The sequence below is a fragment of the Harmonia axyridis genome, chromosome X, assembly GCF_914767665.1.
Source record: "Harmonia axyridis chromosome X, icHarAxyr1.1, whole genome shotgun sequence".
NCBI lineage: Eukaryota > Metazoa > Arthropoda > Insecta > Coleoptera > Coccinellidae > Harmonia > Harmonia axyridis.
In genome coordinates this window covers 8,429,962-8,665,562 of record NC_059508.1, presented here as the reverse complement: position 1 = coordinate 8,665,562, position 235,601 = coordinate 8,429,962, and the positions used below count along the sequence as shown (strand labels likewise).

At 33.8% G+C, this 235,601-nt stretch overlaps 11 protein-coding genes and 2 non-coding genes across 25 annotated transcripts; 8 read left to right on the top strand and 5 right to left on the bottom strand.

Annotated features, from left to right (window-relative positions):
- Positions 1–12,464: 12,464 nt before the first annotated feature.
- LOC123686418 (DE-cadherin) lies at positions 12,465–41,426 on the bottom strand. The gene is made up of 13 exons (XM_045626529.1): positions 40,900–41,426; positions 22,297–22,406; positions 20,112–20,387; positions 19,666–20,054; positions 19,269–19,578; positions 18,245–18,997; positions 18,031–18,180; positions 17,612–17,950; positions 17,011–17,535; positions 16,485–16,923; positions 16,209–16,351; positions 15,662–16,016; positions 12,465–14,938 (listed from the first exon to the last, which is right to left on the bottom strand). The coding sequence occupies exons 1-13, from the start codon at positions 40,964–40,966 to the stop codon at positions 14,460–14,462; spliced, it is 4,335 nt and encodes a 1,444-aa protein (XP_045482485.1). The 5' UTR covers positions 40,967–41,426; the 3' UTR covers positions 12,465–14,459.
- A 1,608-nt stretch (positions 41,427–43,034) lies between these two features.
- LOC123686416 (uncharacterized threonine-rich GPI-anchored glycoprotein PJ4664.02-like) lies at positions 43,035–48,996 on the bottom strand. Of its 2 annotated transcripts, none has more exons than XM_045626525.1 (6): positions 48,820–48,996; positions 46,735–46,807; positions 44,737–46,256; positions 44,138–44,571; positions 43,776–43,925; positions 43,035–43,721 (listed from the first exon to the last, which is right to left on the bottom strand). In XM_045626525.1, the coding sequence occupies exons 1-6, from the start codon at positions 48,859–48,861 to the stop codon at positions 43,541–43,543; spliced, it is 2,400 nt and encodes a 799-aa protein (XP_045482481.1). In that variant the 5' UTR covers positions 48,862–48,996; the 3' UTR covers positions 43,035–43,540. The 2 variants fall into 2 exon arrangements, with proteins under 2 accessions (XP_045482481.1, XP_045482479.1); XM_045626523.1 differs by lacking the exon at positions 48,820–48,996 and adding an exon at positions 47,559–47,687.
- Positions 48,997–49,564: 568 nt separating this feature from the next.
- On the top strand, positions 49,565–68,812 carry LOC123686417. Of its 3 annotated transcripts, none has more exons than XM_045626528.1 (6): positions 49,565–49,745; positions 64,100–64,373; positions 66,314–66,514; positions 68,007–68,099; positions 68,155–68,453; positions 68,594–68,812. In XM_045626528.1, the coding sequence occupies exons 2-6, from the start codon at positions 64,101–64,103 to the stop codon at positions 68,751–68,753; spliced, it is 1,026 nt and encodes a 341-aa protein (XP_045482484.1). In that variant the 5' UTR covers positions 49,565–49,745; position 64,100; the 3' UTR covers positions 68,754–68,812. The 3 variants fall into 3 exon arrangements, with proteins under 3 accessions (XP_045482484.1, XP_045482483.1, XP_045482482.1); XM_045626527.1 differs by lacking the exon at positions 49,565–49,745 and adding an exon at positions 57,082–57,262; XM_045626526.1 differs by lacking the exon at positions 49,565–49,745 and adding an exon at positions 57,084–57,283.
- A 3,662-nt stretch (positions 68,813–72,474) lies between these two features.
- On the bottom strand, positions 72,475–79,860 carry LOC123686415 (tyrosine-protein phosphatase 69D). The gene is made up of 11 exons (XM_045626522.1): positions 79,573–79,860; positions 79,313–79,478; positions 78,054–79,224; positions 77,429–77,904; positions 77,060–77,319; positions 76,769–77,006; positions 75,296–76,154; positions 74,735–74,884; positions 74,200–74,679; positions 73,893–74,126; positions 72,475–73,828 (listed from the first exon to the last, which is right to left on the bottom strand). The coding sequence occupies exons 1-11, from the start codon at positions 79,664–79,666 to the stop codon at positions 73,760–73,762; spliced, it is 4,197 nt and encodes a 1,398-aa protein (XP_045482478.1). The 5' UTR covers positions 79,667–79,860; the 3' UTR covers positions 72,475–73,759.
- A 12,799-nt stretch (positions 79,861–92,659) lies between these two features.
- Positions 92,660–92,732, top strand: Trnan-auu. The gene has a single exon. It is a non-coding gene; the product is annotated as a tRNA-Asn (tRNA).
- Positions 92,733–94,738: 2,006 nt separating this feature from the next.
- Trnan-auu lies at positions 94,739–94,811 on the top strand. The gene has a single exon. It is a non-coding gene; the product is annotated as a tRNA-Asn (tRNA).
- Positions 94,812–96,457: 1,646 nt separating this feature from the next.
- On the top strand, positions 96,458–130,086 carry LOC123686414 (bone morphogenetic protein 4-like). The gene is made up of 3 exons (XM_045626521.1): positions 96,458–96,787; positions 104,297–104,402; positions 127,736–130,086. The coding sequence occupies exons 1-3, from the start codon at positions 96,659–96,661 to the stop codon at positions 128,524–128,526; spliced, it is 1,026 nt and encodes a 341-aa protein (XP_045482477.1). The 5' UTR covers positions 96,458–96,658; the 3' UTR covers positions 128,527–130,086.
- A 6,274-nt stretch (positions 130,087–136,360) lies between these two features.
- LOC123686413 (ceramide kinase) lies at positions 136,361–147,895 on the top strand. Its single transcript, XM_045626520.1, has 6 exons — positions 136,361–136,928; positions 139,535–139,756; positions 145,829–146,167; positions 146,255–146,485; positions 146,584–147,040; positions 147,157–147,895. The coding sequence occupies exons 1-6, from the start codon at positions 136,820–136,822 to the stop codon at positions 147,236–147,238; spliced, it is 1,440 nt and encodes a 479-aa protein (XP_045482476.1). The 5' UTR covers positions 136,361–136,819; the 3' UTR covers positions 147,239–147,895.
- Positions 147,896–153,552: 5,657 nt separating this feature from the next.
- LOC123686410 (zinc finger protein 423 homolog) lies at positions 153,553–199,126 on the top strand. Of its 5 annotated transcripts, none has more exons than XM_045626513.1 (9): positions 153,553–153,933; positions 159,315–159,512; positions 178,579–178,664; positions 181,700–181,842; positions 185,270–185,480; positions 191,426–191,831; positions 191,961–192,172; positions 192,226–192,378; positions 195,111–196,947. In XM_045626513.1, exons 1-9 carry the CDS (start codon positions 153,894–153,896, stop codon positions 196,479–196,481), a joined length of 2,820 nt encoding a protein of 939 aa, XP_045482469.1. In that variant the 5' UTR covers positions 153,553–153,893; the 3' UTR covers positions 196,482–196,947. The 5 variants fall into 5 exon arrangements, with proteins under 5 accessions (XP_045482469.1, XP_045482468.1, XP_045482473.1 ...); XM_045626514.1 differs by adding an exon at positions 197,037–199,126 and having other exon boundaries at positions 153,555–153,933; positions 191,426–192,172; positions 195,111–195,943; XM_045626512.1 differs by having other exon boundaries at positions 191,426–192,172.
- Positions 198,928–200,880, top strand: LOC123686411 (dolichyl-diphosphooligosaccharide--protein glycosyltransferase subunit 1). Its single transcript, XM_045626518.1, has one exon. The coding sequence runs from the start codon at positions 198,928–198,930 to the stop codon at positions 200,362–200,364; it is 1,437 nt and encodes a 478-aa protein (XP_045482474.1). The 3' UTR covers positions 200,365–200,880.
- On the bottom strand, positions 200,639–203,095 carry LOC123686412 (tubulin beta chain-like). Its single transcript, XM_045626519.1, has 3 exons — positions 202,663–203,095; positions 201,170–202,390; positions 200,639–200,915 (listed from the first exon to the last, which is right to left on the bottom strand). Exons 1-3 carry the CDS (start codon positions 202,717–202,719, stop codon positions 200,868–200,870), a joined length of 1,326 nt encoding a protein of 441 aa, XP_045482475.1. The 5' UTR covers positions 202,720–203,095; the 3' UTR covers positions 200,639–200,867.
- Positions 203,096–206,472: 3,377 nt separating this feature from the next.
- Positions 206,473–213,578, top strand: LOC123686409 (very long-chain-fatty-acid--CoA ligase bubblegum). 6 transcript variants are annotated; one of them, XM_045626511.1, is made up of 9 exons: positions 206,473–206,765; positions 210,030–210,082; positions 210,961–211,171; positions 211,285–211,419; positions 211,473–211,668; positions 211,726–211,827; positions 211,935–212,329; positions 212,386–213,224; positions 213,455–213,578. In XM_045626511.1, the coding sequence occupies exons 2-9, from the start codon at positions 210,058–210,060 to the stop codon at positions 213,526–213,528; spliced, it is 1,977 nt and encodes a 658-aa protein (XP_045482467.1). In that variant the 5' UTR covers positions 206,473–206,765; positions 210,030–210,057; the 3' UTR covers positions 213,529–213,578. The 6 variants fall into 6 exon arrangements, with proteins under 6 accessions (XP_045482467.1, XP_045482461.1, XP_045482465.1 ...); XM_045626505.1 differs by lacking the exon at positions 206,473–206,765 and adding an exon at positions 207,991–208,095; XM_045626509.1 differs by lacking the exon at positions 206,473–206,765 and adding an exon at positions 208,467–208,564.
- Positions 213,573–231,284, bottom strand: LOC123686408 (protein patched). The gene is made up of 5 exons (XM_045626503.1): positions 230,837–231,284; positions 220,600–221,111; positions 216,324–216,804; positions 215,646–216,263; positions 213,573–215,524 (listed from the first exon to the last, which is right to left on the bottom strand). Exons 1-5 carry the CDS (start codon positions 230,957–230,959, stop codon positions 213,719–213,721), a joined length of 3,540 nt encoding a protein of 1,179 aa, XP_045482459.1. The 5' UTR covers positions 230,960–231,284; the 3' UTR covers positions 213,573–213,718.
- Between the last annotated feature and the right edge of the window lie 4,317 nt (positions 231,285–235,601).

Genomic DNA, 235,601 nt, shown 5'->3' with positions numbered 1-235,601 from the left:
TTGATAATCAGGAAGATCGAAAAGGACGTTGGGAATTTTTTTTAGCTTTTCCAGGAAGTTTTAAAAGCTTTTGGCGTAACATTTGGTTTTTATAACATCTAATTTGAAGAACACGTTTGTTGACTTTTGCAAAAAGTAATCTGAACATTTCTGATGGGGTTGATATTTTTTTCCTAGAACGATTTCCATGGTTTATTGATGGAAATGGAATGGCACACAGACTTACAGACATACAACCCTGTATGATTAGAGACATATTTTATTACACGGGATAATGGTAATCCATATCCGAAATTTCAGCTTTCTAGGATTTGAAGTAAGGGCGTAGAAATAGGGGGGTACTGGGGGTAATCACCCCTAAGATTTCCAAAATATAAAATTGCAGAATTCTCGCAAACACGAAGAATTTTTCTTCGAAATCCACAAGGCAGTAAAAAATCGGTCGCTTTTACGGTTTATGAGTTTATTATCGCTCTCAAGATGAGTATTTTCATTGCACTACGAGTACGTCTATGTCCGATGTTTATTATTTTTCCTTTATCTATCCGCTTTGTCGGCTTTCATTTGCCATTTGTGACTTTTGCATTACTTACCCGTTGTTTTCGTTTTTTTGTATCATTCTCGTCACAAAATTTCAATACAATTGTGTTTCATTCAAATTGCAATTTATTTTTGAAGACATGAAAATGACAGATTTCTCGGATCCTTTCAAGAAAGAATTAATCCCCAAACACTTTGTTTTTGGGATAAAGGTGTTAGAGTTTAAGTTTTTTTTTCATAGAACCTTCAAGTCAAAAGATATTTCATTTGAATTGTCCCTAGATATTCCAATATGAAGTTTTCAACATGTAATATGCTAATTTTGAATGCAAATCCACAGAGTGATATTTTTTCTGGAAGGGTGCCTGATTCTTTCCTTCAGAACTATTTTTTGGTGAACCGCTGGTAGTTTAGAAAAATGTAAAAAGAAACTCTGGTCCAACACTACACTTTATGGTTTGTTATAGTTTGATCGTATCTGCTATTGATTTCGAGAAAAAAAATTTCAAACAGCTCTCTTGTAATCCTCAGGAAAATCCAAATTATTATAAGTAAGCTGTAATGAATGAATTAGTTATAAGTTTTGGTACTTATTTACCCACTTTGTAGCGAAGATTAATGAAGATTTGATAAACTGTGAGTTTATAGGCATTGCCTAAACTTTAATCTATGTTTAATAATAATAAAAAAAAAACTGATATAGGCATCACTAATAAGTACGACACACTAGGAACACCCTGTATTTCGAAAACAAAGGGTTTGCGGGCTCATATTCACTCTTGAAATTATCCAAGGAATCTCTCATTTTCCTCCGTAACTCTAATTTAGGAACATTCAGTATACGGTAAGAACAACCGAATTGGTAATAATAAAAATTATTTGGAATAATTTGGTTCAAACTTCGTTCTCAAACTTCTTTTTCTCACATTACAAATATGAGTAAACGTTGTCGTCAACATTTTTTTTTCGATTACCCCCACAAGAAAAAAAGATCTACGCCCTTGATTTGAAGTAAATGATGAACGTTCAGTTGATGCTATGTTTCGGACAAAAAATTGAGTATATCATAAATCCATAACTAAATTTACATTTGAAGAATTGTATCTAATGAATTATTCGTAAGTAATTGAAAATTGTATTGGTTTATGGATATCTCAACAATCCTAACAAAAAATTTATTATAATTTTAATGTAAGATTTAGTTATCCAAACATCGATTTTAGTTTCTTTTTGTGTTTTCCGGAAGTCACAGACTACTCCACACAGTGAGAAATTGCGGTTTTTCCTCATTTAAGGTTCTTCATCGATAACTCTTAAAGTATTCATTTTAGGTAAAGGGTTTGCTTAAGGAAACCCCCGTTATTTTTGTACGTAGAATCGACTGAAAGATTAAAAAATATAGGTTCTAAATTGAAAATCTTGATTTTTGATGAATTTGAGTTGTCCAAGTTCATGATCTCCTTATGAACACCCTGTACATTTTTGGTCCAAACCGCAAACACTCTTATAATATTACGTATTTGCAGTATCGAAAAGGAAAAAAATTCAAGCTTTTTCTTCTGAAAAATTCAAAAAAATACGATTCAACGTGAACCGTTGAGTTCTTTACTCAAGGTATGGCATATTGCTGAAATTGTCGTCAAAAAAGTTATCTAATGATGCAATAATATACTTGGTGTGCCATTTCAAATGAGGAAGTAGTAGTCTGCTTCCGGTACAACCGGACTTGTAGAGATCTGAAAATATTTCAGGGAGAAAGATCATTTGTCTCAAAAAATTTCAGCTCAAAATTATGATTAGTTTTCCATGAACGTCTAATAGGCCATCCCAGTGAATGATCCTGTATATTCAAAAAATATTCCACCATGTTTAAAACATCTTTCTCATACGCTTAAGATATTAATGTTTCTAAATCAATTACAATAAGTAGTTTGCGCCCTCCACAAAATTACAAATGGCAATAAAGCAAAAGATGAGATAAAAGTCGTGTTTGGTGATAATAAAATTGAACCATCCCTTCTCTGATTATCAGTTAATATTCCCCGGTTGCTTCAAAGCGTCACGCTGAGATGGCTGAGAAAAGCCAGACCTCTATAATCAACTGAGTACCCTACACCTATCTCAGCTTCCGTACTTTAAAAGTCCATAACTTCTCCTAATGATGAACACTTTGCCACAGAAAATTGAGATTAACTAGCTATTTATAGATATTACGTAAATCGAAACTAAAAAAGTAAATGTATGTGAGAGAGGTTCGGTGAATAAAACAATACAGGGTGAGTCTAAGTGTGCAAATGAGAAATATCACGTTAGTAAGTTACAAATTACCCAAATGTTACCATTTATGCATACATCCACTTTTTTTTTCATACGTGGAATTGAATGAAATAATAAAAATTATTGGTTCTAATTTTAAAATCTTTTAATGAATATGCGTTATCCAAGTTCATAAAAAATATAGGTTCTAATTCGAAAATCTTGAATTTTGATGAATTCGAGTTGTCCAACTTCATGATCTTCTGATGAACACCTTGTACATTTTTGGGACAAACTGCAAACAGTATCATAGTAACGGGTGTTTTTTTTCGAGGTATATAACTTTAAGTTGGCATTACTGTTCAAGATGGCGACCGATTTAACAGCTGTCAAGTGATTTATTCTCAGTTTGGTCTGGCAATTCATTATGAATAGACTCACGCCTGAACAACGCTTACAAATAGTGCAATTTCATTTCGAAAATAATGGTTCTGTGCGGAATACGTATCGCGCACTACGTCCATTTCTTTTTGTTTAGCGATGAAGCGCACTTCTGGTTGAATGGCTACGTCAACAAACAAAACTGCCGCATTTGGAGTGAAGCTAATCCTCAAGCGTATGTCGAAACACCGTTACATCCAGAAAAACTGACTGTTTGGTGCGCTTTATGGGCTGGTGGAATCATTGGTCCGTACTTCTTCAAAAACGATGATGGCCAGAACGTTACAGTCAATGGTGATCGGTATAGAGCCATGATTACTAACTTTTTTATTCCTGAATTGAACAACCATGATGTCCAGGAGCTGTGGTTCCAACAAGACGGCGCAACATGTCACACAGCTCGTGCCACAATCGATTTATTGAAAGACACGTTTGGTGACCGCCTAATTTCACGTTTTGGACCAATTGGCCTCCAAGATCTTGTGATTTAACACCGCTATACTATTTTCTGTGGGGCTATGTAAAGTCATTGGTCCATGCGGATAAGCCACAAACCCTTGATCATTTGGAAGACAACATTCGCCGTGTTATAGCCGATATACGGAAAAAGTCATATGCCAGAAATCATATTCAAAATGTCATGCCACAAGATTATCTTGCAGATAAATAAAATTCATGTCAATCGCATAATCCATCGTTGTTTTATTGCAATTTAAAGTTCTATAGCTCTAAAAAAAACACCTCTTAGTACTACGTATTTGCAGAATCGAAAATGAAAAAAGATTTTCGAAAATCTTTCTGTGCAGAAATATCCAAAAGAATGTTGGTCATGTTTTTCAAAAGAATCTCATTAACTCATGAACCGTTGAGTTTATACCCAAGTTATGGCTGAAATTTCATCAAATAAGCTATCTAATGATGCAATTATATACCTACTGGGTGTAACATTTGAAATGAGAAAGTAGTAGTCTGTTTCCGGTATATCCGGAAGTTGTAGAGATCTGAAAATATTTTAGGGAGGGGGATCATTGTCTCAAACTTTCCTCACATGATTTGAAACGAGTTGAATATGATTATCTGTGATCTGAACTTTATCATGAATGGCTGTGTTATAATAAACTGGGTATTAATATGGATAAAACAGTATAGGTATAAGTTGTTTAGTCAAAAAAACAAACCAACCTGTGATAAAGATGTTGTTATGAATAACGTCAAAATTCGGTAGTTACATACATCTTGACGAAAGGATTTGTTTGAATCACCCTGTATATACAGCAATGAAAGTATGATATGAAATAATGTACAATGATGCTTCATTTCACAAGCAATATAAAAATATCCGGTCGGAAATTCTGAAAAAATGATCGTCTAAACCACCCAGACTGTAGAATAAAATGTCTATTTCCTATTAAACTTAATTCGAACATAGATAGGTAAACAGCAATATCTGCAAAATATTTGCTGTAAAATTGACAATGAAAGGAAGTTAGAATGTTGTCGAAAGCCCTAAAATCCAGGAGGGTTTAACAAGGAAAAAGTTTGTAAACAAGCAGAGATAAAACATAAGCACAGTTGTACCTACATGATGTGTTAACAGATTTATTGAATCTGTTTAAAGTAGGCGATTGCGGTGATTTGATAATTATGTCAAGTGAAATATTATTCAGTTAATAAGTTGACAATATAAACAACACAAATTCGGCGAAGAATGACAAAGCCCTGATTATATTCCAAATGAATTGAACACTTATTTGATTAGATATTAATTGCTAGTTAATTAATGATAATGATTTTTTTCAATTTTATTCGATTTCAATGAAACAGGGTTTAAATATTGTTCCAAACTGAACTGTACCAATATATGAAATGTGTGAGAAAATTAGCATCTAGGTAGGTACATGTACAGGGTGTTTCACCGGGATGGCCTATTGGACGTTTATGGAAAACTAATCATAATTTTGAGCTGAAAATTTGTATATTGGGGTTTGAGACGATGATGTTTCTTCCTGAAATATTTTCAGATCTCTACAACTTCCGGTTATACCGGAAACAGACTACTACTTCCTTATTTCAAATGGCACACTCAGTATATTATTGAATCATTTGTTAGCTTTTTTTACGACAATTTCTGCAATATGCCATACCTTGGGTAAAAACTTAACGGTTCATGAGTTACAGATTGGTGAACATAAAAAAAAAATTCATTGTTTTCATATCTATTTTCGATTAATTTGAATGACACACGGTTCCTAGATTTTAATATTTCAAGAGTTATTCTTGCATTAAATTTTTTTAGTTTTCTTTCCATAGCACCATCCCTTCACAAGATATTTAACTTTAATTTGGCACAGTCATTCCAATTTTCCAAGTTTTCATCATGTGATATACTAATGTTGAATGCTACTGGTATTTTAGAAAAATGTAAAGAGAAACTTTGGCTCGGTACTACAAAAAACTTTCAACCAATTCTCTACTTAATCCCCAGGAAAATCCTAACTATTATAAAGGAGCCAGTCAGTAAGCTGTGATGAATAAATTAATTATAAGTTTTACTTGTACCTGTATCTTCAAAACAAAGAGTTCACAGGCCCATGTTCAAAAGGACTTCTTTTCCAAAAAAAAAATTTCAAGGAATTTGTCATTTTCCTTTGTACATACCTCTAATTTAGGAATACCCTGTACCTATATTGATTTTAAATTGTGATCATATTGTAGCTTTGCTCTGGAAAACATTCAGAGATAGGAGCATGCAAGGGCGTAGATCTTTTTTTTCTTGGGGGGTATTCGAAAAAAAGTTTTTTGATGACATTGTTTAATCATATCTATAATGTGACAAAAAGAAGTTTGTTAACGAAGTTTGAACCAAATTACTCGAAAAAATTTTTTTTTATTACCAATTCGATTGTTCTCATCTGATACTGGTGTTCCTGAATTGGAGTTACGGAGGAAAATGAGAGATTTCTTGGATAATTTCAAAAATGTTTGTTTTCGAGATACAGGGTGTTTCTTGTAGTCTTACTTTTTTGTGATGCTTCACCACTTTATTGAATCTTTATTAATCTTCGCTACAGAGTTGGTAAATAAGTATCAAAACTTGTAATCAATTTATTTATCACAGCTATCTAACTAGATCGTATAATAATTTGGATTTTCCTGAGAATTATAGAGAGCTTCAACGAACCAAAACGTGTAGTACCGAACCAGAGTTTCTTTTTTTCTACCAGTGGTTCACAAAAACATAATTCTGGAGGAAAGAAGCGGGCACCCTTTCATAAAAATTCATCCAGTAGATAACCATTCCAAATTAGGATAGCACATTATTAAAACTTTGAATTGGAATATCTATGCCAATTCAAGTTGAATATCTTGTTAAGGGAAGGTGCTATGAGAGAAGAACTTGAACTTTAACCCCTGTGCCCTGTATCTCAGAAACAAAGCCTTCGCGGACTCATGTTATAGGACTTTTTTTTAGAAATAAACCGAGACTTCTGTCATTTTTAGTTGTACCTCCAAATTATGAACACACTGTAGATATAGTCAATTCAAAACTGATGTCTTAGCAAATAAATTGCAATTTGAATGAAACACAATAAATTGTCCAACACAGCTCAGACAATTTTTCATGCAAATTACTCAGTTCGGTTCTTTGAACATATTGAAATTTTGTAACGTTAATGATAGAAAAAACCGAAAACATCGGGCAAGAGTAAACCGATGACGAATGCAAAAATGAGGGCGATGCCGAGAAAGCGGATAGATAAAGGAAAATAATAAACCTCGGACAAAGACGAGCTCGTAGTGCAATAAAAGTACTCATCTTGAAAGCGATAATAAACTCATGAACCGTAAAGGGGTTCGATTTTTGAATGACGTGTCGATTTCAAAGGAAAGTAAAATGATTATTATTGGTTTATTTTATGGGGAAATTTTCGTTCTTCGTCTTTGCGAGATTCCTGAAATTTTATATTTTGAAATTCTTGGTGGGGGGGTGTAATTACTCCCAGTATTCCTCCCATATTTCCACGCCTTTGGGTTGTTATGCTGACAAAGAAAAAAAAATGAGAAATTTCGAAGTTACTGAATTTTGAATAGTCATGTGTTTTGTGAAATGGAAAATGTTACTAAGAAAGCAATCCCAGTTCTTTTTGAAAAATTCCTTCTTGATGGTCTAGACTTCGCCGTTATAATTCTCCCAAAAACATCTTGAGTAAACAAATCGCCCTAAAAAAAATCGTAGTCGACCCACTTACGAGGGTGCAAAATGCAGACAATACTAAACAATTGGAGAGTCGTAAATTTCACAGGGACAAGGGTTGTAAAACATATTCCTTGTACCCAATGACCTGTCTGGCGCCAGGTCACATGTGTAAATGTACTCTCTCATAGCTGTAGTGCCACTTGAAAAATTAGATAACGTGCTGGAATTCCACATGTTGCATTATATTTCAAGGAGATACGCAGTTATGGCTGTGATAAAATTGAATGGTCAAATTATGAATTGATAACACTGATTTGAAGGCGCTCAGTGCTCATAAAATCCCACGATTCAAACCATATCACGTCATCGAAGTAACGAATGTATTTCGTAGGTTTTAACATTTTCAATTTTCGAAATACAAATGTAATAGGGTAAATGCACTGGTTCTCGGCCAGTTAACAGAAACATCGATTTCGAGCACGACTTTTTCATACATAAACTTATCAAATTTTAATGGTGTTGGTGTTCATCGATTCTTTGGCGAGTTTTAAATGATTTGTCATATAATTTTAAGCGTTCTTTCCGCATTTAACCTTTGAAATGTGAAAAGATATAGAAATTCTCAATAACCTTCGGTTCTCGACCACGCCGCAGAGTTCTCGACCATTTTTGTGTTAGTTTTCGACCACTAATAATAGTGGCCGCTCCACTTGAAAATTTTATGAAAAACTTTAGAGTGAGATGAGTGATTAGTACTTACTTTCGTACCGTACAATCGACATCACTACCTATCACTCAGAGGGGTTTCAGATGAGGTAATCAAGTAAGAAATACTCGGAACATAAAAAAAATTATTTTGCAAGTTTGCACTTTCTATAAATATTTCAAAATAGCAACTCATACAACATTATTTGGTTATTTTGCTCTTAATATCTATTTAGAAACTAATGAGTGAATAAAATATAAAACATCGACCGTACCAGTGATCGAGAATTAAGTATATACAAATTGGTTCTCGACCGCGAATAAATAAAGGGTGGAAATAAGTGTTTCAACGTTAATTCGGTGGTCGCAAACTAATATTCAGAAAGTAGATATATAAATGAATCAGGGTATCGAAAAAAAAACGAAAATGATCCAACAGAAATATATCGGTTGAAATAAACAATTATTGAAGTAACATATTGGTTCTCGACCACTTTGGTCGAGAAATAGAAAATAAAAATTTCCAATACCAGTTCGCGACCGCCGAATATTGAACAAAAAATATACATATATTTGCTTCTTGATTAAAATACACTCAAAAATATATCTTATAGTTGATATGGAACAAAATATACAAACATAATTCATTTAAAATAAGAAATAATTACTATTTTCTGGTCATATATCACAAAGTACTTTTCTAAGAGAGGACGAGAAAGAACCCTTTTCTATGATAGACGATTATAGACTAATTTTTAGCGCGAAAACTTTGACCTATACCACTACTATGCAAACTATCTTGATATATTTTTATTATTATTTTATCTCAAATCACGGAATGGTCGAGAACCAGTGCCGGTCCGCTAACCAGTGCATTTACCCTACGTTGTACTGAAAGGCAAAAATCAAATATTCTGAAATCGATCAAAACTCTCAAATCTAAACTAATGGAAAAAATTAAAGGATCAAAACAAGATTTTTAGCGGTTTTTAAAACGGCTGTATTTTCGATAAAAATTGTCCAATCCGAATTTTAAAAAAAGCCTTTCGAAGCTTGAAGTTTATAGTTCAGAGATCTCCTGATCAAAAACTTGTTTGAGAAAGTGTAATAAATTCAGTAAGAAAAATTTCTGCGAAATTTGTTCAGTTTTATTTTCGGTTTGCAGAATTGGAAACTTTTCTTTTCAACTCAACAACTATATGGATGGGATAACTTATTCACTCAGCGTCAATTTCCTTCTTTCAAAACTTCGATACGAGCACTTCTCAACTTTGAATTCTTACTGAATTCATTAGCATTGAGTGGTACACTTTGCTCAAACAATTTTTTGATCAGGAGATCTCTGAACTATAAACTTCAAGCTTCAAAAGTTTTCCAAATTTGGACTGGAATAATTTTATCGAAAATACAGCCAGTTGCAAAACCGCTAAAAATTTCGAATTTTATTTTGATCCTTCAATTTATTCCCCTAGTGTAAATATCAAGAATGCCTCTATACACAAAATTGGAGTGAAATCTGATGGACAGACTTTGAGATACCAAAATTTTAAACAATACCTTTATACAGCCTGCCTAAAAAGTAACGTAACTCGTCAATATTTCTTGTACGAAGAATTATTAAGGAAAATTCTCGCACCCGTCGATTTTTAATTTCAAACGCAATTTATCGTATGCTTTTTTGAATTTGATATTTGTCAACCTTTACGCCTCGCACCCCTCTTCTTAATTTTTTCAAAAAGGAATATATGGATTGTGATACATCAAATTGAAGGTAATTTGGTAACCTACTCAATAGTGCGCATGAAAGGAAAATTGGTTGGGCCGTTTTTTTTTTTATTAAAACATTTGAAAATAACCAATTGGGTATGTTTACTCACCTTTGAAATGGATGAGTTTCCTATTCAAGGATGGAAAATTATTTTAATGTGATAAATGTTCTAATTGAGCACCGTTGACTGCTTGACAATGTGCAAGCCGTTCTTCGAAACTCCTCAACGTAGTAACAGGTATTCTTCTGACTACTCTCTGAATTTTAAGCCGCAGCTCTTCCAAAATATCTGACTAATTTTGGTAAACAGTACTCTTCAAATGGCCCCAAATCTGAAGATCGGGGAAGCCCTTCAACTGATCCTCTTCTACCAATCTATTTCTCAGGAAATGTGCCATCTAGATATCTACCTCTAGATAGAAGGAAAAGTCGAGGGTCGACGATCAAGAGGTAGATCTCCTTCACGGTGGTCTGATCAAATGAAAACTTTTACAGGACTTTCCCTTCCGGAGGCTTCTCACAGAGCTCGGAATAAAGACGAATGGTCGATCACAGTCGAACAAACGTCTTGACGTCAACATTTCCTTACGTAAAAGAAAGGACTGAGGAGGAGATACACGGGCGTAGCCAGGGGGGGAGTTTTGGGGGTTCAAACCCCCCCCCGAAATGTTAAAGATGTCAAAAAAACTTATTTTTTTTTCAAAATCTCGAAAATATTTTTTAATGGAATTTGTAAAAAGTGAATGAAATTATCACTCTCAGTTCAATTAATTTGTAATGTGAAATTTGAATTAAATTACCTCTACGTAATCCAGTCAACTTGTGCTCACATGTGCCCCTCAAAGGAAAGTTATGGGTTAGTTTGATTGTTTCGATCGTATGTAACGGGTGTTTTTTTTCGAGGTATATAACTTTAAGTTGGCATTACTGTTCAAGATGGCGACCGATTTAACAGCTGTCAAGTGATTTATTCTCAGTTCGGTTTGGCAATTCATCATGAATAGACTCACGCCTGACCAACGCTTGAAAATAGTGCAATTTCATTTCGAAAATAATGGTTCTGTGCGGAATACGTATCGCGCACTACGTCCATTAGCGATGAAGCGCACTTCTGGTTGAATGGCTACGTCAACAAACAAAACTGCCGCATTTGGAGTGAAGCTTATCCTCAAGTGTATGTCGAAACACCGTTACATCCAGAAAAACTGACTGTTTGGTGTGCTTTATGGGCTGGTGGAATCATTGGTCCGTACTTCTTCAAAAACGATGATGGCCAGAACGTTACAGTCAATGGTGATCGGTATAGAGCCATGATTACTAACTTTTTCATTTCTAAATTGAAAAACCATGATGTCCAGGAGCTGTGGTTCCAACAAGACGGCGCAACATGTCACACAGCTCGTGCCACAATCGATTTTTTGGAAGTTCACGTTTTGGACCAATTGGCCTCCAAGATCTTGTGATTTGACACCGCTAGACTACTTTCTGTGGGGCTATGTAAAGTCATTGGTCTATGCGGATAAGCCACAAACCCTTGACCATTTGGAAGACAACATTCGCCGTGTTATTGCCGATATACGGCCACAAATGTTGGAAAAGTCATCGAAAATTGGACGTCCAGCTACTGCATTGCAAGGATAGTTTTTTTAGTTGAATTCCAGAATTTCAGCTAATTATGTCCAGCGGGAAAATTAATTATAAAAATGTTGGGTAATCTCATAGACGTATCAAATAAGGATAGGATAATAAGTCTATGGGTAATCTACATGCAGTCGCCACCTAGTTGTAGTTCATCGTAGTAAAAATATTAATGGAGGGACTCATGTTTTAAATCATTCAAATTCCAACAGATGGCTTTTTTCTAATGATATACAAGGATGTGGTCGATCCAACAACAGCTCTTTCGCTGAAAATGACTTTTTTCATTTTATTCGACCAGATTTATCGTCAAAATGTCAATGATACATAAGATAAAATAAGCTGAACCGTTAAATTTCCTATAAACCTACTTAGTGAAGAATTTTTGAATCGATTCAACAAAAAAAAACAATAACCTTCTACATTGAAATTGTATAAAATTCAAAGTTTTCGCGAAGACGAATTTTGGTCTAAAAACTTCAACATGTTAAGGTGAGACAGATATAATTAACAATATAAAAAAGGTGCAGATAGTACATGAAGCTGATCACTAATTCTCCATTGTTCTATTGATTAAAAAATATTTATTCATATTCAACATTCATTCACTTGTTTTTGTATTCCATACGAACATATTCAAAAATACAACAAATTGTTTTCTTAATTTTGCTCCACCCGCACACATGTGTGACACCGCGATAATAAAATCTCACAAGAGTTGAATGTAGAACCGGAAAAGGCTCTCGCTCATGAGCGAGAGTCGTACGACTCACCGTGTGAAAGGAGCCTTATAGTATTCACATATTTTTTTAAGATCATGAAAATTTTCCCGTTTCTTATATTTTTCTTCTGCATCATTTCGTTCCTTACTTGTTTGGAATCTGAATATTTATTGGGAAACAGATTAATAAAAATGAATTTGTGGAAATCATTTATTTCGCTTAAGTTTGTGGTATAAATATATACAGTAATTCTTCAGAATATAATTAACAACTATATAACATAGAAAATAGCAATATACAAAATTATCATATAAAAATAAGCATTAGAGCAATGCTCTTTTCGAATTTACTTACTCAAACTCGTATTACAACTGCAAGAATATGAATGAAAAAACTTGTTTCTGATGGCAGTGACATAATAGACAAGTATCCAGTACTTTTCTTTAATAAAGTATTAAAAAAACTTATGTGCCACTTCATTTAGAATAAAATTAAGGTTTTGGAAATTTGAACATAGTTATGGCACTACAGTATTCAACTAATTAGCGTTGGAATGTAAGATTTTAGCTGATTCAAATATTTAATACTGATAATGAATTATCTTATAATCTACCTTGAATAAATCAGTTCGAAACTAATGAAGAAAACGTGGATAAAACAAATATCTGAAAATTGGACTGGAATCACCATTCCTCAAATAGCCACCAGACAAAGGAAAAATACAATGTTTTATTTACAATTTACGAAATCGAGGATCCAAATATTTATTGTCTTTGCAAATCTTGCTTTCAGAAACTGAAGCTGCAGAAAATGCTTCTCCAAAAATTAGCACCAGTTTCTACATAGACAAATACATTGAAAAATTCAGGAGATAAAATGTTTTCACGAAAAAAATCAAATGAGAATGCTCAATATATGCTACCATACGTATTCAACACCGGAAGCTTATCAAAAAATATAGAATTATAATAAATACAAGATACTATGCTACAATTAAGTGTTAATATAGGAATTTCCAAAACATTTGGGAATGTTGGATTTTAAAGGCACCAACATTTCAATCGATTTCACCTTGCTCAATATTGAAAAAAAAAAACAATACGATATATTGACAAAACTTTAATAAAATTCCATTCACTACAACATAATATAAAAATAATTCATACAAATGATCTAGCAAGTTTGTTGAATGGCTGGAATTTCATTAAAGGTTTTAATAATGTGGAATAATTTATACAAACAAAATCAGGTTGTTTTGAGGTCAGGTCATATCAACTAATAAAATAAAGGAATGATCTTCTAAGCTACCAGCTCATTTTCGAAATGTTTCGAATAAGAAACTGATTGGAATGAATAAAAAGTCCCAACTTGTTTCATCAAACAAAATAAATATATAAAAAAGAAGCCCATTACATACTAAGGCAAAAATAGCTTTATTCTAGCGATATATTCAAAAGCGGATGTATTGCAAGGTGAAGGCACTTTTATTTTGATTTTGTTGCACTGCTGGTCTAATTGCAATTTTCTAACTTAGAAAATAAGTTTTTATATCAATGAAAATAAAATTTTGGTACTTATACTGGAGAATATTCGTCGTTTGTAAAATTAGTGAGAAATTGGTGTTTCTCAAGTTGATCTACCCTTAATAACAAAATCAATCATCTCAACATAGATCACATACACTCAAACTAATAAATAAATTTAAAAAAAAATTCAGTTATGGCTGCCTCAATAATCACATCGATATAAGGAATGTTTCATTTTCAGGACTCTATAGAAAACAAAAAAACCTGAAAATACTGATCCAATTCTAACACGAACTGAAAAAAAAAACATGTCCCACTTCATGTCAATTGCACATCTATCTTTTGAAGACAGTAGTGTTTTCTATAGAGTTCTTTGTATATTGAATTTTCAAAGTTATATTACAAATGACAATGAATCAACTTGTCTGACATTGTACCGAAGTCAGCACAAATCGAGTTATTACTTCATAGTTCATTCAATGTTGTAAACCCGGGAATAGTTCAAGGATTTTTCAAATCGAAACAACAAAAAAAAAAAAAAAACAATCCGACTCTATAAAAATATTAATAAATTAATTCGAGCTCAGTGCTTCCAAAAATTGTTTTTAATCTTTGGTCAAAAACTAACGAATAGTAAGTACTAGCTTTGAAAATCGGGCAAAGTTCTAACACCAAGATTCCTCTCCACCATCTTGGCTGTCATCATCACTATTGTCATTACCGTACATATCTGCCAATTTGCGGAATCGTGGTCCGAAATTTGACAAATAATTGAACTTCAAATCCCCGTCGTCTGTACAAGAGGCCAACGACGATAGCGAACGAGTACTGTTACCATCACCTTCATATGCATAGTGACGAACGTCATCGTATGGTAAGTTGTTAGGGTCTTTATCACAATTATCTTTTTTATTGTCCAAAAATGCTGGTAAAGCTGCCAAAACTTCCTGACTTTGGAAATTCTCCTTAATTGGTTGCTTTTCGTACAAATTCGTAGGCCTAAGAACCGATAAATCGAAACTGGCATCACTTTCACCGCCACCTTCGTCTTCATAGTTGATGATTGTGGCTCTTGTGTCATCTATATCCTTCTCATTGCAGTTGTCCTGTTTCCTTCTATAGACAACGACCGCCAATAGAAGGACTGGAAAAAAAATTGCAATCAATAATCAGGGAAAAGATCCAGAAGTTTGGTTACTGCAATTTTATGTGTTGGATGGATCTTAAACTTACATCTGATTTAAATAAGATTCTCTTGATATCTATATTCACCAACTCTAATGTTACGTGTCAGAGTAACTTCTCATTTATTAATCTGTGAAGCTGAATTTTAAAATAACACTACCCCCCTCATGATGACAGAAAATTTCATCGAAATATTTCAAATAATTATTCAACGAATGAAATTAATTTCACGACATTCAGACAATTTTTCAATCAATTCCGAATAACTAGTTAGATGCTCAAACCACTAAGCCACCGAGGAAGCTACAGATTCTCCTTCCTTTCTCTTATTCAACTTCAATCTAGCAAAAGTAAAAGAAGCATAGTGACCACTTTTGCAATGAAAAAACCTTTGGTCGCTGATTTCAAAATTTCCGATCGCAAAATGGGTTTCAGATCATTTGAGGCAACGTTGTTTTCGTGTCTGTCTGTGTGTATAAACCTTTTTAACAGCCTCAACTTCTATAACTGTTTTTAATGAATTTTGGTGGGAGTATCTTGTTTAGGCTGTAGATGGTCCTAAATTAATATCACCTTTTCCAGATTAGTTAGGTTATGTTAGTATCGAAAATATAGGCGCAAAAAGAGAACACTCACTGACAAAATGGAAATATATCCATATAGAAATATAAACGGGACTCACCAATGAATAATGCCACACAAACTAGAACTGCAACTAGGAAATTAGAATCGATACCAAAAACGACAGCCTCGGCAAAACTATAATTGCAATTGATATGAATAGCAGATCCATGATCAGCTGGTTCACCCAAATTGTACAAGAAGCCGTTGTAAGTGAAGTCTCTGATGCAACCCATGAATCCTCTACTTGTCGGTGCTGCTTGATCCGAAATTATCCTAAATTCTTCGTCATTGTAATATCTTTTCATACCGCCTATCTGAAGTGGGCCGTTAACGTTCAACAGTCCCTGTTGGAGTGGCAAACTCTGCCATTTGAGGCAGTTACTGCCACATTTGTCCACCATTAATTGTACCTCCTGGAATTAAAGAGTTATACAAGCGTTCTTATAAAAAAAGTAACGGGAATTGATCATTTGAAAGGTTCATTGGAATACGTTTATTATTTTGGAAAGGGTTTAAATCGAAAGCAATAGGAGTATAAATTTGGATAAAAACGCATAGTCATTGATCAATTCCCCATACTGTTTTGTGGATTGACTGCTACTTACTTTTTTATCATACGTAATTTCGATGTAATGGGAAGCACCATCATTGAGGTCTTTATCACCTTTAGCCACAATTTCCAGAGGACCATGGCCAAAATCGAGCTTCAAAACCACCGAACCATCACGCAATTCAAGAGATAAGAAATCTAAAAATAAAAAATATAAAATAGAATCAGTACAGGCTGAAGGATTCAATCAGTATAAAGACAATGTGAGAGCTAATTTTTAATTAGTTTTTTTGTTTTCTATCCTAAAATATTGCAAAAATGTTTCCCTCACCTTTGGAAGCTTCTGCTTGTGACAAAGTTGAAGGCCCTGTGTAGAAAATCAAACCGTTCGGAGTCTGAGGAAAAATAGTCAACGAGATGATGGTCTGGGTTGAACATGCCTCAAATGTAGGATACATTGCCCAACTGTCTCCACTGAATCCGATGGCAGAAATTTCACAGTTACGTCCATCACTTCCGACTGGACAATCGCAAAGGCCACTGTCAAGAATGGTTCCGTTGTAGCAGCTATTAGGTATAGGGGTTCTGCATTCACAAATCTTCTCCACTACTGCTTTAACACCGACAAATGAGGTCTTGTTGGTAAAGACTACAGCTGGTTCAGATTTGATCTTAAGATCATTCGAACAAGAGAGTCCATCGCAAGCAGCTTCGGACAAGCATTCGCTTATGCCAATCATATGCATATGAATGCCCAATTCCTTTTCCAACTGTAAAAAAATTCAAAAAATTAATTAAAAAATACTCCAAAGATGTTATTAATGAGTAACACACATGAGATGAATGGAGTAAGTTACCTTTTCTTGATTATCCGATATTTTGTTATTCAAATAATCCGGTACCAAGTAAGGTGAACCATGAGCAGAAAATCTTATGTCGATGTACGGGCCAGATTGCAAAACCGTGAATACATCGACATTCTCCAAAGTTTTATTCACAAAAGAAGAAACTTCTTTCCTAAGAATATCCAACTTGCTGAGATTCTGTTCATTTCTTTCGATCAATTTATCCATAGTCGTTCCGTTAAGCCTGATAGAACCTGATTTTATGACAGCTTCTTTTGGAATCACTTTCACCAGAACATCAACTTTAGCTTCCACCCTGTTATTCATAATGTTTGGAGGATGATGTTCAGTAACGTAAAACTCCAAAGTATAAAATCCACCTTCTGTATAGCTATGCATGACAATCATTCCCCTCTCGTCTGATTTTAAATAGAAATTTGGATTTTCTATTTTGAATTGGAACACTTTGTCTAGAAGATCCCAGTCATCTGGATCCTCGACATATACCCTTCCAATCGTTATATCTTCAGACAATTCCTTAAAAAAAAAAAATTATTAAATTGATCTTTCGAAGCGTTCCTAATAGAAAGTTTTTTTTTATATGATTACTTACTGCATATTTGTAAACTGTAATGAAACTTGAACCAGACTGTGCTATATTGTCATTTTCGTCACCAATTATTACTTTGAGATAGCTAACCCCAGTTTGTGGATTTGATCCGTGATCAGTTATAGCAATTGGCAGATTGTAATATTTTCTCTCTTCTCTGTCAAATATACTATTGGCATAAAGAGCCCCATTTTCTATATAGAACCTATCTTTTATGATTTGTTCTGCAGAATCATCTAATAAAAAGGTAAATGGGGGACCATTTATCTCACTGTCATAATCATCTGCAGAAAGCATCGTCACTAAGGCAGGAGATTTATTTTCATAATAAACCACTTCAGTCTGAAAGTTAAGATTTATTTAAAGTTGAACGATTTCATAGATGGTGAAATATAATATGTATTTTGTGACTAAATACTCACCACATTAAGGAAAGGAGCATTGTCGTTAATGTCTCTTAAATAAAAATTGACTTCAGCAAAAGACTTCAGTGGTGTGGGTCCAAAACTATCATAAGCAATGACGTAAGCTTGCACTTGTGGAGTACCATTAGGTAAGTCTCTATCTAAAGGCTAAAATAAAAATAAATTTTTCACATAACATACCAACCAAATATAATAAATAAATTCGTTTTACCTTGATTATAGTCAAGCATCCATCAGAGTCAATTTTAAGAAAGTCCTGTTGGACTTCATAACTTATTCGTTGATTTTCTGATCTATTTTTGATATCTGGATCATACGCCGTTAAATTTAATACACAATTGGGGTAAATCCTCTCTTCATCAATATAAATTTTAGAGTCGTACTTCTCGAATTTGGGAGGTTCATCATTTTCATTTAAAATATTAATGAGAACCTTAGTTGTGTCGTTGTAAATGCCATCATGAGCCATCACAGTCAAATTGTAACTTTCTACCTTTTCAAAATCCAACTTTTTATTGACTTTTATTCTACCAGTAGTATTTTCAATGACAAATGCATCTCCAACATTACCGTCAACAATTTTGTACGTAATAAGAGAAGCAGTATCTTTATCCACAGCTTGAACCTCCACTACGATACTACCACAATCAGAGCTTTCAGATATGTTATGAACGAAATATGGAGATTGCTGAAAAACTGGAGCATTATCATTCTTGTCCTCAATGCTAATCTGGAAGGTTTGAACAGCCGAATTGGGTTCAGTAGAATTTTTTTTCAAGGCACTGGGAGCACCATCATATGCCCTGACTTGGACGTGGTAAACACTTTCAAATTCTCTATCGAATTTCGTTCTTGCCCTTATGTGACCTGTCTCTTCGTCAATTTCGAAAAAATCTGTGTAGGTTAGGAGCTCGTATTTTACCAGATTATTAGGAGAAGTGCCATCTTTGTCATCAGCCTTAACCTAAAACAAACATTTGTCTCAATATGTGTGTCCTTTATTTCAATTGGAACAAAAAATTTCACTTATAATTATCGAATTCTTTTGGATAATTCATTATATCATGTAACCCAAAAAGTTTGTGAGGTTTTTCTTATGGAGAGCTCTTGAAAAAGGTTAAAAAGAGCTATGTTCAGGTTTATTGAAATCAGCATCGACTATTCAGAAACAACCTTTGAATTTTTGAGTTACCGGATACATAAACAGTTCAAAATTCTCTTAAATTCCACTATACCTGCATAGCCACTGCACCTTCAATGTCATTTTCGACTACACTGCCTTTCAACAAATCAATAAATGTGGGCATTTCATCATTAACATCTTTTATGATAACCTTCAAAGTTGTAGAAGTACTGAGACCTTCTTTATTTCTGACAATTACAGTTAAACTATAATCAGGTACTGTTTCGTAATCCAAAGGTCTACCGAGCGTTATCTCAGCTTTTGTATCGTGTTGGGTCAGAACAAATGTAGAATCCATGTTGGTCTGTCTCGTTTTTCCTTTCATTAATTCGAATACCACACTTTTGTCTTTAATATTCGAGCTGAAATTAAAAGAATTGGTTGAAAAATTAGTACCCATAAAGTCGGACAAAGTTCAGTACATATTCTTCAATGTTCACTTCACTTACTCGGCTTCCAAGGTGATCAGAGTGGTCTCATAGGAATTGAAGTCTTCATTCAGGGTGATGGATGGTTTATCAGCGTTGATTTTCGGCGACTGCTTGTCAGAACCGACAACAACAATAGATAAATCGGCATAGTTGTTCTTGGGCTCAGCACCATTATCGCTGACAGCAATGGTCTCGTCAAACTTCAACCCCTGGTTAGATTTGAGCGATTGCTTCAAATAAATGACACCAGTGTTGCTATCTATGCGGAAATACTCGGCAAATCTAGGATTATTCTTGGCAAAGCTGTAGGTCAGTCTTGAATTTTCTCCATCGTCAGAATCGAAGGCGAACACTCTTACAACTTCACTGTTGGGTTTGAGATCTTCAGATACTTGGGTACGGTAGCTCTATAAAAATAAGACATTTGGTCATTCATGTTGGTTTTGCAGTTGAAGGAAACATACCGCTTGGTCGAAGCTTGGAGCGTTGTCGTTGATATCACTTATTGTCACTTTGAAGGTACATATGTCAGCAAGTGGTGGCCTGCCATTATCGGTGGCTTGTATACTCAAGTACACCTCTTTCTGTCGATAAGGTTCATCTCGATCAAAAGCGTTAACGTTCCTGATCTCTCCAGTTACGTTATCGATGGTGAAGTATACACGTTCTCCCTCTTTCTGCATAATTTTGTATGTGACTGTGCCCCCATTTTCTGGTGGATCGCTGTCTGTTGCGTTAACCTGAAGTTCAAACAGAAAATAAGATAACCGAAACACTGTGAAGTTTATTGAAAGGTCAATTTCTTTCTTTCTTTTTCACTTAATTACAAATAACTTTTCGACAACTTTAAAACCACCAGGGCGTTTCTCTGGTTGATTTATTGATTATCCAGAAAATAAACAGTATCCAACTAGAATAATTTATTTGTATTTGAACAGACTGAAAAATTAAAGCTTTCAGGAAAATAATACCTTACCAAATACCAAGGAGAGTAGTAATTTAAAAAATTTCAAGGATAATATTAGAAAGTATGTGATATTGAAAGTCTGAGTCTATGTTATTCTTTATGTTTATATTTAGTTGCTGTCAATATGTTATTTATTATATCATAAATTAGAATAATCATTATTATATGATAAATTTTTTTATTTTTCAGTTGCTATTCGAAGGTAGGTTGGAAGATTGTTCCATTATAATTTTAGTAATTACATTTATTTTCAATCAGGTTTGAATTGTTTGATTCTATCAAATAAGAAGATTCGAAACATGTATGTTCTTGTAACAATTCACTGGCTTTGCTACTTAAAAGTTCTAGTCATAAACTTTTGAAATAATTCCTTCCACAGTTCGACGTATCGATTGTTATTGTTTCTTACTGAAAAATATTTTCTCTTCAGTTATAACTATCACAAAAATTGAAATTCTACATTGTGGCATCAAACTACTTATGAATATAAAATTTTTCAATAGTTCATCTGGAAGAATACCTCTCTTGAGATGGTTTATCAAGTAAGAACAACAAGTGATGAATATGCTATATATAGGACAAAGAGCTATAGAAGAGCTGCAGAAAATTCGCTGATTAGTTGGAAAGCGATTAATGAAGATATGAATATTATCAAAAGCTTAATCATACTCCAGATCCAGCCATATGAATTCTGTCTATTGCAACAAAACTTCAGTAGCCCATAAAAGATAAAAATGTAATTAATGAAAAAAAACTTCCATTTATAATTAACGAGTTTTAGTGAAACATTTATTTCATAACGCTTTCATCTTATTGTTAACAAAATATAACTTTGTTGGAAATTGAGGAGTCAATCCAATTATTTTTATTGGGGAAAAAAATGAAAAGCCTATTTTATGAGTGACTAAAAGTTATCTTCTATCGGGTTTTCCAATAAGAGTATTTTTTTATCATCAACAGAATGGTTATCTTATCAGAAAAATACACATGGATTATTTTTATTCCTGTTGTGTCACCCCGATATCTCGGTATATATTCATTCATGAGAAAAAATTATTCAATTCATCCAGAATGGAATTCTGAAGCAAGCACGTCATATCCACCTTTTCAGTATTCACATTCAAATCCCCCTTCTTATTATGAAGATGATTGCTATTATATATGAATATATCTACTCATTATGGATCATAATTAATCAATTAATTATAAATCTTCAACGAGTTCCGTTCATTCGCGAGTTATTTATAGAATTATTAATTGTGTACGTTTATTCAGACATCTCCTAATTTAACTAATTTCACTTTCGAGGTCATTTTTCACTAGACACATTAATTTTTAACAAGTTATTAACGCCAGTACCATTTTGCATGATTAGGAGAACACAACCTAGCAAGAATTTAATGGAATTTGGCTATTTTTGATGCATTCATGAAGGTTTATTGAAATCAAGAAAATTTGGCATTACTGTATACACAAACCAAAGATGACTGCTATCTAAGAATCAATAATATTAAATCCAATGATGATATTACAAAGTTTCAATTGACCTGATTATATAACTCAAAATTGGGGCATTATACTCGAAAATGACAGGGTCTATTTATAGAATTATTAATATTCAATCAGACTGAATGATACCACAACAATAACAATGGTGCAATCTTCAATAAGATAATGGGTACCTGTAATACAAAAGCATCCTTCTCTTCTTCTTGCACTGAGGGCTTATATTCTGCACACTTTGTGAAATTAGGTTTGTGGTTGTCATAGCTTCTGAAGGTAGTAAGTTTATCTGAAAACAAAACCTCAAATAAATAATAATAATCACATAAAATATTTAAATTTTAGAATATTGAATGGGATAGAATGAGCACAAACTACGCAAAAAAAATTGACATTAACCAGCAATCTCATATTGTAATCATTGAAAATCATTCCGTGACTTCTTCGGAAAATAATGTCCTAATTTTTCAAGTACTACAATTTCTAAGAGTATAATAACAAAGTGATAATTCTCAAACTTGTGAAGTTTCCTGATAAAGATAGGTTTTCTTAATTTTAGTCACAATTGATTATAGATGTACGAGACATTCTGATACATCTTTTAACATGACGCTACGTCGATGAAGAAAAAATCTGATAGGATGAAATGTAATATAGTCACGTATTCACATCGATACACAAAGAAAAATTGATCCCATTTTGCCATATTATTTGTTGTTGTTGATTGAACTGTATTCCAAAGACTTGAGATTCTATTATACAGGGAGATTCATCGTGATGGCCTAGTAGGCGTTTATGGAATAATTATAATTTTGTTCTGAAAATTTGCATAATGGGGTTTAAGACAATGATCTTTCTGTCTAGAATACCAACCATTTTTTTTTCATAAGAATCTCATTAACTCATGAACCGTTGAGTTTATACCCAAGTTATGCTCAGTATATTATTGCTAAAAATGCAATAGTATACTGAGTGTCATTTGAAATGAGAAAGTAGTAGTCTGTTTCCGGTAAAACCGGAAGTTTTAGAGGTCTCAAAATATTTTCGGGAGAAAGATCATTGTCCCAAGCCACAATATGCCAATTTTCAACATGAAATTATGATTAGTTTTCCATAAATGTTTAATAGGTCATTGCGGTGAATCACCCTATAAAGGAGTGACAGAAAATTATTTTTATTTCTCAGAATATTTAACGGAATAGATCAAGAGGCAAGTGCACACGATTCTCCATTTCAAGTGATTCGATATCTGTATCATGTTTACTTTTTTAATTCACCTTGAAACGAGGTGCGATAGTTGTGGCAAAATTAGAGTACTGGAGTAGATAATGTTTGAGAAAATCGAGACTAAAGGTAGAACTTTCTCTGTGTGAAACTTAAAAGCATTGTTGACTCAAGAAACTGTTGTGACTTTGACGGGACAAGAGGAAATGACCTCACTTTGAATGGTCCACATATTTTACTATTGTTGGCAACAAATGAGTAAGAGAAATTGGAAGTTAATTCGACAGCGTATATCGGAATGAAAAGAAATGCTGGTGTCCCAACAACAAATTCTACGAATAACGCTGAAAATTTCGCATTCTGAGAAAACGAATTGAGATTCCGGAAACGATGAGTCATCCATTCATTCAGTTTGGAACATTGCGAGAATTGTGAAAGAGATGACTAAATTATTTCGTTAATGAATTGATGAAATTGACCTTGAATTACCACTGAAAGGTATTAATAGACATGAAAATCACCAACTAGGGTAGTTGGTATGTTGACCACGTAATCATTGCCCATTTTTATCGATGTCAAATGATTTCATGTCCCTGAGTTTTCAATATCTGTCAATTTTTTTTTCAGTTTGTATTGTTGATTTTATTCTTTCAGAATTAATAGATTTTGTTCTTGAGGCAGTAAGACAAATGCAGTAAGTATAGCAATCGGTATTTGAACAAAATTTCATTCGAATTGCTCCAATAAAAAAGCTCTGTAAGCGTACGGCGAACGAAAAGATTTTTTTATTCGATATTTCAAAAATAAGAAGGTGAAAAAATCAGGGGTTATAATATTATTATTGGAAAATGCGAAACCAGAACAGTCATTGTTTATTGAAAGTTTTTAATTTCAAGTGTGTATGATTTAATTTTTCGAATTTCGAACCAAATTAAAACTCTCGTATTTTTCAAATCCAATTTATAACATCTGGATATATTTGAGTACTGATAAATTAGTTTTTCGGCATATCGAATGATCAGCAATATGTTATAGAAAAGTTGATAAAAATGAGAACGATGTAACGACTGGACAAATATGCGGTGTCTCTCAAACAATTATCACCAATTACAATAAGATAAGATCAATATGTAATGTTCCTATTATTATTTGTCAAATTCAAAGTGAATATTTTCCTATGCTGCCTAACAACAAGTTGAATTTGTCAATTAACAACTTAAACAAGGCGATGGTCTAATTGGCTACAAAATGATCTTTGATTTTGACGAGATGATTATCTAAGAACCAACAGATATTATTCAAATATAACTGCAAATTTATATGTCAAATCATAATATCATAATCAGGCTACAGGGTGTTGAATCTGTCGATTTTAGTTAATTTTTCATATAATTCATATTGTATTTAATAACAACGTAACAAAAGGTATATGGTTTTTTTTTTATTCTATGATATTTTCATTTGTTTCCTTGATATCTCAAAGGTTTATTCTTTAATTTTATCGAAAATTGATGGATACGAAACAGTTCATTATTTCCTCTCTTATTCACAAAATAACTTGACACGTGAAAAATATACAAGGTGAGCCTAGAGTAACGGGCCAAACTCCAGGAGCGTATTGTACACGTGAAAATAATTTTAAAAAACTCAGATGTTCTTATACGATTCTCATTTGTTTTCGAGATACAGTATATTAAAGTTAAAATTTTTTTAAAGGTTTTTCTCTTATGGTATCTACACTTCACAAGATATTCAACTGAAATTCGGCATAAATATTATCATTGATAGTTCACACCATGTGACATGCATATTTCGATAGCAAATTCACAGGGTGATATTTTCTCTGGAACAATGTCCACTGTTTTCCTCCAGTACTTTTTTTTGTGAACCACTGTTAATTTGTAAAAGGAATATTTGTTGATATTATAAACTTTATTGTCTCTTGTAGTTTTGCCGTATCTGCTACCAATTTCGAGAAAAAAATTTTGAATGATTCTCTCGAAATCCTCAGAAAAATCCCAATTTATTATGGAAATCCAGTTAGTAAGCTGTGGTGAATAAATTCATTATTAGTTTTTATGGTTATTTTCCCGATCTTTATCAATAATCATTCATAAATATTCGATAAACTCGTATAATCATTACAAAAAATGTATTCAAACTTCAACAACCCTGTATCTTGAAGACAAATGAGAATCGATAAGAACATATGGGTTTTTTTTTAATTATCTTCACGTGTACCTACAATAAGCTCCTGGAATTTGGCCTGTCCTCCCGACTCACCCTGTATATCTTATAGAATAATTATTAATGTAAGAGATCTAATGTATTGACCTTAAACTTCCACGAAAAGATATAAAGAGAAATAAAAATCATAAACTAGGGTGGTCAATATGTTGTTCACGTGTCCGTCACCCATAATTTATAGTGTATACTGATAATCTGTCCCAAGTTACCGATATATAATTTTTTGAGTTTGAATCCCTGATTCTTTCCTGTCAGAATGAATGGGTCTCGTTCTAAAATCAAGAGAGTCAACAAGTTATAACAACTATCAATTTTTATAGAAAAATCCTATGTATAATATATTTCTTATAGTTCCCGAGAAAAGGTCTGAAATAGTCAGAAGAACATTTTTTTTACATTTTACGTTTTGGAAGGTGTAGAGTCCAAAAATCGAATGAATTCAATATAATGATCGTAATTTCAGTTTTACCTAGGATTAATTATGTTTGAGTGGCAGCAATAGGAAGTTTGACGCTCTTTTCAATGTTTTTTATTCGTTTTGAGACATTACGAAAGTAATAAACAATGTAGAATGTGCAAATATCGCTATCAAGCTTAGATTGTTGAAAAAGTAATTACTCGAAACGATTCCATTCAGAATAAACTCCGAAAAACTTTATTTTCAAACAGATTCTCAAATTCAAATGTACATTATCGAACAAAATAGCAAGCGCAATAGTGGAATGCTATTCCAAAATTAGCATAAATCCCAATTCGTCTTGAAATGAAAAGTAAGCGACCTCTGAACAGTCTGCACATTACCGACAGTCTCCAGTTCCAAGTATGCGTGGTCAGACTGCTTAAAAAGAATCTTGAAGAGGAAATATTCGAGCGAATAAAAGAATAACAGCCTCGCAAGAATGCCTTCACAACGGAGATTAAAAATTCCAGCGATCTGAGTCATGCGAAAGGACGTACAAGATTTCTACAGTCAGTTTTCGATTCTTGATTTATTTCCTAGTGTCATTATCGATGGCAGTTTCAAAAGTGCGTGTGTGTATAGTTGGGCTGAACCAGTGTTTTCCTAGATCTTTGTTATCTAGCATAATGGCCTCTCTTATCATGTGTAACTTTTAAAAATGACGAACAAGTGGATAAAGTCGGAGACTTGGGTGTCCCATTCTATCTGTGATGACAAGAAAGATGCAGATTCAACACTGACTCTAGTTGTGACATCCTCTTCAACTTTCACAGAGCTGAAATTACTCTTTGAAATAAACTTATTAATCGAATGAAAATGATCTTCACAAATGCTGTTATGTATGACTTGATTGTTTATACTTCCAAGTGACATCACTGAAGCGAAATAGCTACAATAATTTTAAAGAAATACCTCTTCTTTCTATATGCTGAATAAACATCACAGAATAATTTTAGGGGATCTGTTATTTTCATATCAGATCCGAGTGATTACTGGCACGAATTAAAAAGTTCAATGGTGTCAAATCGCACAAACTTGCTGGCCAATTCCTGCTGAATAGTAGCATCATCATCAATAGAGAATATAAAAATGAGATTCCTTGGTTAATTTTAAGAAAAAAAAGTAGTATAAACATGAGCATGCAAACGCCTTGTTTTCGAGATACACCTTGTACACCTACTTTTCTTGTGGTAATTACACCAGTCATTGCAACAATTCAGGAGAATAAGCCTTAAAACTAATAATTAATTCATTACCAATAGCTTACTGACTGGATTTTCATGATAGTTTGGATTTTCCAAAGGATTTCGAGAGAATTGTTTAAACTTTTTTATCGAAATTGGTAGCAGCTATAACAAAACTACAAGAAACCGAAAAGTTTAGTATTAGATCGAAGTTTCTTTTTACATTTTTTCAAACAACTAGAGATCCACAAAAAAAAAGTTCTGAAGGAAAACAGCGGGCACTGTTCCAGAAAAAATATGACCCTGTAGATTTGCAATCAAAATTGACACAATACGTGTCGTAACCTTCAGATTGGAATATATATTACAAGTACGTTGAATATCTTGTGAGCTGCAGATGCTATGAGAAAAAAATCAAACACCCTGTATCTCGAAAACAAAGCGTTTGCAGATCCATGTTCTCAAAAGAATATATAAATTGCTTAATCTCATCTTTTCGTTTGTACCACCAATTCAGGAACATCCTGTATATATTCTTTTGAGAAAGAGCAATACAAAAAATTGTTGACTTCAATTTATAAAGCATGTGTAGATAAATCCCAGTATTAGTAGAGAGAATGTGAACGAGGCATCATACATACATCTCACCGTATGAATCTAAAGAATATTGAATAGTTGCTAAAAAACTAAGAACAGGCATTCAAAATCAGAAAAAAATGATCACTTTTCTCCTGCCAACAAAAATGCCGCAGAAATGGTAGATAAATCAGGAATTCCGGGTGGTTTCATCACCTTTTCAAATTAATCTACTCACTCTATTCGCAAGAAACACCTCAATTCGCTGGCAATTTATTTTCTTTTCTTGAACATTTCCAAAGGTTTCCTATTGGAAATGATAAACCAAAATCTAACGGATGCCAGAGCGTGATTCATTTTTTTTATGGACTGGAGATTAAACAGATTTATTGGACAACCCTGATAGGATTCTAACAAGCTAACCAAATTTACGAGTGTTTTTATCGAAGGAACTTTGAATATCTCGATTTTAAATGGAAAGGAAAAAAATCATAAATAATTATAGAAGCAAAGGTCCCAAAGCGAGTCGAGCACTTGTCGAAACAAACAATAATTATTATCGTTAATGTTCCATAAAAAATTATTTAACATTCGAATCAATGGATTTGGTATTTGGCATTGCAATGTATCCATTATAACCATTAAAACTGTTCATACCTACTAGATGAATTGAAAAGCACTGCAATATTACACAATAGTTTATTATTTCTTTATCATTCAATAAAAAAGCATTCATCCCCATGGGATTTGAACCTGTGAATAGCTGAGTTAAGGCCTTTTTTGGATTCTACACATGTCAAGACATGAACTTAGAATATTTCAGAGGAAATTAAACTTCTTTCCTAGAATGATTTCTAATGTTATTACTACGAGGCCAAGATCTCTTCAACTCCTATATTTTACAGCCTCCCAATGATTTCTGTTAGGAAACAAATACCGGTAGCTCTCGAAGTAGGTAGATAGCAAATTACATTGGTATTAAAACAAAGCAAGACTAGCTCCACCTCAATATCACATAGTAGCATGCCGAGTTGATATAAACCGTTCTAAATAACCAGTTCTCGAGCCCTAAAAGAAGCAATAGTAATAATTAATATCGATCAATTAGTTTAAAGGCTTAACACTGCAGCCATGCAGCTTGACTTCAATCCAAAGGTCTTCACAACGTTAACCCGATAAAAAAAATTCAATTACTTCGATGAATTAAATGAGGATTTGTAGTTGTCCTCTTTTTTCACCGTAAAGGATTATCGGCTATTTGATAGTGTAGAAAATATTGTCTTATTCATTGACATCCTCATAGATTCAAGTTTTTAGCACGATATACATACAAAATTTGAATAGTTCATAAATACAGCGTGATTCACCTGGCTGGCCTATTAGACGTTTAGGGAAATCTAATCATAATTTGGAGCTGAAAATTTGCATATTGGGGTTTGAGACAATGATCTTTCTCCTCAGTATATTTCCAGATCTCTACAACTTCCGGTTATACAAGAAACAGACCTACTTCCTTATGTCAAACGGCACACCCTGTATATTATTGCATCATTAGATAGCTTTTTTGACAAAAATTTCGGCAATATGCCATATATTGGGTGAAAACTCAACGGTTCATGGGTTAATGTGATATTTTGCCTAAGTGATCTCCACTATTTTTGTACGTTGAATCGACTTAAATAATAAAAAATATGTGTTCTAATTTGAAAATCTTAAGTTGTCCAAGTCCATGATCTTCTTATAAACAACTTGTACTTTTTTTATCCAAACTGGAAACAGATTTATAAAAAAAAATTTTCTTCGAAAAAACCTTTTTCTGCCGAAAAATTTAAAAAAATGTGATCCCCATTTTTTTCATAAGAATCCCATTAACTCATGAATTGATGAGTTACACCCAAGGTATGGCATATTGGAATTTTCGTCAAAAATGCTATCTAATGATGCAATAATATACAGGGCGTGCCATTTGAAATAAGGAAGTAGTAGTCTGTTCCCTGTTTCTATTTTAGGAAGAAAGATCATTGTATAGCTATAAATTATGATAAGTTTTCCATAAACGTCTAATAGGCCATCCCGGTGAATTACCCTGTATATATTATCACGTGTAGAGAAACAAACTGGTATGACTTAAATTTGAAGCATACAAGTGTTTTATTTGCATAAATGTTTCTCTGCCATTATATTAGTTTCTGCTGTGAATTTCGACATTTTCTACAATAACATATAATAGCAAGGGAATCAGAATAGATTTATTTTCTCATCATAATATTCACAATAAAATAATATTGATAAATAATAAGTTACATGAATAAGACCTGAAAAACGTGGTTGAAATAATTATAAAAAGCAAAGTTTCAACATGCGACACTTCCTTTTCATTTTGTTGACCTCTTCAGATTATACTTTTTTGATTACTATTTGGACAAAAAAAAACACATATATTCGTAAAATAAATTACAACGAATAGTTTCAGACGATTTAAAAAATCTGCAAAATAGTCTAATGAGCATAATTTTGTATTTTACAGGCACGAATGAAAAAAAATACAACGGTGTCGAATCGCACGAACTTGATGGCAATTCTTGCTCAATGAAGTGATTGTGCAACGATCAATATTACTGGAACTACGTCCGATAAGGGGAACTTTTCCCTCTCAATTACACTCATGTTGAAAGGTTTGAATGAAATGAGTCAATTTTTTTTCTGGAATAATCAACGATATCCACAACCGGTATACCTATGCGGTTTCTTCAAGATTCATACGAAAGGTATGTTGAAAACGGATACGACAGGTCAAAAGATCCTATTTTTTACATGACTAAGAATAGGAAAGCCTCGCTCCCCTGGTTTTAAGTTTTAAGGCTTCGGACTTTTTGTCTGGTACCGATTCAAGACAAGTCGGCGATCTAATTGAGATTCGATGAATGAATGTTTGTAATTTAACCCTCCCCAATGTCTTTGTCAGAAAAGTATTTAATACCATCCGTATGGTATTCAATCACTTCAACTCGCTTGAATAATTAAAATAAATAGAAGTGTAGAAAGAAATCCAAGCATTCTTCACAGAATTTCAAAACTCAATAATTTGTTGAACCCCACTAGTGTTGTTCAATGAGTTTTGCCTGATTTTTTTTGTGTTGTATGTGAAGTTTTTTTTTAATCTGCCAATTCATTCTTTGTTTACAAGCCATAACGTATCGACGTATCACAGTATGTTGTACAATGAAAAAAATAAAGTATAGTGCAGTGATTGCATTTTTATTTTTGGAAGGTTTGAGCAAAGGAAATTTATAAACGAATGTTGAAAGTGTATAAGGACTCTTCGCCTTCAACAATGGAACAAATACTCATTTGTATGCGACATTCTCAGCAACATTTAGAGCGTTTTCAAAAGGATGAAGAAGATTAAACAGGCCAATTGAAAAGTCCCGGTCTATCATAGTAAAACACATTTTTTTTGCAAAATTCTGTTTTATTATACAACATAGTTGCCTTCGAGGACGATACAGCGATTATAGCGGTCTTCCAACTTTTCGATACCTTTTTTGTAGTACGATTTGTCTTTCGCTTCTAAATAGACCTCAGTTTCGGCGATTACTTCTTCATTGATGCTAAATTCCTTTCAAGCGAGCATTCTTTTGAGGTCTGAGAACAGGAAAAAGTCGCTGGTGGCCAGATCTGGCAAATATGGTGGATGCAGAAGCAATTCGAAGCCCAATTCATGCAATTTCGCCATTGTTTTCATTGATTTTTCTTCAAATGGGGGCGTCCTTTAACGATTTCATCCTTTAAACGATCCAATAACGCTTTATAAAAATCGCTGTTGATGGTTCTAATTGTTAGAGCATCCACCGTATTCACCAGATTTGGCCCCTAGCGACTTCCATCTGTTTCCAAATCTAACAAATCAAGCGTGGAAAGCGTTTTTCATCAAACGATGAGGTCATAACAGCTGTAGAAGCGTATTTTGCAACCCTTTCAGATTCTCACTTCATGGATCGAATTCATAAATTGGAATCTCGTTGAAACAAGTCTAGTGAAGTTCAAGGAGTGTATACTGAATAAAAAGAGCATTTCAAATCATAAAATTGTGTTTACTTATAGAACCGTAAAACTTATTGAGCAACCTAGTATATCACTCAATATATTCATCATGTTACTTCATGAAATGTTTTTTTGGCACAGATTTTCAAATTGAGAATTCATGATTCAGAAACACAATGGTAGTAATTATTCTGAAAGAATGTACGTTGATTTTCCAATTAATATTCACAACAAGCATCTTGTTGATAAATACGTGAAAAAATGTTGGCATATTAAAAGACGTAACTAGTTGTATCTTCGTAGCAAGCTTAAACATTCAAGAAATGTTCGATTACTCAACAATTGTCACTTTAATAGGCTATTTGACAAAATTCTCAAATCCTCAATTCAATCAAAACATTTGATTTGATAGAGTTTCATAGTGAAATAGTGTTGACATTTTTTCGATAGCAATCTGTTTGAGGTAAGAATTCAATGGTGATTAAAATTTTCAATGACCTTTAATATAGAGAAAAGGAATATTTTGAAAATTTCAAAATGAATAATAATAATAATAAATGCAAATTACTGACGTTTCACTGCAAAAAAATGCAAGTCCGTCCATACCAGTTCCTTTCAGGTCATAATAGGTTTGAGTTATAAGATATTTTAGAGCTTTTTTGGCACATTTCATAGTATGTAAGGAAATAGGCATGAAAAAATCATTGGAAACATTGAACTAAAACTTTTCCGTCGAAGACAATCAAGTAACGTTAGGAATAGGTGTTTTTTCAACGGAATTACTTTTATGTCAATCGAAACATTTCGTGTCGAGATACAGTTAAAAACGTTTTTTTCCTGAGAAGACATTCGATTTAATTGAAACCATGTAATAGCTGTTATTATATACTTGGCATGATATAACGCTTTGTGATTTTCACAACTCAGTAACGTCAACTCTTAAATAATGAATTAATTGAATCAAAGCAAATTTTAAACATTATGAAATATAAGATCTTGTGTCTTTGAAAATACATTCGCCTCTCAAACTCAAACTAAACAAACATGACGGACACTTTGAAACGAATATCGTTGTTAGAGTGTTGAGATTTTGGACTGATTTAATTTGTAAACAATTTCTTCATTCACGTCCTTCAAGACTCTGGTGTTGATAAGTTGAATTTGAAGCTGGTAAGACGCCGAATGAATCAATCTTTTGAGTATTAACGCCTTTTATCTTGCAGTAATAGATACTTTGTGAAACTTTCGCTTTTGGTATATAATTTCCGAATATTAAACTTAAGAATCGATTTCAATAACAGGCCAATTGAAAAGCCCCCGCTCCAGAGTAAAACACATTTTTTTTTGGCAAAATTCCATATCATTTTTGTAGTACGATTGTCTTTCACTTCAAAATAGGCCTCAGTTTCGGCGATTACTTCTTCATTGGCGCTAAATTTCTTTCCAGCGAGCATCCTGTCTGAGAACAGGAAAAAGTCGCTGGGGGCCAGATCTGGCGAATACGGTGGATGCAGAAGTAATTCGAAGACCAATTCAAACAATTTTGCCATTGTTTTCATTGATTTGTGACACGGCGCATTTTCTTGATGAAACAGCACCTTTTTTTCTTTAAATGGGGCCGTTTTTTTACGATTTCATCCTTTAAACGATCCAATTACGCTGTATAATAATCGGTGTTGATGGTCTGGCCCTTTTCGAGTTTATCAATGAATATCATACCTTGCGCATCCCAGAATACTGATGCCATAATCTTGCCAGCTGACTGTTGTGTTTTTCCTCGCTTTGGATTCGGTTCATCGTGTGCAATCCACTCAGCTGACTGTCGATTGGACTCCGGAGTAAAATGATGGAGCCATGTTCCATCTATTGTCACATACCTTCGCAAAAATTCAGGTTTATTGCACTCAAACAGCTTCAGAATCATTAACACGTTGTTGTTTTTGATCGGTTTTGAGCTCGCGCGGCACCCATTTTACACACAGTTTTCTCATGTACAAATATTCGTGAATGATATGATGTACACGTTCAGATGATATCTTCATAATGTCTGTAATCTCGATCAACTCCACTTAACGGCCATTCAAAATTATTTTGAGAACTTTTTTGATTTTTTTGTCGGTGAGAGCCTCTTTTGAGCGTCCACTGCGTTCGCCGTCTTCGGTGCTCATTTCACCACGTTTAAACTTGGTTTTTTCTGTTCAAAAAGCAATATTTCATCAGCACACGAAATTATTGTTTTTCCATCTTCAAATAACAAAAGTAGCTACACTCGCAACGCAATATCTCACAAACAAATGGTCTGACTGCTGTCAAATTTTGTCACGTATCAGAAAGGGGACTTCTCAATTAGCCTAATAACTATATACTAACCACTACTAACCGACAACATTGTTGTCGAAAGGGCGTTAAACAGGAATTGAGTGAAGAGTGTTGTTACTTCTCTATCTTGAGTGCAATAATATGCATTGGAAACATTTCATATTAGATCAAGTGCCTCTTCCAATAATTTTATATTTGATAGCTTTCGTGGAATTTTTCTTTCTTCGATTCAAGACTTTCCAAATTTCAAAGGGGTGTTTTCAGAAATTATTATTCAAATTAATCGACGAGTCAAGTGAAAACCTCTTTCTAGATGCAAATCAAGCGAAAAAATCATTTTTCAATTATTATTCAAAACGGTTGGAAAATTCTCCAGACTTTCAGGCAACTTAAACATGATCTGAATGATGCATTACCGGCTCTGGTTGTAGATTGTAAATCACTTCTGGGAAACAATAAAAACAGCAATTTATCCTGTAAAACTTCGGGTGCATTGGTCTCTACTGAACGCAATATCCGTGCATGCAGAGTGAAGTTGCAATAATTCATTGTTGCCACTATAAATTATCGCCTAAATTTGTATAGGAATGCATCTCTCGATTCTACCTTTCACAATCCCAATTTTTGTGTGAAAATCAGTTGCTATCCGGTATTGATCCAACGAAAAATATAACCGTGACATCTTAAAGGCTCGATATCATGAGAACTTGGTTCTTCTTACGGTTATTGATGAAAATTCCAATATTTCAGTAACAACATCAATTTTGCGTGTATTAGACCAATTGAAAAGTTCTCGGTCTGATGCACAGATGGTGTGCTAGTATTAAATCCATATGATTTTTAAATAGTACCAACCTTCAAACGATACGTGTCAAAATTTGACAGCAGTCCGACCATTAGTTTGTAAGATATTTCGTTGTGAGTGTAGCTACCTTAGTTATTCGAAAAAAGAATTTCGTGTGCTGATAAAATATTGCTTTTTGAAGGGAAAAAATACATTTGAAGCGAAATCTTGGCTTGATGACAAATTTCCGGGGTCTGCACCAGGAAAATCAACCGTCATTGATTGGTATGCTAAGTTTAAACGTGGTGAAATGAGCACCAAAGACGGCGAACGCAGTGGTCGCCCAGAAGAGGCTGTCACCAACGAAAAAATAAAAAAAGTTCACAAAATAATTTTGAATGACCGTAAAGTGAAGTTGATCGAGATAGCATACATTGTGAAGGTATCATCTGAACGTGTACATCATATGATTCACGAATATTTGAACATGTGAAAGCTGTGTGCAAAATGGGTGCCGCGCGAGCTCACAATCGATCAAAAGCAACAACGTGCTAATGATTCTGAGCAGTGTTTGATGCTGTTTAAGTGCAATTAAACTGAATTTTTGCGTCGATATGTCACAATGGATGAAACATGGCTCCATCATTTCACTCCGGAGTCCAATCGTCAGTCAGCTGAGTGGACTGCACACGATGAACCGAATCCAAAGCGAGGAAAAACAACAGTCAGCTGACAAGATTATGGCATCATTATTCTGGGATGCGCAAGATATAATATTCATTGATAACCTCCAAAAGGGCTAGACCATCATCAGCGCTTATTATATAGCGTTATTAGATCGTTTAAAGGATGAAATCTTTAAAAAGCGGCCCCATTTGAAGAAAAAAAGGTGCTGTTTCATCAAGACAAAGCGCCGCATCACAAATCAATGAAAACAATGACAAAATTGCATGAATTGGACTTCGAATTGCTTCTGCATCCACCGTATTCGCCAGATTTGGCCCCCAGCAATTTTTTCCTAATCTCAAACCTCAAAAGAATGCTCGCTGGAAAGAAAAATGGTATCTAAAAGTTGAAGATCTCTGTATCGCCCTCGAAGGCAGCTATGATGAATAATAAAATCGAATTCTGTCAAAAAAAATGCGTCTCACTGTGGTAGACCGGGGACTTTTCAATTGGCCTGTTATTTGCCAGATACGACACCGGCAGACTTTTTCTCTTTTGGGAATATCAAAAAGAATTCATGCAAGTTATGTATTGTCTGCATATTCTTTGCTTGAAACGAGGAAATAATAAACCATAGTGCGAAATTTGCAGTGTTCCTGAGATAATAGTACATTGAAACACAAGTATTACTATATGCTTCAATTTGTCCAGAGTGTGAGAAGTTGACAAAGAAGTAGTTTCTACTTCTCTTTAAAGTAAATATGTTAATTTAAAGTGAACAAAGAAACATCTCATGTTAGTAATATCCAGATCATTCGCAGAAAGTGTTTACACCCATGAAACGGTGTTTTCACTTTCATAACTGTGTAAGTTACACAAAAATGAAGGTGATTTCCGAACAATGTCGCTCTGTCTCAACGGAGATTAAATCCAGTTTGTAGACTCGTAATAACATTATCGTTTGACCTATTCCTTAACTCAAAAGCCCAACTCAAACAGACACATCTCGGGTATGTAACGAAATCCAGAATGACGCGCTCTGATCGATTGAATCACAAGGTAAAGATCGACCAGAAAATTCAATATTTGTATCGAGATAATTTCACATCAACCTCCGCCTGAATGAATAACCACTGCTTACCGACCGCCATGGACTATTTCCAGGTAACTGTACACGCATTTGAGTCATCCAAGGAGTCACGAAATGAGTAATCACCGAAATGCGCAAGTTTTTACACTCCGGTTTTCACCTTTTCCAGTCTCAAACACAAAACAATCAAACAAACTTTTAGATAAACTATTCAGTCAATTTTATTGAGCACATAATAAGGGGTTATTTACAATTAGCAGAAATACTCAAGAAAAAATCGAAGAGGCCACGCAGTTGTTGCACAACATGTCAGTGACTTCACTTGAAAATATAAGCAATCAATCAAATCAAAAAAAGTTACTCTAAATTAGGCAATCCTGTCAAAATTAAAATTCAATATGGCGGCGGTTGGCATAAAAGAACATAGTCGTATTATTGTTTTTAACACAATTTCTTCTGCATATTTCGATTGTATTTTCAACTGTAGACATTATTTTGAACTTGAACTAAACAAAATTCGATATTACTTGCATTGTAGTTAACTGTGGATATCCTCATTGCAGATACCGGGTGTCCCAAGTTATCGTATACAGGCAATATCTAGCTTATTTGACAAGATAATAAAAAAATTGCTTTAAATAACATCAAAGTACCTTTCCAATGATGTATAAAAAAGGTTCGTATATTTGACAGCTCTGTGGTAGCTACCCCTCACTATTTATTCTCAATTGGCACCCCCTGTATATTGTCAGTGAAAATTGCGTGTCATTCTATTTGGAATACAACGATAGCACATACTTGGTATTTTTTCAGTAATAACAACAAAAACATTATTATCTTGTGATTCCTCCAACGTTATTTAATTATCCTTATAAAAATGAAATTACTCCACCTATTTTTGTACAAATTTCACATATGAGAGAGTAGATGAGACCGATGTTTTTTATAACAAAAACTTGCTATTTCTTCGTTTCTTGAATTGCATAGTAGGTATTTTGGTTCTAATTCATACTTCACAAAATGTTAATGTTTTTGTTGTTATTGATAAAAAAAATACCAAGTATGTGCTATCGTTGTATTCAAAATGGAATTTCCACTGACAATATAGAGGGGGTGCCATTTGAAAATGAAAAGTAAGGGGTAGCTACACAGGGCTGTCAAATGTACGAACCTTTTTTATGAATCATTGGGAAGGTACTTCGATATTATACAAAGCAATTTTTCTATAATCTTGTCAAATAAGCTAGATATTGCTTGGATACGATAACTTGGGACACGCGGTATAGTGTCAGGTTTACCATGTTATCTCTCCATTTTTTTGAAAATCATACTGCACAAAACCAACAGAAACTATTCAAAATACAGCTGTTTACCTGCAAACTGTTCTTATGGCTGTAACAATTTGTTATGCCAACAGACTCCATTTAAAAGACACGTTGTCTAGACTGCCTTATAGAGGGCGGTTTTTTAAAAATTATTAGTATTTCGAGCTTCATGCAAAATTTCATGTTGTTATAGAACTATCAACCATAGAAAGTTCAAGAAAATGCACACGTTTTGACATAAAATTGAATTCGTCGATGCAGGGTGTTTCTCATCACATTTGCTTACAGAGCTTTCTTTCGTATTTGATCAAATTAATATATATCGTTTTGGAAGACTAATCTACAAGGACTTTTATAAATGGGAAAATATTTTTTACACTAACTACCCTATTTATGAACCAACTTTCAAGCGAAAATTTATGGTCTCTCCTTCCGCCTAAGGGATGTCGAATTTTTTCACCCTAGAGCAGTTAAGTTTATTACAACCGTAAGTCCCTATTACACGCCTAATCACATAACACCTATTCATTTAACACTTGTCGCATTTCGTTGGAATGGAACAATAAAAGTAACCCCTATAAACTGGTCTCGTTTGTCATGCACTGATTTGCATAGAACAGGATTCAGTACTCCAGGTATAAATGCCAAAGCTTGCAAAAAAAAGAACGAACGTGGCGAAATCTCGATATCCAAGAAACCGAGCCTAATGAAACAAAGCAACCTCGAGAAAAATATTCAAAATCCTATCATTTTTACCGCTATCCAAAACAGGCACGTATTTTCGAAATTTCTACGACGTGTCAACCTTGCTAGAGCAGACAGATTCTCGGAAACTTTGTTGTTTTGAATTGTTAAATAGAAGAGCACTAATTGTTATGAATAACGTTGTCTAGTTTCAGTTAGAATTCGTAATACATATAGAAAAGATTAGTATATTTTATTTGGGACAATGAATAAATACAGGAAGGAACGGGAAAAAATCAACATCTTCAATAATGCTTTACGGAACCCTCGAAAGTTTTAGCCCCTTTTCTCCAGTTTTTATAGCATCATAAAACTCCTTCCATAAAAACTAAAATTTCCCTCAAAACCAATTGCAACTGGTCACATCTGTAATTTTTTTTTTCTCAAATATCACGTACAGTTTTTGTATTGATGTATTTATATTCAAGGAGCAGTCAGTTTTTACCTGAAGGTACAGGCCCATTCACTATTGTTACTTTCATCGGTGCTATGCTTGGAATAAATGCAATAGTGAAAGATATGTGAGAGATGTATGTACCTAATTGAAGATTATACTTTGGAAGACTATTCGTATCTTGAATGATATTTGATGGTTTTTAATGAATTTGCAGAAACATTCTAACTATAGGCTTCGAAATACACAAAGTAACAATAATGTAATAAAAAATACTTTCATATATTAAAAAAAATTACGAATCCGTTGATAATGTTTTAATGCATATAGGTACCTACATATAATCAAATATCCAATGAAGACGCGTTTCTAAACCAATCCATCGACTAATAGTATAAAAAGTCCAAATGTTTCGAGCAATATTGTAACCCCACCCTTTTATGAAATAACTAAAAAAAACATTTAATACTTAAATGCAGTCTACGGAATTGATCACTTCTCTACTTTGAAAGAAACGAGAGGACTTTTATATTGCCTTCATATAGGTTTAATACAATTTTTTAGGCCCCCTTAGTCTCAATCCTAAATATTCTAAAAATAACTGATAGGTACCTATAGATTAGAATCGAATAAAGAATCGGAACCTATGAATAACAAATTTTTACAAAATAACAGAATGGAAGTCCACAATAAAACCTCACCCTCATCAAGAATATCACAATTTTAATATTCTATTGAAGAAATCTTTTTCTATCAAGACTCGAGTTCATCCCTGATAAAAACCACACAATGGTGCTTGTTCACATAACAACAATCATGGGAAAATACATCAGCTCAATGAGATTCCTACCAAGCAATCGTTTGAATTGTCGATTGAAAGCATAATTTTATAGAGAAAAATGTTTTCTCATGCTATTGTTAACTGTCGTTAAGAAGTAATAGCTTTCTAACCGATATGACAGGGGATGTGTGAAAAAGGAAAGATTAAAACTATTTACAAAACAAATCTGAAATATTTTGACACATCATTAGGATAATGATATTTCAAAAATATACTTAATACTTGTATGCCCTATCACTTGGTGTTAATTAATATGTATTTTATACAAATATTACGTTAAGCAACATTCAAAATATCAACAAAAAATTCAAACAATATAATATTTGATAAAATTTTCTCGGGAGCATTGAAATTTTAAATACCACTCTTTCTAGTCATAATAAAAACAAGAATTTTCAATAGAAGATCAAAAAATTAAGTCCCTTTCCAATGGACATCAAGAGTACCAAGAAAATAAATTTACTCTCACGATGAATAAGAAATTAGTGGTAAACCTCGTAAAATAAAGGAAATTTACACCTAACATAAAAACAATTAATTGTTGATATTTAACTCTTATAAGCTTCAAATATATTTTACATTCAAATGTGAAAAAAATTACTTTATAATCATCTTTACGCCTTTAATGATGTTAATAATCATAAATTAGTTACAAGTTTATTAAAAGCATTAAGGAACGCCCAAACAAATTTATCATCGTTAATAATTCATAACTGAGATTTGGTTAATGTCATGAGGGCTAGATTCAACAAGTGCTTTAATAGGATTTTTGACATTCTTCACAACTACCTGAGGAAGCGTTGACCAGGTTGACCTAGCTTAAAATACAGTGCAGAAAGTTTTTGCCTCCAATTTAAAAAACAATACTATATTAATATACTAACCTGAAGTCAATTGTGCTCTAACAAAATAGAGAAATATACAAAGGCACGCTATTCTCAAAATTTCCATATTTTATCACTTTTTTGTCAGCTTAGCTCGTCTAATACACATCACAGATCTTATACGGTTTCAAGGTGGTTAAAATTGTTAGAAAAACTATTTCACTCTCATTTTGGGTTTATCACAGTATTTTTTCGTAGAAATAAGGCACTATAAAATACACTTAAATTAATACACAAAGAAATTTAACATTACAGCTACTCGGGACCCGCTGCTATTCACTCGGCACAGTGATGCCAACTCGTAAGAATTAAATAACCTTTCGACGTGAACTACGAAAGTAACCGAACAGTTCGCGACCTACCAATGGAGTTAATTTGAAATTTTGTACAGCTGCCGGCATTAATTTTGTACCGATCTAGGTATCTTTGCCAATCAAATTCGAAATACACTGAAATTTAAGAGATCATCCAAGAAAAACGTAGACAAACTGATAAGTTCTTTGAAAAAACGTTCGCCAGATTGGGAGTGGAGTAGCGGGACGCCTGCGCTCCTACGAGATGAGCTACATCAAATGAGTCATTCATCGTGTATTTTCATATTATTTTTTCTGGGAAATCACTGGAATCATAACTCAATGATGACTAAAAGGAACTGTTCTGGAATATTGAATATTCTATTATGAAATCGAAAATTCGCATTCTGATGAGGAAGGGATTTGCATAATAAATTTTTTCTCGCAAACTTTCCTACTAGAGAATGCACTCAATGCATTATCGAATAACAGTGGCGTCGCTACAGATAATTAATTTATAATAACTATAGTCCGTAAAGTTATAAAAGACAAAACAGGGTAGAAACTTTATAGTGGAGACAATGAATGAAATTGATTCATAATATCATAATCGATCGGTGTGAAGATATTCCTACCCTTGAAAGAATTTTTTAATTTCAATAGAATTTTTGAAAACTGAAGAACCAAACTGTCAATCTATGAAAATGTCCCTGTTCTCGAACGAAACATGAAATTTTATTATTGAAAAAATTAAGGAACCGAAAATATAATTTTCCATTGAACCCCTTATAAGTATTATTTGGTGTATGCGCGTATTAATGCGCATCCACCAAAAAATATGTTGAATATTTTTCTATTTCAAGAGATATGTATTATTTAAATCAATACTAAATTAGCTTGTCAGTGTATTAATGTTTATCAAGTTTGAAAATTAAAAAGATATTTCAGCCTCTTTGATTACTTTTTTTTTTCCAAAAAATATTTTAATCACTGAAAATTCAATTGTTTTTATGAGGAATTATATGCTGTATGGTATATAACACTTTCAGATTTCAGTCTTTGGTGAATTAAGACTTAATTATAAAATAAATCACTACAGGAATTATTCATATTTTAATGACTGAATTTATTAAGTCATACTGTAAATAAATGAAATGTGCAATTCCACATCAGTGAAGTACTAAGAATTTGAGGCAATCAACAAATATAAATAAAAGCAACAAGGAAATGGCTTTTTCCTTATATCTCAATTAAGATAATTATCCTGTATTAGGAAATGGTTATGCAATGATTGCAATTTCAGCTTAATCTTTTTTTATATGTATCTTTCATTCAATATGTTGGTATATTTGGATATAAGTGCGTTTTTTCAGATTAGGAGAACGCTGTAAGTTTGTATCTCCTAAATTTAAAAACTGAATATATCAGTACTAAATTATTGTCAAAGATTATACTTGAGAAGAGAGAACTTGTAGATTCTCCACCACAATAAAGAATTTCTGATCAACAAATTTCATTGAACAACCAACATATTCCCCAAAACTTGATTTACTTAGTAGAAGCCACTGTTTTTAGTCAATAGCAATTATAATGTGTTTAAAAATGTAAGTTATATCATGGTATAGCATTCATACACTGTGAGTAATGAACAATTGTGAAATTGCCTACTCTGCAGGCTACACATTTGATGAAAAATATTGTGTATAATTTGCTGTACCTAAAAAACTTTTTGAATGATGGTGATTTCAGATATATCTTTTCAGTTAATGCGAGATATTCTTATCCCAAAGATCAAATAGAAGGTATTCTTCAGAAAAACCCTGAATGTAATAAGAAAAACACTAGCGCTTATTTTTCTTTATTAATGCAATAACAAAATGTTTATATCTTTCAATTAGTCCTCAAATGAAAGGATCATACATATGACTCTGCTTATTGATGATCTAACTAACAAAAACAATTCTTCAAAGTGTCGAACACCTGGACACAAAGTTTATAAAAATTCAATCTTTCGGTATAATAAGACCTTTAAAGAATTGAAGAAAGATCGTCAATTGGCAGAGTCTCCAATTATATACCTATCAATTCAACCAATACAAAAATTATAATTTTAGTGAAAATATGTACAAGAAAAAAGCATTTCATCAATAAGTAATCTACACATGAGAAATATTCACCTATTGAATGATATAAAGAATTGAAACATCCTAAAGGAACAAATAAAATTTTATGTCTTATATGACAAAATAAAACAATTTAAAAAGATACACAATACATAGGTACAAGATAAATACACTGGACGTCATATCTGGTTAATAATAGCGGATAACATGTATAAAAATTCAAAATTAAAACTTTTTACCAGTAACTTCATCACACAGTGCTGCTAAATCTATGCATTCCTTTGTTTTTTGCTCTAATGAAGTTTCTAAACCTGCAATTTTGATTTCTAATCTTTTGACAATGGCTTTCAGTTTAGATATTTCACAATCAGATTTTTCTTTTTGTTGCGAGATCTCTATGTTACACCTAAAATAAAAAAAGTTAAAAAATGAATTAAAAAAAAAAAACCAAAAAACTTACTTGTCAATCTGTGTTTGGGCATGAGCTTTCAATGATTCATATCGTGCTTCTTGTTTACTAAACGTTTCTTCATACACTGAGAAAGCGTTCCTCAACTGCTCTTCATTTTTTTTGTAGCTGAATATTGCAGACTTGGCCTTCTCATATTTCCTATTGATAAAATTAATGTTGTCAATAACATATTAATTTGATGGTGGAAAATTGTCATGATTATAAGTTCAGTCCAATAATTACTCTGAGTCTAACCACTATTACATTGCAGAAGAAAAACAGATATGGAAAATTCAGATGATGAATTAAATTGAACAAGTATTCTATATTTCGTTATTCTTATATCTACAAGATACTTTGCTTGAACTTACTGATGTAAATCTGAAAACGATAACTCCAAATTAGAAAGATGCCTATTCACAGTTGCACTTTCTTCCTTCAACTTTTTGTAATCTGAAAATCGTGTAGCTATCGTTGTCTCATATTCCGCTAGAACCTTCAAGTAATCTTCTTCTTTGGCTTTAGCTTCCTTCAATGCCTCTTCTAAATCTTTCAGTGAATCTTTGGAATCTTTCAAATCCTTTTCATTGATGGTGTTTGCTTTTTCTTTCAATTGTTCCTTCAATACTTTTATTTCTTGCATATATTGCTTCTCTTTTTTCATTGCTTCCGCCTGAGTCTTCAATATTATTTCATCTTTTTTACTCATTTCAAGCACTAGAGCAGCTTTGGCCTGTTGTACAGCATTCAATTCTAATTTTGTATCGGAAAACTCCTGTTGCAATTTTTCATTGATCTCCTCCATCTGAAAAAAAAAAAATTATTTCAGCATTCACAGCTCAGAAAAGCACATAATTAAGTAACATAACTAATTGGTGATGAAACTAAAATTAATAACTCTAAATAATAAAAAAGTACTTGATAGATATGAAATAAGTTTTTTGATAGTATGTTTTTTCTTCAAACTCACCTTTGTCTTTGGAATGTTTGAAGTTACTTCAATATTCTCAACTTCTGGCTTATCTACTTTTTCTATAGCTAATGTAGTTGAAACATTTTTTTCTTCAGAACAACTATGTTTAATATCTTCACTAACAGTACTAGAGGTATTGACTTCTACTTCAGCAACCTTATTGATGAAAGAGTTGGATAATTGAGTTGTAGCACTAGTTGCTTCATAAGGTTGTTCTGGTATGTTTGGCAAAGATTCTTTTGAGGAAGCCTCTGGAAATGTTCTATTAAGATCAGATTTTGAAGTAGTTATTTCAATAAAAGCAGAAGAAGACGTATTCACTACTTCAGTAATACAGTCTGAATTACTTTGATTAATTAATAAGGGATTAGCTTCATTAGTGTCAGTATTGTTTTTCAAACTTTGACCATCCACACAACAATCATTTGTTATGGATTCAGATAAATGGGTAGAATTGAAAGATGCACTCAAAGATCCATTAGAACTATCAGATACTAATTTTGCAGTACTTTTTTCTAGATTTTCTACTGAACGATTAATTTGGGTGATATTCAAAAGGGACTCATCTAACTCTGATGAATTTCTTGAAACGTTCTCTATACTTTTAGTACAAGAAACATCCCTTTCTTCACAATGTGGGGGTTCACCCTGTGTTTTTTCTATACTAACTACAGGTAACTGAGAATCTTCTGTTGGCTCAGCTGGAAGTACATGAGAATCACTTAATAATATTTCATTTCTATTTTCTACTGACAACACTGCATCAGGAGGACTTTCAATTAAAGTATAATCAAATCTTTCACTTTGTTCTGAAACAACATCAGAATTTTCATGAGTGCTTTCACTATTCAACAATTCCCCACAATTCGATGTTTCTGATGAATCTACAAAAGTTCTTTCATGTTTTATAATCGTTAAATCATTGTCTTCTATAACCTCAGTATTATTCAATATAGTAGTTGTGTCAAGAGTATTTGAAACAATTTGAGTGCAATTTTGTGATATTTCTTCTGAAGGACTCTTCTTTATTTCTTGAAGGGATTCTTCAACAGCATAAGTAGAATTTAAATCTCCACTTACTTGTTCCACAGGGTTTGGATCATTATTAATTTCTTCAGTTTTCACAATTATATCAACACAGTCATCATATAAACTTTGTGTGGAGGCTTTCTGTTCGCAATTTGATAGGGTAAAATCTTGTTCAGGTCCATCCAATTCGAAATTATTCACTTCACTGGTCACAGTTGTATTTAATGCATTATTTTCATTCACTAAACATTCACTGTTATGATTCACAGAATTCAAATTCTCTTCAGATGTTGAATTTAAAACTGTATCAGATGAAACTGGCGATGTGATCAAGGGTGTTGCAGGCGAAGACCCTTCCGATATTCCGTTGCAGTTGACGTCAATGCCGTTAATTTCTTGACAGTGCGATTGGTTTGGTGTATTTTCCTCCGGCTCTGCGATCAGTGGAACATCGGGACTTTTGTCATCAGTTTTGGTTTTTTGAACATCTAGAAAATAACATAACCTTATTACACAATACGATGCAGACGTTTCAAGAAACGTCAAGGAAATGCCATATGGTCAGCAATACAGCATTTTGGGGATAAAGGTCACGTCATTTCACAAACACCTACATGACTAAGTTCATTTACCAATTAGCTCTTGCTATTTTCCACTTATTTTTCTTCGCGTAAACGTACTCAATTCTTATCGAAATCGATCTTTCTGCACGTACTAACTGACCGGCTACAATAAAACAGAAAGAAAGCTTTCAAGTGACTCATTCTTATCTAGGCGAAAACACAAGAATCTTAATTTGGAATTTGTGACACTCGTTTAAATTCCTTTTGTGAAATGACTAGACTAATATCGGAATAATTACTTCGGGTTATGAAACCCAAAACACGAAGCTTTAAGGTCCATTTTCGAATGATGACATTGAAACCACCCTAATGAGGGTTAGAGAGTGAATATAACGATTATTACCTTGACCTGCAAGTATGTTTTCCTTGTTGTCGTCTTTGCTTTGATCAGTACGCAGCGGAGATGACAGTTTCAGCTGAAATTAAAGAAATCCATATTCAAAACGTTGTTATTGATCAAATTTCAATTCATAGTGAGTGTTGCAGACAATGCCGCTGGCGCTATCTTGAACTTTCCAGAATAGGTATCCTATCAAACCGGCATTTATCTTGGAAACAGGCAGTATGATTTGTCTTTTGCTTGCTACATGTTTTTTTTTAATTTTTGTGTTACTGTGTGTATACTGTACATAATATAAATATTGTATTTCAATTGCTTTACGTGAAAACAAGCAGTATTTTTGTCTAAATGCAGTTTCGACCCCAAAACAATAGGGGAAATTTTGTTTATAGAGAAAAATCAAATCGAGGGTATAAAGAAAGGTTTGTTTATTTATGAGGTAGGAAACAACACTTTTCATGATAAAGAAGGTGTTTTCAAAATAGCTTCTGTGGAGAAAATAAATTATTCGAAAACCGATCAGACAGAATACTCATATAAAAAAAATCTGGAAGTGGAAGTTAATGAAATATGTTTTCGGTATTACCCTAACGGAAGAAGGAAAACAATGAAGATTTGAAGCAGTTATTAATCTTGGAAAGATATCCTTGTTGTCACAACATTCGGAAAGGAGATGATCCAACAATTTCGTGTTTTCTACGCATTTAAAAATATAAAAGCAAAATGGACGTTATCCAAAATTCAAGTATATCTCGTAATTAGTAATGTCACTGTTTTTACGCAGGTTTTTATAGTTTTTGTTTCCGCTATATACTTTGTGAACTCACCATCGTCTTCTTCAAATAATGCAATAGATATTTATCAGACCACATTTATTTATCGTTATTACGAATTCGAAAACACAAAAGGTTGGCCACAAGTTTGAAAGGAGACTGTCTGTACCCTTGAGATTGGGCACCAAAACGATAATACAGTAAAAATTCGTGAGCTATTTATAAATTCATATAGAGGACGTACACCCTCTAACAAAATTTATATTTAAATTCGGTTCGATTGTTGTGTTTGCTTAGAATCGAACTGAACTGATTGTTTAGCTTCGCTAAATTGGGAAAATTTACGATCGACAAGTTCCAATTACAAAATTTTACAAAATGTCTCAGTAGTAGCTTTCTTATGTTTCATATTTTTTTGTAGTGATACGAAAGTACGTCAAAGTAAATCAAAAGTTGAAAAACATTTCTAAACAATATTTTCAGTTGGAAGAGATATAATTTTACTGTTACTATATTGCGAAAATTTCGGTTTTTTTTTTACTTAGAAAATTTACATAAATTGATTTTCATAAATGGATAGACTGGCATTCAAATAAAGTTCTGAGACATGGATATAAAACATCAAATCAACTGAACATTCTTTGATAAGACTGAAAACAAGCTAATTTTTCCAAAACACCACCCTATTCTGTAAGATAGGAAAAATTTAATTTCTTTGTTACACTCTATCAATAATTTAACTAAGTTATCCCAGAACATATACCTATTGGTGAGTCAATTCTGTTGAATTGAACTATAAGTATAACTTCGTTGTGTCACATAGGTACTTAGCTGCTTGTAGAAAAGCTAGTAGCTATTCTTTATCTGAAGTTAGAATAACTTTAGTCTAGTAAGTTCCACATGATTAGAACAACAGTTTCATATCTGTTGAGAATTAGCAGAAGGGAACATGATTGTTTATGTACTCGATGAAATAAATTTCAAGAATCAACATGGTGCTGTTCGATGACTTATATCAGAGGAAGTTTCAAAACTCTGAATATGTCTAATTGCAGGGAAATATGATTAATTTTCATGCACAAACACTGTAGGTAGCCTTACCAAGGATTTCATTTGAAATACATAACTGACAGGTTATTGAATGCAACAGGTACCATCAGAAGAATTTCTTATGAGAAGGAATGATACACAGTTCTGTTATATTATCATTTGAACAGTTACAACTCTGTTGTACTTTAGGAATATCCTTTCAATTTCTACTTTGTTTCCTAGACACTCTGGAAATTAGTTCTTTCTGTAATTTGTTCCTACTTACATTTTGCATTTGCAGAAGAACCTCTTTAAGAACATTTGCCATGGTACACCTTCACAACACACTTATTGTAAAAGTAAGGGATGTTGTTATTGAAAACAATTGATCTTTTTTACATCCGACAAAAATATAGGAGTACTATGATTTTGATAGTGTGTACCACATGAATTGACGGTTACATATGGTTACATACAACAGAAAAAGTTAACCAATTAGATTCGACCGTTTATATCATGTGATATACAGTTGAATTTGAACTGGTAGAGAGTTGCCATCTAGTGAACATTTCTTTAAATGAGAACTTCCGTTACGTTGTGTTTTTTGGGTTGCCTGATATAAATTGATTTTGAAATAATTTATTCTTTGGGATGTAGGTGGAATATTTTTTATTTTTTGTTTTTGAAATCATTAATTCTTTCAGATAAAGGTGGAATACTTATCATTGCATTTTTATGAAAATTTCAGTGATTTTGCTGGGGATATATAATGCATATAACTCCAAGTAGAAATTGTACCTACATCAAACTTGTTGATGGTTGGAAATTTGGGAAAATGTTGAATGTAAGAAGTTACGAAAAAATGTTGAGAATGGATAATTTGCAAGTAAAACATTGAATCCTGAAAAGTGTTTACGCTATGCATTTGTAATGAATCATTCTGTAGTTTTTTTTTGACCAGGTGTGTAATTTTCAGAGGAAAATAAAAAAAACCCGAGTGGTTAGATGTATATATGTTTCAGAAAAGTTGGTCGATACATAACTAGAGGCTATGGATAAGTAAGTTGAGGACAGTTACTTCTCTTGTAACATCTTGGCCAGTTCTTCAGTTTGTCTCCCATTTTGGTTAAACACAATCCACAATAATATACAAGTTGTCACTCAAACTATGTTAGTTGTTTTAGAGAAGAATGAATGAGCGGCTTTTTCAATGTGAGTATTATTTTCTATAACATAATGTTTTATTTTTCTTCAATGTGATAGTGATAAAAATTCTTATAACCATTAGCTACGATAACGCGATGTGGTCCTGATACCATTAATTTTATAGCACCTTCAATATTACCATGTAGTTATTCTATACAAAGTATAATGGGATTGAATAGAATTCGATTCATTCTGATCGAATAGAATTTTTATTTCTCTGTAGGTATTACATAACAAGTTGATAATACATGGAAAATGTAATAAAAAACGCTTTCAGGATTATTCAAAATTATGAACTTTTCTTCAGTGTGTATCTGTGAGTCATTATATTTTTTTTACGAATTTAATGCTTCAATCTGAAGTATATCGAGTTGTTATAATTTTGTGAATACGATTGATAAGTTCAGGAAAGGATACTAATTTTTTCTGGTAAATACGATATCTCTTCAAGTGATTGTATTTTTTTGGACCCTCCTAGAAAAAAAAGCATTCTGATGACGGATATTTCATATTTTTTTTACCCCAAAGAGTGCAGTAAATTGAGATAATTTAGTTTTGTTGCATTGCATTCTTCGGATTTCAATTTTGGCCTGTATGTATCGACTTCTTGAAATCGGGACACATGGTTTTATAAACAACACCAAATCCAATAAAAACAACAAGATCAGGACTGGATCCTGCTTTACGTCCTACATTCTCATGGCAAAAGACATTAAGGCTGAACGGCCAGCCATTTACACATCATATATGAGGAGAGAAATTGCTCACGAAAAAAAAACTCTTAATTCTATGATAAAGAAAATGAAATTATTCAACAGTTAAAAGCACTCAACGTAAAGTGGGAGAATTTTTTCTTCTTGGCTATAAAGTCACAATTTGTGAATATACGAGGGGCAGTGAGAAATGATACGAAGATGATTGGTTTTTTCGTCATAATATGTACGAATAATAGTCGTCATCAAGTTCATCAGTTACATTCTATTTTATTGGTATAAGAATTAAGGTCATTAATATATTACTTCGGGCAATGTGGAAGAAGTCATTACAGTTGTTATATGATCTTATGGATATTTCTTATTCGATTACAAAGAAAATTAGGGTAAGTAATCGAGAATACATTATTCTAGATATTGTGATAATAGAAAACTCTCAAATCTGCAATGAGGAAGAATATTTTTTTACTCAGTCACCAAACCAAGCTTCTTCTGTAATTTTATTCTGATACTCATCTTGTATACTTAGTCATTATCCAAGGAATATCATTACATATTACTTCAGAATCTGATGTTCGTAGAATATGACTGTTCCTTTCATTTTAAGGGCCAAATTGGGAACAAATTTTATACTTACACTCTGTATAGTCGGTCAACGGTTCAACATGCCTAAGGCTGACTTTGATAGTTATTCCGAATATTGGACCCGTCAAAATGAATAACTCCTTTGAAAGGAGATCTCTATGAGGAATATTTGAAAAAGGCATAGGTACGATGGTGTTCAATCGATCGAGATTTACGGTTACTATACAGGGTTTATTGGAAAATTCACGGAACATTTATTTATGTAATCTGCCTGCTAATAGGATTTTTTTCAATTGTCCTTAAATCTGTTCAATTGTTTATGACAGGTAATATTCAATGAAAATAATTTCTCAACTTCTTAAATTTTGGCCGGTTTTTATGGAATTTGGAATGGATATCCTCAATCCTGTTTGTCTGTAGATGGTCTGATGCGAATTTCAGTTTTTCCAGATACAGGGTACGCGTTGAGTAGACGCAAACAAGCTATTACCAAGACCTAAATATTTTGCGTTTTACTAATTGGATTTTGATGAAATTTGGTATAGGTATTTGGGTTAAGGAAAGGACAAGATAATAACATTTCGAACGTTAATAGTGAAACAAATACGGAAATAACTCAATTTTTCAGGAAGACAAAGGGGGAAACATAATGTCACACTCATTAACAGAGTGTTTTTATATTCGGTCAGTGAAATCAGGGTAGACCAATAAATTAAAAACAAATGATTGCTTAAAAAACCAATATATAAATGCAAGAGTGGATAAGATACAAGCTTGCGCCTGAAGCAAATCATATTTCGGCGCCCCTGCTCAAAAAGGATAAAAAATCTGAACTTCCTCATAATCACCCTTCAAAAAAAGAAAAATAGCATTTGCCATGATGATAATAGGTAAAAAACTTTCTTCTTCCAATGAAAAATATTGCAATCGTGCGTACAAACACTTTAATACTAATGAATGAAGAATATTGAAATGTTTTGATGTATAAATATGACACCAAATGTTTTCAAGGGTTTTGAATGAAACGAAAATAAATACATATACATAAGTCAAAAATATAGAAATACACATAGTGTTAACATAAAAAATCCAACTTCTGTATAATATCTTAAATTTAATAAAACAATAACAGCCAAACGAAGGGCGGTCGGCCATGCAAAGTTTCAGTATTGTTTCTAAAACTAATTGGGATTACAAACATGTGTTCCGCTGAAAACATTTGGCATTTAACATTAACTAGTTTCGAATGCAAAATCATAGGAATTTTCCATATGTTGAATGTGTATACATCGACTTGGTTGGGGTGTTATTTATTATACAGGCTGCTTAGTAAAGGCGGTTTGGAGATTTTCATTGCAACAAATGTTGACAAACGCAGCGCAGCGGAACAACCTCATGTTTCTTCAATAATCAAGGATGAAATATGAAAATACGGCCCAAACCAATACCTCCTAGACTACAAGGCCTGGGTGCTCTCTTGTGACGTAAGCATACTCAGGGCATAGTCGACTGAACTGTGAGCGTTCGGCTTGTGACTCGTTTCACAATTATATGAATAATATTTGAAAGGCTTTTTGTTTAAAGAGGATGCCAGTCGTCAACTGAGCCTTTCATCGCATCCCATTCGTTTTTATTATGGAAAAAACCAAGTTTCAAAGAAAAAACCAATTTATTATCAATAAAACTGGATAATCAATATGATACCTATGTATATGTATATGTATGAAAACATTGAAATATCTCGAAAGTGGAATTCGAAAGTATTGAAATAACGAAAATTCGATAATATTGATATCTTCCATAAGGGATAATAATGATATAATTGGGAAACAAATGATTCATTTGAATTATATTCAAATGATGAACTTAGATGAAAATGACACTATCCACAAAAATGATTCGAAAAGTCCTTGCCAGTAGGAGTAATCACTAGATAAGCTGAAATTCTAAGCATTATATCAAGATTATATCTACAAAATCACGTACTGAATTTTCTTGGAGAAAAATTCTTTGTGAATGTTCACTGGGAGAACTATTATCACAAGTGATTATTGAGTATCAAATGTCTTCGCTTTTCTTTTATTGAATGTTTTAACTACACGATCATTAGTTTTTCCGCAGTAGTTCTTCAAAAGAGTATTTGTAGTGCATGTTATCACTATATTAGCTATCAATTCACCGGAATGAATTTCGCAATGAATTTCTGGCAACATTTCATTCTGAATAATATATTTCGAAATAAATTGAATGAGACATGTTCGCTTATTATGAATACTAAGGAATGTCTCTTCGAATTCTTGAATTATTTTATTGAAAATTAAATATGAATATAAAACTATTTGTATAACAGAATCTTGAGGATAAAGCAATCGTCCTCGACTTAGATTAGTAATGAGACAGTAATTATCTTCAACAATAAGTTCATCATCTAAAATCAATATTCGCTTACATCTTTCACACTGAATTTTCCTCAGAACAATATAACAACAATAACCTGCTAAATAAGTAATCACAGGCATGTCTTCCTTAATATTATCTATGTCGCTCTCTTCTACAATGAGATTCGGATTGAATGTATTATATTCTTGTTTCTGGTCGGTGAAATCAATATTTTCATAACACTTTTTGATATCAATATTACCGAATGTTCGTGATTTTAACGTGAGAAGTGACTGAACTCTTAGCCTTTTTTCGGATTCATACAATAAATTGTCGTATTGAAATGTGGTACTGTCCACCGGCGAGTTGACGATATTTACCGAATCTGCTTTCCAATTCGTCAGTCTGAAATTTTCGTCAACAATTTTGTTCCACAGCTTAGGCAGCTTAAAATTATTTAAAACATTCAGAAAAGTTTCAAAATCTACATATGAATTCAACTTTCGATAATTTTCAAATTCTACTCTACTTTCCGCTATAGCCTTTTCCAAATACTTTAGTTCGGTTCTTTCTAATTTTTCATCACGAGTTTTTCTAAACTTGATATTTTTCGATAGATATTTAGGACAATTAGGAAACAAAGTTGGAACAGCATCTGGTTTGAGTCTAGGGATTTTCAGAGTTACCGTTATTGTATGACCGCTTCTTGAATCCGTCGCTGAAGTGGATTTAATTAAATTCTCCTCTGCGAAATGCTTCTCACATACTTTGGTATGTATAGTGGGTTTTAAATTTTGCCTAGGAATGGCCGCTAACCACTTTTCAAGCAAGTATGTATCCGTAGGGAACTTAAAAGCGTGCACTTTCGGTCCATTTTTGTAATTTCCCCTGCACCCAGGAACACAACACATATAAGGCATTTTCTCAACACAGGTAGTACTTAAAAGTACTGTCCAATATCACTGAACACTAATTATTCACACAAATTTCACAACAGGTTGAATAACCTTGCTAACAAGTGTTGAAAAACTAACAAAACAAGTGAATATCACGGTTCAGTTGTGTCGACTGGGATATAAGAAGCGTCCCTAAACCCGAGCCCAAATATTAAAATGACCTGGGATGGTTGACGTCACAAGATTTTCGGGTCGAGTACCGTGGCCTTGTTTTCTAGGAGGTATTGCCCAAACTGAGCCGAATTGCCGCCCCTGAAACGGTCACTGTTTCACCCCTAACGCCAGCACTGCAAGCTTATTAAAATATAAAGCAATAAAAATTGTCTTATCGTGATGAAATTCCACAAATTTCTGAAAAAACAGTGAACAAATGAGGAAAGATGTTTCCTAAAATTGCTACCCACTTGTTTTGACCATATTTCGATGGTTTCTATTCTATTGAACTTGGAGAAGTTGGAGAATATAATCTATAAATCAAAATCTGACTCAGTTGAAGAGATAGACATAAACAATATTTGAGTAGGGTTAACAGCGCCTGATTACAATCAATAGATCGCACTAAACTAAAACTAAACCAGACAGAAGGGAAGAGGATGAATCATATAGCTTCGCCAAATCCGGTGCATCCAGACAAAATCAATATTCAGTTTGGAGTTTTCCAGCGTCGAGCTACAAAATATGATATACATAGTCCTCTGAAGATGCGCAGTAAGCGAAACATCGAATGGACCACGGCTAAAAAGCCAAAATGTTTCCACTCCCTATTTAGTGTTTAGATTGTATTATTTTTGAGTAGAAAACTCACTGAAAACACCTTGTACATCGATTATATGGGTTAAGTGAGTTCGATTCCACTCATAAACAGCATATGAATTTACAGCCAGATTCTTGCAATCGTGGAAAACTGGTTTGTTCCTTGTACCAACCCAAAGACTCATGAATAAAACAAACAGTTCTATAAGCAAAAAGTTAAATGATTTGCTATCTCGAAACATCATGACGTCAGTGAATACCTCGATCTGTTTAGAGGAATTCCAAAGTGCAGTTCCAATCTGGATTCAATAGATATACTTGATAGAAAATGATTATGGAAGCTCAGAAAAAATTTTTTTTTTGTGCTGATACTGGTGATTTTTTGTCTACAGAAAAGAATCGACCTAACTTCAAAATTTAAATCGAAATGATGAAGATTTTCATTTTGAATGAACTAGGTATTCAGGTTACTGTACGTGAAATCATCCAATTTTTAATGAGTATTTGCTGCTGTGATTTGGTTCATTTTTTCGTCTCAATGTCTGTACTGGTATTATTCGAATTTAAAATAATAATTCAGTGTTTTTATGACATGAGAAAGCTGTGTGCAAAATGGGTGCCGCACGAGCTCACAATCAATCAAAAGCAACAGCATGTAAATGATTCTGAGCAGTGTTTGAATCTGTTTAAATGCAATAAACCTGCATTTTTGCGTCGATATGTGACAATGGATGAAACATGGCTCCATAATTTCACTCTGGAGTCCAATCGACAGTCAGCTGAGTGGACTGCACACGATGAACCGAATCCAAAGCGAGGAAAAACACAACAGTCAGCTGACAAGGTTATGGCATCAGTATTCTGGGATGCGCAAGGTATAATATTCATTGATTACCTCCAAAGGGGCCAGACCATCAACAGCGATTATGATATAGCATCGTTGTTTCGTTTGAAGGATGGAATCGTTAAAAACGGCCTCATTTGAAGAAAAAAGGTACTGTTTCATCAAGACAATGCGCCGTGTCATAAATCAATGAAAATAATGGCAAAATTTTATGAATTGGACTTAGAATAGCTTCTGCATCCACCATATTTGCCAGATATGGCCACCAGCGACTTTTTCCAGTTCTCAGACCTGAAAAGAATGCTCGCTGGAAAGAAATTTAGCGCCAATCGACGAAACTGAAGACTGTTTTGAAGCGAAAGACAAATCGTTCTACAAAAATGGTATCGAAAAGTTGGAAGATGTGTTTTACTATGGTAGACCGGGGACTTTTCAATTGGATTTTAATTACATCAATCGGCTGTTTGTTTTACGTACCAATGATATTTTTTTCAAAATTGATTGTGATATATCGTTTGAAAGATCTTTCGATGACAAGTTATGTCAGCTATTTGGTCGAAAATAAGATTGGTAGGGCTAGGAAGTTAGGGGCGTAAACCCCCAACTTCAAGAATGCATGGATTTGCTTAATTTTGAAGAGAGAAATCGATGAGTGGGAGGATTTTTCTCAAAAATTATTTGTAGGAGAATTAAGGCCTGTGGTCTTCTGGGCGCGGTTGGCCTATGAATGAACGAGCTCTGAAGCTCCTGACTTCTCTTCAGCCCTATAATATTCGTTTTTTAATAGTGCAGCTACTATTGGAGTTATTGGTACTTGAAGACCATAACAAAACTCTTTGTGTGTAAAACCATCAATTAACCTGATGGTACACTTATATAAAATACAATATTTGCATACAGTAACGTATCATTTTTCAATTTGTCAACAAGACAAACATATTCATTAGATCTTGTTGATCGATATGTACTTATTTCGAGACTCCTCTCCACGTTAAAAATCCAATTGTGCCACATACAAAATGAACATTCACGCTTTAATAATCCCACAAATGTGTATGATTTGCTTAAATGTAACGGTAGGAGTTTAAAGACGGTTGGAGCGAAAAAGAAGTCGAACCAGAGAGTTTTAGTTTGTTTTTGCGAGCTTGCTGTGAACGTTGTATGCTCATGTGCGGTGGTTCTTCTGACTTATTTTACGATCTGCTCGATACTTATATCCGCAAGTGCAATATTTATTTTCTGCATGCATCTTGATATTTGGCGACGTATTCCAGAAAGTGTCAACTTTTCAATGTATGGATATTTTTTCGACAGGTGAATGCTTAGGATTATAAATATATTTCGTTTTTTATAAGGATTAAGCATTTTTGATATTTTGTAGGTTCGATATTTTTAATTCAGACGAATACTTGGGTGTCAGTTCGAATGCTTTAATTCGGTATTCTAAAAAAACTTTGAGTTTTAGTTTTTTGGTTTTGAAATTTGTGATGTGTTTTCCAAATATTTTTTTGAGTATTCTTCAATTCAGGTTTTCTGCTGTACGATGTTGTTATTTCATGTATTGTCATTTCAGTATATTGAAAATTTTATCGAATGCTATCCTACCATTTGGTGAGCTTTTTGAGCAAAATTTCGTTTTTTATTTATTCATTTAAATTATACTTAGGTATACACTCTTTCCGGTTAATATATATACAGGGTAATTCACCGGGATGGCCTATTCGGCGTTTATGGAAAACTAATCATAATTTTGAGCTGAAAAGTCGCATATTGGGGTTTGAGACAATGATCTTTCCCCTTAAAATATTTTCAGATCTCTACAACTTCTGATTATACCGGAAACAGACTACTACTTCCTTATTTCAAATGACACATCCAGTATATTACTGCATCATTAAATAGCTTTTTTGACGACAATTTTGGCAATATGCCATACCTTTGGTGAAAACTCAACGGTTCATGAGTTATTGGGATTGTTATAAAAAAAATGGTGTTTATTGGGACTCGCATTTTAAATTGTCCAAGTGCATGACCTTCTGATAAAACACCCTGTACATTTTTGGTCCAAACCGCGTACAGTCTTATAATACTACGTATTTGCAGAATCAAAAATGATGAAGGTTTTCTCGAAAAAAAAATTTTCTGCCTAAATATTAAAAAAAATGTGAGTTCCCAATATTTCTTTCATAAAACTCATGAACCGTTGAGGTGAATTGCTGAAGTTTTCGTCAAAAAAGCTATCTAATTATGCAATGATATACTGAGTGTGCCATTTGTAATAAGGAAGAAGAAGTCTGTTTTCGGTATAACCAGAAGTTGTAGAGATCTGAAAATATTTTAGGGAAAAAGATCTTTGTCTCAAACCCCAACATGCCAATTTTCAACAAAAAAGTTATGATAAGTTTTCCATAAATGTCTAATAGGCCATCGCAGTTAATCACCCTGTATAAAATCAACCACAACAAGTTTTCAATTCACTCATTATTTGTTGTGATGCGAAGACAAACAAAATCTATCCAGTCATAATTGAACCAGAAGAACTGTCTTAAAATGAAACGATAAGGGTGTTTTCACCTGCATAACATTTCTTGATTATAAAATATTACACTATTATTACAATACATATTACAAATATTTTGAATAATGAAATTCGGTTTCTGTTAGGGATAAGTCATTATCAAGCAATTGTTGACATTGACTTGGTTAAACTTTTCTTTTAACTTTCCAATTAGTAGAGTATGTTATTCAGTATCTAGTCTGAATAGTCTTGCTAAGTTATTTGTCCAACTGCAAAGCACAAAAAACCTCTTCAAGTATTGCGATAAATGAGAGATATCTTAACCAACATGAAGAACTCGTTAATTTAGTTGATATCCAATGAATTGAATTTAATGAAATTAATATGAACAAGTTTGTTGAATCGTTCTTCAATGAGTACTATATGAAAAAAGATTTTGTAGATCTAAATTTTTGATGTTTTCATGCAGGTTAATGAATGAAATTAACTGGATCATCCATTCTTGTTTTTATTCATCAGTTGACGATAACAATAACTTATTTGGAAAATGCAATTTCTAAAGTAATAACGTTAATGAATGAAATTGAGGAAATTCAGAATGAAGGTCATCCAAAAAATATGTCAGATCATACAAATTATCGTATTATCGTCAGACCAGAATAAAATATCGGACATATTCACCTATAGGTGAGAGATTTCATTTAATTCGTGTGTAATTATAAAATAAACAAAACTTGAGCGTATGCGTGTCTAATTAATTAAAAACGCTCCGTTTCCATTATAATTATTTAGATTACTATTCATTTTGATGGAAAATTGTATCAACTAAAAATGATCAAACAATTTCGTGGAAGTTCAACAATAAATTCTGAGATCTTTCAATAAATTTGACGCATTTTTCAGAATTACATCATAACAATAACGATAGGAGTAGATTTGTTTTATATGTGAAGACCAATTCTGGATAATAACAGATTTTTGTTTGAAAACTTTGTATAATATTCTGTGAATGATAGCAGTTTGATTTTGAATAATCATTGTGGATTTTGTACTTGAATATGCTTTGGTGTATTTTTCTCAATAATAACAGATTTTTGGAATCCTTCGAGTGAAAAATTTAACTGATATTTTCTGTAGGTAATTATGACACTGAACACTATACAGGGTGTTCCTAATAAATTGGAGGTACAAACGAAAATGAGAGATTCCCCGGATAATTTTAAGTAACGCTTATAGTTTTGAAGTAACAGGTTGCTAAATTTTTTTTCAAGTTATTTCTATTAGCTTCTGCACTTTAAATAATTTAATTAAAATTTGAAATTTGGCATAGATATTCCAATTTGAAGTTTAAATCACGTGATGTGCGAATTTCGATTTAAAATCAGCAGGGTGATATTTTTTTATGGGGCAGTGCTCGCTTTTTTCCTCTAAAACTTTTTGGTGGACCACTGCTATTTGAAAAGATTGGAAAGATTCTTTGATCTAGTACTTGTCGTATCTGCTACCGATTTCGATAAAAATTTCAAACAATCCTCTCGAGATCCTGAGGAAAATTCAAATTATTCTCAAAATCCAGTGAGTAAGGTGTGATGAATAAATTAATTATTAGTTTTGGTTTGGTGCTATTTTTCCCGATCTGTAACAATGATTCATAATGATTCGATGAAGTCGTATAATCATCACAAAATAGTAGAACTACTATGAACACCTGTATCTCGAAAACAAAGCTTTTGCGAGATGTTTATACGATTTTTTTCTGCAAAATTATCCAAGGAATCTCTCATGTTTGTTTGTACCTCCAATTAAGGAACATCCTGTATAAAAAAAAAATAACATTTCAATAAAAAAGTGTAAATCTTTATTATTATATTATTTCCTACGTTACTCTGAACTGTACATGTACAAGCACTTTAACTACTTGATGCTACTGCTGACTTCCAATCAAATAACCTCTTTTCATTTGATTTACATACTAATATAGGCAATATTTTATGTGAGGACCTTCTGTTTCAGGTATTTCGATACCTTTCTGAACTCATTTTTCTATCTCTTAATTAACCAAACTCAGTGTTTGGAAATTCAGAAATTTTATCAGGAATGAACAAGTTCTATATGTGTAAATATATGTTGCTATTTATATTCTTCAATTTTTACCAACATTTTTATCTTCATTTAACAGTTGAAAAAGAATAACTAGATACTTAACATTATTTCTTCTGCGCATTCAGAATCTACATTCTTTTCTGTTCATCATCATCATTCATGTCTGCATATGAAGAATATTGCCAAAAGTAATCCTTGAAGATTTCTGCTATGTCATCACTAACAGTATCAACATTATCGAAGAATCAGTTGAAGATAGATCATTATTACATCAACGTTTATGTCTACTCACTTCTACCAGAATATATATTTATGTATTCTGTTATATTTTCTTTGAATGGTTTGAGACCTTGAATACTGCAAACAATAGACAAAGGTTTATTATTTCCAATACCGAAAATCCAATCACAAAAAGGCAACATGAATAGGGTGGTTGTCTGTAATGAAGACCAATGCTGAATAGTCACAGAAATCCACGCAGAAAAAGATTCAATTTCAAGTTTTGAATTCATTTTCGAATTTTTTCTTCGTTATTTATACTTAAATACTCTTTAAAAAATGTAGATACGTTTGAGAGGAATGTTCGGTTTTTTCTTGAAATAGTCGGTATAACCTTTGATTTTCTTCAATTATTGTAAGATTTAATAGATCGATGTATAGGGGTGAAATGTTGTGTTTTTGAAGGGTTAAAATACAAATTTCAAGTGAATTGATATAATAGAAAACGAAAGGAAAACATAAGATGATGAAAAGTCAGTTAGGTTATATTGGGTAGTGCATTTACCTTAAATGGCCTACTCATATCATCATAAATAATTGATTATTCACATTTCAGCCATATGCACATATTCACATACCTGTCTTCTCATCTTCATTGCAAATTGAAAAAAAACCAGGAATCATTTTTTACAGATTTTTTGACAGCTTCTAAACTGTTTTGAGAATTTTTGAGACGCTACCACTTTGGTGAATAGGCAATTTAATTCATTTGAATTGAATAGGCATGCAGTAAGAAAATTAAAAATGATCATATCCTTGAAATGCAAAGAAAATATGTTCAATAAAGGTACAATAATAAATTTTTGACCAAGCCTACGTAATTATCAAAAAAAAAAAAGTTAGTTACCCGTACAAAATTAGATCAGGCTACTACAAACAAAGGCGCTTCTGATTATTTGGTTCCCAGAGAACAGACGTGCACCGATTGTTGCGTGCAAATGAATAAGATCACTCAAAAAAAAAAAAAAAAAATTGTGAACGTAGTGCAAACACCATCAGGGGAATCCATCACGTACATATTGAGATCAAGTGTTTAGGCAATATTGAGGTCTAGGCCATATTGGGTACAGGTGCATTACAAACTGCTTGATAACACTACTGACTGAATATTTACTATCATTCTCTCTAATTAAAAGTAGAGAATTTAATTCTTAAATTTAATTATTTTCAATTAATTGTAATTTCAAATTTGAGTATGAACTTCACTATTGAAACAGTAATTTGAAAGTTAGTTCAAGCAAAAATATACCACAAGTGTGTCAATCGAATTCAAAATATATATTCAAATCGATTGTATAGCATTAAAAAATTCTCCGAAATAAACGAAGAAAATTCAAGGAGAATATCGAAAAAAAACTATAATTACTTAATGACAATAGATTCAGTTCAGGTTATGCGAATGAATGAAAAATACACACTTATTCAAAATTTCGTGTTGATTGCATTAACAGAATCATAGAAAATTCAAGCAGAATATCGAAAAAAGTGATTTGAAGTCAAAAGCTTTTGAGCACTCATCCGTTCATGCGTCAATTGCACCCTTGGAGATTGTACCTATGTATTTTTTATTAATTTTTTGTGCATTCCGAAAATGCAGACTTTTTGAATTTAATTTTTTCTTCAAGAAAAAAAAAATTGAAACGAGAACGTCGAATGCGATCTACTTCTCCCCTAATTCGCTCTTTTTCGGCTTGAAAAATTCATAAATCTGGTCGTAATTGCAAACGATTCCATTGTTGAAAACAGTCTGATTCTCTTAATTGCAAATTGTGCAGAGTCAAACACTTGAACGATTTAACATCATTATATGTCTGAGCGTAATTAGAATGGATGATACCATAATATGGCAATCCTCTTTTACTCGTCTCGTACACACCATTTCTTCCACAATTGATATCATGACTCTAGAAGAACTTTCTTCATGCTGTAACAACTGGCACACAATATTTGTGACGTTTATCTCCCATTGACTCTGATCTATGTGAATGACCGAGTTAGATACATATTTATAAGTCGAAAAACATGAACCGGATTCACCAAATAAGTACTAGAAGAAGAGAAATTACATCATTTGGTTTTTGTGGAAAAAAACCGGAAATGTAATTCTCCACTTTGATGTGGAACTAGAACAATACAGTGGGTGGATATGGGTAAAAATAATGTATATTTATATTTTCATTAGGTACCTACTTTGAATTTTTACTCACACAATGGTACCAAAATTCATGAACTAATTCAGAAACACTAATCAACAAACATATGCCAAAATTATGTTCGGTAAAAAACGTTGAACATTTTTAGACGCTCGTTCCTCGTAAACATAGTAACTTTTGAATGGAGAACCTAGAAACAGAAATTTCAGGCTAGATCACCAGAACCAGAGAAAATTGTAGAAGATTATTGGAAAAAATACTGACTATTTCAGTGACAACACATTCGATCTCGACTTGAGATTTTGTGATCATACAGGGTGATTCATTAAGAATGTCCAATCTTGATTAATCTGCCTAATATACCTTCTTTAAATATTGCGTGTATCCGAGATACTGGGTGTTTAAAGTTTAAATATGCGGGTTCTGATTCTTGCGATAATTTTTCATGTTTTTACAATTTATATTTGAAAATTGACAATTTAAGGTATACACTTTTTAGGATGAGGATTGCCATTTGGTTGTGTTAAGTAATTTGAAGCAACATTTTTCGGCTGAACTTGAGTAAAATAATAAAAAAAGGGTTTAATTCTATTGAAAAATTTACTCTTGTTTGATTCATGTAACTCATTGGTTACCGAAGAATTGGTAGCATATTAGCAAATACTTATTAGCATTATTAACAATTTGCATCCTCAAAAATGTAGTATTGCCAATTTTCAATTAGGAATTGAAAAATTTTTGCAAAAATCAAAATCTATATATGAAACCCAGTATCTCGCAGACTAGTAATCACTAGAATCATATAGAATTCTGGAAGAATCTTGAAAAAATACCTAATATTTTCGAAACAAAACATTCGTCTAGGTTTAAATTTAGTTTGTTAATAATCACTCGAATGTTAATACCGAATATCAGAAACTTTCATTTAGATATACTAAACGGCAAAAATAACCTGGTTCTTCATTGGTTCTATAGTCCCTAAGGGAGCAAGAGACGCATGAGCTCCTGACGCTCTTGATTTTTTTTTTTGTGAATACATTGGATGAATGATGGTCTAATTGATTTCATTCTTTGCAGAATGCCATATTTCGTTATTTTCCTATTGTTCCTGACTAGTGTAAAAATAACAACAACTCAAGAAAGTGCCCAATACCTACGTAATGTAATAAGAGACTTGAAAGCGTTGAAAGACAGATCAACAGCAAGAAGAATAGTGAACATAGACAGAACTCAAGATGATGTTTTTTCAACAATTGCCCCAGAGCAATATATTAACCGAAGAGCACAGAAAGGCGATGTTCCTGAGCTGTCTTTGACCAAGGGGGAATTGGCATCTTTGTACCAAGAAGCGGTCAGTATATAACAATCAAACAGAGTGTTATCAGATTAATAAAAATAACCAGTTCAAACTGGAATGGAAAACATCATCAACCAGTCGCACTAGTTTTTCTTTCAATTTAGACCAGTACGAAAAAAAAAATTGAACGGAAAACAACTGTTAGACCTTAATCGGATAGATCTAAATATGCCTAATTTCAGATCGTGCTAGTTGCATTTGTTTAATAGAGAGTATGTGATTGATTGATTCAGGTTTTTCATGTCTGACAGCAAGTGAATTGACTGGTAATTTACTTGTCCAAAACAGAAGTGATCAATCTTTTTAATCGCATTAGACGTATATATTCTCTAATAATCAATGTTTCGTTATTAAGAATCAAAGTCATTTCAGAAAAATCATCCATCTTTTCTTTTTGTAAATTTTATTTGGCATATCCGTCAGCAACATTTACTCAAGTATTATTTGAATTAGCTTTTCTTGGTACTTATATTTCTCTTATATAGCTCTGGATATTAGGCCAATTGAAAAGTCCCCGGTCTGATGCACAGATGGCGATACTATTATATGATTTTTAGTTAGTACCAACTTTCAAATGATACGAGTCAAAATTTCACAGCAGTCCGACCATTAGTTTGCGAGATATTGCGTTGTGAGTGTAGCTACTTTTATTATTCGAAAAAATATGAAGAAAATGCGTTTCGTGTGCTGATAAAATATTGCTTTTTGAAGGGAAAAATACAGCTGAAGCAAAATCTTGGCTTATTGATGAAGAGTTTCCGATGTCTGCACCAGAAGTATCAACCATCATTGATTAGTATGCTAAGTTTAAACGTGGTGAAATGTGCACCGAAGACGGCGAACGCAGTGGACGCTCAAAAGAGGCTGTCAACGACGAAAAAAAATTAAAAAAGTTCACAAAATAATTTTGAATGACCGTAAAGTGAAGTTGATCGAGATAGCAGACATTGTGAGGATATCATCTGAACGTGTACAACATATCATTCACGAATATTTGTACATGAGAAAGCTGTGTGGAAAATGGGTGCCGCGCGAGCTCACAATCGATCAGTTGCAACAACGGGTTAATCATTCTGAGCAGTGTTTGAAGCTGTTAAGTGCAATAAACCTGAATTTTTGCGTCGATATGTGACAATGGATGTAACATGGCTCCATCATTTCACTTCGGAGTCGAATCGACAGTCAGCTGAGTGGACTGCACACGATGAACCGAATCCAAAGCTAGGAAAAACACAACAGTCAGCTGGCAAGGTTATGGCATCAGTACTCTGGAATGAGCAGGGTAAAATATTCATTGATTACCTCCGAAAGGGTCAGACCATCAACAGCGACCATTATATAGCGTTATTGGATCGTTTAAAGGATGAAATCATTAAAAAAAGGCCCCATTTGAAGAAAAAAAGTGCTGTTTCAACAAGGCAATGCGCCGTGTCACAAATCGATAAAAACAGTGGCAAAATTTCATGAATTAGTCTTCGAATTGCTACTGCATCCACCGTATTCGCCAGATCTGCCCCCAGCGACTTTTTCCTGTTCTCAGACTCCAAAAGAAAGCTCTTTGGAAAGAAATTTAGCGCCAATGAAGAAGTAATCGCCGAAACTGAGGCCTATTTTGAAGCGAAAGACAAATCGTACTACGAAAATTGTATCGAAAAGATCGCTATAATCGCTGTATCGCCCTCGAAGTCAACAATGTTGAATAATAAAATCGAATTTCGCCAAAAAAAATGTGTTTCACTCTGGTAGACCGCGGAATTTTCAATTGGCCTGTTAGATCTCAATGTAGAACTGTAGAAGGGATATTTTTCATTGAAAATGTTGAAATTTAGAGTCAAACAAATAGCAACACTCTAAAATGTACTTTTTTGGAATTTTGGTGACAAACAGTTTATTTTTATGCTTAGTTCAACCAATTTAGGGCTCTTCATTTATAGGTATCTAAAGGCCATACTGTTCAACTTGAAACTGGAGAGGACACTTACGTAAATGCTGCCATACATGAAGTAGAGGATTCAGAACAAAACAGACATCCATCTGGTGATGTTGAAGATTCACATGCAGACGAGACTGGCTATTATTATTATTATTATCCCATTAAGAGTTTTTTGGACGAAATTACTTCACAGCCTTCCGAAGTAAGTAGGTAAAACCATTTGTGGATCACCGTTCTTTTGGATATAATGACTCGTTCAATTACTTCATTAGGAGATGGTATGCCGTTTTTAAATCATTTTTGTGTTCACATTTTGCATAGCTCTTGCTGATCGCACAATAATTACGCGAATGACCTTGATATATTCGATTTTCTTAGTGTCTAAAATATCTAATGAAAATAATCTCACACGATTTGCAGCCTCAAAATAGGTGTATGATTAATATCTATATGTTGACCCCAGGCCTGTAGACTGAATCAATTAGCAAATCTAAATAACTCTAAAGTCAACCTGAATTTGAATGAAATCGGGTTAATATTTATCTTAATTTATTATTATCTTTATTATCGACTTGAATAAAAAAATCGTTGTGCATCGTATGATATTTAGATATCCTCTAGTTCGAAATTCTGAAAGAACCAACTAACGGACCCAGTGGGGTGTTTCAGATTTTGTTTATAACGATATTAAAACAGAACTTACTTGAGCTATCAAAAAAGACGAAACTGGGTTTACCTCATATATTGCATATGCATATTATTCTTAATTAATTTATGCATATGTATCGTCACAGTTGATGATTACAATGAAAATAAATATATTCGAAGCTTCGACTATGTAGCACTGGCGTTTTTGGTTTTCTCTTATCATAGATCAGATTTCAGACAAGAATTTTTTTTCTGACCTATTTTTGATCGACATAGAACGATAATTGCTCTACATTTAAGATGTTACTCTAAGTAGGACATATCTGCAGATCTTTTCGGTTTTTTTATGAAGCTGTTACTAAAAGCACCAAATTAAACTGAAAAATTAGCTAAAAAGGATCCTATACTGGCAGCTGAATATAACTACATACATACTTAATTTAATGATCGTCTGCTTTCATAATTCAATAATTGCTTGAGTTCTAACATTTGGAACTTCTTTCAATGAATTGGTATGCATCCACAAATAAATTCCCGTTATGAGAATATGTTCCACATCTCGTACATTTGTTGGTGCAGTTTCATTTGGTGATCAATTGGTATTTATTGTATGAGTCTATTGTTTGATGGAAATATCCTTTTTTGTTACTAAGACGAGTAGGTTACTGGAATAGTTCAATTGCCTGCGTCCCGAAATGACATCCTTGTTCAATAGATTAGGTTTAGCCATAAATTACTTCTTAGTTTTTGTTTCATGGGTGAAATTTATTTCTTCAAAAGCATTTAAAATACGTACGGTGCAGTACAATGGGAATAGAAAACAGTGTATTTACTGGCAATATATGTATTATTTTTAGCATTGCTATATCGGTGGATTCAATTTTCCTGTTCAGCCAGAAATCTGCATTTCATGGTCTGGCAGAACAGGATATAGGTTTCATTGAACATATTCCACATTAAAAAATTAAAATATTTCAACCCAGATATATGTGATCATTGTTTTTTCTTGAACCATACAATGAAAAATCTCAATAATTTTTTTTCAGAAGGATCACCATTACAGTCATAGCCATAAGCCACATTATGATATAAAGCCAAAACAGAAACCAAACTACAACTATCATACACATACGCATCAGGTAAATCTCGTCTTAACAAAAAAGTTTCCGACTGAACTTCTGCAACTTTTCACAGCATAATGTTAAAATATCCACGACCAAAGCTGCGGATGGTGATAAAAAAAATAATAAGCTCGAACCATTGTTTATGGCGATATCAGGTTTCATAGGTATGGCAGTGATGTTTGTATTGTCAGTTTTGATATTTCCAAAGTTTGGCATCAAACCACATAAAACTAAAGCAAAACAAGATTTGGGAGATATTGCCAGAATAGCTTTACAAGCAATCGAGGGACAGGACTGTAGGGAGAGATTCGCTTGTGAATTGAGCAAAACTGCAAGGTCCCTTAATTTGCAAGAAAACAGATTTGTTAAGTGAGTTACAAAAATTTTTTTAACGAATTTTCAATTTTTCAAGCTGAATCAACTACATTTTAATATCCATTACATTTTCTGAATACAGTCTTGCAGTTAGAAATATATTAATTAAATTATAAATTGTAATATTGTTTTAGATTCATTTGGAGGATAACACCAAGTTCTTTGAGTAAGCAATTCGCTAGAGTAAACAAATATACAAAGGAACTGAAATGTACAGCAATTCCTTGTAAGAAAAAGCAGCCTGTAGCCAAAACGAATCCAAAAAACGTAAAGAAGAAACCGAAAAAGACTTAATTGCCAATGTAGATATTTAAGGTATATTATTTAAGGAAAAAATAAAGAAATACATTGTATTTTCTAGAGATTCAACACCATTACCAATCACTTTAACGAATCAAAGACTTTAAAATTGTCCTGAAGCGAGTATGCTTTTTTGGCGGTCTTGTTTTAGGTAACTTCTGCCAAAATGTCTATAATTTTCGGAATTTGAGCCGAAAGGTGTCCATGAAGAATTTGAGGTCAAAGTCAATTATGTCCGTCCATTAGTTTGCCGTGTACACGATAATGGCGACATAAGTATAAAGGCACGGAAAATACTAGCATACATTTATTATTTTTATTTGCTTTTTCGTTTTCTATGAAACGATTATTTTATTTATTTATTATTTATTTCAAAAAAATAACATTGTTTTGAAAGTATCCGTTTCATTCTTATGTTTTCATGGTTATAACTATAACACAGGTTAGAAAGTTTTGACTTCAGATTCGTTCTAAGAATTCAAAACCTACCAATAATGAAGCGGAAAATCAAATGATTAGGAATTCGAACAAGCGTAGAAAAGATTTTGACTACACGCCAGTGTTTTTTCATTTTCAGAATATTGTTTGGAAATTCAGTGTATGTATTCATAATTTTAATATTAATCTATCGATAATCGAAGTATAAATTTAGAAAATTTTTTAATCTGTTCGAACTGATAAAAACAGAACAAACTAATGGAATATTAAAAGAAAAAATTCATTGTATATAGACGGGTAAATAAGTTTTTGGGGTTTTATTGATTTTATTTGGTTCCCACTGCTGACAACCACCACACACCAAAATCGCATTTGGCAACAGAAATATGTATTAGGAGCATATGATGACCGAGAGGTATGCATTTTAACTTTTAGCAGTTCTCTTCATAGTTTGGACACCTGTGCAGGCCTTGGAGTCTCTGTGGCCTAATCACAAACAAATGATGTCGTTGGAATATAATCCTGATTTCGAATTATTCAAAAAAGAAAATAAAAGGTATCATTTTATCCGTTTTCATGCTTAAAATTCTGCTAGCGCCATAGATACTCGAGATTCATAGGACTAACACTACATTGATGAAAAACTGGAAATACTAAATAGCTTAACTAGAGGGAAATCTGAGATCAACAAAGTATGTCTCCAGAATAACTTCTAGGTTTTGAATATATGAAAGGCAATAATCGAGCTACATTTTGACTTGACTTAACGATTAATTAACATTATATGCCATTTATACAGGATCTTCCTGAAATTTGAATTTCAAACGAAAATGACAGATTCCTCGGATCATTTGAAGAAAAACTAAGTCCTTTAAACATGAGTCCCCAAACGCTTTGTATTTTGTGGTCCTACTCTATTTTTTTTTCAAGTTTTTTTCTACTAGCACTTTCCCACAAGATATTTAACTCAAATTTGACATAGAGATTCTAATACAAGACTTTCATCATGCTAATTTTGAATGCAAATCTACATGGTGATTTTTTTTCTAGAACAGTGCCCGCTTAATTATTTTCTCCAGGTTTTTTGTTTTATGGTGGTCGGTGGACTACTTGTTTAGAAAAAAGTAGAAAGTATTTTTGGTCCAGTACACTTTTTGGTTTCTTGTAGTTTTATTGTTTCTGCTATTGATTTGGAGAAAAAAATTTCAAACAATCTATCTATATCCTAAGGTATAATGCCTAAGAAGGTATAATAATAGAGACGTAGGAAATTTTCTCTGCAGGCAACTTATCATACATATACATATTTTCTGTGTTATATGTCTATTAATTTTCTCTGCACCATTTACCTTCTCGATTACCCTATGTTCCTGATATTGAATTCGAATTTTGAACCTCAAAATGTGCTTAGTGCACTTTGCGAACACTGGAAAAGAGATGTTTGTATCAGGAACACATGATACCTAAAGAGGTATCATTTAGTAGAAATCTACTTTTTTTGATAGATCGCATTTCCATGAATTTTTAGTAGGAAGAAATCAGTAGTAGATTTTAGAAATCTAACCCAGACGGTTAGATTTCTAAAATCAGAAGAAAGTACAGGAAGAAATCAGTCGGTAGATTTTAGGAATCTAACCGTCTCGGTTAGATTTCTATAATCAGAAAGTACAGGAAGAAATCAGTCGGTAGATTTTAGGAATCTAGCCGTCTCGGTTAGATTTCTAAAATCAGAAAGTACAGGAAGAAATCAGTTGGTAGATTTTAGGAATCTAACCGGGACGGTTAGATTTCTAAAATCAGAAAGTACAGGAAGAAATCAGTCGGTAGATTTTAGGAATCTAACCGTCTCGGTTAGATTTCTTAAATTTACTACTGATTTCTTCCTACTAAAATTCATGGAAATGCGATCTATCAAAAAAAGTAGATTTCTACTAAATGATACCTCCTCAGGTATCATGTGTTCCTGTTCTCTTTTCATGTTTTCGCAAAGTGCATTTTGAGGTTCAAAATTTTGGGGTACCCCCAGTACCCTCCCATTTCTACGGCCTTGTGGCTGATTATTTCAGATTTATAGATATTGATAATCTTGAATCGAATTGATTAATTCTAATTCTGAAAGTTACTACTGAAATGAAATATAATTATTATTGATAGATTCCCTACAATTATAATAATTTTTGTTGCTCGAAATCGTACTTATAAACTTGAACCATTATATATCATGTGTATATCATTAAATAAAAGGTTTTTTGAATAATTTCCGCAAAACGCATTTTTTTATTAATCTTTCAGATTCAATTTCGAAACGTATCTAGTAACTCGAACACTGATGTTCAAAAAATTTTGTATTCGGTTATTTTTTATTGGGTATTTTGTACATAATTTCCAGCGATTGCATCATTTTGGCAATACTTAAAGTTATTTGGGAAAAAAACTTTTATGAAAATGAGTATAATTTCTGAAAAAGAAACACAAATCGGTAAAATCTTTTCTGATCGGACAAAAAAAAAATCTTATGTATCCACTTGTGATCGTTAGTTCTTCGTTTTATACTATAGTCGAATATTATGAAGTACTTTTTAAATAAAATATGTACATACGGAAACAGGTATAAAAGGTAGTGAAGAATAAAATCTCAAAATTTGATTAGTTGAGTATCGCGTTGGCCAATAGTCGATTAAACAATACTATTATTTACAGAGTTAGAAATGAAAATTGAAATAATACAGAACTTTTTTTTGGTGAACCACTGGTATTTTAGAAAAATGTGAAGAGAAACATTGGTTCTGAACTACACTATTTGGTTTCTTGTAGTTTTGTCGTATTTGCTACCGATTTAGAGAAAATAAATGTCAAACAATTCCCTAGTAATCTTAAGGAAAATCCAAATTATCATGAGGATCTAGTTAGTTAGCTGCGAGGAATAAATTAATTAAGTTCTGGTACTCATTTACCAATCTGTAGCGAAAATTTAAAAAGGATTCGATGAACTGTGTAATCATAACAAAAAAATCACCCTGTATCTCGAAAACAAAGCATTTGTTTGTAGGACTTTTTTCTTAAAATCATCCAAGGAATCTCTCATTTTTCTTTTTTTGGAACACTGTATAATTAAATTTCCGCTTTCAGAATATTAATTGAACGATAGAAATTTTTTTTCAGAAATGAGCAATTATACAAATAGAATAAACACATTGGTTTCAAGTGATAACATTGAAACATCAATCAAATATATTTTCAACTTGGAATACTTTTTTGGAAATAATGACGACATATATTGGTTTGTTGATATTTGTTTTATTATGCATCGTTTCAGTATTAAAAAATTAAAAAACAAACATAGTATATAATATACATAAATAAATAAATTTTTCATCGAATGCATTTACAGTCTTAATTTTGTATTCTAAATATAAGAAATCTTATATTAATTATATACAACACAGATGACATGCCAGGAGTTACATATACTAAGATATAAATAAAATTTTTACACAAAACATTTAGCGAGTTTGGAAATTACATTTATAACTAGCATTACACATTTACATCTATGAAATTAAACAGAAAGTACTTCCATTGTGCTCAAAGCTTACAACTAAAATAAAAAATATAAAAATACATCAAATAGCCATTTATTTGTGATGATTGTGTAGCTACTTTCTTTGAAGTACGATTATATTCCTTCACAATTTGGTAACTTGAATGATCAACAAATCTCGATAAGCAGCAAGACTTAGTTGCACTAAAAGTATTGGGCGCAGAAATGCTCAGCTACACTTTGAATAACTTCAATCAAAAAAGGAACTATTGACCTTATTTGGAATTGTTACACATTCAAATAAAACTAATGGAATTAATTCGATACACATACAATATTCGATATGTAGTTTTGAGTTTTAGCATGAGTGTATATAAGAATATATATATACACAAGAATTATTAATCCAAGACAATAATATTAATATGAGCAATGCTTTTTACATGTGAAAAGCAATCAAAGCACTTTATGCAGTTGTTTCAATGTAAAAAATAAATGACTATTGAGAGGAATGTCTTCAGAAGTTATATAGGATTCAATATGTAATTATCTTCAAGTAAATTCCCAGCAGTATCTTTATCTTCGTTTATTTCCTCTTTTCAAATAAAGCCTTTTCACGAGATTACTTGGAAAAGTTCAATCTGAAATTGAGTGGCTACCGCTGGTTTTTCACAAAATCAAGACAAAATTTCGAAGACAACACATATAAAATGATCACCAATACAAATAACTTTGTACCTAATCTAAAAATTATTACAAAATGTATAGAATAAGTGAGTCCTTTGGCATTACAAAAAAGTTTGGCTTTAGAAAATAAATTAATAGACAAAAAAATTTCAATCTCATTTCCCTATTGCTAGTAATTGTCCTATGATTATTTGTATATATTATATATAAAATAATATACAAGTGAATATATAAAATTGTGACATAGAAAATATGGCGAATAACTTTTGAATCTTAGTTTCTTTGACCTGTGTGGTCTTTATGGAATGAAATTTCACATTGGATTTTTTACATCTCATGTTTTGCACAGACCATGGAGCTCGGCATAGTTGACAATGGCGCGATGTAAAAATTCATATTGAGCCTGAAAAAAGAAACAAAAACATCATTAGAAATGGACAAACTAACTTGACCATTTTAATACGTACATAAGTGTTGAGAAGATCTAGCCGTTGCGAACGTAATTTTCGGGTTAAGGTGAATATGTCCACTCTTCTTTCTGTACGTAATTGTTCAACTAAAATACACAGTCCCACAAACATTGAACTTCTTATTGTTCCCAAATTACAATGGACTACCATAGACGGAGAACATCCACTTGGGATGAGTGACGATTGCGAGTGATCCACCAATTCAATGAGCCCCCTAGTTACCTCAGGAACCTACAGGAATGACATTGAAACATAGAAACAAGTCGACTGAAATTTTACAAAATGTTAGAAAAATTTCACTTACTTCTCCGTCAACAGTGGGCCAGCCATGGTATTGGAGATGTGTCACCTTTGTTTCTTCTCCATCTCTACTTTTTACGTACATTTCCCTTCTGGTATAGTAAGGACAACTTTCGGCTTGAACGTACCTCACCATAATATGATCGTAACAACTTTCATCTTCCGGCCAGTATCTTGGGCATTTGCCTTCGCCCAATTCTGAGAGCATTACAATAACACTAATTCCTTGCTCAGACACCATTCGCCAAAAATCGTTGACTGTATTCTCCATTGGATCTTGGGTTATAATGAATGATTCATTATTGTCATAGCCTTCTATAAAAGTAGCGTTGATGTATGTTGAATGTTCCCTGCCAGGCAAAGGTGTAAGTATTACTCTGTTCCTGTCATATGGCACCACCAAATCGGATCTATTCTTCTCCCTATTTTCTTCAGCAAGAGCTACAGAAGTTGATTTTCTATCCTCAAAAGCATTTATAATTTTCTAAAAATGAAAAAAATTGTATTTACAATAGTAATTCACTACAGTCAACTTTTACCTCAAATTGTTCTTCTAATTTACATTTAGATTCGTTCATATCACATTTCTTCGCTTTTTCAATAGTGGTTTTCAGATCATCTGCATTTATTTCTTGATCTCCATGTTGAGCAACTTCCATCAAAGCACGATATATGAATATATATTGTTTCTAGAAAAGAGCAAATAAGATTTTTCTCACCAAGATATCACAAACTTCAAACTAAGGTGTATCATTTTCTCTAGAACTATTGGTCTGTGATTTTGAGATATTTCATTATTGCAAATTTTTAAATTTTCTTAAATTCAATATCTCTCAAAATAAACATTCGGAAATTTTCACATTTTACAAACTGAGTGTACAATAAAAAAAATTCAGTTCTTGGAAAAATTACTCTATAGTTCCCTTAGTTTCCAAAAAAAGAATATATGTATAGGCTGTTTCTATTGGAATTTCAGATTAAAAATGTAAGATGAATATTTGCGAAGAATATTCCTCGATTTTCACCAAAGATCATCATTAGAAACAATAAACCAAACTTTTTGCCTAGAAACATTAACTACATGATAAGAGATCACTTACCAATGATTGTACCAAAAAGTTCCTCTGGTGTCTCAGATCACATATTGTATTGAATATAGAAACTTGTCCTTCCTCTTTGAGCTGTTGTAGAAGACAATCCAAAGCAACTAGAGTACCCGTTCTTCCAACTCCCGCACTACAATGAACCAAAATGCATCCCTTCTCAATAGAATAGATCTCGTTCATTCTTTTAATAAATTTGATGATTCCATTAGGATGTTCGGGGGCCATGAAATCTTTCCAAACCAAGTAATGGTATTGAGTTATTTTTCGTTCTTCTTCTTTCATGCCGTTCTTTCGACATATCTTGAGATTTCTAACTAAATAATCAGAGAACCTAATCTCATCTAAATGAGTAACGCTAATATCTCCGAAAATTTTTTCTCCATCAACTTTGTCAGGCCAATATTTGGCACATTTTGTTTTGCTATATTCCTCCAAATTGGTCAACATGAGGATAAGTTCCAGATGTTGTTCCCATATCATTCTCCAAAAATCGTTGACTGTGGTGTCCATGGGACCTTGAGCGCAAATAAACTTTTTCCTTTCCCTATAACTCAATACGTAGTTGGCGTTTATGTAGTCTGAACCAGCAATACTGTCCACTTGGGAAAGTTTCACTCTTGTTTGATCGTAAGATTTGATATCGGGATATCGATTTTTGTAAACATTATCTCTTGAATCAGATGCTCTGGTAGTTCTATCACTGAATCTGTCTGGTAACAGTTCAAATTCCTGTTGAAAACCGTAATCGGAATCTCTATGTCTTTCAATGTAGGCTGATAGAAGGTCTCTTTTAAGGATTGGACACATATCAGGCGGATTTAAAGATACCAAGCGTTGTCTCCCTCGTAAACTCCTACAAAAATACATAGGTTAAGATTTCACTTATGAGGAACAAAATGCAAAAAGTTCCAATTAATTTCCTACTTGTCTTTTGTACTTTCAAAGCAGCAATATTCATCATCACTCTTACCGAGTCAAGAAACACAGTGTAACTGTTTTCTCTATAAAAAAAGGAACCATTGTTTGTTATCAGCATATTTCATTCATCACCATGAATCAACTTCTCTCAGTGACTCATTAATAGCTATTAGTTATTCATTGAGATGATATGAAATGTACCAAAGTAATAGGAAAAAACATTGTAATCATATTGAAGAATTTGTGGTCCATGCATACTTGTCTAGTTGTTTTTGTTCTGAAATGTTCTCATGTATATTTAATCAAATTGAAAGTGTCAGCATAACACCATCATAAGGATATTTTTCAGATGCAGCAATAATAGAAGTTAATATCAGATCCGTTCTTTGACTGAACGATTTGATCTTCAATAAAAAAAACATACCAATTGAATAATAATTAATTGATTTTAATTAGTTATTTGTCTTTTAGTGGAGATCTATGAAAAATTGTTAAAGACCAACAAAAATCAAGAATACACCTACAAAGAATAATGATAAATCAAATTACCTTAGTGAAGTACGGAAAGTGATCATCTCTACAGCCTGTGCATGAGCTTGTTTTGTATAGCGGTGCAAAACAATCAAGGCGAATAGTAGCAAAAATATAACCAGTAATAACCCACAAAGAGTTTTCACAACCAACGAAAAAGAATTGGCCACTGGAGCTTCAACAACTTCAGGTCCAGGGTTCATCATCACAAAATAGCTGCTATAAGCTGCTAAAGTACTATAGCCAGGACCTCGCACTGAAATATATTGAAATGATTTCTTGACTAATGAGCTATAATTGATACTTTACCTAAAATTTCTACAAATCCAGTGTAATTACTATTTATATCCAAACTGCCATCATAAGGGGGTAAGGGATCTACTAAATCAGTTCTCCTCACCCTTTCAACTGTTTCATTGGAAGTGGTGTTTGAGGTAACATTAGAAGCTGTTGTAGCAATTTGGCGAGGTGCGGAATAAGGCCTCAAGCCTATACATTTCTCACATTCACTTCCAGAAAAATTATAAACTTGATCATCACCAAGAAAAACTTCAGGATGAAACACACTACTAAAATAATAATTCTGTTAAATTTGAAAACTTTAGATTTTTTTTTTAAATTAGATTTGAAGCATTGGGACGCATTCATATCATATCAAAAATATCCCTTCCAACTTACTTGTCAAACATTTCGGCAACATAAGCTCCCCCTTTATGTGTACGATGGGCTTCTCCATAAGAAACGATGAGCAAATCTTCAGGTTCAGGCATGTCTCCTAATTTCTGCTGAGATTCCATTCTTACTAAATAGATTCTATAGCAACAAATAGGTCCGTTACGTTCAGAAATACGTGGTATGTTCAATTTAAAAATATATTTTCCTAGCTGCTCCTCAATTTTTCTCCATGTCAGACGAGAGAGCTTTTGTTTATCAGGCAGTGTAGGTGGCATACTGCACTTCAATTCAACATCTTGGCCATTTCGTTTTGTGCGTGTTACAGCAGATATCCTTACAGTATAATTCGTGTTTGCAGAAACATTATAAAATCGCGTATTTATCGTGTTCTCATTGACACTGGTTATCTTAGGTCCCCAAGTTATATGTTCCATATTTCCTTGTTCGTTGTAAAATATGGCACTCCCATCAACATTCACCTATTACAGGGAACAATTATTCATCATAAAATTGATTTCGATGAGAACCAAAAATCAATCAACATGCACGCTTGTTCATACTAATATTTTTCTTTTGTAAAAGCTACATAACTGAAAAGAACTTGAAATCTACAATAATAAATACTCACATTATATGACATGATAGTGCCATGAGGATCAATAGGGGGCTTCCAAGAAACAGAAACAAATCCTGTTTGACTGATATTATCAAATCTACATTCGATGAAGGCATCTGATGGAGGACCGGATATTCCATCCATTGTTGTACCGTTTACAATATCAGAAGAAGGGCCACAAGTATTTGTATAATCACTACAAGCAGCCACTTGAAAAACATATGATGTGGCAGGATTCAAATCAGAAAACATATATAAATTATCCCTAGATGCTGGTTGGATTGTCTCTTTAGTAGAAGAATTGGTACTTTTCGATATAAGCTGGTAATAGTGAATAAGATCATCAAATTTCTTTGGCGGATCACTCCATTTGATTGTAATTGAACTGACGGTTACTCCTGTTACTTTAACATCAGGGATAAATATAGGTTCTTCCGATAGTATTGCAACTGGTTTACTAACTGAATATTGACTGTCTCCTTCTTGATTCGATGCCATAATACGCACTGTATATTCCGTGTCATTTTTGAAATTTGATTTCAGGATATAGGATCTATTGCTTCCTTCAACTTTATCAGGATAATAGAACCAAGTTGAATCTTCGCCAAATTTGTATTGGATTCTATAAGTTAGATGTTTAGGGTCATTACCATCATTTACTGTCCAGTTCAAGTAAATTTTGCCAATTCCAATGGATTTTATAAAATCTATATTGATTTGAGGTTTATCCAGAACTAAGATCATGGTTGTTTTGTTTACCGATTCTATATTAGTACTGGCAAAACACATATAAGTTCCATTGTCATTTTTATTGACACTATCTATTTCAAAAGTAGTATTTTTCAATGTTTCATTAATACTTTCCACTTTCCAAGAGTCCTTTTCCAACATTTGTCCATTTTTAAACCATGCAATTTCATCAATAGGATATCCTTGTATAGTACAGAATAATTTAACCTTCTTGGTCATTTTAGTATGAATTGCTGGTGATATAGCAATTACATTTGGAGTCATGGTTACATTCAAGATTTGTCTGGCAATATCAAGCTTTTGATCTTTTGTGAAGGAAAGACAAGTATATTCACCAATATGATGTAAATCAATATTAAAAATGTGTAAGATGGAAACCTCATATTTCTTTCCTGTTTCTTCAATATTTTCACCTTCCTTTTCCAGTGAAAATCTGCAATGTATCAGAAAATTAATGATATTAGTTTAGTTTTGTGATAGAGTGGTGATATCTTGACTTCAACTAACAGTTGTATACTTACCCTTCTTGTTCAGTTATGTTTTTAGATCCAAATATCCATTCTATTTTACTTGCAGTCATAGTAGTTCTACACATAATTGTTACGTTAGATCCAATTGGAATTTCTGTCGGCTTATACACCAAAACATTAATAAACACAGAGATTTCTTTCTCCTCATCTAAAGGATCTAAAAGGTAAGAATATCCAGTTAAACAACTCCAAATTGAACATTGGCCGATATGTTCAAATTAGAAATCATAACAAATTGCAGATCCACTCACCAATTGTATGACAATCAACAAAGAGGAATTTCATTAAAATCGAAACGAAAATAAAAATTGTATAATGGGTTGGGCACCCAACACTAGACATCATTGTGAGAAATCGGAAGTAATTCAGCGACTTTTAATACACCTACTTATTTCATACTTATTTGCCATATGAAGAACAATTTGTGTAAACCATTTTTAGTGTACTATCACAAATTCACACAATATACGTAAATTGCCGACATCCGACATTATGTTGTTGTTGTAGGATCCATCTTGAAGGCCTGTCAGGGTAATTGGCGTATGCGCAAAGAAAAATGCACAAAATTCAAACAATTTGAGATTGAAACAATTTTTTTTTGTATTCAATAGATGTGGGAATCCTAAAGATGTTTATATACTCAAGTGAAGAAGGTGCTAAAGAAGAACACTTTTCATCTCGTGAATGTATAGTAGTAGTATAGTTCCTCGATTTGAAAATTCGGAAAAACTACTTCGACTCACTTTTTTACGTCTAGAAACCATAAAAATTGGAAATTTGCCTCGAAATTTAAGGTATAGCAGTTATTGAGCTGAATGCGAATCCAAAATAATTGTTTCGTGAAGAATCCCGAATGCAATATTCAAATATTGTATTGATTATTGAAATATTTGAACTACTATTTAGAGATTCAGTTTTTTCATGATCATTAATAGAAATGATTGATAGGAAATATCAATAATTAAAGCCTATATGTAATTCATACTCTATAAACTCGAAAATTCCTAAAAATATGCTAGATCCGAATACCTAGTTCATTTTACGCCAAAAATCAAAGAATTTTGAGGAAAAATAATTCATGTTCCCTATGAGACCTTCAAATGTGAGTGGAAAAATCACGTCAAATAAGAGTCTGCAAAAAATGTTTGAGTGAAATATTTAAATTTTGGGATTAATTAAACACGACATAAAACATCATTCAAGAATTTGATGTTGCGCGATCTGCATATGTTTGATTGAACTTGAGTTCTGCGAAGAAGATAGAAAACTATAGTCCCATATGAGTTGAAAGACGAATTCATTTTCAGTTCATATATATTTCTTTAGATGTCACTACTTATATATAATTTTAAGTAGATTGGAAATGGGTTTTGGTGTGTTTATAGGCATTATTCCGAAAAACATAGTCCAGTTATGTGGAGTATTATCATTTCCTCTCGATGTAACATGTATTTTTCTTGGAATGTCATCGAATTCTTTAGATTTTCTTGTCGTTCATTTTCCTTCAGTTTTTTCCAGAAAAATCTTTTATATTGTTATAATTTTTTCTTAATCTTATCAAAGTTTAAGGTGAAATTAGAAGATCCAGTGTAAGATATATGTATAAAAACACTGCATTTTATATAGGTACTAGGGTCCATTATTATGTCTCATTGTCTCATCTTAAAGAATATCCTGAATCATTGGAAAAAAGGCTTATATGTACCTACAATAAAGAAATAGGATAGATATATCAAGAGAAAAATTCTTTATATACCTATCTGATTTAATTAATGTTCGACCACAGGCTTGTATGAAATTTGGTAACGCACGATTATTACATGTCAGTGGCGGATCCAGGATTTATTTCAGGAGGGGTGTGTCGCAGAGTACTTACTGAATTCACATATAAGTTATACAGAAGGAATTGTACAGAATATTGAAAAATCTTTTGTCCATTTTTCTTTCAATTGATTGGTATGTTAAGTTCATACATGGTGAGATGAGCATCGAAGAGAGCGAACGCAGTGGACGCCCAAAAGAGGCTGTCACCGACGAAAATCAAAATAGTTCACAAAATAATTTTGAATGACCGTAAACGTGTTAATTATTCTGAGTAGTGTTTGAAGCTGCTTAAGTGCAATATTTTTGCGTCGATATGTAACAATGGATGAAACATGGCTCCATCATTTCACTCCGGAGTCCAATCGACAGTCAGAGTGGACTGCACGCGATGAACTGAATCTGAAGCGAGGAAAAGCACAACAGTCAGCTGGCAAGGTTATGGCATCAGTATTCTGGGATGCGCAAGGTATAATATTCATTGATTACCTCCAAAAGGGCCAGACCATCAACAGCGATTATTGTATAGCGTTATTGGAACATTTAAAGGATGAAATCTTTAAAAAAACGGCCCCATTTGAAGAAAAAAATGGTGCTATTTCATCAAGACAATGCGCCGTTTCACAAATCAATGGAAACAATGGCAAAATTGCATGAATTGGGCTTCGAATTGCTTCTGCATCCACCGTATTCGCCAGATCTGCTCCCTAGCGACTTTTTCCTGTTCTCAGACCTCAAAGGAATGCTCGCTGGAAAGAAATTTAGCGTCAATGAAGAAGTAATCGCCGAAACTGAGGCCTATTTTGAAGCGAAAGACAAATCTTACTGCAAAAATGGTATAGAAAATTTGGAAGATCGCTATAATCGCTCTCGAAGGCAAGTATGTTGAATAATAAAATCGAATTTTCCAAAAAAATGTGTTTTCTTAGACCGGGGACGTTTCAATTGGCCTGTTACTTACATATGAAAACACGATTGAAGCAATTATTATTCATGGTTTTGTAGTTATGAAATTTAATTATTTGATGAATTGTAGGTACTGCCCAAATTTTTTAATAAAATTTTTGCGCAAAATTTGCCTTGCTTTCAAAAACGGAATTATATCGACTTTTTGAGTCGCCCAATACGCCTAAGCATCCCACGAATCAAGTCATTAAGGAAATTTTCAGGCATATCGTTCCATTCTTTCTGAAGGGCTAAACTCAATTCCTGAAAAGTTGAAGGTGGGTTTTGGCGATTGGATATTGCTCTCCCTAAGTAATCCCATACGTGCTCAATTGGATTCATGTCTGGTGAGTTTGCTGGCTTGTTCATTCTCTGGATATTGTTCTCTTGAAGAATGTTTTGAACCCTTTTGACGATGTGTGTATTTCAGGAAGCTTTTCAAAATTGCTTAAATTAAATGGAAAGTGAGAAAAACTCAATTAACTCATTTTCTCGCACCTGGATGGAACCTCTTTGGAATCTCTTGCCCCGTCCTACAATACAGGTAGAAAATGAAATTCATTTGACACATTTCATTGATTAAGAGTAGCCTTATTGTCTAACGGAATTATATCGACTTTTTGAGTATACCTTGCTTGTACCAGTGACCTGTTTCGAAAAAGTAAATGAATTTGAATTCAACTCGAATTTCCTCGAATTTTTCCAGTGAATTATGTTTACATACCAGAGCAGTGAGTGGTCAGTAGAAACTATATTTAGATACAAACAGAATGAATGAACATTTATATACCTATATACGACTGGTTGGGTTCCGCTTATTTTTCCTGTATAAAATAAATGAATATTATACCTCAATAATCTGAATATTTACATCGCTATTTTCACCATGGTTTGAAATTGATCCAAATTTTTCAAATATCTTTACTATGACGAACTGATCCTTTCTGAGAACATCGAATTGTGAATGACATTCGTTGTGACCTTTCTTAATAAACTATTCTGGAATTTCCAAATCATCACAAAACATTTAGGAGTTCATCACTCCCGTTTCAAAATAAATACGATTCTCAAAACTTAATAGTTCTGTCAGTAAAGAGGTCGTGTGCCAAACATTCCTAGTGGAACACCTCCTATTGGATTGATTTTTATGGGCATTTCATATTGAAGTCCAGAATACTTATCCCCTAATTCTGTATCTATATTTCCCTCGATATTTTCAGAACGTGGTTTAACAGGCCAATTGAAAAGTCTATCATAGTCTACTATAGTAAAACACATTTTTTTGGCAAAATTCGATTTTATTACATGGTTACCATTGAGGGCGATACAGCGATTATAGCGATCTTCTAACTCTTCGATATAATTTTGTAGTACGATTTGTCCTTCGCTACAAAATAGGGGTCAGTTTCAGCCATTACTTCTTCATTGGCGCTAAATTTCTTTCCAGCGAGCATTCCTTTGAGGTCTGAGAACAGGAAAAAGTCGCTAGGGGACAGATCTGGCGAATACGGTGGATGCAGAAGCAATTCGAAGCCCAATTCATGCAATTTTGCCATTGTTTTCGTTAATTTGTGACACGGCGCATTGTCTTGATGAAACAACACCTTTTTTTCTTAAAATGGGACTGTTGTTTAACGATTGCATCCTTTGAACGATCCAATAACGCTATATAATAATCGCTGTTGATGCGAATCCCAGAATACTGATGCCATAACCTTGCCAGCTGACTCTTTCGTTTTTCCTCGCTTTGGATTCGGTTCATCGTGTGGAGTCTACTCAGCTGACTGTCGATTGGACTCTGGAGTGAAATTATGGAGCCTTGTTTCATCCATTGTCACATATCGACGCAAAAATTCAGGTTTATTGCACTTAAACGGCTTCAAACACTGTTCAGAATCATTAACACGTTGCTGCTTTTGATCGATTATGAGCTCGCGCGGCACCCATTTTGCAAACAGCTTTCTCATGTACAAATATTCGTGAATGATATGATGTACACGTTCAGATGATATCTTCACAATGTCTGCTTTCTCGAACAAATTCACTTTACTGTCATTCAAAATTATTTTGTGAACTTTTTTGATTTTTTCGTCGGTGACAGCCTCTTTTGGGTGTTCACTGCGTTCGCCGTCTTCGGTGCTCATTTCACCACGTTTAAACTTAGCATACCAATCAATAATAGTTGATTTTCCTAGTGCAGACCCCGGAAACTCTTCATCAAGCCAAGATTTTGCTTCAACTCTATTTTTTCCCTTCAAAAATAAATATTCTATCAGCACACGAAATTCTTTTTTTTTCATCTTTCTTCGAATAACAAAAGTAGCAACACTCACAAACTAATGGTCGGACTGCTGTCGTATCGTTTGAAGGTTGGTACTAACTAAAAATCATATGGATTGGCCAACTTTTCAGTTGGCCTAATAAGTTACATTAATCAAATATGATTTTAAAATTGACATTATATTATACCTTAAGTCTCTGCAATGAATTAATGTACACTGTTTTTAAAGAAATATCAAATATATCGAACCCATTCGAATTCTCGGTGAAATCTTGAGCGACTAGAAATAATAATTATATGAATCTGTAGATAACGATTACTGAAATACAGTTTATCAATAAATTACTTTAGTACGGAATTCATTACAATTTGTGACCAAGCTATAATAAGGTGGGTGGGACTTAAGGTTCCACTTAAGATATTTGGCCTTCTCCTGGCCTCCCAGTACTTCGTAGAAAGGTGGAAACTGACTTGCATCATGGATTTATAACTTTTCTAGCATCAGTAGAAAGGAATAAGATTTCATACAACCTCTTCGGAACCTCTTGACTCGCAGGGCAAGAGCTTCTATTGGTAATTTTTGCCTCACCATTCCTTTCATAATGCATACATTATAATTATTCACGAAAAAAAAACGTATTTATCTCCATGAATGAATATCAATATAATGCCAGACTTGTCAGTTGCACAATAAGTTTTGTAAAAAAAATTGTTATCGATCAGTTTCCTCTTGTAAACTCTAAAATTTTTTTTTCAAAACTAACATTTTTAGCGTAAGTAAAAGTGCAGTTAACAATCCTGAATATGACAAATATGAAATAAAAGTGTGTATGGGGCAAAAATTTCAACTTTTGGAAAAAGTTTTCAGATGTCTTGAGTGGAATCTTATACCCCAAATGAGAATTTTTTTGATATCACATATCTTCAATTGTTATTATTGAAATATTATTAAAATAATGAATATTCTGATGAGAGGATTCAAGAGATGTATTGCCACACAATAACGTAAAATTGTTTTGAGAAAATTTCAACATTCTTTATACACATATCGTCTAAAGTATGGCCCCCCTAAGTTTCTCAAGAAATAAACAATATATGTTCTGGAAATGAGATGAATATTTCACTTTTTTCCAACTGCAATATATTTGATATGAAATCTTTGTTTGTTATTATTTGCTTAATGAAGGATGAGACAAAATAGAAAAAAACTAAATTTATCGATTATTTATTTTTGATTGATTATAGTTATTGCACAACTGAATCCAAATTCAATAGTCCCTATTACAACCTCTTCTTTCAATCAACTGCCCAATACGCCTAGGCATCCCACGAATCAAGTCATCAAGGAAATTTTCAGGCATATCGTTCCATTCTTTCTGAAGGGCTAAACTCAATTCCTGAAAAGTTGAAGGTGGGTTTTGGCGATTGGATATTGCTCTCCCTAAGTAATCCCATACGTGCTCAATTGGATTCATGCCTGGTGAGTTTGCTGGCCTGTTCATTCTCTGGATATTGTTCTCTTGGAGAATGTTTTGAACCCTTCGTATGCGCTGTGGTGGGGCGTTATCATCCTGATAAATGAAATTATCCCCAAATTTGTTGCGCTGAGGAACAATGATTCCTTCAATGATGTTTTCTGCGTAGATGGCATCATTGACTCTTGACTTTTGACGATGTAATTCTGCGACTATAGTGCGAAGAAATGTCTACAATATTCGAGGTTTTCGTCACTTAAATGTTGCGCCAAGGATTCCACTGTGTCTCTGCCACGAGTTCTAGAAAATTTTCCAGGAAAATCAATTCCCAGGAGAGGTGACATTCATTGGCCTCCTCGCAATCCTGATTTGACGCCTATGAACTTTTACCTGTGGGGTTTCCTTAAATCTAAAGTTTACGTTAGTAAACCAACTTTCCTGACCCAAGTTAAAACAAAATATTCTCCATCAAATGGAATAATCCATCATTGAGTGTACCTACTTGCTAAGCCGTCATCAGCAATTTTAGCGAGGGTATATATTTGGTCAAGATTTTCAAGGAATAAATTCCCAAGTAGTGTATTTTCATAATTAATAAAACATTTTTCGACAAACAGGTAAACTTTTTTGTGAGATACCTTGTATTTCAATGAATAATTAATTGTATGAAGGAAGGAATAAAATGAATAATGTGTAATTTTAACTGTCTAAACGTTCTTCTGCACGGGATGTCAATAAACCCCAGAAAACTTTCGATAATAAAATAAAAAAAAGAAAGTCCTGTTATCATCTCTGTAGATCAAAACCTAACGAGCTTATCGGATGATTGCATTCAGCAAGTCATCCAAAAGAAATTACATGTTGCCTGATAATACATACATCTTGTTGAATGTCATTTCTGTCACTTAGTGTTGAACCGTAGGAATTCAAAATACTGTATCCTTGTAACGATTCATTCATGCCAAATGAAATGTTATTTGCGATATATCGTTCTTGCGCTCGACAGTATGGTACTGCCTACAAGATGCAACGAAGTTTCAGTTGTCATTTTCTCGATGCAATGATTTATCAAGGTGAAATCATTGAGACCGCAACAAGTAAGAACGAATAATTAGAAGATAAAAGGAATTTCCATGAGATACGTGAGTGTATTATAACAATCAATCAGGAATTCAGGAATATTACGGAAATATACCTTCCTATATCTACCTACCTATTAATCCTGAATTTCTGTTTACCCAACTGAATTATTAGATTTTCTATATTATGAGTTAGTTCATGCTAGATTGTTTCATATTTAGTCTTTGAAGCCTTTAAACTTTTGAAATTTTGTTTAACAAAGACGCAGTAGGCAGCATAAACTTCGAATTTCAGTGCCATAGCAAGTCCATTTTGATATTATTCATGGAATAAAACATGGAAATCATCGAAGGCAGCTAAATAGAGAGTAATTCGAAGATAGTTAGAAAGAACATCGGAAGTGAACATCAATTGAAAAAAAAAACTGAGAAATGAGAAGGAGATTATAAGTAGGCTATAGAAAATTCACATTCAGAAGAACAAACGATCCAGAGCAGATATTTTGAACTGAACAGTAATAGTGCCAAGAAAAATGATAACAGAACAATTAACCTTATATTAAAAAAAGATAGAAGGACAAAAAGGAATAATTAATATTAGTATTTTTTGTAGAGTTGAACATTGCTATTTAAAATTAAATACAAGGGTATAGGTTAGGTGGGCTAGGTTAGAGAATTGAATTGTAATAAAAAAATATAATTCTACATAGGCGTACAACTTTGCTTCCGCCGTTTTTTCCGAAATTCAAGGCTTTATTGTGAAAAACTGGTTATACATTTATGATTCGAAGTATTGTCCATAGCTGGCCACTACTTTCTCCTATCTTTTGAGCAGCGTCCGAATCCCGAGTCGAAAAAACAGGTCATCTTTTGAAGGGAATCACGAATCGATCCAATTTTTTCCTTCTTCATAAGAACGGAAGAGCTGGTCAGCCAGGCCGTGTGCCATTGATCGAAACAAGTGATAGTCCGAGGCAGCAATGTCTAGAGATGGTGGATGGGGTAGGACTTACCATTTCAACGTTCCCAAGTATGTCTTGATCACTTTCGTAACATGAGGTCGAGCATTGTCATATTGTAAAATAATTTTATCATGACTCTCCTTGAATTGCGGTCGTTTGACTTTCAATGCTCGGCTCAAACGCATTAATTGCGTTCGATAGCCATAGCTTGTGATTGTTACAGTCGGTTTTAACAACTCATAATACACTTCGCCGAGCTGGTCCCACCAAATAATGAGCATGACCTTGGAACCGTGAATATTCGGTTTGGCCGTCAACGTGGAAGCATAGCCGGGATATCCTCATGATTTTCTGCGCTTGGGATTATCGGAATGAACCCATTTTTCGTCTACAGTAACAATGCGATTCAGAAATCCCTTCCGTCTTTGCCTTGCAAGCAGCTGTTCACGAGTGAACAAACGGCATTCAACATCTCTCGGCACCCAATTTCCTTGTTTTGAAATCATTTCCATGACTTTCAGGCGTTTTGAAATGGCTTGTTGCGTCACTTCCAATGATCATGCAAATTCTTTTTGAGTTTGACACGAGTCTTGATCAAGTAATGCTTCCAAATCTGCATCTTCGAAAACCTTTTCTCTTCCACCGCCACGCTGGTTTTCGAAGTTAAAATCACTGTTCTTGAGGCGTTGAAAGTACTATCGGCACATTCTTTCACTAATAGCGACCTCATCATAGGTATTTGAGAGCATTCGATGAGCCTCAGTCGATTATAACTTCAAGATGCAGGCACAAATCGACTAATATTTCGATGGCGGTTTACAAATGAGCTTATTGTATCACATCTACGATCTATTTAATTCGACTACCACTTACTGCTGCAGCCATCTACTGCAAAATGGCGGAAGAAAAGTTGTAACCTAATTTATATAGGAAATATATTAACAAAAAAATATACAACTTTCGATTTGAACCAAATTAAAATCCAAAATTAATTATTTAGAATTCATCCTGAGTAAAAACTAAAATTTATTTGGAAATAAAACATTAATTCATACCATATTTTGATTTCAAACTACGTAGAATCATATCATTATCTATAAAAAAGACTCTTTCTTAGCGCACACATTGAATTACTCAATTGAAAATTATGAACGATAGCTATTTTCCATGTTGACTCTATTATAAGAGAAAATGAAATGAAAAACAAATCGTTTTTCATAGTTGATTCGCTCTTGGTACACAAAATGAATTGGCGAGGGAACTAGTTAACCTGATTATCCAATAAATTCTTGTTCTTCCTAGAACAATTATGAACGGAAAAACGGTCTAAAAGAAGAAAAAAACATCGAATCGTTAGTGGGAAAGGAAATTTATAGGTTTTTCACAGAAAACATTACGCGAAAAGCTAGACTATCACCTCTATACGCTAGGGTATATAATACATAGGCTCTTTCCAAGAATTGAGGCAACTTACGATATTGATTTGAGGTAAACTGAACACTAACTCTCCTAGCTAAGGTCAGCAATGCTAAAAAAGTCGTATTTTCAGCACATCAAGGTGTCTACATGGTTTTTAGCGAATTGATGACTTAGTTTTTCAGCCATAAAAATTTGTGTATAGCTACTATAGTTTGTGTGTCCAACGCCTAAATAATTAACTATAATTTCAAATTGTAAATAGAATTTTCTTTTTTCCGATACCTGATGAGAATTAAAAAAAATCAGTCATCTAATATAAAAAACTGGTTATACATTTATGATTCAAAGTATTGTCCATCGCTAACCACTACTTTCTCTCATCTTTCGGGCAGCGTACGAATCCCGCGTTGAAAAGACTGGTCATCTTTTGAAGCGATCCACGAATCGATCCAATTTTTCACTTCTTCATGGGACCGGAAGTGCTGGTCAACCAGACCATGTGCCATTGATCGAAACAAGTGATAGTTCGAGGGAGTAACGTCTGAAGAATACAGCGGCTGGGTAGTACTTCCCATTTCAACGTTTCCAAGTATGTCTTGACCACTTTCGCAACATGAGGTCGAGAATTGTCATGCTGTAAAATCACTTTATCATGTCTCTCATTGCATTGCGGTGGTTTGTCTTTCAATGCTCGGCTCAAACGCATCAATTGCTTTCTATAAGGGTCGCCTGTGATTGCTTCACTCGGTTTTCACAACTCATTATACACTAAGCCGAGCTAGTCGTGGTCCCATCAAATACTGAGCATGACCTTGGAATCGTGAATATTCGGTTTAGCCGTCGACGTGGAAGCATTGCCGGGATATCCTCATGATTTTCTGCGCTTGGGATTATTGTAATGAACCCATTTTTCGTCTCCAGCCACAATGCGATTCAGAAATTGAAATGGCTTGTTTCGTCATTTCTAATGATCCTGCCAATTCTTGTTGCGTTTGACACGAGTCTTGATCCAGTATAATGCCTCCAATTCTGCATCTTCGAAAACCTTCCCTCTTCCACGCCATGCTGGTCTTCGAAGTCAAAATCACCGTTCTTAAATTGTTGAAACCACTATCGGCACGTTCTTTCACAGATTGCGCCTTCACAATAGGTTTTTGAGAGCATTCAATGAGACTCAGTAGCAGATTTCTTCATATTAAAGCGGAAAATTGAAACCTCCCGCAAATGACGAGAATTTGGTTCGTAAGCTGACATGTTTAATCGAGAATAACTTTATGATGCAGACACATTTTCCAAAACCTGATGAGAATTAAAAAAAACCAGCCATCTAATATGATTAGAGATTAAATTGACATTAATTATAATTCCTTCATTATTTCTGCATTAGAAAAATCACAATTTCAAAATTTGTCATGAAGTTTTTGGAGTGAATTAATTGATACATTGATATTCGGATTTTCCACATTTGATGCAGAGTCATGAATTAAATGACATAATGCCTCTTGATTTCGATCATTTATATATAATGAGAATGCTAAGAAGAACTCTTATATCCTGTTATACATTTCAACGAGTTTTTAAATATCTTATGGAAATTTCATGTATTGAACAAAAAATTCTCATCTTTACAGTATTAATGCATGATAGCATATGATTTTGGCCAAAGATTATTGGCTTCAATTTAAATAACGCAGTTAGAGAAGAGCAGAATTCCTAAAAAATTGTGTTATTTTTTGGTTAAGGATATTTTCGTAATAACTGGATAGAAAATTTAGTGTATAAATTATTTATATTGATACTTCATATCCGGAAGTTTGACTATTTGATGAGACCAATTTGTGAAAATTTGAACCTCTCAAAGCTATTTCTAATAAAACAGCTGTGCTAAACAGGTGGAAGCGTAATTTTTAAGATCCTATTCAGTTCGAGGTTGGAAGAAACATGCTCAATTAACATTTCAGGAACGAATTACATGTACCTTCTTCTATCAGGAGATTATGATAATCGACATAGTGAACTAGAATTTTTCATACTGGTAACAAGTGTATATTGATAAATGTGAATCTTCTCTGAAGACTAAATTTTTTTAAGTTTCTTCTTGATTTCACTCAGTTAATCATATATTATACATAAATATATGTAATATAATTTATTTGGCGGATGCGCATTTAATTTAAATAATCATCATTTATATACTATGATGAAATTTATGAATAAATTGGATACTACACAATTAGTGTATTAAGTACTACTAGCATATAGGAGAATATTTATTCTCAAAATAGGGCCAAATTCATGGAAATAATTTTATTTTTTTTTATAAAATACAAGAAAACCTCTATTACTGAAGTTCGAAGAGATTATAGAGTACAAGTATGGAATATACTGAAATTAAAGATACTAAACAAAAAATATAATATGAGAATACATACAGAAACATAGAGTTCATACTTTTTTGCTTTGTAAAATCTTGCGATATACTTTAAAAAGACAATTTAATAATTAAAACAAGAATTACTGTAACAAGTGGTTAATATCTCATAATTGTGGTTTCATGAGTACAATATAAACAAATTTTGCGTCGCACATTTTCCACGGAATCTCTATAATTCAATTTTCTACTAGTTCAGAGGAATATTTCCACGGTCCTTAAGGAACACTTGTATGAATCATCCAATGTTTTGAAATGGTAATTGGCTAATGCCACATCATTATAATGAGGAGCGTTTTCGTAGTACCTATTGATTGTGCCGGGAGATAATAATTCAATTTTATGTCGTGCATTATAGCTAGAATGCTATTTGATGACATTAATTAAATAGTGGAAAATTAATCATGATTCAGGATTTTCACTATCTCAAAAGTTTAGTCTTCCTTTTATATGAAAAAAAAATGGCAAATATGTGAAGTTTATTTCAGTCTCAAAAGAAATGTTTTTGGAGAGGATAACCGACAAATTGTAAAAAAATCTATATCAAATGTCAATAACAATTTACTAGATATGAATATTTAAAATGCTATACAAGAAAACAAAACAATTGAAAAAAATATCTGAGAATAATTAAACCAATGCACCTATTCATTTCAGAAAAACAGTGGAAATGTAGTTTTACTAAAGACATTTTCTTCATTTTTCCACAGGGTTTCATTCACTCCATTCATGTACCCTGTAGTCATAATAAAATTTAATATCACTAATATTGTTTCTAATTAGAAAATTATGGATATTAGCGTCTGTGTATTGATTCAAGGTAAATAGTTTATCGGCGTGCAGACAAAATTTCAATTCTGGATAAGAATCTCCTCGAGCGGGACTCGAACCGAATCACTAGTCCAGCGCTCTTACCACTAACACTTCCTCGGTGGCTTAGTGGTTAGAGCGCTGGATTATTGATTCGGAGGTTGCGGGTTCGAGTCCTGCTCGAGGAGGTACTTTTTCCAGAATTGAACCTTTGTCTGCACGACCATAAACTATTTCCATTGTTTCTAATAGTGTTCATCAGTTCTCTCAAGAAACTGCCAGCAATTGAACATTTGAAAAGCCCATATGTTAGCACAACTACTCTTCATTCTCACGCGGAGCTCAATGTTGTTATTAAATATCCAATGTGATTTAGTATTATCACAATTGTTAAAATTATAGAATGAAAAATTTTTCATTTCTTGTGGCGCTTGTTGAAAGTTTGGAGCATAACAAGAAAATAGAAAAGGTCTTAAATTTTCCTAGTGAGGATCTGATTTACTCGATTTCAGAAATATTGAAGGAAGGCGATAGTAAAGGGAGACAAAACTTCAAAAATTGAAATTATTCGGTGGATTTCTTGAAGAGTTCTAGAACTAAAAAAATTTCACTCATAAGGGAATGTTTATTGATCACCCTGTATGACCGTGCCAAGCCGAGATTTAGAATTTTCATAATGAATTGATTCTTTGTGGTTCCGCAAACGTAAAAAAATCATAATGTTCACGTACAGGGTGATCCAATATTCACGAAAATAGGAAAAGTCTGAAATTTTCCTTGTCCGGATCTGATTTACTCGAATTCAGGAAAATTGCAGAAAGGCGATAGTAAAGGGCGACTTAATTCCAAAATTTGAAATTATTCGGTCGATTAGTTAAAGAGTTATTCAACAGTGAAATTTCACTCATAAGATGAACATCACCCTGTATATCCCAAACGAAGGCACTCAGGCGATTGAAACCTCTTGATACGGGTCCTCCTTGATGACTTTAAGTCATGGTATTCGTTTGTCGCATTCTTCCCGGGACACCCTGTATACTATGATGAGATTTATGAATAAATTGGATACTACACAATTAGTGTATTAAGTACAACTAGCATATAGGAGAATATTTATTCTCAAAATAGGGCCAAATTTATAGAAATAATTTTATTTTTTTTGTATAAAACACAAGAAAACTTCTATTACTGGAGTTCAAAGAGATTATAGAGTACAAGTATGGAATATACTTAAATTAAAGATACTAAACAAAAAATATAATATGAGAATACATACAGAGCTCAAAGTTCAAACTTTTTTGCTTTGTAAAATCTTGCGATATACTTTAAAAAGACCATTTAATAATTAAAACAAGAATGACTGTAACAATTGGTTAATATCTCATAATTGTGGTTTCATGAGTACAATATAAACAAATTTTTGCGTCGCACATTTTCCACGGAATCTCTATAATTCAATTTTCTACTAGTTCAGAGGAATATTTCCACGGTCCTTAAGGAACACTTGTATGAATCATCCAATGTTTTGAAATGGTAATTGGCTAATGCCACATCATTATAATGAGGAGCGTTTTCGTAGTACCTATTGATTGTGCCGGGAGATAATAATTCAATTTTATGTCGTGCATTATAGCTAGAATGCGATTTGATGACATTAATTATATCGTGGAAAATTAATCATGATTCAGGATTTTCACTATCTCAAAAGTTTAGTCTTCCTTTTATATGAAAAAAAATGGCAAATATGTGAAGTTTAATTTAGTCTTAGAAAGAAATGTTTTTGGAGAGGATAACCGACAAATTGTAAAAAAATCTATATCAATTGTCAATGACAATTTACTAGATATGAATATTTGAAATGCTATACAAGAAAACAAAACAATTTCAGCGGATAATTGAAGAAAATTAAACCCATGCACCTATTCATTTCAGAAAAACAGTGGAAATGTAGTTTTACTAAAGACATTTTCTTCATTTTTTCACAGGCTTTCATTCACTCCATTCATGTACCCTGTAGTTATAATAAAATTTAATATCACTAATATTGTTTCTAATTAGAAAATGATGGATATTAGCGTTTGTGTATTGATTCAAGGTAAATAGTTTATCGGCGTGCAGACAAAATTTCAATTCTGGATCTCCTCGAGCGGGACTCGAACCGAATCACTAGTCCAGCGCTCTTACCAGTAACACTTCCTCGGTGGCTTAGTGGTTAGAGCGCTGGATTATTGATTCGGAGGTTGCGGGTTCGAGTCCTGCTCGAGGAGGTACTTTTTCCAGAATTAAAACTTTGTCTGCACGACCATAAACTATTTCCATTGTTTCAAATAGTGTTCATCGGTTCTCTCAAGAAAGTGCCAGCAATTGAACATTTGAAAAGCCCCCATACGTTGGAACAACTTCTCTTTATTCTCACGCGGAGCTCAATGTTGTTATTGAATATCCAAAGTGATTTAGTATTATCACAATTGATAAAATTATAGAATGACGAAATGTTGAAAGTTTGGAGCATAACAAGAAAATAGAAAAGGTCTTAAATTTTCCTAGTGAGGATCTGATTTACTCGATTTCAGAAATATTGAAGGAAGGCGATAGTAAAGGGAGACAAAACTTCAAAAATTGAAATTATTCGGTGGATTTCTTGAAGAGTTCTAGAACTAAAAAAATTTCACTCATAAGGGAATGTTTATTGATCACCCTGTATGACCGTGCCAAGCCGAGATTTAGAATTTTTATAATGAATTGATTCTTTGTGGTTCCGAAAACGGAAAAAATCATAATGTTCACGTACAGGGTGATCCAATATTCACGAAAATAGGAAAAGTCTGAAATTTTCCTAGTCCGGATCTGATTTACTCGAATTCAGAAATATTGAAGGAAGGCGATAGTAAAGGGTGACAAAACTTCAAAATTTGAAATTATTCGGTCGATTAGTTAAAGAGTTATTCAACAGTGAAATTTCACTCATAAGATGAACATCACCCTGTATATCCCAAACGAAAGCACTCAGGCGATTGAAACCTCTTGATACGGGTCCTCCTTGATGACTTTAATTCATGGTATTCGTTTGTCGCATTCTTCCCGGGACACCCTGTAAAATATTTTTACCGCAAAGCCCTAACGCTTTTAGTTTCGGAGTTATAAATTTTCGAAAGGTTCAATCGTATTTCGGCACGAAAGATTTCATGCTCGAGTTCGAATCCCGCCAATAAATATTTTTTATATCGATTTTTATATGTTGGGTGGCTGTAGTATAAAATTATCAGTTGAAAAAAATCTTAATGTAATGTGCGTTATTATATGACATAATAAACCTATTGGAAGTCCAGCCATCTTCCTAGGTTGAGATTACAATCCTTGAATTTTAACGGCAAAAAAAAAGAAAAAAATCAAAGTTTAAAAAAAAATCATTGTTGAAAAACTCGGCAATTTCGAAATCGAGGAAATGTAATGCTACAATGATGCTGTAAATAATATGTTTACCCCAAAGTCCTAGCTTTTAGTTCCGGAGTTATACATTCTCGAAAGTTTTAATCGTTTTTCGTCCTGAAAGATCCCGGGTTCGAATCCAGGCGATAAAACATTTTTTATATGTTGGGTGGCCGTAATGTAAAATTATCAGTTATCCCAACGTAATATGCGTGATTATATGGCGTTATTGGAAGTCCGTCACCTAACACTATTTCCTCTAAATCTCCTGGCGGTGGCATACATGGAATTAATCTCTTATCCTAATCAACATTAGGGTTAACGATGAAAAGTTTGAAGAAATTATCGATTACAATTGGGATTCGTCATTCCGCCTACGTGGTTGAACCTAACGGACGGGCTCCAAGAATTTTCCCACCCCACAAATTGCAGCAAAGGGTTCCGAGTTGTGGATTCCTAAAAGTGAGTCTCCTCTAGGTCGGTATAAAAGTGTTGTACGAGGACTGTGCGGTGAGTTGAAATGTTGAAATCGAGCAGGCCACGTCCGAGAGATAGTGGAGCCGCGAACGCGCCGTGTTCGCCTACTAGATCTGTGAGTGCACAAGACCACGTTTTCGTTCTGTTTTGTTACATACCTGGACACCGTTGTGCATCCGTACACTGATGCCCGCTGCATCTCCTGGCTATGGGCTATCAGTTTTTTCTTGAGACGGCCGCTTGGACTTTTTTTCTGTTCTTACTCCAGACCTTCTCCTTAGGGGCAGGCAACTTTTTCCAGGATCTAGGCTTGGGGGCCCTTCCCGACATTGCTAAGGTAGCCACCCTTAATTTCACTTCCATTTAGATTACAGCAAGCCTATTAACGACCCTTGGGGAACACCCCAATCCAAATGAATTTACTTCCAAACTACGAAAACATTCTGAAAATTTCATCAAGCTAAAACTTTAGTTGTAGAAACATCAAATATCAACTTCAAATTCAATATTTTAAAATCCAACGATTTTCCACCCTCAAAATTTCAAGTTCAAACCATCAAACAAAGTTTCGGAAATATAAATCTTATAGCTATTTTCATTCAATTTTCAGATTATTTACCTTTACCTTTAAGAAGAAAAAAGGTCCTTCTTTTCCCAACTACAAAACTTTATTTTCAAAATTGAAAGTCACATTTCCATAAAAAAAATCCTTTGATGTAGTCACTTGAAGTCCAAAGGATGAGAATACCACTGAGGGAATCCGGAAATGTCGTTTAATCACGTTGAATGTTGTTTACAAACTCTGCTGATGTAACTATCATCAAACTTATCAAATATGTTGCGGTTTACGATGCGATTTTTTCTATTCTCTAACTTGTCGAAGTTGGGATTTTCCCTTTTGAGAGGTGAGTACGTAATTTCATCTTGACGAGCAAGTGTTCGATATATTTTAACTTTCGAATCACCGGTTGAACTGTGTAGATCAATCATTTTTAGTTCTGCTTTCTCATGATTGATGTTATTTGATCTGAATGAATATTTTGGGTTTTATTCTTGAAACTTCATGTTGTAGATGAAATCCTCCTTTGTCATTAGGAGATTTTTTTATATCTTATTAGTTTTAACCCAAATTATATAGAGAATTGTTCTGGGTATCGAAGAAATCTTTATTTATTGATCAAAGCATATTCAATTATGTCTGAATTATTTATTGCTCGATTATCCGATGAATTATTTGAAAAGTTGAAAATGTCAACCACATACGCGTCGAACTTTATTGAAGTTTCTTTTTTCTTTCGCAGATTGTAAAAAACTTCCCTTTTGGTCGGAACTACTTTAGAATGACGTACATTTATTTTGTAATCTGCACGTAAACTCTTCTGTAAAGGATATCAGTGATACCTACCTAATAGCTGAGTCATTATCGTTAATTTCTTATCTATGTTGGGCAATAGTTCAGCTCTACTTTTTAAAGGCTTCAAATCATAATAATATATAATACATATTACCCACAGTAAAATTTAGTATTTACGTAACTAATTCACTTGAAAATGACTTGATTTCATTAATGGATTTTTAATTAACGAGCCAAATGAAGAATCATGTTTATACCTAATTGTGAATGGAAAAATGTCTCTCGATGTCTTTCAATACCATTGATACAAAAATGAGAATTTGTGTGCAGATATTATGTAGTTTTAATTTTTTTTTCGATGAAATTTTCATGAAACAAAAAAACCGCTCCATGGATTGAATTTAAATTCTCTGGGACTTTTATGGTGATATTGAACTGTAAAATGCATACTCAACATTGATGGTTTTTTCGATATTTTCGATTCAGGGCTTGATTATCCAAAAAGCCTCCAAAAGCCCTTTTTCATCAACTTTTCAAATTAATGTAGAGAACGAAAAACATTTTTTTCCGAAAATACCATAGCTACTTCTTGTAGAGAATTTATTCAAGATTTCAAAACATCCTCCAAATTTTCTGGGCAATCATTGATTGGTGAGATATTGATGGTTAAAGACAAAAAGGTCCTTTTCAATTCAAAGTTCGATATTTCAGCGAGAAGTGCTCGTATCGAAATTATGAAAAAAGGATATTGAATCTGAATAAACAATCATCCATATGAGGGTTAAGTTGAAAAAAAAGTCTGTAGGCCAAAAATAAAAACTGAAAAAATTTCGCAGAAATTTTAGATACTGTATTCAATTGGATTGAGCGGTACAGGTTGCTTAGAAAATTTTTTCATCATGAGATCTCTAAACAATAAACTTCAAGCTTCAAAAATTTTTGTTTCAAATTGAGATACGACCATTGTTATCGAAAATACAGCCATTTCAAAAACCGCTAAAAATTTCATATTTTATTTTGATCCTTTAATTTATTCCACTAGTATAGAATTGAATTCTGCTTTTTGAACTATCTATAGTTTAGTACTTAAGACGCGTTGAAGATAATTATCAAAGACGATAAATAGAAAAATTGATTTTTCACTCAACTTAGGCGTTCGATTGATGACAAATTGCTATTATCTTTCGCCTAAGATTGCGATCAATGTAAATGTTAGAAGTACGAATACGGATGCGTGTGATTAATAAAAAATAATTGCGGTAAAAATTTAGAACAGCATTCACGCTTACCTGGAAATGATTAATGGTTGTCTCAAGATTATTTTGGTCGATTCGAATCTATATCCGTGCAAGAGAGAGACAGCCACACAATGATTGTAGTTAAATGTCTGGAGAGAGTAACCGTCATTGAACCTTTTACTTTAATTAAGTTATAAAAACTACCATATCAAGTCTAAATTTTAATATCAGTTCCGGTTTATGATGGGAATTCCCTCTCAAATAGAAAAACCCAACTTCAGCTGAGCGGAACGCAGAAATTCCAATAGTATGGTTGGTTCCGGGCCAGAATTTTTTCTTAAACAATCAATGATTCATTTTAGAAGGACACAATATGATTTAAATGATGTAATTCTAACGGATCTTCGGTTATATTACATTTATGTCAGGTTCGAGATATTATCTCATAAGTTATTTCACAATGCGATACAGCTCTTGTGAAATTTCTAGGACTCTTCCCATTCTCGAACGTCTTGAATTTTATACTCTTAGTGCCAGATGAAAACACAAAATTTTCGAATTGATTCATTACTTCCTCCTACCACAAAAAATCTCTAACCCACATAAAAAGCAATTCTCGAATTATATATTCAAAACTATTAGAAGAACTTTGTGACTCACTACTGGATATTTTATTCAACATTTTATTACACATTATTTAAATTTCAAAATTTTATAAAGTATATACTTCCGAGAAAATAATAAGTTCTTATTTGATACTTTTATTTTAAGTATCTAACTATCTATAGCTACGATTTCTTAAAGTTCTGGATTACAGATAAAAGGATTTCATATCCATTTTTGGATGGAATTAAAAACATTCGATGAAAATAATAATCCAACAAGCACAATAAAATAATATTCAAATAGTTTTCATTTTTGTGAAGTACTCAATTTTTTTCGAGGATTTCTCTTTTCTCCCAAATTTTCACTTTTATTAAAATTCATTTGCTGAAAACTCGAAACGGAAACTCACTACATATTGAAATTTTTTGCGTTGAATTTTTTATCGAGATCACAAGAGATTAGCCCATAGTTATGCAAGTATTCCGTTCCACTATAATTTTTTCAATAATCGTGTTTCCTCCAAATTGTTAATCTGCTCATAAGTCTTCTTTTTTAGTTTCCTTGGAACTACGAAAGCGTGTGTTTCAAGTTACGCATTTAATATATTTAATTGTTTCCTCATGAATATTGATGCAAGAATATCAGATGTTATTACAATGTCTTCTGGTGCTAACAATATTCAATTTGTTTTGTTCATGTTTGGAAACTTGAAAATGGACCATAATGATTTCACCCATGGATGGAATTGTCTTCACAACAGGTATCTAAGTATCCAACTGTTTTGGAACTTTTGGAAGAAGATATTGCTTTAAATATGTCAACCATAAATCCCGATATTATGCTTCACGTCCGAAATAAAGAAAGAAAAAATTGGTTTCCTCCAGTCCAGGAGGGTGTATTTATTTTTTGGGATGCAATAAAAGATCCGAACATATGAGATTTTGACATATGGTCTATAAAATATGTTTTAACCATTCCTGTGTTTTATAGAATTGACTTATTTGACAGCATGTTTTAGCTCAGTTTACTAGCTGCAAAAGATTTTTTTTACTTATGAAATCAAAAGATGATCTTATTAATGAATGAAATGGATGCAAATTTCGACAACTAAAAATATTTCTCAACATATTTTAATGCATCAATATACAACATCGTAAACGCAGGAGAAATTTTGTTTGAATATTTCAAGGACTTTTGAATTTTATTTCTTGACCAAAGGTTTATTATTTAGAATAATAAAATTTTCCTTATTGGAAATAATAAACTTATAACATAATGGAACTAAAAAGTTTTTTTTTACCAAGAAAACTGTAAAATTGGAGAAGCTAAAAATACCTTTAGATATTTCGGAATTTTGGAATGGATGCATTTCACATATTAAATTAATACAAAATAACCTTGCGAGTTATACATGATTAGTCATATTTAAAGTATTATTCTCAATTCACTTGAAAGCTCAAAAACTAATCGATGTTAACACGATAAATCTTTAAATTTTATGGCTATTACTTTTCTTCCGTATTTCTGATGTGGTTTTATTTTTGGATACAATATTCCAAAATTAGCAGGTTCGGTGGGTATAATAAAATCACTTCCACATATATTTATGGATTGGAACACAGTGAGCGTTTATAGTAAATTGGTGTTTGCAATGAATTGATAATAATCTTCGGATATCATTAAAGGGGAGGAGTTACAAGGGAAACAATCTGAAAAAATTATAATACACATTATCGGATATAGTAGATTGACGCTTATAATTTTATACAACAGAGAAATATCAACACGTTATTTTCAAGGTGTTGACTGCCATTTGGGAATGTTATGTTTCAAGAAGTTTCCCACATCCTACAAAATTCTGTTTAAGTAGGTAATTTCCTTCGAGTCCAAAGGAGGTCTTTATAAAACGTATTGCTTAAGTGAATGTTAGCTTCTTCGCTCTTGAAATTGAGTGTGCACTTAGGCAGCATCAAATAACAATTATCGAATAATAATAAACAAGTATAAGTTGCAAGAATTTATTCAGCCAAATAACAAATATACAGGCGGGCCTACTTTCAACTTGAACAAGATTTTCTCGTATGCTGTGAACAACTTCTTTTTTGCAATGAGGTATTATCAGTATTTTAAAATGAAACTTGTTGATGGTATCCTTGTGGATCTTATTCGTCAATTACTTATTATTTTCAATGAAATATGAGGTTACTTTCATTTACAGTGGCGGCACTAGGTGTCAGCGATATTGGGACGCGCAAAAAAGTTGGAAACAGTTATTTTCTTATAAATGAGTTGAGAGGTCTGGCAATATTATGGAAATATGCAATACCGCAAGCGGGAATCAAGGAATCCCCGAGTAGTTGATTCTCACCGCGTCCGAGAATCGTAGAGCTCTTTAGGTATCATTCATGGTTCACAAAATTCACACATTCCTTTATGATTCACAATTATTTGAAATATATTTCAAAAGAGGACCTACCCAAGCTTTTTAATGATTAACATACATCCTTATGAACTTTAAGATGAAATCTAGCTTTTAACATCAAATTCACTAAACTTTGCCAACGATTCAAAACGACTTATCCAGTACATGTTAGAAAATAATTTGGAAAAAGTACATAAATTGTATGAATGTTCACACATGTGACACATAGCAATCAGAATAATGCTCACAATTCTAGCCCGATTGAGATATAATTGAGAAGCTCCAGCACGATGAGCTAAGAGAGTCAATTTGCGTCATCAATTCTTACAGTTGAACCGGAAAGGGTGGCTAATGAAAACAAAACAGAAAAATTGTTTTTCTATATATGATTTTTGATGCAATTTTAATTGAAATACTCAGACATCTATCTTGAATATAATAGTGGCTTTTGCAAATATGATGTCTGTATTTGATCTAGCGCCTCATCTGTTCATTAAAATGACAATAAACCGAAAAATGCGCATGATATACTCGCTGGTACTACTTGATATTTGTTACTTATCAATTGTTGGTTCAATTTGCTACGTGCTTTTTGTTATTTGGTGCTGCATAAAATCTCTCTAACTGTACATATATTATTTTCTTCTTCAAATGAGCTTCAGGAATTACAAATGGAGTTGGAGCTTCTCTCCTCAAAATTTAATAAAGGAGGTTATGTTTCAGTTTCACTGTGATCTTATGGTCTATTGTGCCCCCATCAGAGCTATTCTCTCCATAGCGTGATTAACAGCTAGCCTTCCAGTTCCAGAGTTTTAATGAACTCCACTATCTGGGATGGCTTCAAGAAGTCTAATTCCTCACTTCTATAAGTTTCGTGTCCAAAGCAGGTTTTGCGTAGGTTAGTGATGGCGAGGCATTTTGTCACCAGGTGATCCGGAGTTTCTTCCTCCTCCCCAAGAATCTGCACTCGTCATTGTCTGTTAGACCCATTCTCATGAGGTGTTTCCTAAGGCGACAATGCCCTGTGAGGAATCCCTTGAAGAGGTGTAGCATATTTTTACTAAAATCCAGATACGTCTTGATTCTGGTAGAGTCAAAGTTTCGAATAAACTTTTTGGAGTGATCCAAACCAGCAAGATTCTGCCAGAGTATTTCTCTTGAAGTTTATTCCTTCTCCTGAAACTCTTTCTTGTAGGTACATTCGTCTACGCCATAGGAAGGTTTTGGGCCGATGAGAGGAGTTTGTGCTCCTTTTCTGGCGAGTATGTTGGCTTCTTCATTGCCTCTAATTCCCGAATGGCCGGGAACCTAGAACTTGTTTTTCTATCCTATTTCTCTGAGTTTTCTCCGGCACTCCAATACCATCTTAGAATCGATGATATGTGAGCTCAGGTGCTTTGATTGCAGCCTGACTATCAGAATGTATCGCTATATCACATTACGGATAGTTTCTTGCTAGGTTAATTTCTGAAGATCTTTCTATTCCAAGTATCTCTGCCTGAAAGACACTTAGACAGCAGCCTTGCAATATTGAGCATTTGGTACTAGTCCCGAATACTCCAGAACCATCTGTGTACCATTTGATGGTATTATTTTTAAGAACTGGGATTGTGGACACCTTTTACCCAATCTTTTTTTCTACTCAGTATCGTAATGAAGGCTTTTTAGATGCTAATTTTCTTTGTCATCCTGTCACTGGGAAGGTTCACTGATGGTATGTAATTAGTCAAGGAGGACCAGGCTCTCTTATTCCTAATTCACACGGATAGTCTTGGAATGGCTTCATTGGCCACTCTCTCTAGCACTAAATGAAGAGGTGTGAGATCTGTAATGATCTCCAATGCCCTTGTTGGGCAGGTTCTCATAGATCCAATGATACAAACACATGCTTACTTTTGTATTGTATCAAGGGCTTTCCTCGTGCTGTTCTGGCTTTCTTAAGCATGCCAAACTATTGCCCCATAGGTTATTATTGGCCTCACAATTGTGAACTTCTCTCTTTACAAACAATTTGAAAGAAATTCTGCAGACAGTCATGAGGTATCACTCTGTAGACATTTGACGTCCGTTGCCAGTGGTAATCTTAAAATAAAACAAGTGTATAGCTCAATTGCTGAGCAAGATTCGACTACATCATATTGGCGGGACTCGACACGTTATACCGACTGAATCTGAATATCCCCGTATGTTTACAACACCTGTTGATTCATTGTTTTATTTTCGTAGATCAACGTGAGCCAAGATGAGTATTCGCAGATGATGGAAGTTTACCTATCAGCTCGACGTTCATCACCAACTAACCATGTCCCGCACCTTGTAACATTTGATGTAGGTATGTAAATCTCTTCACAACTATTTAATGTCTCATTTAAACGTGCGTACTGCTATAAAATTCTACATAACAACTTTTTGGATATCTGAGATCAGTTCCCAATTTCCATGTAGGATGTCGACAGCTCGACATCCTCATTCTTATACAGATTTGCTTTATTACAGACGATTATTACACGAAGGGAATTTTTCAACTTCAAAACCACAAACATCCAATTGAGTACAAAATAAACAATAATAACGGAGAGAGGCCGTAGACAAATGAGAATATCTGATTTTCTAGATATAGCGATATAAGATGTGCGTTAAGCATGGTTTGTTTCCACATCTCACGATCCTACAACCAGTTCGATTTTGAAAATATTAGATGGGGATATTCGGGCCACTTCAATACCTCCTAGACAAGAGAATGAAATTTTTAGTCGAGTTAAAAGATAGCAGAATATTTTGGATTGTATACTATGAAAAGTGTACTGTGTGAAATTTTGAGTTATTAAAATTTCATATGTTTGAATAAGACACTTTGTTTCTGGTAGTCTATCGGGATTCATGAAGCCAAGTAGCTTGACATTTTAACCAACTACTTGACTTGAAAATCAAGCTCGTGAAAAATTACATACTTGAGCTTGGCTTGACTTGATTTCAGATATTTATTGCTTGACTTGATATCAAGCCACTTGATAATACTTGAGCTTGATTTGCACCTGTCGTACGGCATATATTTCTGCAATCTCTTTAGCGCTTAGACTAAATAAGGGGATTCCTCGAGCGCCGAGAGAATGAAGCATTCGCCAATGTGAATTTATTGGTAGTTTTCTCACATTCCTATGAAATCTATTGGTAGATTTTGGTAGTTTCAGAAATATCTTTCCAAGTTTGGCCAAAAAGGCCGAGGATTTTTTATCAACGCCAGCATCTTCAGCTCCTGTTGGAAGACAGCTGGTCTTACAGTTTCAAAAACCCGCAATATGTTAGGTGACAAATCTATAAAATCTATAAAATGCCTTATGTGTCTTAGATCCTAGATGGAAAATTATGAAATCGAACAAAGCCTAGAGGTTTCCCAATATTAAGAAACTTTATATTTTTCATTATATTATGATTTATTTCATGTTTCTATTTCGAAAAAGTTGATATTTTCGATTCTTGTATACAATTAGTATAATAAATAAAAGTGTTTTTCTTAAGGTTCCTTCTCATTTTTTCATTGATGTGACACTACACAATAAAAATGCTAACCATCAAGTAGCTTGTTATGATTCAAGTACTTGATAAATAAAAACTTGACTTGAGATTGAAATCAAGTCAAGCTTAAGCCAAGTAGCTTGAAAATCAAGCCAAGTCGTGAGTCCCTAGTAGTCAGAGAACCAACTCATTTGAAAAACATCGTGTTGAAGGAGCAAGATATGTTCAAGATTTATTTATAAGGCAACCCTACAATTCATTCATAAGGAGAAAATGATTGTGTTAATTTTTATCGTTTTTTCCGTGTTTTAGTCACGACATAAGTAGGCTTACAATCGATTTTCTAATGAGTGAAGAATTCTGAAACACATTTTTCTTTCTTTTTATATGGAACAAATATCGATTGTCAAACGGTCATTACCCCCAGAAATAATTATAGAAAATCTTGAGGTAACTTGTTTCATCTGAGATAGATTCAGTGAAATACGAGGTGAAATATTCTGGAATTATGGGTCGAAAGCTATGATTACTTTCTACACAACCTACATTACATAACACATATAACCCCTGATTAGTGATTTTCTCTAATTATTAACATAAGATTATTTTTTATTTGTAATTGATCAGGAAAAACTTGAAGATACGAAATTAACTGTTTGGTTGAGAAAAATTTTTTGATAATAAAGTTAACCTGGTACCAACCAATCAGCATATCTCATAGCAGGGTCCAACAGACTGGAAAATTGCGAAATCTGATTCTGAAAACAATTCGAAAGCATATATCCAGGACCGGCTCGAGGTTATATTTCCTTTCTTGCATTGCCTCATTTAAGAATACTGTTTTTGAAATAACTTTGTGTTTCACAAATTAAATACTGTCGAACTCACCTGTACCTACTACTAGTTTGAGTTAAGCAAATAAAGACATTACGGTGATTGAAGAGCTTAGTTGAAATGGAATCTTTATTGTTGGCACTTTTATCAAAAAATATTTGAAAAATTTATAATGTTTCTAGGTCTCCGCAGTTTTCAAAACTCTCTTTCTTCTATATGAAGCATCCAGAAGGTGTTTTGAGCATTTGTTCACCAAGAAAACGTTTAGGTTCTACTCTTTTATAACGAATTCGTGGTCAAATTTAATTATGATCATCCGTCCGTAAACATGATATCAAAGGAAAGAGTTCAAATTTCTCCTGTAGATATAAAATAACAATTTCGAACTTCATACAAAATTCCGTTTTTGTCCAATACTTATTGTTATATTTGTATTTTATGTTTTGTCACTAGTTCAGCACCCTGTGGATAGTTCGCAAAACCCTTGTGCCGGCCCTGCTTATCCATAATAACATATCAAACAGAAACCTTGTCAGTTTGGTTAGTTGTTCTGTTCGTACCAATGGTGCAAATAATTTTCCGTCTTTCTTCTTCATAAGAACAATTACCGGTTATACGATAATACGATATTGTGCTATTATACTCACCATGAGCGTACTCATTAGGAAACTCACTGTCGTGCTCAGTTTTGAATTCCATTTTTTCATTTGTGGATATATCGATCGTAAAGATGTATAGAATAAACTTCGTGTGACTGTAGCTTGTTTGTTTAGATTTCAATAAAAGTCTTGTCTTATGAGGATTGAGGTTTAAAGAGCGAACACAACTTAATGCTAATTAAGTTTTCATCTCATGGACTGAGATGTTGTAAATGCCAACATAAATTCACAAGCGAAATTTGAAACCGTCAATGATTTATATGATTATCACTAATTGGATTATGAATTCTTTTTTGGTTTATTATTTTAAATGGTGAACCTTTGGAATCGTTCGACGAAAAAAATGTTGAACCCCTCCTGAAATTTTTACAGTTTACATTTTGGAATGTGTGGAATTCAAAAATGAGATGAACAAATCCATTCGTCTGCCGTCCAGAGGTTTTCTCGAAAATTGAAGTAGCTTTTTGCATGATATTATGAATGAAAGCAATTGCTATACCGCATTGATCCTCTTTACATACAATCCATGAATTTTTCAAGCAAAAAATTAAGGAAACAAAATTAATAAATTCCAATAATTAGAAATGTTAACAGGACACATAAACATAAAATGGAAATTATGTATTGTTACCATGATATTAAATACAATTTTTTTCATCACTTATACAATGTGTCCGTAATGTATGGAACAAATTCATTCTTAGCTAAACAGACCATTTTGAGGAATAATCCTGAAACACGTCGATTTTTATTTTAATTTACCCTATTTTGAAATAATAATCTAATATACAGGGTGAATTACTTTCGAGTAATGATGTCACCGTCATTTTTTTTAAATGGAACACCTCCATTTTGTCTCAATTTTCCGATTACTCTAGCTGAGCTGATTCCAAAAATGTATCACATGTTGATTCCAATTGGTACAGGGTGGACAAAAATACAATAGTTTTGTGTGTGCTCATAAAGTAACACGTAACATTCTTTATCCGTTAAATTAACAATATTATCAAAAATACTTATTGTCTAACGGCAATTGGTTTGAATGTAACACCCTGTAGTTTGTTACAGTTTTAGATTAATAAAAAACATGTTTGGTACTTGTGGTCTAGCAGATAGAATATGAAAGAAATTATTTCTTATCAATTTAAAAAAACATGGTCGTCTAGTTTGTTGTGAGATGTCATTATTTATTTAGTAATTCATTGGTGTTCAATGACAGTTTAGTACTACAATATTTTTGGTATTCGTGAATGTTTTAATTATTGCTTAGATTAAATTTATTATTTTTGTCCACACTGTACCAATTGGAATCAACATGTGATACATTTTTGGAATCAGCTTAGCTACAGTAATCTGAAAATTGAGACAAAATGGGGGTGTTCAATTTGAAAAAATGACGGTGACGTCATTACTCGAAAGTAATTCACCCTGTATATTAGATTATTATTTTAAAATACGGTAAATTAAAATAAAAAATCGACGTGTTTCAGGATTATTTCTTAAAAAAGTCTGTTTAGCTTAAAATGAATTTGTTCCATAGTTTCCGAGTTATAATTTTTGAAAATATTATTTTCTTATATGCGATTGACTAATATTGGACATGGTTTCATATTCATTGTGAAATTATCTTTCAGTTAATTTTATTCACCGTTCTTTTCAATGATTTGGGATATTTTGATAGGAAATGATATGGCAAAGTGTAAAATTTCTTTGAGAAAAAATATTTCAAACATAATATGAGAAATCGATATTTTTCCATATTTGTTCGTGAACTTTTTGAACATTTTCAATGATCACATAAAGTTAACCTTATACATCATTCAAAAAAACAATTCTAATTTAAAGTAACGCGCAAAGTTAGTGTCTTAAATTTTCAGAGGATATTGAAATTTGTCTTCTTTTCTTAATTTAAACAATCGAACAAATCCATTAGCCTTATACGACAGTTACACACTCACCATAATTATTATTTATTTCCCTTTTAAAATCGACCTTTCAGTGCGGTTTTCAACACCAAAGAACACCCACGATGTGTCAAGCCATCCAGTAGTGCAACATTATTTGAAAACACTCGAGAGGTTTCCAAGAATCTCAAGAAGAATAGAAGAAACAAACAAATAAGATTGAGATCTTTTGTCATCGATGATTATGCGTATATACCAGACGACACGTTTTACTAGGCTGAATGTTTTTCATATGCAGAATAGGCATATATCCCACGAACACCTTAAGGTGGAAAAAAAATCGATAAATTTTACACTATGATGTATTATTTCCTCTTTTATCTTTGAATAATAATGATATATTTTATTGTCTATTATCATCTCATAGATATGGGAAGAATAGTATAACAAAAATTCATTAAAACATGTGTTTTTTAAAAATTCGATTCCTTCATATTTTGCCAATGAATGTTTGTATCAAATGTCATGCTAATAACATTTTTGAGTTTTTTTTTTGGTGTTTGGATTATACTAATACCATATCGAATGAAAGCCTTCCATTAAAATTATTCGATTCCAGTTTCACAAATTATAAAATTCCTTGTTGGAATTGATAGCAGATGAATACCTGAAATATCTAACAGGCATTTTGTTCGTTTAGTACTTATAATAATCGTTCCTCGCAATGAATATTCAATACACAAATAAGTAGGTACCTATAATGTCGAGAGAGAATGAACGAGGTCAGCATCAAATGGTGTGAAGCGGTCCATACTTTATTATCTCATTAACTCATGTCAGTTATTTTTTAGGTCTTGCCGAGTTATTATCATTTTAAATTTCCATTTTCCTCATTGCATAACCGCAGCGCGCAAATTGTAACACAAGGAAAGTATGCATATTGTTCACGTCGACATTTAGTGTGTTCCTAGGATTGATTCTTTGTTTCTTTGCTCACAACAATAGGTACTGGATGGAAGAAATCTGAAAAATTGTTATGAATATTTTTGAGAAGCATTTGAGATATGGTTCTTTCTGTTTCTCCATTCATGTACATTTAATTCCATTTAGGTCATAGTTAATTTGAACACTGGTTCATTCACGTTAATTATAGGTTCTCAATGAACAAAAAACAAACACACATACACAGGGCCTCTGCCAGACATTTTGATTCTAGGCAAAATAAAATTTTGCCGTCCTGTTTTGCCTCAACTATCTGAATTTTCTTTGAAGGAGACTCTGTTATTCCTCTAAGGCATCTTTTCAATTTCTTATGAAATCGTTTTCTTCAACTTAAAATCACCTTATCGAATTTAACAAAATACTTTTTGTCGATTTTATCAAAACATGTTCTGAATTGTTTAACAGTACGACCCTCTATAAGTCTGTAGAAAAAACAAAAAGAAACGTAATTCTTAAGTACCTGTTTATATTTCCTTAACTAAAACAGGCATATTGAAAAGTCCCCGGTCTATCATAGTAAAACACATTTTTTTTTTGGCAAAATTCGTTTTTATTATTCGACATAGTTGCCTTCGCGGACGATACAGCGATTATAGCGATCTTCCAACTTTTCGATACCATTTTTATAGTACGATTTGTTTTTCGCTTCAAAATAGGCTTCAGTTTTGGCGATGACTTCTTCATTGGCGCTAAAATTCTTTCCAGTGAGCATTCTTTTGAGCTCTCAGAACAGGAAAAAGTCGCTGGAGGCCAGATCTGGTGGATACGGTGAATGCAGAAATAATTCGAAGCAATTTCATGCAATTTTGCCATTGTTTTCATTGATTTGTGGCACGGCGCCGTTTTTTCAACGATTTCATCCATCAAACGATCCAATAACGTTATATGATAATCGCTGTTGATCTTCTGGACCTTTTGGAGGTAATCAATGAATATTATAACTTACACATCCCAGAATACTAATGCCATAACCTTGCCGGCTGACTATTGTGTATTTCCTCGCTTTGGATTCGGTTCATCGTGTGTAGTCCACTAAGCTGACTGTCGATTGGACTCAGGAGTAAAATGATGGAGCCATGTTTCATCCATTGTCACATATCGATACAAAAATTCAAGTTTATTGCACTTGAACAGCTTCAAACACTGTTCAGAATCATTAACACGTTGTTGCTTTTGATCGATTGTGAGCTTGCGCGGCACCCATTTAGCACACAGATTTCTTATGTACAAATAATATTCGTGAATTATATGATTTACACTTTCAGATGCTATCTTCACAATGTCTGCTATCTCGATCAATTTCACTTTACGGTCATTCAAAATTATTTGTGAACTTTTTTAATTTTTTCGTCGGTGACAGCCTCTTTTGGGCGTCCACTGCGTTCGCCGTCTTCGGTGCTCATTTCACCATGTTTAAACTTAGCATACCAACCAATGATGGTTGACTTTCCTGGTGCAGACCCCGGAAACTCTTCATCAAGCCAAGATGCTTCAAATGTATTACCTTCAAAAAGCAATATTTTATCAGCCCACGAAATTCTTTTTTTTTTTTCATCTTTTTTCAATTGGCCTAATAGTTGAGAGCGCCTATTTGATTTAAAAAAAAATTGACCCTTAGAAATTTGATTATTCAACTACATACTTTTTTGTGTCAAAAAGAATATCCTTGTTTTATTAACTGACTTTGCGCCCCCAAGTTTGTCACAAATGCACGGTTTGCCTGTCCTGCAGATTCACACTTTTATTATTACAGAAATGTTTTATTTTGTTTTCTATTCCGACTCTCCTAGCCCTCTGTGAGACCTATCAGAGGCTTGTACAAATTAGAAGAACCGGGTGTGTACCTTGTAGGCCTTGTTACTGTGTCTTGACGCCACTTTAGGCAAAGTATTGTTAATTTTTAATTTTTTGGATGTTCTGTTTATTTTCTTTTGATTAATAAATTTTAATTCTTGAATTATAATGATACATCAACACCATTCCTGTCTCAAAATATGAAAATAACGCACATTGTGACGATCACTCAAAAAGACACAGTCCCGTTTAAAACGGGACGTCTGAAAGCAGTATATTATGTATGAAAATGTTCATTATGTTCTTCCTATGGTGTTCTACTGACCTCTGGTTGAAGGAACAGAAACTGCTGTTCCAGTTTGTTTCAGCAGCAGAAGGAAACTCCGACTAAAAGCTGATAATTGTACCGAGAATTCGGCATATTCTTCATGTCTGATATTGATTAGATCAGCCTGGTTTTCTGGGTTTATTATGTTCCATTAGTTTCATTGGGGATAAATTCTAGGAATTTCTTGCGTAACCTTTTGAATCATTATTTCCCCAAAACGTTACGTTCTTCCTGGAACTCCCGTTCGTTTCGAATGAAATATTTTTTTCGTGGAAAACTAATCACCTTAATCATTTCATAATCTAGTTTCTGACTATGGGAAAGGGCTTGTCCGGAATTTTCACACTTGTTTGAACGCAAAGAGATAAATGTCCCCCAAACAGCCTCGATTATAAAGTGCTTTTTCAATTGAATGAATTGGATTCAGACTGAAGTGAATAAAAGGAAGAGTGTTTTTAATTTGTAAACAAACTTATAAAATGGTGTAGTAGATTTTACGAGAAAAGTTGGGAAAGGCAAAGCAATTGACCAATTGAATTTTGGTTTTTGTAAGTATGTAAGTGATTCATGCACGATAAAATTGAAAAAATTTTATAAATTTATTGATTTAAATCTAATCGGGGGAAAGGCAATAGTATAAGTTTGAAATAAAAAAATGATAATAATGTCTTTATCGTCTTCGTATGATAAAAATACATATTCCAAAAAAAAAAATAGCAAAGATAGAGTTCAGGAATCAATAGCATACAATTTTTTGAATGGTAAATAAAATGTCAAAATAGCTATTTATATTCGTTGAGATGCACAAAATTTTGACTGCAATTGGAATCAAATACTTCAGGATTCTAGCAAGAGATATTCTTTCTTCTGGCCTCTTCATTTTTTTTAATCTTTTCAATTTAGAAGAAAATCTTGAAGTAGGTCAATATTTTTTATTAGTTTCTTCACTTTTAGGAAAATCTCACAGTTATTTCCTCAATGATGTAGGAGTGATACATTCATTTGTCATATAATATCTCATTCAAAAAAACTTTCATTATACTAATATTTAGGATCTGTTTTCTACAGGTAAGCCAGAAATGTTTTGTCAGAATTCATTGATGTCTTCTTAAATTGACATTGAAAGAAATACTGTTATTTAATTAGAAGAAAATTTGTTCAAAACGCTCACCACTAAGCATATAAGGCTTTGATCAAGGTTTTTTTAAGTAACTGAAATAAAAAGCTTGGACACGTTGATTTTTTTTTTGGGTTTACCTATGACTCAAAAAATATTTTATCAATAATCAAGACATCATATTATCAAAAGATGAGCATTAAAAATATTGATCTGTTTCGGGTCTTTACCCGAAATTCAGAGAATTCAAATAGCACAATTATGTTCTAAACTTAGCGTACTCACTGTCGAATAGTGGCAGATGTTACTGATGTAGTATATTTTTTAATACACTGATTGTATGCACATCTCCATATGGTACATGAACGTTTTCAAACCTACTTCAGTTTTTATTGTTGAAGTAGTTATTGATCCCTTCCATATGACAACCCTCTTTCGATATTGAAAACCATACTGCAAAACAATTATAAACTTCTGTCCTTCTAGTGGTTCTATAACTACATATAAAAGAAACAACAGATCCTTGCAGGAGTTGAATGGTTTCAATGAAAGCTATGCTGTAGATTTAAGATATGGTATAGAATATGCTATAGACAGATCATGTAGAATTATTTTGAATTCGTCAGTACCATATTGGAATGTAAATTTATGTATTTCGCGATATAATTATATACAATCTTCGAGAAGCTGTCATGTATTATATTCTTTAATAGCACATTACAGTGTACTGAATTACCGCAGTGGAATGTTGGGGTTATAAAAAAAATTCAATTTAATTTAGACGACAAGATGAATTACAGTATTTGGAGATTATGGTCAGAAGGAGAAAATCTTCGATTATAAAAATTTCCGCATATCAGCAAGGTATAATTACAGAATTCCATTGATATAACCTCCTTCGTGAATTTTGAGAATGAAATTCGAAGATTTTCGAAATACATATTAGAAAAATTGAAAAGTCCCTGGTCTGATGCAAAGATGACGGTGCTAGTATTTATGATTTTTAGTTAGTACCAACCTTCAAACGATACGTGTCAAAATTTGACAGCAGTCCTACCATTAGTTTGTAAGATATTGCGTTGTGAGTGTAGCTACTTTAGTTATTTGATAAAATATGGAAAAAAAAATTCGTGTGCTGATAAAATATTGCTTTTTGAAGGGAAAAAATACAGTTGAGCAAAATCTTGGCTTGATGAAGAGTTTCCGGGGTCTGCATCAGGAAAATCAACCATCATTGATTGGTGAAATGAGCACCGAAGCCGGCGAACGCAGTGGACGCCCAAAAGAGGCTGTCACCGACAAAAAATCGAAAAATTTCACAAAGTGAAGTTGATCGAGATAGCAGACATTGTGAAGATATCATCTGAACGTGTACTTCATATCATCAACGAATATTTGTACATGAGATAGCTGTGTGCAAAATGGGTGCTGCGCGAGCTCACAATGGATCAAAAGCAACAACGTGTTAATGATTCTGAGTAGTGTTTGAAGCTGTTTAAGTGCAATAAACCTGAATTTTTGCGTCGATATGTGATATGGATGAAACATGGCTCCATTATTTCATTCCGGAGTCCAATCGACAGTCAGCTGAGTGGACTGCACACGATGAACCGAATCCAAAGCAATGAAAAACACAACAGTCAGCTGGCAAGGTTATGGCATCAGTTTCTGGGATGCGCAAGGTATAATAGTCATTGATTATCTCAAGGGCCAGACCATCAACGGCGATTATTATATAGCGTTACTGGATCGTTTAAAGAATGAAACCGTTTAAAAACGGCCCCATTTGAAGGAAAAAAAAGTGCTGTTTCATCAAGACAATGCGCCGTGTCAAATAACAATGAAAACAATGTCAAAATTGTATGAATTGGACTTCCAATTGCTTCTCTAGATGAAGAAGTAATCGCCGCAACTGAGGCCTATTTTGAAGCGAAAACAAATCGTACTACAAAAATGGTATCGTAAAGTTGGAAGATCGCTATAATAGCTGTATCGCCCTCGAAGGCAACTATGTTGAATAATAAAATCGATTTTACCAAAAAAATGTGTGTTACTATAGTAGACCGGGAACTTTTCAATTAGCCAATGATTCGTTCCATTCATTTAGAGATCGTATTATATCAATATGGGAAGGTGTTGTTATTGTTTACCACTCCATACTCAGTTGAAATTATTAATTCACCAATGACCTATAGACTTAGCCTGAAGACTCAGCTAATGATTTCCAGAATTCTTTCATTAGTATACTGTTTTAGATAGCGAGCTTTGTATGTATGAGACGCGAATTAATGTTCATAATTCAACTTCACATCTGTAAATTCTTGTTTTCCATACACGGTTATCTTGATTGTAGGAGTATTTATATCTAGCATTAAAGCATGATGATAAAATATCATTTGGTTTACACTGTTAGGTGAATCGAGGTACCTATTAATGTTCAACAGTAAATAATGAAATGGCACTGTTGAATAACCATTTGATGAGTATGAAATATTTCTTTCTAAGTTCAGATAACTACTCGGAGTCTCTACTTGTATAAAAAGCCGTTTCGACAACGATTTTGTCTTAATCAAAATCTGTATACAGGGTGTCTGGTGAGGAATGGGACAACGTTTAGGTGGTGATGAGGGATGTCTCAAGGAGTGAGAAAATGCCATTTGAAATCATCTGAGGTATATGGTTCCTGATATACAGGGGATTTTAGAAAAAATGAGGAAATTTCAAATGACCATAATTTAGGAAATATGAGAGCTAATCCGATGATTTTTCGTATGAACAATGATAGAGTGAGTACGAATATGTTTGAATGAAAAATTCGAAATAAAATCAGATCCGGACTCAGAAATTTTAGTTTTTCTGAAATTAGGTAAAAACAACACCCTGTATGCGGTTTTCAATTTTTTTTGACTTCAGATTCTGAGAGAGCAGGAAAAATACTTTCGAACTCAACTGTCATCCCGAATGGCACAAATTTTTCCTCCTTTCTATGACCCTTCGAATGTCAATCTTCCGATTTTCGCTCCTTACATATTATTTTCTCGACATTTCAGAAACATGAGATCTTAGATAGTTACTCATAAGTAAAAAAAAAAGATCATAAACGAATCAAAACTTTCATAAAAACTATCAAAAATGCGAAAAACAGTTAACATTTGGAAAATTAATGACTAATTCTTCAAATATTGTTCGAAATGAAAACCGCCAACTTCTACACATTTATCTGCTCTTTTCATTAAGTTCAAAACTGCTTTCTTTATCACATTCGGGTTGTTTCGTATCTCGTCACATGCGTCTATTATTCGCTGAATTAATTGTTCCCTTGTATTCATTTCTCGCCCGTACACCATAGTTTTAAGGTGTCCCCAAAGGAAATAATATAATGGTGTCATGTCGGGGTACCGAGGTGGCCATGCTCTTGGACCACCACGACCTATCCATCTATTTGGATATACCTCGTTCAAATGATTTCTCACTAAAATTGAGAAATGGGTGCTCCATCATGCTGGAAGATAAGTCCTCTCTGATTAATATTCCCTAATAAATTAGGAAGAACATTCATGAGGAAATCTCTATAAATTTCTCCGGTGAGTCTTTCTTCGAAAAAATGAGGACCTATGAAATTATTATCATAAACTGCGCACCACACATTAACACTGAAACGTCTCTGTGATTGTCTTTGTACGACAGCGAAAGGATTCTGTTGATGCCAAAGATGATTATTTCGAGCATTGTTTATTCCATCGCGAGTAAATTGAGCTTCATCTGTGAATAATATTCTTTGGACATTTCTTCTACGACTTCTTATCCACCTGGAAAATTGAAGCCGTGCGATCTCATCGCCAGGTTCCAACTGCTGGACAACTTGAGGGTGATATGGGTGATATTTTTCACTCTTCAGAGTATTCCAAACGTACCATTTCGATACTTCATGAATTGAAGCCAATCGTCTGATACTTACTCCCGGATCGTTTTGCACAGTTTTTAAAATATTTTCACGGATATTCTCTTCTATTGTATGTGGTCTTTCAGAAACTGTTTTGCTGGGAAAAGTACCATATTGTTTCGTATGCGCAACAAGGCGGGCAAAAATTTTGTGATTTGGAACCCGACGATTGGGAAAACGTCTACGATACTCCCTTTCAGCTGCTCTTCTGTTCATATCACATTTACCATACACCAAAAGCATGTCAACATACTCTTCATTAAAAAATGTGTGCGGCATGATTTTCAACAAATTGAAGTAAGATTGTATCAACAATTAAATCACTAGTTTGACAGATAACTAAATGCTCTATCTTTTCTCATCATAAATGATAGCACACAATAGAATTGACATAACTGGCAACTAAATTCAAGACTAATGATAGAAATATGTACATGACGAATGAAACTTTGGATATTACAGGAAAAAATGATCCAAACTCATCTGAAAGATCGACTAAGAGAAAAGAAATTGACGGTTTTCATTTTGAACAATATTTGAAGAATTAATCATTAATCTTGTTCCTACTGAATCATCAATTAGTACTTCAGAAATAGTTCGTAAATTTTCCAAATGTTAACTGTTTTCCGCTTTTTGGATAATTTTTATGAAATTTTTGATTCTTTTATGACCCTTCTTTTCTTATGAGTAACTATCTGAGATCTCATTATTCTGAAATGTCGAGAAAATAATAATATGTAAGGAGCGAAAATCGGAAGATTGACATTCGAAGGATCATAGAAAGCAGGAAAAATTTGTGCCATTCGGGATGACAGTTGAGTTCGAAAGTATTTTTCCTGCTCTCTCAGAATCTGAAGTCAAAAAAATTGAAAACCGCATACAGGGTGTTGTTTTTACCTAATTTCAGAAAAACTGAAATTTCTGAGTCCGGATCTGATTTTATTTAGAATTTTTCGTTCAAACAGATTCGTACAGACTCTATCATTGTTCATACGAAAAATCATCGGATTAGCTCTCACATTTCCTGAATTATGGTCATTTGAAATTTCCACATTTTTTCTAAAACCCCCTGTATATCAGGAACCATGTACCTCAGATGATTTCAAATGGCATTTTCTCACTCCTTGAGACATCCCTCATCACCGCCTAAACGTTGTCCCATTCCTCACCAGACACCCTGTATAGACTATTATATACTGTATGTCCCTAAATTATAATTTTGGTACATTTATTGATGAAATTAAGATTGCTACTTTAGCTGACGGCAACAAGAACAAAATGCAGTGCTCTCAGAACTTTTCTCCTCGCCTTGAATAAAATTAAAAGGATAGACGTGAACATGTTCTCATCTTAAATCAGATAAAATGCAATCATTTATTCGATGAAGAATAATATTCTTTGAACATTTGAAACTAAAAATTAAAAATCACAATATACCTAAACTTTATTGTCTACCCAAAATTTATACATCGTTTCCAATATCAGAATTTATTATAAAACCTAGATATTGTCAAGTGGTGGTCGATAAATTTAACTCATTAAGGTCCCCAACCTCATTGGCAAAAAAAAATTCGTTGAGCTAATAAAAAATGAAATTCAAATTAACTGGAAAAAATTGTATTTTATTTCATGAAATTCCACTCAACATATCATTTGAAGATTTGAAGTACTAGCTTGCTAGTTTTAAAGTGCCAAAAGATGGAATCAATGGAAGCTGATGATGACTTCTCTTTATATGAAACAAAATATCTTTTCAGTTACTAACTTTTAGTATCTGATGACGACATTGTTGTCGAAATGGCCTCAAATATAAGTAAAGATTCCACAGATGAGAGTGTTAAGTTCTTCAACCTTAGTAACCACTCGATGACAGGCGTTTTTTTATTGAAATTCGAAATGAAATATTTAATTCATTTCTATTTTCAATAAAAATAGAAAAATTCAGGCGAACACTAATAATGTATGTTATGTAGATGAAAAAACAAGTCCACCACGACTAAAAGCCTAGAATTTTCAAAAATTCTGATGAAAAATATGAATGTATGTATAATAATAAGATATGAAAAGGAGCTCTTCTATTGGGTTTTGCTATTTACAATACTGTTGAATTTGGAAGACGAAATAATGAGAATCTAGTATTAATGAAGAATCAAATATCTGCGTAGGCCGTGTCAAATTTCAACAACAAGGAGGCTATCATTAATATTGACATTTAGAAAAATTTATTACAACTTCAAGGTAGATTATTAAAACAGAAGACAGCAATATCTTCCACATATGGATTTGTGTTGTGAAATGCTTAATGGATTATTTCAGAGGTTGTTTTCGTCCTGCACTGATTTTCAGTCCTTGTGGAGTTAAAAAGAAGAGAATTAAAAATTTCGTCAATTAAAACTTCTAGGCTAATCTAACTTGGCGCCAAATTGGTTCCGAAATTCCCAAAGCAATTTCATGTGAGGCATGTTCGACTAGAACATTTTATAGTCAGGACATGTCTACAAACAATCTTGTATCACATTCTTTTACTATGTATTAAATATATCGAAATTAATGTGGATATTAAAATGTCGGATTAACTGGGTCATTTATTAAATGATTCAATAGTATGCTGAGAATCCAAATTGTTTGGTTTTTTGCGTAATATACTGGCAGATGACCAAAAAAATTAATGGACATATATACTTCTGGCAATGATCCATTTATTCAAACATATATTATTATTTCAATAAAAAGTATATATCAGAAGATTCTCGATTCCCCGTATTCTTCACAACTAACTCCTTCAGCTTCTGCGATAAATCAATCTACACCGAGTATTTTGACGAATATCTAATAAGATGTTTAATCTTTCTTCTGTCCATCCCAAGAATAACCAAAAACAGTCGTTCTATATTTAGCGATTCGCAATCAAGAATAAAACTATTTTTGTATCCTGTCCTCTATCTTTATCCTATTCAAAATTACGCGAATGTTTAAAAATGGAACATGTTTGCCCCCTGATGTTACTGGTGAACTTCGATTTGTATATACACTGACCACCTACTTACCTGACCATTCAACACATTCATTTTGCACCAAGAATCGATTGGAATGCAAACAAAACGTGCATCTTCTAGAACATCTGTACGTATTTACGTGGTTGGTGAACATTGAAAAAGTACACCACTGATTTCAATTGAGGAGTTCTGCTGTGTTTACAAATCGGCATCCATCTGTATTTAGCTCGACTGATGCGGGAAGTGTGGGCGAATTGACTATTTTTATTTTGTGAAATATATGTTTTCGAAAGTGGACCTTTCATAATTTGGTGGCCAGCTATCACTCCTCTGCCACGAGCTGAAGCCCACTTCATCCCTATCTGAGCAAATACACTATTCTCTCAACCAAGGAATCTACATTTGTTTTCAACGCCGTTTTGACAACGTTGTTTCCACAGTCAGAAACTGAATGTTACTGAAAAGTTAAATCGTTATCGAAACAAACACTACTAAGTCCACTGTAACTTCGAAATATTCATTTAACTGATAATATAGTATGACTTCCTTTTGCTCTCTTGCTCCCCTCCTTCAACGTCGCTTTTCTTATGGAGGCATTTTGTTTTGAGGTGTCCAGTAGTTTTTTTTCAATTAGAAGTCATTTTACTCTTGAACTTCTATAAGAGTAATTTTTCAAAATAGAATTCAAAGATATTTACAGCCTTTTTCAGGCTACCATATATCCACTTTTTCATTCTATAGAAACTTTGAGTTAATACTATTTCAGTTTATTTACTTTGCTTTTCCACCTTTATTAGTTATAGTTTTATGATAAGTGAAAATTATGTAAAAAGTGAGATATGATAAATTGATTTCTCTAATTACGTGGTAAATCCGTTCATTCTGCCATACCTTGTGGAACAAAATCGTGTGAGAGTATCTCAGATTCACACATGGTTATATTTTTATGTTCAGAATTCAAATAACGTATTCATTTCTACCTATAGGAGCTCAAATTTTTAAAATATTCAATTTTAGAAGAATATAAGTTACATTATTTTAACTCAAATCCGTAAGTGTAGTTAACACAAGTAGATACAAAATTTTTATTTTAGTTATACGAAATACAATATAATGTCGTACTTACAAACAAAAAAATAAAAAAAAATTAGAAATAAAATAGCTACTCAACAATTCGAAAGCTTCTTTTCCGCGCATTCTTGGATGTTTTTTCAAACAGTCCCTTTTCAAACTCCAGCAGTAATATGCCATCATGTGCATGTCCCATCTTCCTTGGTAGCGGTCCTCCATAACTTTAATATTTTGGTGGAATCTTCGACCTTGTTTCTCACTCATGCTTCCTAAATTTTCTGGAAAACGGTCTAAGTGGCTGTTCTTAAATAGTGCATTTTTATAATCATATTGCACCTTGAGGATTTGAAACTATTATGCATGTTGTTAACCATTTCAACATAGTTTTGAGCTTTATGTTTGCCTAGAAAATTTTCTACAACTGCAACAAATGAGGTCCAAGCTTCTCGTTCAACTTGATTCATTGAATTTATGAAGGCAGGAGTTTTTCTGCGCTCAACTGATGCATTTTTACCCCTAAATATGCAAAACATGACCCATTCTTATCAAGAGTCTTTACAAATTGTCCAACTTTATATGCAACGGAGGAAGTATGATTTTTTTCACTTACTTACCCGAGTTAGGGGATTGAAAAGGTCAGTTCAGGTGCCTGATAGGCAATGGTTCCACTATATATAGATTTATCTGGAATTTACTCAATTACAGACTGACAATAAAACCATTGTACATTAATAAATATATATTAATTTTAGAATTGAACCCACTTGGTAGATAAGTTGATGTATCTGAAAAAGTAGAGCTAATAGAGAAAAACGGATTACATGCACAGATTTAGCGTCCAAAATATAGTTGAATCAACACTTTAATTTCCAGGCATAAAAAAAATATAAAAATTTTGTTGTTGCCATGTGTTATATGTTCGTCTTCAGAAAACTCACCACTTCGTGGTTCGTTTTTGAATTTTGAACTTGAGGAAGTATATCAATGCCTTCTGCACTTCAACTTGTATTATAAATAAATATTCTATTCTTTGATTATCTTCCTATTCCTTCATAGAACTCCTGCTGGTAGCCAACACAAAAAATAAATAAATAGTAGAAAAAACTAATGATTCATCAATAGATATTCACGTTTCTATTTGTACACCAATTCGTTAATTCATTATTTATTTATGTATCCATCTGTTCGGTGTTCGTACAGTTAATTATTTAATGATTCACATATTTATATTTGTCTATTAAGCCTTGAGTTTATTGTTTCATCTTTTTCTTATATTTACATCTGATTATTCTATGAAAAGGGAACTAACAAGTAAATTGATTGAGATAATCATCAACAAAGCAGAAAAGCAATACTGGAATCAATTACTACACTTCAATCAGAGTGCACATCAAAGTTGACGCTAATATCTGGAATTTAATAGCTATTCGTAGATCTTCAAATTAAATAAATCTCAACCGCAGTGGCGCCTCAAAGGTGTGTACACACAGATGTTTCAACATTTAGGTGAAACTGAATCGTAGGATACAAGTAAAACACCAATTAGTCGTTATTTTTGGCCCAGATATTTCGAACTCTTTGCATCTCTTTCGGAAAATACATTCGCGTAGAAATATATTTCCCATGACTGCGTACTTCCTGTTGCAAGAGCAGAAAACAACCTGATTCACTGTAATTCGCAGGGGCATCAACGGAAGGAAGCAAAGTCCTCTAAGGAATCTCGACATTTCCTTCGAGGAGTGCATTAACTCAATTAATTCAAATATTTAGCATAATATAGGTTTGTTGGAATATTTGATTTTCAGCGGTTGGTGTGCGTGATTGTCCATCACTGTCGTCAGTTTCTAATAATTCGAACTGATGTCAATTTTTTAGGATTGATTTTTTATTTCTGTTCAAGATATATACAGACGATTTAATAATGGAACATATACTAGGGCTACTATTTATGTATTGAGAATTGGCAACACTGGTATTGCCAGGATGATATCTGAAATTGACATAGTGAAATTTAACATTTTTTGTGTTATAAGTACTCATAACGTTTTGACGTTCGAGCACAATTTTGGTTGTTTACAGTAATTTGAATCTCTGTCAAAATATGTATTTAATTCGTGAAAATTTTCGAGCTATGAAAATTATGACTTTCGACGTGGTCTAACATAAGAAAAATGCATATATCAACAAAATTCAACTTTTGGCGATGAAGCACCATTTAAAGCCACTGTATATCGCTTGAACACTGAATTCAAACTTGAATGTAGTTCGCTCACAGACGAAGTTAAAGAAGGTCGTCCAAAATACGTTGTTGAGCCGGAAAATATAGATGCTATGCGAAAACTAATCGGAGAAGATCGTCATGTGACATATCAAGAAATTGAGAGATGTTCAAGCATTAGTATGACTAGCATACATAAGATTTTGCACGAACATTTATGTATTCGGTAGCTCTTTGCAAGTTGGATTCCACATTTGTTGAATGACGCTCAAAAAATTGCTCGTGTCGATTGGTGCCGTAAAATGATTTCGAAATACGATTGTGGTGCATCCAAATCAGTGTACAATATCTTTACAGGTGTCGAGTCGTGGATTTATGCATACGAGCCAGAAAGAAAAGGCCAGTAGGCAGTTTGGGTGTTTCAATGTGAAGCAAAGCCAACAAAAGTTGTTCGTTCTTGAAGCGTTTAGAAGCAAATGGTGGCGTCTTTCTTCACGAAAAATGGTCCTGTGGCAATTGTGGCTCTTGAAAATCAAAAGACCGTTAATTCAGAGTGGTATGGAACCATTCGTTTGCCTGAAGTTTTCGGTAAATTGAGAGAAACAAACCCAAAACGACGAATCATCTTGCAATATTGCAATGAGAGCTCACACACATCAAATGCAACGAATGAGTATTTGGACACAAAAAATCAAATTAATGGGTCCTCCGCCTTACAGCCCCGACTTGACATCGAATGACTTCTTCTTCTTCCCTGAAATTTAAAATAAACTTCGTGGATAACGCTTTTCATTGCCCGAAGATGAGGTTGAGGCCCTTAAAACGCCTGTTCTAGAACTATCATCTTCTGATTGGAAAAAATGTATAATTCTTTTAGGCGATTATTTTAAAAAGCAATAAAAATATTTTGCATCAAAATCGCTTGTTTATTTTTTGTATTCTCAATACATAAATAGTAACCCTCGTACGATAAAAATTTCCATAAATCATCAAATAATCTACACACATGGCTGTCAATAGCAGAAATATCACCAGAAGTATCCGAATTGGCTATATTCAATATGAAATTTGGTGCGAAATATCAAATAAAAACCTCAAATTTATTTTTTTTCTATTATAATTATTCTAATTTTTTCAATTAATATTACTTATGTAAACTATACCTAACATTTTATTGGAAACTTAAATTGGTGATTTCTCGGATATCCTGTAACCTCCATAAAATTTTAACGTCCACTCCCAATATTTGGCCCTTGTATCCTTTAAAATACGCAACCCATAATTATATCTGAAGTGAACATTGTAATTGAATACTTTTCTTCGAAACGCATTTTGAACTTCCAAGAATGAAAGGGAGAACCGTTCAAAATTAACAATATTGCGTCTGTATTTTTGGCCGGCCCCAAAAAAAAACTGGTCAGAGATTTCAAGCTGTTTTCATAAAGGAACTTACCGACCAAGAAAATGGATTCTGCATCGACCCAGACGTGTAGAGCGTTCTTGACAAGAACATGAGAGAGATGGAAATTATAAAAAGAATTGATTGCATTTTGAAGATGCAAGGGTCTTGGTGTATGGATGTTAAGAATATTGAACTCTTCAAATATTGACAGGACGATTTCTCGAAAATATTCGATTGGAATGAATGCACCAAGAAGTTTGCCGGTTTCAGATATTTTCAATAGCCAATGCCCTCATTCTTCATTCATTCATAAACAATAACAAATATAAAATGTATCCTCAAACGTTCATTGACCGAAATATACTTTAGTATAAACAGTCGAAAATAGTCACACCTAATTTGAAAGAACGGTCAAAATTCGTAATATTATATTATTCTATCCATACGGTCGAACGTCTTTGAAGGTGAAGATAAATTCCATATATTCAGAATATTCTGGAATGTTCAACGCAGGTATTTCCAATTGCATTGAAACACTAGATTCTTACTGTCATCAGTTATTGATTAATCTCAATCTGGCAATCTCCACAAATAAATTTCAAACGTTAACATAGTTTACAACTAAATCAAACTTTCGGAACACGTGCTTTGCGAACTCGATTTGATTAATTATATGTACTCATCTAGTAGATTAAAATAGATCCTAAACATTTTAGTAAACATGACCATAATTTGAACTACATAATATACGTTCTACAGAATCAGGAAGGAACTATAATAGAGAACGAGTCAGAGTCGAAAAAGATTAGAATTCTAACTGCAATACCATATGAAGCATGAAATTTTTTAATGAATGTACTTAGCATGGATTGAATGAAAAAAAATTGTGGGGTAGATAAACACCACGGCAAACAGGTGCAATCAGCTCAATTATCTTTCACCCGAAATATACTAATTGACAAAGAAACTGCAACACCCAGAAGTAGCTGTTTACATTTTAATTTTTTTTTGGTAAGACACAGATAGTATAGCAAGGAGTAAATGATTGAAATCGTTGAAAAAACGAAAGGTTTACAATTTTTTTCAATCAATTTGTTAGTAATGGGTTTGTCCACCGCGATTATCTATACATTTCCCAACACGTCTCGGCATTGATGTGATAAAATGGTCTATTTCTTCTTACTTCATTGTCTCTTAGCCGCCAAAGTACGTGGGGGCTGGGGTAAAGTTTGAACAAACTCTGGCAACATGAGGACGGGTATTATCTTGCTGTAATATTGGATTCTCGAGCCGGTTAAGGTAAGGGAGAACATATGGCTCAAATATTTCTTCAAAAGACCTTATCCGGCGGTAAACCGTTCGGACAGTTGCAAGATGGCCTTGTTCTCCTAACCACATCAGCCATCATCATCGGTCTCTTATGGCCGTGAGTCTTAGACTTCATTCATGCCCCTTCGACGTCCGCTGACTACTCTTCTTCGATTTTCGGCATTATCAAACCACGCTTGACAACATCTCATAACATTTTGTTCGTACGAAGGGTTCACAATTTTTTTCAATGAATTTGTTAATAATGTGTTTATCCAAAGCGATTATCTATATGTATATTCCCCAACACGTCTCGGCATTGATGCAATAAGATGGTCTATTTCTTCTTGAGGGATAGTATCCCAAACTACCTGTACTGCATGTCTCAAAGCCGCCAAAATCCGTGGGAGCTGGAGTAAATTTCCAAGCCTTCTTTCTACCCATGATGTCCCAAACATGATCTATGGGCGAAAGATCGGGGGATCTGGGCGGCCATGGGAAAAGATTCACATAGTTCATTTCGAAAAAGTTGAAACTAACTCTGGCAACATAAGGTCGGGCATTATTTTGCTGAAATATTGGATTCTCGAGCCGGTTGAGGCGAGGGAGAACATATGGCTCGATTATTTCTTGAAAGTAACGCAGCGCTGTCATGTTACCTCGAATGAAGATTAAAGGAGACCTACTTGCATGTGCAATAGCACCCCATACTATAACGCCTACTGTCCGGTATACAGGTCGCTCAACATCAAACTGAGTTTCACGTCTTTCTCCCCGACGTCGTCTAACCCTTCTTTGGCCATCATGTGCTCCCAAGGAGAATCGAGATTCATCAGAAAAGACGATCTGATGTCATTCCACATTCCAATTTTGATGTTCTCTGCACAACTGTAATCGTTGCTGACGATGCTCAATCCTTAGAGGTAACATAAGATGGAGTCGATAATACTTCAGTCCAAAAGAACTTATCCGGCGGTAAACCGTTCGGACAGTTACAGGATGGCCTTGTTCTCCGAACCACTCATCAGCCAAAGATAAACATCCACTTTGGATTTCCTCGAACAGCTGGTTTGTCGTAAATTTTAAAAAACTTGATAAAACGACTGCAATATTTAAGTTACGGAAATTGTTTACATGAAAAACCATTTTTCTCCAAATTCAATCATTTTCTCCTTGCTATAGTACCTATGTTTTACCAAAAAAAATCAAAATTTAAACAGCCCCTTTTGGGTGTTGGAGTTTCTTTGTCAGTTACTATAATTATTTTTTCTTATCTCTGTCGCATTGGAAGTTGGATTTCTAAAGTTTTCTCCGTTGATGAAAGTTGCGCCATGGTTTGTTCTTCCACCATGTAAAAATAATCATAAAATTTTTTGGTTTGGGATGTGAGTTGTGGAAAGGACGAATTTATTTATTTCATGAGTGTGAGTCGGTTCTACTTACGTGACGATTCAGTCGGTCATTCATATACACTCTAATCTAAGCCACATTAAGGAACATACCGTTATCACTCTTATATGATTACAGTAGTTTGCTCATTACAATAACCAACTGACTGATTTTTTTTTTCCAGGACATCACTTCCTGGACAATTCGAGAAGAAACATGATCGACCTGGAGTCGAACAACCTTTCAGGGGAGCTAGAGGTAGAAAGCGGTGAGCTCAAATTGCTCATCGATCCTGTTCAAGTCACAGATCCTGAAGTTGTCCAAGTGCGCATTTACGAAAAGTTCGGTCCTAAGCAGAGACAATTCGTGGACGAAAAAACGTTGTACCTTTCCCACAATCAAACAAAATGGTGCGAATTCGACCTAACGAATTCAATTCAATGGTGGCTTAATGACAAAATCAACTTCAGGCTTGAACTCATATGTTTGAACTGTAAGGGTTCTTTGCGAGTGCGTGAAGCTTTTGTGAACGCTTTGGTTTTTCGGGATGGAATGAGAAAAAAGAGGTCGGTCTCGCCATTCGATCAAACCAGAAGAACGGATTGCAGATATTCTAGTGGTAATAACAATAGAATGAAGTGTTGTAGGCATAACATGACCGTCACTTTTAAAGACTTGAGATTTCCGGAAATGGCGTCAATAGTTCAGCCTAAATCGTATGAAGCAGGTTATTGTCAAGGCAGATGTCCCCCAAATTACAATTACGCTACTAACCATTCCCGAATACAAACTTTGGTCCACCAGATGGATAAGAAAATTGCTAAACAGCTAAGTCGACGAGCTATCCCAAAGGCTTGTTGTTCGCCGTCCAAGCTGGCACCCTTGGAGATAATCAGGGTGGATCCTTACAACAACTCCAAGCTGATAGTGGAGAAATGGGAGAATATGCAAGTTACAGAATGTGCTTGTTCGTAACTTCAGCTGAAAACATATCATATTCATATATACGGGTTGAAATTAGATTTTATTAAGTTATATTTTCTGTTTTACTGTGATATTATACTATAGGATCATCTGTTAACGATTTCTATTTTTTGTATTGAGAATTTAATGTAAATGTCGAAGCTTCACCAAAGTAATCAAATATCATGTGATTTATCCGCAGTTTATAGGAAATTAAGTATTTTTAATCAATGGGAGGAATCAATCAAGGGCTCTTTGTCCTATGTTACGCAGTATTGTAAGAAATGATGAAATAATGTTGAAAATTTCATGGATTTTTCCGGAGACCAGAATATTCAGTTTCCAAGAAATTAATATCGTTATATCATTCGATGGCTTTACCATATAATTCAGAAATTGTTCAATGTTTTATTCTATCTAGTGGGAAAATATCGATATGTAACAAACCAAAGGTGATTAAAGTTCTTCTCGGAAAATTCAATACATAATTGGTCATAATTATTTCATCATTTCCAGAATGAAATTATAGCAAAACTTGTAAAACACCTAGATTTTTTAGATATTTTCAAAATGGAAAATATCTCACCAGTATACAGCTTTTTATGTGTGGGAAGCAACAAAATGTCTATAAAATGTGGAATGTGTTGGCAACAAATCAAAATACTAATCTTTATTGTAATTGTTAACTTATGGAATAATCGTTGAATTGTGAACCGATACATTTTAGGAAAATATGAATTGACAGAAATGAAATTTGTTTATGGCGATCGAAAACTGAATCGCTAGGTTTGGTATATTTGAAAAATGGGAGAATTCCTGGAGAAACTTAGGCGAAATTAATGTTAGAAATATCAGATTACTGACAATGTTAAATTACATTAGGAACAAATATTAGAAAATTATAATAAAGCGAAGATTGAATTAGTGATTTTTTGAATGGTGGCAGTATCTTATAGAAACATTTTCCACCTCTAAACGGCAGCTTCAAACACAAAGACTAACACAGTACAAATTTTAGTTCGCATACTTGAAACGGGTTGAATTCATGAAAGGAGTTTCCTTTAGATATTTTGGTGTCAATAAGCCGGTTACTGAATAAGCTCTTTGGCGGCCTAAGTCAAGGTGAAATATTCTCAACATTCCAACTTCAATTTATACCTACGAAGATGTACAGCAATAAACCTTTTCGACTCCATCACTCAGATCTATTTTCGATCCCCTTTAGTATACGCATGTGTATTTTTGCTCTGGTCACATGTTTAATTTTTGAATGGCACGTCATTCATTCGGTTGGAAATTTCGTAAGAAACTCCTGTACGTAAACAAAGGGCTCCTTTAACGATCTAGCAAAAAAAAATTCAAATGCAACTGATTGCAAGATCGAACGGTATTTTTCTCAAAGTGGATAGCGTGTATTATAAATCTTCCTGAATACATATCTCTCAATTCAGCTTCGAAAATAGGAGATGTTCATTTGTAAGTTCTATTTATACTAATAGAGAGTCATTTTTTATGCATGGTACTGATTTATTTATATTTTATTATGAGAGAATGAATAAATTTTTTAAGTAGCGGATGTGTTTCATTTAATAAGAATTATATCTTTATTTCCATTAAATGTTTACAATACATTGTGAAAAAGTCCAATGAATTATATAGAAATTCTTAAAAGAACACCTCATTGCAAAAATTCTGATAAGCTATAGAAAGATCCAGCAACTAAAAGTGATCTCAACCTTTTTGAAAAAAAGAAGTTTATTATACGAGTTCTTCATTTCGGAACTCAATTCACAAAAACATATGTGGTCGTCCTAACCTAAATCTAAATGCAAGAATTATGAAATAATTATGAGTGGGTAAAGACGACCAGCGACTATAGAGTTTGGGTTATGAGCTATATGTTTGAATACAAAATGGAAACTGACTGTAAAGAAAGGATATTCAGAGTTTTAAAAGATGGTTTAACAAAAACTGCTTCAACGCTGGGAGATGCACCCCAAACGACATGGTGTAGCCTTTTGGGATGCCTCTCCCAGTGTTAAAGCTATTTAACTTCTCGAGAAATAATCGAACTAACTGTTCCAGCGTTCAAACATCTTCTATATTTCTGATCAGCAAAAAAGTTAATGACATCTCCAATTTCATATCAAAGGTCTTATTATAGTTGTGGAGTACCAAATTATATTTGGTTTTATTCAAATTGAGATGCGATGCATTCATATGAAACCAGTCACATAGAACACTCTGGCTATTTTCTAAAGAGGAACTAGTTTACCTACTATCATCAGCATATAAAAAGAGTTCGAAATCAATTTTTCCTGCGAAATCGTTCATATAGAGAATAAAAGTACTGGTCCTAAAATAGAACCCTGGGGTACCCCTTCTTCATCTGTAAGGAAATCCGAGTTTATGGACTCACGATTTGAATTTTTCACTGTGATCAATTGCTTTCCTTTGTTGAAATACCTCTTTATCCAGTATACCGAATTTCTTTAGTTTCGCAATCAATCTTTCGTGACCATATCAAAGGCCATACTCAAATCACAAAAAGGAGCAACCCTCAAAGTATCTTAAATGGCAATACGGCCTACGGGTCGAGTAACACATAGCGAAATATTCGTATGGACTGTTTTATGTGGTCACCCGGTATATTTTCCAAATATAGGAGTAAACAGGGAACTTTGAATCGTGGGCCATTCCGTTACATGTTCTATATTAGGCCAATTGAAAAGTCCCCGGCCTGATGCACAGATGGCAGTGCTAGTATTAACTCCATATGATTTTTAGTTAGTATCAACCTTCAAACGATACGTGCCAAAAATTGACAGCAGTCCGACCATTAATTTGTGAGATATTGCGTTGTGAGTGCAGCTTCTTTTGTTATTTGAAAAAAGATGGAAACAAAAAATTCCGTGTGCTGATGAAATATTGCTTTTTGAAGGGAAAAAATACAGTTGAAGCAAAATCTTGGCCTGATGAAGTGTTTCCGGGGTCTGCACCAGAAAAATCAACCATCAGCACCGAAGACGGCTAACGCAGTGGAAGCCCAAAAGAGGCTGTCACCGACGAAAAAATCAAGAAAGTTTACGAAATAATTTTGAATGACCGTAAAGTGAAGTTGATTGAGATAGCAGACATTGTGAAGATTTCATCTGAACGTGTACATCATATCATTCACGAATATATGTACATGAGAAAGCTGTGTGCGAAATAGGTGCCGCGCGAGCTCACAAACGATCAAAAGCAACAACGTGTTAATGATTCTGAGCAGTGTTTGAAGCTGTTTAAGTGCAATAAACCTGAATTTTTGTGTCGATATGTGACAATGGATGACACATCATTTCACATCGGAGTCCAATCGACAGTCATCCGAGTGGACTGCACACGATGAACCGAATCCAAAGCGAGGAAAGGCACAACAGTCAGCTGGCAAGATTATAGATCAGTATTTTGGTATGCGCAAGGTAAAATATTCATTGATTACCTCCAAAAGGTCCAGAAGATCAACAGCGATTATCATATAACGTTATTGGATCGTTTGATGGATGAAATCGTTTAAAACGGCCCCATTTGAAGAAAAAAAGGTGCTGTTCCATCGAGACAATGCGCCGTGTCACAAATCAATGAAAACAATGGCAAAATTGCATGAATTGGGCTTCGAATTGCTTCTGCATTCTTTATATTCGCCAGATCTGGCACCTAGCGATTTTTTCCTGTTCTCAGTCCTCAAAAGAATGCTCGCTGGAAAGAAATTTAGCGCCAATGAAGAAGAAATGGCCGAAACTGAGGCCTATTTTGAAGCGAAAGACAAATCGTACTGCAAAAATGGTATTGAAAAGTTAGAAGATCGCTATAATCGCTGTATCGGACTCGAAGGCAACTTTGTTGAATAATAAAATCGAATTTTGCCAAAAAAATGTGTTTTATTATGGTAGACTGAGGACTTTCCAATTGGCCTGTTAAAACACTCAGGCTATTTTGTAAAGACGATAAATTGTGATAAATTGCTTTCTTTAGTTGTGTTATAATACCTTTTTGTCCAGTTTAAAGTTTTTCCACGTATACCAAATTTTTTTAGTTTCGCATTCAATCTTTTGTGAAAAACATTATCGAAGGCCTTACTCAAAAAGGAGGAACGCCCCAAAATATCTTAAATGGCAATACGAATCGAGTAACACATAACAAAATATTCGTATGGACTGTTTTATGTGGCCACCCGGTATATTTCCCAAATATATGAGTAAACACGAAACTTTGAATCTTGTTACATCTTCTAGGCCATTCCGTTACATGTTCTTTCTGAATAATCAATCCGCACATATTCTTTAGCCACCAGCGAAAAAGTAAAATGAAACAACTTCAGCAGGTGAGTATGTACCTATTTCTCAATTTTTTTTCTGATGAGTCATAATAGAACGACCTGTATATCATACTGGAAATATTGGTCTCCCATAACTTGATATTCCCCTCTTGATCAAGACTGTAAGAAAGTTACCTGTTATGACTGCAAAAAGAAAAAAAATTATTTCGAATAAAACACAAGGAATTTATGTAATGTCGAAATTCTGAATGATGATGAGCATTAATGACCATCGATTTCCATAAATGATGTCGCGTTTTCGCGCTCTCTGGTGCTATGCGGAATTCTCTAAGCTGACGATAATCACAAGTCTATTCAGGTTTCCAAGAGTGATTCGCGTCTGAAGATGCCTGCAGCTACTTTTCGGTTATACACATATATATATATAATTGTTTCTAGAAACCATTAGGTTGTTCACGGAACTACAAGTCCATCATTGGTCCTCTTGTAGAAGCCGGAAATGTATCATGGGATAAATAGTTAACCTATTGGGATTGGTTGTATAATGAAGCAGGTATTTTCACTGTTATAATTTTGTTCTTCAGTTGCAACATACCTCGTCCGATTTGAATAAACATTTTTATAGTTAATTTTACCGACAAAAGAATAGAACTCAACATGAGGCACTGTAAAATTCGAGGTCCTAGATTGGAAGGATACGCAATATTTGATATTTATGACGGTTGTATATATAGAACACAATAACTTATGACATTATCGATGGTGCTTCTAACAACACGTCTCAAGAGAGAGTTTCAATTGAAGTTTGAGAATCTCAATCTGGAGGTTTGGTCGATTCAATTTATATTGCTGTAAGCATGTTTCCAGCTTGTATGATAATGTTGAGTATTTTTTTAATTTCCTTTACTGAAGTTTAGCCTCTAATTCACACGGTACCTACTAGATCTATGCCCTTTTACAGTAAATTTAGAATTTTCCTTTTTGATTGCATTGGAAACTTCTTTCTTCGGTGATGAATGCAAACTAGATAATTATGTAATTTACCTACAGCAATAATGGTGTTACGTAGGTAGGTTGTGATTCTCTACATACATTAAACATTGAATTTTCCTCGATACTTATATTGGTGATATTTTCTTTCATGAGAAATGCAAACCAAATTATTATGCATTTTACCTACAGCAATAATGACTTTACCTATTTATATATGTAGTTGATTGATTTTGCGTCATCTACTCTAGCCGGTCTGTAGACGAAAGATCGAAGATAAATCTGTATACTATCTCGAAGTCAATTAATTTTGATCTGTGGCTTTGTGTTCTTGTGTGAAAGTACCTTTCATTCCTGGTATTCTGAGCATTAAATCAATTCTTGTGGTTTTTCGAACAACCATTGATTTTCATAATTCTTATTATTTGGTCACCACAATTGAGATTGAAGGGGTTGAACTAAACCTTTTCAATAATTCTTCACCATTATTTTTCATTTCATAAAATGTTTCTGTCCATCCGTCATGTACAAGATAATTTTCTGAAGGAATGGGATAGACTGCTGAAGACATGAAAATTTTCAGAGTAGATTCAGGATCCGAATATTGCAGTTGAGTTCGTGAATAAAGGTGAGTTTTATCACTTGGACTGAATCTTGAAGTCTCAAGTTTCTTTTATATGCTAGGTATGAGCAAAATCCGTTTGATGGTTTAGGAGTTATACCTACATAAACTTCTGTTTTCTCAATAATTGAAATAATCCGATATAATGGAACTAAAATCTAGTAATCAGTTGCACAATAGCAAAGTTAATCTTCATGCAAAATTTCGTGAGGATAGAATCACTGATATGATTTTTTGAAAAAAGAGATATATCAGTCTGTTGAAGTATCAGGCCATTCTACGTTTTCATGATATGCCACACAGCTGGTTAGTTTTCAGATTGGAGACAACTTCAAGAAAAAGGGGAGCAAGGAGGAGCCAGTATTTTCTAAGGGGGGCCAAGAGTTCAAGGACCATTTAGTTTAAGTTGAATTCATGTTGTGTTTGCTCAAACGATAATTCAAAATATTATAGGGGCTCGGGTCCAGGCTCCACCTGGTCCCCATCTAGTGCCGCCACTGGTTTAGAATGAGATACTCAATTCAATATCAGGTGTACCAAGTTATCGTATACAGGAATATCTAGCTTGTTTGACAAGATAATTGCTTTGCATCAAAGTACCTTCCCAATGATAAAAAAAGGTTATTACATTTGACAGCCCTTTGGTAGCTACCCCTCACTTTTTATTTTCAAATGGCACCCCCTGTATATCGTCAGTGAAAATTGCGTGTCATTCCATTTGGAATACCACGATTTTTTAGTAATAACAAAAACAATAATATTTTGTGACGTCTTCTATGTTATTCAATTATCCTCATAAAAATGGAATGCCTCCACCCATGTTTGTACAAACTTCATATATGAGAAGTAGATGATTTTTTTTTTTAAACCGAGAAATTATAAAATAATATAAATATCAAAAAATTGACAACTTTGGGTCTATTCCTTCACAATAATATATCTTCATGATATATTGACAAAATTAATAACCAACCAGAAAAAAAATTCAAAATAACTAATACTGTACAGATTGAGAAAACGGTCTACAAATTGAATAACTGAATTAACATTAAATCAGACTCAATAAACTTTCATAAAATAATAAATTATTTTGAATATTTGCTTTGAATGTTTCTTCGTTTTTTGAATTGCATGGTAGGCATTTTAGTTGCAAATCATAGTTCACAAAATGTTAATGTTTTTGTTGTTATTAATGAAAAAATACTGAGCATGTGCTTTCGTTGTATTCCAAATAGAATGACATACAATTTTCCCTCAAAATAAGAAGTGAGGGGTAGCTATCAAAGGGTTGACAAATGTAAGAACCTTTTTTATACATCTTTGGGAAGGTACTTTAATGTTATTCAAAGCAATTTTTTAATTTTTCTATTATCTTGTCAAATAATCTAGATATTGCCTGTATACGATACCTTGGGACATCCGGTATATTGGAGCATAAATCTACATTATTCAGTTTTTTATTCAGAATGAGATTTAATTTTAAATGTGGCTACTGTAATATTGTTTATATGATAATTGTATATCGCGTACATGCTTAAGCCTCTGCGATTCATGTTTATGTCACAAGAAACTATTCTAATAATAATTCTATATAATATAAGAAGTATATAAAGTTCTGGATATTAAATTTTTGCTTTTACATTATAAATTAGTAGGTATCACATTTAACTTTCATTGTGTATTCTTATGCAGTTTTCTTATTACACCGCACTTGCTATCAATTCAAATTTATGTTTCTCGTTTTCCACGTTCAGTATTCGGTTATATGGCGACATCTAGTATCGTAAACCTGAACTTTGTTCATCGATTTCACTGGAGGAAAGCTGGAAACTACTGAACCGAAAGTTGCCCATGCACTCTATTATTTGTTGATCTTGATTACCTTCGGAGAATGTACCCAAGGCCGGTTTTGTCATTCAGTCAAATCCAGCCAGCTGCTGTGCTATAATGTTCGGAGAAAACGCTCCAGCATTATTCCCCTCACAAAACACATCGAGAGCGAATATAGCACAATTTCCGAATTAAAAGTTCAAAACAAATCGAAATTTCGGAAGCTTCGTGACTGTGGTTTCATCGCGATTAGTATTTTGTGGAATAACGTTCAATTATTTCGAGTGATGTGGACAAGAAAAACACGAAAAAGCCAAATAGCACAGAGATGAATTTTCCGATAACAGGTCTTACTACTTTTCTGCATTTTCAATCGTATCTAATCTGTTCTGAAACAGCTGTTAGTTTTCACATTCCAAAATAGAAAATAGATGTTTCCATAGACCGTCATTGATTTTTCCAATATTTGTAGCGTTATGTATTGTTGTCTGTTAGGGGTGTTTATTTATTTTAATTCGTGAAACTATTACGTTCGATCAATAATGACTGAGGATGTTGTATTGCTGACCACATTCACGAACGCTGCGAAAAAATTGCGCGTTATTTTTCACAAAGGTGTGCTGATTTGGGATTACGAAAAACCACCCTTTGGTAAGTCAACACCTAGAATATTCAAATGAATAGGTACCTAAAAAATTGCGAACTCGTTTCATAATCAACTTGTTTGTTTGTTCTATCCTATCTAATTTGGCTTTCCATCTTGAGAAATTAGATACTTTCCACTCGAAGCTCCATAAACTCCATCAAGTCTACGATTTTCATTCCATTTATAAGTATTCAACACAAAATAATTGATAGATAACCCATTCTCTCTATTGAAATCATAAATTTGATAACTCAAAAACTACGAGGAAAATATTTTAGGTTGAAAATATCATATTAGCAACAATTCTACACTTTCATGAATAAGATTCAATTCAATTTTCTTCAGCATACTGTTTGAAATAATAAACAGAAACCTCTTGGCGCGAATGTTTTCGATATAAAGTATCCTCGATTTCTATGATGGATTTTTCCCACATTGTTCAAAGGTTAATTTCATTCTAAATTTGAATGTAGTTTCATAGGAATAAAAACCTGTTTTCGAAATAACATGGTTTTACCAACAATTCATTTATATGCATTTATTTCTCATAGAAGCGAAGTCATAACATATGAAGGCAATAACTTATTTATATGTAGGTTTTGTTAATTTTTTTCTAAAATGAATTGAATTTAAACATGGAACTCACGGGATATGTGTCAATAGATATCTGTCATTCCAGAATGTTTTGAAATTTATGTGGTTTATTGCTGATAAATTTTTTCCAGTATACCTATTCTTCGTCTGGCATTGGAATTGTTAATTTTAGTTATAATTATTGCTAATATACCATTTGCCGAATTAGAACTATTTTTTACGGCATTTTCAAAACTCACGAAAATAATAATTTCAAAGTTCTACGACAATTTCAAACATTTCCTTATCATGAATATAACCTTTTTATTTAATGAATTTAATTTTTACGGACTGTAATTTTGAAGCTATTATATCGATTAGGTACTTATTATTACTTTCGTTGATACTATGATTATAATAATAAAATGACGGTGTTGCAAAAAAAAAGGTCAATATTTCATGCATGACATTTCAGTTTTATTTCATGATATTCCAATGGTTTATCTTGCATGACAAAATTCGAATTGGTTGAATCGAGTGATTTCCTGAAATTTGAGATAAAAAAGGAAAGATAGCGGTTGGATTTTAAATTGAGATCATCCGAATTTGAAATAAACTATTCTTTTTTGTAATCAGTAATCATTCAATTGAAAATGAATGTATTTTCTCCTTTGGGGGAATGAATAACATAATATTCATTGAACATTTCGCGAGTTTTTATATTATCATTAGGTATACGAATATTCCGTCGAAAAATTAATTTCTGACTGTAAGAATGATATACAACGTATTCTGAAGAGTTCAATTGAAATTCTAGGTCATCCTTCACTCTGTAAAACCGATCAGAAAATAATTTACATGAAAATCCAATGATTCACTCTGTATCATTTTATAATGTGATATAAATGTGCATAATATCTTGAATAGACTGAAACCGCTGAAACGATTATTGAAACGGCTTCATTCATCTCATTCTGTTATCAATATTCCTTTGATATTGATAGTGAATCAATCAGGTATTAGGGGATTTTTTTACTTTCCGGTAAAATTTCCACGTAGAAATATTCCATACTTCACGGAAAACAGAACTAGTGTTGTAAGAGTGAAAGTAAGCAAATTCCAATTTCAAAAAATAATGCCATTTAGGTAGGCATGAGCATTATCTGAACACCGAGTTTAAGCAATTTTCATATTTACAATAAATTAAAATTGCTCATAATTTATTATATTTGCGCAATCCTCACTTTGGATTATGTATATGTATTTGCTTTTTTGAGGTTCAACGGTGTTGACAATTATACGTGTCGTTCCCAATGATACTCCTGTGATATAGTGAAGCTCTGACTCATTTTTGTTTATTATTTCTAATAAACCTTATGGACGTTCAATGAAAAAAATTTAACCTCTTTAAATTTTCACAGTTTCGCATTCGATTGTTCGGAATCTAAAAATTGAATTGAAAATATGACCGTACGCTATTCTGTTTCATTATCCAGAAAGAGCCTGTAAAATTTTACCATATTCACGTTTTACCTTATTCTCCTGAAGTAATAATATTTTACCACCTACCATTTGTCAGTTATATGAAGCTGAGATAGCTGCAAAATCTATTTTTCGATTCCAAATCTAATGTTTCTACATTTTTGACGTATGATAATAATTGCATTACCTAAATTACGTTACCCAAACACCTTTGACAATATTAAGATATCTCGAATTAAATAGGTACTTCATGAGTGAGTTAAAACGAATGAGTTGAAACAAAAACTACTCGTAGAAAGGTTCAAGCTATTTCCTTTCGTCTGAAGGATAAACCTTGTGCCAAAAATGTCAACACTGACGAAGTCTTCATTATTTATTATTTTTCATCAACGGACGGAAATTTCCAACAATCAAAATAAACTAAGGAATATTTCTAAACCTAGAGAATAGGATCTTTTACGCTCAGTCTATTTTTTCATCTATGAATAACATTTGGCGGAAATGAAGAATGTGACAAACTCAATTTTGATTTCTAAGCATCATCAATTTTTTTCAGAGCAGAAGAGCGTCAAGCTAGAAAATATCATATCGGTAAAACCTGATTACTTGAAATGCAGTCATCCATCACAAGAGCCAGAGTTGGATCCATACTCTTTTACTATACATTACGGTTTTAGAGAACCTTGTGGTAAATGGAAACATAAAAGTCTGAATTTGAAGCATACTGATCCCCTACAGGTTACATCATGGATAAAGACGTTGGAAAAACAACTTGGAGGTAAGTCTTTGAAGATGCTTTCAATTGATATATCCAAATCAATCAAACGTTGAGCACCTTAGTGTTTCGGAAAGAAAATATCAGTTAATTCTTGTACTATTATATATTTAATTTTTGAAGATCCCGAGAATAAATAATTTTTTTTCGAAAATTATACGATATATACCGCAATCTGAAAACCTGTATCAATACAATTAGTAATTATACTGAATTCAATATTTCTTTATAACAAAGTTATATATTTTTTAACATCATAGAAATTTTTAAAATTTGAAGCGCAGCAGTTGGTAGGCTAAATTAACTATTAACGTATAGTTTTTATGGACAGATTAATCATCAGTGAGTCGAGTCTCATTTTTTGAGACCTTCCTCGGATAAAAAATTAAAAATTGCAGCCATTTCGACGAAAAGATAGAGTGATCTTTTCAGGGACGAGCGCTCGAAAAGATGAAAATTCTTACGATACTCTAAACTAAACTAAAATCAACGAAAATGTAACGATTGTTTTTCGAGGTGAAAATGAACTCTATAGAATTCTAAACAATTAATTTCCTATCCTGGTCAGATAAGAACTTTTCTTGTAAGTGAAAGGAACTGAAAGGAGTTGTTTGTGTACGTAGAATTCAAATTGGTACCTATCTGTAGCATTGATATGATTCCAGTTATGTTGTGCTGCTCTGAGTTCCATACATATCTATTTTGTTTAGGTTGATATAAAAAAAAACATTCGAAATTCATGAGAAAATTCCAGCTATTCAACTGAAATTAAGTTATTTCATTGATATAGGCATATAATTATACTCCTAGTGAACATCCGCTTTTAGAAAAACTTCAAATAAATATGAGGATTTAATAACCGAAAACATTAGAGGTTAATGAAAGACTGTGAACTTTGCACCCAGGATAATGCGAAATACTCTAGGAGTACGATCATAAATTGAAACATTTTGCCTATAATTTCTGCCAAGGTTAGAGAAAATTGTTGGCTCCTAGAATTTTCAATCGGGAACAAAAGTACATACGTTAAAAAATTATTGGTGTGGATGCATGGATATTACAATAGATTTCCTTTTCTGTGGAACAAAAATATTTAAAGAATTATTTTTTTTTTTGGTCCTAACCTGTGCGAATATACACTAATTGACAAAGAAACTGCAACATCCAGAAGGAGCTGTTTACATTTAAATTTTTTTTTGGTAAAACAAGGATTTTCAAGGAGTGAATAATTGAGATTTGGAGGAAAAACGAAGGGTTCACAATTTTTTTAATGAATTTGTTAATAATGTGTTTGTCTACCGCGATTATCTATACACTCCCCAACATGTCTCGGCATTGATGCAATAAGATGATCTATTTCTTCTTGAGAATTACTATTCCAAACTACATGTACTTCATGCCTCAGAGCCGCCAAAGTCCGTGGGGGCTGGGGTAAATTTCCAAGCCTTCTACCCAAGATGTCCCAAATATGCTCTATGGGCGAAGTATCGTGGGATCATGGCGGCCATGGCAAAAGATTCACATGGGTCGCTTCGAAAAAGTTTAAACTAACTGCGGCAACATGAGGTCGGGCATTATCTTGCTGAAATATTAGATTCTCGAGCCGGTTAAGGTAAGGAAGAATATATGGTTCCACTATTTCTTGAAGGCAACACAGAGCTGTCATGTTACCTCGAATAAAGACTTAAGGTGACCTACTTGCATGTGCAATAGCACCCCATACCATAACGCCTACTGTCCGGTGCCCATGACGCTCAACATCAAACTGAGGTTCACGTCTTTCTCCCCGACATCGTCTAACCTTCTTCGGCTTCGGCCATCATGTGCACCCAAGGAGAATCGAAATTCATCAGAAAATACGACTTGATGCCATTCCACATTCCGATGTTGATGTTAGCTGGACCACTGTAATCATTGCTGGCGATGCTCAACCGTCAGAGGTAACACAAGATGGGGTAGATAATGGTGCAGTCCAAAAGACCCTATCCGTTCGGACAGTTACAGGATGGCCTTGTTCTCCTAACCACTCATCTCCCAAACATCGAGCTGTCGCAAATCGGTCTGTAATGGCTTTAACTCTCAGATGTCGCTCTTGAACTTCATTTGTACCCCTTCTAAGTCCGGTGCCTACTCTTCTTCGATTTTGGGCCTTATCAAACCACGCTTGAAAACATCTCATAATAGTAGTTGGATTTCTTTTCGTATGGTTAGCGATTACTCAAATGACAACCCCGCCTCCCGTAGACCAATAATTCGACCTCTCAAATTCACTAAGCTGGCGATAAATTTCGAGTACACGTGCTCTAGGCATTTTAACAACTAAACATCGACTTTGGATTTCCTCGAACAGCTGGTTTATTGTAAAATTTGAAAAACGACTGGGATATTTAAGTAACAAAAATTGTTTACATAAAAAAACCTTCACGATTTTTTTTCTACAAATTTAATCATTTAACTTTGCTATACTATTTGTTTTCCAAAAAAAAAAAATTGAAATTTCAACATTTTCCTCCTGGCAGTTTCTTTGTCAGTTAGTATATAATCCGCTATTTTAGAAAAATTGCTGGATTTCTGTTGAAATAACTGTCTGACCCAATGTATCATTATAAGGTTCCGCAATATTCCATCAAATTGCAGTGTCGTTAACCTCTTCGAGGAATACAATTCACCACAATGCAGACTTCGAAAGCATATTTATTGCTCAATCATTGGTTCTACATGGAAAAGTTCAGCACGGAAAGAAAAATCATAGGAGGCAATTAATAAGAATTAATAGCTATGACTATATTGTCACTATTCAAAGAGTTTTCATGGAAAATGTTTGGGCTGTTTCTATTTTTATTGAAGTAATCTTGCGTGATAAGTCCTAACAAAATTATACAACAATTGAAAAGTATTCATCATCATTTTCTAAATTTATTTTCTCATTTGTATCAGATTTTATCAACTAATTTCATCACGTTCGTAAGATCCTCATAATTCCAGAATTGTATGTGAAGAAATAACAGCTTTCAACATACTTAGCATGCAGTTACTGTACCATTTCAACCTTGACAATCACTTCCTCTGATGGAAGAGGAATATCAGTTTTTCCACAAGAAAACCTGGTTAACTAAGACCCATTTGAAACATATCCTACCTATCGAAAATAATTTCAATGGTAGTTGAGCTATTTCCTGGTTGCTACGTGCGTGGTGTTAAATGAAATATTTACAGTTTGAAACAATTTAGTTTACGAGGAAGGTCGAGGCTTATGTATATTTGACAACATGATGCTCAACCCATTAATCACATGAAATACATTGATTTATTGATGAATGAATGCATTCAGGCTTCTCGAAAATCAATAAAGTGAAATGACGCATTGTTTTGTGAAAGTGGAATTGCGAAACATAAGCAAATACAATGGTGTTAGCAATAAATGAGAATGTGAAAGAAGATACATCAACAAATTGAGTCTCAGCTTTAATATCTGCAAAAGGTGTTAAATTGTAATTGGAATTAATTTCAATATTTTCGAGTAGGTATACGAATGAATTGCTCACGGGATATGAGTTCTTAGTTGAAAAAAGCTTATTCATTTCCTTACTATTTTAACGCGAATATTTTCAAAATCTAAACACTTCGCACTAATATCTGACAATGATATATACTGATAAAAAAATGAGCCTGTTACATTAATATTATTTATAATGTACAAACTTTGAAACAGTAGACACGCAGTCATCATAAATGGAAGTAAACAATAACATTCTATCTTCGTTTGTTTTATACATGATAAAAAGGCACAATATGGAACATTTGGAACCACACTTTGATTCTGTTATTGAATTTATGCCGCTATAAACGTTTCGTCATTTGAGGGAGGTTTTAATTTTCTGCTTTAATATGAAGAAATCTGCGGCTGAGGCTCATCGAATGCTCTCAGATACCTATGCTGAGGACGCTATTACTGAAAGAACTGGACGAAGGTGGTTTCAACGCTTCAAGAACGGTGATTATGATGTCGAAGACCAGCATGGCGGTAGGAAAGAGGAGGTTTCGAAGAGGCAGAATTGGATCCATTACTTGATCAAGACTATTGTCGAACCGAACAACAATTGGCAGGACTATTGGGAGTGAAGCTACAAGTCTGATAAAGTGATTTTACAGCATGACAATGCTCGACTCAATCCCATGTTGCGAAAGTGGTCAAGACGTTGCTCCCCCGGACTATCACTTGTTTCGATCAATGGCACACGGCCTGGTTGAAGATGACCAGTTTTTTCATCGCGGGATTTGTATGCTGCCCGAAAAAAAGGTTAAAGTAGTGGCCAGCGATGGGCAATATTTCGAATCATAAATTTATAACCAGTTTTTTACAATAGAGACTCGAATTTCGAAGAAAAGCGGCGAAAGCAAAGTTGTACGCCTATTTAATTATTCGGCAACAGATAATTGCCTGAGAGAGATGCATCAACGAAATTCTGGAACAGCTTTTTATCCTATTCGCCAGAATTGATCCTGATAATGGAAGAACGCACATGGCCAGCATGATGAAGAAATTAATTTATATGACAAAAAAAAGGAAAAAGCTAGATCTAGAAATTATTCAAAATATTAATGCAGCACGGCTCGACCTTGTGCAGAAATTAGGAAAATTATAGGAGCCGATAAACGCTTTTATTTTCAGTTCTTAAACCATTTTTATGCTGGCTCTTATCAAAACTATAAATAGAAAATATTCCATTCATTACTTTTCATAGCTTTTCACAAGAAAATTACTATAATTATAAAGCCTCAGATGTGATAATTAAAAAAAAATTTTATCATGGAAACATTTATTGAAAATTTTACGAGTACTTTCATAAGTGATTCTTTCTTCGTTATGATCAGTGTATAAATTCCTTGGTCCAGAATTTTCTTAGATATTTGAAGAACTGAAGAGCTGTGTTTCGAGAAACAGTTATTATCGGCATTATACTGTAGAGTGTGACTCTTAGACCAAACGTTGATAGCCAACAAATATTCTGTTGACTCTTCGTTTCGATAAATCCGAAACTTTGAAAGCACTAAAACTTTCGAAACGCCTAAGCTTATGGTTGAATTTTTCGTATCATAATGCAATATTCGTTATCACTTACAGATAGACGTTGGCATAGGTAATGCCAACGCCTACTTCAAGTGGTAATGAATATTGAAGAAATCAGTGGCGTAGCAACACTAATCCAATTTGGGTTTATATCCTTATTTTTACTATTTTAATATCTTATTCTTAATGACTGGGGTGGATTGTGCCAATAATATGTTTCATTTCGAGTGGGGCAATAGCAATTTTTCAAGACGTAAAGAGTTTATCGATTGAATTTCAAGTTTATGAATTGACATGTATGTTTTCGTAATATTTCTATCAGAAAATTCTCATTACAAAATATGTCCAAAACAAGAGAGTAGGAATTCGACTGCGATTTCATCTACTTCAATAGTTGAAAATACCAAAAAATTTCATATCGTTATATTATTTGCCTTGTAAGAAATGATGTAGCAGACTCTCGAAATAAAAACTCACTTTATTGTACAATATAGAAAATTTGTTGTTTCTATTTCAATTATTGAAGAATTTTGCATGGATTATGTTCAATAAAACGCAAAAATCCCTGATAATCGGATTTTCAATGGGCTCCTATTATATAAGGAAGTTTTCCAAATCCATTCAATTGGGAATATAAAGTTCTTTGAATAGGTGCAAATTTGACTTACTACATATCTGGAAAGCAGTAAACTGAATATTTTAGAGACCTCCTTAATAAAAATCAACGTTTGGATTATGTTTTTAAATCATCATTAGGCACAGCTAGCATAACTCTTTTAGCGAGGCATTCTCAGCCAATTTTTAAGGTCCTCACTCTCTAAGAGAATTTTGGTGTTTCATCCTGGGATCGCTGAAGGAATTATCAGTATGGTTTTTAGTGGTCCCTGCCCTGTACACCTTCTATCTCCATAGCGGAGTGTAATGTACTATACCGTTCATTCGAGCATTGCTCTTCCTTCTACGATAGCAAATGATCCTCACTGATTCGCATCTCTCTTTTTCAGATATGGCCCAGCGGCCGAAAAAGCTGCTGATCTTCATAAACCCATTCGGAGGCAGGAAAAATTCCATGCAAATCTACACCCGATATGGAAAGCCACTTTTCGAGATAGCTGGTGTCGACGTTACAGTGAACGTCTCCCAGAGAAAAGATCAAATACGTGATTTTTTGATAAATGGCAGTTTGGAAATGTTCGATTCAGTGGCGTGCGTGGGGGGAGATGGAACAGTTTCCGAACTGTTCAACGGTCTCGTTTTGAGAGAATGCAGAAACAAAGGAATTGATGCTGATAATATCAACACACCACTTCCTAGTCCAAGACTACCCATTGGTATTATTCCAGGTAAATATTTTTTCAATTCCGAGTGTTGGTGTTCTTGTTAGGATACAAAATGTTACAATTATATTCTAAAACCTCGATTTTTTTCAGGTGGTAGTACGGATACTATAGCTTACTGTCTTCATGGAACCACAGACCCTACTACTGCAGTTTTTCATATAATTTTTGGAGATTCTGTCGGTTTGGATTTGGTATCTGTTTATAATGAGGATCAACTTTTGAAACTCTACGCAAGTGTACTTAGTTATGGTTATTTGGGAGATGTAGCATATAATAGTGATAGGCACAGGTGGATGGGACCCCAACGTTATAACTATTCAGGTAATTGTGGTTTGAATAGGTGATAATTTTTTCCTTCATTCCTTGGCTTCCTAATATATCGATTTAGATGATTCAGGTAAAATTATTCCCCTTTTCAGGCTTTAAGAAACTCCTAGCAAACAACGGCTATCAAGGGGAAGTTGCGATATTAACTGAAAAAAACGAAATACCTTCAGAAAAATGCTTCGAAAATTGTAGCACTTGCAGCAATGAATCTGGTGAAGGAAAGGTCAAGGCCCAGTGGAAAACTATAAAGGGGAAGTTTTTCATGATTAGTGGTGCCAATATAAGTTGTGCTTGTAGCCACAGTCCCAACGGAATCGCACCTTATAGCCATCTGGGTGATGGTAACATGCATTTAGTATTAGTTAGACATGGTTCATTCTTCAACAATTTGAGACTCCTTCTGAACTTGTCGAATAAGAAAAAACACATTGAGGAATTGCCTTTTGTCGAAACCTATTCAGCCAAAGAGTTCTGTTTTAGATCTCTAGGGTCAACTAGTAGATGGAATTGTGATGGTGAAATACAACACCAATCTAATATTCGCGCCAAGTGAGTATATCCCTAGTTCAGTATAATATGATTAATCTTTAAGATCGTCCTGGAAAGAATTCTGAACCTCCGTCAGCTGTCTGAACATTTCTAATGTATTTTATATTCCGTTGCAGAGTGAGCAGACAACTTCTTACCATCTTCAGTAGAGGAAGACCAGAAGTTGCCGAAACTATGACGAAATGCTGTGGAATGTGATGCCTTTTTTGAACGTATTTTTCAAATTTTATTATATGTTATCGAAATTGTTGATCAACGTTGGATAATAGGTGATAAATTTCGAGAGATGACCAAGACTACAGAATAAACCAAGAGTGATTTAGATCATTGGTGTTTTTTGTATTAAGATGCACACACCATGACAAATTGGCAATATTATCTTGTAACATGCTTTATCGTTCGATACATAGAACGATACAGTATTTGCTCAGTATTGACAAGGGAATATTTGTGATAGTAGAATATTTATTGTGAGATTGAAAGATTTCAGGGTATCCTATAAATCCAGCAAATTGCATTTTTTTTGGAGTATCGTTCTCCTAGATCATTTTATTTCACAGAGCTTTTTTGTACTCAATCGCTTCCGTGATTTATTTATATATTAGTACACTTTTAAATACATGTTTTTTGTGCTGCATGTTCTTGCCTTGCAATATAAGCTCAATATTCCATTTTTCAGAATTCAATAAAATCTTATAGTCGACCATGAATATTCTAACTTTTATAAGATCATAGTTGGGACTGCACCTAAAGTTCTCAAATTATTTCTGGAAATTTTAAAGATTGATGTTGCATTTAATTAGGTTAGAATTTTTAATATTTTTGATGCCTATTTAATAAAGAGATTTTCTTATACCTAGATGGATCATTTTCAACAAAACAACCCATTCCCATATAAAAGTTTTTATTCCCCCTTGTTTGATTATTTCGATGGATTTCAAGATGAAGTGTAAGTAAGGCTAAGAAATGCTACTAGATAAATTGATTTTCATCTTACTGTCAGTTAAATTATAAGAAACTGATTCATTATCATTTAAAAGATCTACTAGATGGAATGAGAAAATATAGAAAAACAAATAATCACTACTGAGTAAGAAAATTGCCGTAAGTTCTACTGAATTTTTAGCTGTGCAACAATTGCTTGAATCTCCTATTTTGTTATTGGTATCCTTGATTCACAGTTGCAGTTTCCTAAAACAGAAATTCCTAGTTTACAGTATCTGAGTTTGTCAATATCAAGTCAGGATATGGAAAAGGAATCTACACATATATTGGTAGGAAACATTAAATTCAGAAATAGCAGGGTGATGGAACTATTCGAAGAATCGATACTTTCGTATTGATTCAAGAAAAAGCAAACTTTTTACACAGAGCAAAAAAGGATACTTCTATAAATAGAATAAAAAAAGTAAACTTTTCAGATAGCTACCATATAAAAAATGGGATAGGAATAGAATAGATATTTGTTTTTTTACAGCTGCATAACTAAAGATCCTACCACCTCATCCTCACCACCTAAGAAACAGTTTTCAACTTAGATTATTACAGATTTCTGTTCTTCTTCTAGGTAATCAAACACAAATTAGTGGAACTTCAGATGAAAAAATAAAAATATTAGGGTTTGATCTATCTAGCTGAATGTAAAAATTACATAATCATATATTTGAGGACGCTATTCGTTAAATCATAGAAACAGGTCATTGTAAAACAATAAACCTACTTTGGAAGTATTTATTTATTTATTATCGTGTTTCAACTGAAAGAATAGAGAGAAACCGTTCAGCATATATTCATTGCAAAATTATATTTCTCCTATTCAGAAAGTCTTGTTAGCCATTTTCAGTGTCCATAAAACTATATCAATTATTGACACTTCTTCGAGCTCTTTTTATTTATAGGTACTCTACATTTCATGTACGATTTCAATTCTACATAATCTGTTCGATAAACGTAGATGATCACATGGTTTTGAAGATTAAATGGAACCAAAGACCCAGCTCTGGGCTCAGTATTATTTTGAATTGAGATAAGCTAAAATTTGATATGCGAAAATTCAGCGTAAAACTTTCATGAGTCCTTCATTCCTTTCCAAATTTAGTTGAGAAAGCAATCACTTTTGGGCCTAAAACCACCATAATCACCGAAAGAAGTTTTGGCAGTTTTGATGTCTCATCTCCAAGTCTTTACCTCAGCAAGACTCTTTGTCCAGGCTGAGGACCATCTCCAAGAAGATCTTCCGTTCGTTATTAACGTAATTGTAGTTCTTGGAAGATGTCAAAGGCGCAAACTTGTTGGATATCCATATTATTTTTTTTTATTTTATTAACTTCACAAAGCTTTCAGTGCAGTTCACAACGAACGTCCTCTTTGAAATTAGGGATTTTATGTCGAATTTGCAGCCTGATAAGGTCTTATAAAGCCGTCGATTTCGACGTAATTATCTATAAAAAAATACACAATACGATATTTCCCAATAATCTCTTATGCAGATTTCACACATCATTTTCGTTTCCATCTTCTATTATTATGGTGTTGCATCAGATGGAACATGTAAGAAGCGCTTTCCTTTCAATTGTAGTTCTTGGAAGATGTCAAAGGCGCAAACTTGTTGGATATCCATATTATTTTTTTTTATTTTATTAACTTCACAAAGCTTTCAGTGAAGTTCACAACTAACTTCCTCTTTGAACTTAGGGGGCTTTCTGTAGAATTTTCAGTCGGATAATGTCTTATAAAGCCGACGATTCGACGTAATTATCTAAAAAAAAAAATACTACTCAATAAAATATTTTCCAATAATCTCTTATGTAGATTTCACACATCATTTTCGTTTCCATCTTCTATTATATGGTGTTGCATCAGATGGAGCATGTAAGAAGAGCTTTCCTTGCAATTGTAGTTCTTGGAAGGTGTCAAAGGCGGAAAATGGTTGGATATCCATATTATTAGGGATGTATTTCGATATTGAAGATTTTCAATGAAGATGGCATCAAGTTATAGGAATATCCTTTCGTTGGTTCATTTTTTTTAGAATTGTTGGAGGAAAAATGTTTGTAACCTCTCCTTTGAAGTTTTCTTAGCGCACCTTTTGAAATATATAAAAGCCAAATATACAGGATGTCGGAAATTCGATGCACTCGATGCATTTCGGGAACTACATAGACGTAAACTTTGCGTCCGTCGTTTTTTTCCGAAATTCCAGGCTTTATTGTAAAAAAAACTGGTTATACATTTATGCTTCAAAAAATTGTCCATCAACCTTCAATTCTGCCTCACCATAGGTATTTGAGAGCATTCGATGAGCCTCAGCTGCATATTGAAGCATGAAATCAAAACCTCCCGCACATTACGATAATTTGGCTCGTTAGTTGACATGTTTCATCGAGAATAACTTTATGATGCAGCCACAAATCGACTAATATTTCGATGGCGTTATGTTAACAAATACCTAAGCTTATTGATTGTCGACTACGATGTTGCATCAGATAGATCATGTAAGAAGAGCTCTCCTTCCAATTGTAGTTCTTGGAAGATGTCAAAGGAAGATGTTGGATATAATAATAATAATAATAATAATAATAAGGCCTTTATTTCTTTATAGAAATCTCAAGGGGAAGTTCACCCATAGGTGTTCTACCACTTAACCCTTGTTGATACATGAAAGAAAAAAAATTAAATACATATATACATTGTGTGCAATCCATCCAATAACATTGATAAATAAACAATAATAGAGCATAAAAAATTGAAAAAAAAAATAATAATTTCCTTTTTTACCCTCTCGGAGATAGAAGGTGAGCCAGGAGGAGCTGAGCAGGTATTCTCTGATTTTGTTCCTGAATCTGTGATCATTAAGTTGTTTCAATTCATAAGGTATAACATTGTACAATTTACAGATGTTGTATCTAAAACTTCTTTGAAAAGTTGAGGTTCTATGATGAGGACATGTAAGCAAATTTCTATATCTGATATTAACATTGTGAACATCAGCTCTGTATTGCAACTTATTGAAGAGATATCTATATTATTATGAATGTATTTCGATATTGAAAATTTTTCAATGGAGATGGATCCAAATTATAAGAATATCCTTTCGTTGGTTCATTTTTTTTTTAGAATTGTTGAAAAAAAAATGTTTGTAACCTCTCCTTTGAAGTTTTCTTAGTGCACCTCTTGAAATATATAAAACCCAAAAATACAGGGTGTTCAAAATTCGATGCTCACTGAAAGCATCTCGTGAACTACATAGGCGTACTACTTTGCTTCCGCTTTTTTTTCCGAAATTCGAGGCTTTATTGTTGAAAACTGGTTATACATTTATGATTCAAAGTATTGTTCTTCGCTGTCCCCTACTTTCTCCCATCTTTCGGGCAGCGTACGAATCCCACGTTGAATAAACTGGTCATCCTTTGAAGCGATCCACAGATCGATCCAATTTTTTACTTCTTCATAAGACAGGAGTGCTGGTCAGCCAGGCAGTGTGCTATTGATCGAAACAAGTGATAATACGAGGGAGCAACGTCTGGAGAATACGGTGGGTGGAATAGGACTTCCTATTTCAACGTTTCCAAGTATGTCTTGACCACTTTCGCAACATGGGGTCGAGCATTGTCATGCTGCAAAATCACTCTATTATGTCTCTCGTTGTATTGCGGCCGTTTGTCTTTAAATGCTCGGCTCAAACGCATACGTTCGATGATGATCGCCTGTGATTGTTTCAGTCGGTTTCAACAACTCATAATACACTACGCCGAGCTGGTCTCACCAAATACTGAGCATGTTAATATTCAATTTGAATAATGAACCAATTTTTCGTCTCTAGTCACAATGCGATGCAGAAATCTCTTCCGTCTTTGCGTTGCAAGCAGTTGTTCACAAGCAAACAAACACCTTTCAACATCTTCCGACTTCAACTCTTACGGCACCCAATTTACTTGTTTCTGAATCATTCCCATGACTTTTAGGCGTTTTGAAATGGCTTGTTGCGTCACTCCCAATTCTGCCACTGCCAATTCTTGTGCGTTTGACACGACTCTTGATCATGTAAGGCCTGCATCTTCGAAAATCTTCTCTCTTCCATCGCCATGCTGGTCTTCGACGTCAAAATCACCATTCTTAAAGCGTTGAAACTACTCTCGGCACGTTCTTTCACAAATAGCGGCCTCACTATAGGTATTTGAGAGCATTCGATGAGCCTCAGCCGCAGATTTATTCATATCGAAGCAAAAAATTGATACCTCCCGTAAATTACGAGAATTTGGCTGGTAAACTGACATGTTTAATCGAGAATAGCTTCATGATGCAGACACAAATCGACTAATATTTCGATGGCGTTATGTTTACAGATACCTAAGCTTATTGTATATACGATCTATTTATTTCGACTACCTAGAACGGCGGAAGCAATGTTGCATGACGCTCCTAACTTCCATCTTTTTTTTTTTTTTGGTATTTTACTTGAATTTTCTAAAGGTGTTCCAATAAGAGGCTTTTTATGGATACGAAAAGAAACGAGTATATTTCGAGAGAAATCAATGGATGATCACACAGTTTTGAAGATTTAATGGAACCAAAGAACTCGCTCAGTAGTATTTTGAATTGAGATAAGCTAAAATTTGATTTGCGGAAACACAGCGCAAAACTTTCTCGAGTCTTCAACTACTTGTCAAATTCAGTTGAGAGAGAAATAACTTTTTGGCATAAAACAACCATAATCTTCGAAAGAGAATAAATAACTTGGCAGTTTTAAAATCGCATCTTCAAGTCTTTACCTCAGCAAAACTCTTTATCCAGGTTGAAGACTACTTCTAAGAAGATCATTCCCGCATTATTAACGTACGATTTGAATTCTACATAATCTGTTCGATAAACTAAGATGACCACAAGGTTTTGAAGATTAAATGGAACCAAAGAACCAGCTCTGGGCTCAGTATTATTTTGAATTGAGATAAGCTAAAATTTGATATGCGAAAATTCAGCTTGAAACTTTCATGAGTCCTTCACTCCTTTCCAAATTTAGTTGAGAAAGCAATCACTTTTTGGCATAAAAACACCATAATCATCGAAAGAGAAGAAATAACTTGGCAGTTTTGATGTCGCATCTCCAAGTCTTCACCTCAGCAAGAATCTTTGTCCAGGCTGATACTATCTCCAAAAAGATCTTCCGTGCGTTTTGAAGATTAAATAAACCAAAGACCCAGCTCAGTAGTAGTATTTTGAATTGAGATAAGCTAAAATTTGATTTGCGGGAACATAGCGAAAAACTTTCTCGAGTCTTCAACTACTTTTCAAATTCAGTTGAGAGAGCAATCACATTTTGGCATAAAACAACCATAATCTTCGAGAGAATATAAATAACTTGGCAGTTTTAAAATCGCATCTTCAAGTCTCTACCTCAGCAAGACTTTTTGTCCAGGCTGAAGACTACCTCCAAGAAGATATTTCGCGCTTTATTAATTCCATTTTTTTCAGGAAAGCTCTAGCCGTCACCTGCAATGGCCAAGAAATAACAAATGACCAAACATCCTGTATAATCCCTAATTAATCTCACTGTGGCTATAACAGAGGGGCTCAGGAACTAAACATCCACCTGGAATCCTTATTCCCTCAGGGTAACCACTGCGCACGCTATTTTTAACCAACTGTGTACGACTCGACACTTGTTCAGTCCCAACCACGCCGCCAACAAGGGGCTACATTGTTGCCGCCGCCTCCAATGGTTTAACGTGCTCCATCTCTGTGAATGATCGTGATCACATGTGCAAGGTGAACTACCAAACTGGTACAGCCAGCTCAAATAAATTGATTTGGAATTGATCACGTTTATTTAATTTGGATATAACAAGGGAAGAAAATGTCAAGAAGAAAACAGGCCAATCCAGCTAAATTAGGAGGTATTGTATATTATTTTTTTCTCCTACAGATTGATCAGTACCTCTTATTCCGTCATCCTGAATGATACTGTTTAGGTTCAACTCTTTTTTAGCATACTTTTCGAAACTTTGTTTTTTTTGGTTTTATATTGTGAGAAAAAATATATTTGCCTCTATTTTTTTTCTTAGGCATGTTTGGAATCAACACTAAGAAACAGTACAATTATCAATGCATATCTAAAAACTTATTTTGATCCAGATTTTCCACATCCAGATTATCTTAAAGACACTAAAGTTCTCTATAGTATCGGAGGTAATATAATATAACTTTTTCTTCCTTAAAGTAATATCATGAGAATGTTTCAGTGGAAGCAGATTTTGAATTTTCCAAAATTCTTCGAATAAACTCATTGGGATGAAACTATCTGAGCGACATTGCATAAGCACGTGTTCATTTCAGCGTCAAGTGTTCGATTAGACTTTCTGCAACATTCTCCCAGAAGATATTCACTTGTTGATCCAAAGATGATTTGAAAGAACCTTTGTTTTATATAAAAATTTAATATCTATATTAGATAACCGTATTATATGAAACATTTGAAGTAGTTCCATCAATTATTTTTCATGTTATTCCTTATAAGACATTTTCAATACGAAAAACAGTCACTTATTAATTGAGTTTTCACAGTTAATTGCATTTTTCCCTCTCCTGTAGATGAGAATTCTTGTTTTTCTTGATTCGGTTCAGCTATCCATAGTTGAATTGAATCCGAAAAATGAAGCCGTTCATTTTTTATTTTTCTCAACAGCAAAGTCATTTTTATCTGTACTTTTTACGTTTTGATCAACATAAAGTCATTAAAGATTGGAAAAACTAGCGTTGTTTGTATGGAATATCATTTGGAACGAAAAACGCTTACATATTTTCCGGTCAATGAGATTGATTTTTAAAAACCATTAAAACAATTTCAAATATTCATATTCATGTAATTTCACCCTATAAAATTCAAATTGTTTATGTTTGAATATGTAATACTATATCGTTTCTTCAAACGCAGCATTCCAATTTCAAAACAAGGGAAACTTTTAGAAACGTGAATATATTTCGAGTTTCATATGACTCTAATAAAATATTATTATCTCTTTTAGTAGATAATATGATATTCTCTGTAAGGAACCAACAAGAAATGTTTTCGAATGGTATATCTCATATTTTTCTTCTTGAATAAATAAAAGTTCCTAAGTGAATTTCGTATCAAAATACTACTTTTCCATACGAGGATAGTTGCATCTAATGGACTTGTCCCCAAAAGCTCGATAAGAAATGAATCTCTAGACCATTTCAAACGAACTCACAATGCACGTAAAAATCGAACTCATCGTAAATTCTCTTTGGCCCATATCGTGAAATCTTTGTTAGCAAAGCCGCAAGCAATGGGCAATGCACACTTCGAGACCAATTTCAATTCGGTTTTAATCCAGACCATGATTAACTGAAATCCTTTAATGTTTCCTGGTATCGAAAATATGATTCAAAATATTTTCCACTTCAAGGGGTTACCGAGGCACAAAGGGACTATCAAACGAAAGGGTAGCTGGATAATGTACCCTTGAACCATGATTATGGATTCTGGGAGATTAAAGACAAACTTTTAAAATATGTGTTTCCAACAACCCTTTTACGTTACAAGATCTGATTCAATTTTGGATGAGCTATCAGAATTATTCGAAATATAAATTGTCAAATTGTTTCTCCAAAAGAACATTAGATGTTACAGAATCATCTAATATAACCAAATTCCTTAGGTATCAAGCATTGTCATGATTTATTTTCAATATACGCACACAACTCTTCCATTCACAAAGCTGCAGTTGAAATAATACTGATATAATTGTAATATAATTCCGTTTGTTATTCATATACCTACCATTATCATCTTATCAAAAACATAATATAACCATTCATTTCTATCAACGAAACCAAGAATCAATTCATAATATAACAACTATCGCGAAGGATATATTTGAAGACATTCCATATCGTATTGAATTGAACAGCCTGTACGACAATAAAATATAAAGCTATATGGAAATATTCAGGTTCTCTGTGGATTCGCTACTAATTTTGAAAGGTGAGTTAACCGCTTTCGACAAAAATTGTAGGTCAGTAAACTGTGGCTTCTGACGGTAGATAATTTTCGAAACCTGGTACAAGCGCTAATTGAAAAATCCATTGGACAAGAATTTGGTTAGGTTAGGTTTTAAGTATGGATAACTGAGAAATGGAAATAAATCATGTCATTAGATGGTTTGGCCTTTAGAATCTTGTTATCAATAATTCATGGTTTTTGATGGCACGATATAGGAATATCTCAGAATGCTGATCCTTATTTGGATGCAAGTACAGTGAATATTTCGATTACAATATGTGAGAGAAAAGAGCATAAACTTCTTGCCGACTATATTGGATGACATCTTGAGTCACAGCCTGTACAAGTACAAATCTACAGATCAATAATTGGAATATTAAAGAGAAATTCAACTTTCATCTGAGAGAAAAGCCAGGCAGCTACAATATTCCCAGACGAAGGTAACAAGCAAGAGTAGCTGAAATAACATGTTTCCATGGGTGGTAAAGTACAAAACTTTATACCCTGCGGGCTGCTAGGTTCCCTAAGGACCCGTCTGTCGTTCCATGCGAGGGTACCAACTCTATTCCCCTGGGATATTCCCATTAATCACATTGACTAACAGATATGCGTTTCAAACTGGCAACAACTTTGGCATTTCCACAATATCATTGGAAATTACGAATTGCTATTTCTGTTTGCACAGAACCAATTCGTATTTCAGGATGATTGAGTATGATGATATAATCCTGTATGTACCTACAACGTGCATATATCTCCGAAGGATGAGCGTGCGAAATCGCCCTCTTCCCTTTTTTGGGACTTGGTGAAGGTGTATCTCCTTCTAACACCACCAGGAAGTTGCACTAAAAGGAATTAAAAAATACTAATTTTATCAGCTTCTGTTTCATCAAAAAGAATGTCATTTCCTCCTATGTCATGTTGAGTATTCCAAATCATCTGATTTTTCAATGAAGATCGAATTCTGAAATGAAAAAAAAAATCTATTCAAGCAAGATTTCGTTGATAAACTTTGGATGTAATGTTAAAATATTTAGACGGGATCATTTAAAGATAAAGCTGAAACTAAGTCCCCACAGAAAAACATATTGTATTTATCATAATCATGATATTACAATTTTGAAACTTCATGTTTCTTAGTAGGTTTAAGTATATGAATTTTTCAGTATTTGATTCCCTGAAGTTTTGCCTTCAAAATTTATAGATGGTATTCTTAGGCTATGAGGATCAAGGCTAATTGATTTTTCTACAAGCTATAATGGGAATAGCTTTTATAGTTCTCAAGAAGAGCTCCTGGACTGCAAACGGACGGATTTATGGATTCTACTTACGTAGAATAGAATAGAACGTAAACTGTGAACTTTTCAGGTAGGATTTGAATTATTTCATCCTCGAACGGTTGTTAAATCCGAATTAATCCTTCCAGCTTGAAAGTCAAATACATTTTGAAGGGTTGAAATGAAAATAACTGACATTCCAAATTGAATATATTTTTTTCACCTTCAAAGTGAATTTGCAGGCTTCTTCATTCGATTATTCAATTTGGCACATCTCAAAACTGAAAATTCCGAAGAAAAAGTTTCAATGTTTTGTTAGTAGAATCCCTAATATTCTGTTGATTGAAAAATTGTCCAGTTTATCGATGAGAGGAACAGATTGTTCTATATTGAAATAACCGTTTTTTCTTCTCATAAACGGAGAACAATTCCAAAACTTTTCTCGAAATATCCGATTCCGGGCGCTCTCTGGAAAAGTTCATTTTCTTCACATGAAATCGTATATCCAGTAGTTGAAATACTCCACCAGCCCACCTCACCTGAAGTCAGGAATTGTTCCAAACAGAAATATCTTAAACGTGTTAAAGATATAACAAAGAGTTGCTCAAACGGCAAAGATGTACAACTGCCAACAGACAGAGCCACATGGGAAAAGAACCTTCAATTTCCCTCGGGAATACATTCATTTTACGCTGCCTTGCGCACAGTGGGCCGTAGGGAATACTTGCCCAAGTTGCTATATTCCCTGGAGGTGCACCATGTCATAACTTATTCTTCTTTCCCCGTAAAATGTTAAGTATTATACCGTGCTCTGTATGAATTTCTAAATACAGGGAGTATTCATTAAGGTGAAATATAAGTTACCGGCAATACAGCTGACACACTTTCATTTACTGCCCTTCGGATAACTGAAATTCCCTAGTTATTCCTGTTATATATTTTCCGAACACTCAGGACCGCACTCAGCCCCATGATACCACCAATTCCCATCACATGCGAGTGAAGATTTATATAAAAATGATTAATTTACTTGAATTCGTCACCATTCTACAGCCAATCCATCGATATTATCCTGAATATCCCAGCAATCCTTGACTAACCTTATGCGAAGAAACAAATTACAGTCATCCACATTAAGAGGGAAAAGCTTGACAAAAATCATCTTTACAGATGCTTTTCCAAATGATGAAAAGCAGTGGACCAAGTATAAACCCCTGTGGAACCCAGAGAGTTCCATGAACCCAGCTGATCTGAAACCGAAATACTGAACCCTAAATCTTCTGATCGTAAAAGTAATGGACAAAACCGTTAGTACGTTGAGTACGTTCAAAAAAGAAGCTTCCTTTGAAAAATACAATGGTCCAAAATACAATGCTTCACATTCTTTGTTAAATCTATATATTCTATTATAAATTGGTAAATCATACAACACTATAAATTGGTAGAACTAGAATATACAATACTCGAATAATGTTCTAAGTGTTCTTCTTATTTCTATATTGCGAAGGTACTCTGGTGGTGACCTCTCATTTCTTCGACCTTATTCCTAACTCAAGCTTCTCATCCCTTTAACCCTTTTAGTTTAACCCTTTTTTATTTTGCAGTGTGTTAAACATAGAAGTATGATCTCTTTTTCATCATTGAGTTCTCTAAGTTGATTTTCTTGAGGCAGCAAACTTTTCCGACACTATAGCTCTTCTTCTAGCTAATTAAGTAATAACTAATAAATTATCTACGCGAGCAGTTTGCAAAAGGACGTATCTTGAAATGTTCAGCATTTTAATAAGCATTAACTCAGCGGTTCCATAGCTTTTTCTGACTGCAATTCAAAAACAAATTTTTTATGGATCAACCCTATATCTCCCTAGCCATTGTGATCCAAATTGGGAATATTCATTCCTAGGTGTCGAAATCAGTGCAGTTCCGATTGAGAAGATATAAAAGTCATTCAAGAGTATATATTTATTCTTTTCAGATGAGGATTATTCCGAGTTAGCAGATGGTATATCAAGGGCTGACGAAAACATCGAAACACTCCTGAGAATAGGAACTTTCGCTGCCAGCAATGTAACACAGTGCAGGGCTTGCACAAGGCACACAAGGAGCCAAAGTTCTTCACCGCCACCAATAAAGAGGGACAAAGTTGATATACAGAGGAGCTTCTCTGACGGCGGTAAGTGAAACGATTATACAGGGTGAGTCAATAGTGTTACATCGATAGATAACTCTTGGGAATTTTGGGCTAGGGGAATTATTCAAATTTTGACGGTATCGACATTAAGTACTTGTCGCATAATGCACAATTTTCCTCGATGAAACTCTGATTTCGAAATACCCCACTGTTTATCATTTATATTATTCATGGATATAATGATTTAAATCAGAATAAACTTATTTTTTATTATTTATTATTATTATATGCTTTTTTATTGACTTCCAGAAAAGTTTTCAGGTCTTCTGCAAATTTACGGACCAGCCTGAAGAGTCAAAACTAATTTAAGCTTATGCGATTCACGACTTGGCTTGATTTTCGAGCTAATTGGCTTGAGCTTGACTTGATTTCAAGTCGAGTATTAGTTTTTCAATCTCAAGTCAAGTCAAGTATTTATTTATCAAGGACTTGAATCATATCAAGGTAATTGATTTTTAGCAGATTTATTGAGTGTCACGTCAATAAAAAAATGATGAAATGAGAAAAATTTTTGCGAAAAACACTTTTATTTATTTTACTTATTGTATAGAAGAACCGAAAAAAATTAATTTTTTTGAAATAGAAACATGAAATAAATCACTAAATCATAACAAAATAAAAAATAATAAAAAAATGAAGTTTCTTAATATTGATAAATCTCTGGGCTTTGTTTGATTTCATAATTTTCCATCCAGGACCTAAGACACATGAGGCATTTTATAGATTTGTCGCCTAACCTATTGCGGGTTTTTGTAAATGCTCTTACAGCTCTGAAAAATTGTCTTTCAACAGGAGCTGAAGATGCTGGCGTTGATAAAAAATTCTTTGTTTGGATGTTTCTGAAACTACCAGAATCTACCAATAGATTTCATAGAAATGTAAGAAAATTGCTAATAATGTCACACTGGCGAATGCTTCAGTCTCTCGGCGCTCGCCTTATTCAGTCTATGCGCGCACGAGATTGCAGAAATATATGCCGTCCGACGCGTGCACATATGAAGCTCAAATAATTCATATTACTTAAGCTACTTCATAGTAGATCGATATCAATTCAAGCAATAAATATCTAAAAATCAAGTCAAGTTAAGCTCAAGAATGTAATTTTTCACGAGCTTGATTTTCAAGTCGAGTAGTTGGTTTAAATGTCAAGCTACTTGGTTTGATGAATCCCTAGCGCTGAGTACTGTCAAATCCCTCAAAATGTGTCTTCTGATCCAAAATTTCCAAAAAATATCGACCGATCGAGCACTATTGACTCCCTTTGTATATCATCAGTTATTCCTCATGGAAAATTAGTTCATTACTGATGTCTAGAAAATTTGGAGAATCAAGTGCCGTACGAGAAATGAAGGAAGCATAAGTTTTCATTATTGATTCAACCCTTTTCTTTTGTGGAAATCGTGACTGCAGTTACTCAGTAATCTTAGTTTCTGAATATGACAACACATTTTTCTTTAAATTTTGGGAAAATTACTGGGAACTCAAAATTCTCTATGTTGAATATGAAATATTTTCTTTTGATAATCCCTTACACATTATGGAAAGCTCTCAACTGATTCGAATTCAACATATCAATTGGAAGTATAACTTTAATTGGGATAAATATTCTCACCTTGACCTTCAATACAGTGAATGTGGTCTGTCGATCATAAAAAATTCTTTAAAAGGCACAGATGTATCAGCGTCAGTCATCATTAGTTTGTATGAAACAGGAGAAATCAAAACGAATTGAATAATGAAATTGCCTTAATGATGATACCGGAATGAAGTCCATAAAGAATAGAAGTAATATAAAATAGACGTGTAAAGTGTTGAACTGTGTAGGGGACAGACATGAGGTCCCTTTGAGACTGACGTCCAAGCCAGAACACCTAAAGTGTTTTCGCTAACAGCATGCAGTGACGTTGCAAATTCGATATTTGGTCGATTAACTAAGCAACGAAATAAGTAGGAAGTATTTGTTATGTTTGTAATTCGAGACCAAAAGCTTTCTCAAGTATTGCTTTCGGTAGATCCTTATGAACTTATATGGATGTTCAACCTTTGTTGAACTTTTAGACGGGAAAAGTTTTGAATGATTGATTTCGATTCACTGAAGAGAATTCGAGGTCATAATAAATTCTACACGTCTATGAAGCTGGCCCGACAGACGAAACGTACGATACCTGTCGAGTGGAATCTGCTACAGATTTAATATTTTTAGGTTGCGATTATCGAATTAATACGATCATCACTAAATTTGCATGATTGTTCCTTTCACTATTTTGAGTTAATAAGCAGAATCTTTCCTATAATTCCTTAGTTATTATACACTGCTCAACAATTGATAGGGATCACTTACTTGTTCTAAATTTATTTCTGAAATATTCGCTCCAAGATTATAAATTTAGTCAGATATCAGAGTATTTTCAGTTGATAATATGGTTCACTTGAGAAAAGAATGAAAAAATGGAATGTTGGAGAGAAAAAAAGACTTTATTAGGAACACTCAAAATTCTGTGTTTGAATAACATAAAAATTTTATGATGAAACCACAAGAAGGCTGAAGTTTCGGTTAAGCTAGTACCTAGTTGGTCCCCCACGAGCTCGTCTCAAGCATTCTACCCTACGAGGCATACTTTCGATCAAACGATTTATAAAATTTTGGGGCAAATTCGTCCAAATATCCCGTAAAGCGTTAGAAAGGTCCTCCAGGTTATTGATCGGTTGTTCTAAGGTTGACAATTGTCTAGACATCTCAGACCAGACATATTCGATGCAATTCATGTCTGGAGAGCGAGCTGGTCATTATCGTCAATTAAAATGAAATTCTCGCCCACGGCAGCCGCAAACGGAACAATTATGGGTTCAATAATCATATCGTGATATCTCTGGCTGGTCATGGTGGTGTTCTGCAGAACAACCAACTCTGTGCGTTGGTTCAAACAAATGCCTCCCCATACACATATAGAACCTCCGCCAAAAGCTGTTGTGGGTACCATAAACTGTTCTGCATACCTTCGACCTCTTTCCCTCCAAGCAAGAATACGTCCATCGGAGTTGACCAAACGAAATCTAGACTCATCCGTAAATAAACATCGGCTCCAATCTTCAAGTGTCCAATTGCGGTGCTCCTCAGCCCATTGCCGTCGATGAACCCGGTGTTCAATATTCAAACGGGGATGTTGTACCCTCCTACGTGCTCTCAAACCACGAACATGTAGTCGTCGTCTTACAGTCTGTTTCGAAATTAGAACTCCTGTTGCAACTCTCAGTGATCTATTGAGCCGCGACGCCGGGTAAGTGGGATTTCTCCTAGCATTGAGGATCAAAAGACGATCTTGGGCAGCTGTTGTACTGCGCTGCTGACCTCCCCCATGAACATAAGCTACTGAGTCGTTTTGGATGAACCTGTTCCAAGCCCGACTCACGATACTTTGCGAAACATTCAGCCGCCGGGACACTTCTCGCTGGGACAAACCTTCCTGTATCCACCGTATGATTTGGTCCAGTTGCACAGGTGCCAAATGTCTTCTCGGCATGACTGATAAGCTGATATTGTTCTCATTTCTTCAATTATTGTCACCTTATGTGTTTGAACGAGAGAAAAAAAACGATTTAATAACAAATACCACATTGCTTTTCACTCCACCTGTAACAGCCTACAGATAATAATCGATTTTGTGAACAAGAACCGATGAAGTGAGGAAGTCTTCGATATAATCAACTCAAAACATCTTACTTTTTCCTTAGAAAACATATAATGTACAGATATTCACGAGATAACTTGAAAAAAATACAAATGAAGAGAAGTTCATAAGTGATCCCTAGCAATTGTTGATCAGTGTAATTACAATCTGAAAATTTGTTTTTTAATAATTGAGAAAAAAAACACCCATTCAACCGAATTGAAATTTATAAATCAGCTGCAAAATGGTGAAATAAATGTTGATGCAAAATTTCATTACGATATTAAACATTTTTTAAGAAATTATAGGATCTGTCGTTCTTCACATGAAAAATAATTTAGTTTTTCTACTCTAATACTCCTATGAGCTACAAAATATATTTTGGAGAAGGCAATGATTTGTTTTGGATTTTTCAGTTATCTGCAGGGTGGATGAGAAAATTCGAAGGTTCAAGTAGACAGAAAGACTAAATTTTCGTCGTGGAGTGTGGAGTTCATGAGCCAAAGTGTTAATTTTGAAATATTTGTTGATATCATTGAAAAATCGATTTCATAAGATAAGATTCAATGCAGAAAGTTCTTCTCTGCTGATTTGGGGCCGATAAATAATGATCTTCATCGAACCTTCCCGGCACACATTTATTATTTTCATATGCTCTTTTTTTTCCTCGAAAAAATTGAACCCTTTAGCGCCTAGCGTTACCATTAGGTAACGGTAACGGACTTCTCTTCTAAGTTCGATTACATGCTTAGTTGAATTACATTTTGTTCAAAATTACATGTAATCATATGTTCACATGGTTTCAACTTCAGAAGAGTGTAATATATTAATGTCAAGATCTAAATGAGAATATGTATTTGAAAAAGCGCTCAAAAGCTCCTCAGGGCTTCTCTCCTTGTTTGGTTTATTATTTTCAATCATAAGCCATTGGAATCGTTTGGAGAAAAATACTCCAACCTATCATGAAGTTTCCTCAGCTTACGTTCCAAATTTCAAAAACAAAAATTCATGGAATCAAATCATGACAAATTTATTGACCTTCACAAAATCATGGGATTTCAAGCATATTATTTTATGATTATGCTGAAAATGATATTTTCGCCTTAAAGATCAAGCTTCATTAGTTCTGGAATTGTTTGGGGAAAAAGAATCATTTCTGAGGAAATTTTCACAGTTCACGTTTTGGAATGTATCTAACCCGAAAATCGAAAAGTTAAAATCCGTCCGTGTGCTGTCCAGAGCATCAGAAACTATTCCAAAAATCAATTGTTCTACAGCATTAATCCTGTGTAAATTTATGAATGAATAAAATGAAAATTTTCAAGCTCCAATAGTTAGGGAATTGAGAAGGACAAAAATTAAGGTGAATATAAGCGTCACAACGTAGTTTCAACAGGAAACTCTCGAAGACTAGCTACCAGAACCCTCGGCCATCACCTGACGTTCTCAGGTTGATGATACTACTACTTACTTCCATTCCATGTGGATAACGGTAGCAAATTGCTGAATACAATATCTTATTAACAATCTCGCAGATTGTTATAAAAAATGGAAAATTACGCTCAACGTAGCGAAAACAGAGCAAATCTTGTTTATCAGAAGATTCACTGATGACAACATACCCAACAAACTCAAAATAATTGGCCATACTCCTAAAAACGCTCTAACTAGGTAAAGGACTAGATATCAGATTAAATTTCCACTCTCATCCCAATGGTTACACGTACGTTGATTCAACGTTATATCATTGAAATTAAAGTTACCGGTTGAATTATCAACATTGTCATTTTGATTTCAAAATCTAAAGTGTTTCAGATAAGTGTAACGTATTTTTTCAGCGGTTAATTTCGAAACTAGTTTTCTTATAACAATAATACGTAATTTGTATATATTATTAATGTTAATATTGGTCATTATTTCAACTTTGCACTGAAACCATTCAGTACCCATATATCTATAAAACTCGTTGATTTTTTTCTAGTAAACACGTTGATGATTTATTACTACATAATATCAAAAGCTTTCAACGAATTTTCCATTCACGAGAAGAGTTCAAATAAATGAAAATTGGTCAGAAATTCTCTCTAATCCATTTAGTTTTGTAAACCGGTAGAATTTGCTACTAATTTTTTTTTTTTGGAGAAACGGGTTTTTATTAAAAGCTTTCCATACCTGTGAATAATTTTTTTATGTTGATAGTATTTTCGATAACATATTTGGATAGCCTTTGGAAAATAATTCAGCATTGATGGGTCACATTAATTTCGCTCGGAGAATTAATCACAAAATTCAATGACCCGCTGACGTGAACTACCTTGTACAAAATTACAATTTCTGTTATATTTGTTATAAGGAAGGAGATCTATAATACGGAGTTATTTTGAGTAACCTGGAAGGGAAAGAATGATATTATTTTATATTTATCTGCGATTATGGATTGTTTGTAATATCTCTTTGCTAGTTCAGCAAAGTCACCCATAACACGCTGAAATTGCCAGTTCAAGTTAGAATACTGAAGCCAAGCACGATTAGGACTTAGATGGGTGACCGCCTATCAGAGATCTCAGAAACAACGCACTCCTCCCAAAAACTAGCTTGGGTCGAGTACGTCTCACCAAACATTCTATTTCGAATATCAAGAATGTAACCAGAATACACAATATTAGTTTAATGATCTTCGAATTGATCTATTATTGATAATTAAGGATGATTTGAATAGAATCGAAACGTCGACATAATTTTCATCTAATCGATTTCCTTCATCCCTGACCTCTACCAATTATCAGCAAGATAACCAGAATGATTTTTGTTATGTGAAATAGTCAAATATATAAACAATTGTTTATATATTCAAGTGTTGACTTCATGATAAAACTGTCTTTAAAAGCAACTATCAAAATTGATATAATTCTTCGAGTGAATAAACGTGGTTTCCTGCGATATTTTTACTGGTTATAAACAGTTGGCTATCCAACCATTTTACAAGGTTATATCAACGGACATGTGCCCATTGATATATTCAAAACGTTTCTTGTTCGCGCTTACGCAGCATTAAAAATCCTTCTCCCTTATTATACGAAAAAGTCGTTTGAATCAAAACTGTAATTTAAAAATCAATAATTCAAATTCTCATTACATATGCTGTACCATATACACAACTACCAGTTGTGTGTATATACATTCTGTAGAATATGTATTTTCTAGATAATAAGATGAAATTATTGTATAAACAGAATTATCTTCAGCAGGTTTTTTGTTCTTTAAGAATATAAATATATAATGAAATTATAATGGATACTTAGATGTAGGAAATAAGTATTATAACATCAACATGTTTGACATGTTTGCTAAAACTTACAACAACATGGATAATTTTTGGTTTTTTTTTGTCTTGACGTTACTAGGTTTGATTCGAGTCATTTTATATCGAGAATTCTTCGAACTTGGAATATTCTTCGAGATAAGTGGGATGAACAAACCATGTGTAAAACAGTTAGAATTTGTGCTCGTGTCATAAATGCTTTTTTCAAAAGATTCTGAAGTTTTATTATCGGACCAAAATTAATGTTTCTGGTGAAATAATTCATCACGAATTCTTCAGTAAGTAGCATATTTCAACATCATCTTCTATCAGCATCAGGTTGATGAGATTTTGTAGAGGCTCGTGCCAGATTTTGAATAATGCAACTTTCGCATACATCAAATGAACTTTGCCATCTTTTATAATTTGTTTGATTAGAGAAAAGCGGAAAAGGAATCGGAGTAGAGTCTACTATAAGTGATAACAAAAGCTACAGAGGCGAGAAACAGTTAGAATTTGTGCTCGTGTCATAAATGCTTTTTTCAAAAGATTCTAAAGTTTTATTATCGGACCAAGATTAATGTTTCTGGTGAAATAATGCATCATGCATTCTTCAGTAAGTAGCATATTTCAACATCATCTTCTATCAGCATCAGGCTGATGAGATTTTGTAGAGGCTCGTGCCAGATTTTGAATAATGCAACTTTTGTATACATCAAATGAACTTTGCCATCTTTTATAATTTGTTTGATTAGAGAAAAGCGGAAAAGGAATCGGAGTAGAGTCTACTATAAGTGATAACAAAAGCTACAGAGGCGAGAAACAGTTAGAATTTGTGCTCGTGTCATAAATGCTTTTTTCAAAAGATTCCAAAGTTTTATTATCGGACCAAGATTAATGTTTCTGGTGAAATAATTCATCATGCATTCTTCAGTAAGTAGCATATTTCAACATCATCTTCTATCAGCATCAGGCTGATGAGATTTTGTAGAGGCTCGTGCCAGATTTTGAATAATGCAACTTTTGTATACATCAAATGAACTTTGCCATCTTTTATAATTTGTTTGATTAGAGAAAAGCGGAAAAGGAATCGGAGTAGAGTCTACTATAAGTGATAACAAAAGCTACAGAGGCGAGAAACAGTTAGAATTTGTGCTCGTGTCATAAATGCTTTTTTCAAAAGATTCCAAAGTTTTATTATCGGACCAAGATTAATGTTTCTGGTGAAATAATTCATCATGCATTCTTCAGTAAGTAGCATATTTCAACATCATCTTCTATCAGCATCAGGCTGATGAGATTTTGTAGAGGCTCGTGCCAGATTTTGAATAATGCAACTTTCGCATACATCAAATGAACTTTGCCATCTTTTATAATTTGTTTGATTAGAGAAAAGCGGAAAAGGAATCGGAGTAGCGTCTACTATAAGTGATAACAGAAGCTACAGAGGCGAGGGTGTCAGGCATGCTGGTCCTCAAGGGAATTCCAAGCAATCTCGGTCGTTTTCTCCCCAAGCACCTAGACTCAATTAAACTTTAAGATGATATGCAAGTGTTCGTCCACCCGCACCACCCCCTTCTTACCGAACGCGAAATCTTGTGGGAATTACGGAATTTCCAGAAATTTTTTCCATTATGAATACATTGGGACAATCCGAGATAGGAAACCTTGAATTTCGATGAGAAAATACGTGATGTCCTTCCGAAACAGTTCGAATTCAAATTGAAGAAGATAACGGAAATTTATTATCATTTCGCTGATTTGATGCGAGAAAAAAATCTTCAATTATTATAGTGTATTCATTTCAGCATTAAATGACGTTTAATTCCATGAATTTTTTCAACATAGAATTAAAATCGGCTGTCGAAATATCCTCGTGCTTCAAATTTTTCAATTTTGTGTTCGATTTCGACAAACTGTTGGATTTACATGACATTGCATAGTGTTCTACATAGGCGTACAACTTTGCTTTCGCCGTTTTTCTTTAATTGGAAGCTCTATCGTAAGGTTATACATTTATGATTCAAAGTATTGTCCATCGCTGTCCACTACTTTCTCCCATCTCTTCTTCATCTTTTGAATGGATCCAACTTTTTACTTCTTCATAAGACCCGAAGTGCTGAAACCAGTCCGTGTGCCATTGATTGAAACAAGTGATAGTCCGAGGGAGCAACGTCTGGAGAATACGGCGGACGGATAGGACTTCCCAATTCAACGTTTCAAGGATGTCTTTACGAATTTCGCAACATGGGGTCAACCATTGTCATGCTGTAAAATCACTTTATCATGTCTCTCGTTATATTGCGGCCGTTTGTCTTTCAATGCTCGGCTCAAACGCATTAATTGTGTTCGATAACGATCGCCTGTGATTGTTTCAATCGGTTTCAATAACTTATAATACACTACGCCGAGCTGGTTTCACCAAAAAAGATCTTGGACGCGTGAATATTCCGTTTGGCCATCGACGTGGAAGCATGGCTGGGATATCCCCATGACTTTCTGCGCTTCGGATTATCATAATGAACCCATTTTTCGTCTCCAGTCACAATGCGTTGCAAAAATTCTTTCTGTCTTTGCCTTGCAAGCAGCTGTTCACAAGCAAACAAACGTCGTTCAACATGTCTTGGCTTCAACTCGTACGGCACCCAATTTCCTTGTTTCTTAATCATTCCCATGACTTACAGGTGTTTTGAAATGGCTTGTTGCGTCACTTCTAATTATCCTGCCAATTCTTATTGTGTTTGACGAGTATTGATCAAGTAATGCCTTCAATTCTGCATCTTCGAAAACCTTCTCTGTTCCTTCTGTGCTGGTCTTTGACGTCAAAATCACTGTTCTTGAAGCGTTGAAACCACTCTCGACAGTTTCTTTCACTAACAGCTGCCTCACCATAGGTATTTGAGAGCATTCGATGAAATTTCGAATGAAATGAAAATGTCGATTTCGAATCCAGACATCAGAATTTTGTAAAAATAAGTGAAAAGCATAGAAATAATCAGATTGATGGAAGGACACTGCTCTTGGTATAGAAAGCTCAATTTTTCTGTGCTCTTCAACAGTTGAAACCAAAGAAATATTGAGACTCTTAGGTGAAAAGAGGTTTTTGGCCATTTTCTATTATTTATATTGATCCGAATCATACGATGTTATATTTTTTTGAAATCAGGAAAAATTAAGCGTTCAGAAAATGACACAAAAATCTAGTGTTCCCATTTGAAAAAACATAACTTTGGGTCATAGCTTCGTAATTAAAAACCCTTTTGGAAATGCGAGCACGCCACTGGATTCTACGTAAAAAAGTGCCTGTATAATGTTTTAATTTCAGAGCTCTATATCATCAGTATTAGCGGAAATATAAATGTTTTTCGATATTTTTTCCAATTTTCGCTCGAAAACAAAAGAAGGTGGCCAAAAATGAATACTACCCTTGTTAGTTTCTCAGAAAAAGAGACCGAGAATAGGGTATCAGATTTTGTCTATCTCATCTGGTTTAAAAGTTGTAGTGCTGAAACATCGAAATTTGCCCACCCTGTAAAGTTACTCTCGGGACACCCTGTATAAATAATATCAACTTCACATGACAAAATCGTAGGTGAGCTTTACTGCTTCCTTCTCCCAATTCCAATACGACCTTTGGGGGTTTCGAAACTTGAAGAAACGGTACCCGTAGAATGAAAAAAAAAGAACAACAATCATCGTGATAGCAGGTGAAGAATTGCGCAGTCCTCTTGATGGCGCAATCATGGAAGGATTCAATTATGTCGAGGACAGTTCAGGGCGCGCAGAAGGTGATATCCGCGTCAGGATAAAACTTAAAAAATTTATGGTTGTAAAGTTCAGGAAAATAGCATTGACAGGCTCGGATATGTGCTATCCTTAGCCCAAAGGGACCGATCGACCCGCTGTTGTATTACAGTCTAATTCAATGCATTACTGGTGCCTTGTAACTGGCCCCTTGGGCCGTATTGGCTCGTTTTGGGCATTGTGCAAATATACAGCGTTATCGACGCCATATAAAGGCGCCACCAACCATACTTAAAGACATAACCTGCTTTGGATATTCATGAAAGTGCAACTTGGGATGTCTTCATCTAACGGATCAAGTCAAACGCTGAAAGCTGCGAGTTTCCATCTACGAATCCATTGTCTGGTGACGCAGAAAGCTGACTGTTGCAGGATGTGGTGTAATCCAGACCAAATTTGAAAATACCTTATCATTACTGCTTCGAACTGTTTCGAAAAAGCCTGTTTTCCAGAAATATTAAGAGTAGGAATAGTGAAACCACTCTATAAAGGGGGAAACCGGAGACGCATGCAGAACTTAAGACCGATAACTTTAGTTTCAAATCTGGGAAAGATCCTCGAAAAGTTGATTAAAGCTCGTATGGAGGCATTTATCAATAAACATAAAATTATATCAGTTAATCAGTTTGGTTTTCGGAGAGGCATGTCGACGGAAAATGCCATAAAAAAAGTCACAGACATCATATATAAAAATATTGACAGTAAAATTCCAACTTTGGCGGTAGTTGTCGATCTTGCAAAAGCCTTTGATACTGTCTGTCATGATCGTCTACTAGAAAAGCTTGAAAATTATGGTTTCCGCGGCAAAGCATTAAATCTGCAACAAAGCTATCTATCAGATAGAATACAAATTGTACACCTAAATGGAAAACATAGTAAAAGTAATCAAATAAATTTCGGAGTACCACAGGGTACAGTTCTTGGCCCTCTCCTGTTCATATTGTATATAAACAGTCTCTTCAGGGTTAATAACAAAGGTGAAATTATCGGTATCGCGGACGATACCATGATACTTTTTCATGATGTTACATGGAAGAATCTGAAAAAACAAGTATGCCAAGAATTTGAGACTCTGACAAAATGGTTTTGATTGAATAAACTAACGATAAATGTCAGAAAGACCAAATATATAACCTTCGCCTCAAATAAAAAGGGAATTCCAGATTTAGGAGACTTGAATAAAAAAGTAGAGCTGATAGATAAAAACAGATTCCATGTACAGATTAAGCGTCCCAAATATAATTTAAATCAGCTCTAAAATCCCAGGAACAAAACAATTTTTTTTGGCAACTGTGACAGCAAAACCCGCACTGCAAAATCTTGCAGTAAAAGATATTTTATACTGGACTTGGACCAGCTGAATGCTATTGTGCGTTTTATGCGGGTAAAGTCACCATGTAGGAATTCTTCCAAATGAAAACGTTGGTAAGCCTGCGAAGAATGCCTCTCATGTTCGAGACATGTCGAAATACAAATGTATGCCCTCACTATTTGAGGAAGGAACGCTTCCGTAAATGGATTAAAATGAAATATATCGAGAGAATACGAAAGGTTCATTCTATGAATATATTTACCAAAATCCGCTTAACCAACATGATTTCGAGATACTATAGCAAATAGAGAATTTATTAGAGTGAGGAGTGGATATGCACTTACCCCGCAAAATATGTTCAAAATAGGAATTGAATAAAAAATTAGACCCAAAAAAGTGAACGGGTCCAATTCGGTCGATATAAAGGTGCACATACACAGAAATATTTGCATACAAAAAAAAACAATATCCCATAATTTTCAGTTGTAAATCGAGATGGGCACTTTTTATCGGTTATGAGGTCTGGAACACTCTGTCCAATAGTGACATTATGAAGGATGACCCCGGAATGCGTAGCATGAGACCACAAGGCATTCCCAAACTCCCACCGCAGAATTACTTCAAATTCCCCTATCGCCAGTCTTATAAGGACAGTATAAGCTTTTTCAGGGAATCTGGCATGTTTTTGATTGGCCGGGCAGTCTGGTGGCCCCCCCAGCGACCATAACTGCCCAAACGGCCCTCCGAACACCCATAATGCCGTTGCTAATGTTTTCTACCTTTGAATTAACCTGAGGAATACGGATGTTCGTAATTAGGGCGGCTATACTCCTTTTTTCCTCTTTCTCCCTGAACGCTGCACGATGGATAACTACGTATAAATTGGAATCTAGGACTTCAGCCGTCTATTTAACTCCACCTAAGGCTCGATCCGTTTAAATAACGCAAAATAAGTAATTAACATTATACAGATATTCGACATTTATGTTGAAAAATAACCATAATTATCTCACACTGAAACTAATCTCAACTAGCCCAAGAATATCATATGTTATGATAATAATATAATCTAAAACTCCTTTCCTTAATACGAGGTTTACTATGTATGTATCGAGAATACAAGAAATAAACGAGCGATTTTGATGCAAAATATTTATACTGCTTTCCAAAATAATCGCCTTTAAGATTATATGTGATTTCCTTATGAAAGAAATGTCATAGTTCGATAAATCTTCAATTTATCGGTAGAATTATCTTGAAAATTGTAGTTTTTTCACTCTTTGCGAATGTCTTACCTGAATTTTCCTCAAATTATTCAAGAAAACTCTTAATCAACAAACTGGATAAAAAATAGAACTAAAACCGCAAATGAATTGTAAATATTTGATCTTGAAATCAATGTATCAAAAATGAAATAAATAAAATATTTTCAGTTCAGTTATGTTCAAAATGGTATCCTTCCATTTCAATACATTTTAATACCACAAACATCAATAATTCTTTGTAGTAGTTCAACTTAACAACACTCGATATCCTTAAATTGCTTTGTAGTAGTTGCTCATTACTGTCAGTCTGTACCGCCGTAGACCTTCCAATAATAAATAATCCAAGGGTGTTAGATAGAGGGATCGAGGAAGCCAAGCCACATTTCCATTCTGCCAATCCATCTGTTTCCAAGTCTCAGTCAAAAATATTCGCGCACTTTTTTAGGTAAGTGCGCATTTGCTCCATCATGTTGCAACCACAATGTTTCCATTATTAAATTATGTTCCTAAAAATTTTCATAAATATCTCTTGCCTACCTATTTTCAAAAATATAAGGGGGAAATCAAACGATTGTTAGATTGTAGATACCGCATCAAACATTTATCGAGAATTTAACTTGGGAATTTTTTCTGAATTTTGGATCATCCTAAGTCCATTCGTGAAAATAACGCGAATTGTTGTTCTACCACTCATAGGGAAATGTTTATTGATCATCCTGTATGACTGTACCAAGCCGGAGATTTAGAATTTTATAATGAAAACATTTTGTGGTTACGAAAACGGAAAAAAATCAAAATATTCACGTACAGTGTGATCCAATGTTCATGAAAATAAAAAAAGTTGATTTCAGAAATATTGAAGGAAGGCATTCGCAAATAGTGAAAAAACTGCAATTTTCAAGATAATCCTACCGATAAATTGAAGATTTATCGAACTATGAAATTTCTTTCATAGGGAAATGTTTATTGGTCACCCTGTATGACGGTGGCAAGCAGTGTTTGAGAATTTTGATAATGAATTAATTCTTTGTGGTAACGAAAACGAAAAAAAATGATATTGACTTACAGGGTGATCTAATATTCACGAAAACAGAAAAAGTCTAAAATTTTCCTAGTCCGGACCTGATTTTTTCGATTTCAGAATTATTGAAGGAAGGCGATAGTAAAATGTGACAAAACTTCAAAACTTGAAATTATTCGGTGGATTTATTGTAGAGTAATTCAACTTAAAAAAAATTAACTCATAAGGAAATGTTTATTGATCACCCTGTATGACCGTGCCAAGTAAAGATTCAGAATTTTCTTAATGAATTAATTCTTTGTGGTTACGAAAACGGAAAAAAATCATAATGTTCACGTACAAAATGATCCAATATTCACGAAAATAAGAAAAGTCTGAAATTTTCCTAGTCCGGATCTGATTTACTTGAATTCAGAAATATTGCAGAAAGGCTATAGTGAAGAGTGACGAAACTTCAAAATTTGAAATTATTCGGTTGATTAGTGAAGGAGTTATTCAACAGTGAAATTTCACTCATAAGAAGAACATCACCCTGTATATCCCAAACGAAGGCAATCAGGCGATTGAAACCTCTTGATACGGGTCCTCCATGATGACCTTAATTCATGGTATTCGTTTGTCGCATTCTTCCCGGGACACCCTGTATAGAAAAAAAATCTTGATTTTCAGTTTTTTCGAGTTATCTCGAGAACCATTGGAGATATTTTGGATTTGTTAATCTGTAAATAACTTTTTTGTAATATAAGCCACCCTGTATCTTAGTTCTAACCCTGTATAGGTGTAAGTTGTCTCCAAAGGCGCAATAGGAGCTCTATCAACCGGAAATCCAAAAATCGTTAATTCATGTTTGTGCTTTCCTCATTTTTTTCGATTTTCTTCCTGAATTTTCTATGTTGCGCAATCAACATCAAATTTACAATTTGAAATGGTCATTTTACAACCAATTACTAATTTTAATCACTATCTTATCTGCAGTTTTGAAATTAGCAGGAAAACAAAATTCGGATGGGCCATATTCACAAAACCCCTACCAAGATTTTGCTCATTCATTATTGAACTTAAATGTGGCATTTAAGAAGCAAAGGAAGAAAATTAGTCCGTCCGACTAAAGCTTTCCATAAAAAAAAATGGGAGTTCTTTGTATGAAATTTAACAAGAAACTTGGTATCTCATTGCTTCTCCTCACTCAAGATCACGATACATTGATTTTGAATCAAAAAGTCAGAATAAAATGAATCATTTCTCTGGCGACCCAGGATTCGAGTCCCTCATTGGACATTCATTTTTCATCTATATTTTTCCACGTGTCGGAATATTAAGTTTTTCTATTTGATGTTTCAATTATTTACAATCCAGAATGTAACTCATGAAAATTGTAGGATTGGAATTCACGATTCCACAGATCTATTAAATTCAAATCCCACCATATTCCGAAAATAAAGGAGAATAAATCGTGTGGAATAGGAGAAAGAAAAATGACTTCCTGGAATTTTCCATTCGAGAAAAGTCGCTTTGAATATTCCTGTCAAAGGCTTCGAACATCAGTGGGAGTTTTGTTTGGAATTAATCCTTGTTTTTCGTGCACCCCATTCATTGGTGCAGTATCGTATTACTTCATCCCTCAAAGTAGGGATTAACCATTCATTTTGCACCTGACTACAATTAAAAACTAGAATTGGAGCGTGGTAATTCTATACTTTCTTCAATTCTATGGTATACAAACGTGGAGGGTATTAGAAACGTTATTTTCATATCAAGAGAATAAGTCTGACGTTGTCTTACTTGTCTTAGGGATTTGGTTCCATTGTAAGAGAAAACTCCCGTAGGATGCCATGCATATGACTTGAAGTTTAACTAGATATGAATTTCAAATGTCGAGAAAAATGACTTTTGGACCGTGTTACGACTTCATACCTACAAAAAGGAAAAAGGAAGTACAGTGATGTATGGATAATCCAAGGTAGGTATCCTATAATCCGAACGGCCCGAACGGTAAAATGATATGTACCTATAATCCAAACAACCTGAACTCTGCAATCCGAACGGAAGAATGGAATCCAGCAGATTTGTTTTCTTTGCGTGATTTAGGAGAAGGACTAGATCAACTACTTGATTTAGTTAGATGATACAGAAAGTTCAGAGTGAAAAAAAGTTCAAAAATGTGAACGATCTGATGACGAAGAAAATTAGGACAAAGAGATGATGAGAAAATTGTTAATATCACTGAAGAAAATCAAAGCTCTGATGACGAAACGAAGATGAACCTGTTCACAAAATGTCAACTGAAGAGGCATTCACATCATTCAATTCATGTCTTCGATGGGCAGAAGAAAATGAATTGCCACATCATGAAGTGATTCTTTTAAGAAGAATTCGACAAAAGGCTGGTTCAAGGACCTTATGACAATTTTGTAGGAAGAGGGAATTGAGAATCCATCAATTGTAATGTTACTCAAATAATTTATGTTTCTTTCGATGTAGGTGAATATCGTTAGTTTTTCACTATCAAAGACATATTTTTTTATAAAATACAGCATATTTTCACGAAAACGTGGTCACTTGCATTAGAAATGAATCTATAATCCGAACGTGTTCCGATTGAATTGAATAATATCTATAATATACTAGTGGAATAAATTGAAGGATCAAAATAAAATTTGAAATTTTTAGCGGTTTTTCAAATGGCTGTATTTTCGATAACAATAGTCGTATCTCAATTTGAAAAAAGCTTTTTGAAGCTTGAAGTTTATAGTTAAGAGATCTCATGATGAAAACATTTTTCAAGCAACGTGAATACAGTGTCTAAAATTTCTGCAAAATTTTATCAGTTTTTATTTTTGGCCTACAGACGTAATTTTTTTTTTCAACTAAACCACTACATGGATGAGATAACTCGTTCATTTAGCTTCAATATCCTCTTTTCAAAATTTCGATACGAGCACTTTTCTCTGAAATATCGAATTGAAAAGGACCTTTTCGTCTTTAACCATCAATATCTCACCAATCAATGTTTGCACAGAAAATTTAAGGGATGTTTTGAAATCTTGAGAGAATTCTCTAAAAGAAGTGGCTATGGTATTTTCGGAAAAAAATTGTCTTCGTTCTCTACATTAATTTGAGAAGTTGATAAAAAAAGGGCTTTTGGATAATCAAGCGCTGAATTGAAAATATCGAAAAAACCATCAATGTTGAGTATGCGTTTTACAGTTCAATATCACTTGCAAAATCCCAGCGAATTTCAATTCAATCCATGGAGCAATTTTTTGTTTCATTTGATCGAATTTTCAAAAAATTAAAGGATTTGAAATCTATAATCCGATTGATTTGATGAACCGAACTGGTTCCATCAACTTTCTGTTCAGATCAGTGGCGTAATTTTTACGTATTATTTCGATTTACCTTGGCCCCCCAAAAAAAAAATTTGGCTGCCCCTGTTTTTGAAAGCTGGCGTCGCCACTGGTTCGGATTGTTCATACATTACTGTATTGGAGGGTTTTTCAATAAGAATTTTCATTTTTATATGTTATAAAAAAAAATGTGTATATTTTAAGATAAATCAATGGCTGTTTATTTCATTGTGAAGAGGGAGGTATGTCATTAACGATGGAAATCGATATGTGGTTTTCAATCGTTAATTAAAAATATTCACTTTATTCCATGTAGATTATTGTTTGCGGAAACTATGTGAAAATTCCATAAAAATCGGTGATTTGTAAGAAGAAATATCTCTTATTTTGTTTTGAACTTAGCAACCACTTGGTGGTGTTCCCTCTTAAGTATGAATTAAAACCCGTAAAATGTAAGTGGCATAAAAATATGGAAAAATATTAAGTAAATGAAAATTGTTATTTGTTTGCATTTCTCTTAGATATTTGTGTTCTCAACAAGTTTCCGCACAGCCTGTATATATAGGTGACAAAACCGAGATTTAATGGGTGTACAATACCACCATGGGACTCACTCAGCCTTGAAAAAAGGGTGTAACGCGTGATAGTGGGAGAAGCAATCTTGAAATCAACAACTTTAATCAAGACCTCTTCGGTAACCCAGTAGTAGCTTAGCGCAACTTACCATTAGGTTGACTTTTTTCTAATTAATATGTGTCGGGTTTTTGTTTCTTTTTTTGTTTGAAAAATATAATTTTTTCAATGCCGTTATATGAGTGGGAGAAATTAAAATGCTTTTCAAAGGAAACAGTACAAGATTGGCATTAGTTATTGAAAAATTGCAGGGTATCAAAGAATTATCATCTGAAATGAAGGGTATGTGATATGAGAACCTAATTAAAGGAACATATGTCATATTGTGTTCGAAATCATTTTCATCATCATGGAAACATGATTTCGTGCGAAATATTGTTTCCGAGAATTCATCATTTATTCATCGGATTTTCAATCGAAATTACCATCCAATATTCTCTTTCCAACTGTGTAAATTCATCTCAATATGTTGAGAACTGAACTTGGATTCATTTATATCATAATTCCCAAATGAGAAAAATGGTATGCAAATTTCGATTGCACTCACTGCAATACTCTGATTTGCCCACAAAATTGGAAATTGGAATTTTGAAACATTCATCGCTTGGCGGTCTCCACAACTCAATGTGTGCAGATTCGATGTGCATGAATATAATGTTTGATATTTCAGTGTATTAGTGTATTCAATCTATTGCAGAGACGTCGAGGTTTGAGGAACCTTATGAGTGTGGTGTTTGTTATCTGAAATTTTCAAGATCTACAGCACTTGATGTGCATATGCAGGTATGTTCTTATCTATTTTATAAAGTTTCTCGTCACTTTTTGCACGAAGGGTCGGAAGTGAATTTTACATTGCTCAGTGTGTGAAACAAGCTTATTACAAGGTGTCTATAACAAACTTTGATAAATCATGGGTCCGATTCTTTTTTCGTTTGAAAGTAACTTTGATAAATCATTGGTCCGATTCTTTTTTCGTTTGAAAGTAACAAGATTTTGAAATAATTTATATTCATACCAGTTGCCTAACAACTAGTATTTTGTCGATGATTACTTCATCAGCATGCACAAAATAATAGATTTATATTGTTTAAATCAACAACAATCCTAATGAACATGTATGAGCACTGCGAAATTTAGACCAAGACGATTCCAGTTACATTTTTCTATCAATGTTTGCGGTCGGATTTTCAACAATGATTTGATGCTAGTAGATTTTTAAAATAATCGTTTTAATGCGGATTCGTATGAAACTTTTTCGGGGCACAACCTTTCTAATTTTATTGATGATCTGGTTTTAGCTGAATAGGTGTAATTCTTTGTTCACCGGCTTGTCTATCATGTTGAAAACACATCTCCTAATTAATTGCTAGAATAAATTAAAGATGCAGCAAACCAAATCAGTAATGACCACCCGCTGGCTAACGGAATCTTCAGTTTGTCGATGTGAGGCTTACCTTCAAGCCGAAGGTTGACATTTTGAACAATTTCTGACTTCAACAAGAAATTTTTGAATTCTTGTAACTTCTAAATGAAAACGGATCGAACCTATGATCAAATGAAAAAAATTTTCAAAATTAAATATCATTCGTCATTGAGCTGTGACGCGAAACTTAATTTATAAATTATATGTTTCATTTATGAATTCTTTCGTGATTTCTTATATTTCTACTTAATTTTTATTCCGACGTCACATACTGGATGATTCACTGCGATGGATTATTAGACGTTTATGGAAAACTAATCTAAATTTTGTGCTGAATATTTTCATGTTGAGGTATGAGACAATGATCTTTCCCCTTAAAATATTTTCAGATCTCCACAACTTCCTGTTATACCGGAGACTACTTCCTTATTTCAAATGCCACGCCCAGTATATGATTGCTTCATTAGATAGATTTTTTTATGACAATTTCGGCAATATGCCATATCTTGGGTAAAACCACAACGATTCATGAGTTGATGGGATTCTTCTGAAAAGAATGGTGTCGACGAGGACTGACATTTTTTGTGAATATTTCTGCAGAAAAATGTTTTTTCGAAAGAACCTTCTTCATTTTCGATTCTGCAAATATGTAGAATTGACTGAAATCATAAAAAATAAAGGTTCTAATTCGTAAATCTTGAGTTTTGATGAATTTGAGCTGTCAAATTTCATGATCTTCTGATAAACACCCTCAAGGGCTTAGAAATGGGGGGAAACTGGGGGTAATTAACCCCTACCCCCAAGATTTTCAAAATATAAAATTCCATAATTCTTTCAAAGACGAAGAACAAATATTTTTACATAAAAGAAACTTTTCTTCGAAATCGATACGATAGCAAAAAATCAGACCCTTTTACGGTTTATGAGTTCATTATCGCTTTCAAGATGATTACTTTCATTGCACTACGAGCACGTCTATGTTCGAGGTTTATTGTTTTCCTTTATACCCGCTTCGGCCGCTTTGTCGACGTCGCCCTTGTTTTGCCATCTGTGATTTTTGCATTCGTCATCGGTATACACTTACCCGTTGTTTTTGGTTCTTTGTATATTTTATTCACAAAATTTCGATCCTGCAGTTATCAAAGAACTGCTTTATTCGCATCGAAAAATTGTCTCTGCTATGTTTTACAAGTTAATGTGTTTCATTCAAATTTCAATTTATTTGAGAAGACACCAGTTGTGGATTGACTATACAGGGTCTACCTAAATTGGAGCTACAAACAAATATGACAGATTCTTCGGATCATTCTGAGCAATGAAGTTCTATAACATGGGTTTGCAAACGATTTGTTTTGAGATACAGATGTTGAAGTTCAAGTTTTTTTCTCATAGCACCTTTCCTTCACAAGACATTTTACATAAATTAGCATAGATATTCCAATTAAAAGTTTTCATCATGTGATATGCTTATTTTGAATGCAAATCTACAGGGTGATATTTTTTCTGGAATAGTGGCAGCTTCTTTCCACCAAAATTTTTTTTTTTTGGTGAACCACTGGTAGTTTAGAAAAATGTGAAAAGAAACTCTGTTCCAGTACTACACAATTCTTCAGTAATCCTCAGGAAAATTCAAATTATTATAAGATTCAGTAAGCTTTGATGAATATACTAATTAATAGTTTTGGTACTTATTTACCCAATCTGTAAAGAATATTAATAAAGATTCGATAAAATTATAAGCATCACAAAAAAGTAGGACTATAAAAAACACCCTGTATCTCGAAAACAAAGCGTTTGCGGGCCCGTGTATAGGACATTTAATTCTCCAAATTATTCACGAAATCTCCAATTTAGGAACAGCCTGTATAGGGTAAGAACAATCGAATCGGTTATCAAAAAATGCCATTATTTCTAGTAATTTTTGGATCAAGCTTCGTTATCAAATAAATTTTTCTCACATTACAGATATGAGTAAATATTGTCGTCAAAAAATTTTTTTTTTCGATTTTAGGGTGAAAGATCATTGTCTCAAACCACAACATGCAAATTTTCAGCACAAAATTATGATTAGTTCTCCATAAACATCTAATAGGCCATCGCGGTGATTCACCCTGTATATTCAAAAGTCCAATATTATTCATTTGGAATTGTCAACTGAAATCAGAAATCCCTACCTTTTTGCGCACTTATTTCTCTTTAGGTTTTTTTCGACTCTCAACTTGTATTCATTTTTATCCAATATTCTCAATATTGAAAAAGTGGATGAAATACTTCACATGAATACTCTAAAAAAGTTTGAATCTAAAGCATTATATTACAAAAATGAAAAATAAGACACCTCCACACCGCTCACGAAATTCTTCAGACATAAGTTCAAGCAATTTTTTTTTTCTAGAGTCATACCGATCGTCTTCAATTCACTTGTTCTTATTGTCCGAGACTCTTCAAACACAAACGATCTAGAGACAGACATACAAAGCTGCATACTGGTGATAAAAAGTATAAATGTTCAAGTTGTAATTCAGCTTTTTCAAGAAGGTAAGGCAAAGGTGAATATTAGATAGCTTAGTTGTGACCTGAAATAATAAACGTGTACAATTTGTTACCAACAAGAATGTTAAGCGTGTCGCACAGCAAAAGGATCAATCAATGTACTTATTGGATTAAATCTTTATGTACATTATTTTATGAGTTAGTGAGATAGTGTATTGAACTTGCATCGTTTGTCTTTGGAGTTAATTTCTTATAATTTCAATCTGAATATAACAATAAATCCATTATGGTTGGATAGTTATCGAAATGACGAATAAAAAATGATTGATTGTATTGTGAATTCGTAGCGTTTTTTTTTCATTAAGGTTCATGAGAATTTCGATTAGATAATTTCACTTGCAACGCTATTTCTGAGAAAATTGATAGGTGACTTATTTCTAAAAAATCATATTTAACGAGGAATTAAAATTATTTCAACCCTAAAATACATCAAGCTGTTCTGTGTTTACTTCACACTTATATCGACAATGTAATCACTCAGAAAACACTGAAGGTAAACATTCACATAATAAAATATTCATAACATCAACACTTATTTCATAAAACTTTTTTTTCCGTTGGAGATTCATTTGGAATTTGATCCCTGATTGAATATTTCAAGTGAAAATTTCTAGTGGATTCCAATAATACATAATGGAGAATAATAGCTAAACCCGAATTCAATTGATTTACATTTCGAGCTCAAAGCTGAATATAGCACTCATTCAGTATCGAACCTATTTCATTCAGGGACTTTACGAGTACTTAATACATTTTCAACCAAGTAGTCGCAATTTTGAATAAACTGCTTTATAATGTGATAGTCAGATAGAGTGTAAGCTACTTGTCGAATGTTTGAGCCGATTTGCCTGTGATAGAGGATGAAATGCGTCATGAATTTCAGATATTCTATAATCCACGAGGATACTGAATTGTTTCAGGTTAACCAATATTACATTAACCCATGGCACGTACCTTATGTACAGGTGATTTGGGTTAAATCAAACCGTGACGAAAAGCTACAAAAACAATGGCAGATGTTGAAGATGGGACTTACCTTTCTGTGGGTTTTGGTTCGTTGATAACATCTGCCACCTAAAATCTACTTTTGTTAGCAATATTGTTCTCAACACTTGTAAATTTTTTATTTTGTATCAAATTCTTGAAGACTTGTTGAAAGATAGCTCTGAATCCTCAAATATACTAACTGACAAAGAAACTGCAACACCCAGAAGTAGCTGTTTACATTTTAATTTTTTTTTTGTGACACACAGATAGTATAGCAAGAAGTAAATGATTGAAATCGTTGAAAAAAACGAAAGGTTTACAATTTTTTTCAATCAATTTGTTAGTAATGTGTTTGTCCACCGCGATTATCTATACATTTCCCAAGACGTCTCGGCATTGATGTAATAAAATGGTCTATTTCTTCTTACTTCATTGTCTCTTAGCCGCCAAAGTACGTGGGGGCTGGGGTAAATTTCCAAGCCTTCTACCCATGATGCCCCAAACATGCTCTATGGGCGAAAGATCGAGGGATCAGGGCGGCCATGGCAAAAGATTCAAAGGGTCGCTTCGAAAAAGTTTGAACAAACTCTGGCAACATGAGAACGGGTATTATCTTGCTGTAATATTGAATTCTCGAGCCGGTTAAGGTAAGGGAGAACATATGGCTCAAATATTTCTTCAAAAGACCTTATCCGGTGGTAAACCGTTCGGACAGTTGCAAGATGGCCTTGTTCTCCTAACCACTCATCAGCCATCATCATTGGTCTCTTATGGCCGTGAGTCTTAGACTTCATTCATGCCCCTTCGACGTCCGCTGACTACTCTTCTTCGATTTTTGGCATTATCAAACCAGGCTTGACAACATCTCATAACATTTCTGTTCGTACGAAGGGTTTACAATTTTTTTCAATGAATTTGTTAAAAATGTGTTTATCCAAAGCGATTATTTATATGTATATTCCCCAACACGTCTCGGCATTGATGCAATAAGATGGTCTATTTCTTCTTGAGGGATACTATCTCAAGCTATCTGTACTGCATGTCTCAAAGTCCGTGGGAGTTGGGGTGAATTTCCAAGCCTTCTTTCTACCCATGATGTCCCAAACATGATCTAAGGGTGAAAGATCGGGAAAGCTGGGCAGCCATGGTAAAAGATGCACATGGATAGCTTCGAAAAAGTTTAACCTTAATCTGGGAACATGAGGTCGGGCATTATCTTGCTGATATTCTTTATTCTCGAGCCGGTTAAGATAAGGCAGAACTTATGGCTCCACTTTTTCTTGAAGATAACGCAGTGCTGTCATTTTACCTCGAATAAAACTGAAGGTGACCGGCTTGCATGTGCAATAGCACCCCACACCATAACGCCTACTGTCCCGTGTACATAACGCTCAACATCAAACTGAGGTTCGCGTCTTTCTCCCCGATGTCGTCTTACCCTTCTTCGGCCATCATTTGAACCCAAGGAGAATCGAGATTCATCAGAAAAGACGACCTGATGTCATTCCACATTCCAATGTTGACGTTCTCTCCACCACTATTATTGTTGCCGGCGATGCTCAACCGGCAGAGGTAATACAAGATGGGGTCGATGATGCTGCAGTCCAAAAAAACTTATCCGGCGGTAAACTGTTCGGACAGTTACAGTATGGCCTTGTTCTCCTAACCACTCATTAGCCAAATATCGAGTTGTCGCAAATCGGTCTCTAATGGCCATAAGTCTTAGACGTTGATCTTGAACTTCATTTGTGCCACTTCGATGTCCGATGCCTATTCCTCTTCGATTTTGGGCATCATCAAACCACGCTTGACAACATCTCATAACAGTAGTTGGATTTCTGTTCGTACGGTTAGCGATTTCTCGAAATGACAACTCCACCTCCCGTAGACCAATAATTCGACCTCTTTCAAATTCAGTTAGCTGGCGATAAATTCCGCGTACACGTGCTCTAGGAATTTTAACAACAAATAAACATCGTCTATGGATCTCCTCGAACAACTGGTTTGTTGTAAAATTCAAAAAAATGCAAAAAAAAACGACTACAATATTTAAGTAACAAAAATTATTTACATGAAAAGACCTTCATGATTTTTTTCTTCAAATTCAATCATTTACTACTTACTATACTATCTATGTTTCAAAAAGAAATTTAATTTAAACAACTCCTTCTGGATGTTTCATTGTCAGTAAGTTTATATCTGGCACTTGTGGTGGTTGTAGGACCATCTCTTAATCTACATTTACAGCTATGTAGTTTAATTATGAAAAACAACAGAAATTTATTTTTCTTCACCAACTCTCTTTCTCATTCCTGAATAAACTTCAGATAACGCACGTTCTTTCGAGTATCTCGGATACTTGCTTAATGTCGAATAATACTTTTCTTCGAATTGGTCTCTATATTGCACAAGTTGTATTTTTCAGCGACCACTTAAAGATACATATGAGGACGCATGATAGTAAAAAACCTTTCAGATGCGAAACATGCAATAGAGGTTACAATTCGGCAGCAGCTCTCTCAACGCATCTGCAAATTCATACAAAATTGGAAACAAGTTCAGGAAGCCGCACTAGCAGAAGTACGCCAAGTCCAAGTGCTAACATGGAGAGTTTAATCAAACAGGAATTTCCACAAGTAAGTTGATGAAACTCCTTATTGAACCAGCATCAAACATATAATTTTGAAACGCCACGAACCTGAAAGTATAAAATACAGGTTTTCGCTGTCACTCGGAAAAACACTTTAGGCACAAAAGCGGAAAAAGGTGCATGTGGTTGCAATTTCCGGAAGTCAAACCGAGACGCAACGACCCCGATTCAGATAATTATAATGAAGGCTGTTACAAGAAATTGCGGACACAGACCGACAGACAGATGAACACACGAAACCAAAGTTATTCAGGGTGCTCTGATACGAGTGGAAATTTAGAAATCTGAGAACAATTTTTTTTCATCCTGAAAGTAATCGTAAGCCATATAACATATTCAAGCTATGATACCTATACAGGGTGTCCCGGGAAGAATGCGACTAACGAATACCATGAATTAAGGTCATCATGGAGGACCCGTATCAAGAGGTTTCAATCGCCTGAGTGCCTTCGTTTGGGATATACAGGGTGATGTTCATCTTATGACTGAAATTTTACTGTTGAATAACTCTTTAACTAATCGACCAAATAATTTAAAATTTTGAAGTTTTGTCACCCTTTTCTATCGCCTTCCTTCAATATTTCTGAATTCGAGTAAATCAGATCCGGACTAGGAAAATTTCAGATTTTTCCTATTTTCGTGAATATTGGATCACCCTGTACGTGAACATTATGATTTTTTTCCATTTTCGGAACCACAAAGAATCAATTCATTATAAAAATTCTAAATCTCTGCTTGGCACGGTCATACAGGGTGATCAATAAACATTCCCTTATGAGTTAAATTTTTTCAGTTCAATAACTCTTCAACAAATCCACCGAATAATTTCAATTTTTGAAGTTTTACTATCGCCTTCCTTCAATATTTCTGAAATCGAATAAATCGGATCCGGACTAACAAAATATTAGACTTTATCTATTTTTTTGAATATTGGATCACTCTGTACGTCAATATCATAATTTTTTTCGTTTTCGTAACCACAACGAATTAATTCATGATCAACATTCTAAAACTCATCTTGCCACCGTCATACAGGGTGACCAATAAACATTCCCTCATGAAAGAAGTACAACCGATTCAACCGAATAAGATAGCAAAATCTGTGAAACAACTATATCATATCAACGTGCTCAAAAATGCATTAAAATGGAGGAATGTCATTTTGAACAATATCTGCTGAACTGAAAATATTTTATTTTTGATTGATTGTTTTCAAGATCAAATATTTTCAATTTATTTGCTGTTTTTGTTCTATTATTTATCCAGCTTGTTGATTTGTTCCTAAATAATTTGAGGAAAATTTAGGTGAGACATTCGTGAAGGGTGAAACAACTTCAATTTTCGAGATAATTCCACCCATAAATTAAAGATATCTTGAACTATGAACTTTCTTTCATGAACAAATGTTTATTGATTACCCTGAATAATGACGCCAAGCAGACATTTGAAATTTTTATTATGAATTAATTCTTTGTGATTACGAAAGCGAAAAATAAATCATGATATCAACATACAGGGTGATTCAATATTCAAGAAAATAGAAAATGTCTTAAATTGTCCTAGTCCGGATCTGATTTACTCGATTTCAGAAATATTGAAGGAAGGTGATAGTCAAGGGCGACAAAACTTCAAAAATTGAAATTATTCGGTGGATTTCTTGAAGAGTTATTGAACTAAAAAAATTTCACTCATAAGGGAATGTTTATTGATCACCCTGTATGACCGTGCCAAGCCGAGATTTAGAATTTTTATAATGAATTGATTCTTTGTGGTTCCGAAAACGGAAAAAAAATCATAATGTTCACGTACAGGGTGATCCAATATTCACGAAAATATGAAAAGTCTGAAATTTTCCTTGTCCGGATCTGATTTACTCGAATTCAGAAATATTGAAGGAAGGCGATAGGAAAGGATGACAAAACTTCAAAATTTTAAATTATTTGGTCGATTAGTTAAAGAGTTATTCAACAGTGAAATTTCAGTCATAAGATGAACATCACCCTGTATATCCCAAAGGCACTCTGGCGATTGAAAACCTTTGATACGGGTTCTCCTTGATGACTTTAATTCATGGTATTCGTTTGTCGCATTCTTCCCGGGACATCCTGTATGTTCGTATGACAAATCTGAACAGATTTTCAACAATTCATAGCTTCTTCACCTCGTTTTCAACAGAATATTAGTGTGATTCCGCCAAATATGAGTTGTGTTTTGTATACGAGTTCGAATAGTACTAAGAAGAAAGCAATTGGTTCTGAAAAACACACGATAACGGCCATTGTTTCTTAAATATAAACATTTACTGGGTAAGAGACCAGGTTGCGTTTGCCATACGTGCAAACCTCTAGTTGATATTTGCAAGTTGTTCTGACACCTTGTAGCGGGATCGTTTGAACTCTAATATTTTCCAGTGAATTTGACTTAGTGTTTACGAAATGGAAAATCAGGAAGATAAGGACAATAACAAAACTGAAGTTATCAACCTGAGAGAACGTATTAGATTGAACCCTATTTATCAGGTATTCTGAATATAATTTATAGAATGTGTCTCACGAATTTTCACTTGAGCCAAACAATCATTGAATTTTCATTACACCGATTTATCGGGAGAATTCAAAAAAATATTCGAACGTTACGCTTATATTTATTATTTATAGAAAACTGAATTTTCGATGCAGACTGATTATATCTCTCAAACTTGAACAAAAATAATAAATCCAAATTTTCACGGAGAGAAAAAAATCTCTGAAATTTCTGAAACAAGATAGTACAACTTGCTCTGAATTGGATCCTTTTATTGTCAATCTTTTGCATAAAAAGAAACTTCAATCGTTACTGTAACATTCACCAAATCGTTCAATTCCAGTTTTTCCTTCTTAATTCGAGTAATACGCAGAGTACTGTTCGAGGCAAAGGTTTACAATTGATTCATTTTATGGTTGGAACGTTTTGTCGCAAAAATTCAAACAGTTAGAATTTCAGGTATTATTCGAAAATTTTGTCATTGGATGGTGCCAGATGTTCGAAAATTGTTTATTGATATCGGGTTTGAAAAATGTTTAGAAATATGAAACTTCAATATGCTCTTTATTATATTTAGACCTGAAGTGATAATTTCAGTTTTGGAAAGAGAAAAGTTTGGTTGGAGATACATCAGGGGCATATCTTCGATCTGATTTTCGGAATTTTTGACTGAAATTCTTCATCGAATTGTCTCATAATTTCAGTGCTTTGGGATATTGAATTTCAAGGACAAATTTTTTGTTAACTATTTTTATCCATAGTAAAAATTACTGAACATGCTTATGCTATATCGAGAATATTGAGAAGTTCGAACAAACTGTACAGATCGATATGACTCAACTCTTCTCCGTGAGTACTGAGGACGTTAGGCCAACTCAACGACATAAAAGATTACAGCTCTCCTTTTATAAATAGTAAATTTGTGTTATTTTCTTGATGTTATATATTATGTAATGTAATACCAGAGTATCAATCGTAATAATAGAAGTATATTCCGATTACAATTTAGAGATATATTATGGATAATGTTCTAGAAACCCTTTCAAGGCTGTTTCAAAAATATCCATCGATTTGATTCATCAGCTCTGTATAGCAGTGTGAATAAAACATTCTCAAAAAAAGATTTCTATTTCTAAAGGTCATTAGCCACGCATTTTACCCATTGATATGAGCAATGAACAAAGAATACCAATGCTATTAAGCAAAAGTCATAAAGGCCAAATCGGAAGTACCTAGTGACTTTATATTGCAGCAACCACTGATATGTAATGCAGAACAAAGAGAAATCTTTTATTTTGATAACAATAGGTTTCTTTAGACATTAATTCTGACCGGTCTGACCATTTACAATTTTCAATCCTCTTATTGAAAGAAATGTTTGAGTATCAATTGAAAATCTTCTTTCATAAACAGCAAATCTGTCCATTTATATTATCCGATCAAGAAATCTGCAACTAGGGGCAGAGTTGAGAGACTACCGGTTGGAGGCAATCATTTTCAATTTACCGATTATACCAAGAAAGAATTATTTAATTTATCTTGAACTATGTATGTTGAAAGCCTACTGGCATATTAAAAGACTTGAATGGACTTCAGTCATATATTTATAATATTATCGAAGAATATTTCATTTCATTGCTGAGGTATCTTCATTTTTCAATGATGATATCAATTCTACGTTATCGCTGTATTGTTGAACCATTTTCAGTTTGATTGTGAGTTCTTCCAACTACGTTGGTTTATGATATACACTGCGCAAAAAAATTAACGCACATTATGGAAATCTCAAATTTATTCTACAACTGAAGGTGTTCTCAATGATAATTATTTTCATCAGAATTATGCATGCATATGTTATCCACTTTCAACGTTTTCCTTCAATACAGATGTTTTTTCCCAGCAGGAATAAAAAAAGATGAGATTATTAGATTTTGAATGTATTGGCTCCATTCTGAAATCAGTTGTTATCGATCAATTCTAGTGATCAATAGTTTTTTTTTCTTTGATTTTCTACACTCGATCGCTATGCAACGCGAAACACGCAATTTGACCCAAGAGGAATGTGCCCAAGCGGTTTGGAGTTTCCCATACAAGTGTGTACAGAATGTTGCAGCGATTCAGGGAGACAGGTATGAATGTCCGAAGACCAGGACAGGGTAGACCACGGGTAACAACTGCCATTCAAGAACGTTACTTGAAAGTTTCTTCGTTGAGACAACGGTTTGCAACCGCTGGCCTCCTTCAAAATCAACTTGAGCAAACTCATGGAGTGCAAATTAGCACTCAGACAAAAAGAAATCGCCTCAGAGAATATGATTTAAGGCCTCGTGTCGCGGCAAGAGGCCCAGCTCTTACCCCAGCCCATCGCGTTTGGATTTTGCGAGAGAGCATATCCATTGGGAAGAGGCTGATTGGGAAAGAGTTCTCCTCACAGATGAGTCTAGATTCTGCCTCTACCATTGTGATCGACGTTCCCTTGTATACAGACGTCCACATGAAAGATATGCTCAGTGCAATTTCCTGAATACTACTGGTTTCGGGGGAGGATCGATTATGGTATGGGGTGGAATATCTTTGACTGCTCGCACAGACCTAGTGGTCGTTGATAATGGAGATATGAATGCTGATAGGTATATAAGGAACTTTCATGAAGGGCATGTAGTGCCATTTGCCCCATACATTGGTGAAAATTTCATTTTTATGGACGATAATGCCAGACCCTATCGTGCGCGCATCGTTCAGGAGTACCTTGAAGAGGTTGAAGTCTCTCGAATGGAATGGCCAGCAAGAAGTCCAGATCTCAATCCGATTGAGCAGGTTTGGGACAACCTCAATAGAAGGCTGAGGAGTTCAGAAAATCATCCAGCTACTCTAAATGACTTAGGAATCCAACTCAGAGAAATCTGGATTACATCAGAACATTTTAAGATCACTCATTTTGAGTATGAACCGTCGTTGCCGAGCTGTAATTAACGCAAGGGGTGGAAATACCAAGTATTAAATCACTTATCAGCATTCCAGTATTTTGAAAATTGTTTATTTCTCTTCTTTCACATAAGATTCGGTGAAATCCTGAATTTTTCTTCCATTTAATGTGTCTTGTTTCGTTCAAAACCTTCCCGAGAGAACATAAAAAATAAGTTATAAAGTCAATGTAGAGTTAACTTTCATTAAAATTGAGATTTTCAGAATGTGCGTTAATTTTTTTGCCCAGTGTAGTTTCGTAAGTTTTAATACTCAACAGAATTCTTAGCGTGAAAAAGTGCAATTTCCAACTTTTCTTGGGGATTTTCAACTATGAAAACAGTTCAGTTCAGCCAGTATTATAAGTTTAATGAACAAGTATAGAATGGAAAAAATTCATATATTTCTTTTAATAGTTTTTTAATAATTATTCATTACTTTTAGGACCCCTCTAACTTCACACCATTGAGTGCCGTTGCAATTCCGGTCAAAGTGGGGTGTTATATATGTTCTAGAGAGTTCACTTCGTTAGAAAGATTACATGCTCACATATGTGCAAGTCACACTAACGATAGACGAAATGGAACTCCGAATTCGTCCTCTTCAGCACCAGTTGCATCTAGTTCATCTCATCCAGGAAACGGTTTGGTAAACAATAATTCGAGGGAATCATTTTTATATTCAATGAGAAACACAAGCTCCCGCCCTTGTACAATAACAAGGCCTAGGGTGCAAGAGTATCGAACTCAAACAGAACCAACAGATTTAACCACCAAGATAGAAAACGAAAACGGCACGACTGTTTTAAAAAGAAGAAGAACTTCGGACGGGATGGTTTCGTCCCCCTATGGTAGGCATGCTCATCTTCAAACCTGTATTTGTCCAAGTTGTGGCTCGCCACATCCGAACTTTCATAGTTTCATCCGACACATGGAAACTCATATAACAAGACTAAACAACCATTTAATCGTTTGTCCAGCTTGTGGGGAAACCAGTGAAACAGTTGAGGCATATGCTACCCATTGTTTCGACCATTACATCGTACAGTCCACTGGTTTTTGCTGTACCATCTGTAGAATAGTATTTCAGACAGAGGAGGAAAGTGTCACCCATTATCAAGAAACTCACGTTATATCTTTGTTCAGATGCATCGTTTGCGGTGAAGTCCTTGAGAACAATATGGCTCTGCAGGTAATGAGATAAAGATAATCCTTAATAGTATTGTTATCATCATTTCATTTAAGATACACTATGGCAGGCATCATAAGGCTTACTGCAGTCACTCTACTTGCAAACTCTGCCCGAATTTGATCTTTCAGGACAGGTTATCTGTTCAATTCCACATTTCCATGGTCCATTTCAAGCAGTGCTTCAGGAACCAAATCACCAACGAGCAAGTAAGTAATCTAAAATATCACTTATTTTTTGTGCAAAAATATACCACTACTGATATCTAAGAGAATCAACATCTTCGGGCTACTACTTTTCTCCAAGTGCTAATCTTACTCCTAATCATACTTAGATATAGGGTGCGTCATAGCGTTAATATACATTTTGATCCATCAGATTGTTCGATGTCCCTAGACGATCTTTGAAAAACTTGGCTTTGAGGTAACCCCACAGATAAACTCTAGAGAGCGTGAAAGTGATAAAAGTTTCCTTTGCAAATACACTGATCAACAATTGCTAGGGATCACTTATGAACTTCTCTTCATTTGTATTTTTTTCAAGTTATCTCGTGAATATCTGTACGTTATATGTTCTCTAAGGAAAAAGTAAGATGTTTTGAGTTGATTATATCAAAGTCTTCCTCACTTCATCGGCTCTTGTTCACAAAATCGATTATTATCTGTAGGCTGTTACAGGTGGAGTGAAAAGCAATGTGGTATTTGTTATTAAATCTGTTTTTTCTCTCGTTCAAACACATAAGGTGACAATAATTGAAGAAATGAGAACAATATCAGCTTATCAGTCATGCCGAGAAGACGTTTGGCTCCTGTGCAACTGGACCAAATCATACGGTGGATACAGGAAGGTTTGTCCCAGCGAGAAATGTCCCGGCGGTTGAATGTTTCGCAAAGTGTCGTGAGTCGGGCTTGGAATAGGTTCATCCAAAACGACTCAGTAGCTTATGTTCATGGGGGAGGTCGGCAGCGCAGTACAACAGCTGCCCAAGATCGTCTTTTGATCCTCAATGCTATGAGAAATCCCACTTACCCGGCGTCGCGGCTCAATAGATCACTGAGAGTTGCAACAGGAGGTCTAATTTCGAACCAGACTGTAAGACGACGACTACATGTTCGTGGTTTGAGAGCACATAGGGGGGTACAACATCCCCGTTTGAATAGGGAACACCGGGTTCATCGACGGCAATGGGCTGAGGAGCACCGCAATTGGACACTTGAAGATTGGAGCCGATGTTTATTTACGGATGAGTCTAGATTTCGTTTGGTGAACTCCGATGGACGTATTCTTGCTTGGAGGGAAAGAGGTCGAAGGTATGCAGAACAGTTTATGGTACCCACAACAGCTTTTGGCGGAGGTTCTATATGTGTATGGGGAGGCATTTGTTTGAACCAACGCACAGAGTTGGTTGTTCTGCAGAACACCACCATGACCAGCCAGAGATATCACGATATGATTATTGAACCCATAATTGTTCCGTTTGCGGCTGCCGTGGGCGAGAATTTCATTTTAATTGACGATAATGCCCGTCCACACCGTAGTCGTCTGGTTAATGAAGCGCTAGAAACTCATGCTATTGATAGGATGGACTGGCCAGCTCGCTCTCCAGACATGAATTGCATCGAACATGTCTGGTCTGAGATGTCTAGACAATTGTCAACCTTAGAACAACCGATCAATAACCTGGAGGACCTTTCTAACGCTTTACGGGATATTTGGACGAATTTGCCCCAAAATTTTATAAATCGTTTGATCGAAAGTATGCCTCGTAGGGTAGAATGCTTGAGACGAGCTCGTGGGGGACCAACTAGGTACTAGCTTAACCGAAACTTCAGCCTTCTTGTGGTTTCATCATAAAGTTTGTATGTTATTCAAACACAGAATTTTGAGTGTTCCTAATAAAGTCTTTTTTTTCTCTCCAACTTTCTCTCCATTTTTTCATTCTTTTCTCAAGTGAACCATATCTTCAACTGAAAATACTCTGATATCTGACTAAATTTATAATCTTGGAGCTTATATTTCAGAAATAAATTTAGAACAAGTAAGTGAACCCTATCAATTGTTGAGCAGTTCATATCACCTCCTGGAGAATAGAGCGTAGAGGGCGGCTTATTTTTGCTTTAACACTATCTTGCAGAATGCAGAAATTCTGTGGAAGACGGTTTGGATTTCAGGACGGGAAAAATTCTCTAAGAAGCCAGAGTACTGATCTGAATTAACAATAACGATGACGTCAACCCTTTTCAAAAGAGTAAGGTTCAGTGATAAGACAAGACAGCTCACCAAACTGTGACTGAGAAATGGAAGTGAGTTTCAAAGGTCAACACGCCTCAGTCAATTCCTTGGGAACAATTCCAGGAAAACTATGTCTAACTGTAATGCCTGAAATAAAAAAACAGAAGTCTGTTTACATGCAGAAAGAGATGGATACTGCTGGATTGACGTCTTCACTATAGAGTATTTCGAGTTTGTGCACACGAGACAAAGTTGTTTTCTAGGCAGAAACATTTGGAGACGATGAAAAACTGTACCACGTTCGAAAAAGCCTCTGGTTCTTTTTGAAATGAAAAGACATCAAAACTACTGCTCTCCCAGCCCTGGCGTACTGAAAAATGTACTGTCCCCTACTACGAACAAGAGTAATCCTCCTCTGGAACCATCATTTTCCAAAACTTGCCGTGGCGCACCCTGTATTTAAGCTTCTTGTTCTATATCAGCTTCATAAGATTTGAAAAATGTTTTAACTGTTGTAAGATTTCAAGTTTTGTGTACAAATATTTTCACTTTAGATAGTAAAACTTGCTCACAACTTATTGTTCAGTACGATATTTTGATTTTCGTTTTGAATATCATTTCTGAGATTTGTCAGAACACAAATAAAGAACTTACGTCTCCATGAAAGTGGTATGAATTTATCATTATGAATATAAAACTTTTTTTTCAGGACCAAAGTTACACATCTGAAAATAATATATACCATCAATCTTCCCAAGCGTTACCAGCTTCATCTCTAACTCCTCAGCCATTAGCCCAACAATCTTCCATATCCTCCAGTGTTCTATATGCTAACTTAGATTCTACAGAGGGCACATATCAGAGGACACCTCCGAAAACCTTCACTTGTGATATTTGTAACCTTACAGAAATAACTTCGGAGGCCGAATTGCATTCTCATAAGAAACTTCAACACTCCAAGTCCAAGGTTAGATCTCTTAGTTTACAGTGTGCTTACTGTAAAGAATCCTTCAAGTCGAGAAGCGAGTTGGAGAATCACATGAAAAGCCACCAAGTGGTGTATGGAAAAGGCAAACATAAATGCAACATTTGCGACGCAATATTTCCTTCGTCTGTCACATTGGCAGATCACAAATTGACACATTGCAAAATAATAGAGGGCAGCATCTGCGTCCAATGTAAGGGTGGTCTTAAGGACGAGCAATCATTTTACGACCACCAATTGCTGCATGCGACTAGCCCTTCTAAAAATAAATCACAAATTTGTTTTCCTGCAAACTGTGTAATCTGCTGCCAAACCTTGCAGAACACCATCGAGCTGAATAACCACGCCACTTTCCATCTGAAGCATTTGTTGCGAAAACATATTTGCACTATTTGCAATGACACCTTCGAGGCTCCAAATAAACAAAATGGCGAACGGAAAAAAGAAATATTCAACCATTTGCTGTCAATCTGTCCGAAGTGTACGACTGAGGAAGATCCAAGGTATGCTGCTATAAGAGAAGCCGAAGCCAAAGAATCTGGAGGAAAGACTATCAGGTACAATTACGAAAACGGCCAAAATATAAGTATGAATGAAAAAAACAACTTAGAGTGTAGATCTTGCAAACAAGTATTTCCTTCTCCTGGAAAGCTCCAAACGCATTTGATCGAACATAATTTCGTCGGTATGAATCAGTACAGTTGCTACATTTGTTCTTCTGTTTTTACTGGTGCAGATGGCTTAAGGAACCATATGCTTGGACATGGGTTCCAAAGCAAGCCTTACGAATGTCCTTTTTGCGAGTTGAAATATTTCTTCAGAACCGAGCTCGATAACCACATACTAATTCATGATCCCTCATCAAACAATACCAACAATCTTCCTTTCGAGAGAACTTCCATAACGGAAGTAAAGGAGACAAATAAATATGAGACTTGCATTTATTGCAGAAACGTGTTTTCGAAAAACTCATTTTTCATTGAGCATTTGAAAAACTGTTCTGTCAGGGTTGAAATGAGTCAGTCACATAATGCAGATAAAGACAATAAAATTAAGCAAGAAAATGTTGATTCTGCAGATTTTAGCAACCAATAATAAAGGAAATAGTGTGTCGAAATATATATATTTTGTACTTAGCGAAAGAAAACTTGTAGAAAGTAGTGATTGGAACTGAAAAAAGATTTCGATAAGCTATACCTTCATTTTTTGGTCAATATATTTTGATTTCTGAAAAATCAAAATATTTTTCATTCGAAAGAAGAATCCAATATTCATGCAATCGAAGAAAATGTTTGTCCTCCGCACATAATTTCTGTTTTTATAGATGATAATAGCAACAGATATCAGAGAGACCAATTTGTTCTGCTCACTTTTGAAATAATCAGAGATAACTGCATCCTACAAATGAAATAGTATTAAGAAAACATGAATTTCTCTGGAAAAATTCCATATTAATCAAAAATACGTTCCCAAATCATATACTCACCTAAATTTAATTTCCCCCAATAATGTTGAATATAAGATATTTATCGGATTGATAAGCATCTTTCCTAACTTTCTATATTCTCTTCCTCTATATTTTTCTCTTATTTTATATTTGTTATTATTGATTAGTCGATTATTTATTTATTTTCCTTTTTTTGTTTTCAGTGAATGAAATGATGGAATGGTAATAATATAAAATTTAAGATTTTCGCAGTCATCGTAGGGATTATTTTATTATTTACTAGTTTCTTTTCATCTTGAATTTATGTTGATTCATTTCACCAACGTATTATCAACTCATGGAAATCACTTCATGATTTATACCAAATTAAAACTCATCAAAATCAATTTTTATATAAAACCAAGTTAAATTATAATTTTCACGAGGAAAATAGAGCTAGAAGAATATGGGAAAGCGTACACTTCCATAGCTCATGATAAACTGTTGTGAACATATAATCTTTGTACCTTTTATATATGTTATTCTTATATCAATTAATTTTAGTTGTGAATGAATGATTATAACTGCGATCTTCAATACCGAAACTAATTTATAGTTTACTGATCTCTATACACAAATTTATGTTGATCGATCAAATTAAAAATGACCTATAATAGTGATATAGAATGTAGAGCTGAAAATTTCCCCAAAGACTGTCAGGAGTATTTCCTCCCGTGAATGTTGCGATCGAGAGTTTTTTCATTAATCCTCATAAAAAATATGCATTTGTTGATCAGTATAGATTTCTGGAAATCTCTAGGAAAAATTCAGCTTGAAATTTCCTATAAAGGATTACCTCTACAAATCCCAAAGAATATGTATGCATAATAGGACTGATATGAGAGACTTAAACTTTATCACCATATTGATTAGTTGTTAATTTGAAATGATTATACCCAATTCAATCTTATTCCCGATATGTTCGGAATATGTGATTGAAGCATGATGAAATGGTCACTCCACCATAAAAAATAATTATGGTTGTAGAGTTCACAATGTTTTAATTAAACTTTGTTCGATCACCTAAATTACTTGACAGAAATATGTCTATTTTCACATAAATTGTTGATTTTTATGTCATTTTTCATTGAAATAATTATTATTTAGTATTAAGGCTTTTACTAAAAGTTAATTTTTATGAGAAACTTATACTGCCGTCCAAAAATTTCCTGTTATTGATTTATAAGTGTTGATTTATTTAGCAGGTTCATGAAAGGGGTCATAATTTTTTATAATATAAAAAAAATATTCATGGAAGCTGTGAGAGATAGTGGTAATTTCCCTCATTAAACGTACTTCTTCATGAATCTGTTGTATATTTAGATAAGGCTTTCAATTTGGTTGATCTACTCAACTTTTATATCCAAATATTTTCTTGTTTCAACGAATATAATCAGTTATTCAACCAAGAGAATATTATTTATTGCCATAATTTTTATACTCATGATGGATCATTTCAAATAGTAAAAAAACAGTAATCCTTTTCCACATATTTAAATTTTGAACATGCTTGGTTTCCTATTTATTTCCAATTTATAGATTCAAAATATGAGTTTTCACCCTTCAAAATTCAAAGATCAATGGGTTATAATCCATATATTATTATTTTTATAGATATAAATAGGATTCATATTTTACAAGTTTGGCCCTCGCAGACAGATGGATATCGAAATTTTGGATTTAAAATTTTACAGAATTAAAAAATGAATATTTTATAAGAGATATTGATCGGAAAATCGAACACGTTGACTTGTGTTGCCATCTGTTCTTGAGAATTCGAACTTCGAATTCAAAAAGGAAACTGGCTTGATCGCTTCGGTCACAATATAATTTATATATGTATTGATTTTGCAGAAATAATATACAATGAAACTGAATTCTATAAAAAAATGAATTGAGTATAAAAATTCAAAATGCGGCAATAAAATAATAATGAGAATTTTTAATTAATTTTATATGAAAAGAATAAGAATATGAAATGTCATGTTAAGAAACATAGAAAGTAACCTATGTAATCAAACCGGTTAGAGGTTTGTTGGAAGTTGGTGAGAAGTGATGACGATTTATAAAATGCTTAAGATTTTCTTATTAGTTATTTCATCAATTTTGATAGCTAATGCCCAATTACAGATTGAACATGCCCAATTACAGATTGAGCATGCCCAAGTACAGATTGAGCCTAAGCTTGTTAACAAAAATGTAGAACGATCTATTGACTTGACATCCCAGTTGGTTAAAATTACAGCAACGATAACCTTAGAAAATATTGGAACTTCGCCGATTTCCAATTACCTTGTAGTTCTTGAGCCAGCAACTGAAGGTAATCTCTCATTTATATCAGCAAAAGATGCTCTCAAAGAAGATTTGAAAATAAAACCTGTGGTTGTAAATAGTCACAAGGACAAAGTTTTCTACAATCTTGCATTGAAACAGCCTGTCGGAGCATCTAGAACTGCTACAATAATTTTAGAGTGTGTATTCACCGGAGCTGTAGAACCATATCCCCATGAAATTGCACAAAAAGACAAACAGCTTGTGAGGTACTACGGAAGCCATTATTTTTACACCCCTTATAAAACAACTAAGCAGACGACTACTGTCACCTTGAGTTCAAGAAACATCGAGAACTTTACCAAATTGAAGCCAGTATCTCAGTCTGAGACTGCTATAAATTATGGTCCTTACACTGATATAACACCTTTCAGTTTGGATGTAATGAATATTCATTATGAAAACAATTCACCCTTCTTGACAGTTACACGTTTACAAAGATTGATCGAAATTTCACACTGGGGAAACATAGCTGTTGAGGAAAATATTGATATTATCCACAGTGGTGCAACTTTAAAGGGACCTTTTTCTAGATATGATTATCAAAGAGATACAAGCAGTAATCACCATAGTATCAAATCCTACAAAACAATTTTACCAGCAGCAGCATATAATATTTACTATAGAGATAGTAATGGAAATATATCAACATCAACAGTTCGTACAAAAAAAGATTGGATAGAATTAGAATTGAGACCAAGGTTTCCTCTGTTCGGAGGTTGGAGAAGTTCATACACTTTAGGATATAATGTTCCAAGTTATCAATATTTGTACAAAAAGGGTGGAAATGAATATGTACTTTCTATGAGACTTTTGGATCACATATATGATGATATGTATGTCGAGGAGCTTGAAACCAATGTGGTACTTCCTGTTGGTGTGAAGAATGTCAAATTATCTACCCCTTATGAAGTTCAACGTTTGGAAGATGGCAAAACTTACAAATATTTAGATAATCTGGGTCGTGTGGTAATACGCTTGAAGAAAACTAATCTTGTAGAGCAACACATACAAGATTTGGAAATAACATATGAGTGGGACACAATCCTTCTTATACATGAGCCTATTTTATTAGCACTAGCACTATTTGTTTTGTTCATTATTGTTATAATCTATGTGAGACTGGACTTTTCTATCAATAAGTCTGAGAAGAAAGAATAATCAATATTCTATATATATTTTTTCAGAGTGACTGAAGTTGTATAAATTTTTTCATAAATTGGCTTTCGATAAAAGTAAGTTTTTTGAACCAACCCTGAATTCAGACATCCAAAATGTTGTTTTATTGTTCTGATTGAAAATGCTCTCATACTTTTATCAAATGTTTGAGATACATATGCACAATCCAACAGAAGAAAATTTTGGCTAACAGTATTTTCTTTAATGAATTTAGTTATAGTCAATTTTGTACTGATTAATCAGAATATATTGAGCATTTAATATGAATAAATCAGAATATATATTTAATAACTTATGGCAAACCATACACTTGTAACAAAATATTTAGTGTAATTTAAATACATTATTTCCTTTTAAATATTATTGTTGTCCCCAGTGTAGTGCACCTGTTGTAAGAGACCATAGTTTCCATTGATAAATGTCACATTTATTTGTTATTCCATGCCTTCTAATGTATTTCCTGATTCAGTTAATGTCAATAAATTCTATATCTCTTCAGTCTCGTCATCTTCATATTCTTCACTGTCCACATCCTTGAATAAATACATAACTTTCACACTATAATTTGAATTTTTGTCAAAAAAAAATGAAATATACGTATAATTTTTCAAACAAAAATATTCTCAGGATGAGCTCATGTTATTGTTTTTTATTAATAATTTTAAAAAAAAATCGACACAATAACTGAGTCAGCCATCCATAACAAAACTGGTTGCATTGAAAAAATACAGAAAGAAAGAGTAATCATTAAATAATTCATAATTACATTGTTTTCATTAAAATTTACCTGATACTGCTCGTATTCTGAAATAAGGTCAATCAAATGACTTTCAGCTTCACTGAACTCCATTTCATCCATTCCTTCTCCTAAGTACCAATGAAGGAAAGCCTTCCTTCTGAGCATTGCAGCAAACTGTTCATGAATTCTCCTAAAGATCTCTTGAACTGCCGTCGTATTTGCAATAAGTGTTCCTGAAAGTTTAGAGTGGGGAGATGGAACATCACATACAGCAACTTTTATGTTGTGAGGTATCCAATCGACAAAGAAAGAAGAATTTCTCAGCTGTGTGTTATTAATTACTTGCTCCACTTCGTTAGTTGATACAATACCTCTATAAATTGTAGCTACGGTTAAATACCTTCCGTGCATTGGGTTACATGCTGCCATCATAGTATTAGGATCGAACATTTGTTTTGTTATGTCTCTTACTGAAAGCGATCTGAAAGCCATTTGAGACGGTGAGCACAAGGGTGCAAACCCTGGTACAAAGAAATGGAGAGATGGAAAAGGTACCATGTTGACCGCTAGCTTCCTCAAGTCAGCGTTCAATTGACCAGGAAACCTGAAGCAGGTAGTTATTCCAGACATTGTTAAAGAAATCAAATGATTCAAGTCGCTGTATGTTGGATTGGTTTTTCTCAACGTTCTAAAACAGATATCGTACAAAGCCTCGTTGTCTATACATTGAGTTAAATCACTACTATCAACCAGTTGATGTGCCGATAATACAGCGTTGTAAGGTTCCAGGACTACTTCAGAGACTTTGGGTGAAGGAACCACACTGAACGTAGAGATGATCCTATCAGGATATTCTTCCTGCAGCTTGCTACATAGGAGGGTACCGAAACCTGAACCTGTCCCTCCACCTAAGGAATGAGTCAGTTGGAAACCCTGCAAACAATCGCAGGACTCAGCTTCTTTTCTAACGACATCCAGAACATTTTCCGAAATTTCTGCACCTTCGGTGTAATGGCCTTTGGCCCAATTATTTCCAGCTCCGTTGAGTCCAAAAATGAAATTGTCAGGCTTGAAGAGCCTACCATAGGGTCCACTTCTGGCAGCTGCCATGGTTCCGGGCTCTAAATCGACAAGGACAGCACGGGGTACATAATTTTCGTGAAGGCCTTCGTTGAAGTAGACCTCTAGTCTTTCCAGCTGTTGAGAGTTATCTCCATAGTAGAATCCTTCTGAGTCTATACCATGCTCTTGGGCTATTGTCTCCCAAAACTGTAATAAAAAGTATCGATGAATCCTGGAATAACGATTATTTGGAATTTGAACTCTTGGACCTTAGTTTATAAGCACGAATAAAAGGAATCACATGTGAAATTCATGTTTATTTGATCTAGAGAACTATTAATTAAGGATCGCATAATGTTATATGATGATTGGTAGGTGTAATACTCTTCGACCTTCGTATACTCTACTAAATGGGTAAACAGTAACTCCCTACATTATTAATTCACCAAAATATTGACTTACGCAGTTCAATGTCCTACCTTACATCCAATCTGGTTTCCACACTGCCCTGCTTGAATTTGAATTATTTCCCTCATCTTGACGAAACTCAATATGGAACTTCTTGACACATTTTTCAAAAGGAAATTACAATGTTTAACGATATAAATTTGTTTTTGTTAATGCCGATAAAGTGTACCTGCTCTTGTCTTATCGTTTGAGATATATCATGGCACAATCTATTATGATTATCTGGTTTGTTTGAGTTGGTTATTTAAAATGCTTACAAGTATAGGAGTTCATTACTCAATCGTATCATTGTCTCATCTTTATAGCGAGCTATTAGAAGATGCATGTTAAACAACAGGACGAATAGCAATTTGTTTCTATAAAATCTCACTTGTTGTATATGATCTGGAAAACTCTTGAAATGAGATCCAGACTTCTAAGAATTAGGTACCTATTTTTGTTGTGAAAAACCTGGCACGCACTTAGAAGTTTGTCTTATGGCAATTCACTAGTAAGTAATCTACGACCAGTATCTAATTCCAGAACTGTAGGCAGGAATTTCAAAGTGTTCACTCAGCATAAAAACACGGAGTGGACTGAATGAAAATGCGAATCTGGTAGTATATCTAGGTATACAGGGTGTTTCCTAATTGAATGTCAATATTTATTTGGGGGTGATTTTTGGGCCTATTTAAAAAAAAAACTTCATATGAACATATGTCCTAAACGTCTTACCTTTTGAGATACAGGGTGGTAAAGTTTTCAAAAATAAATCATCTATTGTTAATATCTACAACACCACTTCAGATATTTCAAAGAAATTTGTTACCTATACATGTACTATGAATCAAGAGGAATTTTTTAATGTATCAGTTTTTCTTTAATTTCCACCAGTGGCGTTCGTACGTAATTTGACATGCCTATTTTGGCAGACATTGATAGTAGGCCACAGATTTTTCCTGAAATAAAAACGGTTTCCATTCTTTTAAGCGAAAATCGTGCATCGGATTGGAAAAAAACAAAAGTGATCAACTTGGTAAGAAATGATTGGGAATTTCAAAAATAATTTTCAAAACAGGAAAAAACTGTGGCGAACCATCAATGTCTGCCAAAATAGGCAGTTCATCGTGTTTTCATGTTACAAAGGGAGTACCACAGGGTTCGATTCTGGGTCCATTCATGTTTCTGATCTATACTGCTGGTTTGTGGGAGACTGTTAAATTTTGCCGGTTTCATGCTTTTGCTGATGATATTCAGATTTACCTACTTTGGTTTCATACCGGATCAGGCTGCAGTGACATGTTCTCAGATAAATGAAGATCTAAGTTCCTTGGCATTGAAGTCGAGGAATCATAATCTACACTTGAATCCTGATAAGTCTAATTTTTGATAATTGGAAGCGCTAACTCTATCTCCAAGCTTGGTGTGCGTTTTCTGCCAGGGTTCTCAACAAGATTTTGAAGCCATTGAAAACAGTTAAAAATCTTGGGTTGTATAGGTATGTTGATTCTCAATTGAAATTCTCAGATCATGTCTCTGCTTACATCAAAAGAGCCTATTTGTCCCTCAAACTTATTTATAGTAGTCGAAATTTTCTTCATGAACGTATGAGAATGATGCTATGTGATCAACTCGTCTTAACATATTTTAATTTATGTGATGTTGTGTATGGCCCCTTCCTTGATGCGTTCGACTCAGGGCGCATACAGACTGTCCAGAATCATTGTTGTCGGTTGGTGCTGAATTTAAGGAGGACTTTTCCAACCTCTCTGGCTACATAAATTCTATGGGTTGGATAACATGAGGAATCGCCGTAGACTTCATCTATAATGTTCCATTCATAAAATCATTCAGCTGAGACAACCCCCATATCTACATCAAAAAATCATATATAGAGTATAGACGTAATGTGCACAGTATCAATGTCCGCAGTTCGACAGGTATCAGTATCCCATACGCCACATAACATTTGAATTTAAGAGTTCCTTCTCATATCAGGCCCCTTTTATTTACAATGATATCGATCATGATATGAAAGCAACATCATTAAATGTTTTTAAGTCAAAAATAAAAAAATCACTTCTATTCAGCTAGGGTTCTACTGCTTCATAAATGCCAGTATATAATTGTTTAATTTTTTTAAATTTAATTAATTAAGGGATATATTGTGGGTTAAAGTGTAAGAGTAGCGTAAGCTAAACTTTCGCCCAATAAAGAAGATTATTATTATTAAATTACCTACGAAGACCACCCTCATAAATATTGACATTCGATTAGGAAACACCCTGAATATAGGAACATGGTTAATACAAATTAAACAACTGTCATTTCAATTCATAAGATCTGAGCAATAGTTTTTTCATATGATTTCCCAAAGAGACTAAATTAGGAAATCACCACCATCCACCCCCTTCTCGATGTGTATGCCTACCCCACAACGTTTGCAAAGTTGCACTACTATGCTAATAGCTTGTGATCTTGACAAGGGAGTTACCCCTTCTTTGTTTGATTGATGGAATCTCCCCAATTCCATATTTCAATTGATTCAGAGGAAAATATTATTTTATGGAAAATGCAGAAAGTCTTAGCTTCCGAAGTAGCAAATTTAGATAGATTTGAATTATATTAGTACTGTAGTGACTCTGTGAGCCAGAGAGGTGGCGTTATGGGCCTCGCGCCACACTCAACTACGGCGGGTTCATGAGAGTCGCCGCGTTGCAGCAGAGTGTCCTCTCCACAATGGTGTGAAAGGGTGTCTAAGGCAGAGATCGCTGGATTGCCTAATTAAAGATTCCACCTTCGATCTCGGAACGAAACACCGAAACCCCTTGAAAGGGCGCACTACGTTAGATGGGCTCGAGAACGACAAGCCAAAGTACCAAATAAAATGAGATTGCAGTTCATATAATTTTTTTATTTTTGAGTAACATAGTTTGAAATGTTATCTCGTCTTTCCGTTGATGATTATTCGAAATCTTGAGAATTGCATACAGTGTGATTTGAATTTCATCAAAATAATCGCTGTTTGTGTTAATTATGGAGTATTTTCCGTTGTATATTGAGGTGTAAAATAATTTTTTAGGCACAATGTCAATTAATAATGAACAATCTTTTCCCATGACTATTTCACTCATTATTAAATTATCAAGTTGTACGTTGGAGAAATATCAGCGAAAACTCATTGTTACAAGAATACAGGGACGAACTTACCCATATGAGCTTACCAATGTGGACCTTTTTTCAAGTGGTTCCACTTATAGAAAAAATGAACAATGCCTCAGTGAAAGCTTATCGAATCAGTGTTCACTGTTTTTTTTTTTTAGAAAATCTTAATCTTATATATAACTGATATAATATATAGAGCTGTAGAGTCTGTTTAGACACTGTTAAGACATTTGTCTAATTGTAAAATGAAAAAGGCGACCTCAAAAAATATGAACACTATTAGATCTATAAAAGTGATTTAAAAAACATTTCCTAGAGTTAAAACTACAGTATGAATATTTACGATAGGACAGGTTCAAAATTTTCATGATTCTGGATCAAACCAGTATACCTATAGCAATTGACTGTGAAACAAACCCACGCGATTTTAAATATGATGAAAAACTTTGACAGTACATAGGTTTTTCATTCTTCTCCAGGATTTCCACAACTTGATACGTAAATTGGGAAAAATTTGGCGTTTCAATTCCTCCAACGATTCTAAAGGTTTATTATAATGAATCAGTAAGTGTCTTGAATATAACTTGTTCTATAACAACAGATAGATCAAGATCATATCTGAAAAAAATTGAGATTGGCAAATTTTATCGTCTTGGTAGATTAATTTATGGAACGGTAGTTATCTTCTACTCATTGCAACTTCTAGCTGTAATAATAAGCGCTCAATTCAACTGCAAAACTCAGTGTTGAATACAATTTGTGAAAAAGTGTGTGTCGGTAGGTACTGTCCTGCAAAATTTAGATAAATGTTCCTTTTTTATGAATATATATATTTCATCGTTTGAAACAATGCAAATGACCAAGCTATTTAAGTGATTCATGAATATTTCACCTATCAAATAAAATTTGTATTGAGTGCCAGTAACAACTTGGACTTGAAGAAGTTACAACAATCTATGACTATCTGAGGGTACGTTTTTAATTCATACTTTTGAATTATGAAGTTATATTTAATCATGGACACTATATATATAATATCATATATGTATCAGTGGAGTACTATTCGTAACATATTTTCTCTTAATTATTGATTTTTTTTTCATTCAGTATGGGTATATTTTGCACTTGAAAATAATCACCGCACTCATCTTCAGTCAATTAAAAAATGATATCTGAATAAGTAACTATCATTATCAATTACCAGTTAATAATTAATATCATTCAGATTCTGGAATAACATGTTAATAATATCTTTCAACCTGTTTAATCGATCGTCAAACTAACAAGTATCCAACAAATACAACAAACTCTCTTATTATTTATTATTATTATAACTTTCTAGCGAATCAGGTAAGATGCATTCAGATCTCTTGACATAAGGTTAGGTGATGAAGAAATATTTGATTCGCCAAAATTACATCAACACACGTGCTGAATTTCACAATTTCTTGCGGGACGCCGGGACAGATTACCTAAAATCCTCCTTTTGAGTTAACCTTAAACATTCATGGATTTTAGTGTTAAGAAAAAACTGTAATTTTAGTTCATCATTCCAGTAGTAAACTTTTGGATTCGTACAATAAATTTTTTTAAATAGAACGTACAAATTGTTGAATTTATACATATTATGTATGACTGCACTGAAGATTTAGAAAAAAAAGTCTACAAAAAAGTCCGCAATATCGTACTCAATACTAGTATTTTTTGCTTAGTTTATCGCATTATTTTTGTTTTTCGACCTTAGAACTGAAATTAACGATTTCTGAATAATATGTCTAATGTTTCCGTATATCTAACTGGAGTACTAGAGCGAATCCCTACGTTAAATATTTCATTTTGAATAAATTGAAAAATTCTACGAAAAGGAAATCAAATAATAAAAAAAGATTCACTACATATAGTTTGTAGACGGATTTTGGATCATTTGAAAGCAAATATTTCGCTGATCATCTCTTTCTTATCGTTATAGTTATTTGTAAAAATTCACATTTCGGTTTCAACTTTCACCGAAGGGAATTGCTTGAAATTTCAGGAATTCTCGGAATTTTTCCGGTATAAAATTCAACAAGTCCATATGAAATATGCAGGTATTAATTTTAAAACTAATTATTCAGAAATAGTGGTATCTGAAGGTAATTATATCACCATTTCTGATATAGATGTTTAGAATTTCTTGTAAACATTCTAGATTACATTTTGGAAATTGAACAAAACCTTCAGTAGTTCATCAACTTAAGAAGTAGTAACATGACAAGCACCTCCACTTGTCAAGAGTTCCATGCTTTCTTTTCATCATAACGGTATGTACCTTTATATGAACGTCTTCCTCTTTGAATACCAAAATAGTATGTGACAACGCAACCATATATTTTAGTGATATGCAGGCAAAACCGCAGAAGTTCGCTAATTATTTATGTAAGAAACATACCAAAATTCCTTTTTTAATTCAAATATGCGCGAGAGCAAAGTTTAATTTAATAGTTCATCGAACAAGGTGATGGGAAGTTTTTCATCAAATCACTATATTTTCTAATTGATGATTTCGAGAAATATTACATATTGGTAAGTTTTTTCAGGAAACACGCGACGGTATTGAATACATACTGTTTTCCTCCATCAATATTCACATGAAACATTATAAATAGGTATTTACTTTTTACTGCGGTGAGTAGATGTTGATATATTTGGTTGATTGATATCACCAATAGAATGTAACAATGAATATTCATTTCATGTGACCATCAAAAACTTTTTAGCAGTTCTCATTTGGTATGTACAAAATATATTACTGTTAAAACGAAAAATATATTATGATTGACCAACATTGTCATATTAGAAACCTTTTTAATCTTAGTTTATAAAAACGATATCGATGAAGGTGGTTTCAAAGTCATCACTATCATATAATGCACATTAGAAAGCAGCAAAGGTCAAAAAGTCTTCACATTGTAGATATATATCTAAAGAATAATGGAAGACAACAATTTTAGATTCACATTCTATTGAAACTTTTCGCTCATAACCAATTCCTATCATCTCAAGTTGAACGAATTCAATTATATATGCCGAATGGTTTACAATTCTAGAACAATTTTTTCTTATCAATTTGAAAAGGCTCAAGTGATTTTGCTGAAATATAGAGCGTTGGTGGAATTCGATGAGTCAAAAAACCCTTATCAGAATTTCGATTGATTTGAATCCATAAGCGTAGAATATTTAATGAGTAACTGAACACAAAAATAAAATTGAGCAATATTGGATCGATCCTGTATTCCTCTATTTTCATGTGAATAATTAGTAATTTAACTGTCAAAAACATTAATTCGAAGATTAAGAACCAAAAGATGCTTCAAAATTTATTGAAGAATGTATATTTTTTCTTCTGGAACCTTCAAATAAAATGTTTGTATAGATAGCACGATAGTTGAAAAAATCATGTTTTCAATTTCCAATGAGACAATGAATATTTTGATGTGTTTATTTCAGACAAGAATTTGATACGTTATTACGCAAAAACCAGATCAATATTACCCAATATCGTATTGAAGTGCCTTCAATAAAAATGTCACGAACTCATCATCTAAGATCATATAAAATGAGTGAAAACAAGACATCAGTAGATGACCTCCTATTTTAGAGCGCAAGAGCATGGTCTTATCTTCGATGTCGTGTTAAGTCAACCAGTTAAGTCTGCCTAGAATTAAGGCAACCATACGGTATATTTATGTTTTATCAACAATACTGGTTCTTACAACTGTGTAACATATAGGTAACCACTTCACTTTGTATTTGTGCGAAATTGTCGAAAATTTTAATGTTTAAATGGAGTGGGAGAGAGAATCCCCTCTCACCTCCATGTGTCGTCGCCTATGATCTATTCATCTCTTTAGAATATTTTCGTCAATTCGCGCGTAAATCAAATTTCAATAAATATTAATGAACGCACATAAAATATCGCCTATTTCTATTTCATGCGCAACTTGTTAATTCCTCGATGAAAAGGTTGAGACTGAGAGCTATTACTCTTTCTGTGTGGTAATTTCGCGAGTAAAGGTACAACAAAATAATGAATAGGATTTTCTCGCATTGAAACCGGTAATATAAAATTTAACAACCCACTATTTGAACATTTTGTCGGTTCCAAAGGATTTTTAGACCATATAAACTACAAGTGAAATCGGTTTTAGTGCTAGATATTCTGAATGCTGTTTAGTCAAATGTTTTATGTTTTCAGGGACCTGAAAAACACTTGACGAAATAAAATGGAGGAGTTGCAATTCTTGAACGGTGAGTGAGACTAAGTACATATTTCAACAATTAAATAAAAGTTTCAAACATCACTACGATCATGTCAAGAATATCAAACCAAGTATTCCGTTATCAGTTGAATATTCTCGAATTCCATAAAAAACAAGTCGTTGCATATGAGATCCCATTTTGAAGATAAATACAATGCTAATCATTTCAAGAAAATCACCTGATATTCCTCAGGGTTTTGTGTTAATTTCAACCAAACTCTGGATACGTAGATCACTCGATTGTAGGAATTTAACATTCAATGGACCTGCTTGTTTTTGAATGATAGTTGGGTTATCTTGTGAACAAATATGCTGATATGGTCAGAACGAGTTTATCATCTATCAAATCTAATAGGAAGCAGTATCATTTATTGAACAGTAAATGAGTATATTGTAATTTTCATCATATAGCCACGTGCTATTCAAACATTTATATGCAACTCATAAAACACAAATCTGCGTTTAGTTTTGCACGAATCTAGATCAAGTATCGCTAAATTTTGTCTCTCATTTTTGTTCTCTGTTAAATGAGTTAGGTATCATCTTCATTGTGAGAAATTAAATCTCAATCTTCAGTTCAAAAACTGCAACAAGCAAACATTTTGAAAAGCCAGGTCTGCTTTTCCGAAAAATGTATCTGGTTTAAAACTAACTCAAACATAATTAATTACTTTAACAAACAATTATTTCCTTAAAAACATTGATATGATGCGAATCATTTTCAACATTAACTCTAGCATCATATGCAAAACATTCAATATTTTCTAGGATTGTGAAAATCGAGGGGGCTATACCTTCTATAGATTAATTTTTTTTCTCATTGATATCAAGTGTTTTAAAATAAGTTTCATAATAATCTGCTAACAGGACCATGCCAGATAGTCCCAGCCACACAGGAAATAATAACAGATAGAGATGGTTTTGTCAAGCTAAGAATTCCAAAAACTGGAACTGCTTTGGAAACTATCGAGCCTTTATCAGTTCCAGGACTGATAATGAAAACTGCTGAAAATTATCCAGATAATATAGCATACATTTATAAAAATTCGGAGAATAAAGCAGTTAAAGTCACTTATAGGTGAGTATTTTGATGAAGATACTCCTAAATTATCCAAAGATAAAAACAAACTTCTCCACACATTATAATAATTCATAAGTAAATAAAACAAAACCAGTCTAATTTGAATACAGTGAATATCTAAAAAAAATCCGGGTTTGTGCCAAAGCCTTCCTCCGTCTAGGATTAGAACCTCGCAATGGTGTTGGTATAATAGGCTTCAATTCACCAGAATGGATCATATCAAACATGGCAGCTATATTCGCTGGGTGAGTAGAAAAGTGTATACTTCAATTTCTTTATTCAGTTTTGAAAATTTCAGAGGTATGTCTACAGGAATCTATACAACAAATTCCCCAGAGGCCTGCCTTCATTGCGCTAAATTAAGTAATGCCAATATAATAGTTGTAGAAGATGAAAAGCAATATGATAAAATAGACCAAATACGAGATCAATTGCCACAGCTGAAGGCAGTTGTTCAATATTCCGGGGTACCTAAAAATGCTGACGTCTTGACAGTAAGTTATGCAGCTTCTTGAATAGTTTAATATAGGTAATTAAACCACAATTTTCAGTGGGATAAACTTATGGAAATTGGTACCCAAGAAGATGATACACTTCTTGAAAATTCTTTGAAAAGGATTGCTATCAATCAGTGCTGTACCCTCATATTCACTGTAAGTACTCAATCATTTCAAATAAGTTTTCGTTACTACGTGTTAATACTTGCAGTTGAAAAAAAAATTAATGGGATTATAAATAACTATAATTAATTTATTTCCAGTCTGGAACTGTAGGTAATCCAAAAGCAGTTATGTTAAGCCACGATAATTTAGTATTCGATAGTAGAGCAATTTTTGAAAAAATTGATGCAGGACCAAATGAAATGATAGTCAGTTACCTGCCATTAAGTCATGTAGCAGCTCAAATAATAGATATGTACGTTGCTACAACAGCTGCTGCCACCATATTCTTCGCCGACAAAGATGCACTAAAAGGTTCTTTAGTAAAAACTTTACAAGAAGCTAGACCAACCAAATTTATTGGTGTACCTAGAGTATGGGAAAAAATACAAGAAAAAATGTTATCAATAGGTGCACAAAGCGGATTTCTCAAAAAATCCATAGCCAACTGGGCTAAAGCACAAGCATTGGAACATAATCTCAAGAAAATGAAAGGGTAATTGAAGAAAAGTGTATTGAATTCTTGTTTAATAAATTCGTTTGTTGTTACAGCGAACATTCAAGCAGTTGGGGATACAGCATTGCTTCTAATCTTATTTTAAGTAAAGTAAAGCAAGCCTTAGGCCTTGACAGATGTAATATATTTGTCTCAGCTGCTGCCCCAATATCTATGGATGTAAAGAAGTATTTTCTCAGCTTAGATATTCCAATAATGGATGCATTTGGCATGTCAGAATCAAGTGGAGCTCATTGTTTGGCAATTCCATCGTGTTTCAACTTGACTTCTGTTGGTCAAACAATTCTTGGTTGCAAAACCAAAGTAGTTAATGCAGAAGATGGCCAAGGAGAAATATGTATGTACGGAAGACATGTTTTTATGGGATACTTAAATGAACCAGAAAAAACCAATGAAACTATGGACTCTGATGGTTGGTTACATTCTGGCGATCTTGGCAAAATAGATGAAAACAATTTCGTATACATAACAGGAAGACTGAAAGAATTATTGATAACTGCCGGTGGTGAAAATGTTCCCCCTGTACCTATTGAACACATTGTTCAAAAAGAACTTCAGAATATTGGCTATGCAATGGTTATAGGCGACAAAAAAAAATTTCTTTCGCTATTGATAACACTCAGCTGTGAAGTGGACCCTGTTGCAGGTGCACCAACTGAAATTTTAACTCCTAATGTGCAGGAATGGTTGAAAAATATAGGCTGTCCTGCAAAAACCATCAAGCAAGTCTTAGAAGCAGGACCTGATTCTAAGTTATTGAATGCAATCCAAGAAGGTATCGATAGGGCCAATGAAAAAGCAACATCTAATGCACAGAAAATACAGAAATTCAGAATACTTCCATCAGACTTTTCAATACCCACTGGAGAATTAGGTAAGTTCATTAGATAATCAATAAAATTTTTCATGAAAATCCATGGATTTATTAAAACTTGGTTCAATTAATTAAAAATGGACGTAGACAAAATTCAAAATTGGACGTTTTTCATTTATCAATTTGAAATGGAACGTCGAATATCTGTTGGCCAACCTCTGAAGAGATAAAAAGAGTGCAAACATGATCAAATACAACCTGGAAAGGTTTTAAATTAGTTTCTTTTTCAGGTCCCACTATGAAACTGAAGAGAAGAATTGTGATAGAAAAATATCAAGATTTGATCGATTCAATGTATAGTTGAATATATAAAATTATATTTTGGGAAATAAAAGCACTTTGTTTCAAAACACATTTTACTTACATTAATAAATAATACCATTGTTATTACACAATTAACTTATTCTATCTTACACTGGTTTTAAATAAATAAATGGTACACATATATGCAATATAAACATAATTTACACAAATTCTTAAATGGTAACGAAATGTTAGCTGCTTGGACAATGGTCTGGATCAGCACTACTGTCGCTGCTATCAGAATCATTTTTACAACATCGACATTGCTGTCGTCTTCTGCTACACCTTGAACGGTGACATTTACTGCATTTTGATCTATGTACATTGGCAACTAATTCTACTTTGATATTGGCAGTGGCCATTACTTTGGTAGTGAAGGGACCGCTAGAACTTGACTCTGGGCTGCTGTATTCCACAGTAACTTGAGGTTCGACGACAATGCTTTGATTGCAACTCTCCTCAGTTATTGTGGTCAAACTAGGCTCTCGAGTTGCTTTAGTGGTTGTGGTTCTTCGTGGAGGTTTGGAATATGTAGGAGTTCTTATAGGAGTTGGGGGAGGAATAGGAGGTGGAGGAGTTGAAATTCTGTCTATATGTTCAACAGGTTGTAATTCTGACTTAGGCCCAACTAAGGCAAGCAATAACGGAAAAAATATTAAAGAATTCGCTAAAGAACCTCCTACAGAAATTAACAAGGCATAAAATATATGATACTGTATAAATTCAAATTGAGAGGTAGCTAATACTGAAGCACAAATTAAAAGTCCAACATCACCTTTTATTATTGCTTCTGAACTAATTTCCAAAGACATTCGCAGTCTTCTTTCTCGACTTCCTAAGGCACTAAGGAACCCAGTTAAGAGGAGTAAAATGTTCCTTGAGATTATAATAAAGTGCAATCCACCTATGGTTCCTGTTAAAGCGTTTATATTCACAAAAGTCAATAACAACATACAAGAGATTGTACTCATGGCAGGGCACCACAATTTGGTCCATTGTACTAGAAGACAAGCTACGAATGCTGCTCCCATTAGGGTTAAACCCAACTGACTTGCCAGAATCTGATCCAACATTAGGAACTGGTTGAAGTACGCAAATATGAGTCCAACAGGATAGTTATTCAGACCTCTCCGATTGAAGTCTTCACAAATCTGTTTTATCTGCTTCAGGGTATTTACAATGCTTCTGGACGTCTTCAAATTTTTGAGGTAGAACGGCATCTGAGTGTAAACTAAGGGCTGAGATTTAGGAATTCTAAGATCATATTCTGCTTTGGAGCTGTAGTACTGGAAGGGTTTAGGCGAAAAATTTGCCTGCGAACTAGTGTATGACATCTGGTCATTGCTATTCCACACTGATAAATAGTTATAAAATGCTTTAGAATCTATAATACCATTTTTAACCAGTCTTTTCTTGAATATTTGACTTTTATCAACTGGAAATTCGACTACTCCAGTCTGAGCTAATAACTTAAAGGCTAATACTGCTTTCTCTGTGGCATTTTGAAACCACTTTTCATTGTTTAAGCTATAGTTCATTTTGTTCACATCAAACTCTTCTTGGAGATCGGTCAGGTAGTCTCTGAAATTTGCAAGCCAAAAATCATTCATGTTCAAACCACCGTTGGAGTCTTTGAGAACATGAGGCACTTGGGTTAAAGAGTTATGGTACTCGTACAGTAGAGGTTGACTCAGGGGATATTCCAATTCTGTCGTGACTAAATAAAAATTATAAAATCCAAAAAACTTATTTTGTGCTTCTAAATATTTGTACTCTTGAGTATTTTTGGGCAGGAATGTAGATAATCGAACATCCAATTCCAGTTTAAGTCCATTGAATATGCAAAATATCACAAGTCCAGCATATGTCAAACACAGAACAGTCTTTATAAAAGGCTGTAGTAGGACTGAAGTCAAGAACCGATTTACCAACCAACATAGAAGGCTCTTCTTCTGTTGGCATACCATTTCAGCAGTCAGAAGATTAGCACCATGCTCCTGAAAAAAAGGAAAATTATAAAATAACAATTATAAGAGGAAACAAAATCTCTGTAGTTCCAAAATTTTCGGATCAAACAAAAATTGTGAGAATTAAGAAAGTGATGTGACTCAGACTTACAGGATCATTATTATTATTGTTTTGTGGAGGTATCTTGACTTCAGTTTGGAAACATGGAACTGCAGCTTTTCTACAACGTTGCTCCAAGGATATAAGAGTGGGAAATATCACCAGCAAGGATGCACCTTGGAAAACAATCATCACAGCACATTGTAGAGAAAACACACGCAAAGCTGGAATTGGCAATATAGCAGCAGAGAGGAAAGCTGCCGAGTTGATAGCTACACCACTTATAATCGTTGGACCAGTCCTCTGCAAGATTTCAGCTGGCGATAAGTTTCTTGTATGTGTAGACAAGATTAAAAACATCTCTCTGATAGAAAGGCCAACAGTTATGAAGGGTAAAACATGTGTACTGAGGAGGTTCATTGGCAAACCAATCAAGCTGCAAACTCCCAAAGCTGCTGCTGAAGATGCAGCCAGCATCACTACTCCTATAGCAGCTAAGCCTGAATGTACCATCCAGCCATATACAACACCAACAGCAAGGACAATGCCGATTTTTATTAAATCAGTCTTGGAGTGTTCCTTCAGGATCTTGTTTAGATTAGCAGTGGAGAAGGAAGTGTAGGCGTAGGACGATGAAGGACTCTTGCTTCTTTGGATACGTTCCACCTCCTGAAAAATATATCCCGTTATAATCTTCCGAATACCTATTATTTTGAATGGTTTTCTCACCTCTGCAAATTTCTTCTGCCAGGCATTCAACACAATAGACGCTTTTTCTTGAGTCCAACCTATATGATGAACCTTGTAATGGCCCGACCAGTATTCATAAACTTCATGCTCGCCCATCAGTTGGACAACGGTCTGCAATGCTTTGGCTTCCCTAATATGACCAGATTTATTTTTTGAAATACCACCAACTATTAGTTCTGCAGGCCAATGCATGTAATTGGTAGCGAACCCGTAACAACCATTTGTGAGGATAGCACCCATGTCCAGATGATTGGTGGAATTCATATTTGGAGCTGTGTTTGGACAGTCATCATCAAGTGGGTCCAGACAGGGTTTCTCTTGGTAGCCGGACGTTATACCAGCCCTTTTGAAATAGTCTTCCAAAGAGTGATAGTCGAAATGGGGTTGCTTCTCTTTCATTTTGTACACCAACTGGTCTGGATTCAGGTTTTTCCACGTCACTTTGTCTCCAATTCCGTAACTGAAAGGATATGTGACTGTTATTTGTTTTATTCTTCATATCGTTAATTGAAATCTCTTCATTGAATTAAAAATAAGCCTTCAGACAAACAGTCATATGAGAAAATACTGTTGATATTGAAAAACAATAAAATCACTAAAGTAAGAACATCATTGACTTTGGTTCAGAGTCTATCAATGTAGAATGGAGCTTTGTGATCGCTTTCTGCATAAAAAAATAATCTGTCCCTAAATTCAACATTTCCGCTGGCAAAATGTATTTCCAATCGTTCTGTAAAACATTTGGGTTCGTGTCTATCTATTGATCTGTGTCCACAAATCCTTGTAACGGCTGTAACTTCTACAATTCTCAATCGGTTTTTATGGAATTTGGTATAGGTGTTCGTTGTATATGGTTCTATTTTAAGTTTAGCTCCTCCTACTGTGTATTTTGCGCAAGCTCAAATGTGATATTCCAAGATATTCAATATCACACGTTCTACAGAACCGATTTTAAAGAAATTTGGTATATGACTTGGATTATGAAATTTCTGACAGCGAGAAACTAGGAAGCATTGTACAACACCTTTTTTTAGAGTTTTTACATGCACTGTATCCTGAAACTTTAGAAGACCGATACCAGATTTTGATTCCTTCTCATTAAAACTTTCATCTAATACCCAAAAATAGGTTTAGTCATGATTTCTGAAGAAAAATTCACAGTCGCATAAGATGGTAATATAAAGAGATATAAACTTCCGGTTTCGAGATTTTCATGAATAATTTGTGATGCGGTATGGTTCAAATTGAATCAAAATACACGCGTCTTCTTTCACGCTGTCAAACGGAAGTTGATAATGACCTGATGCGGGTGGTAGTTTTTATGGCGTGAGAAAGAAGAAGACAAATAAATTATACTCTAATTGAAGATAATCCGAATACCACGAATAGGTCGACTTTACGATTTCCTATTCAAAAAACACGTAATAATTACGTTGTGCAAAATTTGGTTGTCCAACAATGAACTTCCAAAGGTTTCAGAGATAAAAAATTATCTCGATAATTATGGGAATAACCCAAGTATTCAATCAAAAATGTAACTTCTGAAACAGCGCAGATAGAACTAATTTACATTTTTGTTGTATTTGACCTTGCTCCAGTTCCACTCAGAAAATTAATTCTTGTTATTCCGAATCGATTTATAATGAAATTCATGGCTGAGACAACAATACAGTTATCTTCAGAATAAAAAAGCAAAGGTCGATTCTAGAAAACTTTGAATATTGTCCAGAAAGTAGGCGTTAAACCAATTGAATGGTAATTTCTCACAGAGTCAAATTGGCACGTGCATATATTGAACACACACGTCTGAATACATAATTTCTTTGTGCAAATAATATTTTTTAATCCGGCAGACCACACAGAAGTTGCCAACAACAAGTCGCATTTTTAATGTAACTAATTTGGCGGAAAGCATTGCCCTCTGCGTGTAGGTAACTATAAATTCCCAGAAAATTCATTAATACCAGGTGAATGTTCACAGTTTCAGCATTATATCGAAGGCGCCATCGATGTTTGGCAGACTCTAATGTTAAAAATGAACCCGTGGTAAACTGGAACCACTGTATTGTTATGACTGGAACGAAATGCAGTAAAATGGGACCAAAATATAAATCGATATACAAGTAAAAAAATGGAAGGTTAGGAACACGATGGTATTATTGAAATGGAGCGTTGTATTCGAAGGAAATCCATTAAGAACTACTTGTGAAATTAATGAACGGAAATATCTGAAAGAAATATGTATTTAATATGAAACAGATAGATAGATCTATCTTGAAATTTTCACAGTTTAGGTTAATCTTGATGATAAATATGTGGCGAGTTTTGAATTTTTTTCTACGTTATGAAGTGCCGGATGAATGAACTATTTTACGCCCTAAATCTTAGTCCTTGAAATTAATCGATCGAATTATCAACATGATGAAATGAATTTCGATTTTTGTACAAAAAAATTTAAAAAATACTGTGAATATCTCATAAAGGAGTTATAACTTTGGCACAATTGAAAACTGCAAGGTATATTATAGACACACTAAACAAAAATTGAAAAATAAATTTGCTTTTATTAGAAATTATGAAAGCTGTGCTTATTGTGTTTTACTATTTGCTCTCTTATCGCAAGATATGTACATCGACAAATGTAAAAAACAAAAACTATCAACATAAAAAAATTTTGATGAATATCTAGCGGCAGAATGACAATTTAAAAATTCCGGAACTAGAAGTACTAAAACTATCCCGATCAGTACTGAAGGATTCTTTTTAGCTAATTTTCGAATTCTATATATTCCAATACGTAACTTGTGAACAATTTTTCGTGGATTTTTCCTTCCATTCCAAAAGTAGGTACATATATTATTGGGAATTATAAGGCAAAAATGATTGCTACTCCGCATTAATCCTTTGAGGGCTGCATGAAGGAATCAAGTAAGAAAAATTCTTAGCAGAAATTTTATTCAAAAATTCATGAAATTTATAATGTTCGAAATCAACAGGAACATAATACAGTCCTGTATGAAATTCGTAGCCCTTTTTACTAAATTCCTTCAGTTTTTTCAAGGAGCCGGCAAAAATGAAAAAAAAAATCGAAGTATTCCTTCTCATAGCAAGATGGCACCCCAGAGATTATTGATTGATGGTTCAATCAATCGACTGAATTTACAAGACGCAAATGTGTAGTTGGCAAGCCTGCCAATGCGTTTATAGAGTTGTTAGCGTTGCACTATTCCGGTGGCACGTTTACCAGAGCCATAAAAGACAGGTGTTTACCACGACCACCCTAATGTTACCTAAGGCCGGTCGGCGAATTATTTCAAGTTATGGAATAGTTATGGGATAATCAGTTTCCCACTTACTTCTTGGACATCAAGGTGGTACCGACAATGGACGCTTGGTGTGGGGATACCTTTTCAATTTTTTACGCTCCCCCAACTGATACGGTTGCAGAATTTATTCGACGGTAGTACAATGATCTCGATGTCTTCGAATTAGACACTTTTTTGATTCTGAGAAAAATATCCCTTGGTATTGAATAGAAAAAACGTCTACTGGGAACTGAAACCGAGTTTATTCATCTCGAGAATCAGACTCTGAATTACTAAAGAATTCAGTTCGAACAATTTTTAAATCTTTGTATATTATGGAGGAGTGATTCATAACTCTCTCAATGAAAAGTTCTTTTCAATAAAATTCATCATTTTTGCGTAAATCTGTGGAATTAATCATTTTGTGATTTCTAGTTTGATATTCATTTTCTGCCTTGATTTTGAACTTTTAAAAACTAAATTAATTCTCTAGCTATAAGTTCAAAATTGTTATTGATATATTGGTTTTTTTGACATATAAAAAATGAGCTAGATGTAGCTACAACTGCTAACCTATAATAACCATCTTAATTCGTTTAACTGACCTTTGTAGGCTGAAAATGGAAAGATCGGATTTAGGAAAAACTATCGAATATTAAAATGAATAATTGGTATAAAGTTATTCAGTTGTTCGTGAATTTCCCATGTAAATGCGATAAGTAATAACATTTTTTATTAATTTTCTATTGATTATCGTGATTTACATAACACAAAACGATACTTTTCATTCAAACCATTCCACAAATGAGCGTCTACGATTTTCATGACTTTATCTTATCTTTGTGGTTTTATTGATTGTATATTTCGGTTAGAATCATCGTTAATTTGATTTATAGAACTTCAAAAAGACAAGATTCCTGCATTCCTTCGCGGAAGGTGTAAGAACTTACGGTATGGTCACAGGATAATCAGGTCCAAGCAATTTCGAGCCCTCCCAGAAGCAATCAAGAGGTGTGATGATCGAACATGGCATCATGTTCTCGAAGATCTGCTCGATATACTGGGCGTCCATATTCGGTATACTTGGCGACTGACAAAAGTCCTTCAATCTCCAAGTAATCTCGTACATCGTAACCGTAACCTGCGTTGCCTTCTGGACTAGATCTAGATGCTCCAGGAGGCTATGCTCTTGGAGCAGATTGACATCGGGATCATCCGACGTCTGTATAATCATCTGGTGGGAGGAGAGCATCTCCTGGGTGGTGTAGGGCTCTGCCCACAGGAGCTCTATGTCGGTATGGAACATCATACTTTTCAGGCCTACGGAGAAGGTGGCGATTGCTAGCAGGCTGACGAACAGGAACTTTCCTGCGTGGTTGTCCAAAATGGTCCCCAAAGAGTGCAGCTGCCGTTGCGTCCTGCCTCTCAACCATAGGACGCCTCTGTCCCCGCGTGCTCTGCCCTGAAACAAAATACGGAGCCGCATTAGACGATCAGGTCCGTAGTCGGCGAAGTTCAAAGAGAAACAGAAGGATCCCAGCGGCCTTTCAAGTTGAACTACGTTTTTGACGAATGAAACTAAATATGCGGATGTTTCTACTAGAAATGGATCATATCGAATGAAAATAACACATTTATTTTCCCTTCTTTGGCTCCCCTTAATATACGTCAACTGTCATCAATTTGTTAGTGCTTTTATAGATATCTTTTTGATTAAGACCTCTAGATAATTATATATAAAAGATAATATGACCTATCTAGCTATGCAAGTAGTAAATGAACAATCTTAAGAAATAAATGACACATTTCCATCAAGACGTTCTTTCAAAATTATTTTACAAAAACACTACATCTAAATTGTTCTGAATTTTGGCATAATTGTGATTCCATACAATCAATAACACGAAAGTTATTAAGCTTTCAATTGAGTTCATTCTTTATTACACCAATCCCAAATAAAACAGCGGTGTTGAAATACAGCACTTTAAAGGCCAATTGTAATATCTATCTGTTTCTGGCAATGATTGTTTACTGTTGTGGATTTATATATTTTTAAAACCCTTTGACATGAGGACACAATGAACGATCTCAAATGAGGTAAATCACGAAAATAATTCCGTATAATCGAAAAATACAGTTATTTTCTTTTGATATTGTAGACACTTTTAGGATATAAAACGTACAATGCTATGATATCATAATGGGACGTCATTAGAACCTGCCTATCAGTATCAAGTGTTAAATAGGTAGGACTGTTTGTTGTATTAACAAGACCAACACCCAATAGATCAACTTTCACAATTTGTTTTTAATAGACCGGAAGTTATACAACAATATGTTGTGAATTATACGATATTCAATAGGTATAGTGAAGACGAATAACAACCAATGTAAAGACTGATATGTCTTGACAATCATCGTACGAAGGAATCGAAGGCAATTTTATTAGAAAACAATTCATCAACACATAATCCTGACCCAAGTTATAAACATGAATACAGTCAGATTAAAGGCATATGCAAAATCATCTGCCATTAGTTATGGCACCATGCCTACTAGTCCTCGCTTCTCAAACATCAGATCTCAGTAATATATTTCAGGCATTGTACAATTCCGATTAAATATAATTTACGTTGAATATTCAGAAACCACCACCTGCTACCGAATACAAATATCTATATTGAATATGACAGTGAAGGATATTACACGTTTGCGCATACTCAACGCGCATCATTAATCTGGAAAGACTGAATTTCAAATTGGACCATCCATGGCAAAAATTAAATGCTCATACTAAATGTCATTGACATCGAATGGGAACTGTAGAAGTTAGGGCTATTACAAAGTTGTGCGGACACAGATGGTGTGGCAGATTCGAAACTAAAATTGTTCAGGATGGCCAGAAAGGCATAATGAGATAGGAAAATATTTTTTCATCCTGAAAGTTATAAAATTCCTTCCACTACGGAAGTAAAATCAATTATGAATGGCAGATAGTACGACATACTGAAAAAACAAGTCCTCAGTCAAAACCACTAACCTTTTTATCTATCCCATAACACTTATCAATAGTACACTCATACATAGCATCGAAAATGGATAGGATAAAAATAAACACCCTTCGATATTTTCCCAGAAACCTTGGGCACAAGTAAAATTGAGTTCACCACAATATTCGTTGTCGAGGACTACTATGACGGAAAGGAACTGAAAACTATTTTGTGTGCAAGTGAAATTGAATTGGCGCCTTTGGAATAACACGCGCCACGCCCTCAATACGGCCCTGTGGACCACCCAAGATGCAGGCAGTGACGTCACGGGGACCACCCAAGATGTACCGTACAGATCATCGAGCTCCTCTCTCCGAGATCCTTCTAGGAAGGACCAAGCACCGTCAATCGAACAGCCGTTCCCCGTGTACCTAACCTAGCGGCACACGGTGTTGCCGGTTCTCCATTTCGGTACTGGATCTCGGTACTTCCATTTTTATTTAGGAATATAGGTGATAGAGAGGAACGAGCCCAGAAAATCTTATTTCTAGCTACCTTTTCAAAATTTTACGTTTGGATAGGAAAGAAAAATCATGCAATATAAATATCATCAGATTTTCAAAAAAAAAAGCTTTGGTAAGTGGTTGAATTTCCAGATCTCATCCATTTTGAATTGTATGTTATTCTTCAGGAGGAGTTACGTCAGCTGATGGATGATAATGCTAAATTTAGCTTAAAAAACTAGAATTGAAACTGCAATGATGTTTTTTTATTCAATGATTGTTTTTTCATTTTCATTAATTCAAGTTGGGAAAACTGTCTCAAGCTTCTAAGGCATTGCTTCTTCTTGCGCATTATAAGTTCAAAATTTTAAGCGAAACTTTAATTCATTTTAAAAATGATACTCCCTCGAAACATATGAATTTAATCGAAATAATGAAAATCCTTGTTCGTCCAGTTTGAATAATATAAAACTTCATCTCAATAATCCCAAAAACAAAAACATGCTACTATGAATAAAACGAATATAATATGCAGTACAAACTAAGATAAATTTATTTTTATCTGAGGGTGTGAAAACTGTTGAATACCATATGTCATTTGAGATTCTGTTATTCCCGGATCATATTTCGTTTCGGCAACATCGCACAGATTATTTCCTGAATTGCGTTTTTATGAAGAATATCCCGGACTGGTTCGCAAATCAAATAAGACATTCGTATTATTACCGTAATACGATTCTGTGTCATAATGTCTTAATTACTTTTACTCAAATGACGCACTGACACCAGTTTTAAACAGTAATGGATTTAGGTGTTGAAAAATTGTTGAAAAAATGTAATTGTATAATTTAATTTAAAAAAATAAAGAGACCGTATGTCATAAGAACAAAATATAGATATGGACAACAGAAAAATGCGATACGATAAGAAATTAAATAGACTGATCTCAGAGCTGTGAAATTCTGAATATCACTTCTATTGAGACAGAATACGAGACTTTTTAGTAAAACTTAATTTAAAATATTAAATTTTCACAATACTAATGTACCAATCACAATTTAATTTATTGACACTACCGGTTTTCATTGCTACATCATGAAGTAATTATCACACCTATTGTCCAATACTACAAATAAAAATCATAGTCCTTCAAAATATCTATCATTTGTATCGGGTGAAGTTTATTTGATGTTTTATGACATAAATTATTGCTTCCATTGTATATTTCATAATCAGCATTATATTCTGCTCGTCGGATAGAACCAATACTGAACCTAATGATAATAATTCAATTAACTTATATCACCAAAAAACACCACAGATTCCACAAAATATCCTGATTCTGAAGAAAAACTCTTATCTAGGTTAAACGGCTAGTATTGGGAATGTTGTATTGTGAGGTGTCATCTTCTGGGCGCTCGTCGACCTAAGCTCCCACATAATTGTCTATTTGGAATTCCAAAACAATTATTCATAACTCCGGAACTATTGGAGGAGGGTTGGAATTTATGGAAGTAAGGAGGAACAAGTGGTGTAGTTCAATATTATTACAATTTAGGTAAAAATTGTAAATTACATATCAGGTTATTATACTCGGAAGTTTCTAGATTTTCTTCATTGAGAGTAATCCCCTCATTTCATTATATTCAATTTGAATGAAAATTGACACCTCCAATAATAAAAATGTTCTCATTCCAACCAACAATCTGTGTGTGTCCCTCTGACTTCTGAGAAGTCACCATTCAATATACTGGAAACTGACACCTTGTATAGAATAAAGCCACGAAAACACTAGGATAGCTGTCAGATGACCTGCTGCGACGTTTCGTGATGGATGTTTATATTCCAAGATTTATATCACATACGACAGGTTATTCCGCTATTATCATTAAGAACACTAAAAATGCCCCACAAACTGCAACTTTATGGTGGGACTTTTTGTCCGGAGCCCTTTCAGAGAAATACAAAGAGGACAACAAGTGGCGTACCACATACGTTGAAATTCACGAGGTGCAAAAATCATAGCCTTTTGAAATTAATACAAGGTACATTTCTCAACTTCGACAGCAGTTATCATAACTAATGAAAAATCATGAATTTAAATGACTCAATATTTACCAGTGCAGCCACATATTACATGGCATCTTAGACATTGCGAATTTTTCACTATGATTTACTATTTCCCTTTCCACACAAAATATCTCGACTAGTGACAAAAAACATTAAAACATCAACGAAACAAAATTTGAAGAATATCTAGCGGCGGGATTCGAAGCCGGGATCATCCGATTAGAAATCCGAATAAAAATTTCAAATCAAAATTAATAACTTCAAACCTTTTGGAGATAGGACTTTGCAGCAAAAAATTTTGTATTAGGAATCATCCCAGCAGATGTTAAATTCTGTTTCCTTGATCGTTTTCCTTCGAAAATAATGGATTGTTTTGTTTTCTCTAGCTAAGAGGATAAATTCGGTGAAACAATCGATTTTTGAACCAAATTGCATTTATTTTCTAAAAAAAGCTCTTGACGGCGTACGGATAGTTTTTTCGTCAACTATTTTCGAAAATAAACCTGAGGAATCATTCGAAAAAAAAATTTTAAGCTCCCCCCTGAAATTTTCAGTTTTGGAAAAAAAAAAATTTAACACCGTTCAGAACTTTTCTATGTGAGCTATTCGCATGAAATTTGGTATAAAAATCAGTTATCGATCCTTCTAACTCCCACTTTTCAGGGCAAAAAATAAAGGAATCATAATATTCAGAAAAATTCATGGCCGTTCAAACTATTGTTTTCCAAAACTGCACAATCGATTGAGATGAAAATTTGCATTTAGATGTAGATCAAGCTTCGTGCAAAATTTGATTTTGATCGCTTAACCAGAATCATAGAAAATTCAAGAATAATATTTTAAATAGATTTTAGTGTTGATATAACATAGAACCATAGAAGATTCAGGAACAATATTGGAAAAGAAATACTCGGTGACTACAGAGCCGATCGAGATGAGATTCTGTGTGTTTATTGAAAATAAAAATGCTTCGAGCAAAATTTCGTTTTGATATGATCATCAGAACCATACATACTCCAACCAGAAAATGGAAAAAAAACTGAAATTTCACTGATAATAAACGAAAAAATTTATGAGGTTTATTACAACGACCTAAGGTGACCCAATCAATCAGGCAGAATTGAAAAGGGGCAAAAACCCGAAGAGAAACTCCAAAAGGTGATCGATAAATCAAAAACGGCAATCGATATCCACGTGATGATCGTAACACCATCGACCAAGAAATCCCGTAAAGGACAAATCGGTATAATTTGTTCTGCTGTCAAGAAGCAGAGAAGAGAGATGTTACTTTCTAAGCAACGAAATCAGTTCCAAGAAGGAAAATCTACCTGTTCAGTTAGCACAATGGTGAATAGAATTCTCAACCTACACCACCAGTGTACGACAGTTACAAACTAGAAAACTCATTGTTAGAGAGATGGTTCAATTAAAGAAACCTTGGCGGAAGGTAAGCGATAAAATTGAGAAACAACTCCATGAGAATTAGAAGTTAATTGGAATTTCAAAAGTGACACCTCACATAGGAGGTCCGTTTATTTTCCTACACTCGCACTAATAAAAATTGAATAGTTGGCAAGAACTATCCTAGCTGGTTGACTTTGTAATCAGAGGTGGTCTCTATCGGTAAAAGGAATTTATGAAGACCGACACGGTATTTATCTTTAAATAAGCTGTCTGATCTTCCTTTTTGTTTGTTACTCCCTAAGGTTAAGCTTTGGAATTGTTCAAGGCAAAAATATTTTAACCCCACCAGAAATTTGTGTTTTGAAATATGTAGTATGGTATATACAAAAATAGATTAAAAATGCAAGCCAGTCTTTCAGAGCTTTTGCTTGGAAACTAGAAGGAGTAATTATATGTATGAAATTTGGACAAACATAGTACCTACATAGTTATATCGCAAAGAATAATTTCTTGAACACATACATACCATGGAACAGAATAAAATATTATTACCGTAAAATTTAAGACCTTACAATTTTGATTCATGGACGAACCATTCCAGATTCGAATCCTTCCATTAGAGATACATTGAAGTTTTTTATACTGATATCAACTATACGATTATTTCCTAAATGTTGGGATATTTTACGATAAGATAATGAATAAAATGAATTATATTCAAGGAATGTGAATGAAAGGAGGAAATAAATAAAAATAGGAGAAGTAGGAAAAAATCATCTTCACAAATATTGAATACCAACATTTTAATAATAAAAAATACCTACTACCAAACTCTAATTTCAGGGATTTATCAACTTTTTATGTATGATATGCGACTAAAGGTTTGATATTGATGAATACATTTTTCAAAACACTGCAAATTTCACAATATAGTTTGTTATTTCCACTTTCAACGCAAAATATTTCAACACACGGAAATAATATCAGAAATTATCAATATGGAAAAATTTGAGTACCTGAGAAATAACTGAAGAATTTCAATGAACAAGAAATAATTAGCGATAAGGTAGCTTTTAGGAATGACCTTGAACTTGGCCATCTTAAAAGTTGTATATTACGTAACGTGTGGTCTGATAGAAAAATGTTCTGTGTTTCAATTTATAGGCTATATGTTATTCTAAAAGCGGAAGAAAAAAAAATGTTTATTCAGTATATTCATCTGAAACAACAATACTGAAACATCGGCATGTTTTTACGAAATATGCTACCTATGTGGAATGTTAACCGCCCTTTCATCCCAAATGCAAGGGATTACGAAATCTTCGCCAGCTGTTTCTCTAAGCAGCAGTGCATCGTTGCCAATACTGAAAGAGCATTTCTATTCTCGGATAGTACCTAACATATTGGGTTTTGAATTTGGGGAAAAATCGATTCTGAATCCTCTTCTCATGAAATTGATTTTTCAAGTTGTACATTTAATTTCCGATTCATATATTATGATCAATCATAGAGGGTGAGTTAGTTGAAATTGTCAATTAAATAGAAGATATTTATCTACCATATGAATTACTTTAGAACTACCACCAAAAACCTAAGAAAATATATACCAATTCGAAATTTCCCAGATATTTGCTTTTTGAAAAATTATATTTTGTAAAAACAGAATTCAAACGAAGGTCGAAACGATTCATCATAAAAAAAGGCAGAGAAATGTTAGTTTTTCTTCAAACGACTAAAAAATAAGTAAAAGGAAAAAAAAACATCTGAAGATAACTAATACCTCGTACAAAATTCGATTTGTTTGAGTAGTTCCTTTTTTTTCAAGTCAATTAGATTTCATTATCAGTCCGAATAAAGTTAAAAGTTCAATTTATTCAAATTGGCCTAAAGCGGTTGTCTAACCTGATGGTCGTATTTTAAAATCAAGAGGCGTATTGCAATGAAGCAATTACGGATTTATTTGTCATCATTAGCCGCATATGATATTTATTACTGTCAAATAAAAAGAACTGAATCAACGGTAAACCTATTTTACGACCTGAAATTGATTATTGTTGCCTTGAATAAAGTTTTTATTGTGGCTCTGGTACTATAGATCCTCGATTGGTTACTGATTATCGATGATTAATATTGATAATTACAAAAAAGGAACAGAATCTCCATCAAATTGCTCCTTGTTCACGTGAATTTTGAAAATGAAAACAAAAATATAAAATGTCCAGTTCAAGTCATTTTTCATTTTGTTATTGATACTTCTCGGCCGATAAAACATAAACAAATCCATAAAATTAACTTTAAAAGAGGAAAAGTATAATAAAGATGGCTCAATAACACAGTACATTCTTATCTTCGATTCGGTTCAATTGAAATTAAGTCTTTTATCTCATAAGTTTTTCTGTCCATATTCTTTTCAAATGGACCTCAAGTATAGCAGGAATATCCATTGAAATAAAATCCTCTGTGAGAGGAAGCCGACGTATTCAATATCAGTAATAACTCAATTTTCTGAAATTAATATTCATGACATAATAGTAGCACAGATTATTCTCTGTGGTAATCACAGCGGACGAGGTAGAGCACACGATGCGCTACTCGATGCTCCGTAATGCAGAAGCAGGCGGCCTAAGTAAAGACACTTAAGCCACGCGGACCATAGAGCTGAACAGCCGAAAGGGTGGCATAGCCCGGAAATGAGGTACGAGAGGGCCTCGTGTGGGACAAAAGAGACAACACGCCGTCATACGCGGAGGGTGGGGTACAGAGGGGACAGGTAAAGCTAAGCAGCTTAGCTAGCCTGGGACCACCAAGATCGCTGCGTGTGTGGTCTTTTGCGCGGCCAAGGCTAGCGTAACTCTTCGGCACATCTCGCTTTCGCCCACAGAATTCTGAGATCAGGTCTGGCTATAGATCCATCTATCACACCTGATCAGAGTTGGCAACCTTTTCGATACGTCAAAATTTTGCCGAACACAGAAATATGGGACATTTAGTGGCATTCCGGAGTAAACATAAATATACATGGGGTCTGTCTCATTCATATTCATATAAATCTGATAAACGATAGAATACTTTCATAATCTAGATTAGAAATCGCCAAGGAACACTTTCTCTGCATAACACTGTCAATCTAGAACAATTAGTGGAACAAGAGTTTGCTCAGGTATAATAAACGTTCAACATCGTGGGTGGTGGAAGAATCAATGAAGATGTCGATGTCGATAAGCCTTGCATGGACTGAAAGAGATGAATTGCTTGTGGAATACTTAACGACCATATAAAGTTTGGTGGAACATTAAGCATTTCAGTAGGTATGTACAAAGCAATTCTTTGACATCTCAATTATGGAGAATGCTGAAATGCCTTCGTTTTATATTAAATATAGCCTTCAATAACACAATATATATGTCATCTACATGACTACGCTCTTTATAAAAATAAAAGAGCAATAGCTGTCTGGAACCGACCGCACAACTTTATTATTATTTGGCCAACTGTTGAAATGGACCCTACACGAAGAACTACCACAATAGCTTGCGATAAGTGCGACTGAAGAAAATGAAGACAGCTTCACTGAGAGATTGGATATGCTCTATCGGAACTTTTAACATGCGTCAAAAGTGAATTTACTACCTCAAAAACCAATCAATTAGTCATGGACTTGGTCCACCATTATGAATACAAATTTCTATCAGTCGGAAAGCAATAAAACGGCTATTTTTGAAGCGGAACTAATTGAGACATTTTTCGAAACTGAGAAAACCACAGACGCCATAAATCAGAGCATCCATTTGATCCTCGCATCAGTGGCATTCCCATTATTTTGAGTTACATTTGTTGATCTTTCAAGCCTTGCAATTTCATTTGTACTTATCATCATCTCAACTTTTTTTCCTTACACATAAACGATATAATCGGGTTTGAGGAAATAATTAACGATATGCCAGAGAAAGTGAAGATGAGAACTGTATCTATGTTTGAAGTCAGTGGTTTCAATGAATAATCCGGAGATTGACGCATATTTATGTGTTTACAACGAATAAAAAATGTGACTTTATTATAGTTAACATATGATATAGAAAAGGTAAACAAGTCCGTTTAAATGGAACAACGTGGTAAGAAACGTCAATCGTTTATTCAACTTGCGCGGCACATGGCAAAGTACACGTGTGTCCTCTCAGCCACAAATGGGGTTCGTTTGATAAGGGACAAGAATGACTCACCTGGTCCAGCTGATGGAGAGCAACATTTGCATCTACCCATCCAGGCCTGATATAGAGATCTGATTCGTGCCTTTGGCGATCTGTAAGCTCCTGGGGCGCTTCTGAAGACACCACTGAGGCCATTCTGGGTCTAGGCCCCCGACATTCTGGTTCCCATTACCACCAGCACTGGCATTCCCTGCATTCCATCATGAGAACGATCTTTTCGATTCATCTGAACTAGACACTGGTAAGACGAACATCGTCCAAGAAAAAACCTTCTCGGACTTGTAATTCTTAACCTCCGGATTTGAGGGTTGACTACGTTTTCACTACACGGCACTATCGAACAGTCCATTCAACTTTAGCATGTTTGACGGCGTTGTAAATATAAACAATCGAGGGGGAAATCACGAATCCAGACAGATCAGGCCGACACACAACCTACAACAACCGTGCCACTCAATAAACTGACTGTACGCTGCCGATTCTATTTTACTACATAGTTTACTCCAGGTGCTGCGTTGCCAAGTCTGTTTGTTTTCCTGAACGGAACCACATTTTTTCCCAGAACCATTCATGATCAGCACTCGTAAGGAAATTGATCTACTTAGATCGCTTTAAATCAATCAAAATCAATTTTTTTCAGAAAAACTCTTCAGTTGACGCCATTTCAGTTATTATATCCTAAAGAACAATGTGGAAGGAGAACTTCCTGGTTGATTCGAATTTCGTACGAAAAAAATCTGAGTTATAAATCTAACAATTCCTGAATTATGAAATATTCAACTGGTCCTTATCAAGTCCATTCGATCGGAATTGTTGTTTTAATTTTTGCATAATTTTCAAATGAATCCCATGATTTCCGTGAAATCATGTAAAACCTGCTTGTTAGTCATTTTTATGTTGACATAACATAAATCATCGCACAGTTCCTTAAGTAATTGTACTCATTATTATTACCATTTTACTATTATGGTATCTATTACCATGACATATTCGAAAACAACGGTTACTACAATTCATTTCATTTTCATAACGTAGATATCTAATCCAAAAAAAGCGGTAGGTATTAATCAATACTTCGACTGAAAAAAAAACACGAAAATATCAATGGAAAAAATTTAAAGGAAAAAATTCAATGAATATCTAGCAGTGGGATTAGAACCCAAGGTCACACGTCTCAAAATCCGAAAAGAAATGACCAAAATCCATAACTCCGATATTATAAGAATTAGTGCTGAAAAAATTATAATAGTTATTTATGCAACAAGTGCAAAAAGTGAATATTTATTGCACTCGACGTGAAATTGTCCGACGAGGCCGTTAGGCCGAGTTGGACAACACGTCGAGTGCGATAAACAATTTTTGCACGAGTTGCATACAACATTTTTTCTACGTTCATGCAAAAAGCAAAAAATGATTTATTGAGGTGCGGCACTAGGTGTAGGAAAATGAAAAGCGCAACTTGAATAATTTATTATTAATATCGATTAGCGTTGAAACAGGAACTAATACGTTACGAACAATTTAACTCAAACTTAATTTTTACCCTCAATGTTGAAAGTGAATGAACAATTGGTGCAATTTTCAATATGAATATTTCGTAGTGAAGTACTTTTTAAATCCACTTCTTGATTTGTTACTGCTGTGAACGTACTAGTACTTGGTAACTGTTCATCGTTATTTCTTTCAGGCTGAAATATTTGTTTGTCATGATGACAGCACGTTGAAGTAGAATGACAGATGAGTGCAATAAAAACTTTATTGCACTAGTGCAATAAAGAACTTCTTTTTCCACTAAATATAGTTCAATAAAGTTTTGCTTTTTGCATGAATGTAGAAAAACATATTTAATATCATGGTAGTCATACACGTTACCAATTTCATGAGTCTGTGTTTATATAATTTTGTGAGAAATAATTTCTAATACTTCATGGATAGTTTTGTTCACCTAGATTTGAAGAAATCAATGTGGAATAATAATCGATTTTTGTATAACATTTCATGTAAAAAGTGAATATAATTTCCGAGAATAGCTCTTGAAGGCGGATTGATTTTTTTTAATTCGATTTTTAGATTCTATCCATTTCAAAACGTGAACTGTGAGAATTTCAGAAGGTAGGGTTATTTTTTTTCGAAATATTCTAAACGTTTACTGTTTACCATTGGAAATAATAAACCAATAGATTATCTTTATCACGCTTTCTACTCAATTCAATAATATTTCATCCCATTTTGAATCGGAGTTTGCTTATTTTCAATCATATTTTTCAGAAAGCATACGTAACTTTTAAAGAGAGTATTTTTTTCATTTGGATACCTATTTGAGATTATTATACCAACTCACAACAAAAGAAGTGATTGTTTATTTTTATTCATTCAATTATGCACCATTTCATAGGCTAGGCCAACAATGGTAAACAATTTTGAAAAGCATATACAAAAAAAAATTATCCAAAATAATTAAAAAAAAGAACGGAAATAGTTGAATATAATGGGGTGATGATAAATGGACAATTAAGGTTTGGTTTTCATTATGAGATCTTATGAAATGAAATGTTAATTTCTTGAGAACAAAATTGAAATAGATTATCTTCGTATTTACATCGTTCATGACTCGAAGACTGTTCCATTGCACCAAATTAGAAGTGTGAAATCCTAATTCTGTTCTTCAAACCGTTGAGCCTGGCACACCCCTGATGAACAATCGTATCTCTGCCGGATAGCACCGAAGGAAGACCACCCACAGTAATGTTTAGAATGTAAATTCTCCAAATTACATTTACTTATATTATCTGTCACCATTATTCCATAGGTACGTGTATATTTATCAGATTACATTACAGGCAATCTTGGGTGATATTTAGTCTTTTATTTCTTATTCGATTCGAGTAGGCACCTAATTTTTTTCTTCTCGAAATAATTGATAACGCAAAAATGTTCTTTAAAGTCTTCAATTATGAACAAACTCCATGAAACTCTTATATATGGTGTTTCAAAATTGGAGGTACAAACAAAAATGAGAGATTCCTCAGATAACTTTAAGAGAAAAAGCCCCATATGCATGGTCCCACAGAAGCTTTGTTTTTTCGAGATACAGGGAGTTAAATTTGGATTTTTTTCGAGTTTTTTTTCGATAGCATTTGCTCTTCAGAATATAATAACTGAAATTTAGCCTAGATACCACAAATTAGAGTTTTCATCACGTGATATTGCAAATTCAAATGCAAATCTACAAGGTGATATTTTTCTGGAGCAGTGCTCCAGAAATTTTTTTGGTCGACCTCTGGTAGTTTGAAAAATAGAACAAAAAACTTTGTTGATACTGAAATTTTTTGTTCCTCATTGTTTTATCGTATATGTTACCGATTTCGAAAAGAAAAATTGAACACTTATATCGAAATTCTCAGGAAATTCCAAATTGACATAAAAATCCACTTAGTAAGCTGTGATGAATGAATTAATTATTAGTTTTGGTGTTCATTTTGCCGATCTGGTAACAATGATTCCTGAACATTCGATAAACTCGTATAATCGTATGAAAAGAAGGTCTACAAGGGACACCCTGTATCTCGGAAACAAAGCGTTTGCGGGCCCATGTTTGTAGGATAATTTTTTCCTAAAAGCATCCAAGGAATCTCGCACTTTCATTTGGAACACCCTAGATTCTAAATGGATGTTTTGTGTAATGTATAAATAAAATACAATCCTTAATAGATTATATGTACCTATATTTTTCGAATTTCGATCAATATTATCTAAGAAATTTAATTGAATTTGAAGTCGATTAAAAATATTATACAGTGGAAAGAGAAAGGAAAAATTAGAGGAATGGACAGACGTGAAGTAACAAATTTTTAAATCCTGTATATTATTGAGTGGCTTTTTATAAAAGAAAAAATCCTAAGGATTACTCTCTGGTTCTCATCATTCCTTTCTCGTCCTTATTCACAGAACTATTTTGGTATCATTTTGGTAAAATCTGTTAATAAATGCCAGTGCCGAACAAATGCTTCAAAAAATTATAGAGTTTAATGTCATTAGTTTAAGTGTTTAAGTAAGAGTATAATGTATCATTGTGCATTATACTCCAGTTAAAAACAGCAGTGTGCACCTACTTTGAACTTCTACACATGGAGTTTTTGTTGCTCTAGCTTTAATGCCTTCCTGCCTACCCCATAGCGACGGCCCTGGGCCAGCTTGAAATTATCATTTTATATCTATCATTATTATAATTATTATTTTATATCTACGCTCAAAATTTCAACTCCACATTGATTTTGTGGTCACGGAAATCATGATGGGTTTAATGATTTTTTTAATATTCCTCTTTGGTTCTGGTTACTCGATAAGTATAAAATTTCACAGGAAATTCGAAATTGTTATTTAATATACAAATGCAAATTTTCATCTCGATCAAATCTGCAGTTTTCAAATCAACAGAAAAACGATTTTCAAACGGCCCAATTTACGGATTCACAAGGCATTCGAACCTGCCTTCCAAATTTCATGTTTTAAGGATCTTCAGCTCGAGAGTTGTCATACTTACGGACGGACGGCCGGATATATTTGAACTTGAGAACGGATTTTTTATCAGCAAGTCGTTTTGAGGCCATTTCCCGGCTTAAAATTCGAAAATTACAGACATTCTGCCGAAATAATACATCGATTTGTTCGGTGAATGAGCGCTCAAAAAGATATCAAAAGTTCAGTAAAAACCATAATTTTACATAAAAATTTACTGACACTTGAACTATTTCCGCATAATACCCAAAATGGCCAA

Bases quoted from the DNA above. Each gene is read 5' to 3' on its own strand.
- LOC123686409 (XM_045626511.1), top strand. From the start codon at position 210,058: ATGGAGGAGTTGCAATTCTTGAACG. The intron at 212,330-212,385 runs GTAATTGAAGAA...TTGTTGTTACAG, and splicing joins AATCTCAAGAAAATGAAAGG to CGAACATTCAAGCAGTTGGG. The intron at 213,225-213,454 runs GTAAGTTCATTA...TTTCTTTTTCAG, and splicing joins AATACCCACTGGAGAATTAG to GTCCCACTATGAAACTGAAG.
- LOC123686410 (XM_045626512.1), top strand. From the start codon at position 153,894: ATGTCAAGAAGAAAACAGGCCAATCCAGCTAAATTAGGAG. The intron at 178,665-181,699 runs GTATGTTCTTAT...TTTTTTTTCTAG, and splicing joins CACTTGATGTGCATATGCAG to AGTCATACCGATCGTCTTCA. The intron at 185,481-191,425 runs GTAAGTTGATGA...CATTACTTTTAG, and splicing joins TCAAACAGGAATTTCCACAA to GACCCCTCTAACTTCACACC.
- LOC123686418 (XM_045626529.1), bottom strand. From the start codon at position 40,966: ATGGAAATTTTGAGAATAGCGTGCCTTTGTATATTTCTCTATTTTGTT. The intron at 22,407-40,899 runs GTTAGTATATTA...TTTTGTTTTCAG, and splicing joins TAGAGCACAATTGACTTCAG to ATAAACTTACTACCTTCAGA. The intron at 20,388-22,296 runs GTACCCATTATC...TTTGAACTTCAG, and splicing joins AGGATGCTTTTGTATTACAG to GTTAACGCAACAGACAGCGA.
- LOC123686411 (XM_045626518.1), top strand. From the start codon at position 198,928: ATGACGATTTATAAAATGCTTAAGATTTTCTTATTAGTTATTTCATCA.
- LOC123686412 (XM_045626519.1), bottom strand. From the start codon at position 202,719: ATGAGGGAAATAATTCAAATTCAAGCAGGGCAGTGTGGAAACCAGATT. The intron at 202,391-202,662 runs GTAGGACATTGA...TTTTTATTACAG, and splicing joins GAAACCAGATTGGATGTAAG to TTTTGGGAGACAATAGCCCA. The intron at 200,916-201,169 runs GTAAATTTTAAT...TATTTATTCAAG, and splicing joins CAGAATACGAGCAGTATCAG to GATGTGGACAGTGAAGAATA.
- LOC123686414 (XM_045626521.1), top strand. From the start codon at position 96,659: ATGGGCTATCAGTTTTTTCTTGAGACGGCCGCTTGGACTTTTTTTCTG. The intron at 96,788-104,296 runs GTAGCCACCCTT...TTATTTTCGTAG, and splicing joins CCCTTCCCGACATTGCTAAG to ATCAACGTGAGCCAAGATGA. The intron at 104,403-127,735 runs GTATGTAAATCT...TTTTTTTTCCAG, and splicing joins CCTTGTAACATTTGATGTAG to GACATCACTTCCTGGACAAT.
- LOC123686413 (XM_045626520.1), top strand. From the start codon at position 136,820: ATGACTGAGGATGTTGTATTGCTGACCACATTCACGAACGCTGCGAAA. The intron at 136,929-139,534 runs GTAAGTCAACAC...AATTTTTTTCAG, and splicing joins TTACGAAAAACCACCCTTTG to AGCAGAAGAGCGTCAAGCTA. The intron at 146,486-146,583 runs GTAATTGTGGTT...TCCCCTTTTCAG, and splicing joins CCAACGTTATAACTATTCAG to GCTTTAAGAAACTCCTAGCA.
- LOC123686416 (XM_045626523.1), bottom strand. From the start codon at position 47,603: ATGTGGTCTGATAAATATCTATTGCATTATTTGAAGAAGACGATG. The intron at 46,808-47,558 runs GTGAGTTCACAA...CTTTAATTTCAG, and splicing joins ATTATTTGAAGAAGACGATG to CTGAAACTGTCATCTCCGCT. The intron at 43,926-44,137 runs GTAAGTTCAAGC...TTTTATCAATAG, and splicing joins TCGTTTTCAGATTTACATCA to GAAATATGAGAAGGCCAAGT.
- LOC123686408 (XM_045626503.1), bottom strand. From the start codon at position 230,959: ATGGCCTCAGTGGTGTCTTCAGAAGCGCCCCAGGAGCTTACAGATCGC. The intron at 221,112-230,836 runs GTGAGTCATTCT...ATTTTGTTTCAG, and splicing joins CTCTCCATCAGCTGGACCAG to GGCAGAGCACGCGGGGACAG. The intron at 215,525-215,645 runs GTAAGTCTGAGT...CCTTTTTTTCAG, and splicing joins ACAATAATAATAATGATCCT to GAGCATGGTGCTAATCTTCT.
- LOC123686417 (XM_045626526.1), top strand. From the start codon at position 57,213: ATGCATCTTGATATTTGGCGACGTATTCCAGAAAGTGTCAACTTTTCA. The intron at 68,100-68,154 runs GTAAATCTCGTC...AACTTTTCACAG, and splicing joins ATCATACACATACGCATCAG to CATAATGTTAAAATATCCAC. The intron at 68,454-68,593 runs GTGAGTTACAAA...ATATTGTTTTAG, and splicing joins CAAGAAAACAGATTTGTTAA to ATTCATTTGGAGGATAACAC.
- LOC123686415 (XM_045626522.1), bottom strand. From the start codon at position 79,666: ATGATGTCTAGTGTTGGGTGCCCAACCCATTATACAATTTTTATTTTC. The intron at 79,479-79,572 runs GTGAGTGGATCT...CTTACCTTTTAG, and splicing joins TGTTGATTGTCATACAATTG to ATCCTTTAGATGAGGAGAAA. The intron at 77,007-77,059 runs GTAAAGTATCAA...AATATATTTCAG, and splicing joins TGGATTTGTAGAAATTTTAG to TGCGAGGTCCTGGCTATAGT.